The 288,358-nt window shown below is 41.1% G+C and overlaps 1 protein-coding gene and 1 pseudogene across 2 annotated transcripts; both read right to left on the bottom strand.

Annotated features, from left to right (window-relative positions):
• Positions 1-1,642: 1,642 nt before the first annotated feature.
• Positions 1,643-175,573, bottom strand: F13A1 (coagulation factor XIII A chain). 2 transcript variants are annotated; one of them, XM_010338078.3, is made up of 15 exons: positions 175,497-175,573; positions 173,430-173,580; positions 160,486-160,674; positions 120,858-121,109; positions 105,886-106,004; positions 103,351-103,458; positions 77,243-77,417; positions 74,278-74,416; positions 53,206-53,309; positions 51,802-51,890; positions 43,754-43,907; positions 36,324-36,611; positions 29,352-29,512; positions 14,044-14,180; positions 1,643-5,052 (listed from the first exon to the last, which is right to left on the bottom strand). In XM_010338078.3, exons 2-15 carry the CDS (start codon positions 173,560-173,562, stop codon positions 4,899-4,901), a joined length of 2,202 nt encoding a protein of 733 aa, XP_010336380.1. In that variant the 5' UTR covers positions 173,563-173,580; positions 175,497-175,573; the 3' UTR covers positions 1,643-4,898. The 2 variants fall into 2 exon arrangements, with proteins under 2 accessions (XP_010336380.1, XP_010336379.1); XM_010338077.3 differs by having other exon boundaries at positions 1,644-5,052; positions 175,486-175,573.
• Positions 175,574-203,089: 27,516 nt separating this feature from the next.
• On the bottom strand, positions 203,090-203,453 carry LOC120361125 (snRNA-activating protein complex subunit 5 pseudogene; annotated as a pseudogene).
• Positions 203,454-288,358: the final 84,905 nt, after the last annotated feature.

Consider the following 288,358-nt stretch of genomic DNA (forward strand, 5'->3'; position numbering starts at 1 on the left):
TATTCATGTGGCGTCTCCAGCATGGCAGTCTCAGAGTAGTTGAGCCTTTATGGATAAGCTGAGGCCTTCTATGAAGAGGATTTCAAGAGACAATAAGTGGAAGCTGCCAGTTTTCCAAGGCTTGGAGCTGAGAGCTGGCAGCATTGTTTTTTTTTTTTTTTTTTTTTTTTTTATCACATTCCTTCAATCAAATCAGTCACAGCCCACCTAAAATCAAGGGTGGGAGAGGGAATGTGAGTTCCGTCTCTCAATGGAAAGAGTGACAATCATTTTATGGTCATTTAAAATCTGCCAACTTCATAACAAATTCTAAATCTGATGGTAATGTGTTTTTCATACTGTACCTTCCCACTGTCTAAACTTGCTCAAATCAGAGAGAAGAGGAAAGAATCCTCTTCGTTTATGGGTACATGCTGTTTATGAATAGGAAATACTCATTAGGACCCCTTATGTTAGTTTTGGGACTGTTGAAATATTACTTAGATAATTATGTAAGTCCTAGAACAATGATGAGTGTGAAAATGAATAGGAGTTCATGAACAGTATCAGCAGCTAGTTTACCAAGTATCTTTAAAAAATGTCCATTGTCTTTAGAGCTAGAAATGTTGAGTATAATTCCTGGCAACTGAGGTGAACACAATTCCCTGTCCCTTTTCCTGATGCAACTGAGGTACTTTGTTTCTCATTTATTTGAGAAATCTCACAAAATGATTTCTTACAGAAACACTAGAAAGCTTTTTTTGTGTCTTCTTCATTCTAATGTAGAAAGGATTGTGTTGGGGTGGTGAGAACAGAAGGACAAACTTGTCCTAAGGTGAGAAGGAATGTCTCTGGAAGCAGTTCTTTTAGGTATTGGGTTAGATAACTTTGCCTCAAAGACAGATGTGAGCATACCTTAGGGCAGGCGTCCCCAAACTATGGCCCGCGGGCTGCATGCAGCCCCCTGAGGCCATTTATCTGGCCCTCCGCTGCACTTCAGGAAGGGGTACCTCTTTCATTGGTGGTCAGTGAGAGGAGCACAGTATGTGGCAGCCCTCCAACGGTCTGAGGGACAGTGAACTGGCCCCCTGTGTAAAAAGTCTGGGGATGCCTGCCTTAGGGGCAAGATCCTGGGTCTTCAGTGGGGCCCTGCTCATGGTGATTACTTGGCTGCCCAAAGTTTAGCATCTAGGAACTTGTCTGTCCAAACTTCTATAGTTTCTGACATGGACAGTCCCCTACGTGCTATCTCTACCACTTTAGCCACTTGAGCTCTTGAACGTCTCATTTCTGATCCTTGAACCCACGGTGGCCACACCCCCATTCTGACACCCTTTTCACCAATCTGAATTAGGGCATTCCGCCCCGTACTATCTTGGCCCTGTCACTCCTTGAGCCACCAGTAACTTTTAGTTTTGTATCCAGTTTCTTTCCAGCAGCCTCTATTAGTTCTTCTCTACAATACATACCAGAAGAAACAAATTCTCATTTCGGGAAATGCTCCAACTCAGACCCATTCCTGCGTTTCTGGCCTCGCCTCTTCTCTCTCTATACTTACCATCTCTCCATCCCAAGCCCATTGAAGGCTATGTTCGCGTTCTTCTCTCTAGGTTGTTACATGAGCTCTTCTTTGTTAAGTGGTCTCAAACTTACCTATTACTTACTCAAGATTCAATCCAAACCTTTCCTCCTTTATTCCTGGGAACATCATAGAAGACTTCTTCAGGCAACTTTTTGTCTTTATTCCTATGGTACTCCGAGCATAGCTCTATTATCTGGTTGTGGATTATCTGTTTAAATATCATGGTACTCCTCTGCTTTATGAACTCTTTCTGGGCAGGAACAATGGAATTTTCGTCTTTGAATCCCTGTGTTCTAAAACGATACCTGATGTATGCTCAGGTGGATAACTGGAAAAAAGGATGGATAGATGGCTGGAAGGCTAGATGGTTTCCCGGATGTAGGGGATGGTTGGATTGTAGAAAAGGTGAATGAATGGATGGTTGGGTTGGTTGACTATTAACTTTTTAACAACACTGGACAAATGTTCATAAACAATGACTTTCCCCCTGGGATTCTGTGACTTTTGATTGCCAATGTGTCTAGCACAAACTCCATTTCTCATGACATTTCTAATATAAATTTATACATATTTTTATTTGTTGTTATACTGCAGCTCTTCAAAGAATCCTGAAGTTGGTCTTAAGTTAGCATTGTTAAAACTCTGATGGAGCAACGAAAGACTTAAACAGTGTACAGCAAGAGATGATTCTGAAACCAGAGTTGTTTCACTGCCCACTCCCACCCCCAGCTTGATTTGCCGTGATGCATAGCTTCCTAGGCTCAATTACATTCTTAATTATGGAGATAACGATATTTACTTCTGTCTCACAAGGCTGCTGAGGTGAAATTATTTGGAAAAACTATCTATCATCTATCTGTCTATCTATCTATCTATCTATCTATCTATCTATCTATCTGTCTATCTATCTATCTATCTATCTATCTATCTATCTATCTGTCATCTCATATGTGTTGTTGTTAAGGTTTGTTTGAAATATCCCTCAGGAGAAACAAAAGAAATGAAAATATTTATGTTTCTTATGTTTCCCTTCTTTTGTCATTGAAGTTCTAAACATCAATAAGGATTTGTTTAAAAAGCCTTAAGGACTAGCACAGGCAGAGACTCAGGGAGAGTTAGAACTCATAGTCTCTGCTGCTACCTGAGACACACTGCTTGTTACCATTGCTAAATTATAATTTTTAGAGCCATAGCATTAATACATGTGTGAAATACCAGCTATCAGAGGGGATGGGCTGCTCTTAAGGGTAAGCACGACAAACACGTTCTGTCTTAGGTGCTAGTTTCAAATCAGTTGCTAATTGCTACCTGGATTTGGGAAAGATTCTGAGGTCTTATCTGAGCTACAATTGTTCATTGATGTCTGCCACGAATACAGGATCTCTTACACATGATTGTCATATATTTTTCATCCCTATTGTAAGATTGTAACAGTTGTTCATTATGCTAGGCCTCCATGCTGGCTATCCACTGATTCACCACAATGGTTCATGAGATTGTTCAGGAGAAAATATCTACAGAGGTTTTACAGTTTCTGGAAGCTTGTTTTTGAACTAAATATGCAACTTGATCCTTCAGTGAATGTAGCTAATAAAATGTAGAAAGAGAGAGGTGAAGAAAACTAACTGTGACATTAACACCTGTTAGAGTCCTTTTCTTCAGAGGATAAATGCTTGTTTTCCTATCCAGGGGGGGTTGTCTACTGTGGAGGAAGGATAGTTTCTCAATAAGTTGTGATTAGTAGTATATTATATTGAAAATTAAGAGCATTCACTTCTGTGCAGATGCAAATCTAATCAGATTAACTTTATTTTAAGCTTCTATGACATTCTAATTAGTAATAGTATACTAAGTTAAGCCAGTTTATCTAGCAAAATGTATTTCATTTTAAAATTGGGTATTGGGAGACTTGGCAAATGCTGTGAGATTACTTAGTAAAGTTAAGTATGATGTATCTATAGAGGAGACCAGCTCACCCTCATAGGTTAGTGCTGCAGGCTCAGAAACAGTCTCAAAGGCTTGGAAATGTGGTTATATAGACCAGAGCATTCTATTCTGATTTTGCTCCCAGTGTCTTACCACTGTTCATTTTTTTGCTAAGAATCACAGCCTGCTGACCTAACTCACACTCTAGATATGTCAGTGGGAAATTCTGACCATAAATCAGCTTTGCAAATAAATAGCATGTAGCCTTGTCTATAGTAGCCTTGGAGCATAATACAAATGATGTCAGCATCCTCTGTGGTTGGGTCAGAACTAGCACTGGCTATTTGCAAGGCTGAGTCCATGTTACCCTTCAGCACCTGAGTGCCAAGCTGAGGTCTCAACATGGGTGGTGTGAAGGACAAGAGATAATCGGTGGCTGCTGTCCTTCTACACATCTGGCCATTAGAACCGCCAGCTTCTCCAACTTGTTGGGCTTATTATATCTCTGAAAAGGAACCTGAAGCTGTGTCATTCTGCAAAGATGATTCCTGAGAGATAGGTGAAATATAATCACTAACTAAAGAGATAAATTCCTCACTTTACTTCCTAGAATTGCACCCCAGAAAGGATTAAAGTAAGGGATATTGGTTCCTGCTGATCAGGCCACAGCGTGACACCTTCTATAAAATGCACCATAAAACTACATTATTCAATAGACCTGAGCATTTCACCTGCTTTCCTATCTCCTTGTAGATGATTAAGTTTCTCACAAATGCAATTTGTTAATATGGGGCCACATCTTCTCACAAGGTAAATCTGTGAAATTTGGCAGGCGTTTGCTTGGCCGCAGGTGCAAGATGAAAGACCTTTTCCTGGCTTTGCCAAAAATAAAAATTATGTTGTGCTCCAGTCCTAGGAAAAATATTCTGACATGGAGGGTAGAACCTGACTCCAAGAAAGGGGAATAGAATTCCAGAGCCCAAATCATGTGCTATTATTCCTAAAAGGCTGAGTGGGGAATCTGAAGTCTTGTTTTAAATGAGGCCAGGTATTGAGCAAATCTCCCTGGTAAGAGAGTCTGCTGATATTTGGATCTGTAGCCATTTGTGATGATAAATGATGACTGTTACTCTTATGAGCTATGAGAGCTTAATTTCGAGCTTAATTAAAGGTAATGCTCAGCATTCTTTGGAAGGTGGAGTGATTAAAAACTAACTGCCATGCCAAATAGCCTGGGTTTTGAAAAGTATGTCTTTGAAATACATGAGATCCCCACTCCGGGGCCCTTCCATTCCTGTCTGGGTCTTCACACCTAAGCCAAAGCAAGAGCTGACTATTTTTGCATTTGAATTTCCTTAGCAAAGACTACAAGAGACCAAATTTCCTGGGTTCATCTCAGCGTCCTGTGCATTCACATGGAAGGTTGTCTTTGAATCTGCACGTCCAGCTCGCCATACACATGTCTCAGGGAATCACTGCTCATGCTGGCTATCAGCTTCCGAGGCCCAGAGACCCAGGGCCGGCACACTTCTTCCCACTGCACGGTGGAGTTGGGCAGGATTTCACTGAAAGGATGGAAAAGAGAGCAAAGGTTAGCAGATCCAGCTTCCCACCTGGATCAGGAAGCAGTGAAAACTCTAGACTGAGTCACTTGCTTTCTTTCTCTCATTTGGCAATTAGGGGACTGAAGACTCTGGCTGATTCAGCAAGTTACACCCCAAATAAGGACCCCACATGAGGCTCTGCAGAACCTGTCACTGACCTTCCCAGTGGAAGGGTCATGGTTCCTTCCACTGGGATGCATCCACCAGCCTCCCAGTGGCTATCAGGAGCCGGGCTGAGCCCCACCCAACCATTAATCAACTGAACCGTAGCTTGTCCCCAAGTCCTCCATGGTAGCTTTACCTATGTGACTGATCTTCTGAGCCTCAGCTCAGTTTTTGCCACGCGTTTCCTCCTGGGATTAGAGTCCTATCTAAATCCCCCAGCTGCTGTGGCTGAGGCCCTGACACTCGAATTAGCTTTTGCCAACTCCCTTGGGCTAGACCTTGTTCCCAGGCTCAGCATCTGAAACGCAGCCCTGCCTGCTGCCATGTGACTTTGAGTATCTTCATGTGCTGTAATTCACATTCTTATTTCAACCACCAAATTGGGTCCCTCCAACTATACAACTTTCTGCTAATCATTTGTTGCCAATGCCCTAATCTATCTCGCTAATGATATGGCCTTTAATGGTTCTGGTGTTCTCTTCCTGCCAGCTTCTGCCCTGAAGTCTTTCTGTGTGTCATGAACAAGTCCACTTCAGTGCAGACTGAGGATAATCAGGGTTGGGGAGATTTAGGGTTCTCTGGGGTGCTTCACATTCAGCCTCCCCTATAAACCTTGGGAGGAGATTATATTCAGATTTTATATGTATGACAGTTTCTAGAGACAGATAATATTCAGTACTTTTTTTTTTTGATTAAGAAAAATGGAAGTTTAACCAGTGAAGTCCCTTTTTCAACATCATAGTTGGTAAATGGGCAGAGAAAAAATTTGAACCCAGGTTTTCCTAAGTCCCATATTCCAACGCTTTCTGCTGCTATTCACTACATTTTATACAAGTGTACACCATATGTTCTATAAGAAAAGGCTTTTTCTAAGATACTTGCACACACACATCTACAGCAGCACAATGTGCAACTGCAAAAACATGGAACCAGCCCAAATGCTATCAATCAACAAGTGGATAAATAAATTGTGGTATGTATATACCATGGAATACTACTCAGTCATAAAAAGGAATGAAATAATGGAATTCACAGTGACCTGGATAAAACTGGAGACCATTATCCTAAGTGAAATAACTCAATGGAAAACCAAACATCCTACGTTCTCACTCATAAGTGGGAGCTGAGCTATGAGGATGAAAGGCATAAGAATGATACAATGGTCTTTGGGGACTCAGGGGAAAGGTGGGAGGTGGGTGAGGGATAAAAGACTACAAATTGGGTACCGTGTATACTGCTCGAGTGATGGGTGCACCAAAATTTCAGAAATCACTACTAAAGAACTTATTCATGTAGCCAAACACCACCTGTTCTTCAGACACTTATAAAAATAAAAAAAAAAGAGAAGCTTTTTTTCTGACCACTGTGCTTGCTTTTTCATAGGTTTTATTTCTCAAGCAGGACAGATGCCTTTTGGCTTAGTATTAAGAATGTCCTGCAAGTGTTTATGGAGGATTCTTGATCTCTGCTCTCTGAGCCTCAGGAAGAGCAGGTGCTGGGTGGCCTGGCACAGAGTTCTGGGCCAGCCCTTTTCAGAGAGAGTGGGAGGTGAACTGACCACCATGAGTGTTTTGAAAAGGGAATAAAACAGAATTGACTGTTTTCCTGGGATTGTTGAGGCACCAAATGTCAGCATCCGAAAGGAATTTAGAAATCACTTAATCTGTCTAATTTTACGGAGGAGACCACTGAGGTCTGAAGAAACCTACACCATCTCCAAGATCCCAGAACCTAATGGCTCAGGTAATAGAAAAGCTAGAGTTAGAGCCAGCTGCACATTGTTTCTCTAGATTCCTGCTAGTAGAATAGAGTTTATGCTATTCTAAATTTCATGAAAACCTGAACATCAGGAAGCAAAGTAAAGGACAATAAGAAGACCTGCCACATAGCAAAATATTGGCTGCTTCCCCTTGGTGATGACACAGCACGATCTGCTCTGTGTGTTTTGTACAATGTAGTGCATGACTTGCTCCAAATATGACTTGTTCAGATGTAAACCCAGTTGATTCTCAAAGATACTTTATGGTAACTAAAATTGGCAGGTACGGAATTTAAATTACAACGGGTTTGGGGACCTATAACCTCTGTAAATACTTAGCAGCCCTGGGTGCTCAGGAGTTACGAAAATGGAGATGTTGATATATATGCAACGAAGAATACCAAGGAAAAAAGGTTCTTGTTTATAGTATTTTATAGTATAGCTGCATCATAAACACTATGACACGTGAGGTTTATTTCATTGTTACATTGGCCTGTCAGAGCTATAGAGGAGGAAAGCCATATAGAGAGAAAGAGTTACAGAGAGAAATTGGAGTAAATGTATTTTAAAAAATCAGACATTGCTATCTAAATGATGTGTAACGACCAGCGTCTGTATAATGAAATATTGTCTACTGATTATAAGCTCCGTAGACTCTGGAGTCAGAATACTTGGGCTTAGGGGGAAAAAAAACCAAATTTGATTCTTTCACTTATTAGTTCCGTAATCTTAGCCAATTTATTATCCTTCCTTAAGCCTCAGTTTCTCATCTGCATAATAGGAATTATTCAATGCTTACTCCATAGAACTGCCGTGATAATTAAATAATCCGAGCAAAGAGCCCAGGGCAGGATCTCGTACAATATTAGCTGTTACCATCTTATTGTACCAGTTTCTTTCCTTGTTTACGTGACAAAGGAGTGTTATGCTGTTCCTTCATCTCTAATCCTCACCAAATGAATTTATCATGTGACAAAATTTTGCCAGATCAGTAGGTTGTGGTGACATCTAGGTGAAGGCAATCCCTGTGCTCTATCCAAATTTTAGGCTAAGTAGAAAGTGAAGAGAACATTACCCATGTGACTGGTTTACTCAGTTGCTGTAGATGAGCAAATCTGGTAACTGCAGCCTTAAAGCAGTGTTTCTGACATTAGTGAGTAGGCTGAAATCTGCGCCAAATGCCTTCCCCTACAATGATGTGTGGACTCAAAGGATGGGTGGGGTCTGCACCACAAACTATTGCTGAGTTTCAGTGATGCTTGTCTGAGCACACAAGAGATCTGTGGTTCTCAGTTCTCCCTGGAGGGCCTGTATCCAGAGGAATGAAATGGTACAAAGAAACGCTGAGGAAGAAAGGGGGATTAGCAGCGCAAGGTAATGGGTTGAATTTCTAATCCACCCAATAAGAAAGGCATTTTTATCCCCTAGATTATTGATAAGGAAAGTACATTTCAAAGACATCAAAGTGGCTTCTCCCAGATTGCACAACTGATAAATGGCCACGCCAGACAAGAATCCCACTGTCCATGCCGGCACCCACAACATGGAAGCTTATGAAGGGAACTGGGGCTGTGGGAGCAACTGAGGTCAGAAAAGGATGACAGAATGTCAAGGAAAGAAACATGTCGGAGGCCTGAAAACAATGCTTATGTTCAGAAAAGAGGCATGTGTTGTGCAAAGAAATTCTGTGGCCGGATCCACAGACCCTGAGAGAGTTCCCTGAGAGAGTGCTCAAGGGCTGGAGTAAGCCACTTCCTACCAGGCACCATGGGGTCATCTGGGAGCACCAAGGGAGTTTGGGCGACTCTGAGCTTTGGACTAGTGTGGCTGTGTGAGGAGTTGCAAGGAAGGGGAACTGTCAAGGGAAGCCAAAAGGGGCTCAAGGGCTTTGGCTACATGAGCCTGCATTTGCCCTTGGGGGTCTGGGTCCATATAGCGTCACTTCAAACAGAACTCAAGTGAGGGGGGAGATATGGGGCCATATACCTGTATGTGACCTGCCCTATGTAAAGTTAGAACCCCAAGATTTCCTCAAACATCGGCAAAACAATGTGTATTCCAGCTGGCTGTGGGTGTATGTCCTTTGGGATAAAAAGGGAAAAGCCCCCAAATCTCAGAAATTCAGACAAATCTCAGAAGTCCATTCTCTGTCATATCTGTGGTTAGTGAATTGGAAAAGGCATCTGTGGCCTTGGGGAGCTCTATCTATGATGCTGTTTCAAGCACTGACTTTGACACTGATAATCTAAACTGTTTAATTAATTTAGTATTTGCTAATGCTTTTCTTAATTTTTGTTCTTTATAAATGTGGCTACAAAATTATTTTAATCAGTTATGTGAAAGCCCAACTATGTAAAAAATGCATATGTATATGACCTATATATGTGAATATTTTGTCTAACCCAGTGAATTGATTTTATGATTCAAGGTTTGGAAAACATTGACCTCATCATTGTTTTCCTCAATTGTAAACGGTAGACACTGAGGAATATTGAATGGAGCGAGGAGAGGTTAGGGTGTGTTAACATTTGTACCATACTTAGAAACAAGGTAAGATATGGTAAGTGCCAAGTAGTGTTAGAAATTTTCTCCTCCTCCTCTTCCTCCTCTTCATCCTTCTTCTTTTTCCTCTACTTGAACTCTTTGCAAAATAATTTAGAAAAGTGTCTCCTGCCTGTATGCAGAGAGAAAATTCTCTGTCCTTAATTCACAATCCTCAATTCAATACCAATATAGGTTTGGGATATTTATTTCTCAAAGCTGTGCTATTGTTACCTGTATCCATTCATACTCTCTCCTCTGGTTTCCCCAAGTGACCAATCAGAAGCACTTTGTGAAAGTGCATGGCCCTGGTTGAGGACCCAACCTGAGACCATGTACTGTACATAACCACCTCAAATAGAAGCTAAATCTTCAGCTCCCCCTTATAATTTGCTCTTACTCATAAAACCATTTGGCATAATGATGTGCACATGTGAAACACTCATACATGAAGATACATATGCATGCTATTTTACATACAGATAAATTCGTAACAGAAAGAAAGTCATTTTGGTAAGTGGAGCAATGTTGGAGTAATCCTATTTTCTGGGAATGGATGCTATGATAAATGATTCTCAGTAATGTGCTGAGCCGTCAGGAGATACCAGCCATTTATCATCTTGAATGCACGAAGGCAAATGGGATTATTATTACAATAAACTGCAGCTACCTATGGTTTGTCCTCTGTGTGTCTAGCCCTCAGCTTCTGTCTTATTTGAGAAACTTATAATTTAAGCCCAAATCACAAAGTGGGGGAATTTTTCTCTTGAAATAACTTATCGAATTGGATTATTTTCTAAAGAGCAAAATAAATCTAGAAGGTAAATTATTTGATGCTCTGGAGGCATCAAGTGCAGAAAGCTGGGAGTCTGTGGAGGTGAAACCTCTGCACATCTGAGATAGGCAGGAGGTGGTGCAGAAAGAGCAGGAAGGTAAACCATTTCAGAGTAGAGTTGGCTCACAGTGAGTGAGGGGTGAGTACAGCACCGCCTTCTTTGTTTCTGGCTCCAATTCCCTTCTTACCAGCTCCCCACCTTCCAGGCCCTCTGCTTTGGGCTCAAGAACCCCTGCCATCTAGATACCACATCTGTCAGGGGGTGGGGTGAATGAGTGGGGTTGGTGATTCCTCGACTATTTAGGAGCTGTATGATAGAAAGAAACAGTCTTGTAAAAGATTTTGGTTCTGTGGAATTTCACTTTCTAGGCCTCCAAGTTGTTACATGGATCTGGCACTCCTAGATCAGATCTTGGCAACATAGGGCACAGTGGAGTGTTTCTAATTATCTGACCATATGGAAGTGGGCACTGACTGGCTCAGGTCTTGGTTGTGAAGGTGTGTGCTGGAGTGAGGAGTAAACAGAGAAAGCAGCTCTTGCTCCAAGTTGTAAGCCCAGCATAGATAACAAGTGTTTTCTTTGTCATGATTTTTAGCCCAATTTTTGACAGTCTCTGAGAAATAAAGCTTCTCTTGCCTGGGAGACATTCTACCCTGAATCTAGGTTTCTGTAACTATTCAGACATAAAAAGGAATGAAATCATGCCATTTGTAACAACAGAAATTAGACCTGGAGGAAGGGCATCATGGTAAGTGAAATAAACCAGACATGGAAAGACAAATAATGTATGATTTCACTCACATGTAGACACTAAAAAATTTTTTTTAAGTTGATATCATAGAAGCAAAGAGTAGAACAGTGTGGTTACCAGAGACTGGGGAGGGGAACATGGAGGAAAAGATGGGAAGAGGTTGGCCAATGAGAATGAAATGACAAACAGGAGGAAAAGGTTCTGGGGTTCTCTTGTGTGATAAAGCAGCTATGGTTAACAGTAGGTATTGTATATTACAAAAAGCTAGAAGGCAGGCTTTTGGGAGTTCTCACCACAAAGAAATGATAAATGCGTGAGGTGATGAGTACACTAAATACCTGACTTATTAATCATTATACAATATATATTATGTACTGAAATATCAAATTGTACCAGATAGATATGTGCAATTCCAATGTGTCAATTAAAAAAAAATTAAAAAGAGAGATTAACAACTTTTATGGACTGAATGCTTGTGCTCCTCACAAATTCATTTGTTGACATCGAAACCCTGGTGTGAAACCATTTAGAGATGGAGCTTTGCGGAGGTGATTAAATTAGATTAGATCATGTGGGTGGGGCTCATGACGGGATTACGGCTCTTCTAAGAAGAGGTGCCAGAGAGCTTGCCCTCCCTCTCTCTGTCCCCATGTGAGGACACAATGAGAAGACAGCCATCTGCAAGCTAGGAAGACAGCCCTCATCAGAAACCAAATTGGCTGGCACCTTGTTCTTGGACTTCCCAGGATCCAGAAGTGTGAGATATAAATGTTTGTGGTATCAGCCACCCAGTCTACGGTATTTCTGTTACAGCAGCTCAAACTGACTAAGACCAGCTAACTGTCTGTCTGTCTACTTGTCTGCCTAGACTTAGGTGCTGTTGTAGTAACTGCTAATAGTACCTTAAGCCAGTGTGTGGGCAGGACACCTGTGTCCGTGTAGGGACTGGCTTTGTTCAGCCTTTCTCCCCATCCACTCCACTTTGCTCTACCCCAATGTCAGATATAAAGAATAAACAAAGCATCTGAAGATTTAACCTACTTTGAGCCTGAGGCCTCCCACATGGTGGGTCATAGCACTGTATGATAATTCATCTTTTGTCTAAGACATGGAGTGTCCTTTTTCATGTGTTGGCCTTAACTAAGGTGAGACACCTTAGTGTCTCACCTGGGGACAGCCAAGGTGTAAAGATAGAGGAAGTGCTAGTACACTCATATGAAGCTTGTGGGGTTACTGTCTTGGAAAGAAAAAATTGGATACAGCAGGGGGCTGTTTGGAAGAGGAAATGTGTTTCACTTTGCCTGAACGATTCTTGCAACTGATTCGAGTGGGAAGGTGCAAGAACGGGTGAGCAAGACTGTCGTTTCTGACGAAAGCAGGAGTATGGCTACTGACCTCTCCATCTAGCTGGGGTTGATTATTAATTTACTTTCTTTTTTTTTTCGTGCAACTTTCCTATTAGCACAGGAAGGTTGTTATGTTTTGTGCTTGCGTTGTTTCAAAAGCACTCAGATTATTTTCTCTGTTGTTTATTGCATCCACAATAAGGCATCTCTTAAATGATGAGAAGCAGAAGCTATGAGCATTGTCATTTGAAAGAAATGCAGAGAGCCCTTCATGGGTAATAAAGGTGTCCCAGAGGGGACAAGTGAGGGGACAATTTATTCCACACATTCCAGAGTGGGGTCGCTTCCATAAAGGGTGTCAGGAAAATTCTTAACATATCTAGTCATGAGGCAGTTTCCAGAGTCCTTTACCTCCCTTTCTATGCTTTAGAAGGTCACCCCACAGGAAATGTGCTAGATTGATTGATGCTGACAAGGACTTATTTGTGGTAGAAATGAAAGTAATAAACCTCAAAGATTGGGATCCATTCTGGTGTCACACTTTAAGAGGAGTAGTGACAAATTGGAATGTGTGTGGAAGAGAGAGATAGCTGAAACCATGTTAGAGGAGAGAGAAATAAAGTTGGGGCAGATATTTAGCCCCACGTAGAAAAGATTCAAGGAAGATGAGACAGCTATTTGTAAACATCTGCAAACCATAAGATGGAAGAGAGATGGGCCTTAATTTATGTCAGTCCAGATGGCAGAATTAGGATCATTAGTAGCATCAAATGGTAGAAAAACGTTTCCTTACCATTAGAGCTACCTGATCATGGAATGGGTTATCTTGTAGGGTCACACTGTTTGTTAGTAGAAGTCACAGAAACTGAGACCTGTCAAGCACAATTTGAAGGGGTTTGTTTGTGGAAGAGGCTGAACTTCATTCATATCGTTACCAAGCCTGGGGTCGTCTTTGGTCCCCTGAATGGGAAACCATCTAGAACTCTTTAGGTTCAACTAAAAACAACAACAACAACAACAACAACAACAACAACTGAATTCAACAGTTGTAGACACTGAGTGGGTCGGTAAAATGTGTGAGGTGAGGCTGAAGACAAACGACCCACGAAAAGGGGCACGTCTCAGTATAGTATCTGACACATGTTAGGACCTCAATAAAGATGAGAAGAATCCATACATGAGTAGGTAGTATGGCAAGACAGTTCAAACTTGGGTTGTGGAATTCGCCAGCCTGAGTCTAAATCTTGGCTCTGCTTTCATAAACTCTGTAACTTAAGCGCCAGTCAACCTCTCAAAGCCTCAAATTCCTCAGCTACAGAAAGGAGATAATAGCGGTATCTATATCATTAGGGTGGCTTTAAGGATTGAATAATGGAAGTGCAGTTCAAACCAGTCCTAGTTTTTCTCCATGCCCCACAGAAACGGTCAGCAAGGAGGAGGCAGCTTCCCAGACATTTTTATTGGGGAGCAGATCTATGCTTGGAAAAGACACACACAGAGAAAGCTTCCCACAGCTCTGCACTGCCTGCCCGCTCTCCCCAACCCAGGGCTTACCGGAACATCTTCCTCACTGGTCTTGTTATTCCAGGACCATCCAGGTGTATCCAGACGTTTTGCAGGGTTGTTTTTAAAGGATTAGTAAACTCAACTGTCACAATCATGTCAGAACCAACTACCTGAGCGCCACGGACCTAAGAGAGAGAATGCAGTTCATTAGCAGCAAATAAAACCTCATTCCGCTCTCTTGTTGCCTGAACCATCTTCACTTTTGCTAGAGTTTTACAATACAGTTATTTTTTTTTGGCAATGGAACCAGTGTGATGAGGATAGTTTATTGCTTTGACTGGGGGATACCTATCAAGAAAGAGATGGAAATTTACTAATTAGAATCGTACTCTTTTCCTCATTATAAAATGAGCTTAATTAGAGCTCAGGTCAATAGCGGTGGCCACTGGCTGCTCTTAGTCAGCAGGAGGGGGAAGTGCATTTGGTGTGGCAACACGTTTCTGCAGTGAGGGCGGCCAAGTGAACTTTGCTTCTGGATAGGCATCAAGTTTCCTGCCAGGACATAGGGGATTCCTGAGATCAAGAGGTAGAAAATGCTTCAGGGCACTTTCTACTTCTCTCACTTTTAGACACATTAAGAAGAAATATGCCAAGCATGTTTCTTCTCACTTTTAGACACATTAAGAAGAAATATACCAAGCATGGAGTCCTTACTGTTGAACATAAAGAAGAGGAGCCTGGATGGTAAAATAAGGAAAGCGGATTTTTCTTCTGCAACCACAGTATCTTGAGTCCAGGAGAACAGAAGGTTATTTGTTGGCGAGTTTATCTATAATGACTCTCAGAAGTATCAGGTATTTGGAAGAACACCACAGGAGACAGTCAGAGCTCAGTGCCAGCTTCAACACTTAATAACAGCGAGGCCTCAGGTGACTTAGGCTTTCTGAGACTCAGTTTTTCTTGTCTTTAAAATGGATTGACACTTTTATGGGGCGATCTATGTAGAATGCTCTTATAATTACTATACCTTAAGCTGTGTTTACTGTATGCCGCATATTTTAGAACCATATGCTTTTCCAACATAATTGCAAAGTGCTGCAAAATGCCAGGTGGCTATAAGACTTATTTGTTTGTTTAGGAGCTAGGTATGCCAAATGAACGGATCTGTATAAGCTCTAAGTAACTTGGGAATAAGATAAGAATAATAGTTCTTCCCTTGCAAGAAAGGTTTGGAATGAGATATGCTCATAAGACAGCTAATACATTGCAAGGCACATGACAAAGACTCAATGCATTACAGCTGATACTTTTTAGAGTAGTGAAGCTCTGATTGGTTTGTCTTATTCACCTTATGTTTTAGCCCACTTTAACTCCAATACCTAGTACTTCAATACCAATGCCCAATAAATATTTATTAAATTAAGTCAGTGGCTCAAAAATGGAATTTACTGGATGTCTGGATTTTCTGTTTAACAACCCAGGCATTACTATACCATGTTTCTTTAGCCACTATATTATATAAGAGAAAACATATGGAAATGAGCCCTTTTTAAGAATGGATGTAAAGAGAAAGGACATTGCTCAGAGGAGAGGACCCTCAATTACTGACTCTACAGTCAAGAATAAAATCTTTTTGATCTGATCATTACACACTGTATGCATACATAGAAAAGTCACATATACCCCATACAAATGTATTATTATTATAGATCAATTAAAAGAAGAATACAATCTTATGGCTCTACTCATCAAGCTATGCTTTGTGACTAAAATTATGGCTATGGGATTTCTTAAGTCTATAAGAGAAATGAAACTTTCAGCCAATTCCCCAAGTTTGTTCCATTTAAATCCTCATATCCTGGAGGGCAGTGATGGAGAGCTGGGTTCAGGGGAACTAGGAGAGGGGCAGACAATGGTCATGGCAGCAACAACAGCAGGTGCACCTCAACAGCATGAATCGTGTGCCAGGCAAGGAGTCCAGCACTTTAACCAGCAGTTCTCAACCTGGTAATGAGTAGATCCTGTAATTCATTTATTTGAAGTACCCCTGTTGCTTACAAAGAACCAGCCTCAGCTGACAACCATAATTTGCATACATTCTCACAGAAGCCTCACAACACGAGAGCTATATTTGCATTAGCTTGATCATACTATAATAATAGTTATTTCCTTAAGAAGAAGAAGATTTTTCTGGGGCAGGATTGGTGCCAGGCATCGCAAGAGAATTTGAAGCTGCTAAATGACCAAGCTGAGATTCAAGTTCAAGTCTGTCTAACTGGAGTTCTTGGGCGCTAAGATGTAGTCCTACGCTGAGGTCAGAGGAGCTGGAAAAAACCAACTCAGCAATAACAAAACAACCAAAACTGTTTTGTACTGAGGTCCAAAATGCCAGACAGGAAGTAAGGGAGATTTTCAAACCAGTGGAAGCAGTGTTGGATTTGAAGTCCAGCAACAAGACGAGAATAAATAAGGTCCCACGGGGAGGAGACTGGTTAAACAATTGACAAACTGGAACATGAACTGGAAGTTACTTTTATGGCTGGCTGGTAAGTGGGGTGCGGAGGGATTAGCCTGGTTTGAAGACCGTGGCAAAAACAGTAGTCATGCTGTAGACCAGGGCTTCTCAACCTCGGCACTAAGGACATTTTGGGATGGATGAATCTTTGTTGCAGGACTGTCCTGTGCAACGTGGGATGTTTAGCAACATCCCTGGTCTCTGCCCACTGCCTGCTAAGAGCAGCCCTGCACCCCAGCCATCAACAGCCAAAAATGTCTCCAGTAATTGCCAAATATTCCTAAGGAAACAAAATTGCCCTCCAGCTGGAGACAACTGGTACAGAGAAAACGTGTGGAAGACAAACTGAATTTTTCCCTTTTTTCCCAGATGCCCTGCCTCAGTCCATTCAGATATTGAGGGTGCAGAAATACATCAGAATACTTTACGTCGTGTCCTTAATTTAATTCTCAAGGGTGTTATATTTTAATTTAATTAATTCTCAAGGGTGATATATTTTTTTCTGCATTAAGAAAAATGTCCTGTATTGAGAAAAAAATCTTTGAATTAAAAAAATACAAAATGAAGATGTCACTTACAAAAGTTCTCTACGTTGGAGAAAATGGAGCTGCTACAGAGACATTATTGGCAAAAGTGTTTGCTATAATCACTTTATTCTTTCTGGAAAAAGTATTTTGGAGCCATCTGTCTTCTCCATGGTATGCTATATAAGGATGGGCATAAGCCCCTTAAAAAGTAAATCTGATAGTAGCTACTGACCCTTCCTCCACACAGACATACACAGTGACAAATACAAGATATATACAATATAGAGATGTATTTTTAGGGGATGAACTATAGACCTACAAAGTCTATACATGGTTTTCTAGGGGCCCATGAAACCTGGATTAAGAACCCTTTCCATATCAGTAGGCTGGCTCTACATGAAGCCTCCTATGCTGTGGAAAGTGAAATACACCCTTCCAGGTCACTGGTGACAGTGATAGGGAACGTTTAGTGTTTGAGAAGCTGGCCCATGCACTGGATCTTCCTAAATAGGCTTCAGGTCTGAATATGATCAGAGAATTAAACCTTCTCAGGTCATTTAATACGTCATGCCTAATCAGTTTGCTTCCAGTATTGTCTCTGTAATTAGATGCTGGTATGGGTGTATCAATTCTGCCTAGATTTCCCTGAAGCTGGAGTGGGGAACGGGGAGAACCCTGGGGAGTGGTGAGAGGAGAAGCCCTCCTCTGGCTGTAGTGTGCTCCTTTTGCAATTAACAAAGACTGGTGTCCCTTTACCGACATTTGTCTCCTACACTGAGAATATGAACTTCCTGTCCCTGCCTACTGATGATAATGAACCTTAGACACTCAAACCCACTAAATATAAAAGGCTGCCCAATGCTCAACATCACTGTGTTCTGCTTGGGAAATGTAACTGGAGGTGTCTCCCTCTCCTTGCTCCGTTTGAGGAAAATGCTGCCCACACATAGTGTTTTCATGTTGTGTTGATTTCAGTGATGCACCATGCTATGGTACCTATAAAATGCTGAGAACAATGAGTATTTGTGGAGAAAATGTCTGTTTGCATCACATTATTTAGGAATCTGCAAAGCTCCCTTTTCTTTATTGCTGAAAACATAATTCCATATCTGCATAGTCATATTTTTCATTTTCTTGCTCTCATAAAACCTTAAATAAAGGAAGCCTTCAGGCAATTTAAAGAAGGTTAGTTCAAGAAGAAACTTTTATGTGTATTCACTTTAGAGAAGAGTATTCATTACTTGGGCCAGAGGAAAGAATAAAGCATATGTCTTACTTGGTGACATCGAATGCTTTTGCATATACTTGATGGCCTTAAGTTTTTCTCAATATTCCATTTAAAATATCTCTGTTTAAAAAAAAATCAACCTGTAATATGATGCTTTTCCAAGTTATGTATCACTTACTGATATTGACACACTGCATTTCCATTCTTTATTCTGTTTTATGACTCTGATTCTTTGGTAAACAGGAAAATTACTAACACGCACATACTCTCTTTCTCTTATATAAACTTTTTGGGAAGAAATTACTTTTTTAGAAATCACAAGGTATCTTCCACTAAACATATGCTTTAAAAATACATAATTGTGGCTGGGTGCAATGGCTCACGCCTGTAATCCCAGCACTTTGGGAGGCCAAGGTAGGTGGATCACGAGGTCAGGAGTTTGAGACCAGCCTGACCAATATGATGAAACCCCGTCTCTACTAAAAATATAAAAATCAGCTGAGCGTGGTGGCGTGCACCTGTAGTCCCAGCTACTTGGGAGGCTGAGGTAGAAGAACTGCTTAAACCTGGATGGCAAAAAGTACAAAAAAAGTACAAAAAAAGTGAGCCGAGATTGCACCACTGCACTCCAGCCTGGGCCACAGAGCGAGACTCCATCTCTCTCTCTCTCTCTCTCTCTCTCTCTCTCTCTCACACACACACACACACACACACACACAAATACATAACTGTATTCAAAATGGAAACTGAAATGAAGGAAAAAGTTTGAGAAAGAGTAACAATAAATGAAGTTGGCAATTTGGTATACAGGATTTATTAGTGTACCTAACAGCCCTTATTTCAAGTTCTTTCAATCACGTATTGCACATATTACTGGAAACTGAATTTCTTCCCTCCCCCTTGGCCTATGATCACTGTTAATAATAAACAATTTCTTGTTTGTAAACTCTGCTCATCACCACAGGCACTACCCTTGCTTTTAGCTGACACTTAGATGAGTATTTACTAATGCTAATGGTTCTAGGACAATGAGGAAGTGTTCTCAGTCTATATTTTTCAGTATAGTAGCCACTAGTCACCTGGTGGCTATTTACATTAAAATTAAGTGAAATATAAAAAAATGCAGTTCCTCAGTTTCACTAGCCACATTTCAAGGACTCAACAGCCTCACGTGACTGGTGGCTACTGTACTGGACAGAGCAGATTTAGAATGTTCCCATTACCCTAGAAAGTTCTAGCAACTCACTTAATCCTCCCAACACTACAAGGTAAATATTAGGAGTCTTCATTTTATAGATGAGGAAACTGAGGCACAAAGAAGTTAAATAACTTTCTCAAGTTCACACCCTTAGTAAGTAGGGTAGGAGAGACCCAAATGTAGATAGAGTGGGGCCATAGCCTTTGCTCAGCCACACATGATCCTGACGCTGATTAATGACAACAAGTGACTTACATTTACGTAGTTAGAGTTTACTTAGTAATGCAGGCATTCTGATCATCATCTTACTTACACTGCTTTATTTAGTCTTCTCTAGAGCCCAATGGTCTTGGGGTTGGACATGATTATTAATCCCATTCTGTTTATATGAAATTGAAATTTAGAAGACAAACAGCTTACAGAGTTAGGAATATGGCAGAACTTGGATATAAATCCATGTCTTTCTGACTCTAAAACATTTATCTTTAAACTTACATACACTGTGATCGCTGACAGAAGAGAGGTAAAAATAGAAACTTTTTTTTTTTTGCTGGAATAGCTTCTTTATTTTCTGAAATCCACCAAAGAAATATTTGCAGCATCACCTTTTCAGTTATCACTAAACTATCAGTTGAGGATGATGATTGTAAGTTGACCCTGAACTAAATTAGAAAATATCTATAACTCACCTCTTTCTTTTTGACTTCATAGAGAAGGAATTAGATTTCTATGTCAGAGAAAAATGTGACAAGGTAGCCTTGGGGCCTTGATATATATTACTTGATGATAATAGGAATCACTATCCAGGATGTTCTATTTTAAAAATGACAGAGATGCCATTTTTACAAAGAGAACCAGTAGCCCAAACATACTGGATTACATGACTTGAATGTGAGACTGATTATTCTCATGTGTGTCTCTTTTTAAGGTTAAAAAAAAATAGCAAACATGAAATGCACAGAGCAAATTATGTTTTAGGTTCCACAGTTACCAGTGACTCCTCATTTTCATTCTAAAATTTGCACTGTTCTATAGCTGTCCTGAAGGGAGAGATGGAAATGAACATCTTCAATGAGCAGGGCTCACTCATAGACATAGTCTAGGATCATCTATCCTGGCTGACTAAGGACACCCATGGTCTGGTCCCATGGCCACAATCCTCTTTGAAAGCAGCCACTGAGATGGATGGAGAGTCAGCCATGAGAGCAGGGCTGAAGGCGTCTCCTCCCGGCGTCCCCTGGGGTAAGCAGGCTTTCCTTTGTCAGAGTCCCTTATGTCTCACAGCTAGATACCTCTGATTTTCTCCACAAATAACCTGAAACAGTGTCAGGGACCTAACTGAGGTGACTAGGATGCACACAGTGATGCGATGCCAGACCAAGCTGAAGGGAGAGCAAGCTGGATGCAGGGGCTGAAGACCAGGGACTGCCACAGTGAGTGCTTAGACAAGTTGCTTGACCTCTCTGGACCTCAGCTTCTTATGCAGTTAGTGGGCTGACTCAATGTCATATCACACAACAGAGCATCTGACACATACTAGCATTGTTGAAATATGCAGTTTAAAGGGAGAACAGGTTGCCAGGGTGATCATGAGAACCTCCTCACTTACAGGGTCTTCTATGGGGAATGACATGAATTCGGTTTCTCAGGGACTAGCGAAGAGAATCACAAAGGGGAGAAGTGAAGAAGCCCACCTCCTGGTTCCCGTCCCCGGCCTCCCTGAAGCGTATGGGGGTGGGCAGGGGGGATCCTGGTGACAGGAGTGTGATGGAGCCACAGAAAGCACAGGAGGTTGGAGAGAGAATGTGCTCGGTTGTGGACATGGAGGGGAAAATGGTCAGCGTTCAGGGATAATTAAACACCTAGCCTTTGTTCCCATTTTCTGCCTTGATGAAAAGTTTGTGATATTTACAGAACTAAATGAAACTATAATTAGGTCTCACAGTGTAGCCAGTCACTGTCATGTACACTGTCATTACATATCAGGTGGTTCCCCAATTTTAACTTGTCCTCTGGGATACAGTTGTATGAATGGGATGTGGGAGGAGTGGGGCCAGAGCCGCCACAGCCGCCCACCCTTCCTTGCTCCATGCTGGTAGGTTTCCTGGGTGTGAACTGTAGGAGACTGAAGAGGATTCTACTGTCAACCTTTGTAAAAATTGTGGGCATCTCATGAAAAGCTCCGGTTAGAACACAGCATTAGGATGGTTGTTAAGAAAAAACAGGCTAGTGTCCCAAGCTGAAAGAGATCTGGACATGGGGCTGGAGCTAGGGTGTAACCGTGCAAAGCGGAAAAGAGACCCCCTTTTCTGAGGTGATGAGGCTCCACGCCAAGCTGCAGGGCTTGGTGGTTGGTGAGTGGGCTGAACTGGGTCCCCTCACTGTCTCCTTCCCACCGCGAAATGGGCACAATCTGCACAGGGGTAAATGCTGGGCTAGGGGGAAGCTGCCCAGAGGAAGGTCCCTGCCCCCTCTCTGGGGTCAACAGTGACACTTCCCATGGGTCCTGTGTTATCTATACAGTGCCTGGCCAGTCAGCGCTGGTCCTGTAGCTATTCTGTTTGTTGAAGTCTATTTCTATGGATGAAGCCTCTTTCACAGGCCCCATGTACACACTGTCCCTACAGGAGGAGCACCGCAAGCTCTCTGTGTAAGTGCTGGTTAGCTCAGGTTAAAACACAGCAACTGCCCACCTTAAACAGCTGGGCCAGTGCTGAAAGAAAGTAGCAGCAACCTCTCCCCATTTCAGAAAAAGGCAACAAAAATGTTCTCACTGTTGAAGTTTTCTCTGATAATGTTTTGTTTTGTTTTGTGAGTCTTGCTCTGCCACCCAGGCTGGAGTACAGTGGCAGGATCTTGGCTCACTGCAGCCTCTGATTTCCTGGTTCAAGTTATTCTCCCACATCAACTTCCTGAGTAGCTGGGATTGCAGGCACATGCCACCACAGCCTGGCTAATTTTTGTATTTTTAGTAGAAACAGGGTTTCACCATGTTGGCCACGTTCGTGTCAAACTCCTGACCTCAAGTGATTCACCCACCTTGGTCTCTCAAAGTGCTGGGATTACATGCATAAGCCGTTGTGCCCAGCCTCTCTCATAATGGTTTTTAAAGTTCTAGGCATTTGCTACAGTTTGTTTACAGAGTGGGCACCAAATAACTATCTGAAGAACGGATGAATGCAAGAGTGACTAAACAAAGAGATAAATAAATACTAGAAAGTCTTTCAGCTAATGGACAAAAAAAGTACAGAGCAAATGCTCACTTTTTACAAACTCTTGGAAACAGTCAATTGCCCTCACATTAAAAGTTTTTTTTTTTTCTTGAAAAATTTGGAGACATACCTGTTTGCTTATGGTCGTAACTTTAAAAATCACATACATAAAATGGTTACATTTTCTCCTAGCAAAAGTGTTCCTAGTTCATATGAGAAAATTAGTTGTATCAGGGCTTACGGACATTCTGCAAAGGCTGCAGGACTCTTTCCACGTGACAATACCACAGAAGCGCTGGCTCCTGAGCTGCTTTAGAATGGCGGGTACTGAGACGAGGTCATTAGAGGAACATGTGAGTGCCTCCTCTCTCCCCCAAGCCTTAAACCAGGCTCTCCAAGACGGTTCTTTCTGGCATGAGGAAGGTCCCATTCCACAGGGAATGCTGCATATACTGAACACCTGGTGACCCGAGTTTCAAGAGATCCCATGCCGCCTGGTGAGGGCCTCACTCTGCCCTAAGTAACCGTCAGGCATTGATGGGACTATGGAGGAGAAAGGGAGTATTTACGAACAGCTGCTAGGTCTGGACATGGGCCACACATTCTCACAAACATTGCTACAGATGTAAATCCCCACAATGCTGTGGTTTATACGTGACTGTACGTAATAGGAGGAGCAGTATAATCATCGTGTATTCATTTTGCAAAGGGGGTACTGAAATTTAGAGAGAGGGTGTGTGTGTGAGAGAGAGAGACAGAGAGAGAGAAAGAGTGAGAACAAGCAACACATGGGAAGGCAGAGAAAAATTCTGTGTCTGATTGTAATAAAATTTTCTTTTCTTGTCAAAATATTTTGATAGCATGGGGAAAGAGACGTGTGCTCATTAAAGTTTAATGACTGCCTCTTTCTGCTTGTTCCCATGTGAGGATCACACACTCTGACTCACATATGGTAGGTGCTGGGAATGGTTGATTGGGAGCACAATCGAGCCCAATCTCCATCTTTATCACCACAGGGACCAGTGAAATCCATGACTGGGTCCATTTGGTTGACAGTGACTGGGTCCAGTTTTGGTTGACAGTGACTTGGATTCAGACAGGTAAGACAAATATTCTTCCAGATTGGCCCAGATTTGCTCTAAAAGGGAATCAGGTAAGAACAACTGTAAACTAGCTAGGAAAGTTCAGTTTCCAGGCTGAGCTGGGTACTGCCTGGAGAAGACAGTGCTTTGGGCAAACCTTTGAAGAGCAGGGAGGAAGAAAAAGCACTTCTGATTTGTGGGAAAGCAGATTTGACAATCATGTTACATTGCTACTCTAGAAACTTCTTTGAAGCCTCTTTGTCCACAGAGTCGATGATAAAGCTCTCATCCCAAATTGTAGATTCCCTTCAACATAGCCCCAAGCTATCTTTCCCAGGTTACCCTTACTCATCCCAGCTCCCAGCCTCCACTCCAGCTAAACTATACTTTTTGCTGCTCTACGTACCGCTGTCCACCTCCCTGCTAGCCCTTGCTAACATTTTTTTCCTAGTATCTGGAGTGGTCTCTCCATCCAACTCTACTGGTCGAATGTTATCTGTTTACTGGGGACCATCTATCTTCCCATAGCCTTGATTCTTGATGTCCCACACCACTCAAGCATGTGTGATCTCTTTTCTTTTGAACACAAAACCCTCTGTGACGTCAATGACCATCTCTTTTTTCTGTGGCAGTTCCACTGTAGCCTAGCAGCTGCCAGCACAGACTTTTGAGTCAGGAAGACCTGGGCCAGAAGTGTCTTTCCTTCCTTCACTAGGCACTAGTTCATGGGCAAGTTATTAATAAGCAACAATAATAGCAATAATAGCACCAACTAACATATCCTAGGTGTGCACTGTGACTCAGGCATCCACTGACTGATAAAATACTCACAAGAACCCCAGGAGGTGAGTTACCATTGCCTTTGACTCACAGATGAGAATGCAGAAGCCAAGAGAGGTGAAATGATCTGTCCAGGCTTACACAGTTACAATGTTCAGAAAATAGGCTTCAAACTCAGATAGTTTGGTTCCAGAGCCCATGCACTGACCACTGTGCTACAAGACACTACCTTCTCTGATCCCCTCAGTTTTCTAGTCTGTAAAACAGGGGTCAGAGTAATGTCCTCCTTGTAGGATGGTATAGAGGGTTAAATAAGGTAATAGAAGAGAGGTGTTTAATAATGCAGTGCTTAATAACTCATAGCTGCTGTCATCATAATCACCAGGGGCTGGTTCCAACCCTTCCTTTGACTGAGCTGAGCAGGAAGGGTTGTGGTCTCCTCTCTGTCTCTCACATAATTCCCCACGGTGCCTGGCGCATTTGCCCACAGCAACCTTGAGGTTCAGTCAGTAGCATGCCCACCCAGCCTCAAAAAGATTGAAAAACGGTATAGCATTTTCCTAGAATTTAGAGATACAAGTCCTAGGTAATTCCGGACCTCTGGGCCATTGAGGTTTGGTACTTTTACTGCATTTAGCTCCCTTTCCAAGTCTTAGATTTTTTTTTTTAACTTTTCTTTTCAGTTCAGGGGTACATGAGCAGGTTTGTTATATAGGTAAACTCATGTCATGGAGGTTGTACAGATTATTTCGTCACAAAGCTATTAGGCCTAGTACCCATGAGTTATTTTTCCTGCTCCTCTCCCTCCTCCCACCCTCCACTCTCCATTAGGTCCCTGTGTGTGTTGTTTCCTTCTATATATCCATGTGTTCCCATCTTTTAGCTCCCACTTATAGTGAGAACACGCAGTATTCACTTTTCTTTTCCTATGTTCGTTTGCAAAGATAATGGCCTCTGGCTCCATTCACGTTCCTGCAAAGGATATGATCTCATCCTGTTTTTATGGCTATGGCTGCATTGTATCCAGTTTACCACTGATGGGCATTTAGGTTCATTCCATGTGTTTGCTATTGTGAAGAGTGCTGCAATAGGCATACATGTGCATGTGACTTTATGATAGAATGATTTATATTCCTTTGGGTATATACCCAGTAATGGGATGGCTGGGTCAAATGACAGTTCTGTTTTTAGCTCTTTCAAGAATCATCACATTGTTTTCTACAATGGTTCAACTAATTTTCACTCCCACCAACAGTGTGTAAGTGTTCCTTTTTCTCCACAACTTCACCAGTACCTGTTATTTTTTGACTTTTTAATTATAGCCATGCTGACTGGTATGAGATAGTATCTCATGGTGGCTTTGATTTGCATTTTTCTGATGATTAGTAATGTTGCTAGTATCCAGCATTTATAAGGAACTTGAACATGTTTACAAGAAAAAAAAAAACATTAAAAAAGTAGGCAAGGGACATGAACATATATATGACCAACAAGCATATGAAAAAGAAAAGCTCACGGAGCATGGAGGCTATAATTCTTAACAAACTAACACAGGAACAGAAAACAGAATACCGCATGTTCTCACTTTTAAGTGGAAGCCAAATGATAATAACTTATGAACACACAGAATGAAACAACAGACACGGGGGTCTACTTGAGTCGGGGAGAGTAAGAGGAGGGAGAGGAGCAAAAAAGGTAACTATTGGGTACTGGACTTAATACCAGGTGGTGTCATGATATGTACAACAAACCCTGTGACGCGTGTTTATCTATATAACAAACCTTCATAGGTACCCTCAAACCTAAAGGAAAAATGCGAAGGAAGGAAGGAAGAAGGAAAAAAAAGCAAACTCACACCGAGTTCTGTATTACACAATGTGTCTGACGCCTCTTCCTAGGTCTTCTTCGGAATATTTCAACTTGAATTTTTTTTATTACTCTCCTCTCCCCTTTTTCCTGTTCTCCACATTCTTTCTCCTTTGCTCCTCCTGTCCCTCCCTCCTCTCTTCTGTTCTCTTCTCTCCTCTCCCCGCCTTGCCCTCCTCTTTCCTTTCCTTTCTTTTTCTCCTTTCGCTCCCCTCCTTTTCTTCTCTGTTCTCTCCTCTTCCCTCTGCCCCTCTGTCCCCTCCCTCTCCTCCTCTCCCCCTCCCCTCACCTGCTGTGGCTCTGCATTTCACATCTCCAGGAGGCTGGGTGTCATCCCAGGTCTCCAGTCCACAGGCCGGAGCTTCTGCATGCAGGGCCTCTCACCCAGTCTCTCATTCATGGCTCTTGGGTGGTCCTTGGGGTGTAAGTCCTTTACCCGGGAGCACTTCTACCCTATTTGGATTTAGGTTACCCTTGGAGTTAATGGGGCTAATGGTTAAGGAACAGTTTATGGGATGATCTCTCATTCCACCTTTTTGAACAAAGTTGGCATGGATAGAAGCCAGAATTTCCATCTCTCTCATATTCTCTTCCCCATCAAGTGTCCCTACTTCTACATAAGTTTCCTCCAGGAACAGCATCTCTGGTTTCTTTGTAGAAGGAAACACAAAACAAAATAACTCTCCATTTAAAGTACTCTCTCCATGCCTATGCCTGCTAACTTGTGGAATAAGGTATTCTGATTCTGCCCCTGGGGAATTAAACTGCTCTTTAAGTAAACCCAGAAGATAACTAACAAATAATCCTTCAAATTAATAGTGCCTAAAAGATGAAAGTTTCCTTCGTACATCCAGTTTATTATCAGTGGTGCAATTAAATTCTATTTTCTGCTGTGGTTTGAGCACTTCACAGCTTGGGAAGGCTCTCTCCTGAGACCGTTGCAGGGGCAGGCCATCACTTCATAATTAGGTAAGCATGCAGGCCTTGCTGCTGGTAGGGAAGTTTCCGGGTTGAGCTCATAAATGAAACCTGCTCAATGGCCCACAAAGGTAGCAAACACTGCTTCCACCGAGCAGCTGGGACAGGCCCGCAGCAGGGGCTGCCACATGTCTGTAGGAAGAGCCAGCTGTGAAGGACAGCTTCTGGGTTATGGCATCCTGTACCTTATGCTATTGACTTCACGTTCTTGTGGATGATGGTATCTCCGCAGCCACCTCAATTCCCACTCCTCCATTTTGAATTTGTTTCTGACTTTGCCTGCCAGCCCTGCACAGCCTCATTTTCATTTTTCTTTTAAGGCATCCTGTGTAGATGATGCCATAGTGGGCCTGTGGGCCATGACAGGGGCAAAGGAAGCAAAAAGACATGACATTGTAGGCCTTCATAGAAAAGACGGGCCCGGTGTTCTCCCTGATGGGTACTACATGCCTGTGAGTTTGGTTGAAACTTGCCTTGGGGTAGCTCACTGTGTCAGTCACACAGGACCAGACCATAAGAACGGCTGAAGGAGCTGGTTCCCAGCCCTGCCTTTGCAGCCAGGCTGCCAGGGTTGGAAGCCCAACTCCACCGTTTGCTGACTGTATGGCCTTGGAGGAGCTATAGAACCTTTCTGCGCTTCAGTTTTCTCATTGGTAAAGTGATGCTAGCACTGTTTACCTTGTGGGATTGTTGGTGGTTGAAAATGCAACCATGTAAAGTACTTTAACAGTGTCTGAAGCTCAGTAGGTACCCAAGGAAAACTGCCACTCTGAATGCTACACAGCAGTGATTAGCTTTCCAAATGACTCTCAGCAAAGGATTCATGAGAAGCAAGGCCTGCCCTCATCCTGGCCACCTCTTGGACCATTAAAATATGGTCGGCTTTATAAAACTTTGATTTATTTACCACTTTAGAGCAATGTAGTTTAGCAGGATCTGTGCTAATTGCTCTTAATCACTTCAAAAAGATTGTTCTCCAGAGACTAGGGAAGGGCTCTAAGCCTTGTATAAGGGCTGCGTGAGATGTCACTTCTCAGGATCCCTGCTGGAGGCCTGGTTTCCTGTTTCCAGGGCAGGAAGGTGTCTCATGGATGCAGCCACAGATGCCCCCAGAAGTTACAGCTGTGGGTCTGAGAAGTAAGAGCACACGGGCTTCCACATTTGTCTCCAACTCTCATCCACCCTCGACCCTCCTCTGCCAAGTCTCTTGAGCCATTTGGGCAGAGATTTCTGGTGACCACTGGAGAGACACCATGAAAACTACTGATCAAACAGGCAAAACAAACCTATGGTGATAAAAATCAGAAAAGTTATTATCTTGGTGATGGTCCAGGGGGTTATTGGCTGGAAAAGGCACAAGGGAAATTTCTGGGGTGTTGAAAGTCCTTCATTTCTTCATCTGGCTTCTGGTTGCAAAGTACACACACATACAAAATATGTATATTCTGATCTGTAAAACCTACTGTCCACAATTATACCTCCATGAACAAATTACTGTCCAACATGTTGCAGGCAGTTCATCTATCTCTTACGACATGCCTGACCCACTTTATTCTTGAGACACTGAAAGTTCTAAGTATCTGCAGCCATTACACGTCTTTATCTTCCTCCACAAGTGTGTTTATACCCACAGCTTATATTTATATCTGCAGCCACATCTATATATTTAAATCTGGAGAGGAGAGAAAAGTGTTACATGTATGTGTCTATATATAGGGCAGTTTACTTCTTTCAAAGAACAAGAGGATCCTAGCACTGTTTTTTTTTTTTTTTTTTTTTTTTTTTTTAAGCAGGATGTTCATTCACACACACATGCATGCACACACACACACACACACACAAGCAAATATATGCACATTCATTTACGCATGCACACACGCACACACACACACACAAGCACACACATGCACACGTGAATGCTAAATCTGGGTGCCTTTCTCTCTTTTCTAAGTTGAGACGTTAAGACTGACCTTGATGACGACCTCAGGGATTATTAGCACGACGGACTTCTGCTTGACCAGAACATCTCTGGTCTCATTGACTCGAGCTGTGACAAAGAAGTGCAGGGACGCCTGTTCCAGCAGCTGACCCATGTACTCGCCAGCTCGGATCAGCACCTCCTCTTTCTTGACTGGCAGGAGGAAACACACAGAGACCTGGCATCAAGACTTGAGTCAGGGTCTGCTTTACTTTTCCCCAAGTTTCCCCATCCTTCCCACATTAGCCTTGAAGCCACCAGGAGCACAGCAAAGGTAAGGGGCAAGTGGAATGAAGAGTCAACTGGGGATAAGCTGTCCTGCTTCTTTGGTAAAGAATGTGCTGGGAATTTAATATTCACTGAAGTCTTACTGGAGAAAATGTGTCAAACTTACTAAACAGTTCTTTTGCTGTTGTAAAAGAAATGCCATGGAAAAGATGTGATTTTCATGGCAAAGAAACACCAAGGGTTTTTAATGGTGGCTTTGATTTGGGCTGGGGTAATCCCCAAACGGAACATGTTGGGTGCAAATGGAACATGAAATCCAAGGTCACGATTCCACCTGCAAATCCCTTGTTGAATAAGAATTATCTCACCTAGACCATGGGCCACACTAAGACAAAACTGTCAATTCCCTAAACATTGTTTCTATAGCATTCCACATTTTCTCTCTAATCTGAGATCATAATTTTTCTATTTAAGAGAAGGAAGCTGTTGAAACCAGTTTCTAACAAAGGCATTCAACTATCTCCAAACCTCTGTTTGTGATTTAGAAGACCTCTGTCCCAAACAATTGTTTTCTCAATGGAAACCAGTCACTGATGTCAGATTTCTAGGTCCTGGGGACAAGCCAATGAGAATGGCATTTGGAGGATGGGGAGTGGCCCTGGCTTTCCTCCAATTACCATCTGGGCTGAAGATGTGAAGATGATGAGTTCTATCTCATGGCTCTGGTTTACTTTCTTTCAACTCCCATTTCCCACTGTCCAGGATTCTAGAGGGCAATGGGCAGTTTTTCTGCACACTGAGCCCAGGTGTGTACCCGCTGCTACTTGGTCAGAGCCAGATGCTTTCATGTGCTGACAGCTGGCAGACCCAGCAGATGAATGGGTGGCTCATTCCTCCATCCCCAGCCACAGGGAACAGACTCTATGAACCTTCACAGAACTGAATATCTGTTCTGCTTTCCTTCTCAATGTCTGGCTTTTGCCAAAGACTTCTCCTTCCTGTGGAAGTGACCGAAGAAAACAGCTTCATGACCAACAGTTTGAGTGCAGAGGGTCATTCATGTTAGCCTGCTATACTGAACAGCAGTTTCGTAGGAGGGTGGAGTGCCTATGGATGTGCATGCACCAGAGCAGAGGGCAGGGCCCCTCACTCCCCACTGCTTAAAGGTGTGGGTTCCCTGAGCCATGCCCTTCATCTGTGGGACGAAATTCTCACACCTGCACTGGATCTGCAGCAATTTGCGCTGGGCCTCGAAGACCAAGAGACACGGAAGGCCTCTGCCTTGGCAGTACTTCTATTTGGAAGTCTCTTTACAGATATACAAATGCTGTGCCTGCTTCCAAGCCTTCTGACTGAAGACTTCTCAATCTTGGGTCCATATCACAATCACCTGGGGACCTTTAGAAACCTGCCATGCTGGATCTCATTCCAGGCCAATTAAATCAGAGACTTGGAGGAACCAGACATCTGTATTTTTAACAGCTCTGCAGCTGACTCTGATGTGCAGCCAGGGTTGAGAGGGCCCGCTCTGACAACCAGGGGCATTCCTGCAGAATCGGCCCTGCAGAAGGCCTGGGTTCCAGTGGGAGGGATGGCTTTCCAGGCTAGGTCCTTGTCATTCCTCCTGTGGTCTGAAGACCAGCAGCACCACCATCACCTGGGAGCTTGTTACGCACACAGGTTCTCTGACTCCTCACTGCACCACTGAAGTCAGGAATCTTTTGAATAAGATTCCAGACAACGCCTTTTCAAGTATGAGATGCTCTGAGAGACAGGAGGTTCTAACAGCAGAAGGGGTAAGTCAGTGCAGAATTAGGGTGGATTGAGGACTGCCTGGGTTTTAAATTGAAAGGCCTGTATCCTGGGAACCCCATCAGTCCCTGGAAAACTCAAAAGGTTGGTCATCCTAGACTAGTAGTTGTTAATAGCAGGCACTGTTATCCCCAGAGTACATTTTGCAATGTCTGGAGAACTTTTTGATTGACACAACTGGGGTGGAGGGTGGATTACTACTGGGATCTGGTGGATAGGGTTCAAAAGTGCTGCTAAATATCCCATGATGCACAGGATAGTACCACAACAAAGTATCCAGCCCACAATGTCAGTGGTGCTGAAATCAAGAAACCCTGCACTAGGGCAGGTGGATTATTAGAGTGTATTGGTCTATTTTAGCCAAGTATTAAAGAGCTAGCTTTGTTGGCTTGATTCCTGGGGCAGCGCTATTCCATTTAAATCTGGCTCTTTAAAGCTATGACCTTGCCTTGACCTTGGCCCCCAGGTCTTGCCTTCTGGAATGACCCACTCGTGTGCCTCTTTGGACCTAGGCCTGGACCTTGCTTCCTCCATGGCTCCCCTTGCAACTCATTGTCCAGATGAGTGAGGTTCTGGCCCTGTACTGGTGACGGCCTCAGATGAGCACAAATGGTCAGTTTGTCATGTCTCCAGATAGGATGGATGAAGTGGCAAAGTGGAAGGTCTCGAAGAACATGTATTTTGCCTCTAGCTGCCTCTAATAATAATATAAAAAACTGGCTTCCTGTGACTGTTTCTAGAGGACTGTGTTTGACCACTGGATTTATTTTGGCTACTGGAATACGACTTCTTTACAGAAGCTCTTGCTACCTTTATAATCTCGGTATCAGGACCCCTTTCTTCTCTGAGACAGAACACTCCCTAAACCATAGCACCAAAGAAACCAGGCTGTGCTTCAGAGCCCAAGAGAACAGTGCTTCTGAAATAGTATGTTATGTAAGTGCTGTGTTTTGCCACTGCACAAGAAATTGTTCTAGATAAAGTTTATTAAACGTGGCAAGAGAAGGAGGAATAGATTTTCACTCTGTGAGTGGTGGGGCTGGGATGCTGCCAATATCATTTACGGTGTCTGGGGAAAGCCAAGGGAGACACAGACTGGAGCTGCCTCATCTCTTTTCCAAAAAGCAAAGAAAACTAAATATAGCCAAGTGGAAATGATAGCACCTTTGAAGGTACTGAGAGGTTTAAGTTATTCAGATCTCCCAAGCTGATTCTAGCACACGCATTCCCTTTAATCATCAATCTGGAAAGTATGCCTCCCATTCTACTTGGAAAACTTTCTTTGCAACAGAGATGTCTAAGAATGCTTGATCAAGGCCTAAATGCATGTGGCTTTTTGCAATCTACCACAATTTATTTTAGATTTCAATTTTCAATTCATTGCATGCAGTGAATGCCACCTGCCTGCAGGGCAAAGGAACAAAGAGTCTCCAGTTCCCTTCAAGTTATTCAGGACAAGCTGGGGCTGGCCAAGTGAGTGGGAGATGTGTTCCTATGGACTCAGGAGTAGGTTCGGTCAGCTGTCCCTAGATCAGTGACTGAGAGAATGATATCATTCTACTCACCCATACAAGCTCATTCTTTAATTGGATTAGAGAGGGAAGGGGAAGGAGGTTATGAGACAGGACTCTTGTGAGGTGGGAAAAGGGCTGGCATTTGGTTCTTTGTCTAAGGATCTGTGCTGGACTCCAGGTAATGGGGGCACAAGGAAGGGAACTGGCCCAGTTGAGGCCAAGTTTACCCTGAACTGGCTCTCTGTCGCTGCTATTATCTATTACCTTATTGAGCACACAGATCGCCTCTCATTGCTGTGTCGGGTCTTGAACAAATCGACTCATCTTTCTAGCTTCAGTTTCCCCAAATGCAAACATGCTGAAAGTCACCATTTAATGAGAGTTTACCATGTGCCAAACACTTCACATGTGTCACTCATTTGGTGTCCTCCACACCTTCCTTCTCTCACACCACATGTCTGATCTATCAGCCAATCAGGTGGGCTCGACCTTTAGCACATGCCCAGATCGGGCTAGTTCTTGCTGCCTCCATCACTACTTTTAGCACCTCTCAGTGGAGTGATTGCAGAAGCATCCTACCAGTCTCTAAGCTTCAGCCCTGCTTCATCTTCAATCTCTTCTCAATGGAGCAGCCAGTGATCTTTTCAAAACCTAAATTAGATTATGCCACATTTCTGCTCAAAACTCTCTAAAGGCTCCTCTGCTCACTCAAAATAAAAACCAAAGGCTTCATAAAGGCCTACGATTCTTTATATGGCCTGTACCCAGCACTACCCCCCTTGCCACCTTTGATCCTGATTCTGGCTACTTGCTCATTGAACACATCTGACATGCTCTGGCCCCAGGGCCTTTGCACGTACAATTTCTTCTGGCTGGAATGCTCACTTTTGACCTTCATGCAGGTGTCTGTTTAATGTCTCCCTATTAGAGAGGTGTTTTTTTTCTGACCACCGCCACAAGAATTCCCTGTTCGCCTTAACCTGCTTTGCATCTTTCTATTACCTACATGGCTATACTATAGAGTCACTTGTTTGTTTGTTTATGTCTGGTTCCCCCTGAGATCAGAAATTCAGTAAGGATAGGCATTGCTGTGTCTCCAGCATAAAACAGAATCTACTTGCAAGTACTGAATAAAGGGTTGGGAAATGAATCAAGAGCCCTGTGGTGTAAGTGGTATTGTTCCCCTTTGCAGCTGAGGAGAAAGTGATCAGAGTGTTTAAGTAACCTGCTCTGGAGACACGGAGGTAGGTGACATAGTCATTGCTTACACCCAGAGTTCTCTATTTGCAAAACTCTCTGAAATCGAATGTGGCTGCCTGTTTTAAACAATCTTGATGACTGTTGTCTTCCTCCTTTATCCTGACTATTCTTTTCTGGGAAAATTACCTTTACCACCTTAGGAATAGGAAAAGTGTCAAATTTTTTAGTTTCCAAAGAAAACACTGTGGTGATTTCTTATTTATTTATTTATTTGAGATGAACTCTTACTTTATCCCCCAGGCTGGAGTGCAGCGGTGTGATCAGCTTACTGCAAACTCCACCTCCTGGGTTCCAGTGATTCTCCTGTCTCAGCTTCCTGAGTAGCTGAGATTACAGGCATACTCTACTACGCCTGGTTAATTTTTTGTATTTTTAGTGGAGATGAGGTTTCACCATGTTGGCCAAGCTGATCTCAAGCTCCTGACCTCAGGTGATCCACCCACCTCAGCCTTCCAAAGCGCTGGGATTACAGGCGTGAGCCACCATGCCCAGCCCCACTATAGTGATTTCTTAATTTTTAGCTCCATTACTGAAGCTAGGGAGATTTGCTTCTTTCAAATTTGAGCAAGTTCCTTGGAATTAGGATTTTTAAATATCGTTTTGCATTTTTCTGGGAACATTTTCTGAAACCTCAGCAAGGGTACCATGCTCTGTGACAGCCACCAAATCCGGAGAGCTTGAGAGCAATTGAGACTTGTGGCTTGGCCATCCCAGGGGACTGTGTTCGTTTTGCTTGCCTTTGCTTTGTCAAAATTGTTGTTTGCACACTTTTCTTTTCAGTGCCACATGCCAGGCCAACAGAAATTGGTGCCCCAAAGTATTGAGGTCCTTTGCAACCTGCTCTAACTCATGCTCTGCCTGGAGACCAGTTTCTTCCAATTGATTGGTGTTGCCTGTCATGTGGTCAACTATTGCGCCCACCAAATATGAACACCCCAGGAAGTGTGATTGTTGGCCATTGTGATCCCCAAGGCAAGCTGCAACATGTGGACCCCGATCTGCTTAAAATGTTCTGAGGTTTTATAGTGATGAAAATGCTGGGAAGGATGTTTATGCAAGGACAAGAAAGAGGCCCCACGAGAGATGGCAGAGGCAGAAAACTCCTTCACGGGCCTCTTCCAGATGATACATCTTTGTCTCCAGTCTCCTTTTGTTTTTGAGATGGAGTCTCGCTCTGTCACTCAGGTTGGAGTGCAGTGGTGTGATCTCGGCTCACTGCAACCTCCGCCTCCTGGGTTCAAGTGATTCTCCTGCCTCAGACTCCTGAGTACCTGGGACTACAGGTGCCCGCCACCACACCTGGCTAATTTTTGTAATTTTAGTAGAGAAGGGGTTTCACCATGTTGGCCAGGCTGGTCTTAAACTCCTGACCTTAGGTGGTCCACCCACTTTGGACTCCCAAAGCTCTGGGATTAACAGGTGTCAGCCACCACGCCCAGCCAGACACAGCATTTTTAGAAGTGGTCTATGTGCAGTGCCTAGATCTCCCTGCCTTCTGAATGGGAAAGCAAAGCACACCTTTCGTTCTGGACAGCCCGCAAAAGACTTTCCTAACTTGGGAGAGAGGCACCAGCAGAGGGCCTGTTTCTGAGATGGGTCATTTAGATCCATGCTCCACAAACCCTCCTGTACAAAATTAGCTGGTTGTGGGTGCACGCCTGTAATCCCAGCTACTTGAGAGTCTGAAGCAGGAGAATTAAACCCAGGAGGCGGAGGTTTTAGTGAGCCAAGATCGCGCCACTGCACTCCAGCCTGGGTGTCAGAGCATGATTCCGTCTCAAGAAGAAGGAGAATGAAAAGGAGAAGAAGGAGGAGGAGGAAGAGGAGGAGGAGGAGGAAGAGGAGGAGGAAGAGGAGAAGGAGTAGGAAGAGGAGGAGGAAGAAGAGAAGGAAGAGGAAGAGGAGGAGGAAAAGGAGGAGGAGGAGGAGGAGGAGGAGGAGGAGGAGGAGGAGGAGGAGAAGGAGGAGGAGGAGGTGGTGAAGAAAGTGGAGACTTTTAAAGAATAAGTGAGTTCCCCCTGTGAGGCTTATACTTCCGAGGTCTTGGTGAGAACTTTAACTTTGACATAAAGCTATAATGGGCATGAACACGTAGCAAGACAGGGGCCAGACAGCAGGTCTAAGAGAGAACCACAGTGCTGTTAGCTTACAGGACAAGGGCTCCAGCATCACGCTGAACGTCTCCTTCTTGAATTCTGCCTTCGAGACCCCGGTGTAGAAGATAATGTTGGCTGAGAGATAAGCTGTGGTGGAGTAACGTCTGTGGCTTTTGTTCTGGAAGGTGATGGTAAGCTTCAAGTCTTGTCCCAGCACAGCATTTTCCACTTCAAAGTCCATGTCAACATTGGACCTCGATTTGATGACACCTTCTGTGTTGAAGGGCTTTCTAACTCCGTACATTAGGGCAGTTTCTAGGGCCAGTCTCTCTTCTTTTTGACCTGGGGAAGACCCAGAGATAATGACAGGGAAAAATACAATCCACCAGAGAGAAAGTCACATTAAAGGATGCATTGTATACTGCACTTCTTGGGGTGTTTCTAAAACACAAGCTTCAGAGCTCCCCAGGAAGCAGGTACCCTCATTAATCCTATGTTATAAATTCTGCAAAGTCAGATTCCCAGAGAGCCAGTGGCCAGCCTAGGCTGTGAGTTAGCAGGTGACAGTGTTGGGACCTATTTAGAAAGGGGTTTCTCTGGAGGCACTATTTTAGGAGTTGGCAGATAAAATTGGCCATGTCTGTCTCTTCTTAAACCGTGGTGTTGGTTTGCTTCCCTTCCTTAGCCCTAGCCATGTGGTTAGAATTTGGGGACGTCTAATAATTAGAAATTACGGCCTCTTGCCATTCTACCTCCTGAAATGTAACTTTTCTCTCTGATTTGTAAATCCTCTCCAGTAAGACCTGTCTTCTTTATGTCTCCTTCCACTTGGGCCTGTTCTACTTGCTCTTTGCTGAGCCGACCCTGGAGGGCTCCTGCTTCATTTTTCCTTACTTTCCTCAATTGCCATTGCCCCCAATACCCATGCCATGGCAGAAGGCAGAAATCACTTTTTACCAAACCTCGCATCCCCCAGTCCCCAAGGACACTGGGCTCCAGTAAGACATCAAAAAGCCAACCCTACCCAAGGCACTCAGGTCAGATCCCTTGGAGGGGCACTAGTGGTCCAGCGTCTCCTGGGGATGTTCTCCACCTTCATTAGGGATTAGAGATTCTAAGTGAAGCCCAGGAGCAAAGACACGTCTTTGCTTTTCTTTACACAAGGCCTCCCGAACTCATCTGACACTGACTGCCGTGTTGTGAGGGACATCTGTTGACATGCAGTGGTGCACCAAAGTTCTAATGAAGTTTGAGGTGTATGTGCTGTTTTTCAGGAAGACGTTTTGTGCAGGGTTTCCAACATGGCTGTGGCAGAGATGAAGGGAGGAAGAGGAAGGTAAGCTCTGGAAGAAGAAAACCACAGCGTTGTCTAGGTGAGGAGGCAGAAAATACAGACACAAGGCAGGCCTCAGAGGGAGCTTGTGCCTCAGACACTGAGGAGCTGGGAAGATGGTCCTTACAAAGCCTTGGACAAAATGCTTGGCTTTGGAAACAGGGCTCGTGCAGATGTGAGGGACGGTTGGTGATCGCCATCCTTTTTTCCATCCTAAATACCTTTGGGTTTATCTTCGTGCGTCCCTAAGGATAGAGATGAAAAGATGAAGGCAAATTCCTTGGCTTGTAAAAACTAGGCTTGAGAATGGCTAGTGAAAAAAAAATCACTTTAAAATAAGAATGCTAGCTTTTATAATTATGCCACTTTGAAGGTATTGTCTTCTACTTTATCCAGTTAATAACGAACTTCACTGGTGACTGAGAGGTCAATGAATCGTAATATGTGCTAGCTATGTGCCAAGCACTGGGATAAGTGCTTACTGTGCATTGTGTCATTTAATTCTCGTAACAGCTCTACAAGACAGGCACGATTGTCACCGTCACTTTCCTTGTTTGTAAAATAAGGGTGTCTACGTCCTAGGTTTCCTTAGGTGAATTAGAGGTAGTAGATACATAATAAATGGAAACTACTCTGCAAAGACAGAGAAAATGCTGGAAGGCATTGTATACAAATGTGAATGTGGATTTGTACCTGTTTGTGTATGTGTGTGTGTATTAATGATTTCCCTGATTGTCAAGACTGCAAGAATGTGCCAGGAACAGTTGGTCTAGGACAAGCATCGGCTGGAGCACTAGAGATAACAAAAAGGGAAGGAGGGGTGAGGACAAGCGAAGCACAGTGTAACATTTTAGCAGAAATCATCTGGCCTATAGATCCGTGAGAAAGAGAGCATTAATGATGATCACTTTGGATGGGGGCCAATTAGCATTGAGGCAAAATGCAGGAGGCAAATTCTAGCAGCAGGAACATATCAGAGAGGGGCTGAGCTGGCCAAGGTGAGGGGAATGGGAGAAGAATGAGGCCAGCTCTGAGCACCTTCACAGCCTGCCATGGGTGGAGGAACCTGGAGCTTCCTTCTGGGGAAGTGCTGGCCTTTGTGAGCCCGGGACTGCCAGGCAGAGACAGGCTGGGGCTGTTCCAGGAAGTGCGGCTCAGAGAGGGGAAAACAACTGCAGGGCTTTCCCAGAGCCTGGCACAGCAATTCCCGTTTCTCTACAGTTCTGCTCCGTGCTCCAGAGTCTTACATAATTCAGGGCCACAGGCAACATTTTAGTGCTATGAGAGATTTATCCAAAGCCTGATTATATTTGCTGAGATTCTTCTGCAACTTCTGAGTGCAAAGTCAAAAGTATCTTTCCATTAAGTAGGATATAGTAAAAGAGACTTTTGATGTTGGTCGAAGCATCTTCTCATCGTTCTGGCTTTAGCTCCACTGTCACCTCCCCTGCCCTCCCCCTCTTACCTTGTGTAATGTGACCCCAAACCCTAGTCCTCTTGGCTCTCCCTAACACATAACCGGCTTTATTTCCTCTTCCTTGTCACAGTACTAGTTATTGTGCGACATTGTCTTCCCTGCTGGAACGCAAGCTCCATGAGAACAGGGACGTGGTATCCCTTGTCCACCTCTGCATCCCCAAGCCCTGAAAGGCAGCCTGGCACAGAGGATCTGAAGGATTGAGGTTTGGAGAAGCACATTGCTTTCAGCCAGTGACAAAACTTTCCTCTTCATAATAGGTACTAAATAGTCCAGTATAGGACATTTTATGTTCTCCACCCAGCTGAGAAAGTGCCTCCCCAGTAACCATTCATTCAGATCATCTCATGCTTTGGAGACCCCCATAGTGTTCCAAACAGCATGCTAGGCACCAGGCATAGAGGGGAGACACAGTCTTTCCCTCACAGGTGCAGAAGGAACAAGAGAAGAACAATCTTAGCACAGATGTCCTCACCACAGATGCCGGGACAGAGGTTGGCCTGCAGTGCCTGGGGACATGGTGGGGCAGGGGAGGCTTTTCAGAGGTTTGGGGAGGGAGGCAAAGCCAGGGAGGTAGGTGAGGAGTTGGCTGGTTGGAAGAACTGCCAGCAGGTCCCTGGTCTCTGCATACAATACCTGTGGGGCATGCTCAGGGGGTGCACCAACCAGATGCCAAAAAAACACTTAGCAAGAGGCTTTGTGAGTTAGGATTGGATGCCCTGGAGGCCACAGAGAGAGAGGGGGAGGCTTTTAAGTAGCGCTGGAGCAGGCTCAGGTTTATATTTCAGATACTACTTTAGCAGCAAGGCGGGGGCTATACTGAGGGAGGGAGGGCCTGAGGAGTTAAGGTGGAGTTGGGAAGCTAGAGCAAGTATTTTTCCAGGAGAAAACTAATCATAGTCAAACTAATAGATGTAGCATGGCAGGAATAATAAATTTAATAGTAATAGGGGAAACTTTTATTGGACACTTATTATGTGCCAGGCACTATATTAAGAGTTTTATACATCAGATAATGTTTAATTTTTAGGCTCTCTAGCTGGAGGGGAGGTTAGGCATTTGAGAATGATTTCAGAGGGGACTTTAGAGGGCGTGTTGCTTGACTCATTATTAAATAGCCGAATTTGTGGATGGTGGCTCCCTTCAGCAGAGTAGGGGGAGTAAGAGAAAGAGACCTGAGGGAGGGAGAGGTGATATTTGGGAAGTTCCGTGTCAGGTTCCTCTAGGACATTTAGGTAAAGTCCTGGTGGAGACAGACATGAGGTGATCAGTATACACGTGAACATTAACACCAGCTATGTGAGAAGAATATAAAGTGGATGGGATTGAAGCCCAAGGACAGATGCCTAGAATCAAGTGACATTTGAAGGGGGTGAAGAAAGGTGAAAAGCTTAGAGTCACAGAGAGAGAGAGAGGAAGAGAGGTCAGGGAGGTGGGGATGGAACCAGGAGAAAGTAACATTGTGGAAACAAAGAGAAGAGAAAATTGCAAGGAAAGAGAGTGAACACCAGCACCAGGAAGCGTAGGAAGGTCAAGTAAGCTGAAGTCTGCAAAACGTTTCTTCCCCGTGACAACTGGGTGGTCTTGGCAACTTTGAGAACAACTTCAAGGGTATGCTGGTAGCAGAAATCAGGACGGAGTGTGTGCGGGAGTGGAGAAGGAGCACAGCAGGACGCAAGTCTAGGCAGCGCTCCAGGACGGCAAGGAGGCGAGGAGGAAGAAAGAGTGGTGAGAAAGATTTTTGTAAATTTTTTTTTTTAACGCAGCAGACATTTGAGCTTGCCGAAATGCTGATTGGAAAGAGAGAATAGAGAAGGAGAGATGGAAATACCAGTGACCCGGGGAGTAACTGATGGAGCAGAGAGGGAATGGGATCAAGACACCTTGATCAAAGAAGATATATTGCCACGGAAGTCTTTGGAATGCTGGTTTTCAAAGTCATTGTTTCTTAATTGGATATTTTGAAAAAAAAAAACGTTATAAAATTAATAATAAACTTTAATAAGTCGAAGTGAAAAATGATCTTTCCATGATTTAATTCATTAAAATGGTTAATTCTTGAATCTAGTAATGATTTGTTTCATGTGATTCTACTCATTTCCATATTTTGGTGTCTACATTCAGCATTTGTGGATCAGGGAAATTATGAGAGATTCAACAGTGAGAATCAGGGTGGTAAGCACCGAGCCACAGGCACAACGAGCCCTCACTGCAAGCCAGTGGCCAACAGTGGCAATCAATCCCTCTATCCCACTATATTCAGATGCAGTATTGGTGTTTTTCTCCAAACAACTCTCTACTCGGTCATTTCCAAAGTTCCAGTTTGAAATGTGTGTGCCACCCTTGATTAAGAAACTGATTATCCACTTGGGGTCAAACTCCAGCCCAGAAGCAGGATGAGATGTCTCTTACAACCATCTATGTGGATTTAGGGATTCTTCCAGTTGAACCAGATCCCCAAGCTGTCCCTCTCCCTCAGCCCTGCCTCTTTGCTAAACTCTAAAGACCTGCACCTCAGATGTCTTCCTCATGTAGTATGCACACTTTTTGTTTTGATTTGCTGTCTACCCCCAGCCAAGCCTCTGACTCCTCTTTCGTGGAGTTTTGGTCTTTCCTTTCGTGGCATCTGATTCTGTCCCATTCCTGAGTTAGCCGTCACTGTCACTTCCATGCTGACAGTTAATGGCAGCTGTGCTCAGCCCCGTGGTTTCCACGACACATCTGTCGTGTAGACAGCTCGCTTCCTGCTGCTCCTCGCTGCCTGTGGGTACACCTTTTGTTCACTACTCTGTCCGGTTAGGACTTCTTCCAAATAGGAGAGTTCACACCACAATCCCTGCCTTGCTGCCTTTTCTTGGGGATCTCTTTCCCCAGCTTCACCTGCTGATTCTTGTGTGTCCTTCGGGCTTAGTGAGCCCATCACTAACTTCCTCCATGAGGCCTTCCCCAACTGCCGATTCTCAGCTGGGAGTCCTTCTCTGTGCCTGGCAGCACCTGTCCAACCTGTGCTACAGCAATTCTCATCCAGCACAGCGAGGACTGCCTTCTGCTTCTCTCCCCAGCTGCATGGGAAGGCAGGGCTGTGCATGTGTCCAGCTCTACACAGCACTGGAAGATGGTAGGTGGTAAGAGCCAGCTGTTGTGTGGATGAATGTATAAATGAGTGAATGTTGCAGCTAGCTTTTCTATGAACTTTTTTGTTTTTTTTTTTGTTTTTGTTTTTTTTTTTTTTGCTTATAACTCTATAGTAAGAGGGCATTGCTTGTTTGTTTTGTTTTATTTGCACTTACATTGTTTTAAATTTTCCTTTAAGCGAAAAGGCAAATGACAAAAAGAAATACCACCTTTGTATCTGTGTTGTGCAATGGATGATAATAAACAGAAGAGGAAAAGGAAGCATTTCAAAAATACAGTGAGAATTCACTAGTTCAGATAATAAAAAAATGTCTGACTTTCTGAGACTATGCACAAGTGTTCTCAATTCAGCAAGCTTCTTCTTTATAGTGCAAATTACTTTTGTAAATAAGAGCAGGGAGACTGTCTAAAATATTTAAAACAAATTCTGCACTCCTTAGCACTTCACGGATTCCAATGAATATTTAGGCATATGCTAATTGCTTGTTATTTTTATCCATTCACTAAAATAAATACTCCTAAGAACCTCTGGCAGTGAATCATTTGCAAACTATTCCATGTTCCCCATCAAGGCAACTGAGGTCCTCCACCTCCTGGCCACTGCTGGCCTCCGGCAGTTTTGTCTCCAGTCAGGGGGCATTCTGCGCCTGCAGGACCCTAAACATACCTGGCTGCTTCACACCTCATAACTCTGGTCCTGTTCCCACTGCCTGGAAACTTCTGCCCAGCTTTCTTTATCTGAGGTCCATGACTTCTCAAGTCTTTCTTTTTCTGAATTAGTTGGGCTAAATGTCCCTATTTTTTTTTTGTTTCCAAAAACCTCTTGCACAATAACCCTTTCACTTGGACCAGGACAGGAACTGGGTCCTGCTCACTGCTGGGATCGCCAGCACCAAACCAATTGCAGGCACAGAGTGGGCACTCAGCACTGATTGACATAGAACTAAGCTCAGCAGTGCCATTTGAAGCATTCTATACAATAAAAGTTAACAAAACCCCACCATGACATTATTTTATAATTGAAACTGGCCTTTGACATGATTGTCCTGAGTTAGAGAGCTTGTACTCTCCTATTAATATTGTATCATCTACCTTATAGTTTTCTATGATAGTGTAACAGAACAACATATGTGAAAATAATCGGTAAGTACTAAACAAATATGAAGTGGTTATTTGAATTTCTCTTATTTAACTAAAATTACATTCGTTGTACAGTGTTTTTTAAATAGGATTATTTAAAATCAAGGTTTTTGTAAGCAAGAAGATATTCTATATTCTGTTAAAGTAGATATGACTTTAAACCAAATCATTTCACAAGCCACATGGATGAGAATTCTGCCCAAAGCAAGCTAGCAAAGAAAGCCACAAGGAAAAATTGCATATGTTATGTGTCTTTCACGCATGAGAGTTTATACTTCTGCTGTTGCTACCAAATGTTGCAGATGCCAGTGCATTCTCTGGAACTCGTCTCCGAGTGGCAATGAATAAGTACTAAATGAACTTGGGCAAATAAATCTTCATTCAGTGGTAGTAAATTACCTTCTTGGAATTTGTAAGTATCAGTAATATCCTTCATGCCATCTCCTCCAATTTGTTTTGTCACAATTAATTTCCCAATGTGGGTGGGATCCACAGCTTCTACCACATGAGTGCCATCTTTCTTAGCTGTAATGTAAATGAGGTCGCTGTTGACCTGGAAACAGGAGAGGAGAGCATTAGCCACGACCACTGTCTGTTGTTGCTAAAGTCTTTAACTGTCCATAGCACAGTTGTCTAGAGATCTCTGGAGCTGACATGCCCTCTTCTTAGGCAACATTGGATTCGTATTATAGGGACAAATGGGTTTTGAAAATATTCTAAGGGGGAATATCCAGTTTATTTAATAATATTTTAAATAAAGGTTATTTGAGGCCAGGCATGGTGGCTCATGCCTATAATCCCAGCACTTTGGGAGGCCAAGGCAGGTGGATCATGAGGTCAAGAGATCAAGACCATCCTGGTCAACATGATGAATCCCCGTCTCTACTAAAAAATACAAAAATTAGCTGGTCATGGTGGTGTGTGCCTGTAGTCCCAGCTACTCAGGAGGCTGAGGCAGGAGAATTGCTTGAACCCAGGAGGCGGAGGTTGTGGTGAGCTGAGATTGCACTATTGCACCCCAGCCTGGGTAACAAGAGCAAAACTCCATCACAAAAAAAAAAAAAAAGGTTATTTGAGGCTGAGAAAATAAGTTGTCTAAGCAGCAACATTTTTTTTCTCTCCACTGTCTTCCTGATAAATCCTACCTCTCAAGGGACAGAAGACAACACCATGCCACCATGCCCATCGCTTGCTTCCCTGGACTTTTTCGGGCTAACAGTGGCTATATGACCTTCTGCCAGGAGGAAGAGGAAGTCTGTGAGGTGCCTTCTGGGAAACACTTTTCCCCTTTGAAAAAGGAGAGAGGTACATGGATGAGTTTTGTCCTTCCCTTTTGGCTTTCAGGTGTTTTCTGGTGAAGCAAAGGGATGCTTGAAGCTGCTGTGGTTATCGTGAGACAGTGAACCGAACACTGCCAACAATGAGAAGGTGGCAGAGTAGAAAGCCGAGGGGCGTTTGGAGATTGGGGGACTTAATGATGCTAAGCCAGCCTCAGGACCACCTGCTTCAGGATTTCTTATATGAGAAAAATGAGTCCCTATCCATTTTAGCCACATTAGTTCTGCCACTTGAAGCCAAAAGTATTTAAATTGAACAATAATATTAGATGATCTAGGAGGAATTCAGGCTATTTTTTAGTGGTTCAGCAACTAAAATGTGCTATTTGCGGGACTTGGAAGTAGTGTCACGGGGCCATGCTGGCTGCCCCCAAGCTCTCCCAAGAGTCTACTTTACCATTCTACTTTCTAGAGACAATGACTAATGTGTGCCTGAAAGCTGACTGTACCAGAGTCCTTTCTTAACATATTTTACAATCCACTTTCTTGAGGGTTCCATTTATTAGCATGGAAGCAGGTAGGAAGCATGAATTGTGCTGCTAATAGTCATGGATGTATTTACTAAATGTTTCCCAAGCTCCTCTGCAAGCCTCAGTGACCTAGTGTTTAAATAGGGTGATAATAACTCCTTATTCATGGGATGATTGATAGAATTAACAGAAACAAATGCATGTATATTACTTATCACAGTATCTGGCATAGAGTAAATGTTCAATAAATGTTATCAAAAACAATGTATTATTTAATAGTATTGCCAGATATTGTTCCAAGATTCAGAATCCTAATGATGAGCAAAATAGATTTGGTCACTTCCATTATAGAGTTTGTGCTCTAGTAAGCATGAGTCTGTGCACCAGAATCACCTGGTAGACTTTTTAAAAAATAGATGCCTGATTAAGGAGGTGGGACCTAAATCACGTGGGACCCTAAATCCATTACATTTTACAAAAGGTCTCAGATAATTCTGTTGGACATTCAAGCTTGAGAAGCCCTGTGATACAATACAGTAAGTACCCTGAAAGAGTAAGTACAAGATACTTTGGGAGCACATGGCTCATTGGGGTCGGGGGTTGGCTAAAATGCAACAGCCAAGGTGAAACCTAGATGGCATTTGAGAGGAATGCTGGATTCACTGCAAGAAACCTGGGTTCTGATAGTGGGTGTGTCTTGTAGAAAGTGTATGTTAATCTCTATGAACTTCAGTTCCTGATTCTATAAAATAAAAATGCTTAAACTTGTTCTGCCAATTTTATGGGAGCATTTTAGGTTGAAGTGAGATAAGATCTATGTGAACATGACTTGTAAATTTCAAATTTGGGTAAAAATATAATAGACATCATTAGGTAATTAATGGGGAAATTTGAAGATGCATCTCTAAGTTTTAAGGTTGAGGTTAAAGAGAGCAATTTTACTTTCTCACAAAATGTTCTGAGTGCACATGAAGTCAGATTTCTACTAAGGAGGAGACAGCCAACATTTATGGCATACCCACAATGTTTCAGAGACATTGTTTAAAGGATTTAGTTTGAACCTCACAACAACAAACCTGTGATGTATGTACTGTAACTGTATTATATATGAGAGCACCAAGACTTAGAATGGGGAAGCAAAGTGTTTGGTTTCTTGGTTGGGAGCTGGTGGAGAAGAAACGCAAGCCCTGGGCCAGCCCATAGCCTGGCCCTTGGCCTTCACGGCACACTGACTCTCCCACACCACCCTGCGGGAGCATGAACACCAGCTTGAGTGGTGAGATGGTTCCATGCTTGTGGCTCAGCTTTCTTAGGGTGATATATGGTGGCCCTCCTCCTCAGCAGAGTGACCAGAACTCGGTGGTGCTAGCTACATGTGAGAGGCTGAAATGTGAAGTCAGGAATCAGGACAGGAGAGAACACAGCAGATACCTGTGGAATATTTGTCATTTTAGAAACTTTAAACGAACTGCCTGAGAATTCTGGCATTCCCTCCGGAGGAAGCCATGCCAGCACAAACAGCGACCTCCTCCACTTTCAAATTGTAGCAATAATGAAAACTATCTTCTTAATAACAATCCTTACAACAGCGTATGGTTTTCCAGGAAGATAAGCTAAATATTAAAGTGGCTAAATTCTGGGCTCCTTTTGAATATGGCTTAAGAAATTTATGTAGGCTAAAATCTCAGGACAGATCAATAGCACTGTCCTTTGTGGAAAGAGGAGATGAGAAACACCTGTGTGGATGGATTTTGTATATGTGTGTTGGGGTGGGGTGTGGAGGGAAACTGTTCTTTCCCAGTGACATTAGCAAGCTTTCATTTTGGTTTCAGCCTGTAGTGTAATGGTTCTCTATTCTGGCTGCACTAGAGAATCATCTAGGGGCTTAAAAAACCATCAAATGATTGGCTCCACCCAAAATCAATCGACTCTGTATGGTAGAGCAGCAGCTAAGTTCAGGGTGTATGGCAAGGAATATTGGACTTAGGCTATGTGGCGCTGGACGAGTTACTGAATCTCTCTGAGCCTACCTTCCTTTCAGGGCTGGTGGATTGGTAGCACTTGTGAAAAATCTACATTTAAGCCTAATTTCTCTTCCTTCTTTTGAATGTAATGTAATGTTAGTGATCACCTATTCTTATCCCTACACTTGAAGCAGCTATTGTTACACCAAACCTGGGCATTGGTGCGTGAAATTGGGTATTCTTTTATTCTTTTCGCAACACCACACTCTTGCCTCTTTAGTACAGGTACTTCCTATGTAGTAGCCTCTACCACCAGTCAGGGCCATAGATTCTCAGCAAAAGTAGGGTGGGCAGCAGGCTTAGGGTCTGCTCTTAGCAAATGTCCGCTTGGACCTGTAGAGTGTGATTATTTGTCCACAGGTGGCAGAAGACATGCTCTTCACCACTGAGGATAGGGGTGTTCTCTTGCTTTCAGGACCCTGGACAGAGTTTGCTTTGGCTTGTTCATTTGTTCCCAAGTAGAGATAACCTCATCTGCATGCTCTGCAGAGAAAAGGCTGCTTCTCAGAGGCCATATGGAGGCAGTGAATGCCCTCTTGGACCAGGAGGCCTTTCTGGTGCCAGACTCTAGACCCTGCTCTCAGCAATGAGAATAAATAGCTCCTACCTTCATAGAGTTCATATTCTGGAAGGGAGAAAATGAATGCCCACTAAGGTAGGAGGATGAAACAACAGGGCAGATGGTAGTATTTTAGGCGGTGGAGGTCGGGTGAGTGAAGGCCTCTTTGAAGAGGTGACCAGAGCAGAGACCTGAGTGCAGAGAGGGAACAAGGCATGCAAAGTGTTCTTCCTCCACAGAGTGAAAGATAGTGAGGGGAGTTTTCCTAGCAAAAGAACAGTTATGTCTAAAAGTGCTGAAACGAGCATATGTGGATGCTCTCAGAAAAGCAAAAATCTCAGTATGGCTGGAGGGAAATAAGCAAGGGATGAAGTGGATGGGAAGTCATGGAATCTTGTAAGAGTTTATGTTCAATTTTATTATATGGGTGGTGGAACTCCACCAGAAGGTTTGGGGCAGGAGTGTGATGTTTTTATTTACATTTAAAGAATACTTCTGGTGATCCGTAGAGAATAGACAGAAAGAGAGTAAAAACAAGATCCAGGAGATGAGTTAGGAGATGACTTCATGGATCTCAGTGCTGTTCAGAGCTCAGAGGGTCACGACAGAGATTGTAGAAATGGCTGGATTTATAACTTTTCAAAGGTATTTTTGGCAAGATGCATAAGGTAGGTTAAGAAGAAAAGCTAAAATAATCCCAAAGTTTTATATGCTATTTGAATAAGTGACCGGATTTTTTACAGTCAAGTAAAAGATGACACAAATGGGCTGCATCTGATAAGATAGTAGCAAAAAAACAAGTTTGAATTGAGAATGAATAATCTATAAGAAAACATCGGTACATGTTGTATACAAAGAACTTCTGGCCCACAGCTGAGGAAGGCTTAGCTTCTGGAGCCATGAGGTGGTTGCTGGAGTCCCAGGGAGCCAGTTATTGCTGCTGTGAAAATCATCTCAATGTCAAACAGGTACTATCAGGCAGGATTATGCACATGTGTGGGTGCATATGGGTGCATGCATGCATGTGTGTGTGTGCACAGGTGTGTGTGTATGTGTGTGAGTTTGGGGTAGAGTGGTATGACGAGGGCAACAGAGCTAATGAGAAGTTAATGAGAACCAGGGACAGAAGAGAGTCATCTTCACCAAGAAGCAGACAGTTCTTCTCTAAGAATCCCCAAGGGTTAGTGAACATGGAATCTTGGAATACGACTCCAGACACTTACAGCAGCTCTCCTCTCCTTCCACCTCTTTGGAAGCCCTAGGCCACCATGGGTTTGGGAGATAAAAGTCAGATGGGCCTTCAGAACTGCAGGAACCCACTGCAGCAGTGAGGGCATGGGAAGGGAGGGGTAAGAGACATAAGCTTCAAGCCCTGGCAGAAATCCAGACATGTGGAGGGTGAACTTCCAAAGGGGAGGAGGAGAGAAAAAAGGAATAGAAGGTAAGACATTTTCCAGGCAAACCCCTCTTCTTTTTAGGCTCTGTTTCCATTCACAGAGACTAAGGCCCTAGGAAAACTACGAATAGTCAATGAACATGATGCTTAGTCGAGCCCGGAAATGAGTAAGGAATGACCAAGAAAGTCAGCATGCTGGGAGGCAAGAGAAGGTGAGCTGACGCAGCAAGGAGGAGAGAGAGCAGAGAGAGCCGCAGACTCCACCTGAGTCACGTCGACTCGTATGACAGTCTCCATGGGGTCCCACTGCAGGCACCCTTGAGAAAAGATTCCTCATACACTTTTCATCGCTCAAACATCTCTTAAAAACGGCTCAGCCCTGGAGTGCAGCCCATGCCAAAGCAACAAATTGTACCCTCTGTCAGACACGCCTCTGCAGTGGGTGAGAAAGGAGTAATTATAATCTGCAAATCCTGATGACATTCATAACACCCCGATCTATATTTAATAGTAGCAAAAATCGTTTGCATTTACAGCTATTAGGCAGCTCGCTTGTGGGGGGAGGTCCTTCTTCTGTCCTTCTTCACAGCAATAAAGCATAATAAAAAGATGAAAACAAGGCTTTGTGGGTTTAAAAATGATCTCCTTGTAAGAGGTTCTCGTAGTATCATAAACTATCAAATGGCAGCTGGGGAGGTTTGTGGAAATCTTCAAATCCCAAAGTGAAATTGAGGGGATAAAATTCCAAGTCCAGGAAGCTCAGCCTCCCACACCTTCTATAAGCCACTACGGCAGGTACAATGGGAGGAACACTGGTCCTTTTGTGTGTTTCAAATTCCTGATCTTGCTGTCTGAATTTTGATGCTGATTTTGCCTCTAAATATTAATATTTCTCAGTCCTGCCTCCTCTTTTCCTCGTTATGGCCATTTGGCTAGCTCGTGCCCTTTCCATCTCTGGCTTGGAAGGATGACCAGCCCTCTAGATGTTCCTCACAACTTCGTGACAACCCCTCCAATCCATGTTCCACAAGGCTGCCAGCACCCCACCCAAGTCCCCACCCAGTGTCCTTCACATACAGGAAGGACAAGGAGTGAGTTTCTTATGGCGTGAGGTACCCCACACTGAGTTCCTTCAGCCTCCACCTTCCAACACTCAGACGAATCCTTAGTGTTCTAGTAAATCTGCACAGCTCTCTCTGCTGCCCCCACACAGCATTCAGATGCTCAGCTCATCCCCCTGTGCAGCACTCTTCCCTTCCTGTGGCTTGTTTCTAACCCTTTGCCTAATCATCCCTCCTTCCCATGTGGTCCCACAATTCTCTGCTCCTGCTGCCTGGGGATACTTCCACAGGCATCCTCACTGTCTGTTTTCAGGTCACCCTTCCTTCCTAGACAGTGTCTTGTGGTCTTTGCCATCCTGCTTCAGTTCTTGGCCTCTACTTCTCAACTCATGAATCCGTATGAATGCAGATCTGTGTTCTCTAAACCATCCACCTAACAACTAATTCCATAGCACCACTAGTATTGCTGTCACTTCGTGTTTGGTGTGTTCATGCCGTCACATCAAATATGTGTGTCTTAGAAATGTTTCTTAAAGACCTGAACCTCAGAATTCCCCCCAGTACAGTGCCTGGTGTACATTAACAATAACTATTTATCCCTCCTAAAGTATAGAGTGCAGTGGTCACCCGTACGCATTCAGTTATCTGCCTGGCTTGAAGTCTTAGCACTGCGATTTATTAGCTAGGTGATTGTGAGAGTCACTTGTCACTTGTTAACCACTGTTTGTCTCAATTTTCTTTTCTGTAAAATGGGGACAATTATATTATCAGTTTTAGAGGGTTGCTAAAGCAAAGTGAGCAACATTATTTCACTATGTTTATTGGTGCAAAATTACCCTGGGGAAGTCCTGCCTCTCAGTCTTTCAAGTCTTCCAAGGCTGGCAGCTCAGCTTTCTCCTTTACCCAACACCTTTTACATTTAATTTGATCTTCAGAGCTCTCCTTACGTATCCTTTAGTAACCTCTTCTGCTTCGGTCCCCTGCCTAGTTACTCTGAAATTGCAGAGCCTTTGCCCAGGCATTCTCATCAACCCTGTAGGTGGGCTGCATTCCTCCCTTAGAGCAGCCTCCAGGCTCCTCTTCCTCCTTTGGCAACTCAACCTCCCTCCCTGGCCGCAGGCAATGGTGTGGGATGGCAGGACATAGATTTCCAAGCCCAGGATAAGACCATGATTCAGTGTGTATATATAGATTTTGCCCTACATAGATTGCTGGGCTAGTCCCAGAGGGAAGTAGCATGTCCTCAAATTTCGATTCATGACCCGTCTCTACCAATGGTTGGTTGAGTGATCCATGAGTCACATAATTTCTCTGGAATAGTTGATACCTACTTCATGGGTGTCCAGAACTAAGTTAATATTAGTAAAGCATTTACTTTTGGGGGTAGGGAATCCCAAAACATCAAGTAAAGAAAAATGTTAAACAGGAACTGCAGTTAGCATTAAGAGCCTGGAAGTCGGAATGATGCCTAGTTACCTTTATCAACACGAAGCATACACTATGTACCTGGAAAACTTAGAAGGAATAACTTTTAGCTTATTATTTCACGTGTTAAGAGGTTGGGGAGGAAAACAGCACTTTGCTCGAGCTTCCCGCTTACCTCTGCAAAAACAAAGGGTGCGTCAAATTGGAAGCAGACGTGGCCGTGCTTGATAGCTTGAACGGAGGCGGGGCCACACCGAAACATGCCTGCATCACACAGAGGAAGGGTGGCGTGAGTCTGTCATCTCCAGTTCTGGTGTCCACATACTGCAAGATTCATGGCACTGAGGGTGACTCTGTAGAGACCAGTGTTCCCAGTTTCATCGCTGACTTAGTCCAAATGCTTTCCAAGGCTCAAGAGGATTTTGTCGGCCATGGAAATAAATACAAGGCAGCACTATTTCTGCATCTACGCTGCCACCTACAGACACATACCCAGATACATTCCTGCCAAGCGGGTGTCTTACACAAGTATTTATCTCTTGTTCAGGTGGTATCTGAAATGTTGGAAATGTTGACGTGCCCTCTGTGGTTGTGTTGCTGTTGCTGTTTGTTTTGCTTTTTGTCTTTTGTTTTTGAATATCATGAACACATGTCAAGTTTAACTGGAGAATTTGGACATTACTTATGCATTTTGGCCATGCCCACCATGCATTTAGGATGTCAGAAGGCCCATGTTACTCTTCTAAAATATTTCGAATTTTAACCACCTATCCATGGTTAATAAGAGATTAGCTGCCGTTAGTCCCCTCTAAAGTGTTCCCATAACATATATACCAGAACACCAGAAAGTGCTAAACTTTTTCCCTTAAAACCTAAGATTACAGTATGGTTCTATATTATATAAATATGCACTGAATGTTTATGCATGTGTCTGTGTGTACCCATCAATATATCAGCACCTGAGGAAATAAACATAATATCCACAGTCTACTGATTCTTTACATTATCAGATTAAAGAGAGATGGAGGCTTATGATGGGATTTTATAAAAATCTGGAGGAGGTCAGAGCTGCAGCTGTTTAGCATAGTTGGCAAGTTAGAAGACAAATACCCACATACTCCAGCTTTGGAGGAAATCATACGACATAAAAGGAGACCAGGTTCTGGAAAAACAACAATTTAAAGGATGATCTATAATTATGTTTCAAGTTCTCAATTTTCTCTACTGCCTTATATCTTATCAGTGCATACTATGAAGGGCTGAAGTATATTTTAAAGCCTAGTAAAAATGCTTACAGATATTTTCTCTCCTGTCTTCAAAACTGCTTAGCAAAGCAAGAATGGACAAATTATGTTGTTTTATATTCTTTTTCTAAAATTTGTAAAATAATCAGGGGAAAGCTGACTATTGAAATGAAATTAAACCTGATTGGAAGGTAGCTAACACTGTGCATGTGCCCAGAAAGCACGCCTCAGATGTTGGCTCCCAACAGGCATGGTTCCCGCAAATCAAATGCAAGCATAAAGCAAAATAAAGATCAGCAATGAGGCAATTTCCCTGAGGGAGGACACAGTTTTACCATCGCTATTTTCCTGGGGGGTGCTGTCCACAGCTTGCCAGCCTCCAAATCCAACAGGAAGGTCAGGCCTTGTCATCCATGCTTCATTCCAGCAATGGTAGTTCCTTAGAAACACAAACCCAGAGACATTAAACTTCCCTTCACAACCAGTGCGCTGAGAGATCAAGAAGTGATGCCAAATCCTGTTCATATGCCATCTACAGATAATTGGAATGGATTAAGCCAAATCTGGGGGTTCCTGGAAATATTCTGGGGCTCTAGACTTGAGTTATCCAGGCAGATTCATTCTTGTTGGTATCTCTGGGGGCACTCATATGGCTTTATGTCTCTCTCCCCCTGCTAAGAGCAGCTTCAAGGCCACCCAAAGATATTTGAATCAATGCATTAAACAATTTTAATCTTAACCATTCTCTGCTGACTAATGTAACAGAATTTACTATATACCGAATGGGTAGGGAAGAAAAGTTAACCAAAGCTGAAATATTTATTTTGAAATCTTAATATAATTCCCATTTAGAAAAAGCATTTTCCTTTGTGGCAATTAAACAATAAATACTTGTGATTATGGTCTTAGACCACTGCCATAAAAACTATCACAATTATCACCGATTCTAATTTTCTATAATTTTCATCTTGTGTCCAACAAGAAGAATAGGTTGTCAGGGTGAATATCTCTACCCTTTATTAAAGGTGGGAAACTCAGGAGCTAAGGGCCATGGAAAACTTCTTAGAACTTTGAATATGACCCTGGAAGCGACAGCATTGAATAAAATGTCATCATGAATTGTATTATTATGTCCTTGGAAAGACCTGAAATTATATGACAGTACAGAATCAAATGAGAGCACATTAACCCCTCAGCACCATAGAAAATGTTCATATAGTAATAAAGATTTAATAATGCAGTGAGGTAGTTACTGCAGTCTTTGTTTATGGCACTGATGAATTTCAGGTTCAACTACCATGGGTCCTTTCCCTAGACGCCCTTCAATGTCAGCTGTTTGCCCATGCTCCCATCTTTGTCTGAGTGCAGCCCATTTCTGATTAGCTCAAGAGATATTAATTTCACTATGTACCCACTATGCACCAAGCACCTTGCTAGGTGCTGGAGATTCAAAGATGATCGAAGCATAGATTTTCACGCATAAAGTCCCTCACAGTCTAGGAGAAATTACAAACCTGTAAACCAATTATCAAAACTGTCATAGGTTTGCTGTGAGACTTAAATAAGTTAATACATGTATTTCAAACAGGAACTAGCATGTGTTAAGTGTTCAAAAATGGTAATGCTCAGACTTCAAAAAATAATTAATTTAAATGATCCATGGTAAAATGGAAGTTCGTTTGGGATGCCATGGAATCTCAGTGGAGCAAACTGTCAGGATATTTGGGAAGTGGTATTTGAGCTGAGGCTCAAAAGATAAATGGGAGTTTAGGGGGTCAACAAAAGGAGGAAGAACAAAGTTGCAGTGGCATGAAATAGCCACCATGGTGTGTCTTGGGAACTGTCTGCTGTGTGTTGTGGCTGAAACATAGCACATTTGAATATTCAGGTGCATAGGAGGAGAACAGTGATGACAGCCAATGCATAGAACCAACAAATACACATAGCATATCATAAGTGCCAAGTGCTGTTCAAAAATCCTTATGCATGTTAACACATCTGATGTCCTAGTACTCTGTAAGAACAGTCTATTCTTTGAAGATAACACTAAAGGCTTTGGAAATTGGGGCTGCAGAAATTCTAATAGTCTATAAAAATCTGGATATAATGATATATGTTCTTCATTGCCAAGGCACAGAAGAGGAGAAAATTCTCTAACTCCAGAGCAAGAAAAGGATAAATCTCATTTCACAAAGAGACAAGACAGGAACATAAGTTTATTGAGAGCATGCCTCAGTTGGAATGGTTTGCTAACAATTATAAGCAATTTGGAGCTACGTTGGAAATTGTCACAGATAAATCACAAGAAGGATCTCAGTTTGTGAAGGGATTTGACAGAATTGGAGGTATCCTGCGTTACGAGTAGATTTCAGGGAATGGAATACCAAGGAGGAGACAATGAATTTTTTGACCTTGATGACTACTAGGTAGTCCACAGGGATCCAGCAAAATGGGCCTCAGTCTCCAGCATCCAACCCAAGGAGCATATCCATGGTGGAATCCAAACAGATCCCTGCCTTACAATTGGCACATTTCCTAAACTGAATCCATGAGCATTGGATACTGAAAAGAAAACCGAAACAAAACCAGACCCAACCCTACACTTCTGTTTGTCATGGTGTTGCTGCAGCAGCCTCAGTGGAGTGAAGTGTCCTGGTATTTGGGAAGTGATATTTGAAGTGAGGCTCAAAAGATAAATGGGAGTTTAGGACTAAGTTCCTAAATGCCACTTTGGACTAATTTTAAGAAAGGATCCCAGTTTATACTTTGACTCGATGGTGAAATTGGCTGCTCTTGTCTTTTATGAAAAACAAAAGGATTTTTTTAACCTTCATACATAGAAGCAAAAATACTTTAACTGCTGTAAACCTTTAAAAGTTAATAGAAATGAGATCATACTGGTTTGTTTCTTATTTTGATTGGAGAAAAATTAAATTGCTGCATTTCACAGTGACCCATTTACATGGCATTCTCAGCTTAGACTGCATAAGAAGAAATACATGCGGTGAAATGTTGGAACCATTTCTCTCTTGGTCTCTGTTTAATGTTGAAAGGGTGAGCTAATAGGAGCCAATTTCAACTTCACTCCCTCATGCTACCCACCGCCCCCCACCCTAGACTGGCAGTTTAAAGGATGCAAATTGCATTGCAAAATCAAACTGACTCATGAAGCATTTGGGTCGGTATACTGTTTACTTCCATCTGTTTGCAGACACATTTGTACCCAGCGTTTGGGAACCCTTTGTATTAATGTTCTGACAAAGGTCCCTATAACCTTAACCCACTCGAAACCAATTTGAGATGGATATGATGGGGCTTGGGCTTCTGTGCTCTTGCTGGGATAGGGAGAAATAAAACATGCAATTTAAGTGGAAGTGAAGAAATTTAAAGAGGGTTTTATTTTGCTTGGGTCAATCCCTGTTAAAAGGGAGGTGGATGTGTTTTCCTTGTGTTGGATGGCATGAGATCATGTGAATGTTTTGATTTAGTAAAATGAACTGTAAGGTTTTTCACAGGAACAACAGACGTGTATGATTGCAAGTAATGATAAACTGCTGACTGCCTGGTGGGGCTGGAGCATCTGTTTCAAATGTGGGACTTACAAGAACCTCTCACATGAGAAATTAGGGATGGGTTGGAAGAGATGGGACACAGCTTCTGGCACCATGGACTTAAGACCATGTTGGACCCAAAAGTTGGCCTGAAACCCTGAAACTTATGCTTCACAGTTGGTGTGTAAGTCAGACTTGAACCCAGCTGACATGCAAGGTCATGGCTTGCCCAAGCTGGTGACAGTGAACAAAGTGTATAGTATGTGCCCAGTGGTAGCAATGGAAGAAAGTATACCAAATGGACTTTGAAGGACCAAAGCTTTTTTTTTTTTTTTTTTTTTTTTTGAGACGGAGTTTCGCTCCTGTTACCCAGGCTGGAGTGCAACGGCGCAATCTCGGCTCACCACAACCTTCGCCTCCTGGGTTCTGGCAATTCTCCTGCCTCAGCCTCCTGAGTGGCTCAGATTACAGGCATGCGCCACCATGCCCAGCTAATTTTTGTATTTTTAGTAGAGACGGGGTTTCACCATGTTGACCAGGATGGTCTTGATCTCTTGACCTCGTGATCCGCCCGCCTCGGCCTCACAAAGTGCTGGGATTACAGGCTTGAGCCACCGCGCCCGGCCAGGACCAAAGCTTTTAAAAGTCAGTTGGTATCACCTCCACACTGACTAGGGTAGTGGGGTGCATTTGGTTTTCAAAGTGATTACTTATAACACTTTAGTGCCTGACTACGGTTCTTTACTTGATTCAGTCACTCGTAGCTTTATTGGTCTGAACCAGATCCTTGTTCCCAGGTTACAGACCTGCCTATCGTTCCAATAATCCTGTTTCACTTGAATGAAGGGAGTATGTCTTCAACGTAAAGTTTCTGGTTCTCACACTGTACTCTGAGGTCCAAATGCTGCCTGCCAATGTGTAACATGACGTCTCAACCCCCAGTGAGAAGAGTCTATTCTCTGGTGTTCACCAACACGGGACACTTCAGCAGAACAGGCTTTTATGCTTTGGGCTCTGCTATTTGTTTGCAGAACACCCAGGAGCGAGCAAACATGCTCTCTTCACAGCAGTACCTTAGGGTTTTGCCATTGTAAATGGGTCTGATGTGATATGACAAGACCAGAGAAATTGGATATAAATTTACATTTTTGAATATGCTTGTTGTTTCACATGATACATTTCAGGTATATAGCTCCTTTTGTGGTTTTTATTTTTACTATTTAAGTTTGGAAATGGTGCCAAATTTTTGTATTTCTTTAATCAATGTGTTCTCTTCAGTGATATATATTGCAGTATATACTGAGGTGTGTGTCAAATATATTAATATTTATTACACTTACACATACAAACGCAATTAAGGGGAGGTGAAAACCATAGCCTTTGCAATCTCTATAGCCTCTACAGACAGATTCAAAACAGCAAAATCTTGGTGTTGTGATGAACAGAAATGGAGAAGAGTATTAAACCATATTTAAGAAAAGACAAAACCATTCTATTATAATTATCCCCAGTTTATAGGGGAGGAAGTTGAAACCCGGGAAGGTTAAGAACCTTGCTGAGGTCACACAGTTAGTTAACGATAGAGCTCTGACATCCATGCTCTTCAACAATGAGCTATGATATAGGTGAGGAGAAGATTGTGAAATCCTTTGATGTCAAATTAAACATTTGGGCTTTATTCTTAGGCAATAAAAAGCCATTGGAATAATTTAAGAAGAAGAGGTAAACTTGTCAATCTCTGTTCATGAAGATGGATGGAGAGACAAGGCTGGAGGTTCAACTAAGTCCTCCCCTGCTGCCGCCCACCCCTGAAGAACTGCAATAGTCTGCAGTGGACCAGAAAGGCATTCAGGTCGCCATCATCATGAAGAGGGAGAGGAGCCATTGGGAGGTACAACCCACAGGTTTAGGGAACTATGAGAGACTTGGATGAGTTGGGGAAGACTTTTGCTTCTCCAAGGAGTATGATGGTTTTGTTTACCAAGACTGTGAATAATAAAGGAAGAAAAGAAAGTCTGTGTTGAGGCTAGTGGTGATGGGTGGGTGATCAGCCCAGTTCTGGACAGGATGAGCTTGAGTGCCTGTGAGAAATCCAGGAGGTGAGGTCTAAGAGGCATTTTTGTCTACACTTGTGATGCTCTGGATTGGATGAAGAGGAGGAGGAAGTTGCAGGAAGATTGGTGGATGGTGGAGGAGGGTTAAGCAAAACCACCTGAAGAATGAATGAGGAGGGGAGAAAGAGGTAGGTTCTTCCTGAAGAGTGACCTAGAGGCTGGGCACAGTGGCTCACACCAGTAATTCCAGCATTTTAGGAGGCCAAGGCAGGAGAATTGCTTGAGCCCAGGAGTTTGAGACCTGGGAAACATGGTGAAACCCCGTCTCAACTAACGATACAAAAGTTGGTTGACCTGTAGTCTCAGCTACTTGAGGGGCTGAGGTGGAAGGATCACTTAAGCCTGGGAGGTCAAGGCTGCAGTGAGCCATGATTACACCATTGCACTCCAGCCTGGAAGCCAGAGTGAGACCCTGTCTAAAAAAGGGAAAAAAAAAAGTGATCTAGGTTGTAAGAGAGAAGAAAAGATAGGGCAGTGGCTAGCATGTAGCTCAATGCATGGAAGGCTGTTTTGATTATTTTTAAATTAGAAGAGACTGAGGCATGTTCATGGAAGAAGAACTGGCAGAGAGAGTGGGAGTAAAACGGAACTCAAATATCAAGGATGCAAGAGGATGAGGCTGAGAGCAACACCCTAGACAGGTGTAGGAAGCAAGGCAGGGTCTGCAGGGAGAGAGGGGTACAGATGTGAATCGAGGTGAAGATGTGAAGGTCTTGGAGCAGGAACATGGGATCAGTTCCCACCTGAGAGCTTCCATCTTTGCTTAAAATCTGGAAGGAAGGTCACTGTGCATGATGGACAATGACTGCTAGCCTCTCTTCAGAACAGTGAAGGCCACCCCATCAGGCAGAGGGACCCAGGGAAAAGCAGCAATAAAACATTTGCAACCCTGGATCCTGTCCTGCTTCCTGCACAACCTGAGGTGTTTAGCGACCCTGGCTTTCACTGCTACACCACCACCCTAGATTAACAGGCTCCAGAATAGCCTTCTTTAAATTCAAATCTCCATGGCAAGGTTAGCCTGGAACAAGATAAATATGCTTTGCACTTCAGGTCTCAAGTAAAGACTTTTCTTTGAGGATAATATTTCTTTTCAAATGACCAGGATCTGGGGAAAAGTTTCTTTTCTCTCACTCTGACATCCAATTAGATACATGTGATCTTTCCTAGTTTCACTCATGGCTGAGATGTTATCTGTGTATTTAGGGTGGGATCGTTTCATAACAGGGTCAGGAACTTGCAGGCAGTGGGTGAGGTGAGGAGGAAGCAAATGCTCCCAGTGGGGCTGGGCCTCCATCCGTAGGTGGAAAGCTAATGGCAATGGCTCAGCTCCTAGACAGGCCATGAGCAGAGCGAGAGGGAGCTACCCTCCACAGCCTTAGGGATCTCTTTCACCATGCAATCATCTCTACTCAGGAATGGCTAGGGGAATTGTGTCCTCAGTCACCCATGCCTCTAGAGTTTCCATTTGGCTGACATTACACAATTCTATTTAAGCATGCTCAGTTTTATACCCCAAGTTCCTCCGTGAATGGGACTAATGTTTACAAACATTTCTTGTTTTTCTTTTTTTTTTTTTTTTTTCTTGAGACAGGGTCTCATTATGTTGCCCAGGCTGGTCTTGAACTCCTGGCCTCAAGTCATCCGCCTGCCCCAGTCTTCCAAAGTGCTGGGATTACAGGCGTGAGCATTTTACAAAGATATTTAGCATTTGTGATGCAATTCACACGTGTCAGAGGATCTAAATTTTGATATACAGTGGTGTCATTTCTTTTTGGGTAGGAAAACTTCCTTTAGCATGTCTTTAATTTTTTTAAATGGACACATAGTAATTGTATATATTATGGGGTACAAAGTGATGATTTCATATATATACATATGTGTGTGTGTGTGTATATATATATATATATACTTATGTATATATGATTTTATATATATATATCAAATTTATATATAAATCGCATTGTGGGATAATTAAATTAAGCTAATACCATATCAACTACCTCCCATATATATATATTTTTTGTGGTGAGAACATTTGAAATTTACTCTCCTGGCAAGTTTGAAATATACAGTACATTATAATTAACTATAGACACTATGTTGTATATTTGATCTCAAACACGTATTCCTTCTGTATAGACTTTTCCTAATTTCTTCTACAGACTCTCCAGATTGGAAAATATCCACTGATTCCTGAAATGCTACTTTTTATTCTAAAGCTTATTTGTCTAGATCCATGATCGTTTTTCCCTCTTCACCTTGCAATTTCATCATGCATTTGTAGAGGGCATGAATCCACTTTGGGGGCTCTCATTCTTCTCCACATCTCTAGCACTAGAGCAGGACCCAGCCATTAGGAGGTGCTAAGTGTTGGCTAAATAAATCATGAGGACATCTAGCAAGGAAGGTCTTACTAAGCCTTTGCTTATTTGTTCCTCTTTAAGATTCATGCTTTTCTATTTTCTCAGAGCCTTCATTTGAAACTTGAGTTCTCACTATACAGTCAAAATGAACGGTGTCCTTTAAAGTAAAAAATTCTAAATCTCGAATGTGATCTAGTTTTCTTATTGCCTCTTTCTATAGAAGCAGTATAGAAATTAAAATAAAGGCCTCATTTCATTGAGAGTTGTTTAATCAAGATGAGAACAACCTTTTGGGAAGATAACGATGGAGATGACAAGTGAAGAACACATCTCTGCTTTATGTTTCTTCCTGTGTGTTCTGTTCAGTGACAGCTAGTAATTTTTAGAACTCCTCTCAAGGATGCTAATAATTCAGCACTATTGGTACAAAGGACTCACAGAATCTTCACCAAAGACAGTGATTCACTAGAATAGCCACACCCTCCTCTGCTGGGGGACCCTACATGGGACGTCATAGCATTGGTTTAGTTTATCTTGTGATTCAGTATATCCATGTGCTTTGAATTTGTGCACAGGAAATAATCACACACATGCAAAGACAAGTGTGTTATGTAAGAATGTTCATCATAGTACAAGAAGGGGAAATTGGAAGCAGCCTAATTGTCCAATGTGTGAGCAAGTATTTTGAAACAGAATAGAATGCTACTCAGCCATAAAAATGCAGGTCTATATTAACCAGACAGGAAAGATGTCCATGGCATATTAGTGTTTCAAAATCATACAATGGAACAGAATTTTAAATGACTCCCACTACCCTTCCTTTTGTATTATTCCCTTCCCTGAGTGTAGGTGAAATCTATAAACAGAATGGGATAGTACTCCTGTTACTATGTTACTTTATGTGTCAAGGAGGATTTTGCAGATGTCATTAAGTTTACTAATCTATTGACTTTGAGTTAATTAAAAGGCAGATTATCAGGTGGATCTGACCATATCAGATGAGCCCTTTAAATCTGGGTCTAGAGGTCAGAGATAGAACAAGCCAGGGATTCAAAGCAGCAGAGACATTCTCCTGCTGGCATCAAAGACGATAGATGTGTGTATGAATTCTACAGCTGCAAGGAACTGAATTCTTTCAAGAACCTGAACGAGTTTGGAAGAGGACTCTGAGATTAGATGGAACAACAGTCTCAGCCAACACTGATTGCAGTTATCTGAGACCCTGCGCAGAGAACCCAGTTAACCTGTGCTCAAACTCGTGACCCACAGAAACTGATGATAAGTTATGTTGTTTTAAGCTGTTACATTTGTGGTACTTAGCTATGCAGCAACAAAAACATGCATAAGATATACAAAGACATATCACAAAAGGGTTAAGAAAATGTTACAAATTTTCTGAGTAGTTAGAAAATAGATACTTCTTTGGTTTTTTTTTTTTTTGGAATATTTAACATATTGTATAATAAATAGGTATTAGGTTCCCTCCAAAACATCAAGGGTTATTTATTTATTTATTTACTTACTTATTTTTTTTTTTTTTACCAAATATCAGTAGAGCACAGTAGTTCAAAATCTCCCTTGGTTCTGGCTAAGGTCATATCCAGAGGCATAGGAGCCCATGGACTAATGAAGAGCTAGACAGAGAACACAGCTGAGACCAACATGGGCTTCAGGGTGCTATGTGTTTGATGAAAATAAAGTGGTTAATTTAAACAAGGAGTCCTTTACTGCCGTTAACTTGGCTAACTGCTTAAACACTCCACAGAGTCATTTCATTTACAGTCTGCCCAGAAAGTTTCAGAGAAAAGTAGTACTTAAAAGGGAAGAAAGAAATATGGGCTTGTAATTTTGTTTGTGCAGCATTATTAGGGCTCAGGGGAGAGCACAAACAAGATCAAGAGAAAGCTCCAGAGGAGATGTCTTGGACCAACTTCAAGTGTAAACCAAGTGTTTGAATTCTTTTATAGCAAAAATGGCAGGGGGTGAAAGAAAGGCACTGTCTATCTTGCAAATCATCTATGTATTTGTAGCAGGTGGGTGTATCCCTTCTTCTCTGGTTCTGCTAATATATTCTGAATACAGGCAACAATATTGTTGACAATTATGATAGCACATCCTGGGATTATTAAACTCTGGCCATTTCAGGGGCAGTGGGGATAGGATGGCATTGGAGTTGTTGGAAAGAAGTGGGAATAATTTGATGGACTCTGAGGCTTGTCTAACAAGACATTTCAAAGAGGAAAGCCTGGGCTGAGAAAAAAATTTGTCAGTTAAGAAACATAATGAAGGAAGATGACAGAAAGGAATTATTCAGAGGAAAGGAGGTATGCTGCAGGAATCTTTGATGGAGCTGGGAGCATGACACTATTTCTGAATGCAGCTGTTGACTGTTTGAGGCTGTTGGAGTGCTGAAACCAGCAAGGGCATTTTTTGGATGTTCACTGGCATCATGTCAAAAGTCAGCAGTCCAGTCAGGTGGAGACCAGGCCAGTGCCCCTGTCCTCTCGGAGGCCAGGCTGCTTCAGTTCCCTCTGGTGGGGAGTTACCTGAAGAAGCCCTGGGCAGGCAGTCCTGAATGGCCTCATTTGCATAGCAATGCTAAACTGAAGATAAATGGAGGGTGCCATGAGCATCCCAGCTCAGTAAAGGATGCTGTTATAGGAATCAATTGACCACCAAGAAAAAAGAAGAAATGAATGTGTTTATTCTTGCTTTTCCTATGAAGGCAAGGGATTTTACAAGTCTCACTGAGAAGTCGAGGTTTAAGTACAATCTGCCATAGCACAAGAGACCTTGACAGAGGGGGTTGTGATGGGGCTGCACTTGGAGAGGTGCTGTAACGCACACCATGAAACTATGAGGTGTATGTACGGCAGGCATGACAGTCAAAACCATTAATAAGTGCTCAGACACAGGCATAAACCAAATGGATGTTGCAACCAATTAGGAAGGACACCAACTCTAAGTGCGATTCTACCGGGCATCCTGGCTGAATACCAGTCCAGATACCCGCTCTCACATACACACTGCAGGAGCACTGAACGGTTTTCCAGCCACAAAGTCTTCTGAGAGTGTGTCCTTCCTTAGTCCTAAGAGTACAGCCTTCCCACTCTCTTCCTAAGCTTCCAAGAACAGGTTTCTTGGATATTTATCAAGAGAATTTTACAGTAGCTTTGTTAACAGCAATTTTTAGAATATTAGAGGCTGGTTCTCCAGGTTTCTGTTTTTCCCTCCTTTCATCTTTCCCCATGGCGTGATTATGTGTGTTGTTTTACTTTTCAGTGTAGTATCCCCAAATGGAACAGGAAGAGAATGAAGCCAAATTTGTTTTAACACAAATTTTAAGACAAAACAACAACAACAAAAATTAAAGTAAAAAGTGTTCAGAAAGTAGATAGCACCCCGTCATACGCACCACATCTGCCATCATCGGTTAGCAGAAAGCCCTCTCTGAGCCCTGCTTGGTTCCCTCTGCTGGGTTCATTTTGAAAATGAAACCCTACTCCATTTTACCACTCTGGCATAGCAAGCTAGGAATTAGTAGCCTGACTGAAAATGAAGAAAACACCGAATTTTGTGAGAATTTGTTTGTATAACTCTAATGTATAAAAAAGTTTCTATCATAAATTCTGGACAAATGTCTCCATAATTATTGAAGAAGGTTAAAAAAAAGTCCAACCCATAGGCCCAGTAAGTACCGAAGTTACTGTTTTGTATTATAAAGCTATTTATGAATATGATATTCTACAGTTGATGGCTCTTATTTTTATAACGTGTTCCTAGAGGTATTATTAATTACATTACAAAAGGAATTAAATTACATTCAGTATTGCTTAGGTGGTGCATACTTTATTAGTTTCTAATTATTTGAAAACTAGTAACCTTCAGATGGTATATATGATGACTCTTTCAGGCAAAAATTATGATTAACCAGAGCATGATTCCATTGCGATTTGGAGTGTTTCTATATGATTTATTAAATGGGTCCCACTTTTTCCCCCTTTCTGCCTAATTTTCCAAGAAGTAATTACAACGATCTCTGACGTTGTACCCCCAAACTCCCCTTTGTTCACTCTCAAGTAAGACTTGAGTGGAATGAGGGCTTTAGGCACTCTTTGGAGACATTCCAGCAGCAGGAATGGGTGAGTGCCTGAGAGGAATGGGAGGAGAATCTAAGGCAGTGATTTCTAACCTTCAAAGAGCAATGCCCCCATCTCTTTTTGAGCAAATATTTTTAACATCCCTTCATTATGCTGAAACAAAATCCACAGATGGCTTTCTGCATACATAGCTTCTAAAAGATCAATATCATACCCTCTAATGTATGGAAGAAATGTAGAAATAAAAGGATATATGTACAATAATCTGTGTTTCAGTAGATACAGCAGGAAGACTATACTAGATGCCAAAAATATTCTTACAAAATGTAAAGCAGCTTGCAACAATCTGAGGGGCATTTATTCAGGAAAAAAAAAACAGATAAATCTCAGTAAGAAGAGTGAAGAAGAGTGACTTTGTGAGTTTTAATTGGCCTTGTTCTCACCCCTCCTCCACAGCAGTCTTAAAAAGCAGTAGCCTCAGTAGCTTTACAAACTTGCAGCCTAGAAACCAATGAAGGGGAGAAAATGAATACTCCAAAAGCTCCTTTTTTTTTTTTTTTTTTTTTTTTCCAAATTGCCACTATTTAACTTGCCTGGTGGCTCTCTGAAAAACTCCATTCTCAGGGCTTGTTTTTATTTTATCTGATTCACAGCTCATTCTGGATCAGCCCTATTCCTATGATACATAAAAATAAAAGGGCCAGATGAGGTGGTTCCTTCCTGTAATGTCAGCACTTTGGGAGGCCGACTCGGGTGGATCACAAGGTCAGGAGATCGAGACCATTCTAGCTAACATGGCAAGATCCTCTCTCTACCAAAAATACAAAAAATTAGCCGGGTGTGGTGGCACGTGCCTGTAGTCCCAGCTACTCAGGAAGCTGAGGCAGGAGAACTGCTTGAACCCGAGAGACGGAGGTTGTAGTGAGCTGAGATTGTGCCACTGCACTCCAGCCTGGAGACAGAGTGACACTCCCTCTCGAAGTAAATAAATAAATAAATAAATAAATAAATAAATAAATAAATAAAAGCAAATGTTTAACATCACAATGTCTGAAGGGGCAATACCATTTGAGGAAAAAAAAGGGCTAACCGAAAGACTTAGAAAGAAAAACTAGGGAATAAGATGTCCATAGGAGGCCTGGAAAAACTCTGGCATAGATGACCACAAACATGTCCAGGGCTGTGATGCCCAGAACAAAAGCCCCAGGAAGGTCCTAATCCTCTCTGGTTGATCTTGAGGCTCTGTCCACACAGGAAATGAAGGCTAAAGAAGAATTGTAAACTGCCTGCTCCAGAATTAAAGACTTTCCCCAACAAACACACAAGGCTACTTGGCTAAAGCTGGGAAGTTTTGGGCTCAAGGTGCTTAAGGAAATCTCTCTTCAATTGTTATATGACCCCTGAGCTAACTCAGCTTACTTCAGTGCCCATACATCACAAGGAAAATAAACTTTACAGAATTAGTCCAAGAAGGTCCCTGAGTAAACCAGCAGCAGCAGCAGCGGCAGCAGCAGCAGCAGTAACAACAACAGCAAACATCAACAATAGATGCTAGAGAACAGGAAATCTGATGTTAAGAGTTGCCACATTATATTATTTTAAATGTCCAGTTTTCAACAAAAACCGCAAGACACAGAAAGAAACAGAAAAGTACAGCCCATACACAGAAAAAAAAAAAGCCGAGAGAAATTTTTATTAAGAAAGCAAAGATACTAGACTTACAAGACAAAGATCTTAAATTAGCCATTATAAATATGTTTAAAGAATTGAAGGGAAACCATAAGAATTATGTCTCATCAAATAGAGAATATGATGAAAAGATAGATATTACGAAAAGGAGCTAAATAGAAAATCTAGCACTGAAAAGTACAAGAACCAAAATGCAAAATTCACTAGTTTCAACAGTAGACTTAAGCAGGCAGGAAGAAAAATCAATGAACTTGAAGGTAGGTGAATTGCAATCATCCAATTTGAATAACAGAAGAAAACAAAAACAACCAAAGCCCCGGAAAAAGGTGAGATGTTTCTGATACAGTTGATGAAGTATATTAACATTTTCCTAATAGGAGTCCTGGAAGAAGAGGAAAGAGAGCAAGAAAAAGAAGGAATAATTGAAGAAACAATAGCCAAACATTTCCCAAATTCAATGAAAGATATTATTATACACATTGAAAAAGTTCAAAAACTCCAAGTAAGATAAATTTGAAGATACCTACTTTTAGACACATCATATCCAAACTGTCAAAAGCTGAAGACAAATAGAGAATCTCTTTTTTGCTTTTTATCTTTTTCAAACCTCACACCTGTGTGAGACAAAAAAATCTCTAAAACAGCATGAAGAAAATGATTTACCATGTGCAAGAGATCATCAGCAAGGTGATTTAAGTTTTCTCTCTTATGAGCTCTACTATTTTTTCTCTCTTCTCCATTTCTATTTATACTTCATACATATATAAAAAGTTAACTCAAAATGAATCCCAGACCTATATGTAAAATCTAAGACTGTAAAACTCTTAGGACAAACAGAGAAGCAAATCTTTGTGACGTTGGATCAGGTTATGGTTTCTTAGATATAACACCAAATGTATAAGCAACCAAATAAATAATAGAAAAGTTGAATTTTATAAAAATTAATGTCTTTAGTGCTTCAAAGGACACCATTAAGAAAATGAAAAGGGAGTCCAAAGATGATAGAAAATATTTACAAATCACACATATATATGTTGTATGCAGAACATGTAAAGAATAGTCACAATTCAATAATACAAAAGCAGGTCAATTTAAAAATGGAACAAAAATTTGAATAACCATTTGCCAAAGAAGATACACAAATAGCTAAGAAAAACATATAAAGACGTTCAACGTCATTGGTCATTAGAGAAATGAAAATTAAACCCACAATAAAATACCACTTCATACCCACTAAGATGACTATAATAATAATTTTTAAAAACAGAAAAGTTTTTGGCAAGAATATGAAGTGGGAACTTTTGTGTATTGCTGATGGGAATATAAAATGGAGTAGCTACTTTGGAAGACAGTTTGGCAGCTCATCAAAAAAGAAAACTTAAACATACAGTTATCACACAACCCAGAAATTCCACTCTAAATATATACCCATGAGAAATAAAAACATATGTTCACATAAAAACTTTTACCTGAATGTTCATAACAACATTATTCGTGAAAGCCAAAAGTGGAAACAACCCAAATGTACAACTGATGAATGGATAAACAAAATCTGGTTTCTCCACACAATGAAATATTATTCATCAATAAAAGGGAATGAAGTACTGATACATGCTACAACATGGATGAACCTTGAACATATTACATTAAGTGAAGGAAGCCGGACACAAAAGGTCACATATTACATGATTCCATTTATAGGAAATGATCAGAACAGGCAATTCCATAGAGAGAGAAAGTAGATTAGTGGTTGCCAGAGTTGTAAAAATGGGGAGTGACTGCTAATGGGTATGGCAGAGAAGAGAGAAAATGTTTGGGAATCTGATGATAATGATGGTTGCACAAGACCACAAATATACTGAAAATGGTCTAGTGCCATGGCTCATGCCTGGGAGGCTGAAGTGGGGGAATCTCCTGAGGCCAGGAATTCAAGACCAGCCTGGGCAACATAGTGAGCTCTTGTCTCTTACCAAAAAAAAAAGCCTCCTATGCACTTTGGGAGGCTGAGGTGGGAGAATCTCCTGAGGCCAGGAGTTCAAGAACAGTCTGGGCAACATAGAGAACTCTTGTTTCTTACCCACCCCCCAAAAAAGAAATTAAAAATTAGCCAACTGTGGTAGTATGTACCTGTGGTCCCAGCTGCTAGGGAAGCTAAGGTGGGAAGATTGTGTGAGCCTGAGAGGTCGAGACTGCAGTGAGCCATGATCTTGCCATTGCAATCCAGCTTAGGTGACAGACACGCTGTCTCAAAAATAATAATAGTAATACATATATAAAAATATACTAAAAGTTACTGAATTATGCACTTTAAGAGAGTGAATTTTATAGTATGTGAATTATATTTTAATAAAGATGTTATTTACTTTTATTTATTTATTTTTGAGATCAAGTCTCATTCTGTTACCCAAGCTGGAGGAGGGAAGCGTTATGATCTTGGTTCACTGCCACCACTGTCTCCCATGTTCAAGTGTTTCTCCTGCCTCAGCCTCCCAAGTAGCTGGCATTACAGGCATGCACCACCACATCCAGCCTTTTTTTTTTTTTTTTTTTTTTTTTTTTTTTTGGTATTTTTAGTAGAGACAAGATATCACCATGTTGGCCAGGCTGGTCTCAAGATCCTGATCTCAAGTGACCCTCCTGCACTGGCCTCCCAAAATGTTGGGATTCCAAATATGAGCCACCATGCCTGGCCAATAAGAATATTATTTTAAAAAGAGTGGGCTCTGGGGTCAGCCTCCTTGGGTTTGTAATTCAGGTTCTGCCATTTATTGGCTGGGACCTTGGTTAAGTCACTATGCCAATTACCTTAACATGCTGTTGAGAGGTTGAACTAAATTAATACATGTCAGCACTTAAATCAGGACCTAATACAAAAAAAAGTATTTTGTAAACATGAGCTACTTTACTCTTTGAAGGTGGCAAATAACTTTTTTTTCCAACACTGCTGTGTGCCTTCAGTGTATATTCTCAGTCCTCTAATGATAAAGCTCATGGTCTAACTCCAGGTGATTTGCCTAAAACCAATTTTGGATGGCCAGAAATATGGTTAACAGGAAAATGTTTGAAAATAAACATCTTCAATAACTGTCCAGAACTGGCAACTGTGATGCATTGTAGGATAATTTTACAAACCCTTAAGCATCTTTAAGCAATGTGATTATATTCAGAATTTTTCTTCTGCACTATTTTATTTGGAATTCATTTTTGGATCATTCCGTTTTGCAGACAGTGATTAAAATTGAAGATAATTTCACAATATAAAAGTCCAACTAGATGAGTGATAGAGAACATCTAAAATAATGTAAAGGAAGAATAGTCTCAATTTCAAAAATGCTCCTACAATGTATAAAACACCGTATGAGTACTGAGGACATAATGAGAATTAGGTTAGGGCAATGTCCCAGGTGTGAAAGCTGGTTAAATTCTGCTGGAAAAATGTGCTTTGAAAAAGCTTTGTTTATAGATTAAGACCACCCATTGCCACGTGGAGTTTTTATGTATTAAATTTTTTTCCAACCAATTCCGTTTATTCAGTGCTTGCTGTATGCCCTGCACACTGTTACATGCTGACAAAACAACAAAAATATAATAGATCAAACACTGTTCCCCCTGTGTGCCTTCTGGTGGGGAAAAGCCAAGAGGAGGGCACCAACCCTCACCCAGAATCATCCAATCAGACCACACTGACTCCAGCAAAAGAACGCAGGGAGGCCTCTTCATTTAGAAGGAGTGAAGCCTTTCATTGAAAAATCTTTCATGATCCTAACAAGTGCCACCATCTCTGTCTTTTAAAATTGTTTCCATTTTGACTGTGATCTTTGTATAACGAGGTGATCAAGCTGAGCTCTTCTAAGGAGAGGCCAAACCATTGCTGTCCCCCGCCCCTCTGAGTAGCCCTGACTCCCGCCTCACTGAGCCCTCATATTTTTATTTGCTGTTTGGACTGCAGCTAAGCATTGAGCAAGCGTCTTCATTAAACTGTCCACAGTGATTCATAGCTGTCTACCCCCAAGAGGTTACGCATAATTCAGAACTCATCAGCACGCTGGGGACAGGCGGCCGAAATTGCTCCTTCCATGATCTACTGCTTGGCATTTTCCCACTTGGGGTTTCATCTGCTACCCTGGGATCTAATGACTCTGACCTGCTGTGCCCTTCTGAGGATCCTGAGTGCCCAGCCCTCTTCTGAACAGCTAAGGAGCCTGGACCATGGCCTCTGTTGGTATCAACAGTGGGGCCGCCCTATGCAAAACTGCAGCCCCTCTGAGGTGAGGCTCTCTCTTGGAAGGGAACATCTATCATTCAGGGAACCTAAGGTGACAAACCAGGAAGCAGTCTGTCCTTGACGTTCTGCAGAAATAAATGAGGAAAGGTCACAGCAAGAGACAGAGCCAAACTTGTCACTTCTGGCTCTGGAGTGGGGCAAGCAGAATCCACCTTTCACACACTCTTGAGCTCTTCCTCTGAGCCTCCCTACTGGCTGATTCTGGTTTTGGCAGGCTGGCATCTGGCTGAGTCGTGGAGAAGAGGACACCCTGAGTCACTGAGACCTAACTGGACAAACTGATTGATCACAAACTGTGGATCACTGGGACCTGAGTGTTGAAGAAGAAATAGATGGTGAAGGATGAGAGATTGTTCTCAGATCTCTTTTCCTTGGAAAGGAGAGGGGCCCCAGCCACACACCAACCAGGAGGAGGGAAGACAGTTTGGGGTCGGTAGGTCTGACCAGAGCCTGCAGAGGGAGGTAAGTGTGAGGCCAGTGGCTCCTGAGACCCTTGCTAGGAAATCCATCAGGCCGCATGTTGCCAGCCTACACTGTACTGATCTCAAAGAGGTCAGCTGATGCCTAGCAAATCATTCCCACCCCCACCTCAGCCTCTGTTTCACCTCTGTGCCCCACCCTCACACTTCTAAACCAGCCCCACTGCTCAGGCAGCCCCCACTTCTTACCAGTGGCCAATACTAACTGAATCAGCATCAGGCCTGCCTCTATGGTAAGCACTCTCCCTGGATGACCTGATTTAATCATGATAGCCACCCCATCCGGAAATGGTAACTGCTAAGATTACTTTCATTCTACTGATGAGGAAACTGAAGCTCAGAGAGGTGAAGTCATTTTCTCAAAACAACACAGCAGGTAGCTGCCCAAGCCAGAGCCTGACGTAGGGATGTGGCTGTTGTGATTATGCACTAGCTGACATGTCTGGAACAGCCTGCACCAGCCTCCTCAACCCAGGAGGGTCTCAGTCATACTTTTGTTGTCCTGGACCACCTGTAACTTCCAAGGTTCATGGGTGTTTGCACTGGTGAGGTCAAGTTCTGCTTTTTCTTTAAAAATACCCGAAAGTAACAGAAATAGCACGATCATCATAGGACACTGGGCATCCCTCTTTTTCTGATAGCTTCGATGTACTTAGGTCGATGGCAACATATTGCCTCCAAGAAATTCCAGCTGTGTGACTAATAATGAAGGCAATAATAGCAGCTAACATTCATTAGGCACCTGTTATGCTCGGCTCTGTGCTGAGTGAAGCAGGGAATATTGTTCTCTCTGCTTTAGAGGAGAAAAGAGGCACAGAGAGGTTGCGCTTTGCCCAAGGTCACACAGCTTGGGGAGTAGCAGAGCCAAGCCTTGGCCTTGGATCTCATGGAGTCCTTTAATCCCTGTGCTCTATGATCCGGGCACATGCTGAGTTGTGCTGGCCTCAGCCCCGCAGTCAGTCAGAGCATTTGATCAGGCATCATTCATTGAAAACCTACTACAAGCCAGGCAAAGGGAGGGAATAGGAGTCTTGGGCAGTGGTTTACAGTGGAGGGTGGCTGAGGGGCCCAGGCCAGGAAGCACAGTCCCAGGGTGATAGGATATGTGAGTAAGGCACCAAAGGAGCAAATGGTGTAAGGGAAAGGGGAAGGAATTTGGAGCAGGAACCTGAAAGAGGACAGGGTTACCCAAAGCAAGATCTAGCAGCTTCAAGATTTCGTATTAATTCTGTTTAGGGCCTGGGGGGTTATTTGTTGGAGTGCCCCATGGGAATTTATCTGATGATGGGAGGTATTTGAATCAAGGAGCTGGGAAGGATAACTTTGAACTGCATTTAGCTACCAAAGGCATTGTGTGTGTGTGTGTGTGTGTGTGTGTGTGTGTGTGTAAGGAAGAGACATGGAAAATGCGAAATAACTCTCTTTTTGTCATTTTTAACAATCGCAATGAGTTTTGCGGGTGCCTATTTTGATCTGTTTTTGTCAACCCATGTACATGTAGGGCTGCTATGTTATAATGCTGCAGGCTTAAAGAATTTTTTGCATTTCTGTTCAGTTTACAGAGACAAGGTTTTGTCTTACATGTACCCTTCAGCTTACTATGGCTCAGCTCATTCCCTTCCAATGAACTGTACTATTTTTAATTCATGGTAGCACTTTGCTACTCATTCAGCAATCTCCTTTTAACATTCCCCAATGAATGTTTGCCCTTACTGGTGAGTTAATACTGCTCCTACAACTGTGACCCATTCCTGTAACATGAGGAAGTTCAGGCACTTCTAACTTTTCATTTTGCTTAAAATGAACTTATAACTTCCTACCATCCACATTTGGATGCTTTTATAATAGATGTTTTAGCTTTATTATTTGTGAGTGAGACTCATTTTGGGCTTGGAAATTCTACCTAGCTCATTGCCTGACCACAGAGGAAATTATGCCCCAATTTCCTCCCACACAGACCTTGATAAAAATTCTATTTAAACTTAGGATATTTTTTTCCTTTCTTTTTAGTGTATTGATTTGGACTTGGGGATCTCAAGGACAAATGGAATTTCTCCAGGATCTTAAGCTTCCTCTAGCCAGCTTGTGATAAAGCTGCTCAGAGCAGTGAGAGAACCCCACGGTTGGTATTTGGAAACAATTTCAGCTTTACTCCCATTTCTATATCTCAGTGAAAGGTGACAGTAAAATCAAGGAGAATCTCATCTTTAAATTCAAAAAGCAATCCTATTCTGATGAAGTTATTTAAAAGATTGTGGTTAAGGGTCAGAAGTACTTGGGTTTATTCCTAGTTCACCAGATGTGTGACCTTGAGCAAGCCTTTTTGGGCCTCAGTTTCTTCATCTGTAAATGGGGATATTAATAACATCCACCTGATACAACTAAAAAGGATTGGATGAGATCATGCATACACAAAGACTGGTACACAGTAAGTGCTTAATAAATGTTAGCTATGTTACTCCCAGGGCACTGACCCAGAGAACGCTTGGCTCCAATACTTCTGCTATTAACTGTACTATTAATATATCGAGGTAGAGAGGAACTAATATAGGCATATGCAGTAGCTAAAATCATGACCTTTTTTTGATGGTTGCTATTATAAGGAATGATTGATTTTTATCACTAGGAACCCAAACTGTCTCTTCAGTAACATTTCTAATTCATTTGCTAAAGGATTCTTTGGCAATCAGACTTTTCTGCCTATGCTATTGAAAGGTCCTCAGAATAGAAAAGAAAGAAACATCAGATCGAGTCTATCTTGTGGTAAATGTGTAACATTACTATAATGTGATAACAGCCAATGTCGCTGTCAATCAAACTTACCACACGGAATCCTTGGTGAGTGTGGAATTTACGTTCCCATCTTCTTCCAGGAAGATGTCCATTTGCAAATTGGCATCATTATCGTGGGCCGAGAAATAATTGGTAATAACTCTTGCTGGTATTCCAAGACATCGTAAAACTACAGGAAAGGACAGACCATAGCTAAACACATCACCAGCATTTAATAAACACAGAGTGATTAAACCCATTCTCGTAGGGGACTTTCTTCATGACCAACGTGAAAAGTCCTTTGAACATGTTGTCCTCAAGTGTTCTATGCTGGCAAAGGGGACGGTGGAGAGAAATCTTGCTGTGTGATCCTTCAGAACTGTAGCTGGCATCAAATGAAGCCAGCTAGAGTAGAAACCCAACAGGGTTCTCATTGTTTTTTTTCTAAGCATATGATCATCAATGTAGTATTATTTTAGTCCGGTGAATGGGACTATATTCCTGAAAATACAATTTCACAAACCCACTAATAGGAAGTTAGGAATCTATGGAGCAGGTCCTTGATGGAGTTTGCTCTCCTGGCCAGAATTTGCTCTTGTGACATGCATTGGAGGGTGACACCACAGATTAATTTTAATTGTTAGGTAATAAATTACTTGGATACCTTTCTTGCCATATGTACCTATTGATTAAACTTAATCCAAATGCCCTCCCTGGCTCCCAGGATGCCAGACATCAGGGCTCATTGAAAATAATTCAGCTGACAATTTTAAGATTAATGACTTGGCTTGCCGTTTTATTTTCTCCTTCAGAATAGCTTAACATTTTTAACGAAAGACTACCCACCTCCTTCAACAGAACAACCTTGGAAGTCCAAACTGGAGTCTGGTGGACACTCAAGGGTCCCCCTCCTTAAAGGACTCGATCTTAATGCCCCAAACAACAGGGGCAGCTGCCACAGGCCTCCCATTCCCGTCTTCCCCTCTTGATTTGCAGCCCTATTCACCCAGGGTCTTACCAATAAAACGATTGCCACTTTCATTCTGTTTCTGGCTGAACATTAATTCACATTATCCAGATCACGTCTTGGTCAAGAGTCTGCCTTACTCATAATTTCAAGAACGTGAGGCTTGACATGAGGGTACCTGTTCCTCCCGCCCCATTTCCATCTTCAAGTTTACTCTCACTGTTTCCTCACAGTGTGTTTCTGCCTTTTTCTTAATTTATCAACAAAGTTTGCTTTCCAGCATAGATTGGATAACCTTTTTATGCCAAAGACATGAATGGATGTAAGGTGTTCACTACTTTTTTTTTTTTTAAGAGAATTTCACTCTTGTTGCCCAGGCTGGAGTGCAATGGTGTGATCTCGGCTCACTGTAACTTCCATCTCCTGGGTTCAAGTGATTCTCCTGCCTCAGTCTCCTCCTGAGTAGCTGGGATTACAGGTGCCAGCCACCATACCCGGCTAATATATATATATATATATATATATATATATATATATATATATATATATTTTTTTTTAGTAGAGATAGGATTTCACTATGTTGGTCAGGCTAGTCTCGAACTCCTGACCTCAGATTATCCACCTGCCTCAGCCTCCCAAAGTGCTGGGATTACCGGCATGAGCCACCGCACCTGGCCAGTGTTCATTATTTTATCTGACTGTGAGCATGAAGGAATTACGCTGGATAGTGAAATTGTAGGCATGGGAGGACTTGGGTCCTTTCTGTTTTTCTAAGATAATTTCACAAGAGTGGTTGCCTCTTCTGTTGGGCGTCTTCTACTTAGTCTTGACTTGGGAGCTTTGAGGGAGGGGGATGACCTCCAACCTTTAACCTACTATGAAGTACAGGCTTCTATCTGGAACTTCAGTGACAAGTGCTTCTAGGGGACTAGATTTTTTATTTTGATTGCTCCCAAGAAATATATATTCCTTCTGCCCTGGGCTATATTAAAATGGCTAAGAAAATCATCTTATCCCATTCAATACTATGGGAAAACAAACAAACAAATAAAAATCTCAAGACTCTTTTTTTTTTTCCTTAGACTGTTGTGACTTTGAGGTAAAACAACTAGGTTTTGTAATCATTTTTTAAAATGGCTTCCCTCCAGCCTCCAGCCCCTCCCTTTGCTTTTGATTTTAAAAATGTTAACTAGGTAAAACATTCTTTATTAATGAGCAGGCAGAAAGGACACCCCAACTTGAGCTTAATGTTTCTCCAAGGTTGTAGAAATGGCTTGTGAATGAAAATCATTACCAATGTTGAAGACATACTGAAACAAATGTATTTTAAAAAATATTCACCGAATTAATTGTGATATTATCTGGGTCTAGAGAGGCAAATGCCACTTTGAAAAATGATACATGACACTGGAGAGAATAATTCTATTCTCATATGCTTTCCTCTACAGATTGGATGTTGGGCCGACTAAAAGCCAGAGGGGAAACTGGAGAGGGAAAGACCGTTCATTACGTTCTGATCTCTAATTGCTCAGGGGCATTGAGACACGTGTAAAAATGAATACAAGACCACCTGCTATAATACCTTCCATAACTGGGATAAAAATTTAGTGCATATATTTATGAAATTCTCAATAATAAACATATACGCATATTTATACAACTTCTCAGTAACAAATAGCAGTATATATCTTTCCTTATTTATTATTTTAGTTTTTACTGTTTTAGTTTTTTTTAAATGTGCTGGCTGAAAAGAAAACAGCTTTTTTCCCTGTATTCTTACTGTAACCCTCTATTTCTTTGGGTATTAAATGATGGATTACACAGGAAATAGTCTATCATTCTTTCTAAAAAGATTCTGCAGTCAAAGAGAAACCATCAGCATATTTGGCCCACTACAATTTAATTATGCATTGCCTACATCCTAGAGTACTCACGCATGAATTCCATAGTGCCAACAGAGGCTGCTACGTCTCTCTTAGGTTATAGATAAAATGTCTTAAAGTGAAATTTCCTTTACATTAAAAAGAAATTACTCAATGGGATACTTACATGTGTTAAAGACACCAGCAAAAACCCAGCATTGGCCATATCGGACTGGATTCTCAGAGCTCCGGTATTCCAGTAGAATGTCAACACTTCCAGTCCACGCTGATGGGGGAACGCCATAGGCATAGACATTGTCCCAGGATCCAACAACGACACCTTCGTCATCTTTGGCATTCACCTAAATGAGTCCATGAGAAGTGAGAAGGAAGAAAGTTCATTTAAGTTTGTCCACTCCAGACTATGCATGGCACAAGCTGTGGCTTCCAGTGCCTTCTCTAAGTTCTGCCCAGTGAAAAGAGTTCCTCTTCTGTTCTCCTTACCATTATGTTGTCAGGAAAAAATGATGCAAAAACTAAGTGTACAAGAGGAGACCACATAACCAAGACTGCCTGTTTAATAGCATATTATTATAGCGAGGCAAAGTTGAACAGCAGATAGGAGGAGTTCTGACAGCTACCTGATTGGAAGAAGACATGCACAGAACACTTGGCTTGGGCTAGAATCCTGCTCAAGAATGTGTGGAGAAGAGAGGAAGAAATACAAAAGATAAAAGCTGAAGTAGGGCTCTTGTCTTCGTGGAAGGAGAATTCAAAACTCACAAATGAGAAATTAGTGGTCTAATGGATTTTGACTTTCATTTTGAGTGGCAGACTCTAATGAATTGAAAAGTTAATGGATTTCGTGGAATTATTAAGAGTTAAGAAAGTATATTCCCATAGGATGCTTACAGAGGTTTTCTGTTTTTGTTTCTTTCTTTCTTTCTTTCTTTCTTTTTTTGAGATAAGATCTCAATCTGTCATGCAGGCTGGAATGCATGATCGTGGCTCACTGCAGCCTCGAACTCTCAGGCTCAAGCAATCCTCCTGCTTCAGCCTCCAGAGTGACTAGGACTACAAGTGCATGCTCAACTAATTAAAAAAAAAAATTGTTGGCCGGGCGCGGTGGCTCAAGCCTGTAATCCCAGCACTTTGGGAGGCCGAGGCGGGTGGATCACGAGGTCAAGAGATCGAGGCCATCCTGGTCAACATGGTGAAAGCCCGTCTCCACTAAAAATACAAAAAATTAGCTGGGCATGGTGGCATGTGCTTGTAATCCCAGCTACTCAGGAGGCTGAGGCAGGAGAATTGCCTGAACCCAGGAGGCAGAGGTTGCAGTGAGCCGAGATCGCACCATTGCACTCCAGCCTGGGTAACAAGAGCGAAACTCCGTCTCAAAAAAAAAAAAAAAAAAAAATTGTTTTCATAGAGCTAGGGTCTCCTTACGTTGCCCAGGCTGGTCTTGAGCTTTTGGGCTCAAGTGATTCTCTGCCTTGGCCTCCCAAAGAGTTGAAATTACAGGTCTGAGTCACCATGCCTGGCCCAGAGTTTGCTTTTTTTTTTTTTCTTTTGTAAAATTCACTTAAATATTCTCTTTACGATTGTTTAAACTGATTAAAGTTTTATAGTTTTGTTAGAAGGTATTTCTATTTCCATAAAGAGCCTGGGATATTATGGTTTATATATGGGAAGAGACTTAAGCAGAAAAAGACAATCTTGAATATCTTGGAAAAACTTACTACACACATCTGGTAGCAGTAGACCTAAAGTACAGGAGCAAAGACCTTTGATGTTTAGATAATAAAACAAAGGTCAAGAGGTAATAATGCCGAGACATCTTGCCAGTTTTTTTCTGGGCACTGCTGAATCTACCTCTCTTGGTGTAACGTTGATCATGTTTAATTACAGTCAGAAGAGTCTAGGTAGGGAGACCAGAAGCTTTTCCCAAAACTGGTGCCACTTCAACAGTGTTTACATTGACATTACAATGGTGTAGAGCCTTGGTACTTGAGGCATTCATGGATCAGCAGTATCAGCATTCCCTGGGAGCTCGTTAGAAATGCAGAATCTCAAGCCCCTTCCAGAACTCCAGAATAAGAATTTGCATTTTAACAAGATCACTGGGTGATTTGTGTGCACATTAGTTTAGAAGCACAGGTCTGAGCTATAATGCAAAGACATTAGTAAGCAGTGTAAAACATTGAAGCATGTGTGTTTTGATTATGAAAATCATAGACCAGACATTAAATAATGGTGAGCTTTAATGTGTTTGCTGCCTCACTAACTAACAGCTAAGCCTCATCACCTGCCTAGACCCCTCTTTTTGGCTTGCTGTGTCTAGTTGTAGAGAAGTCTGTCTTCCCCATGGGTTTATTAGAACAAATTTTTTAAAAATTGAGAACAAATTAAAAAATCTCTGTCTTTCTGAATTTAACCAAGCATTAGCAAACAGTAGGTGCTCAGCAGTTGTTCAATATCACTTGCAGAGTCAACAAGCATACAAGAATTGTACATTTGAGTAAGAATAAGACCTTCTGGCTAGAGAGAGATGGATAAGAAATCAATCAAGTAGAAGTAAAGATTACTGGTATTAAGACAGAAAAATGTACAGGTAGAGTGAGAACCTGAGGAAGGGACTTATCAGTCAGGTTGGAGGCTGGGTGGTGGTGATGTTGGGGGCCTAATAGAGGAGATGACATGCAAGCTGGCCAGAAAAGGTCATCTACGTAGTGGAAACAGTTTTAATAAATGCTTAGTATCATGAAACAATATGGCAGGCTCTGGGACCTGCTACAAGCTCCGCATGGCTGTTATGTAAGTAGGATGAAATAAAAAATGCTAGAAGAAAACATTCAAGGTGTGCAAGTATCTTTTACTGCAAATGACAAGCCCTTCACCAAAATGGGAGATTTACTCTGGCATTGAGTGGCATTTCCCAAGGAGGGTCCTTCTGGGGAGTGTTGTCTAGAAGATAGCTATTCAATTTGGTTTAAACATGCTATTTTCCCCCTTTGACTCTGTGTCCAGTCAGGTTAAAGTGAAGAAGAACTTTAGTAGCCACACAGTTAATTTGTTCAATGTAGGAAATAAATGAACTCTTTGGGGGTCTCTAAAAGACCTTGTTCAACTAATTGCAAACTCATACCTTTGATATAAATTTTGACTTTAGCTTATAGATTCATGAAATGACTGGAGTGCAACAGGCTTTAGCCAAGCATTCTGGCTATATTAAAGTTCAGTACTTCTCTTTGCAGTTTGAGTGATTATTTAAAAATCTGTATCCATTATCAGGAAGATTGAAGAATGTGTTGGTAGGCTATGATGTGGGTTGGTATTTGTGGGTAGGTAGGTTTAACTTTGAACTCATATTATCATTCCCTTATTACTGAGAAACGAAATAGTCTCTATGAATTTCAAAGGTAAAGGCTCCTAAACTGTGGCCCTGATAACTGATTTTCAAACAGATAGCCATTAATTAGAAGGGCTATTTATAGCATAGGGCTGAACTCAATCAGCTAAGGGGAAGAGTAAGGAAAAAAAAGCTGTGTCCTCTACAGACCTTTTAATTGTTAATGCTGAGCTGTTTCCCTGTTGCTAGATAAATCACAACCCTCATTTATTAGCATTTGGGGAGATTAGCTACTATTTTCTAATTAGAACATTGACTTCTGTGGAGCTCAGATCCTGAAAGAGGTAAGTTTTTAGTGAAAGATGTAAAGGGTTAAAATAATATCTCCCATACTAAACAACAAGATACATTTAGGGGACACTTCAAGGATACGTTTGTCCTTTTTCATGCCATAGTGGGCTGTTTCAACACCCTATCATGAACTCAGTGTTTGACCAGTGGCAGAATAAAGTGTCTTGGTCTTGGATCACTGGTGGTCAAGTAGGCAATACAAGTCCAGTACCATGGACAGGAGGCATTATTCAATTTCATTAAGGCTGCACTAAGTTGCCCTCCCATAATACCTACAAAATTGGAAAGAATTTTAAAAACCCTTAAAAGTCACTATCAGTAACCTCAGAGGCATAATATAATGCAACAAACTTCAAAACATGGTGCCAAGAAAAGATGAGGATTGTGGAGTGAAGCAGAAAAGCAACATGGCTCAGCTCCTAACCCTAACTGTCCTACTGGCTAGTCAACAAAAACCTCAGATTTCTAATTTAAATTTCAAAATCTAGAAAATGACAAATGGAATTAAAATGCTGATCTTTTTGGCTGGGCATGGTGGCTCACACCTATAATCGCAGCACTTTGGGACGATGATGAGGGTGAATCACTTGAGGTCGGGAGTTTGAGACCAGCTTGGCCAACATGGTGAAACCCCATCTCTACTAAACATATGAAACCTAGCTGGGCATGGTAGCACATGCCTGTAGTCCCAGCTACTCTGGTGGTGAGACAGGAGAATTGTTTGGACCCAGGAGGCAGAGATTGTAGTGAGCTGAGATTGCACCACTGTACTGCACTCCAGCCTGGGCAACAGAGCAAGATCCTGACTGAAAAAAAAAAAAAAATCTGATCTTTTTATTGTTCTGAACAGAGTGGTGGAAACACCTGCTGTGGAGAAATGAGTGTAAAAGGGTCTGCATCTTAAAAGAGATAGAGATTCTGGAACACAATTGGGAAATAATACAAGCTGAGAGTATCCCCCAATGGAATGAGATATACCTTTAGGTAAGCAAAGTGAGTTCTGGAATGACAGATTTAGCAAAATCCTAAGAGAAAGAGCAGAGCCTAAGTATGCTAATAAAGATTGTTCATCTCCTTAAACTGTATTCCTTACTCCAATCTCTTCTAGAGCATTGAAGAGTAGATAGAATGTGGTACATTAGCCTCAAATTGTAGTTCAGAGGAGACATCAAAGTAATCTTAGATTGAGAAGAGAGAATTTCATTTATTATAGCAAACATAACATCTAGAGATGAGAGTGATGCAAGTATGAGCATAAATAAAGGGAAAAGAAACTGCATGCCGAGGAAGAGACAGAGAGAGAGAGAGAGAGATCATGAAAAAATATACATAGAAGAAAAGAAAATTAAGAGGCGTAAGTCATTTCCTCACAACCTTTTAGATCCCAGACCAAAGACAACAAATTGAAGACCAAATCATACCATTACAGAACTGATAGTAAATTATAAACTGCAAGAATCAGAATATATACTATTAAAAATAAATATTAATGACATAGAAAAAAGATAATAAAATAAAATACTAATTAAAAAAAAACAAAGTGATGAATTATTTAGAGAGATGCTAATAGTTCCATAGTTATGGAAAACAAAGATGATGCAACGTAAGGATAATTAGTGTCCTTAAAATAGAGAACCCAAGGATTTGGATCTTATGGTGGATGGGAAGAAGGACTAGATTGCAGCTCTGCACAGAGTAGCATGTGGAGGCTCACACTGTGAATTTTAGCTCCATGTCGACTACAAGAACAAACCAGCAATCCTGAGAGGACCCACAGACCTCTGAAGGAAGCAGACTCCTCCTGCAGGACCTAGCAGGACCCAGGAGAACACCCCAAAATGCAGTGAGTGCCCCACTATGGAAGTGGGAAAGGTAGACCCTCCTCTCCTGAACACACATCCCCACTGGAGAAGCTGAAGTTCTGTTTGTGGGAGAAGGTTTCAACTTCACCTGGAGCTGAGTCAATCTGGAGAGCTGAGGGAAATACGAGGATAGAGGAAGTAGCAGAAAGGCCCTGGGAACTTGCTGCGTCCCCTAGCAGGCCATTCCTGTCTGGCATCACAGAGATCCATCAGAAGGGTAGACAGAGGAGCAGAGGGTAAAACTCCACATGGAGAAGAAAATGTCTAGCTGAACTTTGTAACAATTTGAATGGGGTGAGAAGCCTCCTGGCTGGAACTTGGGGGAGGGTGCAAATCCAATGTGCAGACTCCACAGGTGGTGCAAGAACCAAGCCCTTTTCTTTTACAGCTGGGAGGCGGGTAGCCTGGGGCAACTTTTCAAGCCTGCCTTGCCCTCTGCCTGGAAATGGACTCAGGGCTGTTGAGGGGGGCATAGTGGGAGTGAGACAAGCCCTTTGGTTTGCATGAGAGTTGGATGAGGCCTGTGATTGCCACCTTTCCCTGACTACCCTGACAACTCAGCAGAGGCAGCCATAATCCTCCTAGGTACACAACTCTAGTGACCTGGAAATCTCACCCCCATCCCACACAGCAACTGCAGCAAGACCCTCCCAAGGAGAATCTGAGCTCAGACATGCCTAGCCCTGCCCCCAATTGATGATCCTTCCTACTTACCCTGGTAGTGGAAGACAAAGGGCATACAGTCTTGGGAGTTCTGGGGCCCCACCCACCACTGGTTCCTCCCCATACTACCACAGCTGATGCTCTCTAGAAAATGCCACCTCCTAGCAGGAGGCCAACCAGCACAAAAGTAGAGCATTAAACCACCAAAGCTAAGAACCCTAATGGAGTCCATTGCACCCCACTGGAGTCCAGCCACCTCCACTGGAACATGCACTGGTATCCATCCCTGACAACCTGCTTCACATCACAGGACTCTGTGCAGAGTACCAGCCCAGAGCTGGGTAGATGCACTGGGTGGCTAGACCTAAAAGACAGGCAATCACTGCAATTCGACTCACAGGAAGCCACATCCATAGGAAAAGGGAGAGAGTACTACCTCAAGAGAATATCCATGGGACAAATTAATCTGAACAACAGCCATCAGCCTTGGACCCTCCCTCTGACAGAGCCTACCCAAATGACAAGGAACCAGAAAATGAATTCTGGTAATATGACAAAACAAGGCTCTTCAACACCCCTCAAAATCATGCTAGTTCACCAGCAATGGATCCAAACCAAGAAGAAATCCCTGATTAACCTGAAAAAGAATTAAGGAGGTTGGTTATTAAGCTAATCCGGTAGAGACCAGAGAAAAGCAAAGCCCAGTGGAAGGAAATAAAAACAATGATACAAGAAGTGAAGGGAGAAATATTCAAAGAAATAGATAGCTTAAAGAAAAAACAAGCAAAAATTCAGGAAACTTTTGACACACTTTTAGAAATGCAAAATGTTCTGGAAAGCCTCAGCAATAGAATTGAACAATTAGAATAAATGAATTCAGAGCTTGAAGACAAGGTCTTCAAATTAACCCACTCCAACAAAGACAAAGAAAAAGGAATAAGAAAATATGAACAAAGCCTCTAAGAACTCTGGGATTATGTTAAACTACCAAACCTAAGAATAATTGGTGTTCCTAAGGAAGAAGAGAATTCTAAAAGTTTGGAAAACATATTTGGGTGAATAACTGAAGAAAACTTCCCTGGCCTTGCTAGAGGCCTAGACAGCCAAATACAATTAGCACAAACATCACCCAAGAAATTCATCACAAAAAGTTCTTTGCTTAGGCACATTGTCATTAGGTTATCCGAAGTTAAGATGAAGGAAAGAATCTTACAAATGGTGAGACAGAAGCACCAGGTAATGTATAAGGGAAAACCTATCAGATTAAAAGCAGATTTCTCAGCAGAAATGCTACAAGCTAGAAGGAATTGGGACTCTATCTTCAGCCTCCTCAAACAAAAGAATTATCAGCCAAGAATCTTGTATCCAGTGAAACTAAGCATCATATATGAAGGAAAGATATAGTCTTTTTCAGACAAATGCTGAGAGAATTCACCACTACCAAGTCACCACTACAAGAAGTGCCAAAAGGAGCTCTAAATCTTGAAACAAATCCTGAAAACACATCAAAACAGAACCTCTTTAAAAATAAATCACACAGGACCTATAAAACAAAAATACAAGTTAAAAAGCAAAAACAGAAAACAAGAAAAACAAAGTACACAGGCAACAAAGAGCATGATGACTGCAATGGTACCTCACATTTCAATACTACCATTGAATGTAAATGCCTAAATTCTCCACTTAAAAGATACAGAACTGAAGGATGGATAAGAACTTGCCAACCAACTATCTGCTGACTTCAGGAGACTCACCTAACACATAAGAACTCACATAAACTTAAAGTAAATGTGTAGAAAAGGCATTTCATGCAAGTGGACACCAAAAGCAAGCAGGGGTAGCTATTTTTATATCAGACAAAACAAACTTTAAAGCAACAGCAGTTAAAAGAGACAAAGAGGGACATCATATAATGGTAAAAGGCCTTGTCCAACAAGAAAATATAACAATCCTAAACAAATATGCACCAAACACAGGAGCTCCCAAGTTTATAAAACAATTACTAATAAACCTAAGAAATAAGATAGACAGTAACACAATAATAGTGGGGGACTTCAATATTCCACTGACAACACTAGACAGGTCATCAAGACAGAAAGTCAACAAAGAAACAGTGGATTTAAACAATAGGAGCAGATGGACTTAACAGATATATATAGAACGTTTCATCCAACTGCAGAATACAGATTCTATTCAACAGTGCATGAAACTTTCTCCAAGATAGACAATATGATAGGCCACAAAACGAGCCTCAATAACTTTAAGAAAATTGAAATTATATCAAGTACTCTCTCAGATTACAGTGAAATAAAACTGGAAATCAACTCCAAAAGGAACTTTCAAAACCACACAAATGCATAGAAATTAAGCAACCTTCTTCTGAATGAGCATCGAGCCAAAATCAAGATGGAAATTTAAAAACTACTTGAACTGAATGACAATAATGACACAACCTGTCAAAACCTCTGGGATACAGTAAAAGTGGTGCTAAGAAGAAAGTTCAAAGCCCTAAAGGCCTACATCAAAAAGACTGAAAGAGCACGAACTGACATTGAAAGGTTACACCTCAAGGAACTAGAGAAACAAAGACAAACCAAACCCTAACTCAGCAGAAGAAAAAACATAATCAAGATCAGAGGAGAACAAAATGAAATTGAAACAAAAAACAAAAGATAATTGAAACAAAAAGCTGGTTCTTTGAAAAGATGAATTAGATTTATAGACCATTAACAAGGTTAACCAAGAAAAGAAGAGAGAAAATCCAAATAACCTCACTAAAAAATGAAATAGGAGATATTACAACTGACACCACTGAAATACAAAAGAACATTCAGGCTACTATGACCACCTTTGCACACATAAACTAGAAAACTTAGAAGAGATGGATAAATTCCTGGAAAAATACAACCCTTCTAGCTTAAATCAGGAAGAATTAGATATCCTGAACAGACCAATAACAAGCAGCAGCATTGAACTGGTAATTTAAAAATTACCAAGGTCCAGGACTGACAGATTCACAGAAGAGTTTTACCAGACTCTCAAGGAAGAATTGGTACCAATCCTTTTGATCCTATTTCACAAGACAGAGAAAGGAAGAAACTTCCCAAATTCATTCTATAAAGCCAGCATCACCCTAATACCAAAACCAGGAAAGAACATAAGCAAAAAAGAAAACTACAGACCGATAACCTTGACGAACATAGATGCTAAAGTCTTTAACAAGATACTAGCTAACCAAATCCAGCAACATATCAAAAAGATAATCTGCCATAATCAAGTGGGTTTCATATCAGGGATGTGGATAAGGTTTAACATATGCATGTCAATAAATGTGATACACCACATCAACAGAATTAAAGCCAAAAATCACATGATCATCTCAATAGATTCAGAAAAAGCATTCAACAAATTCCAACATTGCTTATGATTAAAACTCTCAGCAAAATCAGCATATAAGGGACATAGCTTGATGTAATAAAAGCCATCTATGACAAACCCAAAGCCAACATGATGCTGAATAAGGAAATATTGAAAGCATTCTCTCTGAGAACAGGAACAAACATGGTTTCCCATTCTCACCACTCCTCTTCAACACAGTACTGGAAGTCCTAGCCAGAGCCATAAGGCAAGAGAAAGAAATAAAAAGGAATCCAAATCGGGAAAGATGTCAAACTGTCACTTTTTGCTGACAATATGATTGTTTGCCTTGAAAACTCCAGGAACTCCTCCAGAAAGCTAGAACTGATAGAAAGAATCCAGCAAAATTCCCAGATACAAGATTAATGTACACAAATTTTTAGCTCTTCTATATACCAACAGTGACCAAGTGGAGAATCAAATCAAGCATTCAACCTTTTACAATAGCTGTAAAAAAAAAAAGAAGAAGAAGAAGAAGAAGAAGAAGAAGAAAGAAAGAAAAACTTAAAAATATACCCAACCAAAGAGTTGAAAGACCTCTACAGGGAAAATTACAAAACACCTCTGAAACAAATCATAGATGACACAAACAAATGGAAACACATCCCATGCTCATGGATGGGTAGACTCAATATTGTGAAAATAACCATACTTCGAAAAGCAATCTACAAATTCAATGTAATTCCCATCAAAATATCACCTTCATTCTTCACAGAATTAGAAAAAATAATTCTAAAATTCATATGGAACCAAAAAAGAGCCTGCATAGTCAAAGCAAGACTAAACAAAAAGAACAAATCTGGAGGCATCACACTGCTTGATTTCAAACTATACTACAAGGTCATAGTCACCAAAACAGCATCGTACTGGTATAAAAATAGGCACATAGACCACTGGAACAGAAGAGATAAGCCAGAACTAAACTCAAATACTTACAGCCAACTGATCTTCAACAAAGCAAATAAAAACATAAGGTGGCAAAAGGACACCCTTTTCAACAATTATCTGGGATAATTGACTAGCCACAAGTAGAAGAATTAAACTGGATCCTCATCTCTCACCTCATACAAAAATCAACTGAAGATAAATTAAGGACTTAAACATAAGACCTGAAACTATAAAAATTCTAGAAGATAACATTGGAAAAACCCTTCTAGACATTGGCTTAGGCAAGGATTTCATGACCAAGAACCCAAAAGCAAATGCAATAAAACAAAGATAAAGGACTTGGACTTAGTTAAACGACTTGGACTTAGTTAAACTAAAGAGCTTTTGCCTGACAAAAGGAACAGTTAGCAGAGTAAACAGACAATGAACAGAGTGGGAAAAAAATCCTTACAATGTATACATCTCACAAAGGACTAATAATCCAGAATCTATAAGAAACTCAAACAAATCAGTAAGAAAAAGACAAACAATTCCATCAAAAAGTGGGCTAAAGGACATCAATAGACAATTCTCCAAAGAAGATATACAAATGGTTAACAAACATATGAAAAAATGCTCAACATCACTAGTGATAAGGGAATGCAAATCTAAACCACAATGTGACACCACCTGATTCCTGCAAGAATGGCTGTAATCAAAAAATTTTAAAAAACGAAAACCAACAATAGATGTTGGCATGGATGCAGTAATCAGGGGACACTTCCACATTGCTGGTGGGAATGTAAACTAGTACAGATTATTTGGAAAACAGAGTGGAGATTCCTTAAAGAACTAAAAGTATAACTATTATTTGATCCAGCAATCTCACTACTAAGTATTTACCCAGAGGAAAATAAGTCATTATTTGAAAAAGGTAATTGCACATGCATGTTTATTGCAACACAATTCACAATAGCAAAAACAGAACCAAGCCAAATGTCCATCAATCAATGAGTGGATAAAGAAACTGTGGTGTATATATATATATATATATATATATATATATATATATGATGGAATACTACGCAGCCATAAAAAGGAGTAAATTAATAGCATTTGTAGCGACCTGGATGAGTTTGGAGACTATTATCCTAAGTGAAGTAACTCAAGAATGGAAAACCACGTATCGTATGTTCTTACTGATATGTGGAATCTAAGCTCTTAGGACCCAAAGGCATAAGAATGATACAATGGACTTTGGGGACTGGCGGGGAAGAGTGGAAGGGAGGTGAGGGCGAAAAGACAACAAATAGGGTGGAGTGTATACGGCTCAGGTGATGGATGCACCAAAATCTCATGAATTACTACTAAAGAACTTACTCATGTAACCAAACACACCTGTACCCCGATAACTTATGGAAAAATATAAAATAAAGAAATAAAAAAATAGGGAACCCAACAAATGAAACAGGAAATATATTTATGATGTAAGAATATTTTACTTAATTGAGGAAAAATTAAATATACACTTTGAAAGAATAATCTGTGCTTTAGGGTAATTTGGTGAAAAATGCCCATTGCCTAGGAATTTTAATTAATTTGAACACTAAGGTAAAGAAATAATTGTTCAGTTATCTAGACCTAAGATGCAAATTAGCATTAGCATTAACAAGTAAAGGAATGAGAATGCCTTTAGACTTCTCCACAGTACTGTTCAGTGGCAGAACACTGTTAATTGTTATTTATGTAGCCCTGAGAAGGAGAAAGGTAGAATCAAGAACATTATGCACAGCTAAGATGGTGTGCAAGTAGAAAGGGGACCAGCACACATTTTCAAACATGAAGGACTTCAGGAATATAGTACCTGTCATAACCAAACTATTAATAGCTGAAAAGTGATATCAAAATAATTAGGGGCTGAATCAAACAAAGAACCCAGGAACAGAGACTCTGTGATAAAAGATTCAGTGGTGAGAAAAATATAAACAGGTTAAGCATCTTTGAGATTTATAGTTACAGTTGAATTTTAAAACTTGATAATGTAAAAACAGTAATCATCCTAAGAAAAAAATTAGACATGATAGGAGAAAGAGGAGAGGAAGAGTGAAAATGCTAATGGTTTAGTGTGTTGGTCTTTCAGTTAATTGATACCATGTAATGTTGAAGTATAATTTAAAAGTATGTAATTCCTTTATTCTTTTAATAGATTTTATAATTTTTAATAACTTTGGGGAGACCTGTTAAAAATGATATCTCTTGTAGTGAAGAAATATCTATTTGAAGTTTAACAAAATACTTTTAAATTAAGTAGTATGACATCATTTGGCATAAATACAAACAGATCAATGGAACACAATAGAGAGCACAGAAATAGACTCACACAAATACAATTAATTTGTGATAAAGTTGTAAAGGAAATTTCATGGATAAAGGAAAATCATTTCAACAAATGGGGTGGCATCAACTGGATATTCATATGCAAAAATATGAGCTTTGATTCATACCTTGTACCATATGTAAAACTTAAAATGAATCTTAGACCTAAATATAAAACCTAGGGTTATAAAACTTCTAAAAGGAAGCAGAGGAGAAAATTGTGCGATCTTAGGTTAGGCAGTTTCCTTAGATAGAATATGAAAAGCATGATCCATAAAAAAAATTATAAATTGGACTTCATAAAAATTAAGAGCTTTCGTTCTTTGAAAGATCCTGTGAATAAATGAAAAAATAAAACCAGAGTGGAAGAATAAATTTCTAAATCCTTTATCTGATAAAAAAAATAACTTGTATTCAAAATATGTAAAGAACACTCGAAACTCAGCAGTAAGAAAACAAGCACAATCTTAAAACAAGAGAAAAATATTTGAACAGATATTCCATCAAAGAAAGTACATGGGTGGCCAATCACAACAAAAGATGTTCAGTACCATCAGCCATTGAGGAAATACAAATCAAAACCACAGCAAGATAACATTGCACATCTATTAAGTCTAAGACTAAAAAGCCTGATGATATCAAGTGTCAGAAAAATATGAAACACTTGAGACTCTCATATGCTGCTGGTAGGGATGTAAAACGCCCATCCACTTTAGGAAACAGTTTGGTAGTTTCTTAAAAATTAAACCTATATTTAGCTTATGACTCAGCCATCTCACTCCAGGTATTTACCTAAGAGAAATAAAAGCTTATGTCTGTACAAAGGCTTTTACAAAAGTATTTTAAGCTACAGTTTCGGGCTTTTGACTGAAATGGCCCAAATGTCCATCCACAAGTAAATACATGGGCAAATAGTAATTCATCCATGCAATGAAACACTACTGCTCAGCAATAAAGAGGAATGAACTACTGAAACAAACAACAGCATGGATGAAGCTCAGAATACAGTAAGGAAGCATAAAAGCCTGACAAAGAGTGCATACTGCATGATTATATTTGTGTAAGAGTCTAGAAAATACAAATCAATGTATAATGATAGAAGGCTAAGCAGTGGTGGGGGATGATACACAAAGCAGGGAGTGGTTTAAGGAAGAAATTACAATAGGGAAACTTCTGGGAGCAATGGATATATTCATTATTTTGATGTTAGTGATCGTTTCATGGGAACATACACATGTCAACATTACCTATTTGTATGCATATTTTATTGTCAACTATACCTCAATAAAGCTATAAAAATCAATGAAGACTTTTAAATTAAACCAGCATCTATAGTACAACATTATTTTCGATTTAAAAACTATTTCTCCTGTATAATTCAAAGAATAGAAAGAGTCTTAAAATATGGCCCATACTGACTCTGTCTAATTTTGGTCATTGGAATATAAGCATATTCTAACTTGATACTAAAAAAAAAGAAATGTGACACATCTTGATCTTCGATTTCCTGTAGCACAGACCTTAACATTTTGTATAGTTACTATTTTTTTCTGCTTTTTAAAAAAATATGTAAAGGTATTTGTCTCCTGTGTGCATATTTTATACAGCTATGATAAAATGACTTTTCTCTGTTATAAACCTATTATATTCCATTAAATTTCATTGTTCAAAGTTATGTCCTCATAAAGGGTAGGATTTCTATAACTCTTTTTGGAAATAGTTTTATACCTAATTTTGTTCGTAACAGTTTCTCAAAGACCATTGGAAAATGAATTTTGATGTTGGGTAACGTGAATTGACATCAAAGTCCTAGCATTAAATTTGGCAAGGAGAAGAATTATTTCCTGTAGAAAATTGTTACCAGGTTTTGTGAACTACAAGTCCCCAGCTACAGTCTGGTGGTGACCAGACTCATGCACAGGTGGAAGTGGCGTGGTAGATGTCAAATTATGCTTCACGGCATGCTTGGCTGTAGTTATGGTGTTGTGGGGTGGGGCAGAAGAGAACTTAATGTTGGTAGTTGAGGCTGCAGTCATCACCTTTCTTTAATAATAGGTGCTCTGCTTTTTCTCTTTTATGTATTTGGATTCAATTGCTATTTGAAAAAAATAGTTCTAAAAAATAAAATTTAAAAGGTCATTGGTCTGGGAATGTAGAGATCTGTTTTTGTGCCTGCTCCGCCATTTGCCAAGTTACGTTGTAAGGAAGGAAAGGGAGATGAGCTGAAGGTCAAGTACTCAGGTTATTCCATAGGCAGGCATCCCAGAAAATGCACAAGAAAAAAGAAATAGGATAGCAGCAATTCTGTTTCTTCCCTTGCCTGGCTCCTCAACCTTAATTTTTTTCTGGGCTTTCATGGCACTTAAAACAGCCAGGGTCACATACTTGGTCCAAAGGAAAGGAAAATAATCTACCTCTCTTTGGTTTTTCATACTGGCTTGCTTAACAACAAGCTGTTTTCTGCCTTGCTTCTGCTGGAAAGTTTATTCTCTCCCTCTGGAATGTCCTTCCACACTCAAACCTCTTCTTTGCCTAGTGGCCTGTTGATCCTTTAAAATTCAGCTGGTTTCACTCTGGGAATCTTTACCTATCACTCTGATTTGGATGTCCTTGCTCTTTGATCACATAGTACTCTTTGCATAGTACTATCCATTTATCACATTGCATTGTGTCATTGGTTAGACTGTCTTTGTTCTTTTTCCAGACTATGTTCCCAGAAGGAAAGAAGACACCATGCTGTTTTGACTTTGTATTCCCAGGGCTAGCACAGAGTGAAAACTCAGTAAGTTCCATTGAATAAATGGATGTGCTGTCACTGGAAGATGGGTATAGGCTACCTTTTAATATTTCTTTACTAGATCAAGACAATGGGATAGTTAGAATGCCAATAAGTATTTGGTTAAAGTTGGCAAGTTGTTTCCAAAATTTACATAGCAATGCAAAGAATCTAGAATAACTAAACATAATATTGAAAAAGAAGAACAAAAATGAATGACTACCTGATTTGAAGATTTAGTAGAGGAAAGCAGTAATCAAGGCAGTATGGTATTGTCATATAAGGACAGACGTATCAACCAATGGAATGGAATAGGGAATATAGAAATATACTCATACAGACATTTGATTTCCGACAAAGTCACCAAAGCAATTCAGTGAAGAAAATGATAGTCTTTTCCACAAAAGAAAGTCTTTTGAAAGCCTTTCCAAGGGTCTTTTCAAGAAATGCTGCTGGAGCAAATGGATAGATTCGGGAAAAAATATTATTTGATCCCCACCTCACACAACACAAAAAGAGGATTCAAGATAGATCATAGACCAAAATGTAAAAGTTCAAATTATAAAGCTTTGAAAATAAAACAGGAGAATCTCTTCATGTGAAAATAATATTTACTGGGGAGGACTATTAAAAAAATGAAAAAAATTGACTTTGTAAACTTTAAAAACTTCTGTTACTTAAAATATGTCATTTATAAAATATAACTATAGGGCAGTTTGGGGAAAATATATTCTATACATGTCTGACAAATGAGAGATATTCAGAATATACACAGAGCAACTATAACTCAGTAATAAAAGTACAAATGACTCAATAAGAAAAACAGTAGATTTGAAAATATGCTGCATATGTGTGTGTGTGTGTATATATATATATATATATATATATATATATATATGTCCAATAAATGTATTAAAATGTTCTCAACACCATTAGCCATCAGGGAAATAAAAAAAATTAAAACTACAATGAAATGCCAGTATACACCCATTTGATTGGTTAAAATTAAAAAGCTTCAAGACATCAAGAACTGGTGAAGTTGTGGAGAAACTGGAACTCTCAGACATTGCTGGCAGGAATGTAAAACAGTAGAGCTTCTTTGAAAAACTAGCAGGTTCTTACAAAGTTAAATATATACATATCTTCTGATCTAGGCATGCTCTCTTCAGCTATTTATTCCAGACATATGAAAACATGTACATGAATACATGTTCCTGTAAACACTGTACAAGAATGTTTACAGTAACTGTATTCATAATAGTTCCAAATTGGAGACATCTCAAACATCTATCAATAGGTGAATGGATAGACAAATTATGATATACAATACAATAAAATGCCTCTTGGTAAGGAAAAAATTGAAAACACATGCAACAATTGATGGAGTAAGAGAAGCCAGCCCCATCTCTACTGTCTGAATCCATTAACTTGAAATTTAAGCATAGACAAATCTAACCCGTTGCAAGAAATGAGAATAGCAGCTGCGCAATGAGGTGGGAATTGACTGGAATAAGCACGAGGGAAGCTTTCAGGCTTATGGAAATATCTATAGTTTGATTGGGGTGGTAATTGCCCCAATGAAAACTCATTGAATTGTGCATTTAATATCCATGATTTTTTACTCTATGTAAATTGTACTTCAATTAAAAAAAAACAGGAACTAACCCGAATGAATAGTATGAAGCATATAACTACTGATATATGAATGTCCTTTGGTATATATATGACCAAACCTCTGACAGGGGTGGGTAATTAGACTCATTTTTTGTGGCAACTATTACAACAAGAAATTATTAACCTTGTCACCCTTAGTAACTAAGGACGCTTGTTTGGCCAAAACGTATTTTACTAATTGACAATAATGAGAGAAATAACCAAATGTGGACTGAGAGAGAGAAACTAAGATTTCGAGGTCTTTGAGTGTGGCCTGCCTTTTTCATTGCCAGACCACTGCTGCATGATGTGGAGCTAGTAAAGAACAGGCCTTCGAAAATGCCTGAATGAAAGGAATGGACGGATGGGACAGGGAAAAATGCAGAGCAGGAGAAGGAAAGAGAAAATGTAACATAAGAGGGGAGGGGGAAGAAGGTATGAAGGAAACCCAAGGGACGTGAAGCTGCGCATATCCTAAAGGGCTGAGCTGGCTTGGCTCCTTTGTTATCCATCTGTCCTGGGGATGCTGGCCCCAGGAGACCAGAGCAGCACCAACCGCACAGCTTGGAGGGAGTGCTGTAAAGCATCCCCGTGTTTCAGAAAATAGCCTGTGTGATTACAAGATAGCTGCAGCATTGAAACCTCATTCCAGGAAGCAATTCAAGGGAAGCAGACATTTAGATTGCTTATGATTATCACATTTGAGAGATGGCTTGTAATAAATGTCTGTTTTTCTCCAAAAATATGGGGAGAAGAGGCATAACAAATGTAAGCTTAATAATTGAGAAACCAAGCTGTTTGGCCACAAATGGAAACTTCATTAAATTGCTGGCTTTTACCCTAAGAGAAAAAAGATAATGTCTGAGCAGTTCGTTGTCCCCCCATGCCCCCACCTGAAAGAGAAGGATTGAATCAGACAGGGCATGTAAAAGGCATTATATTTGTGCCCAAGAAGCTCATGAGACCTGGAGAGAGGACGGGCAGAGGACAAATCCAGAGGAAATATAACATTTTGCGTGAATCAGTGGGGCCAGACAACTCATGACCCACCTTCAGTGCTATCAGCAACCTTGGATAAAGTTACTTAACTTCCTGATACCTCAGTCTCTCCACCTGCATATTGGTTATTTCTGGAATGGACTTAACGTAATTTCTCAAAAGTGGCTTTGAAGATACTTTCTGCTAGATAAGTCCCATTTTTCCACTGGCTTCCAATAGATTTGTCAATTTTTTAAAAATCTTCAACAAACAGAAATGAAAATCCCTGGTGAATAAGGTGACCTTATGATATTGTTTACTTTGACTATATTAGAGAATCGCCTTGAGCCTGTACCTCCAATTCATCATTGAATTCCCTGGGTCATTTTAGAATTTAGAAAAATGACTTTCATTCTTAGAAATACATTGACTGTAACTTTAATGGTTTTCTAAAAATCTTTTTAGAGTTACTAATTAGTACTTTACTCTGTTGGACTACAGAAATATCCTTCATTAATACCAGTCAGTGGATTCTCCAAAAGTTGTCACCGTGAGAGCTTTTACTAATTGATACGCGTTACAATTAGAAAGATTGCAAGGAACACCAGAGACGTATACCTTTTCCTGCCTTTCCAAAGTGAGGAATTTCATTCCTGATGTGAATCATGGAAAGAGACAATAACGCTTTTAAATAAATGCTGATAGGGTTGGAGACCCAGAAACTCTGGATGGAGACTCAAATCTGTCATGAAGCCTACATCTGGCAGTGGTCACCAGCCGGAGAATTTTGACCTCTAGGCATCTGCGGGTTAGTAATGCAGGTGTGCTCTTGTCACTTGTATAAAAGACCAGATGGAAGTTGTATCTTTACCCCTACAAAGGTGACACTGAATCACATTCAGTGTGGTCATACTCATTATCTGGTAGAGATAATTACTACTCTTACCACCATTAGAAGTTCTCATTGGCAGTTATATAAATCTGACACAAGAATGGGGAAACAAGTTATTATTACATAATCATGGTTTTTTTGATAGGTAAAATAAAAAAAATATAAGATCCATATGTGAAAAACTTTCTTGGTAATTCAAAAAGGTAAAGGACAATGGCCACTGAACACCTGGGTCCTTAGATGTATCTATAACTGTTCACTCCAACAAAGGATGTTTTAGCTGCTTTATAAACCAAAGGATGGGTTAGATATTGCTTTGTAATTAAAAAAATTTTTTAAAAAACTGTTTTGAAAGTACACGGTGACTGGTCTGTATGATCAAGGAATAAACTTTATGTATTTATTTCTGACTTTACAGTTCATTTGGGATGACTCAGGTGTCCATTTGACCCAGCAATCCCATTACTGGGTATATATCCAAAGGATTATAAATCATTCTACTACAAGGACACGTGCACACGAATGTTCATTGCAGCACTGTTTACAATAGCAAAGACCTGGAACCAACCCAAATGCCCAACGATGATAGACTGGATAGGGAAAATGTGGTACATATACACCATGGAATATTACGCAGCCATCAAAAACGATGAGTTTACATCCTTTGTAGGGACATGGATGAACCTGGAAACCATCATTCTCAGCAAACTGACACAAGAGCAGAAAATCAAACACCGTATATTCTCACTCATAGGTGGGTGTTGAACAATGAGAACACATGGACACAGGGAGGGGAGCACTACACACTGGGGTCTGTTGGGGGGGAATGGGGGAGGGGCGGGCGGTGGGGAGGTGGGAAGAGATAGCATGGGGAGAAATGACAGATACAGGTGAGGGGACGGAAGACAGCAAACCACACTGCCATGTGTGTACCTCTGCAACAATCTTGCATGTTCATCACATGTACCCCAAAACCTAAAATGCAATAAAAAAATAAAAATAAAATAAAATAAAATAAAATAAAATAAAATAAAATAAAAAAGAAATTTCTAATTAAGTGAACTTTTAAATGTAATCTGAATATTTATAATTAAGGTTTGTTGCATGAAGAGGTTTGCTTAATATGAGGCTTCCCATAAGATGACTAAGTAAACAATGGAAAGAAAATGAACAAAACATGGTTTTATAGTAAGCCCTCTATGGCATTGCTTGTCAAGTTATCAAAGTAGTTATGTCATTACTGTCTTTTCCATGTATGGAAAGAAAAAAAAAACTTTCTAAATACTGAAACAAAAAGAAGGGGAGGAAAAGATGGACAAAGAGAAAATAACTTTATTTTCTGTTTATCTATAGGACCACACATGCAGGAGGATCAGAAGCACTGAAGTCCGTTTCATCTCAGAGGTCTACAGTCATTCATCTTGTACTGGGTCCTAGGAAAATTCAGGGCCTACTCCCAATTGTGGTCAATTTGATTTACTAGCTGAAGTTCAAGATTTTTTTTAATGCTAAAGAGTACATTGAACATTGATTGGTTAAAAAAGTTTAGTCATGAGTTAGTTCCCAAAAGGCATAGTCAGAGCAAAGTATTAATGGGGATTAATGATGGCATTCTAGTTCGATATTAGCAAAAGGCCAGGGTTAAAAATAAATGCATACATCTCAAGGGAAGCTGGAAAGTCCAGGATGGCAACAGTACAAACACTGAAATTTAAAAATACGTAACTATATTGACTTTTTTTCTCCCTTCCTATCTTCCTAATTTCCTCATTAATATTACCTTTTTTCTTACTACAACGGAATCAGAATACCGTGGAATCAAGTAACTGTAAATGTTGAGATCCTATGGAACAAACGTCACTTGTGTCAACCTTCATTTTCCGAATTGCAAAACAAACAAGCCCCCAGAAGAGCAAATAAGCCCCTACTACATTTTTCTCCAGTGCTTATGGCGACTAGCTGTTTGTATACAATTTCCACCATGGAGGAAAGGTTTCTTCAAATAATAGCATGGTTAGTTATTGCTGTGGGACCTCAGACATCCTCTGTCTTTTGATCCAATATCCCCACACTGGTTAAGTTAATGTTTAGTCCTGGGAAACCCTTGAGCTAAATTTGAGAGATTTTCTTTCCCATACAATCCTATGCTTATTTCCATCAGACAATTTGCCATGCTGAGCTAAAATTTGCTATTTACTACTCTGTGTCCTCTGTTAGATTGTAAGTTCTGTGAAGGCAGAAACTTAATTATGTTCACAATTGTACTCCTGTGCTTAAACTGGTAGATTCTCAATATACAGTTGTTAAATAAATGAATTAATAAGTGTTTTACCATCACTACCACCACTACCACTACCACCACCATCATCACCATCATAATCACCACCACCATCACTCCTACCATCACCTCCACCATCACCATCATCATCTCCACCACCACTACCATCATCACCATTACTATCATCACCATAATCACCACAACCATTACCAGCATTATTATCACCATCATCACCACCTCTATCACCATGATCACCAAACACTACTATCATTATCATATATTTAGTACTTGATCTTCTTTGGAAACTCATTCTTCAGGATCCCAGTGCCTATGGCTATTTAGAATCCTCTGATTTATACCTTTTTTCACTTATTCCCCAATTTCAAAATTCACCTCATCTGGGCTCCATTCCCTTGGGGCTCTGTTCTCTTCTAGGAGATAGCTACCTAATTTGATATAGTAATTGTGTTATTGGCAATAAGGTGCTGGTAGTGGCCCTCTAAGGTAATATGATCTGAGAATAAGGACAATATCTGGTTTCAGCTCAGCCACTTATTCGCTGTGTGACTTTGAGTGAGTGACATCACGTCCAAGGGCTTCTGCTTCCTCACCGAGAAGACTCATTGCACATGCTAGTTCTGTGTGTGTTTCAACACAGATCCTCCACTGGTAATGCCTTAGTCCACTGGAGCAAATATGGATGGAGGTGGTATATGTGGGGGTTTCACAGTGAATAACGAGCCATTATCTGCAGTAGCAGCAGCCTTTGCAGAAGCAGCTGTATCTCCTTGGGGGAAGTTCTCTGCCCATAGTTGCTGCCAGATCCAATCAGTCAGGAGGCAGGAACAGGCATAGACAGGTAACCACCCCACAGTAATGACAGGTGGTTGCACAGCCTTCCCTTTTCCCCAGAACCATATTGTCCTTGTCACATGTCATGGCCCACCTGCTTTGATAGTCTGACTCGGGGCTCAGAGTCCATGTCTGGCTTATTCACAGCAACTTTAGGAGCTAGCAATAGAATCCTTTATTAATGCCATGTGAGTAAAGTAAGTGTTCAGATGGCACAAAGTTAAGCATTCTTCTTAGGTTTCCCTGGCAATTTTCCTGGTGGGGACTGTCACATCAGAAATGCATTGGAGGGAAAGCAGCAATCGAGCAATGCAATTTAAAGGAAGCAGTATAACTTTGGTCAAGTTTCTTCATTTTTCGTAATTGCTTCTCTTTTTTTCTTTTCTCTCCTAAATCAATCTGCAGTATGGCTTGGTAGAATGCACCACTCAGTATTTAAAGAAGCTTAAGAAAAACTTAGCTTATGTTAGGTTATAACATCTCAGGCCTAATCCCCAGACAATGAGAATAAAGCATTTTGGACTTGCTTTCTCCTGGGAAACTCCAATAGCCCTAGGCTGTCCAGATTATCATAACTTTTCCTACTTTTACATCCAAGTGAAATAATAGGAACTCAAAATAAGAACAAGGGAATATACTGAATTTATAAAGACAAAAAAAAAAGGATAATAGAGGGCACTGTTTTGAAGAATAAAAGAATATTCTTGCTGCCAATATGGTTTGAGTACAGAGTCAAAATTTCACTTTAAAGACAAAGATGTGAAGCCAGCAGAGGTTAATTATTTACCCTGGGTCACACAGTAAGTTAATAGCACAACCAGAATCAAGGTCCAATCTCTCGACATGAGCTGAGTCGCTTCCCAAATGATGTTGCCTTCACTTTCTTCTCAGTAAAGGATAAAACCCAGCAAGTTTTGAAATAGAAAGACAGGGAAGACAGATTCTCTATAAAGGTGAAAAGAGAGTGTTACTTACATTCCACAGGCAGGGAAACTGAGTCACAGAGGGGATTAGTGCTGTGGTCCTCACTAAGGGTGATTTTTATCTCCAGTGGATGTTTGGCAATATCTGGAATCATTTTAGGTTGTCACAACTGGTAAGAGAACAGTTATGATAACTTGTATCCCGAGTAGATTCAGATTCTTATCATCATTGAAAGTTTGCACAATTTGGGTTATCTGTGCTTGTTTGTTTGTTTGTTTGTTTGTTTTGTTTTGTTTTTTTCGTTTTTTCCAACATACACCCACCTATTTCCTGAAAACTCCCTGCCAACCTTCAGTGCTAGACTTGGCCTTGACCAAAGTAGGCAAATTTGTCTTTGGGTCCCTAGTCATGTGCTCTGTGTCTTGTCCCCACCCAGCTCCACTCGCTTCAGATACTCAGCAAGGACTGGGCTGCCCATCCTCACTGTTTCTCAGCAACAAGTGCCCTCAGGAAAGTTCTGCCTGCCTTCACTCTCACCTGGACATGAATTGAGGTTCATGTACTATTCCTTCTGGAGAGTTCGCATGCCACCTCTACCTCTGTTCTGACATTTGCATCCTGCAAAAGGGATTTCCAGCCTCTATGGCCAGGATGGGAGGAGTTTGAGAGGAATTCAGAACAACTGTGTTATCAGCCTCTGTTTTACCTGAGGCCTGAGCCGAAACCCTGAGAGAACACGCACAGCCCCATCATCCTGTGACAGGGTTCTGGCTAGGATTCCACAACTTCAAAACACTTTCTTTTGGGCTCTCTAAACACATCTTTCCATACTAATAAAGTCAAATTATTAATTGAGAAATTAAAAGATTTTTTTCATTGTTCTTTGTTTAACTGCATTCAGAAGTTTCATGATAGATTTCCCGGATTTGTGAAAGGGAGAGTTAACTGCCTGAATGACCAAAAAGCAGTTGATGTTTCTTCTGTGTCATTTTTAAAATTGATTTTTGGATGCTCCATATTTTCGCTTTTAAAATTATTAAAACTGAGCAGATTTTGGAAGGATTCACAGATGTATTCTAAGGCTTAAAGGAGCTAATAGAGGTGAAAGTGTTTTTGAAAACCATGGAACATTTCATGTATGTAAACAAGGGTGTGATGGAGATGGAGATATTGCTCAAAATGGCTAGGATCAGGGCCTCTATCCCATAACATCCAAGTTCTTCCCCTCCAAAAAGAAAACCGAAGCATTTTCCAAATAGATTTTCTCTGCCTAGTTTTAAACTTTTTAATTGGGATATACATTTCAAACTTAGAACTTTATAGGCTTTATATGATTAATAAAATCTTTTTTTTTTGATTAATAAAATCTTAAGGCAATTTGCATTAAGAGTATGTGTGCTCATTCAATACTTAACAGCTTCTGCTTGGCCAGGCGCCACCACAGGCAGCATTAGGTTAGCTGCTCCCTGTCTGCTTCCCTCTTGCACTGGCTTATGTTAGGCAGTGATTTCTGACTTCTGGGTGTGTAAAACTACACACAACGTGTGAGTAAGCTTATGCTGCTGAGCGAGAGTATCATTTTAGAACACTTAAGAAGGATTTAAATGTAACTGCTAATTTAAATGTAACCACTGCTAGCTGTTGCTTCCCCTCTCACTGCAAAATCGTTATAGTAAATTCAAAGAAGAAAAAGAGAAATCTTGTCAGCAAAGCAGGAAATATAGTGATCAGTCACAGGTCTAAAATATGTTGGTTATAAATGGTCATGACAATTTTGTAAACATTTCCCCAATTCTACATTCCTCCAAATCTTTGGAATTCATTGTCTTATCATTAGGGAATGTAAATGCACAGAAAGCAAGCTGCCTTTATATGTTGGTTTCTACTTTCACTTTTTAAGCTCCACTGTTTCTTAAATTTACATGTAGCTTAGTTATTAACAAAAGCAACTGTTCTTAAAAGATAACCAGAAATTATATTTCATATTATTCTCAGTCTAATCTTTCTATATTAACAATATTGATTTCATTTAACTCAAAAGAATATACAAACCAAACTCAAACACAACATTTTTTCATAGAGAGAATTTCTTAGATAACTTAAGGAAATCAGTAATGTAAATATTTCTTTTCCTCAATCTTTGATTGTTTGAAATACCACCCAGCTTAACATTTCTTCAGAAATAATCCACTCTTTAGCCAGATTGGATATGCTTCTCTGTACCAAAGTCTGGCTCTACATGCTAAGTACATTGGTATAATCCAGGACTGCACAGGTCCTGGACATCCCATTTTATCAACGTCCCACCCTTCCTACTCATGGGAGTTCTAACTCCTTTCTCAGAAAGCTGTTCCACTGCAGGATATCTGCATTCTTAAAGGTTTTTCAAGATCTCCTGCAGAGAGCAGCATCGAAGGTAGAAAATATCTAGATCTGAAGTCAGCAGACTGGAATTCGGCTTCAGCTTTGTCACTGAAAGCTGTCCTTACCTTGTGTCCTAACTTGCAAAAGGGCATGAGTAATGCCTGCCCTACTTACCTCACAGGATGCTGTGAAGAATCAATACCACTTCATAAGTGAGAAAGCTCTACAGTGACACATCCTTGCAACAGGAGTTAGGATGAGTTGGAAGCATTCATTTCTTCACTCTTACTATCAGTGTGAAAATGGAGAAAAGCTGTGCCTCGCACATCGTCTGTGCACCTTGATGTTTGGTTGATCGACTGTTTAATTATAGTCATTGACATTTTTGTCATGATCACTCCTCAGTCCCTAGGCAAGAGGTTCTTAACAATAACTGATCTATAGTATCATGATACCTATCATCGTTTGTCTGAAGCCAATGAAACAAATGGTATTGAGATGATGATTTTGTTTTATAGCACATGATAAGCTCAGAGAATTCAAGAAGCTATACTGGGTGTCAGAAGCTAGAATCTTACAAATGAAAGTTTATTAAGTGTTAGTCGTTATTTCAGCAGCTCTTAACGAACTGGCATCTATCCTGAAGCAAATGATGGATGTAATAGATTTTAGGAATCAGTAGTTGCTGCTTACCATTGCAGACCCCACACGGCTGACTTTGATGGGATTTCCCCTTCCAGAGAGGTCCATTTGTGCTTTGTCCATCACGTACAGGCAAATGTCCAGGATGCTGTCTTCAAACTATTTGGAGAAAAAAAACCAGTAACCACTTAGTGTTCACTCTGCAAAGAAATTATTCTCTGATGAAAAATAAAAGGAAGCCACAACCTAATGTTTAAAAATGTGTTTCCTATATAGTGATCTCCCATAATCTTTAGTATGAAATATTAAAGTAGAAGGAAGAAGACATCTTTTATTTTCCATTAAAGTGAATAAGAACATAAAAGCAAGACAGAAACACTAACAGAACTACTAGAGAGTTGATATACTCAGGGATCATGCGCTGAGTTGAAGTTCTTCAGAAAACGTTTCAAGTTAATTTAGAAGGTCTTTTCAACATATTGGCTCCTGCACCCAAGAAGAAGAAATGAATGATTTACCAAAGTCAGGCCAGAGTCTTAGGACCTCAAAAGTAATATAAGTCCTCATGCATTTTGAAAATAAAGAGCTCTCAGGTGTATCACAAGAAGGCACTTCACACTACTTAGTTTGCATTCAAACTAGTAGGAGACCTCATATAGTGACTGTCCTTCTGAGGTTTCCCCTCTTCTGAGACAAGGTAGACCTCAGGATCAAGGAGAAGCCAGATGGCCTGCAGAAAGTAGATTACATTATCAAGGGAAGAGTCTCATACCAGTTCAATTTCCTTAGAAAGAACTACTAGACACAGGCAATAACAGACTTCTTTTAAAAAAGGAATAAAAATCATATAGCAAGACAGGAAGATGTTACCTATACCTCACTGTTGCAAGAGATTTCCCTGAATACAGAAATCTTGCCTGCTATCCACCCAAGTACTTGTGACAGAAACCACAGTCATAATGGCTAATTACCATGCAATTCTTTATTCAGCCTAGTTAGAATACACACTCTGGGTGTATCCCAAACCGATGGAGTGGATGCAGTAATGGGTAATTGCACTAGTTCTTCCGGTATGCCAATAACTCAGTATTTTGGTTCTTATTAGCAGCTTCTCTCAGCTGTTTTTGCTGGGCATGATAACAACTAACTGGAGAGTTAAAGAAACAGTCATAGAACTGATTGGTTCCCTGTATCACTGCAAAAAGGCTTGGCTGGTTATTTTGGCCAAAGGGTACAAACCAACAGCCTCTTTGAGTAACAGAAAATACAGTCAGTGACTGTGCTCCAGGGTGTCTATCCAAAGCCAAGCTGGCTGAGGAGTGCCCTGACTGGGCTTGGGACACCTTTCCAGACCTCCTTGCTGCCCACCTTGATGACTTTTCTTCTTGTTAGCTATCTATAGATTGTCACATTTGGGCCATAAATAGAATCCCCAGGCTAAAGGCTAGAAATTGAGAACCCAAGGTGAGGGAATCAGGCAGTAGGCAACAGTCAAGGATTGCATGTCACTGAGGAGAGGATGGCTTGGCACGAGGGAGCCAGGCAGGAATCCAAAAACCAGGGGGGGGCAACACAGCTCAAGCTTGGCAGGACATCAGACATGCAGGCAGGCAAGCCTGAACACTGGGCATGTAATTCTCTGGAGTTAGGGTGAAGAAGCTGGTCATAAAGCCAGGCAGGATGACACAGGTACAGGAGCAGTGGGTGAGGAACACAGGGAGATCCCATATGGAAGTCAAAGCAAGGCACCCAGAGCCAAGAAAGTATCCTGTGACCTGGTGCAGCCAGATTCCGAGAAACCTCCCCACTGGATGTCCAGAGCAATGATGCACAATTCCAGCCAACCCAGCCAAAACTCCCCGAGAAATGCCATTCACCCCCTCTTGTGTTGCTAATTAAAAATCATTTTGAAATCACAAGATATGCATTCATTTATGGAAAACTGGTAAAATATCATTCATTTGCTCCATTGTTAAAGATACCAAGCTGAAATAGTTTGAATGGTTGAACATCTTAAATAAATGCCATTTCCTACTTTATGTCTAGTCAGTAACTTGAGTTTGCAGCTGATAAAATGTTTCTAACTAAAAGCCCAGTGGGCTATTCTTTGATGAAACAATAGGGGGATCTTTTCTAATTAGCAGTACCCTAGGCTAACACTTTTTTTGGAAAAACAAAACAAAACTATTTCTTGGAATTGGGCACGCCCCTTGCGGTATTCTTTGTATCATTATCAAAATAACTTTCTTTCTAAGAAAAGGAAAACTTCAGTCCATTCCAGGTTGAGCTAATGAGATTTTACTGTTCTAAGTGGCCAAAGCATTTCTCAATAGAATGTCGTATTATTCATGGAATCTCTCATTTCTGTAACACTGTAATACCCAGAGATATGTGGTTTCAGCTGATAAATTATGCAGTTGTCTTTATGAGTCCCTATGCCTATACTCTCTGCCTTGGAGTCTCCGATCCTAAAAAGCAGGAAATTGTGCTTGTCTAATATCGATACATGGCACCCTGCAGGGATACATGTGACAAAAAATATGAAGTAAAGATGTCCTTGACAATAACAAATTTTAAATGGCTCACCTGACCATAGCTCCAGCTCCTAGTCTTGATGTCATTGACCTCTCCATAAAAAATTACCCCGATGTCATTCAGGACATATTCTTCTCTTTCTTTCTCATCATCCAGATACACAGCATCATCTGCATCAGAATTCAAACATAGTGACCATTACCAAACCAGGCTGTTTCCAAACACTTGCAAGTTTATTTTATTTCTAAACTGCATTTAATCAACCAAATTTTTAAAAAATGCTCTTTGTTTCATTAAGCATAGCTCATTTTCCAATATTTTAGTAAGGGTGAAGATAATCAGCATCAGAGTTCATTCGATAAATGATGACATTTGTGAGCAAAATGCTGACAAACTCTGGCTCTTTAAGTTCCAAGCAGCAGAATTAAATTGATATGTCTCATTAAACATTTTATGATTCTGGTGCATCAGTAGTTTCAGAAGTCTATAATGCTGATGTAAATCTCTAACACAAATTAAAACATAATTTCCAACCTTTTAACATTAATAGAAAACTACGTGAATTGAAAATGGTTTTTAAAACAAATCTAGGACACAGGACAAGGCAACAGCCTACTTTGTCATGTCATGTCTGTTTTGTGGCCCATCACTGGCAGGAGCAAAGCAGTAGGTCATCTTCTTTTAATGAAAGGTACTTGTCAATGTGCCAGTACGTATGTGTGTCCAACCATCTTCCCTGGCCGATGTCTTTCACTGCAAGGACTTCTCTTCCCTATGGCTAGAATCTCAGGAGGGTCATGCTCTCTATCTATCCACTTGGTCATCAATTGGATGCTTATTCCCAGGCCTGGTGGGAGAGCAGCAAAGCATCTTTAACACAGACAGGACCCTACAAGTGTAAATTGCACTCAGGAAAATGTGTGTATTTGGAACAAGCACCTAAATGCTTTTATATGAATTCTACCTCAAGGTGACAAAATAATTGATGATAATAAATGCAAAAGGAATGGTAGAATTAGAATGTTGCAATTCCTCATGAGATAATGAATCGAGATAGAAATAATTCATTAAGAAGGGAACTTCATAGCGGATGGATAAGACTAAAAATATGTGAACGGGATAATATTGATAAGCCTAAACATATGCATCTCCTGCTAGGATGAATGTCCTGGGAAGCAATGGCATGACTTATGAAGTGTTTTTCCCCCCTCCTCCAAAAAAATATGCCACTTGAAACTGAATCTGATAGAGTCTCTAGATCTAACTAGCTGCTTAACAGAAAATGCCACAGTGGTTAAAAAAAAATCCCACAGTGGTTAGAGAAACATATTTCATGACACCAGGGGATGGACTCAGCAAAATTCAGAATATGGAAAGTTCTGCTTAAAAAATGACTCCATTTCAGCAATAAGTTTGTGGCATGAAGAAACAGATGAAAAGGATTACTCTGCAGGAAAAGATTTAAGTGACATACCAACCAAATTTAATCTGCATACCTTAATCCAAATAAACTAAAAAGATAATTTTTAGACATTGGGAAAATTAAAGATGGTTCATCAGATAATACCTAGGAGCTCTTATTGATTTGTATTAGCTGCAAAGATTACACACACACACACACACACACACACACAGACACAAGCACATACATACACACATATATAGGTACATATGTATCTGTGTATACTGTGCATATGTCTATTTTTTAAAAACTGCATGCTAAAATATGCATGGGTAAACTAATATGATTACTAGAATTTGCTTGAGGATGCCAAGGCGAAAAAAAAAAAAGGCGGGGGGTGGGAAGGATAGATAAAGCAAACGTGGCAAAATCTTGATAACTATTCAGCCTGAGAGGCATATAAGTAGATATTCATTGTGCTACTCTTTCTGTTTTTGAGTTTGTCTGAAAATATTTATAAGAAAAATTAAGTTTATCAAATAAAACTCAAATACAAAATCTTTCCAATTGGATGTGAAAATTCAGTAATGTAAAGATACAAATTCGACCCACATTGGTCTATACGACCAATGTGAACCCAGCTTAACTTCTACTCAGAATTTTTGGAACTGTGCATGTTCATTCAATAGTTTATCTGGAAAAAACAACATGCAAGAAAATAGGCAGGGTGTGGTGGCTCATGCCTGTAATTCCAGCGCTTTGGGAGGCCAAGATGGGTGGATCACTTGAGGTCAGGAGTTTGAGACCAGCTTGGCCAATATGGTGAAACCACATCTCTACTAAAAATACAAAAATTAGCCAGATGTGGTGGCATGTGCCTGTAATCCCATCTCCTCAGGAGGCTGAGGCAGGAGAATCACTTGAGCCCAGGGGGTGGAGGTTGCAGTGAGCTGAGATAGCACCATTGCACTCCAGCCTGGATGACAGAGCTAGGAACTGTCTGAAAAAAAAAAAAAAAGAAAGAAGAAGAGAAAATAACCAAAAGCTAATATGTTGCAAATGAATAAAGACTGAAGGACTTGCCCAAAGGTAAGTTAAACTTTGGACCCCAATTTATAGTTTCCTGCATCTATGCCCTTTGCCATGAATCTAGTAGTTCTTCCCTCTAAATGTGGAATATCCTCTCTTGACTTTGGGCTTATTTTGGCTAATGGGGTGTTATAGCAGAAGCAAGTAGGGATATAAAATGTGACAGCACAGCTGAGCATGTGCTTATACAAATCTGCTATTACCCTGAGGAAAATATGCCCCAGCAAGCCCACTGGTCAAAAAAGGATGTGAGGCACCAGAGCAGAGAGTCTCTGGAGCTCTCAGGGAGAAACAGATCCTCTCCAGCTGTTACCACCTGAAGCGGAGGTGGCCAGTCAAGCCCAGTATAGGTGAGCCCAACCCTAGCCAAGCCCCAGATCCATGAATAAGTGCTTATTGGTGTATGCCACTGAGATTTTATAGTTCCTTCTTATGTAGCATTACTGTGAGTATAGCTAACTGCAACAAAGCTACACTTAAAACTGACATTAGCACAGTAATGGACAAATACCCAGAAGGAGCTAGATGTGTACTAAATCATACTAAAATGTATACTAAATAATAAAAATGGCACTTAAAATCAATAGGTAATAATAGATCTGATCAATTTTGACAGCTGGCTATCCATGTGAGAAAAAAAAAATAAGTCAGTAAGATCTCTCTCTTTCTCCCACCATATACAAACTCGATCCATGGATTTAAGAGTGCATTTGGGTCTCTTCCTGACAATCTTTATTTTGCCTGACAAGTTCCAGATACAAGCAGATAGAGAAACATAACATTCAATAAATATATGATAAAATGCTCGACTCCACTAATAATCAGAGACATAAAAACCAAATTAACCATGAAATCCCAATGAGATATCATAATTCTCATACCGTATGGGCAAATGCTAAAACAAATGGTGAACCATCAGTGCCAAAGAGGGTATGAAGAGCTGTATACTCTTATCTATTGTGGCCGTAGTGTAAAATAGTGTAGCCTTTTAAAAGGGCAATTAGGCAATATCTATGCAAATTTAAAATGTGAATTCACTTTGCCCAAGCAATGCTATTTCTAGATGCCTATTCTACAGACATCATTTGTACAAAATGTATGTGAAACATTCAAAATGGCATAACATGCTATAGTGAAAATGTGAAACAATCCAAAGAGTTGTAAACAAAAGACCAAAACCATGATGATAGCACCATACCAAGCAGCCATTCAAAAGAAGATGCATGTACTGCCATAGAAAATGCTCCAAGATATACTGCATGAGAAAATGAGGTACAGAGCAAAAGGCTGACACAATCTTATTTGTAGTTTAAAAAAACCTAAACTCTTTCAGTATATATATGCATATCGATATATGAAATGATAGCAAAGTATCTGTAATGATATACACAATTAAGGTTGATTTTCTCTGGGGATTCTCTAAGATTGGAAGATTGGTGAAAAGAAAAGTTTACTTTTAGTCATACATATGTACATGTGCGTTTATTTGAAAAGAATGATATATTCAAATAGTTGTTTAAAAATGAAAAGCACTGGAAATACTTTAAATGAATGACGTTACAACAAAGCGTTAATTGTTGGTGTCTCTGATTTGTAGATCTTTGAGCTCCTTTTTATGCTTTTATTAATTTGTATTTCTATAAGGAGACTTTTTCCATCAGAAAAAGCTATTTTTAAATGTGTTTCCATTTAAGTGAAGCTACCCATTTAATAAAAGACTAACAAGTTCAACTTTTACGCATTAGTTTTCTTTAAGAGCAATAAGGTTGTGCTTTTTTATTATCCATGTCCTCAGACACAACTTTTTTCTCCTTCTTTAAGTCTCCCTGAACCCTTTCCTTTCCAGCAGAGATGGAATCTTGCTCCCTTAGTGCCCCACGGAGGCTGGGGTAATATTTATCCCACCGTACGGACATTACTGTTTAATTATTATATTTTATTGAACAAGCATGTGTTTAAGTCTCTACTATTTAATTTTTTTTAAGTAGTAGCATGTAAATAAGCATTGTTATACTGATAATTTACTGACAGGAACTTTCTAAGTGCTTTATAACAAGACCCATGAACTCATCAACACTCATAACAACCTTGTGAGAAAGGTAGCCCCATTTCATTGAAGAGGAAACTGAGGCAAAGAGAAACACAACTTTTCCAAGGTCATATAGCTATGGAGTTGTGAAGCTAGGATTTGAATAAGCTGTCTTTCAAATAGTCTGTGGCTCTTGGGTCCAAGAGATTGAATGACTGCATCCCCAGCCCCCAGCACTGTGTCTTGGAATATGGTAGGAAATCAATCAATGTCTACTGAAAGAATGAGAGATGGGGACGATGTCTGGAGCTTAGAGAGTAAGGGAGAAGTCCAAGAAAATGAAGGATTTACCTTTGGGCTTTGGGTTAGTATTGATGGGATGTGATAAATTTAGGTGGCAAAGCATGAACAGAGAGGAGTTCTGGAGCTTCAGACTAGGCCACCTTTTCCCTTCCAATGCTTGAATTAAACCTCACCTCAAACAGCCAGACATTATCATGAATCCACAATACAGCAAGGAAGTCAAATAGGAAGTCTTGATTTTAATTTTAAATTTATTTATGATTTTAAAAGGAAGATTGAGGGTGGAAAGCGATGCTTTATTTCCCCTGTTTTTACTCAGATCTGTCACTTTAAAATACAGATGTCCAAAGCAAGTTTAAAAAAAATACATCACGATGGAAACTCCAAAATACTCCCTATGCTTGGAAGGCTAACAAAAATAGAAAAATGTAATCATTTGCTCCTGGAGATTTTTGCTGTTGGCTTTTTGTTGGTGTTTTTGTTTGTTTTTAAATTTTTGGTTAGCTTTAGTGGGGTGGGGTTTTACTAAGTTTCAGGGGGAAGCTAGTTCTTCACTTAGTAAAATGGAAGACTAGACTAATAGCAAAAACAGACCAACAAACAACTTACTATTGTAGAAACCCAAAGATTTGGACTAGTAGAAGGTAGAAGTGTATGTGAGGCTTGTGTGGAATGTGGGAGCTGGAAGCTATACTTAACTAAGTGAAGTCTGAGGGAAGAAATAAGATCTACACAGCTCCCAGAGTAGGAGTGGCTGCAGCATGGACCAACTGACAACTCTTTGAGTGTATGTGGCCTGTGGCAGACAGGCGCCATTACAATAAAACTCCAGAGAAAACAGATTACACATGGCACCACTGGTAAGTGTGACACAGCACCTCCATCCACTGCCCAGAGCAGCCCCGTCACCAGAACAGACCTTCGAAACGCCTCGTAAATAACCACCCTTGTAGGCTGACAAACAATTTACAAGAGGCAAATAGTGAAGAATAATGACCTCATTAATTTTGCTGTTTATCTGGTGGGAATAGTAGGGTAGTTAAGAAAGAAAAGAGCAGACCAAGAAATTTTAGGGTGGATTTCGGTCACCCTCTGTCCTCCCCACCCAGAGACGATAAGGATTTATAACAAATATGTAAAAACAAATGCTGAACCTATTTATTTTAGTATCTGTACGACCTCTTTGCCAGAAGGAGGATCATTCATCCCTGCATGGGCTAATACATTCCTTCTGCTTATTTACATGTCATTTCAAAGTCAGAGCAAGTTCCATTTCCTTGGTCATTAGGCTCAAGACGAGCAAAGGGAGCCCAGGAATTAAACAAAACTATGGTGCCAGGAGAGGTGTCCTACTAGGTCTCTTTAAACAGTTTAAACCAGAGTTTGATGTCGTTTCTAAATCTTAAGAAGGAATAATGGTTTTGCCCTTCAAAAAGGCAAAATGTGTCACCATTTAGGGAAGGAAGGAATTTACAGTAAGGGGATTAGGAATCACTTCCACTTGCTTCCCCCTTTATATAAAAGCTGAGCACCACTAAAAAGAGGTAAGATTCATTCTGGGAGTGTGTAATCGTTCTTAGAGGGAGTGTCTTGGTCCGCAGAGTAAATGTGACTCAGGACTAGTGTCATCATGATATGTTTTTCCATCACAAAGTACATCAAAGGAGTGGCAAATCCTAACAGGCTGTGTGCGCTGCGGCATACCAGGAGTAACTTCCTGTCAGTGGGAGTTGTGAGCATATTAAGGAATGGCATTTCTAGAGTCTGAGATTTTTATTCTGGAAGGATCCAAACTCACTGCCTTCCTAAAACAGTTCAGTACAGCCACTCCAGAGACCTTGCTTGCCTACCTATTAACACTGGAATGGAACCGACCTATGCAGCACAGCAAGTGGTTCTTCCACAGTCAGTTGAGTCTGCCTGTTCCCTTTTAGCCCCTTGGGTATGAAGTGGAGTAGTTTGCTAGGAATGGTATCCTCAGAATAACAATGACTAACACCCCCTCTGTTGGAGACCCTTGAGCCTGGACCAGAATTTGCACCCTCAAGCTACCGCCATTCATCCATCAACTGCAGATATTGATAGCATATCTCCCGCCTTGCTCACAACAACACAATTACCCGTGCATAGTACAACAAAGTTTACATTCCTTTTAAACACATTGCATTACATCTCACACCAGCTTGAGAAGGTTATTGGATTTGTGCTAACTTGACTGTTTTGCTAGTTAAGGACTTTGTAGAGTACTGAAATATCTTCAGAAGACAGACTATTATTCATGAAGCAATTCTACAAAGAAAATGTCAGAGCTTCTTTACTTAGCACATATCCTCTAAGGGAGCCTGTGCCCTTGTTGGCATGCTTTAATTTTCTTCCCAGAGAAAGCTTTCATTTGATCTTGTAAATATCAACTTGAATGTATGTATGTATTTATTTATTTATTATGGCAGAACTTTCCACATTGATTAGGTCATCAGAGAATCTTCTTGGTTGGCCATGTACTGTTTTTTCTTATGCTACACAAGGCCAGATACTGATGGCTTTTGTTTTAAAAATATAAGCACTTACCCTGACTGAGTCAGGATGCCCAAGTGTCAGCCCCAGTTTGTTTCTTAACTTTCTATAGTACTTTGGGAAATGCACATAACATCACAGAACCTGCTTTCTCTCCTGAAATCTGAATCTAATAATCATTTCCTTGTCTCTCAGAGTGGTGATTATCAATTCAGTTCAGCAAACATTTACTAAACATCAACTCAATTACAGGTACCATGAAAGAATGAATGAGATAAGGATTATGTCTTCCAAACACACTACCTAGGGGGATACTGGCTATGACCACTCTTTGAAGAGTATGAGAGACTCTACAAGAAAGGAATTGTAAACCACATGAATTGGTGGATGAATGTGACCCTGCATTTGACACTTCCAATCATGCCTTTTCTAGAAACAACTTGTAAAGACCTTCCCACCTTGCTCCTTGGGTCGCCTACACGCCATTGAAAAGAAGGTTTACTTTGAGCTCCCTGGGATCCCTTCTGATTACAGAGCCACACCAAATGATCCTTGCTTGGCATAAAAAGCACAATAAGCCTCTAAGTGATTCAGACACTGGGAAGAATGATACCCACTATTTTATTTAAGAGAAGTATTGAGTAAATAAGGGCTAAAATTTTGCATACGCTTCATTAAAACCATAAAAATTCAATTAACCAACTATTTGATTGTTATTCTTTTTTATTTTTTAATTATTCTTTAAGTTCTGGGGTACATGTGCAGACATGCAGGTTTGTTGCATAGGTATACATGTGCCATGATGGTTTGCTGCACCCATCAATCTGTCATCTATTTACATTAGGTATTTTTCCTAATGCTCTCCCTTCCCTCAGCCCCCCACCTCTAGACAGGCTCTAGTGTGTGATGTTCCCCTCTCTGAGTCCATGTGTTCTCATTGTTCAACTTCCACTTATGAGTGAGAACATGGGGTGTTTGGTTTTCTGTTCCTGTGTTAGTTTGCTGAGAATGATGGTTTCCAGCTTCATCCATGCCCTTCTGCAAACACTGTTCTGGGCGCTAGGCAGGGTGCAAGGCTAAGTCACTGGCTAGTCTCTCCTCATTCCCCAAATAGGTTGGAGTCCCCTGTTTTACATTCTTGTTGTGCACTGACTTATTTTAGTATTTTTTACAATTGTAATTAGTTTTTTATTAGGAGCTCATCTGTAAAATCCTTGCTAGAAGCTATACGAAGATTGTGTCTGCCTTTTTCACTGCCATATTCCCAGTACCTAATTCAGTATTGACTCTGAATTTTTATGAATGAATGCATAATACTATTGTACTATGCACAGGTAATTGTGTTGTCATGGGCGTGGGATGAGACATACTATCAATATTTGTGGATTGATGGATGAATGGCTCCAGCCTGAGGGTTTAAATTCTGCTCTGGGCTCAATAATCTCCAAGAGAAGGGATGGTGGTCATTTTTACTCTGCGGACATCAGTCCTGGTGACTTACTCTATTCTGTACAAAAGGGGCTAAAAAGACCAATATAATGACAAAAGCAAATAGACTAAGGGTAAATTTAATAATAAAATACAAGTGGGTAGTATTTATTTATTTGTTATGAAAAGCATCCAAATAATTGGAAACATATCGATTTCTTCATATTAAACTGATTTCTTTGTTTAAAGAAAAATGAAAAAAAAAACACTGAATAAAAAGGAAATATTAGATGCTAATTTGGTGTCAGATGCTAAGAGAGAGAGAGAAATGCACACACGCAGCCCCCACAGACACACTCTTCTCAGCACGTGGAATATGTTTTTGACTTTTCTCAAGATGGTAAAGTCTGAGACTACATTTACAATTTACGTGTAATGATAGGGTGCAACTAATCTAAAGAGTATTTACCTGGGATTATTAAATCCACACAGCAAATATTTATTAAACCTCAAGTGTGCCAGAGGCTGTGGATACAAGGCTGAATCAGGTAAGGGGGAATGGAGTGGGGAAGCAACGTCTCAGGAGGAGGAAGATCCCTTAAAGGCCACTGATGCCCAATTAAAAATACAGCTCAGTACTTCCCCAGAATACTAGGCGCAGATATCAGAAATCTAAATCTTTCAGAACCTGCTATCTGGCACGAGTGCTAGACTACCAAACCAGAATATTCTATATTTAAATAGTGAAATACATTCAATAATTCAGAGTTCCTGATAGCTAGAAAAACATGATGAATTCATAATAACTTCCCATCTCACTTCTGCTGCCTTTGTGGGTACAATTCTCTCTAACACCTCACAGAAGGGTTTCCTCCCAGAAGGGACTCGAAGCCTGGTTAGCACCACTAAACTAAAAACTAAGCAATTATTCTCCCTGCATGCACCCCTGCCTTCACTGGTGTGGCATTGCTATTGATCCCCATTAATGATTTAGTGATTAAGGAGGATAAATTGCCTGTGAATGCAAAGCAGGCTGAAGGGCCCTCAGGAGCACAGCTGAGCATTCTCCTATCAATAAGTGCTGTGCGTGCTGCTGTAATTTTCAGACCAGTGCCCTGTGCCACCTCAGATGAAAATCTTGTTCATCTGGCTCTCTTTTGACAATTTCTGGAAGCAGTTTTCTTTCTTGTCTTCTGCTATCTTTTTCATATGGGCAACAGTCTCACCCGTCTCTTTTGACCTACTTTCCAATTACCAGGCTATACCACTGAGTCCTTTGTTACGCATTAACACACACAAGCATGAAACTGCAGGTGATTGCTGGGCTACAGTGCACGTGCTTGTGTGTAGGGGGTTCATCATCTTGTTCCCTTTTTGGGTTATGCTTTGCGTGCTAGACTGGGAAAACCACACAACGAGTACATGAGGAGATGACCTCTTTCTCTCGTTTCATTTTTTAAAAATGTGTGCAGTGCCCAAAAGCATGGTTGTTGGAGAAGACTAATGAACAAAATAATGCACAGGATCCCTCTGCATTAAGGCAGGAGAATTTGCTCCTGAGACAGATGGGAGAGAAGAGTTTGGAGAATAAAGAAGACCAGCAGGAGAGAGAGAGAAGGGGTGGTAAGGAGGAGAAATACTGGAATTAGGTTCAGGATAGAGCCACTGAAATTTTAAGAAGAGGAAATTATACTTTCCTGAGTTTTAAAATTATTGCTTATTGTTTTTCTTTCTTGTTAGACAGGCTGGCCGGGCTGCCTTGAACTCCTAGGCTCAAACAATCCTCCTGACTCAGGTTCCCAAGTAGCTGGGACTGCAGGCTACTCTGGGTGCCATGCCCAGTTTTATTGCTTTGCGATTATTAGGAAACCAGGGGTCCTCTAATTGTTGGCCCCAACCAGCAGCAAGAGCATCTTCCAGTAACTGGTTGGAAATGCAAGTTCTCAGGCCAGACCTCAGACCTACTCAACCTGAGGGCGCTGCACAGAAATGTCTGAACAAGCCCTCCAGATGATTCTGATGTGCTCTGAGCTTGTTGACCACAGAGAGCATCCTTCCTCTTCTCACCCTCCATCCTAAGCTGCAGTTAGGGTCTGGGCATTCACAGATGTTGTGTGTGACTGTTTTTGCTTTTACTGCCGACATTGAAATTGAAGGTGAAGGTTGAGTTTCTCACTTGCAGCAGCACAAGGGGAAGTAGGGTTCCTAGAGGCAGAGGCAGCCATGAGGTCAGAAATCCCTAAGGAATTTGCAGAGATGTCTGGGCCTCCACAGGTCAAGGAATGAGGAGGGATTGTGCTAGTTTGCCCTGTGTTCTGGAAGCAGGGAAGATCCTCCCGGCACGTATTTGTAATAAGCTCACCTTCCACCTTCCAGATGACTAGCTCACATCTTTCCTATAAAGCCTCTCATGCCCTTCTTTGCTGCTGCTTCTCAACGCATGACTTTGCCTTATGCTTCACTGACAAAAAAAAAAAAAAAAAAAAAAAAAAAAAAGAGTCACAAAATGGTAACAACCTATTTTTCCATTAAACTAGAAAATCTGTACCCCCTCCGGGGAGGGTAAATAGCCTTACCCATCACAGGCCCTTCACCTGTTCCCTGGATTCCAACCACTCAAAAGATTTCAATCCTAAAACTTCACCTTCGTTCCCAGAATTGCCTGCAGAGCTTTTAAAAACCTTGAAGCCCAGGCTGCACTCCAGAGCAATTACCTAAGGATGCTTACGTTGAGGACTGAGGTATCTGTAGTTTCAAAGCTTCCCAGATGATTGCAATGTGCAGCCAAGACTGTGAACCACTGTCCTCTCTTTGGATTGCAAACTCTCCTTCCTGCTTCCCCTCCATCACCATAAAATAACACCCACCCTCTCTTGTCTTTAAAAAAAATTCTCCTCTGACCTTCAATCAACATCTAGGTGCTGCAGAAAGTCTTGAGAAAGGTGCCATTTCCTGTGGTCTTCCCTCCTGTTTACAGCACAGCCTGTGACCATCTCCCTGGCCTCTGTCCCCATTACTTTAGCAAAACGGTCCTTTTCAAGAACATTGAAGACATCCAGTCTCCACACTATATGACCACTTTCCTACCCTATCCTATTCCGCTAATCATAGCATTCAACGGTGTTACCTGCTGTCTTGAATCTATCGATGTATCCGGCTCTAGGCTCTTTTGATCTTCTTGTGCCTCACTGACTGCTCCTGCTCAGTCTCCTTTGCTGGCTTCTCCTTTGTCTTGACTCTTACTTGTTAATGACTCTGAATCATTTTTGTTCATTATTGTTCCTAACTGTGCCCATGTTTGCATGTCTAGCTCAGCCATCTCCTCTGAGTTCTAGATTCACTTTATTCAGGTGCTTACTTGACATTTTCACTTGGATGTCTCATAGACATCACCAAATTAACATTTCTGAATATAACTCTTAGCTTCACCCCTAGTGCTTCCCCTCCACTTCCCACAGTCTTCCCAGCTCTGAAAACGACACCACTGTCAGCCCAATTGGCCAAACAAGAAATCTAGAATTATTCTTGAGTCCTCTCATTTCTTTACTTCTCATCTTCGATCCCTGTGCAATTTGTTTGAAATACAAAATAGATCTCTGATCTAATACCTTCTCATCCCCACTGGTACCACCATAGTTTAGTCCATCATCATCTTTGTCCTAGACCACAGCTTCCAAATTGGTCTCTGGTTTTTGTCCCACCTTTCTCTAATCCTTTCTATGCACTGAAAACCTAGGGGAGGTCCCCTTATAGCCTCTAGGACAAACGCACCTCTAGACCTAAGTGACTCTTTCGGAACAGAGGTATCTGGAAGCTGCTCATCATGGATACAACTGAAGATCAAGGCAGCAATTAGGTTATTATACTGCTCCTCCTGAATAGTTATCCTTAAAGTTAACATTTCAGGCAACATGACGAACCCTTTTCCCCTCAAGAAGAGTGGCCACATAAGTTGAAACGTATGCAGACACGTATCCCATTTCACACACATTATACAATCCAGAAAAGCTGCAAACAAGCCAAGGTCTGGGTAAATTATAGCATTCCTGAAATTTTCCGGAGTTCTGAACAGTTATATGAAGTCTATGATTTTCTTTTTTTAATACAAAGAACGTAAATAACAAACTCCTGATTAATTTATAAGTATAGATTTTTAAATACAATTTTCTCAGAATAGGCTGCTTCCTACATACTCTCCATCTCATTCTCTTTGCTTACTTCTCCTCTACTGGACTCCTAAATGACGGTGTTCCTGAAGGGTGGATACTATATCTCATTTCCTTCTTTATCTATATTTTCTTCCTAGGTGCAGACCACTCCCAAATACACATCTCTGATTTTCCTCTTCAGATTCACATACCTACTTGTCATTTCTGCTTGTCTGTCTATGGTTATCTCCAACTTAACATATTCAAAATCTTAATTTATATATCAGTAACTCTGATTCTCTCAGTCTTTTTCATTTTTGTAATGTCACCTCATCAACCAGTTGCAAAATGCCTTTTATCTGGTTGATAAGATAACTACCAACAAGAGTTCATTTTTGAACTGCAAATGCCCAGTTAACATTTCCTGTTACCATTTACCTTGAATATCTGTCTCATAGGTAGGAGTCCTGGATACAAGATGATGAGAATGGAGATACGGGGAGTGTAGGAATAGCTTAGTGTCATTTGCCAACACTAGTAGAACAGGTAACTCCCAAGCCACACAGGGCATGGTGGTTCATGACTGTAATCCTAACATTTTGGGAGGCTAAGGCAGGAGCACTGCTTGAGCCCAGGAGTTTGAGACCAGCCTGGGCAACATGGTGAGACCACGTCTCTACAAAAAGTAAATAAATATAAATATTAATCAAAGAAAAGGTCAGTAGGACCAAGATGTATGTTCTAGGTAAGTAGCAAATATTTTTGTCCACTTTTCTATATCTAGGACAGATTAACCCTGATTGAAATGCAACTTTCACATACAAGGGTCATTCAAAATCAGCAATAATGTAGGCTCATTTTGGAACATGTTAGAGGTGGTGCACATGGGGTAGGATGTCATGGAAAGTCTCCTACCCCCCATCTGAGCTTTTATAGCTTTCACTGCCTTATTTCCTAAGACCTACAAGTGGTTTCTCCCGCATCGATGCTGCTGCAACATCAGTATCTGCCTCTGGAATTTAAAACAGCCCTATACCAAGTATGGAAGCAGAGAAGAAGCAAGAAAGAGCAGAGACGAAGATGAGAAGAAAATTCTGTGTGTGACTGAGGCCCAAAAGAGAACTGATAGAGAAATCATTGAACTTGACTGAGTTTATTTGAATATAACTAGATTAAGCTTCTGCTGCAGACAGAAAGACTGAAAATAGCACTAGAGATCCAGTTGTATTGTATTAAAGTATAGTTACATCTTTGCACATCCAGAGTTACGGTTTGCAGAATTTGCACCCACTATGCTCATAAACAAGTTTGTGGAATCCTTTAGATGTGTAGACTTTCTGTTCTTAAAGCAGGGGGATAGAGAAGTTAGTTTCACTATGAACAGTGTTGACTTTATTTTATTTTTCTGAAGTCAGAGTTATAGACTCTAATAATTTTGATAGTCAAGTTTAATAAGCCCAGCCTGATTATAGAACAAAAGCATCCAAAGGTTATACCATCAACATGTATTAGGTTGCTGCAAAGGTAATTGCGGTTTTTGCAATTACTTTTAATTACAAAAACTGCAGTTAAATAGTTCCATAAATAACTGTGCGATTTTACATAACCTTCAATTAATCCCAAAATAAATGCATATCAGCATTGACTTCACATAGAGGTTTTATCCACATATACACTGAGGATGAGTTTTCTATCTTGCTCGTTTAATCATTAAAATAGTATATGCAGGAGAGGTACATGTCTTTAGAATAATCTTGCTACCCCCCAAAAAAGAGATGTATTGGAAGTACATGAACTTTTTTTCCAAGACAGGGTCTTGCTCTGTTGCCCAGGCTGGAGTGCAGTGGCACGATCATTGCTCACTGTAATCTAACTCCTGAACTCAAGCAATCCTCCCACTTCAGCCTCCCAAGTAGCTGGGAGTAAGGTGGGCACCACCACACCTAACTAATTTTTAATTTTTATTTCTTAGAGACTAGGTATTGAACTCCTGGCCTTAAGTGATCCTTTCATCTTGGCCTCCCAAAGAACTGGGATTATAGGCATGTGCCATGTGACCCTGCCAAATAGATGAATTTTTAAATGAGAAAACTAAATGCCTGCCTCTTACCTTCACACCAAGGATTGAAGAGAATGTACGTGTCTGTTTCTGGGTTTCGACGGGTTCGAAGTATGCCATAGGGGGTCCAGACAGCAACATACATGCGGAATTTCCCCACGATACATTCGGGGGAAGACTGGACGGACAGCCGCACAGAACTGTCCTCTCTCATGACAACCTTGGCCCCCCACTTTCCACTTTGAAACTCTGAGACTATAGGCACTGGGATGTAGGTTCCCTTGTTCTCCTGCGGGTATCGACCTATGAGAAGAAAGAAGAAATCCTGGGTTAGATTGATTTCACAAGCCACTTTTGTTCTCACTCTGTTATCTTATAGCTGAAGGGACAGGAGTAATCATTAGACTTGAAATCATAAAACTTAGATTTGAAGTATATTTCCGCTACCAATTAGCTGCATCATAGTAATTGATTTTCTTAACTTCTGCAAGGCTTGAATTTGTCATGTCTACAAAAAACCCCAAATAAAAAGATTTCTAGAGAATTTTGTTGGTTAGACAATGAATTCAAATAAGATGTAAAAACACTAATTTTAATGGAAAAACAAAGCTTATAACCGTAAGGTTATTCCCTGAATTTCAGCCTTCTAAAAAGTTAGAATTGTTATATCAAGTGGAAGTAATATTAGTAATCCAACCCTAATTTTAGGGCCATAACATGAAAGGTTTTTATTTATTCTGAATATAGTTTCTTTATTTTTTATGATATTATCTAGAATATGATTATACTTATAGGTTGCCTTATGTAACCATTTCCTTATTCAACTTAAAAATGTGTTTGTTGCCAATCTCATTAGTGATTTAGGCTTTTGTCATGGACAGTGGTTAAGAGTTGAGGTTCCATTGGCAAAGAATCTAGCTTTGAAACTTGACTCCATGACTTCTAACCCTGGCAACCTTTGGCAAATTATTTGACCTTTACAAATCTTTATTTCCTTCCATTTTTCTTCATCAGTAAATGAGAATACTACTACTACTACTTATCTCATAGAAAAAGAGAATAAAGTAACATATGTAAGATGCTTTGCACATAACTTTTCATGCATAACAAATACTTGGACATTTTTAGCTGTTATTTTAATAGAAGTTTAAACATCAGGGCATTTTACCATATTTTCATGCTCATTATACTTTATATATACACTGTCTCAAGGTTAATCTTGTTTTTCTTTATTGTTGTCATTTGGACCAAATTCCTATTTCATAGTCATAAACTCAGAACTAAGTTTTACCATTAGGTTCTGGAACTAGGTGCGGAAATTCAACCTCATGGCATTCTTTAAATCATTGGCTCACAGAGTAAAAGTTTACAGTTTAGTTTACAGGGTAATCAAGTTTATAGACAGATTTCTTAATAATTTCATATACAGGATAATCAAACTTAGAGATATTTTAAACTGAAACAAATCATTTATTTACAAACTTTTCCAAAATGTAACAGATGAATTATTCTTGACTAAGAAACATACAAACCAGGCAAATCTGCAAATTATTTTTATAGCAAACAGAAGAAACTTCAAGAGCAAAACTTATTTACTTCAGTTGCTTTCTATAAAGCATGTAGAGGATTCCACATTAATGCTTCATTTTTAGCCCCCCTAATTACTAATTTCAAAGGTCTTTAAAAGAGTCTTTGGTGGTCATATTGTCAGAGAGAGAACATTCTAAGGAGGTGGTTACATAAGTTACTGCTATGTAATTCTGTGAGGATGCTTAAGCTTAATGAAAATAATGATTTACATAGTGCAAACCACTGAGAAAGATTAGAACTTCAACACATTGCTATTAGGAGTATCAGTTATACCACTCAGAATGAATATCACATATACTCATCATAAATCTGGCATATACTCATCATAAATCCGGCACAGATTTAAACATTGTTTTCTGCCTAGGTGGCACAGCATCTAAGTAATGCTCTTGCAGACACACGGGACTCACCCACTCAGGAGCCCCTTCATAAAGCCTCCCACATAAACATGTTTGTTCCAGAGGCAACTCTGCACCCGTCTCCTGTTTCTCTTCCCTCTCTGTGCATACTCAGTCTCAGGATGAGCTTGCCCTTTCCCCTAGAAGCTTTGTTGTTCTCTGGAACCCCTTTCACTGCTGACATGCAGACATCAAAGGCAATCTTGCCAGGTAAATGGAACCCATAATCCATTTATTACAGTGGTTCCCAGCAGCTGTTGCCACTAACTACTGATTCAGATTTAGAATACACAGTATTTAAAAACATGCAAGGTTAGTAAAAATAAACGTACAGAGATAAAAATCTATGTGTTAATGACAGATTTTTTAAAAAATAAGGAATGAAAGGAATTTTAAAGCTAATTATGTAAGGATGCACTTTGGGGAATAGCCAAGAACTAGAGGAGTACATCTGAAAGCACTCTGTACCTGCTATGTGCTCAAACTCAGCTTCAACTCTGTGCTAACTTCCACTTTGATTTTAAAAGCTTCACTTTTGTACTAACTTCTACTTTTGTTGGGAAGATTGAAAGAATGAAGATGATCACTAGTGTACACTATTACACTTTAAGAATTCAACGACTCATATTAGTTTCACATATCAAATCCAAGTTATACAAAAATAGTAAAGCAAAAGGAAAGCTATATTTTTTCATGCTGCTTTGAATCCAGTAATCACCTAATTTAAAGACTACTTTGGACATTTTTTATTTATATATTGATATTGCATAATATGTGCTAGACATTATCCTAAGTGCTAGGGATACAACAGTGAATAAAACAGACAATAACTTCTGTACTCATAGAGCTTATATTCCCCCCCCCCAAAAAAAAAAAAACCTTAAAGCCGGCGGTTTATCATGTTCTTATTAACCCTTTATTCTCTATAACAAACAATGAGAAGGAAATCATTATCATGATCCTAATTTGACAATTCAGGAAAACAAGACACAGAGTCATTAAACAATGTACCCAGTGTGCAACTAGCAATTAGTGGAGTTAAGATTTGAACACAGACCATCTGGCTCAAGAGTCATAGTTTTTAACACTAAGCTCTTTGGCAGCTGTATGAGCTGAAAATGCTTTGTAGCTGATGAGAACTATGTCAAATTCTGACTTCACAATTAACTATTTGTACAACGTCAGGCAAATCACTTAATTGTCTTAGCTTCCATTTTCTTGACTTTGCATTTTAGTTTGGGAAATAAAAAGACAATATCTTTTATTTTGTAATGAAAGCTTTATGCTTAGCATGCAGTAGGGGCTGGCTAAGGGAGCACTGATTTTTTTTTTTTTTTTTTTTTTTTTTTTTGAGATGGAGTTTCACTCTTGTCACCCAGGCAGGAGTGCAGTGGAGCAATCTCAGCTCACTGCAACCTCCGCCTCCCAGGTTTAAGCTATTCTCCTGCCTCAGCCACCTAAGTAGCTGGGATTGTAGGGACTGCCACCATGCCCAGATAATTTTTTGTATTTTTCATAGAAACAGGGTTTTGCCATGTTGGGCAGGCTGGTCTCTAACTCTTGACCTCAGGTGATCCGCCTGCCTTGGGCTCCCAAAGTGCTAGGATTACAGGTATGAGCCACTTTGCCTGGCTCATTATTTTTTTAAGTATAACTTCTACTAGAAAGTAAAGACAGATGGAAGAAGGGGTGATTTTTTTCTCTCTCTCTGGTTCTGAATCTGAAGAAAGGTGGATGTCCAGGGAAAGTAGGTTATTTGTATTGATTGAGATATTGTGACCAAGGGGAAAGCAATTCATCTGACACTAATACTTCTGTGTGATCTCGAGCAAAGCACTCATCCTGTCAACTAAAACTTCTCACAGTCTATAAAATAGAGATTGTGGTGGTCATAGTTTGTGATAGGGAGGACAGCTCAATAAGTAGCAGTTACTGCTACTTCCCTGTTGTCCTGGGGTTTCTGATTCCTCTAAGGGACCCTTCTCTGCTCCATCTGTGGAAAATTAGGGTGAGTTTACCAATTGCTAGCAAACCTGGAGAAGCCCAAATCTATTTCAAAGACCAGTTTATCCCAGATTTTAAAAACCTTGATCTGACTGATTTTTCCTTTAGGAGGACTTGTACAAGCCAAAAAACAAAAACAAAAACAACAACAAAAATGTGATGTCATTCATTAAAAACCAAAAAGCCTTAATAATTCCAGAATCATCATGAAGTCACCTGAAACCTACCATTCAATCACAATTTCTGATTTTCTGAGTCATTAATGATCACTATTAGAGCAATGATTAGAAAACTACAGTCTGCGGACCAAATGTAGCTTGCCTACTGTTTATATAAAGTTTTATTGGAACTTAGTTATATTGATTTGCTTGTGTATTATTGTGCTACAAGAGCGGAGTTGAGTAGTTGTGACACAGTCCATATGGTCTGCAATGCCTAACATAGTTAATACCTGGCCCTTACAGTAAACAATTGCCAACATCTGTCTTAGAGCATTTCACATTTTATTTATTTAAGGAGTGATTTATTACAGGCTCTTGGTATCTAACACTTGAGCCTAAGAAGAAAATACCATCACCTAGTTTCTCTTTCTAAGAAGAAATACGTTTCTAAACTATTCACAAACATTCATAGTACTAGTAGGTCAACCTTTAGTTTCCTGTAAATCTCCTAGTTAAATTTTCACAGTATCAAGGTGTTGAAAACATAGGAAGTTTGTAGTTTTTTATGGATTTTATGAATCACAGCTAAAATGTTCAATTTTAAAACTGCAAAAGTTGTTTAGAGTTGCCAAGGCAGTTCACATAGTGATGAAAATAAAGTAACAGGAATGAAGTTTTCTTGGGATCCTCAACAAAACCTCTGTGAGGAAATATTTACAGATGGGAAACTGAGGCTTGGTGAGGGTGTGAGGTGAGCAACATTATGTAGCTAGACAGAAGTGGAAATGGAGCTGGGGACAGGGAAGCCTGTTCTCTTTGCCCCATGTCACGCCGCCTCTGTGGAGGAAGGTAGAAGATGGTGAAAGGGATCTAGGTAAATGAAAGGAGGCAAGAGACGAATAAAACTGGAAGGTCTGAAGGAAGATGAGGAAAGGAGACATTCAGAAAATATGCTGTGGTGGATAAGAGATGTGTGAGCCAGAAGTGTGGATCAAAGGAGGTAATAACTGAGAGAAGAGAAGGCAGACCAGGTGGAGGGCACCCTGCACCAGGATCTCTCTGGGCCAACTCGGATTTGTGGTGAGAAGGCTTCCAAAGTAATGTCGGACATCAAAGGGTGAAAGCTGAACAACCTTGCTGACACGCTGATGCTATGTGGCCCGGGAACAGGGTCTGGAAGCTCATCAGGGACAGGGAGCCATGAGATGAATTCCAAAGGAAGGAAAAAGAATCCTGATTAGCAGGCTTTTCATATTCCTGCATGGGAAAGTTGATTAGGAAAGTGAGACCTGATATGTCAATAGCACCTCAGGTGTCTTGTTGACTGCTCTATTACACCATGTTTAATTCTGAATGTAATGATTTCAATGACAACACTGGGGAAGTATTTTCCATGATTGAATTGAGAGTGAGGAAGTTGTGACAGAGTAGTATTTCATTTCAATAAATAGCCCCTCTCAGCCCCAGGAGTCAGCATGGTTATGAGACCACAATCCGGCTACCCTTGGAACACCCATCCATCAACACCCATGACTGCCCATTAGCTATCCTTGGCCCAATCTGGATGGGAAACATGACTCCACAAAGGGAACCTCCATGTATGTGTTTGCTGAAAGTATATAATGCCTGGATAGACGTGTTTTTCTCCCCCAAATCACGCAACTTCGTATTAAAAACATTAGAGCGAGAAAAAGAGAATCGGGAAAGGCAACATCCTAGAAAGGAATCCCATTTTGTTTTTAATAATTGCAATCTTTGAAACTGGACTACTAAACATGAGGAAATATTACAATTACCGATTGCATTTTTCCACAAACTAGGGCCATCTTCCCAAGTGATCTAGCAATTAACATATGCTGTTAGTTTAAGTGCTCGCTTTCATTTGCAAATTATTATTGAGACCACAAAACTACTGTTTTTAAGGCAAAAGCCGCTTGGACCATATGCTTATATTTGCAGGCCTCATCATCCCTTTACTGAGAACCTCACCCTCCTTACACATACATATGTGAAGATGGAGAGATACACCTACCTTAATTCCCCCAGCTGGGAAGAAGGAAGAAGAAGATGAAAATATTTAATTTCATTATGATGTTACTCTTTCCCAACCTTGGCTACCTAGGCTTGAGCTTTGCGCACAGTTTCTTCGTATTAGTGTTCTTCATAAGATAGGCAAGAGAAATCCAGCTGCAGCTCAGATTCAGTGCCATGTGACCCTGGGGAAAATGTCCTCTCAGCCATTCAATGTACTTCACAAACCAGAAAACCCACTGCACTCAAAGCCCTGTGTAGGTAGTGCCAACTAGAAAAATCCATTGCCTTTTAAAAAATTAATCTTTTGGGTTAGTCGTTGGCTTTGTAATATTTTTACATTAAAAATACAGTGTCCTTGGTGGCGGTTAGGTTCCCAGGTAGTTTAGAAGGGACATTACGTAGCACACGGTACGGTTAGTATGGTTGAATAGTGTTGCTAATAGAACTGCTCTGACTCCACCTCTCTCACGCCTAGGACCTGGGAGAACATACTTGGCATCAAGGAGGGTTGGTATCAGTGCCTGAGAAGACACATCTGTCAATCACTGGTCCCTCCATGCTCCAAAAGAAAGAAGCTGGTAACTCAGGGTACTCTCACTTCTCTCCTCTTTTGGGTCTGTCACTGTAAGCCCAGTGGCTGCAGTCTATTCCCCTCATATGCTAGGGAAATAGGAACCTAGGCAAACCAGGGTCACATCGTTTTAAAATCAACTTCATCTTAAAACTAGCAAGGCACTTTCCTTGCCAGTCACAACCCACAGTCCTAAAATATTGACAACTAAGGAAGCAACTTGGTAATGCCTGCAAGGACAAACTCCCACAACATCAGAAAGTACGGATGTCCCAATATTCATAACTATGTATACTTTCGAAATAATGACAGTACTGTAATGCTTTGATGTACCTACACCCTAAAATGGCAAGAATAGTTTTCTTTAAATCAATAGAATAATCAATTTTGTCATGCTGTCAGCCCACCGACACATAACCACAGCTTAGTTTAGTCTTTACATAGACAAGATCCCTATATAAGAAAAACTTAAAAGAAGGAAATCACATGCCTCTGCTTGCTTTCTGAGGACACCCTACTTTGTAATGGAGTAGCTTTTAATAAACTGCCCCTTCTTACTACACTTTGTGAATCACTTTGAATTCCTTCTGTATGAGATCCAATAATACTCTCTTGGGGTCTGGATCAAGACCCTTTTTCCTATAACAATTATTTGTCGAAAAAGCCCAAACAAACATTTTTCTCCTAAGTTATTCACTTAGATATCTATTCTGCTCGTTAGACTGAACTGAAGACATTGTCTAATATGTCTGTATAGCCCCTAAAGAATGTCACAATGTTTTGCACCCACTCGGTACCCAATAAATGTCAGTGGGGCTGAACTGAGCTCTCTGCAAATGTCACCAAGATCATCACGGAGATGTTAGAAGCTCTGCAACGAGATGCCCCCAGCAATTCGGGTGTTCGATCCAAGGCACCCTTCACAAAAAAACAAACATTTTTATTTATAAACTTTTTCCTTCAGAGGACGATTTTCATTCCTCTGTAAACATATTTGAGCTGAGCTCTGACTCCATCTACCTGCAGACTTCCTTTAAGAGTTCATTCTTGTAAGAGGATTGTCTCTAAGGAACACAGGAATATATCATGTCTTCAGCTGAGAAGGTAAATTTCATGATGTTAATTCATTTTTCCATTTGATTCATTTGTTTTTCCCAAGGCACACCTTTCACGTTCAAAATAATCAATCTATTTCCAAATGGGCCCTGGAAGTATGACGGTGACAGCGTGATGTATGTGGCAGTGCTGGAAGCATGAATACAGTTGCTTTAGAAAAGGAAGCAAAACTTGTGCTAACAGTCTTAGGACGGAAAGGGAGTGTGCTGAAACCAAGAGGGAATGAGTGCCTGAATAACTCTTAGAAATACCAGGTTACCAACTGCAAAAACAAAATCCCATCACCAAAAAAGAAACAATCAAAGAGGCACGGAAATCATGGATGATGGCAACTAAGAGGAGAGAAATGTCCAAAAGCAGGTCATCTCTTTGAGGACTGTAGAAATCTGCCCTTTCCATTCCTAGATTGCCATTGGCAGATTACACACGTATTTCAGATGTTTTCTAAAGAAAGAGAACTTCCTGGCCATGTTTATTCTGGCTCAGGCAAACTTAGGAAGGGTTGAGGGGAGGCTTCATGAAAACAGAGATTGAGTTTTGTTTAACTTTGTGCACCCAGCAGCTTGCATGATACTTGGAACATAGTAGGTGCTCAATAAATATTTGGCAAATGGAAGCTAGGTACTTGTTAAGGTGTCTTTTCTACTTTGACTTCATTTCACTTTTCTTTCAGTGGTTCCTACAGCATTTAAACCCTTGTTTGGAGTAAGGGTAAGGTGTAATTTTGTGAGATATACATGAAACCAGCATTGTGCTAGGCTCTTTGAGTGATTCAGAATAAGCCATAAGGCTGTCACCTGATGCTGACCACCTGGTCCCTGGCTTTAGGAATTGTGCCACTTAGGTGGTAAACCAAGGCAGGAATCTGAACATGAGGACATCCTGCCTTAAGATGATGTCAGTGGCATTCAGAGGAAGTAAGGAACACAACATGGAATTCAGAGAAAATACGGACGGCATTGTGATAGGAGAATTTCTCCCTAAGTATGTCTTATTTCTGTGAAAGGGGATTGTGAAGTCCCTTCAAAGAAATGTGCATGCATTTTAAACATGCCTACAGCATGCCAGGCTCTTCTTGGGATTCGTGGCCACGAGGAACACAGTGTGGAAACCGAGAGGAGGAAGTGGCTAACAGTGTCAGTGGAAGTCGAAGAATCTTCCTCAGAGAATGTGGTTTTGGAATATAATCTTAAAGGTGGACAAGGTGGGGAAGAGTCTTCCCAGCTGGGGGAATAACCAACAGGGGGAATAAGGAAAGGATGGTGCATAAAGGGAATGGCAGGAAACGCAGGATACTGTGGCAGAGGAAGCAGCTGACCTAGGCAGGGTTAGAAGCTCAGAGACCTCCAGTGCTGTGCAAATGTATTTAGAGTGTGTCCTAGGGAGGGGCTGGAGATGGGGCAGGTGCCATTGAAAAGCTTTAGTGGTCTGGTGAGATTGCATTTTAGAAAGATAAGTCTGTCTGCAAGGTGGAAAATGGTCTTGAGAGGGACAAGAGAGGAGCAAGGAAACCAGTCAGAGGGCGCTAGAGTGCTCTGTGTGTGTAGGGGGGCCTGATGTCCTTGACTGACTCAAAGGAAGGTAAGTGTAAAGGTGCCAGCGGAAGCAGGAAGTAGAGGCAATAGGTTTTCGGCATTGTTTTGAGTAAGGGAGCAGAACCACAGGCAACCTCAGGTTTTGTTCATTCTTCAGGGTTATTAAGTGCCTACTAGGTGCCAGGCACTCTTTGTTGTTGTTGTTGTTTGTTTGTTTTTGAGAAGGAGTCTTGCTCTGTCACCTAGGCTGAAGTGCAGTGGTGCCATCTTGGCTCACTGCAACCTCTGCCTCCTGGATTCAAGTGATTCTCTTGCCTCAGCTTCCAGGGTAGCTGGGACTACAGGTGTGTGCCACCACACCTGGCTAATTTTTGTTATTTTTAGTAGATACAGGGTTTTGCCATTTTGGCCAGGCTGGTCTCAAACCCCCGACCTCAAGTGATCCACCCACCTCAGCCTCCCAAAGTGCTGGGATTACAGGCATGAGCCACCATGCCTGGCCTCAGGTGCTGTTTTAAGTGAGATACAGCCATGAACAAAACAGTCATTCCCTCTAACCCAAAGATTCCAGACTAAGCTTCAAGCATGGGTGAACATGCTGCTTTGTGAGGAGTTTGCTCCAAAAGTGAGGACCTGGTGTTGTTAACTGTGATAAAAATTTACTCCAGGAAGCTAGTTTTCTGGAAATCCCTAACCCACTTGAGTGCTGCCTCATTTAAGAGAAGACAGGATATTTTTAGTCTTTAAGAAAAAGATAACCAGCAGAAAATGTTCTACGACGTGGACAAAATTGGTTACAGAGCATAACATTATGCTGCAGATTTCTTCACGTTGCCGATTCAATTCCTAAGGACCTGGAGGAACAGGAGTCAGAGAATTTGGACTTGTGTTTCCTGTTGTCCATTCAGGAACAACAACCACTGTTTGTGTCAGCAACTCCGCCTATTGACTGACTAGCTGCTCTCAGACCTATGCGACCTATGGCCTGCACCCCTAGAATCCTCTGCCAGGTTCCATAGGAAGCCATGTTCCCATGCTCCTCTGCTCTCTGACTTCTAGGTAGATCTGACTAAAGAGAGGATTGGAGACAGGAGGAAGGGAGATGTCAGGGTGTGTCTCCCCTGCTCTCTCTGTTTTGAGGTGAGAGTCTGAGTCTCCTCCATGGCTCCAGCTCCCACTCAATGAGCCTGCTATGCTCCAGCACCTGCTTATGGGATCTGATAGGACCTCCTCCTCTGTGTGCTTCCAGCTTCTGGTGTGGTGGCAGTTTTCTACTGTTCCTAATTCCTGAACTGCCTCACCATATGACTTGCTTGGCTTCTTAGTTATTCCCTCGCCTGGGTACCCAGTCGCCTCCATTAAACTCCCACTGCATACAAATCTAGAGTAGTTTCCATTCCATACCCTGGACCACACCCTGCAATGTGTCAGGCGTTGTGTTCATGCTCTTCTATCAGCTTTCATGGTTATGTCCATTTTATATATGGGAAGACTGAGGCTCAGGTCAGTTAAGTAAATAGATCTAGGCTACACAACTATCAGGGTGCAGAACAATAATTTGAACACAGGTCTGCTTGGTCCAGAGCTGTAACTGGGGAGGTTAATGAATACTCTCAGTGTATCTTCCATCTGTGAGATGGCATTACAGAAGATGAGGATTAAACAATAGTGTGTGTGAAAGGCACTTCATGAATGGAACAAATTATTATTATTCTCCTTGTTATGTGGTGTCTGATGGCTACAACAGCAAAGAAATCTTACTAAACTTATTTTATTTTTATTTCTGAACGTAACCACACAGATAGATAATAAGATGTGAGAACTGAAAGTAAAATCTTATCCCCATCCCTGCTTCCAATCAACTGCACAGACACTCTCTTGGCTAAGGGGACCCCAGAGAAACCTTAAAAACTGAGTCTCAGCCATGATGGGATGAGAGGTGAGACACATTTCTTTATATTCCCTTTCATTTTGCTGTTTAGACACAATTGAACAGAATCAATGTTAAAATAGAGATCACAAGACTGACACTGTGGCAATAAAATACCTAATTATAAACAAGACTCAAGGGTTAAGTCATGAACCCCTGCATTTAAAGAATAAACTAGGTTCTCACCACCACAGTTTTTATGTGTGTTTTTTGGTTTTTGTCTGTGGCAGCTAAACAAGTCCTGGTCTCAAGATGAGCAATGCTAAAGCAACTGCAGTTCTTCCACCACCAGATGCTGACTAATTGACCCACATGCCACCAGTCACAACTACAGCTTTGATTGGATTAGAGATTGATTTCAGCAACTTTCTCCTGGTAAGAGACTATCAACCATGGACTGGTTCTGGCCACTTTACTGAGGCTGCACACTTCAATGCATTTCTGTCCCTGCTTCACCTTTTGATGTATAGGACCTAACTGCAGTTCATATAAATGTTAAGTCTCACCCCAAAGTGAACATGGGTGACATCTACTTGACCCACGCATACATTAAGACCCCCTTCATAAATGTTCATAGCTCCTCCTGTAACCTGCTGAATATGTACATTTGGCCAACCAGTTCAACATAAATACCTGTTTCATCTTCTCTTCCCTTGAACTGCCCACCTTTCAGCCTCTGCCAGAGGCTGTGCTGCTCAGCCTGTCTGGATGGTCACTCTGTAGGCTGTAACCTCTCATAAGAAATAAAGACTCCTTTCCAAATTTGTATGTAGGATTTTTCAATTAATAGGTACCTGCTGATGTGGCACAATTCACGGGTTTATTTCATCAACAGGTTATTTATTAAGCACCATTTAAGTGCCAGGGCCTGTTCTAGGTACTGAGAATACAGCAGTGTCAACACAGAGAAGAGTCATGGAGTGTATAGTGTAGTGGGAGTAGACGGACAATAAACAAATAAATATATGCTATGTCAAATGGAGACAAGTGCTATGAAAAAAACGACTAGAGCAGCTTAAAGGGACAGAGAGGGAGAGCTGGGGATGCTAATTTGGAGGCAGTGGCTAGAGAAGACATTTGAGAAGAGACTTGAGAAAAGTGAGGGAGTGAGCAGTGCAAATATCAGGGGACGGGTGTTGTCAGTGCAAAGGCCCTGTGGGAGGTGGTACTTGGCATGTTTGAGGAGGCCAATGTGCCTGGAGCAGAGGACCTGTGGGAGGTGAGATGCCGAAGCAGGACTATTGGGGGACCGGGGGAGATAAGATACCTGGGGCAAAGGGAATTGTGGGAGACAGATGCCTGGGGCAGAGGAAATTGTGAGAGATAAGATGCCTGGGGCAGAGGGAATTGTGGCAGATAAGATGCCTGCGGCACAGGGAATTGTGGGAGATAAGATGTCTGGAGCAGAGGGAATTGTGGGAGATGAGGTGCCTGAGCAGAGGGGATTGTGGGAGATAAGACGCCTGAAGCAGAGGGAATTGTGGGAGGTGGCAGTTCCTGAGTAGGGGAATTATGGGAGATGGGAAAATGCCAGGAACAGAGGGAACCATGGAAGATTAGGTCAGAGAGAGCCAGATCAAGCAGAGCCTTGTAGGACTTTGGATTTTATTCTGAGTGAGAAAAGCAGTCACTACAAAAGAGGCATGATCTGCTTTAAGTTCTTTTTAAAAATCACTTTGGTTGTTCTGTGAAGACTGCAGGAGAGCAATCAGTATTCCTATGAAGATCTCTTGACCTCTCAATATTCCCCCTTTGCTTGTTGGTAATGAAAATTCTGCCAACAGAAGAGAAATTAGAAATGATACTGAAATGTTTATATCCCTGGGAAAGGCAATGTGTTTGCTTAAATTTGTTGCGCTATATACCTTTCCTAAAAGCTGGAGCTGGATGTTGGAAATAGGGAGGAAAGAGGGGGTTGGAAATAGGGAAACTTGTTCAGGGGACATGGTATAAAAAATATGGCCACCAGAAGTACAAAGTTCATCTACATGACCACTGTTTCTAGGGCAATTTCCAGCCCTTCTTTGGCATGAGTTGAAACAAGACTTTTGTTATTCTACCAATCCATGGAGGTTGAACTCTTCAAGATCTAGAGATGTGAGGGAGAGAAATAGGTTGTTTGTGTCACAAAGTCTAATTTATTGTAGCTTGCTGGATTTCATGGTAATAAACCAAGCTGCATACCCAGCTTTTTGCCCTGTCTGACCCCAACTGTTATGCAATTCTTTCAACTGACAAAGAATGTTTTTATATTTCTTACTGACAAAGAATGTTTTCATATTTCTTGGGTTTCTGACCCCTTGTACTGGGGTCTGGAAGCCTGAGGGTTGGAGAGGGACTTGGTGGGGAGATATACTTTGCACTGAACATGAAGGTCACTGACCAGATGCATTGCAGTTAGAGGCTTTGAGAGGCATCTCTTTCATGTTCTCAATCAGCTCAGAACACATGCCATAAGGAATTCTCTCCTACAGCACTGAATTTCTCCCAGCAAATGGCAAGTCTCTGGAGCCAAAGCACCATTTGCTTATTTGCTTCTGTTCCATTCATTGTATGAACAGAACGAGACTTCTAGGTTTTACAAGAAAGGCTCATTTCATTAAAGTCACGGCAACTCACTTAAAAAACAAAGTGTCATTAGCCTACAGAGATAAAAAGTATAGCTGAATGTCTTCCAAGCAAAATAGGCCAATTGATGATATTTTTGCTAAAACAGTCAATTCTCGTTAATAACTTAATGGCAACAATAATGAAAATAAGAATAAATCACTGGTAATTCTGATAAAGTATTTGTTTGTCTTTGGGGTCTATATGAATGCGATATATAAAAGCAAATGTTAAGTGAGTTTGCATTGCCAGAAATTAAACCAATTATTGGAAGAACAATAATCAACATAGAAAACATTCTAAGGAGTATGGTGCAGTCCATCTATTATTAACCTACAAGTGGATATTTACAACACCTACTCAATAAACGTTTATTTAAACAGATGTTTACTAGGGCTTATCATGAGCAGAGTAATACCACTTAATCTGGAGGAGACAGGGTGGTGAATGTGCTGAGATATGATACATTTCCTATGCTCAGTAGGTTTATAATAAAATATCCAAGTTTAGACTGTAATTTAATTAGTAATACTAATGCCATGTGAGAATAACAGAGTCACCAACTTTATTAACTACATAACAACAAATACGGAACTCAAAGAACTGGCAGAAAGAAAGAGACACAGTTGCATTTTATTTATCCATATTTATATTTATGTGTAGGTGTTTATTTGCTTACTATAGGTGTTCATTGTTACTTCATAAGTTGATTACTGCTTACATTTAAAAGTATCAACTTAAAAAACTGTATTTAAGCCTAGTTTTTACAAGTGCCATAGAGAAACAACATGAGAGACCATGGATGCAGTTGAAACACAGGGATGTAAAGAAACAGTATTGAGGTTGGACCAGAGGAGTCTTGCCTAAGGATACCTTGTGGGAGAACAATTGTTCTTGACATCTTCTTAAGGCCTTAAAATATATTCCAGTCTTCTCTCATTTCCTCTGGTCATGTGTTGCCTACTAATTTGCCTTTAATAAAGGTCATTGCTGAGTACTTGTGGGCATATGTGGACTTGAAGGGGTACATTATTACCTTCCATAAATAACACCTAATTCCAGTGCTTTGGAAAATGGCAACGTGAAAGAATTTCATCTAAAACATCTGCCACTACTCAAATTCCAGAGGGCTTTAAGCATGTACCCTGGAGTTTCATACTGTTTGCAGAGTGGCTAGAGAATCCTCACTGTGGAACTCATCTGGGTCAGCCTTCCCTGGCAGCACCTGGTTACTGAACATCACATGGTTCCCCATGAAAACAGTCACTTGCAACTCATTCTCAGGGAACTGGTCTCAGCTAACAGTTATGGCAAGAGTCTAATAAATTCATTTTGCTAAAATGTCTAAGAAGAATACTGATACTCTTACCTCCATATTTATACTTTATAGGAAATAATTCCTTCACATCTTAAGTGAATCAATTGCCATAGTAGAATTCCATTCATTGCATAAAATTGGGAGAGGGCATATTCTTTACTTCACATTCTGAAGACATTGTCTTCTTGCTCAGGGATTTTACAGTCTCAATGTGATTTCTTTTAAGACCTTTCCAGATCTCAGTTCCAGTGTCAGACCAGGTATACCAGGACAAGCCATCAGATGATCTTTATTATTCTGGATCATTCAGATCCAGAAAAATCAGCATCTAAATTCGGCTGATTCCTCCCTAAGGGAGGACACGAGGTAGGAGGAGCTCAGTGAAGGTGTCATTATAACTTTTATGTATCATTATACTTGATATCAAAATAATACATTTTTGTTGTTTTAAGCCGCTAAAATTATGATATTTTGTTACAACAGCAGCAACATAAAGATAACACAAACACAAAGCACACTGTTGGCACATTGCAAAGACTCAGTAAATGACAAGCTCAAGGATAAAAAATGTATGGAGGACAAGGATCATAAATCGGGGTCACCATAGGTATGACAGAGAGGTGACAAGAACGGTGAGTGAGATATACCTAGGTTGAATCGGGAAACACTGACAGGAGGTAAAACAGTAGCGAGCACACGTAGAACCTAGATCTTGGTTTCTAAATATGACTTTCTATTAAAATGAAGCAGAGTTCTTTGGAGAAATTGTTCTCCTTAGAGAAATGGTTCTTTTCGGGGTAGGTGCAGGGAAAATTCAAAATGAGCCTGAAACATTGCACTGTGCCAGAGACCAAGGAAGTAAGGGTACTGAAACCAGTTGGAACAGTTTCCAAAGGGCAAAATCAAGGCTGTTTGAACATTAAATTATTTAATGATAATAAAAGATTTAAGTAACCTATTTAATTAAAAGAGAAAATCAGGATTCATCCTGGTATTACTCAGTCATTCTATCAATAATAATTTTGGTAATAAATGGGATTTTCTAGTCTCAAGATAATTTCCCATAAAGTACTTATTAACTATAAAAGGAACAAAGAGTAACTTTGCAGAGGCAACCCCAACAGTCACCTCTGTGTTGGGCTCTGTGATGTTCTGCCCAAGGCACCTTCGAAAATGACAGACAGGTTTCTACTCAGCTGCTGGGAGTGACGACAAAGTGTCCTCAATGGGTCAGCCTCCTTGGGCGTTGTCTTACGAGAAGAAAACTGGCTCATCCAAGGCCACACCTCATTCCAGGGGTGGCTCACATCCAGTGACTGATCACTGTGGAGGAACACAGCCTCGTCCCTTTGTTCCCATCTCTCGAGAACTCTGAAGAGCCATCTCAGCTCAAGAGTTTCACACAGTGTCAACTGAGGCCTTTGGTGTGACTACATTACAGCCTGACTCCCCCACTGGCCAATACTCTACCTTCCATAGATGTTGATCCCAAGAGCACTCCCTAATCAACTGCTTGCATGCTAATTTCATAGTCAACTTCCTGGGTACTCAACCTTTGGCACCAACTTAATCCAGTGGTTAAGTTAACATCATCAGTAATGAGATCTGTAAAAGTTATGTGCAACCAGGTAGAAGGCACTGAGAAGAACATAGAATCATTTCTTCAATCTTCCTGTGAAAGATGTGTGACTTGATTTGAACCATGAAGAAACATCAGTCAAACCCAAATGGAGGGGCATTCTAAAAATCACTGCCTTGTAATGTTCAAACATGTCAAATCATGAAAGTCAAAGCAAGATTATTTATCTGTTCCAAATTAAAGAAAATTAAAGACATGAGACATGACATCTAAATATAGCGTGATCCTGGATTAGCTCCTCTTGCTATAAGGGATACTGAACAATTGGAAAAACTCAAATGTGTTCTAAAGATGAGACTACCATATCAGTGTTAATTTCCTTATTTTGATGGTTGTATAGAATAATGTCTTTGCTCATAGGAAACACACACTAAAGTATTCAGGGATGATGAGACATCAAATTGACAGCTGTAATGGTTCTGAGAAAAAGTTCTTTGTATGGTTTGTCTTGTAAATTTTCTGTAAAGAGGAGTTTGTTTCAAAATTTAGAAAGCCCTTTAAACCACAACAATACATGTACTACCCAATTTTTGTACAATTATCTTGTGTATCCATGTCCTTCTTTTTTTTTTTTTTTTTTTTTTTTAAAGACAGAGTCTCTGTCACCAGGCTGAAGCATGATCTTGGCTCACTGCAACCTGTCCGGGTCCTGGGTTCCGGTTCCTGAGTTAAAGTGATCCTCCTGCCTCAGCCTCCCGAGAGGCTGGGACTACAAGCTCATGCCATCACACCCAGCTAATTACTATATTTTTAGTGGAGACAAGGTTTCACCATGTTGGCCAGGGCAGTCTCGATCTCTTGACCTCATGATCCACCCGCCTTAGCCTCCCAAAGTGCTGGGATGACAGGAGTGAGCCACCACATTTGGCCTTTTTTTCCCCCACTTAGCGATGTAGGTTTTTAAGTATTTAAAGAGGAATTTTCTGAACTTTGTTTGGAGTGCCAATATCAATTCTTCAAAAATACATGCTGAGGGATATTCTAAGGGATACCCTCCTACTTTCCTGGTTGCCCTACCCTCTGCAACATCCTATGTCTAACGAAAGACACAAGGTGGCCTTTCCCCTCAAGAAGCATCAGCTGTAAGAAAAGATAGAACTAACTGGTGAGGAGCAGAACAGCAGTGAAGTGTTCCGCCCCTTGCATAACAATGCAAATAAATCCAGAGGCTGGAGAAATCAACTTGCAAGGGATTACCTAGTGAGTCACTGAAGCAAGGATAATTGAGCACCACAAGGCCAGGTTTAGCAGCCCACGTAAATCTAAGGGAAAAAGACAGAGAGCAAAAAGATTTGCTTCTAACTTCCGAAGATGATCACCTTTCACTTGTGCTTTCAGTGATCAGGACTGTGATTTTATTTTTCTTTTTTTTTCCTGAAATGTTGTCATGATGGCTACAAACACGAGCAGTGTCTTTATGAATCATCTTTATTTTTAAAATTTGGCTAACACTCCACTCAAGTGTCTTTGACATGTTTAAAGCAATTTGTTTCACAAATAGGAAAGTTAGAAAAGGTTGGAATGCTGGAAATGAAGTAATGGAGACAGTATGTCATTTTCTATCACTTAGAAATAGATCGCACAAATAGCAAAGCTGTTTGATGGAAAATGCCACTGCAGCTGTCTCCACTACTTCATTTCCGTCACTTTAGTCACAGAAACATAAGGTTTTCTTCCTCTTTGTGTAAAAGTAATTGCTTTAATACAAAAGGTTCCTGTCCACCCTAAGCACTAACCAAGCAATAACAGCGAACTGATTCCATAAGCGGAGCACATAGTTCACAGGCCTGCCCGACCTGCCGTTGCAAGCCCCATACAATTCCAGAGCCTTGAAACTAAGTGGTGCCCAAACTCCAAACACGGCCAGAAACTTGATTCAGGGAAAGATTTCTTTCTCACTAGAAGCTTGTACGCATCCTCAGAGCAATAAGCTACTGGACTACCAAGAATGTCATCCTCCTTGCCTGGAGGGTGTATACTTCCTAGCCCTATTGGAATACTTTCAGTTCCTCAAGAGCCATCTCAAGATCTACTTGTCCTTTTGTGAGAATTTGCCCTTCAATTCTAGCTGATCATCTTGCCCTTAGCTGCCCAGAGTCACTTCTGCCAGCCATGTCACACATTTCTGGAAGGCAACTGTGTCTGTATAGCCCTTGATTATATACTCTATGACTATGTTCATTGTTTGTGGAATTCTTGTCCATCCAACTACAGTAAGTGCTTTAAAGACAGAGATAGTCAATGGTTTGAAACCCTGTTTCTTACTAAAAATACAAAAAACAAAACAAAACAAAAAAAACTAGCTGGGCATGGTGGTGGGCTCCTGTCATCCCAGCTACTCTGAAGGCTGAGGCACGAGAATCACTTGAACCTGGGAAGCAGAAGTTGCAGTGAGCCGAGATTGCACCACTGCACTCCAGCCTAGGTAACAGGGCAAGAGTCCATCTCAAAGAAACAAAAAACAAACAAGCAAAAACAGAGATGGGGTCTTTCATTCTTCCTAAATCCCTGGACACAGCAGAGGTTTCTGCATCAGAAATTCATTGAACCAGACATGGGACAAGATGTTAAAATGGTTTGTAAACAGAAATGGAAAGGAAATAGACAGGGAAGTTAAAGAAGTGCCAAACCTCCCACAGTGCAGAGCAGGAGCAGCCCAATGGCTAAGTTAGTTTTAGCCAGAGATAGGCAGCACATTTAGAACATCCAGCCCCAGCTTCGTGAAGGCTAAAGAATTACGCATGAATAGACACAAAAACTGTCAGACCAACTTCCCAAGGGTAATTCCCGTTACTCCTCTACTGTAGCATAGGTATTTACTCATTTGTTAGAGGAGTATGGGAGTTATACCCACACCAGGAATGTCACGTAACCATCAGCTGACGATCAGGCAATTGTTAGACTGTCTCTCTAAAACAGTAATTGGTCCCAGCTAGTGCCAGGGATGGGCAGTCTTGCAATAAACAGGAATACCTAAAACTGGTTATCAGCAGCTTCACAATAAGACCTCAAGAGTTGGGCGAGTGAGCTCAAGCATGTGCACTGAGAGACAACATGGTGGAATTTAATCAGTATATGAGCTTCCTCTAGGAACACTGAACTGGTAAGGAAAAAATGCCTCAAGTGACCACGAGTACAACACTAGTAAACACACTGTGCATGCTCCCCTTCTAAGCACTAGCAGACCGCTGCACACATAGATAGCCCATCTAAGGGAAGAATCATATGAGAAGGGACGCAAGACCCCAGCAGTATACCAACAGATAAAACCCTAAGTCACCCGGGTGCGGTGGCTCACGCCTGTAATTCCAGCATTTTGGGAGGCTTGAGGTGAGGAGTTTGAGACCAGCCTGGTCAACATGGTGAAACCTTGTCTCTACTAAAAATACAAAAATGAGTCGAGTGTTGTGGCAAGTGCCTGTAATCCCAGCTACTCAGTAGGCTGAGGCAGGAGAATCACTTGACCCTAGGACGTGGAGGTTGCAGTGAGCCAAGATTGCACCTCTCCACTCTAGCCTGGGTGATAGAGCAAGATGCTGTCTCAACAAACAAACAAAAACCCTAAGTCAAAGTCAAACTGTGCACTTGTCTTTCAAGTTACCCACTTGGCCCTTTGTCAAGTGTGCTTTCCTTCCTTTCATCCCTGTTCTAAAGCTTTTAAATAAACTTTCACTCTTGCTCCAAAACTGGCCCATCTCTCCTGCTTTATGAGGAGATAAGAATTGAGGTTGCCATAGACCTGTATGGACGGATTCACTGCTACTAACATACTTTGGTGCGGTGGGACTCCAATACATTTGCTGCCACTGACACCTAGACATGCATCCATCCACAGGACAGTTGGGTATGTGTGCATGAGAGACAGAGAGAGTAAGACAGAAACAGACAGACCGAGAGGGAAAGTAATAGAAATCATAAGAAACGAGAGAAAGGATTAGAAAAGAGGCTGAGATATTGAGAAGAAAGAGAAGGTGAAGAGGGTAGCAGGAGAGAAGTAGAGCTATTTATAGCCTGCCTCATGGTTGTGTGACACCTGTTTGACTCTGGCTGCTATTATAGTAGCACTTTATGAAGGTTATCCTTCCTTAAGGAATACCGTAAGAATTTAGCTTTCCTATATAGTTGCAATATTGAAAATAAGGCTGGTAATTGGGTCATCTTATTAGGAAGCAACTATCATAAAACAGTTCAAAGAGCTTTCAGTTACTCCCTCATCCATCCTTAAAACATTCTGCTCAAGTAACTGGAGGGCAGAGATGAAGAATATTTAGTTCACTTGGATCTTTTCTTCAGTGGGTTTAATTTCACGTGCATGCTCTCTTTTTAGGTTGGAGACTCAAGAGCAAGGTATTACAGTGGACACATCTGTTTTCATTAAATACTTTTCCCCCACCTTTTTCACCCCTTGTTTCACATGCTGTGAGAATGTCTTAGAATTTATGTGGAAAAGCCAGGGAATGACCACAGTCCATCCTCCCTGAGTTCAGACCAGAGCTTTCTGGTGGAGTACAGTTTCAATTATGTGGGGGCGAATGAGCCACATCTATGAATTCTTGTAAGTGAAAGTGGTCATTGTAATATATAAGCGTGAAGACAGAGAGAAAAGGCATAGGAGCAGGGGTGAAGGCAAATTAGGGGAATAGGAAAGAGAGGGGAGAAAGCAGAGGACGCAGTCGGTGAGGAAGTGTTTGCAAGAGTTCTGAGTGTTCTCATTTCAAAACCTCCATGAGTGCTCTGTGTAGCACCCTTGATGTGACAAAGACATTGGTGACTCTATTACCATAAGAACCCAAACTTCGCTCAGAAACTCCAGCTCTACAGACATGGTGTGAGTGACAGGGCAGGGCTGAGGAAGCACATGGTAAAGTCTCTGGCACCAGAATACGGATGGCAATCCCACCTACTTTGAGATTAAACTGTTTCTGTTACTTCAGCTGGAACTTGTGGGCAAATGATTCCAGGCAGAATTTGGCCTGCGGGTTGTCAGGGCCCCTATTTGACTAATGAAGCCGACAGAATGGATGCCACAAGGACACTGGGTATTTTTGTGGACAGGCTCAGTGATGGTTGTCTTTGCCACCAGGAGACAAAAGACATGAGAGCAGTGCCTTCCTATTTGCTTTTGGAAACATTTTCTTTGTGTGTGTGTAGATTTTTTTTTTTAAACTGACAATCATTTATGGGGAATTTATTGGGATACAAAGTGAAGTTTTGATTTATGTACACATCGTAGAAAGATTCAATTAGCTAATTAACATGTTTGTTGCCTTACATAGTTATCTTTCTTTTCTCTGTACATTGAAAAAAGGAAGGTAACTATGGCGAAGACATTAAAAATCTATTATTTTAGCCATTTTGAAATACACAATACATTATTTTAAACCATGGTCGCCAATCTGTGTGATAGATCACTAAAACTTATTCTTCCAGTTTAACTGAGACTTTATACCCGCTGATCAACATCTCCTCTTTCCTCACTCCTTGACCCCAAGCCCCAGCCTCTGGTAATCACCTTTCTACTCCATTTTATGAGACTGACTTTTCCAGATTCCGTATATGAGTGAGATCATACAGTATTCGTCTTTCTATGCCTCGCTTATTTCAGTTAGCATAATTCTTTGCAGTTCTATCCTTGTTGTGAATGGCAGAATTTTCCTTCTACTAAGGTCTGTAGAGTACTCCATTGCATCTATACACCACATTTTCTTTATCCGTTTGGTAGGTTGCTTTCATATCTTGGCAATTGTGAGTAATGCTGAAATGAACATAGGACTACATACATCTTTTCAGCATACTGATTTCAATTTTCTTTAGATATATACCCAGAAGTGGGGTTGCTGGATCATATGGTAACTCTATTGCTAGTTTTGTGAGGAACCTTCACACTACTTTCCAAAATAGCTGCATTAATTTACATTCCCACCAGTAGCATACAGGGTTCTCTATTCCTTGAATACTTGCCAAGGCGTGTTATCATTCTCTTTGGTAATAGCCACTCTAACTGGTATGAGGTGGCACCTCATTGTGGTTTTAATTTTCATTTCTCTGATGATTAGAGGTGTTAAGCATTTTTCCCTAAGCCTATTCGTGTCTTCTTTTGAGAAATACCTATTCAGATCCTTTTCTGACAACCTGAGGTAAATCGATCACTGTGAACGTTGGTTTCCGTGTTTTTAGTGAGGTTTATTTCTACCTTCCCTGCCTCCCAGTTTACTGTGAGAATAAAAAAAGTGCTCTCCTATACATTATCTCCTTTAACCCGTAAATGGCTGTTTAAAATAAATATTGTAGTCCCTATTTTCAGGTGAGGAAACAGTAATGCAGTGGGGGTGGGTGGGGTGAAGCAACTCTGTCATTGCTATTCATGGAGCTTGGGTTCTGATTGGGCACTGCCTGAGTCCAAGCGTCAAAAATACCCTCCTTCCCCACCAAAAAGGGCTTCATTTTGCCCTTCTATCACATGAGCTGTCATCCCTGAGATGACCTACAAATGGCAGAGGGCCAGCCACTGGGGCACATTGTTAGTCCTCAGACCAGAGTGTGTGACTTCACTACAGGTGAGTCTCATTTTACTATGCAAATACACACACACACACACACACACACACACACACATTTTACTTCTTCTAGTTATAAAGGTAAACATATGTTCCTCTGGAGGAAAAGAAGAGGGAAAATCATATAAACTCATGCAGCATCCATTTATCCTATCATTTATTAGTGAGAATGTTTTCCCCTTGAGTCTCTTACTAATGCCCTGAAAAAATCTCAGTCCTCCAATTTATCTTCCACACTTTTTCTATAGTAATCTAAAAAGTAAGGAAAAACCAGATCTTAATACTCTACCTAAAATGCTTCTATAGAGGCTTCTGGCTGTTTATAGAATTACATCAAAACTTCTTATCAAGTCATACAAAGTCATCAGTATGCTTCCAAAATGTCATGCTCCACTGAACTTTTCTATTTTCTTTTTCTAGAATGTATACATTTTCCATTCCTCTGGGTCAATCCCTATTCATTTTTTGAGACCCACCTCAAACAGCTCTTTCTGGGGGATTCTTTCAACTATTCTTGCCATCAGTCACTCCCTCCAAGGTGCCTTCTAAGCATTTTGTTCAAGAGGCTGGCGTTGAATGCAGCCTTTTCTACTCAGACTCTCCCCTCTGACAACAAATCCTCTGGAAGCAAGAGATGAATGTATCTTACTATTCTAATCCTGATACAGTGCTTTGTGAATACAAAGTATTCGATAAGAGTTCAATAAACACATTCAAGAAAAAAAAAGGCTTTATGGTTAAAAGAAGCCAAATAAATATCTAAAAAAAATATAAAAACATACAAAAGAATTTCTTAACAATTATTTTTGAAAAGGTACTGAATATGAATGCCAAATCAATAGCTATTTCTATGTTTGCATAAAATCTTAAACATCAAAAAGAAAAAAGAAGTGGATATAAAGTTATCACATAGACTACAGATCTGCTCAACTTCTGTTGTCCACCTGCCTCAGCGTTCTATGGAATGGAGGTAATATGTGTCTCTAGTTCAGCATTTCCTAGAATGAGTTCTGCACTTTATTAGATGGTATTATAAAAATAAAAATGTTGTAGGGTAGTGTTTATAGTAGAACAATTTTGGGAATCATTGGGCTAAACAAGATTCACTTTTTGACTGTGTGTCTACTCACAGCCTTTTATATATTAATGTGTGTTGGGCCTCTATGAGAAGAGACACAAAACACAGCATGATCCAAATGCATTTGATGACGGAACCTTTTTTCCCCCCAAGGAGCATCTCACATGACAGGTGTTCATAGAGAACACACTCTGGGAAACACTGTCCTACTTTCTTAGATGCCATTATTAGTCACTTCACAGAGACGCTTAAAAATAAACACGTTGATCATCAATGCAGAAGCCCATAGGAGCAAAAATCTGAAACGACATTCCATATAAATGTTCTTTTCAAATAGGCTGTCTATTTTCACCAAAATGCAGCAAAAAATAGTTGAAAAAGTATAGGCTAAGAAATGGTTCTCTACACTTTACAAGCTGCATAATTTGGGGCAAGACATTTCTCAGTAGAGAAACTCTGTCATGTAGGTGAAAATCACACATCAGCATGATGGTTTTACCTGGACTTTCTGAAACAAAAATCCATGGGAAGACATCGTCTTAAAGGATATGGGTGATGTTTTCAGATATTAGGGTATTCCTCTGCCCCCCTAAGACCCTACAGCACTTGCTCACACCTACATCTTTGAATAACTTGACGCTGTCCGGCACAAGGCTTTAGTTCATACTTCTCCACCGATGGCATTCACACTCTCCCTCACCTGTTTGTGGACACCGTTGGAAGACGAGGGCTTTTTCTTCCTACTCAGCCCCTCACCTGTGCCCTGTCCTCTATGCTCCCACCTGGTCCAGGATTCTCCTCCAGTACCTCCTGAATCTTCAGAATTCTTCCTCTACTGGTTCTTTCCTCTCTGCCTGCTACACATTCCCGTCCCTCCAATCCTGAAACAAATACCCAAATCAAAACACCCCTCCTCTCATCCACATTCCTCTCTAGCTACCACCCAAATTTTCTTTTCCTCTCCTTCAAATTTCTTTAAATATTCATCAAAATTGACTACGACCATTTCCTCCTATCTCCTTGACTTTCAGACCATTAAAATTTGGAATCTCCCCAGTTCAACCGGTGTCCCCCTAACTGTTGACTCCAGTGGGAAGTTCTTACCTCACTGCATCTCCTAGTTATATTTGATAACATTGGTCATTCTTTCCTCTTTAAACACACAACTGTCCTGGATTTAGTGACACTGCATTCCCCTTGTTTTCCTTCTGTTTATCTGGTCATTTGGTCTATGTTTCCTCCAGGGGCTGTAGTTTCTGGACTGACCCTTTAGGAGTTATTTTCCCCAGGGCTTAACCCTGAGTCCGCTGCTGACTCGATTTACCTTTTTCTGAGTGAGTTTGCCCACGTGTATATGATATCCAAATTTTAATCTGTCCACCCCAACCCTCCTCCCCTAAGCTTCAGATTCATCATCTATCGGACAGGTTTACCTGAAAGTCCCTCAAGTAATTCACACTCACCAGTCCAAACAGAATCACATTCATATTTCCACCATCTCCTTGGTGGAGGTAGTAAGTATTGTGATTAGAAGAGGCGGCCTGGGTTTCAATTGAGGTCCCAGCACTTTCCAGGTGTGACCTGGGGTAAATTAATTAATCCTTTGAACCCTTATCTCATGTGAAAAACGGAGATGGCCATAGTCCAATGTCCAGAGGGTTGCTTGAACAATTAAATGGGAGGCACACAGCACCTCTGCACAGCAGCAGTGCCAGTGAGTTATCAATGAAGCCGCTCCTACCATTATCATTTTCCACACCTGATTTTTTTTCTCTGGAATCCCTGCTGCGTATCTCATTTGGAAGTGCTAGCATCTGTCATGATAGTCACATAAGCCAGCTACCTGGAAGTTGACCTTGACTCTCTTCCCTTTCACCCCTCACAGACTACCAAACACAAGTCCTGCAGATTTTGTCTCCTAAATATTTCTCAAATCCCATTGCTCCTGTCCATGTCTCCAACTGCAGCCACAACCCAGGCTCTCATCTTCTCTTCTCTAATCATCTCCTCTCCAGTCTTGAATTCCCCTGATTCCCTGAAGTGGGCCAGAGCAAACTATCTTAAATGAGAATCGTCCATGTCACCCCCACCCTAAAAACACATCCGCATCCAACACCCCAGCTGTCTTTCGATAAATGCTACTCAAGAAATAAGTGAAACAGAAATGTCAAGGTGTTACTGGTGACATTTCCATGTTTTATGGGGTTCATGATGCAGAACATGTGCAATGGATCCAGTCCTGGAGATGCCTGAGCACGTGATGAGCAACCTGCCTCAATGCTGCCGGCATTAGGACAGCACTTTAATACTCACAGGATGGCCCAGCTGGGAGGGACGCCCAGCACACATCACTGCGGGTCCACCAACACCCACTTTCATCCCTCTCCTCTCCCTCTCCTCTGAAGAGACTGGAAAAAGGGAATGCTTTCACAGCTTCCCTTACAGCTAAGGGTAGCAAATGAGACATAAATTGTTGCTGGAAGCACCCAGGGAAGGCTTTTGCTTTGCCGATAAGAGGGGTAGGTCTTGCTAATGCCATCCTTCTCCGCATCTTTCTGCGACCAGACATGTGAAGCTTGAATCTGCAAGGGCCATCATAGAATTGAGGGAAAGGTCAAGAGAATCTCCAAAGCGCTCGACACCCCCAGGTTCCTGTGGTTGAACTCCAGGGAGAAGGAAATTTGCTCAGGGACCTATTGTCACTTCGGAAGGTTCCTCATGTAGTGAAACCTCTGCTGTTTGGAGGGGGTGAGCTGATAAGAAATACAGCTTGGGATTTCTCCCCTAACTGGGTATCAAAGAAGCAGGGGCCCATGTCAAAGTAACAGCAAATTAACACCACACGCTGTTCCCAAGCTTTCACAGCCTCAGCCACAGTTAGTAAAACCTGTGATGAGTGCTCTGCTCCCAGCCTTTCATGATTTGCATGGCTGTAGGCTCAGAAGTGAGAGGGAAAGAAGGCCCTGAAGACTCCCAGGACATTTTTCAGCCACACCCACCTCCTCAGATCCATTAACACCTCCCACCTAACTCACAGAGATAGCTGTTCCTCTGTCAGCAACTAATGAATGCAGTTATTAAAGCAAAAACACCCCCTGCAGCACAGCGCATCAAGCCCTGGCCAGGTAAGGCACTAGCTCTTGAGTTCACCTTCTCTGCTCAGAGACCAGTACATCATCCAAGACACCGTATTTATTTAAATATTTTTAAAGAGAGAAGGAAGAAGGAAAGAAGGAAAATAGGAAGGAAGGAAGGGAAGAAAGGAGGGAGGGAAGGAAGAAGGGCAGGAAGAAGGGAGGGAGGGAGGGAAGGAGGGAAGGAAATTGGTTAGAAGGCAGAATGACATGAATAAATCCTATGACCCAGGTTCTGAGACCAGCAACGTAGGGAAACTCCGGTGTACTAACGCATCTCAGCTCATCCCCTCTACAGGCACAGGGAATGAGAAAGCAACTGCAACAAATAACTGAATAGGAATTGGAAGCAGTTAAATGTAAAGCTATCTTTCTGTATTTTAATATAATAATAGCTTGCTTTATGAAACAGCGATGTTTTTTATCTATGTACCAAGCCTCCACATGTACCCCTGAACCTAAAATAAAAGTTAAAAACAAAGTATATAGTGAGTGTGATGGTTGATACCGGACTCAACTTGATTGGATTGAAGGATAAAAGTATTAATCCTGGGTGGTGCCAAAGAAGATTAACATTTGAGTCACTGGGCTGGGGAAGGCAGATCCACCTTTAATCTCATGGGCACAAGCTAATCAGCTTCCAGAGAATATAAAGCTGGCAGAACAATCTGAAAAGGAGAGACAGGTCTAACCTCCCAGCCTGCATGCTGGATGCTTCCTACCCTTGAACCTCAGACTCCAAGTTCTTCCATTTGGGGACTTGGACTGGTGGTTCTCCTTGCCCCTCAGCTTGCAGGCAGCCTATTGTAGGACCTTGTGATCATGTAAGTTAATACTTTTAAACTCCCCTTTACACACACACACACACACCTTATTGGCTCTGTCCCTCAACAGAACCCTGATTAATATAGTGAGTAAGGAAGGGTAAGTCAATCGTTGTTGGTAAGTCTCTGGTTGTAAACACTCTTAAAGATGTACTGGTAGAGAGTCCTTTATGTGCCTTTTATTCTTAACAAAGTGTTTATTCTCTTTTCTGTTCTTTTTTAAATTTATATTAAAGTTTGGTTCACTTTTAATAGTACATGACATCTCAAATGTTTAGACATTTAGCTGACTGTAAAACACTAGCTAAAATGAATCTTCTCTTGAAACAGTATTGCCAGATTTTTTAAAATGAATAGAAATTATGTTCTTTTTCTGTTTTTTAAACCATCATTTTTATATTCTGAGTTTCTGGAAATTGAGGTGCACCTGCATATAGAAACCTTTGCACTTCATTTCATTTCTAGTTCACATTCTATACTTGTCTCTTCTCATTACAGCAACTACCCTTAAAATCTAATTTCCTTGGCTTTATTCAGTCGTATTGAAACAGGCACTGCATTTTAAGAGAATTATTTCCCCAGCAACGTTCTTTTTTTTTTTTTTTCCAGTCTTAGAACTATGGCAGCGAGGAAGTTGAGGCTGTCATTCAACTTCCTGAATTACATCAGATGGGGAAAGGACTCTGACCAAGATAAATCCTCTACCATGGGTCTTTCAAGGCCGCTTTGAAGTGTGCTTTTCTACACTGAATAGTAGAGTGTGGAATTTTAGCCACTATAGGCCAAATACATGTGGCGTATAATGGGCCACACATATTGGAATACAGCTTAACTCTAATGTACACATCATGGGCTCTGACAGGTTTAGAATACATGTTGGCTTAAAAAATATGCAGATTTTATCTCAAAGGCAAATTAGCTATGCTTTTCCTCCTCTTTTATTGAGGGAACAAAAGTAATACTATTTCTTATGTAAAAAAGAAAAGAAGACTTCAAATGTTGACTGTAGCAGATGCTGTGGTATGCTGCCTGGACCTTTCCCATTGTTGGGAATGTTGGTGGCTGACAGTTCTCATTCATTTAGTTGCTTTCAGGGGTCACCCACAGGGAACCAAGTACACCAGGGAAAAAACCCCAGTCAAGGTATGAAAGATATAAAAGGCCCATGCCCTTGGCTCAAGTCAAGACAACTCTGAAGATCCATCGATAGATAGAACTCACCTTGAGATCCACGGGGGCCATGTCTGCACTTTGGTTCAACTCCTCCCTCTGCCCAACACTGATTCCTCCACTCTCTTGCAGATGTTGATCCTGAGAGATCTCCCCAGCAAACTTTCTACACTCAAGTCTTCTTCTCAGAGTTTGTTTCCTCGTAACCCAATCTAAGGCATCCATCTTACCATTTTTTCTAAGACTTCTCTTATCACAATTATTTTCTGAATGGCCTATGGAAGTGTCTCAGACTGCAGACAAGTCCAGTTCAGAGCTGAAGCTTCCCTCTACTCTTCACCCCACCCTAAATATTTGACTATAAAGATGGAGATAAAAGTTCCCTCATACTTGCAGCAGAACTGTGGTTCAGAGCTTCAAATGTGTATTTGTTGTCATGCATGGGATACATATGTTGCTAGGCAGGCAATTTTGTCATTGTGTGGACATCATAGAAACAAAGATGGTACAGCCTACTACACACCTAGGCTCTTTGGCAGAGCAGAGCCTATTACTGTTAGGTTACAAACTCGTAGTGTGTTTTACTGTACTGAATATAGCACTGCAGGCAATTGTAACACAATGGTAAGTATTTACATATAAACATAGAAACATTTCTATATAAACATAGAAAAAGTAGAGTAAAAATGCAGTATAAAAAGTAAAAAATGGTACACCTGCATAGGACACTTACCATGAATGAAGCCTGTAGGACTGGAAATTGTTCTGGGTGAGTGGTAAGTGAATGTGAAGGCCTAGGGCATTACTGTATGCTACTGTAGACTTTATAAACACTATAAACTTAGGCTACACAACATGTTTAAAGAATAAGTGATCATGCTATTACATTGTAACAGCTATGACATCACTAGGTGATAGGAAATTTTTAGCTCCATTTTAATCTCATAGGATTACTTTATTTTTTATTTATTTTTTATTTTTTTATTGCATTTTAGGTTTTGGGGTACATGTGATGAACATGCAAGATTGTTGCAGAGGTACACACATGGTAGTGTGGTTTGCTGCCTTCTGTCCCCTCACCTGTATCTGTCATTTCTCCCCATGCTATCTCATCCCACCTCCCCACCCCCTGCCCCTCCCCCATTTCCCCCCAACGGACCCCAGTGTGTAGTGCTCCCCTCCCTGTGTCCATGTGTTCTCATTGTTCAACACCCGCCTATGAGTGAAAATACACGGTGTTTGATTTTCTGCTCTTGTGTCAGTTTGCTGAGAATGATGGTTTCCAGGTTCATCCATGTCCCTACAAAGGACGTGAACTCATCTTTTTTGATGGCTGCGTAATATTCCATGGTGTATATGTACCACATTTTCCCTATCCAGTCTATCATCGTTGGGCATTTGGGTTGGTTCCAGGTCTTTGCTATTGTAAACAGTGCTGCAATGAACATTCGTGTGCACGTGTCCTTGTAGTAGAATGATTTATAATCCTTTGGATATATACCCAGTAATGGGATTGCTGGGTCAAATGGGATTTCTATTTTTAGGTCATTGAGGAATCGCCACACTGTCTTCCACAATGGTTGAATTAATTTACATTCCCACCAACAGTGCAAAAGTGTTCCTATTTCTCCACATCCTCTCCAGCATCTGTTGTTTCCCGATTTTTTAATGATCGCCATTCTAACTGGTGTGAGATGGTATCTCAATGTGGTTTTGATTTGCATTTCTCTGATGACCAGTGATGATGAGCATTTTTTCATATGTTTGTTGGCCTCCTGTATGTCTTCTTTTGTAAAGTATCTGTTCATATCCTTCGCCCATTTTTGAATGGGCTTGTTTGTTTTTTTCTTGTAGATCTGCTTTAGTTCTTTGTAATTCTGGATATCAGCCCCTTGTCAGATGGGTAGACTGCAAAAATTTTTTCCCATTCTGTTGGTTGTCGATTCACTCTACTGACTGTTTCTTTTGCCGTGCAGAAGCTGTGGAGTTTGATTAGGTCCCATTCGTCTATTTTGGCTTTTGTTGCCATTGCTTTTGGCGTTTTGGTCATGAAGTCCTTACCTACACCTATGTCCTGAATGGTTTTGCCTAGATTTTCTTCTACGGTTTTTATGGTGTTAGGTCTGATGTTTAAGTCTTTAATCCATCTGGAGTTAATTTTGGTGTAAGGTGTCAGGAAGGGGTCCTGTTTCTGCTTTCTGCACATGGCTAGCCAGTTTTCCCACACCATTTATTAAACAGGGAGTCCTTTCCCCATTGCTTGTTTTTGTCAGGTTTGTCGAAGATCAGATGGTTGTGGGTATGTTGTATTTCCTCTGAGGCCTCTGTTCTGTTCCATTGGTCTATATCTCTGTTTTGGTACCAATACCATGCTGTTTTGATTACTGTAGCCTTGTAGTATAGTTTGAAGTCCGGTAGTGTGATGTCTCCTGCTTTGTTCTTTTTGCTTAGAATTGACTTGGCTATGCGGGCTCTCTTTTGGTTCCATATGAAGTTTAAGGTGTTTTTTTCCAGTTCTGTGAAGAAGGTCATTGGCAGCTTGATGGGAATAGCGTTGAATCTGTAAATTACTTTGGGCAGTATGGCCATTTTCACAATGTTGATTCTTCCTAACCATGAACATGGAATGCTTCTCCATCTGTTTGTATCCTCTCTTATTTCGTTGAGCAATGGCTTGTAGTTCTCCTTGAAGAGGTCCTTTATGTTCCTTGTTAGTTGTATTCCTAGGTACTTTATTCTCTTTGTAGCAATTGTGAATGGCAGTTCGTTCTTGATTTGGCTCTCTTGAAGTCTATTACTGGTGTATAGGAATGCTTGTGATTTTTGCACGTTGATTTTGTATCCTGAGACTTTGCTGAAGTTGTTTATCAGTTTCAGGAGATTTTGGGCTGAGATGATGGGGTCTTCCAGATATACAATCATGTCATCTGCAAATAGAGACAATTTGATTTCTTCCTTTCCAATTTGGATACCCTTTATTTCTTTTTCTTGCCTGATTGCTCTGGCTAGAACTTCCAGTACTATATTGAATAGGAGTGGTGAGAGAGGGCATCCTTGTCTAGTGCCAGATTTCAAAGGGAATGCTTCCAGTTTTTGCCCATTCAGTATGATATTGGCTGTTGGTTTGTCGTAAATAGCTTTTATTGTTTTGAGATACGTTCCATCAATACCTAGTTTATTGAGGGTTTTTAGCATAAAGTGTTGTTGAATTTTGTCAAAAGCCTTCTCTGCATCAATTGAGATAATCATGTGGTTTTTGTCTTTGGTTCTATTTATGTGGTGAATTACGTTTATGGACTTGCGTATGTTGAACCAGCCTTGCATCCCCGGGATGAATCCTATTTGATCATGGTGGAAGAGCTTTTTGATATGCTGTTGCAATCAGTTTGCCAGTATTTTATTGAAGATTTTTGCATCTATGTTCATCATGGATATTGGCCTGAAATTTTCTTTTCTTGATGAGTCTCTGTCGGGTTTTGGTATCAGGATGATGTTTGTCTCGTAAAATGATTTGGGAAGGATTCCCTCTTTTTGGATTGTCTGGAATAGTTTCAGAAGGAATGGTATCAGCTCCTCTTTGTATGTCTGGTAGAATTCAGCTGTGAACCCATCTGGACCTGGGCTTTTTTTGGGTGGTAGGCTCTTTATTGCTGCCTTGACTTCAGAACATGTTATTGGCCTATTCAGGGTTTCGGCTTCTTCCAGGTTTAGGCTTGGGAGGATGCAGGTGTCCAGGAATTTATCCATTTCTTCCAGGTTTACTAGTTTATGTGCCTAGAGTTGTTTGTAATAATCTCTGATGATGGTTTGGATTTCTGTGGAATCTGTGGTGATATCCCCTTTATCGTTTTTTATTGCATCAATTTCGTTATTCTCTCTTCTTTTTTATTAATCTGGCTAGTGGTCTGTCTATTTTGTTGATCTTTTCAAAAAACCAGCTCCTGGATTTATTGATTTTTTGAAGAGTTTTTTGTGTCTCTATTTCCTTCAGTTCTGCTCTGATCTTAGTTATTTCCTGTCTTCTGCTAGGTTTTGAGTTTTTTTGATCTTGCTTCTCTAGCTCTTTCAATTTTGATGATAGGGTGTCAATTTTAGATCTCTCCTTTCTTCTCATGTGGGCACTCATTGCTATATATTTTCCTCTAAAGACTGCTTAAAATGTGTCCCAGAGATTCTGGTATGTTGTGTCTTCATTCTCATTGGTTTCGAAGAACATCTTTATTTCTGCCTTCATTTCATTGTTTATCCAGTCAACATTCAAGAGCAAGTTGTTCAGTTTCCATGAAGCTGTGGGGTTCTGAGTTAGTTTCTGCATTCTGAGTTCTAACTCGATTGCACTGTGGTCTGAGAGACTGTTTGTTATGATTTCTGTTCTTTTGCATTTGCTGAGGAGTGATTTATTGCCAATTATGTGGTGAATTTTAGAGTAGGTGTGATGTGGTGCTGAGAAGAATGTATATTCTGTGGATTTGGGGTGGAGAGTTCTGTAAATGTCTATTAGGTTTGCTTGTTCCAGGTCTGTATTCAAGTCCTGGATATCCTTGTTGATTTTCTGTCTGGTTGATCTGTCTAATATTGACAATGGGGTGTTAAAGTTTCCCACTATTATTGTGTGGGAGTCTAAGTCTCTTTGTAAGTCATTAAGAACTTGCCTTATGTATCTGGGTGCTCCTGTATTGGGTGCATATATATTTAGGATCGTTAGCTCTTCTTGTTGCAGTGATCCTTTTACCATTATGTAATGTCCTTCTTTGTCTCTTTTGATCTTTGTTGCTTTAAAGTCTATTTTATCAGAGATGAGAATTGCAACTCCTGCTTTTTTTTTTGCTCTCCATTTGCTTGGTAGGTCTTCCTCCATCCCTTTATTTTGAGCCTTTGTGTATCCTTGCATGTAAGATGGGTTTCCTGGATACAGCACACTGATGGGTTTTGGCTTTTTATCCAATTTGCCAGTCTGTGTCTTTTGATTGGGGCATTTAGTCCATTGACATTTAGGGATAGTATTGTTATGTGTGTATTTGATACTGTCATTTTGATGCTACCTGGTTGTTTTGTTGGTTAGTTGATGCAGCTTCTTGATTGTGTTGATGCTCTTTTACCATTTGGTGTGTTTTTGGAGTGGCTGGTACTGGTTGTTCCTTTATATGTGTAGAGGCTCTTTCAGGAGTTCTTGTAGAGCAGGTTTGGTGGTGATGAAATCTCTGGGTGCTTGCTTGTTCACAAAGGATTTTATTTTTCCTTCACTTATGAAGCTTAGTTTGGCTGGATAGGAGATTCTGGGTTGAAAGTTCTTTTTTTAAGGATGTTGAATACTGGCCCCCAATCTCTTCTGGCTTATAGGGTTTCTGCTGAGAGATCTGCTGTGAGTCTAATGGGCTTCCCTTTGTGGGTAACCCGACCTTTCTCTCTGGCTGCCCTTAGCATTTTCTCTTTCATTTCAACCCTGGTGAATCTGATGATTATGTGCCTTGGGGTTGCTCTTCTTGAGGAATATCTTTGTGGTGTTCTCTGTATTTCCTGGATTTGAATATTGGTCTGCCTTGCTAGGTTGGGGAAGTTTTCCTGGATAATATCCTGAAGAGTATTTTCCAGCTTGGATTCATTCTCTTCATCACATTCAGGTACACCTATCAGACGTAGATTAGGTCTTTTCACATAGTCCCATATTTCTTGAAGATTTTGTTCATTCCTTTTTGTGCTTTTTTCTCTGTTCTTGCCTTCTCTTTTTATTTCATTTAGTTGATCTTTGACCTCTGATATCCTTTCTTCTGCTTGGTCAATTCGGCTGTTGAAGCTTGTGCATGCTTCACGAAGTTCTCGTGTTGCGTTTTTCAGCTCCATCAATTCACTTATATTCCTCTCTATGCTGTCCATTCTCATCAGCATTTCATCCAATCTTTTTTCAAGGTTCCTATTTTCTTTGCGTTGGGTTAGAACATGTTCTTTTAGCTCACTGTAGTTTCTTACTACCCACCTTCTGAAGTCTGATTCTGTCATTTCATCACCCTCCTTCTCCATCTGGTCTGGTTCCCTTGCTGGTGAGGAGTTGTGATCCCTTTTAGGAGGAGAGGTGTTCTGGTTTCGGGAGTTTTCATCCTTTTTGCGCTGGTTTCTTCCCATTTTTGTGGGTTTATCCACCTGTTGTCTGTCTCTGTCCCAGGGAGTTGGAGCTTTATGAGTTTCCATTGCACTACTGCCTTTTTTGATTTTTCTTTCAGGTCTGACCCGCCCAGCTAGCAGCACGCCTAGCCTCTGCCTGTCCGCAGGGGCTTTGCTGAGCTGCTGTGGGCTCCGCCCAGCTGCCCTGAGCTCTTCCTTGCAGTCCTGTTTATATGGGCGTAGTTAGAACTGTCTCGGGAACAGTGGCCCCGCCTCTGTTATGGTGGACTCTCTCTGTTGTGGCGGGTTGCCTCGGCAATGGCGGGTTGCCTCGGCGACGGCAGCCTGCCTCCTTAGTGGTGGAGAGTCTCAGTAATGGGGGAAGCCCCTCCCCCACCAAGCTGGACCGTCCCGGTTCAGCTGTGCTTGGTTTGAAGGGCTCAACCCAGAGGGTTTCCAATTACTGTTTTTGTTTTCGTTGTTGTTGGGGGTGGAGGGGTGGGACCAACCGAGCCTGATCACCTGGCTCCCTGACTTAGAGTCTTTTCTTTTAAGTTGAAGGACCCCGCATTCCAGTCGCTTGTTGAAAAGGCGCCGCGATCTCCCGTGCTGCGACTCACGGAGTCGGCTCGAACTGCGGCGCCGGCTCCTGGTGGATTTTTTGCCTAGGAATCTCCTGCCTTGGCTTGCTATTTCAGATGAATGGGCAACTCTGCCGTCTCAGGGCTCTGATCGCCAGCTAAGAGGGCTCCCAGACCAGTGGCTTTTGTACGGAGAACCGCAGCAACAGGGAGTGGTCACAGCAGCCACGCGGGCGGAATCAGCCCCGCGGGGGCCAAAACGGCCGCACCGGCTGGGACTGCGAAGCTGGCGACCCCTCTGCCTGGGTATCTCCTGGTCTGTGGGCAATAAGAGTTCATCTGGAAATGCGGCGTCCACTCACCCTCTGCACTTTCACTGGGAGCTGAAGTCCTGAGCTGTTCTTAGGTGGCCATCTCTCATAGGATTACTTATGCATGATCTGTCATTGACTGAAATGTTGTTATGTAGCACATGACTGTACATGGGTTTTGTTTTCTTCTACAGTGTCAGAGTTAAGTCTGTTACGTTTCCTCACAAAATTGCCTTGTGGTATATTTATTTTTTACATTAATATGCATTCCATCTGAAAATTACTACTGTATATGGGAGAAGATGAGGGTCAAGTTTTAAATTTTCTTCCAGTTGGAGAGCCAGTTGTTCCAGCATCATTAATTTAAAAACAAACAAGCAAACAAACAAAATCTCATATGCTTTTCTTACTTCATGAAACCAACCATCATATTATCTCATACACTGAAATCCATTTTCTCTATTGTGTCGTACTAAATACTCTTCATAGTATTTTCTGATAGCTGCTTCCTATAGAAAATATTCTTATTTCTTTGTATGATTTATATGATTATCACAAGGTAATTATTATTTCAAATGAACTTTAAGATTATTTTATACAAGTCCAAAAAACCAAAACCAAAGCCAAAAACAACTCAAAACTCCATTGGCATTCTAATTGGAAATGCATTAAATGTACATATTAATTTTGGGAGGCTTCTAAAAATTGACAATAATAATTGTATATGTTTATGGGGTTTTGCAATGTGCCTTTTTGATCAATATGTGATGTTTTGATAAAAACATACATTGCAGATTGATTAATGCAAGCTAACTAAGATATGCATCCCTTCACATACCATTTATTTGTGGTGAGAATATTTAAAATCTACTTTCTTAGTAATTTAGAAGTATATATTACTATTAACTGTAGACACCATGCTGTAGAATAGGTCACTAAAACTCATTCCTTCTATCTAACTGAAATTTTGCGTTCTTGGACCAACATCTTGGGAGATTAAAAATATATACAGAAAGACTTCCCACCCAAGAATATGCTTGACTCCTCACTGGTTTCTCACACTTTTTATTAGGATTTAATAGCTGCTTTATATAGGTTGTGTGTTCTGGTTTTTAAAGTTTAGTCCTACAGTTTATAGTTTCGGTCATGTGAAAATTTTTTATCTCTAGGTGCTTGGTGCCAGAGAAGATAAAAGCTGCTTATTTTTTATATGTTTATCTTCTATCTAGCTATCTTACAAAGTTTTATTAATACAGTGGTTTTTTTTCCCTTGAATCTGTTGGGTTTTCTAAATACACAATCATAGTATTAGCAAATACATAGTTTTATCTGTTAGTTTCCAGTATTTATAGCAAGTATACCTCTTACATTGTTCATTGGCTAAAACCTTTAAAGCAATTATTTTTAAAAAGGAGATGATGATAACAGGCACTTCTTTCTAATTTCTGATTATGCTGAAATTTGTTAACGTTTTTCACTTAGGATATCAAAAGTTGTTGTTTTGATATAAACAATCTTTATTATCGTTAAATTGTTTTCTTCTAAATTTTTTCCCTTCAACTCATTTTCTAAAACTGGATGCTGAATTCTATCATGTACTTTTTGTGACTACTAATTTGACTTCCTATTTTTTTTTCTTTAATGTGTGCATAGGATTGTATGGGCATATTTCCTATGTTGTGCCACTGTTGCTTCTGTGTGCATGTATTTCCTTGATAATCTCATAAATTCCTATAGAAATGTTTGCCAAAATGTGTCAAATGTTAATAGCAATAACTTAATAAAAGAGTTCCATGCCGGGCGCGGTGGCTCAAGCCTGTAATCCCAGCACTTTGGGAGGCCGAGGTGGGTGGATCACGAGGTCGAGAGATCGAGGCCATCCTGGTCAACATGGTGAAACCCCGTCTCTACTAAAAATACAAAATATTAGCTGGACATGGTGGCGCGTGCCTGTAATCCCAGCTGCTCAGGAGGCTGAGGCAGGAGAATTGCCTGAACCCAGGAGGCGGAGGTTGCGGTGAGCCAAGATCGCGCCATTGCACTCCAGCCTGGGTAACAAGAGTGAAACTCCGTCTCAAAAAAAAAAAAAAAAAAAAAAAAAGAGTTCCATGATCAAATTAATTTAAGAAGCACCAGACCAAAGTTAAATGGCCCTTCCCCAATACTTTAAAGCTAATGACATTGTTAATCTTCAAGAGAAGATTAAAGGCTGGGCATGGTATCTCATGCTTGTAACCCTAGCACTTTGGGAGGCCAAGTCAGGTGCATCACTTGAGGTCAGGAGTGCCAGACCAGCCTGGACAAGATGGCGAAACTCCGCCTCTACCACAAATACATAAAATTACTGGGTGTGGTGGTGTGCACCTGTGGTCCCACCTACTCCAGAGGCCCAGAATCGGTTGAACCTGGGAGGTGGAGGTTGCAGTGAGCTGAGATCACACCACTTTTTCAGCCTAGGTGACAGAGCAAGACTCTATCTCAAAAAAAAAAAAAAAAAAAATTAAAGTACCTAGTGTTTAGTGAAGATTATTGGACCATCCATTTCTCATGGGCCATCTCATGGGCCATCCCATGGGACTGGATCAGAGCAGAACTAACTTTGGGAATGCATACATGGTTTGTATATGCGTGTACATGTATACAAAGATACCTTTGTACTGTAAAAGATACGTAAATCTTTTACAATACAAAGATGTGCAAACATTTTCAGCACATGAGACCAATTAAATCATGGAGATAAAAGTCACAACTATAGGACACCAAAACCATTGTTTGAGGAAGAATAATTTAGTCAAGCAACACTTTGTACCAATTGTACTTACTTTTATTTATATGAGAGTTTCCCTTGGGTGGGCCCAAGTTATTAATGTTTGGCATTACACAGACCAGTCTTAGAGCACAGGATGATTCAGGGGCTGGATGTCAGTCCAGCTTCCTCCACTGTTGATGTATGACACTAAAAAGTCACACAACTGTGCCTGTACCCATGACGTCAAGACTGGGGCTTGCACATGGCACTCACCAATGACGTATTCCACCCTGAAGAGATCCCGTCTGGGGTCGTATGGACGATTGAAGTCGATCTGCATGTAGAAAGGCTGCCCTCTGCGGACGATCAGCTTGTTGTTGTCATACTTGTCAGTGTGGTGATCCACCTTGTTGCTGTCCCATCTCTCCTTGAACAGGTGGACGTTCCTGACATTAAGAAAGTCTGTGAACAAGAAAAACAATTGAAGAAAATCATAAACTAACTTTAGTTTAAACACAAACTCAACATCAAGACTATTTTTCCTGAAGAAGGCAGGTAGCAAGGTCGGCTGAATGAAACTCTGCACGAGGTGGGGGTGGGGGAACACAGTCTCAAGAGTCAACCTCTTGTGACATTCTTGTTTTTGAAGAGAGCTTTTAAAAGCTTTTTCCACCTTTGATCTTGTTTCAGTCCACACGGCACTCACTGTGGGATAGACGGACGCCTGTCTGCGAGATCCAGATACAGAGAAGCTAGGGCCAGAGTTGAAGTCTCCGGGTTCTCAGTGTCATGCTGGTTTTCGTTATGTTAGGAGCTTCCCATCATGTCCCTGCCTCACTCTGTGACTAACCAGACAGAAGCAGGGAATAGCCACTTCAATTTCTTATCTTTCAAAAGTGGGGAATAAAATCTGACAAAGCCTCAGGGGGACGTTCGAAGGACAAAGTTAGCCATTAATCCAAAATTCTCCCCTTACCTCAAGAAGGGTCAAACGCCCCCGCCCTCTGTAATTCTAAAAGTAGATCTCATCTCTCAAAGGCAGGAAAGAGAGTGAGCAGGTCTGAAGAAACGACACTGACATTTCTGTGAGATAAGTGCGATTGTTTTCAGTTACACAGAAACTATCCTCAGCTTTCCTTAGCTTCTGATGAGCCAATTCAAAAGTCAGAACCTGGACTGTCTGATGCCAACATTTACAGGTTTTCCTTTTGATTTCAATGTACAGGTTTTTCAAGAGTGTAAATGTCAATTACATGTTTATTAGTTGTCTAACTTTGTATATGTTACTTAAATTGATTTCTTCATCATAGAATGGGGGCGAAACATTCATTTCATAGCCTAACATGTTCAGCCTCTTACAGGAAGGTGACAGGAGATGGCATGAGATGACATATATGCAGGCATTTAGCAAAGGGTCTGACACATGAAAGTCAGCTCTCCTCCTGCCCTTTTCCCCTCCCCCTCTATGAATGATCACTGAACGGGAGGGTCATCCTAACTCCCTGTCCTCACTGTACTTCAGAAGATCTAGTCTAGAAACTGGTTTCTGCATGTGTACTTGGTGTTTTAAAGGGCTATTGGGGAAAACGTTGGGTGGGAGGGTAGGAGGGTGGGCAGGGGTGCCCTGGCCTCTTGCCTTCCCCCTCCCTGCCCCTGCCTGATGCATGATTTGCTACAGGCACCGTGTGTGCAGAAAGCACAGCTGCTGAGCTTGTACCCATGCTGGGGCATCTTCCTGACATGCTTGAATGGCTTCCTTTACCTTCACACAGAAATCCTGTGCAGGATGCCTGGTGCCTTTGGACCCCATTGTGTTCCATAATCAAAACCAAGGAGTTGGACTCTTTAACATCCTCCTTGGTCCTAAAGTCCAGGAGTCCCTGAAACATTGCTGAACAATTCATAGTTCAGGCAATCCTGAGTTTGAATCTCAGGTCTCAAAACTACTTCATTAAGGTACTTTACCTTTCAGAATCTGATTTTTCTTATCCAAAATGAGGATACTATACCCTGATAACGTCTATGAAGGCTCAATGAGATAAATGCAGTGGGTCTGGCACTGTGGCTGGCTCACAGTGGGTCATAGGCTTACTGTGGCTCACTGCCCCTAGGCTGTGACAGACACTTCACGTGGCATGGTGCTCTGCAGTTTACTCTGACTACAGCATTACAGCAAGCAGAAAGTGCAGGATGCAGTTTTATTTTTACTTCATCACAGAACCCTGTTGCAGTACATGTCCCCCTGAAGGGCACTTTCTTTCCATTATGCTGTGAGCTAAAGATGAGTAATTCTCTAGACCTCTCTATTCCAAGCTGTCTTTCTCCTGAGCTCTCTGGTCTTTTTTTTTTTTTTTTTTTTTTTTTTTTTTTTTTTTTTTTTTTTTTTTTGAGACGGAGTTTCGCTCTTGTTAACCCAGGCTGGAGTGCAATGGCACGATCTCGGCTCACCGCAACCTCCGCCTCCTGGGTTCAGGCAATTCTCCTGCCTCAGCCTCCTGAGTAGCTGGGATTACAGGCACACGCCACCATGCCCAGCTAATTTTTTGTATTTTTAGTAGAGACGGGGTTTCACCATGTTGACCAGGATGGTCTCGATCTCTTGACCTCGTGATCCACCCGCCTCGGCCTCCCAAAGTGCTGGGATTACAGGCTTGAGCCACCGCGCCCGGTGAGCTCTCTGGTCTTATAAGGCCGCAATCCCCAGTGATAAACCAGCCCAAGAGTGAGCTGGAGAAGCACAAATGTCCCCATTGAAAAGGACCTTAGCAATAAACTCCTCTGGTCCTCTTTCTTAGCACAGGGCCTTTTAGTAATTTTTTTAAGAATAGCTAAAAACCTAGATCCTTAGAAATGGGTTTTATCAGTTCTCCATTTACCAGCACCAATGGAAGGAATATAATGATATTACAACCTTACAGAATCTCACATAACAGCAATAGCATTTTCTCAGCTATCTGGTAGAACTACAAAACATTTTCATGAGAGCCCTACTACTTGGTCTTCTAACCTCCATTCAAACAGGGATCTCATTATTTCAGAGGGCAAAGAGTCCATTTTTAAACAACTCTATGTATTTGAAAATTTATCTTAAGATAAATTGAAACCTGATTCCTCGTAATTTTTCTAACCAGGGGTCTCGTTCTGACTTCTGGATAAATATAGAATAAGTCCTCTTATTCATTTTATCTGTCACTCTCTAGGTATTTAAAGACTGTTCTTAGGGCTTTTTTTTTTTTTCCCCTCAGTAAAACATTCTCCATTTATTTAACTTTTTGTTGTTGTTTTTTAGACAGAGTCTCGCTCCATTGCCCAGTCTGGAGTGGAATTGTGAGATCCTGGCTCACTACAACCTCCGCCTCCTGGGTTCAAGTGATTCTTCCTGCCTCAGCCTCCTGAGTAGCTAGGATTGCATGCATTTGCCATCATGCCCAGCTAATTTTTGTATTATTTTTATTTCATTTTATTTTTTAGTAGAAATGGGGTTTCACCATGTTGGCCAGGCTGGCCTTTAACTCCTGACCTCAGGAGATCTGCCAGCCTCAGCTTCCCAAAGCACTTGGATTACAGGCGTGAGCCATCGCATCTGGCCTATTTAACTGTTTTTAAGAAGTTATTTCCAGAACTTTTATCCATCACTCTGTTTTGGAATATATTCCATTTTGTCAATTTCTCTTTTGAAGTGTTATTTTGGAATTAAGTGCATTACTCTAGTTGTGGTTTTTCCAGAAAAACAAACAAACAAACAAGCAAACAAAAACAAAAAAAAAGACATTACATCTTTTAAAATAAATAACATATTTCTAATATTTCAGCTCAAGCTATTGTTAGTGTCTTAGATACTCTTAACTTACTGTTGATTCATATTATGCATCTGATGAAGCAAAACCCTTAAAACATATACATATATATATATATATTTTGAGCTGGAGTCTCGCTCTATTACTGAGGCTGGAGTACAGTGGTGCAATCTCGACTTACTGCAACCCTGCCATACTCGAATGGCTTCCTTTACCTTCACACAGAAATCCTGTGCAGGATGCCTGGTCCCTTTGAACATCGTTGTTCAAATAGTTCTCATGTCTCAGCCTCCTGAGTTGCTGGGACTATAGGCTCATGCCGCCAAAGCAGGCTAATTTTTTTTTCTTTAGTAGATACAGTATTTCACCATTGGTCAGGCTGGTCTCTAACTTTTGACCTCGGGTAATCCACCTGTCTTGGCCTCCCTTAAAACACACTCTAATGTTATTTCTAGCAACAGTGTATCAAAATTCAGTTGAGGCCCCTACAAGTCACCCACTCATGTTGCTATTTGGCTGTATCTATTTCACCCACTCATGTTGCTATTTGGCTGTATCTATTTGTATGATTATTTTCTTCTGTTTAGTTCGATATTAAGATTTTGCATGCATTAAATTTCTTCTTATTAAGTTTGGTTCACTGCTCCATGCTCAGATAATTTTAATCCCTTAGTATGCATTTAATATATTTAATATTCTCCCTCGCTTCTTGCCCTCTGGGAATGTTGTAAGTGTGCGATTTTATGTTGCCACTCAAGACATGGGCACAAATGTTGATTAGGCAACTGTCTGATAACTACGAGTCAAGTAAACACACAGCAGCAGTTGCTAAAAGGTGAACAGATAATTATGACACAATGTCAGCCATCTCTGACAAAGGAAGTAAAGGGAACGGAGGGGAGTTTCAGGGGTGGAAAATAAGAAGGTTCTCTGAAGGAAGTGAGACATAAGCAGTGGTCAAGAGAGGAGTCAGTTGTCCACGTGGAAAAGAAGGTGGAGAGAAATGCTTCAGGCAAGTGAGAAGGATACGTGAAGACTGAGGCAAGAGAGTGCACAGCTGCTTAAGAAACTGAAAGATGATGGCTGAAATGTACTACTGGGAGCCATGGTAGAACAGTAAGGAGGAGCCTGCTCATCATGTGAGGCTTGGAGACCATGTGAAGGAGTTTGGGTTTTAATTGCATGGTGGATCCAATGAAGAATCTGAAACAGCAAACTGGCATAATTAGATGTTTATATATACATATATACATATATATATATATATATATATATATGGACTGCTTCAGGTGGCAGAGTGGAAAAGGGGTGGGATGGGGTGATGCTGGAAGCTGAAGTCAGTTAGGAAGCTGTTGCAGTGTTCTGGGTGAGGGTCCACGTGAGTTTAATCTGTATGCAGGAGATGAAGGCACTGCTTCTCTGGCACTCCTAGATTTGCCTTCTCTATTTGTACCCTCCCTCCCTGCATGATAAAGTGCCCCTGAAATGAGTTCTGACTTGGCTTCCCAAGTAGCTCTACCTATAAGGCAAAATAAAGCTGGAGAGGGAGAAATAGTCAAGTATTTCTTTGATATCATTGGCATTTCTCATCCATCCTAGTTGTCATTGCAAATGAAAACCTGGTTTTTCACCTTTACATCCCAGCCTAGTGTACCTGGTTAAACACACTGGGGTCCGTTGTGGGGAAATGGGGGAGGGATGGGGGTGGGGAGGTGGGAAGAGATAGCATGGGGAGAAATGACAGATACAGGTGAGGGGAAGGAAGGCAGCAAACCACACTGTCATGTGTGTACCTATGCAACAACCCTGCATATTCTTCACATGTACCCCAAAACCAAAAATGCAATAAAAAAAAATAAAAAAATAAAGTCTAATGAGACTGGTTAGAGTCTGTCCATCATGGCATAGTGCTAGTTTTAGGGAAGATTGACAGGTATTGGAAGAATCAGAGCTCCATGGTTAAACCAGTGTGGAAAATTGCTGCCCTAACCAAAGATGATTGGGATTCTTTTCTTAAGAATTCATGTGAGACTTTAATATGCTGATGTGCACCACAGACATCCTAGAGGAGCACTGGTTTCCAAATGTAAATGACTATGCGAACTTTGTTCATTGGAGATCTGCATTTTTCAGACTGTGTTTTTGGAAATGCTTCACTTCAGTTTTCTTAACTTTAATACGGGAATGAAGTACCTATCTTACAAGTGGCTGACACCTAGTATATTCTCAATAAATATTTATTATTATTATTACTATTATTATGAGAAGTAGAATAGCATAGTAAGAGCATAGACTGTGGAGCTAGGCTGCCTGGATTCAAATTCCAACTTTCACTTACGGTCTTTGTGACCCTAGGCAAGTTACATAAATGTCCTGTGCCTCGGTTTCCTCATCTGCAAAATGAAGTTGGTGTGAGGTACAATGAGAAAATGCACTGAGTGCTCTATCACAGGGCCTGGTACATGGTAAATGCACAGAAACTGATGACAATAATAATCATAATAGCACTGAGCATTTCTATGCGCCCTTAGGATCAAACATGAAGAAGTTAGGTATCTGAGAAGGCATGGTAGGAGCCTGGAACCTGAGCAATGGAGGCCACAGGTAAAGAAGGTCCCTCGGAAGATTTTTAGCAGTGGCCTTCCAACCTTCCCAGGGAAGCATGCCCTTTTATATTCCTTGTCTTCCGAGCAGAGAGGCTTGCTTTTTCTTTCCCGAATTTCCACAGGTGAAGAGGGAGCTTTTCTCCTCTTAATTCTCAGAAAATACATCTTTCTTTAAAAAGTATTATTAATCTCTTCATATTATCTTTATATAGGTGACTTTTTTAGCCATGAGATTACAATCCCCTTGAAGACTGTATTATCTTGCTGTGGTGCCTGTGGCAATGCGCAAAAATGCCACAGCAAATGTGCCTCCTTTCATTTGAACGCCTTTTACTTGAAAATTCGGAGCTTGGAGTTGATGATTCATTTCAAAATAAATTATCTTATTCACCATAGGATTAACCATAGTGTCCTTTAAATGTCATTTATCCGACCGTTTTATTCTCAAAATATGCTAGTTTCAGGATATATATATATAGTTGAAGGTATGATGTGGGAATTTATAGCGTAAGACCTCCAGATCAGCAGTTTTGCTTCACACTGGAATAAAATACACTGTCTTTCCAGCCTGCTTATACTATGATCACAAAGGGTGAGAAAAAGGATGCTGATTAATGCCTTTGAGAATAGAAAACCTAAGCCAAAAAAAAAGACAAAACCCCAACTCACGGGTTTATAGTTTTCTCATAATGAAAACAAATACATATGTTTGTTTATATATAATATATAAAAACATATAGATCGTTTATATCTATTATATATAATATATACTGTTCACATACTTCATAAACAAATATGTTTGTATATAATAGCTATATATTACATATATTATATGCATATATTGGTTATATATTATATATTAATTATATCTTTATATATTATATGTTTATATATAATAGATATAAACAAACAAATATAGATATTTGTTTACATATATTTGTTTGTTTTCACTATAAAAAACTATAAACCCATGAGTTTGGTTTTTAAAAATATATTGTTTATATATAATATATAATTTATATATACTATTTACATACTGTTTATAGATTATATATAAGCAAACTATATATATAAAGTTATGTGTGTATACATATACATATTTATATAAAGTTATATATATATAAAACAAAATTTATTTCATTGTCCATGAGTCAGCCACCCACAATTCAATCAAGTATTTGGTTCTTATAACAGCTGATGATATAAATTGTTTTAAATTATATCATCTTATATCGATATACTTTTGACACTTGATTCTAACCATGATGTTTTTAACATGTTATTTTTTCTACGTGACCTTTTCATTCTCTGTTGCAGTATCACTTTAACAAGCAAATGCCTCAGGAAAAACACAAAATCACAGTGGTACTCTAAGTGGGGAAAAACTAAGGCAATAATAAATAAAACTTTCCTGTATAATGTCTTAACAGTTCATCTTAAAATGATTTTTAAAAAGAAAGACATTTCATAAAAAAAAAATAAAACTTGGCTCAGAAATGGAAGATTAAAAGCTACACAGAAAGGTTGAGAGTTTAAAGAAATAATGTTCTGGACCATAGTTAAACAGAAAAGACATGAAGAACCCTAATGGATTGTCCCAAGTATTGGGGATAGAGGTGAGGTCCCCAATACCACTGACGAAACAAAATTTATTTCATTACCCATGAGTCAGCCACCCACAGGTCAGCCAAGTATTTGGTTCTTACAACAGCTGATAATATCAAGGACTCTGAAGATGATTGTCATAAAATATGGACATAGACATAAAAATATCATAGTTCATTCCATTGTCCATTTTGCCTAGGAAATGTCCCTTCCCATGGAGCGTGTTCTAGCAAGCATTGATTAAACCAACATATTGATTTGTGCTTTGTTTATTGGCTTAACAAGACAGTTTAGATGGAAAAAGCTTTATCATCATCCAGGCTCCATTTGCCACAAACAGGAAATGAATTTGCTTCCTCTGTCTAAGCCTAGTTCCTGGCAAAATGGAACAGTTCATTGCTAAGCCACTTTTTTTTTTTTTCCTTTCTTTGTTTTTTGAGATACTGTAGCTAGAAACTTGGCAGCTCGCCATTTCAAAGTGACAGCTTTCAAAATGTCTACCTAACACAATTTAGCCTAATTCCAAACACACCGGAAAACGGACAGCTAAAGAAAAGAAAAAACATCTCCGGAGGAGCAGCTGCCTCCCTGTCCTCCTCCTCTTCCCCTAATATGAAAAGAAATGTAGATTATTGTCTCCCTAGGTTGTAAAATATTCTTCAGAGCATGATTATACCTGTCACAGATGGGATCTTGAAATAAATGTTTAGACTTATATTCTAGGAATTCCCTAGCAAACTGAATTCTCCCTGCAATTTTTGGTGATATTATTACTAAACTATAAGCATAAATGCTATCCATGAGAAACTGGTTTATTTATTTAAAAGCAACAGGAAAAAGAACTCTTTCTCACATTTCTTTTGGACATCCAGAATTTTAACATATCCTTAATTAGAATGATTAGAAACATTTTCTTAAGTGGCTTAATTGACAAAGCGTTGCTATTAATATCTCCTGGAGCCTGTAATGTTGAAGGATTGCTCAGGTGCTCAGAGGAAGCTGGAGCAACAGAAATGAGACCCATACCTCCAGGGCCTAAAATCCCACTGGTCTATTCCTCTTGTAGCTTGGAATATCTCCACAGCTTCTAAATGTATTTACTGCTCTCCCTTTTCTCCTTACCACTTTGTAAACCATAATTCTGATTATGTATTCTGCTAATTAGAATACCTCTCAAGTCTCCCATTGTCTGCAGGATGAAAAAAAAGATCCCCAAGGCCTGTCGTGCTATGACAGCTGCCATCTTTTCCCAGGCTTATAACTTCTCTTTTGTCTTTTAGTCACCGCTTGCTTGGCATATACTGTTCCCTCTACTGCAAATGCTTTTCCACGTGCTCGCCTGTCAGGAACGCTCTCAATCATCCTCTAAGTTTGAGCTTCGATATCCTTGCATCAGGAAGCTCTCCTCACCCCGTTCACCACTAGACATTGATTTTTGTTATTTTACTACAATTTGCATAAATCGTAGTCACAGTCTTTATTACACTGAATTGCAATAATCTTTTATTTATTTTGTCTTCTAGACTGAGAGTTTCTTGAGGCCAGAGACTGACTTATTCAACTTTATGTCCCAAGGGAAAGCCTGGAGCAGCTCCTGACACATATGTGAAAACCAGTGTATATTTTTCCCGGAACTGAATGAAAGGATGAATTTCTGCTGGATAATGGCATTTCTCAGTCATACACTGAATGCCTCTTAATCTCTCATCAAGCTTCAATCCAGAGAGGTTTACTCTGCACAAAGAGGAGATTGATCATTAATTGGTTGATTTAATTCTAACAAGGACTGGTGGGAAGGAAGAGATTCTCGGAAAGGTATAAGACCCCATTACCCTGAAAACTACGAGAACCCAACTACATTTGATTTTTTAATAGAGCCAGCCTTGCTTTCCAGTTTTAATTCAATACATTAGAACTGCCAAATAATGATTCCAATTGCTGCTACAAATGGTCACCTATTGTTAACAAGATAGAACCAAACTAGACCAACGACATAAGATTGTCTTCTGGAATGTTACATTTCCAGCTACACACAACTTTTCACACCAGGAGGGCAGTGGAGAGATTTTTCAGAAACACCAGCTAAGCCTGAAGAATGGGCTATTAGAAGTGGATACAAATCCAAATCTAAGGAGATCATCTCAGTACCTTTCCTGGCTACAACTGAATTCAAAGGGTGACATTAAGGATGCCTAAAATCATGCCAAGACGTCAAATACTACCAGCGACTGTCTGGTCCCACCTCTGGGATTTCGGTGTCCACCTGAAATACTTCATTTTTTTTCTTGAATATCATGGTACGTATGGGAGGAAACTTACATGAATTTACACATTTTAAAATACAGATTTTACCAAAATAATTCTTAACCAAATGTTACCAAAGCCATGACTTAAGGGTATTATACACGCTCAGTATACCTATAGAACATTGTATATATCACACGCAGTGATGGGCAGGACTGCTACAGAACTACTAGAAATGAAAAACCTACCATTTCCCCCCTTTTCCTCTTCTTGCCTCTCTGCATTTGTCAGTCAGTATTACAAAAGCAGATAGCTAAAGGGAAGAGTGGCCACCGAAAAAAATGGAGACGCGAGTTTAACTTGGGGCTGGTGTTTGTGGAGCCAAAGTCATCTCTGCAGATTGGTGATCACAGACCCAAGGCCTCTTAGAGGCCACTAGTGGCCACTGGGTGAACTGCATGAAGATGGCATTTCAAAAACGAATAACTATGCCTTCCGAGGTTTAGTCGCTTAGCAAATTTCGTCCCTTAGTGACTTGGGGAAAACTTGATATACTGCCAGAAAATCTGCTTTTAGAACAATTAAACATAAGATGTGAAATGCAAAGGGTAATCAGGAGAAAGACCTCCCTGTTCAGATGGTTTGTGTGCTGATATATATACAGTTTTTTCCTGTCCTACCTCATCTGGGACTTGCTGTCATGATTCTGGGCTTCAGAAACCCTATCCCCAGAGCATGTAACACTTATCTTGTCTGCGTGAAAAATATTAAATAAATGCATATGTATGAAATCTGGAGAGCATTATTAATAATAAATTATAATGCCACTAGAGCTGTAAGTCATTCATTTCACAAGTGATTGACTGTTTCGTTAATTGTACAGTCATTGGACATTCACACTCCTATGCCAGCGCCTCCAGTGAATATCCCAGAGTGTCACTTGGATTGTGGACACATATGACTGCCAAGTAAATGATGACTGATTTTTCACAATAATTCAGTCATGCTGCCCCCCGCCTCTGCCTCCAGAAATAAACAAAAGCAGTAATCCCAGATTTTTTTTTTTAAATTGACCTGCCTGCACAAGTTCTCTGGCAGTTTTAATGTCTTACTAGCAACATTTTGTTCACATGTCAGATTTATGGGGGCTGCAGGTCATGCATATTTTCTAGGAACAAGTACCCCCTGGAGTGTTTTCCTGACCTTGCTGGGGTATGATAAGTTGTACATTTCAAATCAATGGACACTTACTGATCATGCGCTGTGGGTCAGACATGATCACAGACACTGCTCACTAGATGCTCATGACATCTGTGAAGTAGTCATTGCTTCCATTTTGCTTATGGGGAAACTGAGGTTTGGGCACCTATATGACTTTCCCAGAATAATAGCAAGAAGTGGTGGATGTGGAACAGGAAGCCAGGTCTTCCACCTCTGCGCTCTGCTCCCCTGCACTGCCTTTGTAGAGATTCACGGTTTTCCCCACCAATCCTGGCAAAGGTGGCTGTGTCATGACTCTTTACGTGGCAAGGGTGGCTGTGTCATTACTTCCTGTGTTCTTACTGCCCACTTCTTCCATTGTCTGCACCCCCTTTCCAGAGGCCCAGAGTCTTTTCTGCCACAGGGGAATTTGGCTAGAAGACGGAATACACAAAGGTAACCTGCTTAATAATTTGATGTCTGCAGGCTTTCCAATTTTATTTGCATTCTTAAAGAAAAAGACCAGCAGATTGGGCAAGAAGTAAATACCAACTGCTTATCTTGGGCCTCTATTTCCTAACCTATAACATGGGGATGGGGATTCGTTGAGTAGCAAGTCCTCTTAGTCTCAGTTCTATGGTTGCCAGGACTACAAGTTTGTCTTAGCTCCTCAAACTCTACCACCTGACTGAACCTCTTTTCCCAAACTTGGATGGCACTGGATACCTCTCCGATTTCACTATTTGATATCAAATCATCTAGACGTGAGAGTAACGCAATAACACCAGTATGCAACACCTGGGCGGGTGTCTGGCTGGCTGGATAAACTGCATTGCCCCTTTCCCTTTGGTATCTGGAGAGCTGCATCAGTCTGGGCTTTCATGCATTGGTCTCCCTCTAACTGATCAATCACACAGCTCTAGCATGCCTGTGCTCACCTATCCCAGCAAATGGGTGTTTATCCCCAGTCAAACCCAGCACAAAACACCCTTAGGAGTAAAATAGGATTTTGGTGCATGAATGCTGTTAACAAAAAAGGCTCCCCACTCAATGCCATTTGGGGACATGAGTCTGAATGTCCCTGCCATGGCCCAGGGGAATGATATCTGTATCAACAAACCAGTGCTGGCACCTGGACCTTGTCACCGCTGACGGGGCTGAGAGGAGGTCAGCTGCTGGCTGCTGTACCCTGAGCAGATTTCTAGGGATCAGGCAGAGGCAAGAGGCTGGGGAAGCAGCTTGCCTTGCCAGCTCACCAGGCTGCTCTGGAGAGAAATCGAGGGCTTCCATCTCTATTACTGTCAGAGTCTGGCACTTCTCCCCGGCTCTGAAATTCACAGCAATGGATGGAGGAGGGAGAAGAAAGGAGGTGCAAGCCAGACAATCAAAACAGCCACAATATTTTGGAAGTGGAATATTCCAGCTAGAGAAAATTCTCTAACGCATTGAGCAGTAGGGCTGGAAGAGACCCTAGCTAATCCAGCACCCTGGTTTTGTGGAGGAAATAGTTGAGAGGCAGAAAGACAAAGCAACTTCTCTGAGGTTACAAGGTCAGTAAGGGGCAGAACTGGAACAAGGATCTGAGTCTCTAGTGCTTTCACCACTTAAAGCTTTTGCTTCCGTCCTTTATAAAACCAGAGATTGGCAGGGGGCTTCCTTTTGTGGGAACCCCAGTGCAGACGGAGGATGTTTACCTGCAGGGAAGAGGGGCCAGGGCCGGCTGTGCCTGGACCCAGAGTGGTGGGGAGGGGGCGTATGCTCCTACCTTCCATGTTGACGCCCCGGGGCACCAGGCTGTGAATCTCCTCTGTGGGCAGGTCATCCTCCTCTGCATTGGAGTTGTTGGGTGGCACTGCTCTCCTGCCTCCAAAGGAGGAGATCCTGGAGGTTTCTGACATTCTTGGCTTTACAAGGTCCTTCAGCAAAAAAAAAAAAAAAAAAAAAAAAGGAAGGAAGGAAAGAGAGAGAGAGAAGAGAGAGAAAGAAAGAAAGACAATAGAAAAGGCATGTAAAATAAGTAACATTTGAGACAAGGATTCCAAAATGAAAAAACAGACATATCTGTGTGTGATAGCACTTGAGCAACACATTTGGAGGTTTGCAAAAATAAAAAAAAACTGATACGTGGCAGCAAGGATTAGTCTAATGATGGAATACAGCTCCCCAAGGATCTCAGGGAGATTTTGTGTATGCCAAAAGATGTAGGAAGCAGAAGAAAAAGGGTTTATTTAAAGAAATTTAAAAAATTAAAAGATTTTTGAGACTCACTCTCCATAATCCTAATAGCAACATCTTTGCAAGAAATGTTTCCTGTTATATGCATGTGCCGTGTCTGTGTTCATTTCACAGAGATTTATGAGATCATAAGTCACTTTTAAGAAGAAACTCGCACAAGCATGTTCAGATAAATGTTGTCTTCTAAAGCGTTCACATTTGCAATTTAATTTAACCAATATTTATTGAGGGCCTATGGCATGCCAGGCTGTGATCTAGGAACATGGGATGCATCAGATCTGCATTTTGCTCTGATAGATTACAGTCTGGTAGGGTTAGGGTGGAGCCCAACAAGAGCCATAAGTAAATCCAGTTATGGATGAGGAGGTAGGAACTGCTTTGAAAACAGAACCACGTGGAGGAGGAGAAGGAGGTGGAGAGGTTAGGGATGCCACGTTAAATAGGGCTATCAGTAGGCTTAAGAAGTCAGGGTTGCTGACATTCCCCATGCCCCAAGCCTGCCTCCGTTTCCCTTGGACTTTGTGCAGGCACTGAGCCAGTTTAAACAGCACACACCTGACGGTCAGCGCCCAGTAAGTACTTGTTGACCAACTGACCAAATAAAGGGGGACTTTGTTTCTGGGCCCAATGAGGGTTCCCCCTTGATCCCCTGGATTACAGTCATGACTCCTGGCAACTTGGTTATTTTCAAAAACCAGGCACACTCCCGAGATGAACAGTCCCCATTAGAGAGGCCACCAGAGGAGAGAGACGGTTCCAGAGACATGTGGAGCACTAGCAACGTGCTAGAGAAAAGACAAGCACGCCTAAGGTGTGTGGTCTGAGAAGGAGACGAGAGTGTTTGCATGCACAAGGTGTGAACAGGTACCCATGAATATCGACAAATATATTTACCATCACTGGTGAGCTGAACTGGGAAGGGAGGGAGAAGCGAGAACAAGGGTTACTGACGGAGGCCAGAGAAAGCCGTCATCTGGTGGGAAATAGCGGAGGTAGGCTGTGGCACTGCTGGGGTGCAGAACAGTGCGGCTCGCTGTCGGGAGACACGCTGCTGAGGGGGAGAACTGGGGAGCCCCAGAGCGGCAGGTACACGCCTGGCTGGGGGAGTGCGGCGGGCTGGAGCCCTCGCTTCTGGGCGGGTTTGGGCAGAAGTGGCTCAAATTCAGCTCCAAATTGGGATGGGGAAGGCGTTGCGCAGGAGTCGGGGGAGCCAAGCCGGAGGGGTTCCAGCCACCGAGCAGGCCGTTCTCCCTTGGCCCCACTCCCCCCACCTTTTGTGTTCTAGCTCCATAATCTGCTCCCCTGAGGAAAGGGGGCTTGTCCCTCTGGGAAGCACCCCGAACTCCCCCATCCCCACTTGGTGGCCTTCTTAGCAAGCAGCGCCTTCAGGAGAGCTGCGTGGAGTCTAGCTGAAGTCTAGCTCAGAAGCAGCGCTGGGCAGGTGCGGAGTCGGGGGCAGAAAGCCAGGATTGGGCAGGTGGGGCTGCCTGCGCCCCCGCGCCACAGGTCCGGAGCAGCCGCCTGCGGGTTTGCGGTGGAGGTGGACGCAGCGGGCCCCTGGACAGGGTGCGGGGACAGCGGCTTACCTGCGGCTTACCTCCCCTCCAGAGGTGCCCTCGCGTGGGCTTGCTCTGTACGCCCCGGGGACTTCCTCAAAAGGACACAGGAAAGACAAGAAAGTTGGCTCTTAAATAACTTCCTAAGAGGAGCCCTCACCCTCCTCCCCTGTCCCACGGGGTTTTCTCCTCCCCCTTCTCGACAGCTGGAGTCAGCAGCCGAGCTCTGAGGACTTTCCATTTACTTCATCCTGGCCTGTTACCCCGGCAGGTGCCCCCTCCTCTCCCACCTATCCCTCTTACTCCCAGTTTCCCATTCCTCCTTCTCCTCCCCATCTCCACCCTAGTTCTGCGCGCACACACACGCACACACACACCCCTCTGGTTGCTGGGAGTACCAGCCAAGTCCCTGCAGTGCCAGGAAGTCCCCTCCCCTCCCTTTAGGTCAGAGGGGCTGGGAGGGTCTTCTTTACAAAGGAACACTTTTGCCTGGCAGGTTGGCTGCTACTGGGGCTTGGCAGGAGAGGGTCTGCCCTCCCACAAACAGGTCACACAGACAGTTGTGACCATGCATCCAGTGAGAGCAACGTGTCCCTCCTGTGCAAATAAGGCATGGTCTCCCTTCTTGAATCATCCCAGAGGCACAGCCACTGCCTCACCACAAGACTTCCTGCAGGAATGGGATGCCTAGCCCCAAGGAAGATGAGTAAACATTTTTATAGTGCCCCGCAGATCAGAAAATAACACTTTGTTTTTCTCTGAAAATCATTTCAGTGTATGTTCAAAAGTTAGAGAGAAAAGAACATTTTCCTCCTAAAATTTTCCTTTTCTTCTTTTACTTTCTCTCCCTCCCTCCCTCCCTCTCCCCTTCTTTTCTTTCTCTCTCTTTCTTTTCTTTCTTTTTCTCTTTATTTTCTTCTTTCCTTTTTCTTTCTCTCATTTCTTTCTTTTCTTTCTTTCTTTCTTTCTTTCTTTCTTTCTTTCTTTCTTTCTTTCTTTCTTTCTTTCTTTCTTTCCTTTTCTTTCTTTCTCAGAGTCTTACTCTGCTGCCCAGGCTGGAGTGCAACCTCCACCTCCCAAATTCAAGTGATTCTCCTGCCCCAGCCTCCCAGGTAGCTGGGACTACAGGTGCACACCACCATGCCTGGCTAATTTTTGTGTCTTTAGTAGAGATGGGGCTTTACCGTGTTGGCCAGGCTGATCTCGAATGCCTGACCTCAGGTGATCCACCCTCCTTGGCTTCCCAAATTGTTGGCATTAGAGGTGTGAGCCATGGCACCCAATCACACCTGGCTATTTCTAACCTTCTTTACTGTCTTCAGATTTCTGACCCTGCCACTCCATCTTCTAACGTTATAGAGAAGAAGAAAAAAAAAAGATGCCATTGGTTAGAAATTCTCTCAATTTTCTGCTACAGAATGTATGCACTTGCCTGCAACCTTATCTATCTTTTCCTCTTTTTTCCTGTTACTAAAGTTGGAAAGGTTCCTCCTCCCCCTGTGTCTCCAAACCAGGCTTCTATGTTGCCTTGTTCTCCAGGGCTTTGCTGTGCCTCTTACCCACTCTTCCTCTTGTAGCTTCAAGCTCCTGCTTACCAGCCCTGTTGCTTCTCAGCATTCAGGCCATTTCAGGTCTCTTGAGTATTTTTTTTTAAACCTCCCCCAACCTATGTCCCCGCCTCCCATGTCCCCAACCCTGCTGTCATTCCTCCCCATCATCACTAAGTTTCTGTCATCTGGCTTTCAACTCATCATTCTACTGAAACTAGAGGTCAAGGTCTCCAAGGCCTGTGCTCAGGCCAAAAGACAGGATTCAGTTTTTATTCACCTAAACTTTTGGAAGCATTTTTCCTGGGCCTCCTTGACATCGAACACTCTGCGGTTTCCTCCAATGCAGCGCAATATCCCTTGATTGTCTCAGCAACTCTCATTGTTTTAAAGTTTCATTAATACCCCAACACCTCCCAGATCTGGGTCTCTAGCCAGGATATTTTCCAGAACTGTAGATTCCCTTATCTAAGTGCCTACTGACCACCCTCATTTGTCATATCCCAGTGACAACCCGTGCTCATCATGTCTAACCTGAGACATATCACTCGCCCTGAAAACCTGGCACAACTCAGGAGTTTTCTACCTCAATGAATCCCACCGTCTTGCATGCAGGTGGCACACCAGACACATGGGCATCATTCTTGAGGCCTCTTTGTTTCTCTCCCTCAGTCATCAAATCCAACCCTTGAGCAAACATTTTTTATCCTACCTCTTAAGCAGCCCTTGAATGTACCCATGTATCCTTTTCCGGTCCGTTCTCTACAGTGCAGTCAGAATGAGCATTGCAGAGCTCAAATCTGAAATCAGATTATTTGCACAAAGCCCTTGTATGATGACTTCTCTTTGCTTTTCGGATAAATTCCAAACTTAAACTGACAAGGCCCCATACAAGCTCGACTCTGCCTCCAGCACTGCTCTTTCCCTCGGCATTCATACAATTTAAGGTCTCTAGGATTTTAGAAAACCTTCCCCCAACACCAGTCTCCCCTCCCCGCCTTCCACTTTTGCTTCTCCTCTCCTCCTCTCCGTCACTAAGCTTCTGCCATGTGGCTTCCATCTTTCTTCCCTGCCCAGTCGCCCTCCATTGACTCCCCAGATGCCTTGCAGGGAGTTGGCCTTGCTGTAGTTCTCACACTGCATGATCCCTTTCTGTTTCCTCTGTTGTACTCCTACTTGGCTGCAAAGGGTAGAGACTCCAGCCAGAGTTCTCTGGAGAGAGGCTGCTGACCACTTGACTATCCAAAGGCCATCTTTGCCGCATTCCTTGTGGAGCGCTAGAGAAGACCCTAAAGAAGATGTCTAGTACTTCTGCTCAGCATTCATACAATTTCAGGTCTCCTCAGTATTTTTTAGAACCCTCCCCCAAACTCTAGCTATCATATTCTGGTAGTTCTCCTGGCAAACATTAAATCTGAGTGTCCGGAATTCCTAGATACCCTTGCCCATGTGGGGTTTGAGGATGAGCGGCCACCCTTGTACCCTTCAGATGAGGTTATGCCGATGCCAGATACCCCCCAGGACTTCCAGGACTTGGGGTTGAGTTGTGCATTCAGGACAGATTTATCACCCTCACGATCACCTCCACAGTGTCACTTTTGGCCTGAGACTAATTATTGGCTGTGTGAACATGCACACACAGTGGTTGGCTTTCTGACTCCCCCAAACCACCAGCCTCATAGCATCATCAATACAATGGCTTTCCTTGTGCTTAACAAAGTCAATAAAAATGTGTCCCAGGCACCAAGCCCTAGCATATGGTGAAAGCCCATTCATTTACAGAGCATTTCCTCGTGGTTATACGGCTGAGACATCAGAGCAAAGGTTTCTGGTCACACAGTGAATCTTGAACTGTGCTAGGGGTGGAATTTCCACAGGTGTATATGCTCTGAGGTCCTTAAGGATGGGATTGTTTCTTTTATTTTTGAATGCTCTTGCCTGGCACGGAGGTGGAACCCTGTAAATATTTAAGAAATGTAACGGGTGGGGTTTTCATTTAGGAAAACAAAGACCGCTTTAAGTCTTTCTGAAAGAAGGAATTTAAGGCAGGGGATTGGTTACACAGGTGATAGAAGAGACAAGAAACCAAACAGGAGAAGGTGAGTCAACTCCACAATTAGCAACAGCAGGGAGGAGTTGGTGTCATCACAGTGGGAGGACTGTGGGAATGTCAGGCACTGGAACCCTGTGGTCCTGACTGGTGGGAGCACCAGTCGTTACGAGAAACACTGTCTGGGGTCAAGAGAGGGAGAACTATCCTAGCTTGTCCCTTTCTTCCCGCACACACTCCCTCTTTTTTCTGCCATTTGCTGAACTCGACTAGAATCGTTGAAAAAGGACTCTGGAAAACACTGCCTGCAAAGTTAGCCCCATTACTCCTGTGTTGGGGGCCCCAAGACTATTTCCAGGTTCTATGGGTTCATTAGGAGGACTCACCAGACAGCCACCCACATGGCTATGATCAGATATAAATGTACATATATTGTATATACTACACGATAAATCATGATGAAAAGATGCAAATCAGAGGAGAAAAGTCACTTGGGCAAAGTCTGGAGGAAACCAGGCAGAAGCTTCCAAGGGTCCTCTCCTAATCAAGGCACAGGGGCTGTGCTTACCACACTGGCAATGAGTTGTGACAACACTCAGTCATGTCGTCTGCCAGGGATGCTCACTAGAGGCTCAGTGCTCAAGGGTGTTTATGGGGGGTTGGTCACATAGGTACCCTCTGCCTCGCTCTTGCCCAAATTCCAGACTCCCCAAAGGAAACAGGTGCTCCGCATGAGCCATGATTTTTGAATAGTTAGCTTGACTGTTAGGGAACAGTGGGAAGACTCCTGAAGTTCAAGTTCTCAGATGCCAAGCAAGGGCCAATCTTGCAAATAAGGCTTTCCAAAGCCAGTTTCAGGTTTGCCATGTTAACTCTTTTCTGCACCCATACAGGGAAAGGGTGAGGAAAGGTTCTCTGGGCAAACAGTTTCAGGGGTGCTGCAACACGCTATGCTCTTTCATCGTGGCATGGCCGGTCTCTCACATGAGATGTCAATGGGCCTGAAGCAAGAGGAGACTCCAGTGGGAATGTTACAAGGGTCATCCGGTTCTGCCCCTACTTTCCTGGCCTCACCAGCTCAGCATGAGCGCTCCGAGGAGACAAGGAGACGTGACTCCCTCTGGCTGCACGGGCCTGGGCATACCTTCTCACTATTCTGCAGCTGAAGGGGTCACCCCATTGCCTCACCAAGAAGCAGAATAAGAATGCCCAGATGCAACACTTTGGGGTCCAGTGTCTTGTCAGAAATATGAAGCAAACTTTGGGAGTTGTGGGTAGACAGAAAATGCATGGGAGGGGTGATTTCAGATCCCCTTACCTTGATCCTTTAATTCTGAGTTTTCAGTTCTTTGGTATTGACAGTTTTCTCTGGAGTCTCTCCAGACAAACCATCTTTCTCCTACTTGGCAACACCCAAGGAGCAGACCGTATTTGCTCAGGCAATGAATTTTCTGGCAAACTCCATTTGATTTACATGCAAAACTTCACATCTCAAACAAACAAACAAACAAACAAACAAAACAGTCATGTCTGGATGCTGCTGGTTTTTTTCCAACTGAGCAAGACCTGGATTTTGTTGGTTATAGATGTAATTCCAGAGAGAGATGAGTAGATATAAATAACAACTAGCCTTTTACAAAGATGTCAGCCCCTCTGACATGAATGACCCAAGTCCGTCTCTTGAGAGACTTTTCTCCTTCACTGCCCTTGATCCCATAGGAGCCAGGGAAAACTTTCCACTCCAGAAGGAGGTATCCTGGGGAAGAGGATGAAAGGAAGGCTGGGTGGCAGTTTGTGGTCATGTTCTAGCCACAGTAGTGAGCAGTGGGGGAAGGCAAGTGGCCCTCTGTATCCATTCACATATTTTTCGAAGCCTCATGAGAATTTTCACAAAGTCTGACAATGACATTTAAAAAGGAATTTATAAAGCACCATCACAGTTGCTACCACACTAGGACATGGGATCTAAGAGAGGACCATGCCTCCAACAGCCTCTTTTCCTTCTTCTTTCAAGAAAGCTGTAAATCCACACCAAGGACAGCTCCAGATGGCAGGAGTTTTCTCTTTCTTTGGCTTCCCTGCATATGGCCTGCTCTTGCCAGGGATCTACAATCTGTAATCTACCTTCCCAAGGAGCAGTGGTGGATCGCTGGGATCTGCCTCACCTCATGGCAGGCAAATGGAAGAAAGCTGTTCTCTCCTTAGGAATGAAAGATTTAACTAATGCACTCACCAACTTAGAGTTAATAGCTCTGCCTTTTAAAAATTCTCTTTAATTGTGGTAAAATACACAAAAAATTTGTAATCTTAACAATTTTTCAGTATACAATTCGGTAGTGTTAAGGATATTCATGTTATTGTTATGACCAATCTCCGGAAATTGTCTTGTAAATTGTCTTGTAAAACTGAAACTCTGTTCCCATTAAACAACTCTCTATGAGTGTGTGTGTCTGGCTATATTTGTGAATGTATATGTCTGTCTGTACGTGACTTTGCACACATCTGTGTGAGGGACCTAGTATGTCAGAGTATCAGTGTGTACGGGTATTTCTGAGTATGTATGCCTCTGTGTCTATGGGAGTGTGTGTGTCTTTGTGAGTGTGTGCACATTTGTGTGCATACATATGAATATGCAGGTAGAAGGGAAGGACTGAAGAAGCACTGGGGGTTTAGCTCAAGGACACTTTCTCCACTGGCTTCCTAACTCCTCCAGAGTCCTGATGGAGTTTAATGAGACTCCAAGAGATTTTTAAACTTGAAAAGACTACAAAACTTGACGAAGGGTCAACTAGAACTGGATCTGCTACAGATAAAGACTTTTCAAGTTTAAAGGAAAGAAATTTTCATAAAAATTGTTAAAAATACTCACAGCAGGGAGAGACACCAGTCACCCCAGCCTCACTGTATATGACACAGATGCATGCATTATTTAATTCCATACTTTTCCTTAAGTGAATCAAGAGACCCCACATCCACCCATCTCAAGTATCTCACTTTGCAGGAGGAAAAATTCAATGATAACTAAACATTATGAAAAAATTAACAATGAAAATAATAACACAGCAATGTGTATGAACGAAATGATCAATGAAAGTGAAACCTAACAGTAATTCCACAAATTTATTACAAAGCTATTAATTAAGAGTGTTGGGAATTGAAAACCACAACCAACACTGGATAATGGGAATGCTATACAAACAAAACTTGCTTCAGTAAAGCTATCAGAATGTTCACTAGACGTGTATGCACATATGTGTGCATGCGTGTGTGTATGTGTGTTTGTGTGTGTGTGTGTGTGTATCAACACAGTAGGAGCTTTGGAGTGTTCCCAAGGGTAATTTGGCAGCTGCAGTTAGAATCTAGTCTTCCCCACCTACTATCTGTGTAACCTTGAGCACATTACTTAACTTTACCTATAAAATGATGTCATAATAATGTAGACCTCACAAAATTATAAAGATCAAAGAAGAGAATACCTATAAAAAGGTTCGTGCAGTCCCTGGCAAGAAGCTAGCTCTAAATAAATATTACCAATAATGTTATGTGTGCACTGGACAACCTTCACTAATCAGATGAATATTTTAACTTTTTATAATAGTTATTATCTATATTTTCTCATTATCATTCTTATATCGGGGAAGTGAATATTTAACTTGCTAATAACTTTGGATAATTTGAAGCGGTCATTATCAGCATTTATTGCAGTATTTTCAGTCTACAAGCTCTTCGAGAGTTTCATGTGCAATTCTTGCTTGTCAAGGGGTGAGAGTTATAATTGACTGGTTGTGGTTGTATATGTGAGGATATACATATGTAAGAGTCTATTTTTAACTGAAGCAAGTAAAAGGCCTTTCATTTTTAAGCTACATAAGAAAGGTATCTGGGGAGTGGGTCAGGGAATTATTTTATCTGAAATATGTCAAGCTTCCACATGGTTGCCAGTTCTTTCTGGAAGCCCACATCCAGGTAGGTAGACTTCCTGGGCAGACCCACAGGCATCTCATCAAACTCTTCTAATGAGGCCTGTGAATATGAGCCAGAGGAGTGTCCTTGTCTGTGGCAGTTCTTTGCCCAAGAGTGCTGCTGCCCTGTTATCTTTGCACAAACGCACTTTCTTGCTGATGAGGTGAAGCCCTAATATCAGGCCAGAAATGGCAGGGACATGATGTCGTCGGGCAGGGTCTTCCTAACAGCAGAACTTCTAGATAATGATCTATGAGTCTCTAAAACAAGCCAAAGGTCATTGCATAATCACATGCGTGGGTGCTAAAACAGTCAAAGAAAGGGACAAGTTCTCCTTTCTTTGATGTTTTCTCAGCAATTTCTGCTGTGAAGTTTCAGATAATTGTGCCAGAGCCCTTCCTGTGAAAGTGTTTCTTGTGAGTGCATTTCTCCTCTCATGACAGTAACTATAAGTGGTTATAGTAGCATCAGAAATACTAACTCTATCATATGGACATATATCATGATTCACTGAAAATATTTCTCACAATGCAGTTTTAACTTAAACAAAAGTTGTTTATATATATGTGTGTGTGTGTGTGTGTGTGTGTGTGTGTGTGCGCGCGCATTAATAAATATCGACAGTATAACTTACCCAGAAGAGTTCCTTATGCCTGTGTTCTGAAGACGACAGCACAGTTGCCCAAGAATATAAGAAACTTTATTAGGGACTTTGAGTGATCCAAGGTTCTCCTCCTGGCTTTTATGCATGATAATGATCTAGATGTCTTCAAAAAGCCAAAAAGAAGTCTTCTAACAGCCAGGACTTAATAAAGTCCGTTGTCCTTCATTATTCAAACTCCTTCTGATTGTTCCATCTGATTTCATGATCCTAAAGCCCAGGAAAACTTTTTGTTTTGGAAAACAGAATCAATAATGTTTTATAAGCTTAACTGTGTGATATCGTGTGACATTGTGTTTTATGGAATTGGACATGGCCTATGTCCATATATTTCTCTACTATATGTTCACCTTGTATACAACCTCCTGGGGTACGATTTTATATCTATATAGTGGCTACACATATGGCTATACATATATATACATACACATATACATATTATATAGCTAGATATGGCTATATGCAGTACTTTCTTAAACATTCTCTCTCAAACCTGAAGGATTCTTTAATGATTGTGTTCATTTATTCATTTGGGATTAGCTAGTTTCCAAGGATGGATCAACCATCTATGTCACTTGGTATTCCCACCCATGTGTAGTCACCTCCCACAGTGAATCTAGCTTCAACCAACAGGGTGCAGTGGAAGTGGCCCTATACCAGTTCTCCATCTAAGCCATATGATGTCCTAACAGCTGCTTTTTCATGCTTTCAGAACGCTTAACCGACATTAAGAAGTCTAGCTACACTCCTGGAGTCCAGTTAACATGGAGGAACCATAGGGAGAGACCACAAGGAGCAGTGGAGGACACGAGAGTATGCAGGAAGGGAGAGGAGTCCAGCTGCCTCATAATCGTACCAGAGCCAGGCGTCAGCCATCCCTGCCAACCTGCAGCACAAGTGAGGATGTGAGTGTGCCACCTTGCAAGGGGATCCTCTGACCCCAGTCAAGAAGCTGCAGCCGATGGTGCAAGGAGCAGAGAGAAACTACCCTCCTGAGCCCTGCCAAAATCATAAAATTATGAGCAATAAAACAAAGTGGCTGTTATTTTAATCCACTAAGCTTTGGGATAGTATGTTACACAGCAGTAGATAACTGAGACACATTAATCTAATAAATATTTAACCTACTGTTTATAACAATACCACACTAATATTGAATATGCTATAATATATAGTAATATAATTAATACAGTAATATTTATCTATCTACTATTGGGAGACTTTGTGATAAATAAGAAATTATATCTATCTTTAAGGCCTGCAGTCAAGAAGGAGACTAGATTAAAATCTAGCATTTTGGAATTTTGTCAACGTCTGTTTCCATGATTTAATAGATTTCAACATATTCTATTTTATGCTCCTATAACAAATACCTTCCTTACGGACCGAATCTGGTATATAACATACGTACAAAAATATAAATTAATTAAGAAAATAAAGTCAGTGGAATCTCTTATGTCAGTGAAAGCAATATGGTTGCTGACCAATGAAAGAAAGTAAAGGTTTTTAGTGAATTATATATGCGCTGCGGGTTTTTATTTCATCTCTTCTCTTAAACAGTCAGCCACTCACTTTAAACTTTGGCTTCTGAGGTTGAGAGACATATAAAAGGGAGCACCAAATAAATGTGGATGTAAAGAATGATTTATGTTTCCCCAAATACTTTCTTCATACAAGGGACCTGAAGGTTGGAGAAGCAAACGGAATTGCTCATAGTAATATAGCTGGTACATTACAGGTTTCAGACTCAAACTGACATTTTTTTAAAACCAAGTCCACTGTCTTGGCTAAAGTATACCTTCATCAACCCCCATCTTTCTCTTTCTCAAAATGTCCCTTCAAGTCTACGCATTCTAAGATCTCCCTTAGAGCTGAGCACATGGTGCTCCTGGAAGACATGATTGGATTTCTCCACACCCTCTAAGCAGTGATGTGGGCCCACGTCTTCCAGTGCAGGGGGTGAGGACATTAGAATGTGGCAGCTAGCTGTTACCTATTGGAGACCTCCCCAGCAGGTCAGGTGACTACCACCAGGGTCGGGCAATAGAATAGTTTTTACTGGAAGCTCATACGGTTAGGGACTCTGTTAGGTGCTACAGGGGATTCAGCGGGGAGCAAGAGAGAGGTTGTCCTTTCCCACAAAAGACTTACAGTCAGCCTGAAAGATTCTCGGTGAAGTGAAGAGTGACATCAAAACATCCATTCTGGACACTTCGCCCCTTGGTTCTTCTATCCTACGAGTGCTTCCCAGTGGCTCTGCCCTGTGGACTCTCATTCATGTTCTCTGGACCACCTTGGTTACCCACAGCAGGTTAGAACTTCACATTTACTCTAAATACAACAGCCAACTATCATCTTTATTTCAACCCTCACTTCCCATCACTTCTCTGGTCTCAAAATGTCTTCCTGCATCATCAAGAAATATGACAGAAGAAAGTCCCAGCATGTACCCCAGAACTTAAACTATAATAAATAAATAAATTGAGAAGGAGAAGGAGAAGAAGGAGAAGGAGGAGAAGGAGAAGGAGAAGAAAGAAGAAGAAGGAGAAGGAGGAGGAGGAGGAGGAGGAGAAGGGGAAGGGGAAGGGGAAGGGGAAGAAGAAGGAGAAGGAGAAGAAGAAGAAAAGTCCCAGTCAAATAAGCAGTAACAGAAAATGCTCTTTGTGGCTGGGCCTTGGCAATCAATGCCCTGCACATGTTTACCAGCTGTAGTTCAGATTTCTATTTCACTCTGTATTAATTTTTAATGAAATCTATGTCCCAGAGGCCCACAATTGGCTTTTAGCTCTTCATTCCATACTGTCCAGTCTAATTGCCAAGGAATGATAAGACTCAGATTTTAAGGTGGCATTAATACATTTACCACCCTTCCCATCTACAGGCAGGCTCACCTCTTTGTGTGGGATTTTAATCATGTTTTGCCTTTAGAAGGGAGATGAATACATTCTTGGACTAAATATACTTGCTTTTCCTTGGGTTTATTACCATTATTTCACATTAGTGAAATAGCATACACACTCAAACCTCAGACTTTATCTTTTAATTTAAGTTTGATTCTTAGGAAGCATATGGAGTCCATGCAGCGGAGTAAGGCCTGTTCAAAATGAAACCTGTTGTTGATATGAAACATACTTATTTAGTAGTGTGCGATATGGGGCCTGTGTGCCCCAAAGGCTGTCTTTCCTCACACTTAGCAACAGCAGCCTGGCCCGTGTTTCGTATCACCTCTGGATGCTTTAACAAAGCCAGCAAGTGATTCACTGTCTGTCCCCAAACCCTCTTCGCAGCCACCGTTACCGAAGAGCCCCATAGCTGACTTAGAAAACCCAGTGATGTGAAGTGACGGTGCTTGTAGAGTTGTGGGTTGCCAGGGTTCTACATGCCAGACCAGTGCTGCCATCACTTTAGTTTATTTCAGATGTCCTTTCTCTTGCCAACTTCATGTGTTTTCTAAAAAAATAGTAAGAAAAAAAAAAAAAGCCCAGTCATCTGGCCTTACTTCCTTAAACTGAAGCTATTAGAAGTATCCAGGATCTGACTAGGGCAGCTAATTTTCTTTCAGTAGTGATGATAGCTACACACCCTGCACAAACCACATGCAAGACTCCCCCTCAACATAATTTTACATTCTTCACTTCTCCAGTTGGTTTCAACTGTTCACAGAGCCCAGGTGGTGCATACTTAGCCATATTTGGGGAGAAAGGAAAAGACGTTGTTGTAGGCAGTTCTGCCTTGATACTTGGCACTACTCCATTTCCTGACTGCCTCACACTCCCTTCCCTCCCAGTTACCTGAAGCTTCTTCATGCACTTGAGTGTCTGGCTTTTTAAAGAATTTAATTTCATTTTTTAAATTATACTTTAAGTTCTGGGGTACATGTGCAGATTGCGCAGGACTGTTACATAGGTATACACGTACCATAGTGGTTTGCTGCATCCATCCCCCATCACCTACATTAGGTATTTCTCCTAATGTTATCCCTCCCCACTCCCCCCACACACTGCTATCCCTCCCCTAGCCCCCTGACATCCCAACAAGCCCCAGTGTATGATGTTCCCCTCCCTGTGCCCATGTGTTCACATGCATACGTATGTTCATTGCAGCACTGTTTACAATAGCAAAAACTCAGAATCAACCCAAATGCCCATCAATGATACACTAAATAAAGAAAATGTGGCACATATATACCATGGAATACTATGCAGCCATAAAAAAGAGTGTCTGACTTTTGTTGCAGCTCCTGGTTAGGAACCAGCCCTCTCCACAGTCATTAGCTTCCTTTTTTCTGCAAAACTACCATCTAGTAGGCAGCTTCTTTGGCACTATTGTTAGTCTGAGAATTTGCTAGTACTTAACTCACTCTTCACAGGCCATAAAAATCTCTATTCCTTGAAGTGTGTGATGGCTGAATGTGTTGGAAGGAGCTGCGTTTCAATATGTTTTTTACCTGTGTTCTCAGGCCAAAAAAATTTTATTCAGTTTCATGTGTTTAGTCCTTGAAAACAAAAGGCAGTGCTTCTATGTGAAGCTTTGGTTCATTTAAGGAAAGTCATCAATTCTGTTCTGTGAGTGTTCATTGAATACTTCTTCGGACCTATGAACTGATTCCTGCCAGAGGCCACAGGACAGTGCCTCTCAAAAAACAAACAAACAAAAACAAAACAAAACAAAACAAAACAAAACAAAACAAAACAAAAATAACAGTGTGCACCACAATCCTCTAGAGGCTTTCAGATTAGGTAAGTTGGGACAGTTGGGAGCAGAGTCCAATTCATAAGCATTTCTGAAACATCCCAATGGGGTGCTGACACTGTCTTGGTGGACGCCCCCACCTTGAGTAACACGCTGAGAGAAACACCTTAGTAAATGCAGGGTGTTGTGGGAAGGCGTTGAAACACATCTGAATTCGACAGTAAGACAACCAATAACACAAATAATTCAAGCCCCAAAATGCACTCTAGAGATATAGAATGCCAGTGGCCTTCAGGAGGTGACGAGGATCACCAACCACTGTGGACCAAAGATGTCAGACTAGTTGCCACCGTCTGGAGGAGGGTTTTGGAGGCAATGGGATTTGGAAGAAAGGGTCTGATGTGGATAGATGGAGAAAAGAGAGGAAGTCTTCATGGGACACGACAATAAGGTAACAAATAATTATATGTTTGTACTGAGAGCTGATGTGTAGTTTCTGCAGAAATAGATGAACCCACCAACCAAATGAGAACCAGTAAAGTCTATTTATTCAGAGCTTGCAAGACAGTCAGTCACCATCACTTGCATTTTGGCAGAAATCCAAACGCAGACAGAGGAGTGGGAAATTGGAGTGGAGGAAACGGAAGGTTCCAGCATCCACTGATTGGAGGCTATTGGCATGGGCAAGCTGGAGGTGGCTCACTAGAATTGGGAATCCCATTTGATTGGTTAGGGGGCATATTTTGCTTTCTCTGGTTGCTCCTAAATTGGAAGGATGAAGAAAAATTAAGGAATCTGTAATTTACTGATCGAGTCCTGGCCATTTTGGGCAATTATTATAGTAGTTATTGCTTGGCTTCCTGAGTTGTTATGAGAGATAAAAACCTACCTTCTACAAGTCTGACTTATAAGTAGCACGCTGGCTTCCTGGCTGGCTACGTAGAGGTGGGATAGTTTCCAGAGTAGGTTGCTGCAGGCTGTGTGTTGTAGTTTTCTGTTTTTATATATGGTCTTCCCATTGATGTTTGTACTTCATTCTCTTGTTTCTGGAGTTTTGGAGTTCGCCCTGATGTCATCTATCTTTTCATATTTTTTCCTCTTCGTTTTTTGAGAATATGGGCTTGTAGCCTCAGTCCGCTTTGCTGATGACTTTTGAGTTTCCTCCTTATTTTCTGAGCACTCAGGAGCCCTTCTATGTTCTACTTATTCTCTCATCCCTCAGAGTGACAATGAGGAAGCTTCTTTTGGAGGAGCGGATATTGGTTCAGTTGCTCCTGAGTGAAGCCCAATCCTCAGGTTTCCTTGCTATTCAGAGGGTGACAGCTCTCCCTTGCATGGAGATACCAAAGCAGCATGGGAGACATGAAGGACCAGGGGTCACAGTTTTCCCCTTGACCTACTATGGAATGACAATTGAGTGCTATCTGAAGAAATGGAAATTCTGCAGATGGGGACTTTGCTGCCAAAGCTAATATCCTATAGGCTCGTGGGCCCCAAACAGCTGAGTGGGGTCACCTCTTTTCCTGGCAAGCACTTAAAAAGGCTCCATACTAGTGTTCCCCAGACACCACGTTGACACTTTGCAGGATGACTCTCTGTTCTCACCATCTGTCGGCAGCTGCTTTGGCCACAGCAGTCAGCTGCCAACTTCTATCTTCTATCAGAGATGGCCTTCCCTCAGGCTTCTTGACCAGCTCTTTGATGGTACATAACCTTTTAGCCACCTCCCAAATTCTGCAGGTGGCTCACCACTGTTTATTTATCCCATTTCTTTTGCTTTCTGAAACTCCTCTTGGGGTGGCTCCCAGGAGACCTAGTGAGCTGTGAGCACCTAATTAATTCTCCACGTGAAGCTCACGTGCTGGGCAATCCTTTCTCATATTTTTTTTTCAAAATTGCTTATTTGCTGCACTTACGGTCATTTCTCATGAAAAAATTTAACATATAAATCCATCATATATTAGATTAATCAAGTAAACTAAAATGGCCATAGGCACTCATAGCATTTTAAAAAATCCATAGCAAAGATTTTTCATTTATAATAATCATAGATATTATTAAGGTAAATAATACATCTGGAAGTTAGGGCTTTTTTACCTTTGAATTCAGACATGTTGGGTGTGTTTGGGCATAGGTATTTATTTTTTCTGGGCAGAAAACAAATATCTTTGTGATGGTTGTACAAACAATGAAACATGAAGTTATTGAAATAATGATTCTGTTATGTATATTGAAGTTAGAAATTGTTGCCAGGTGCGGTGGCTCATACCTGTCATCCCAGCACTTCCAGAGGCCAAGGCAGGTGGATTACCTGAGGTCAGGAGTTTGAGACCACCCTGGCCAACATGGTGAAACCCTGTCTCTACTAAAAAATACAAAAATTAGCTGAGTTAGGAGGCACATGTCTGTAATCCCAGCTACTCAGGAGGCTGAGGCAGGAGAATCACCTGAACCCAGGATGTGGAGGTTGCAGTGACTTGAGATCTTGCCACTGCACTCCATCCTGGGTGACAAGAACAAAATTTCATCTCAAAAACAAAAAGCCAAAATAAAAAGAGAAAGAAATTAGAGATAATTAGCTACTCCTCAATAATCCATTTTATTTTTCATCTATAGTAATTGAACCTCCAGTATTTAGCTATGTACTTGTCTGCAAGAAGAATCCTACTTTCCAACTTTTCTTGTATCTGGTTATGGCCAGATAACTAAACTGTAGACAAAGGGGTGTAAATTGAGTTATGCATGTGGTGAAATTTCTGGCATGAGGCCTTAAAATGTGGAGGTGTGCTCATTCTTGCCTTATTTTCCTTTCTGCTGGCTATAATGTGAACATGATGGCTGGGGCTAAAGCAGCCACATGGATCACACCGCAAAAGCCTTAAGGATGGTGTATGATGCAGCCAATCAGAAGGAGCCTGAGTTCGTTCCAGGCCTGGATCACCTCCTCAACCTCTTAAGTGAGAGTTAAATAAACATTTGATCAGTTTTTAAGAAGCATTGTTATTCTTGTTTTTTAATCACTTGTAACCAAACCTAATTGTAACTAATAAAACACCAAAACAATCAAATGTCAAGGAATAAATTTGGCATTGTCCTTTAAAAAGATGGAAGGAGCATTCATGCCATATAGGATGCTTAAATCCATGCAGAAGCATATTCACCAGAGCCTCAAATAGTCGCTCACCATGGTCAGTCTTTATTGAGTTAGAGCTGCTCATACATGCAGGATAGTGCAGAGGTCTTATTTCCAGTCACTCATGTTTCCCTTTGTGTCATCACCAAGAATAAAACAATGTCAAGTATGATAATGTTAAGCAGATAAGACATCATAGCACCCCAAAAAAATCTCAGTTTAGAAATGATAGAAAGATGCATTTTCTTAAAACGACTAAAACACCAAAAGCATTGGCAACAAAAACCAAAATAGACAAATGGGATCTAATTAAACTCCAGAGCTTCTGTACAGCAAAAGAAACAATCATTAGAGTGAACTGGCAACCAACAGAATGGGAAAAAATTTTTGCAGTCTACCCATCTGACAAAAGGCTAATATCCAGAATCTACAAAGAACTAAAACAGATTTACAAGAAAAAAAAACAAACAAACCCATTCGAAAGTGAGTAAAGGACATGAACAGACACTTTTCAAAAGAAGACATTTATGAGGCCAACAAACATATAAAAAAATGCTCATCATCACTGGTCATTAGAGAAATGCAAATCAAAACCACATTAAGATACCATCTCACTCAAGTTAGAATGGCGATCATTGAAAAATCTGGAGACTACAGATGCCGGAAAGGATGTGGAGAAATAGGAACACTTTTACACTGTTGGTGAGAGTGTAAATTAGTTCAACCATTGTGGAAGACAGTGTGGCGATTCCTCAAGGACCTAGAAATAGAAATTCCATTTGACACAGCAATCCCATTACTGGATATATATCCAAAGGATTATAAATCATTCTATTATAAAGAGACATGCACATATATGTTCATTGCATCACTGTTTACAATAGTAAAGACTTGGAATCAACTCAAATGCCAATCAATGATAGACTGAACAGGGAAAATGTGGCACATATACACCATGGAATACTATGCAGCCATAAAAAACGATGAATTCAAGTCCTTTGTAGGGACATGGATGAACCTGGAAACCATCATTCTCAGCAAACTGACACAACATAGAAAAATAAACACAGCATGCTCTCACTCATAGGCGGGTGTTGAACAATGAGAACACATGGACACAGGGAGGGGAGCATCACACACTGGGGTCAGTTGGGGGGAATAGGGGAGGGACAGCAGGGGGTAGGGAGCTTGGGGAGGGATAATATGGGGAGAAATGCCAGATACAGGTGACGGGGGGATCGAGGCAGCAAACCACATTGCCATGTATGTACCTATGCAACAATCCTATATGTTCTGCACAGGTACCCCAGAACCTAAAATGCAATTTATATATATATATATATATATAAAATAAAATTAGATTTAAGTTAAGAAAGGATAATACGCAGGCAACATAGACCATATGCAGATAGACTAACAGCCGTTCTTCCCAACAACCCACACAAAATTAAAAAGCTCAAAAACAATTACATAAAATCAGGATTTATGGCGATGCCTCGAGTTAACAATCCACTCACTTGGTTAAAGCTCCCTTTAATTTACACAGGTGACGTGATTCTGAAAGTTATTAAGACTGCATCTGTTCCCTTCAAGCGCTAATTTGATTATTGACAAGTCTAAAGCATTATTTCGTAGATCGATTTTCAAACGGGCTATACTGGCACACTGACAGAGCTGACAAAGCTGACAAGAGTTCAGAAAAGGAAATGCATTTTCCTAGAACATTATTCTTTTTCCAGTGTGTAGCATTGTACCTGAATTAACATTACTTAGCTAGAAAAACATAGATAATTTCATTTGGGTTGGGAAAAGAACAGGAATATTGAAGATACTATGAGAAACTATATACTAGAAAAGGGGGACAGAAAATGAGCCACAAATCTTAAATTTATTATTGCATTCTTCACTTGTGAGCTATCTTCACTCTAGTGAAGAGAGACAGCATATAAAAAAATTTGTCAAAGAAGCTCAATTTATGGGAATCAACATATCGACACCTAAAAGGAGACAAAACATAGCTCAGTAGCATCAGCCCAATTTCTCACATCTCCACTGTGGGACAGATGGAGAAACAAATTGACATCCAAAAGGTCACCGATGTTGATATTCCTAGGACAGAAATGCCTCCAACTGGGAGTAAATTCACAAGTCACTGAAGTGTAGAAGACTAATCCACTTTATCGCCTTCATCAAATATTTAGAAATGGTACGTTACTCATTGGAAAACCACTAAAGAGATAAGAAAGGAATGTTTAGATCCTATGGTTTAATACATGCACAAGCTGGACACTTTTTTATTAAAACGTTAGAATTGTTTTCCCTCGAAAACAAAAGCCTTCTAGTGGGAATTTGAGAAACAGAGTCGATGGGACTGTGTCTCCCAAAGATACTGAAAGCTTTATATATGTCTTCGTATGAAAACACTAAAATCTCATGTACACAGATCACAGTTGAAGAGACCTGCAGTCACAGGCCAGATGAAAATGCTTGGTCTGCCAGCCCAGTGACTGATTTTTTACATTAAGGATTGGATTTTAAAGATTTACCTTAAAGACTGAGTTGCTGGCCTGAAACAGAATACCAGTGAGGCTTCCTACTGGAATCTCTTCATCCCAGAAAATTGTTTCAGGGACATGAACCCAAAAAAGGAACACTAAACTGTATGCAGCTGTTTTGGGAATAATTAAATACAAGCCCTTCTAAATGTAGATTGGTTACTAAAATAAGTGTTGTCCTGGGATCCACTACAAACATTACACAATTAAATAGCCCACTAAGCACAAGCTTCAAAACAGAAACTTCTTTCTAATCATTGTGTAGTTTTGCACAACTAAACATGAAAGCCAAATAATCCACCCACAGTAAAACCTGGCTCGATAAGATACAGAAAGTTACGCTAGGAAAAATCAGTCATCACAAATTAATACAGTTTTGCTCCCCAAGTACTATAGTTCTTTTTCAGAATGTTAGATGCCCTTTTAAAATTTTATTGGTAAGGAACGAAACAACTACACAAGACCAGGATGTTGAAAGGTAATCTATATCCTTAAAATACACTAAAGGGCATTGTAAACAATTTATATTACATAAACTGCATTTACCTTTCTCCTTTACAAGTTACAGTACCCACCAGCTGCTGGAATCCCAAAGCAATGAAAAAACAATCAGAATTTTGTGCCTTGGTTTTGTTTTTATTAGTCAGGATGAAGAAAAAAATAGCCTGGTGTTGAAAGCACAATGGATTTAAAATAATACTTAAGTCAGAGTCATAGCTGTGCCACCTTCAGCTGTGCAACTTGGGAAACTTAATTTATTTGTTGTCTTGAGTTCCTTTTCTATAAATTGAGGAATTAGAATAGATTATCTCTAAAAGCTTTTGAAGATCTGACATTAGTATAGTGATGAGCAGCTATTCTTTCCTTTAGGAATTCCTGAAGGGCTTTCCTGTCATTTCTTCATAACACCTACTGGGGACACTATTGCTTTCTCCCTTAGTATCTTTCTAATGACAGCCATATGCCTAGAGGTAATCAATTTCCTTGCTGGTTAGCGGTTCATAAACGGGCATGGGACTCAAGTTAGGGACTCTAAGATCAGGGGTTCTGGGAAAGTTCATTCTTATTTTTCTGTTTCTTTGAACCTGGCTGAGTGCAAAATGCAAAATATGAAATGTTAGTACTATCTCTCTACCGCTCTAGAGGTGAAGCCAAATGCTGAGTCCAAAGACCCACATCTAGAACCACACATCCAGACCCACAGGACTGAGTCAGCACGGAAGCCAGCCTTCGAGCTGTGTGAGCCAACACATTTTCTATTGCTCCAGCCACTTGGAGTTGATGTTTTATATAACCAAATAGAAATTTGAAATTTCTATTTCATTGTACTTGAAATATTTGTTTCTGCTTATCTTTCCTCTGCACCCACTCTGCATGCCATGGTAGAAGTCCTAAGAGTGATTCACCTGCAATGTGTTAACTTGATTTAGAATCTCAGAGGGCTCTTTTTATGTGCATCAGTAAAGGAAAGTGATAGATTTGAAACTCATCTGAAAATGGCAAAATAAATGAAGAGCACATATAACTTAAAATAAAGCTGAGGGAGATAATAAATGTCAATTTGGAATTTATCCCTTTCTGTCATGATATAATTTGAGTTCTGCCAGAAATGAGGGGTTTTTTTTCCCACAAATTAAAAGATGTTTCTTTTAATTTCTTAATAATGGTGGGAGCATTGTCAGATGTCTATTCTTAGCCTTCATCTTTTTTTTGCTTCTTCTTTGGAAACTAAATCACTTATAAAAATATAACAAGACAGACCCTCATCTCTACTTTGCAAACAAAGAAGAAAATTAGCTTGTTCTCCATTCAACTGTACTTTTCAAGAGAGAAGGAAGACAGTAGAGAACAAATCTTAATTGAATTAAAAATCACATGTTATCCTTGTAGATGTGAGTTTAAATCATTTTTATTTAAGAATTTTTAATATTCATTTGGAAAGTCATATATAAACTGAGGAATTAAAGTAGATTATCTCTAAAAGCTTTTCAAGCTCTTAGACAGATTTTTGTAAACAAGGACATTAGCTTAAACATCAATTCACTTATACACGAAGCACCAAACAGTTAAAACCATCTTCACTTTTTGCCATAAGTCTTAGATACCTAGAACTTTCCGAGGTTACCCTGAGTGCCTTCCAATGGCCACCTTTGACATTTTCTGACATGCTTTCCAGAACTTGGGGACAAAGGAACATCTGGCACCACATATAAAATTTATCATTACGTAAACCAAAGACGTGGAGAGCACTCAGATGAAAGCAGTGCACTGCAAAGAAATTGAGTTTCAGCGGTGATCACAATTTGATTTGTGCTGTTAACTCTTCCAAGAAATTCTATAAACAAGGCAAGATCACACTTATATAACATTTTATCATCTACAGATCCCTTTTATATGCATGATTTCATCTGTCTTCTATACAAATTCTGTGAGAGAAACAGCCATACCCAAAATACTTTTTAGATGAAAACAACGTAGGCTTAGAAAGATGAAGGGCTCTGACAGGTCACACAGCTAGTAAGGGTAACACCAGACGTTCTCCAGTGCTCTTTTCACCTGTCTGATCTAACTCCCATTTTATGCCTCCCATTACCCTCACAACCTCCTTTTCAAATAATTAGGGGAGACACTATAATGGATAATATATTTAGATTAATATTATAATTAGGATGGAGCTTCAGGTTGGAATGAATGGCTTCTTCAGGGATCCACTTCTGGGTTACAGAGAAAAAGAAGTGGTACCTGATTTGAGTTCTCTGGGAACAGTACGTTCACAGACCCCAGGAACAAAGAAATGAAGGAAACTTTAATGGCAGGCATGTGGCGAGGAAGAGCACTGAATGACAGGGTCAAGACCAGGTGAAGGTAGAGCTACTTCCAGAGAAATATGTGGGACAAGCATTAACTTTAAGGACATTTGGGCCAAATACTGTGTGAGGTGCCCAAAGTCCTCATATAATTTTCTTAAAAGCTTGTTTCCCAAGTGAGGAAAGATTCACTAACTTTCCCAGATCTACATAAATGGGAAAGAGAATTGGCATATTTGGCTTTTAAGCCCTGCCTGACCTCAGTGTCCTCACTGACTTTGTTGATTTCTAACAGTCTCTTCCATCTCTTAAATTCTGAGCTGACTTTAGTACCACTGATTTGGCTTGGCTGTGTCCCCACCCAAGTCTCATCTTGAATTGCAATCCCCATAGTACCCACATGTTGTAGGAGGGACCTGGTGAGAGGTAACTGAATTATGGGGGCAGTTCCCCCATGCTGTTCTTGTGATGGTGAGTGAGCTCTCACAAGGTCTGATGGTTTTATAAGTGTCTAATGTTTCCCCTGCTGTCTCTCATTCTCTTTCCTGTCACCCCGTGAAGAGGTGCCTTCCACCATGACTGTAAGTTTCCTGAGGCCTCCCCAGCCGTGAAGAACTGTAAGTCAATTAAATCTCTTTTCTTTATAAATTACCCAGTCCTGGATATTTCTTCACAGGAGCAGGACAACAGACTAATGCCACTATAGCTCACTAACAAATCAAACTCTCCCAGTTGGCTTCATACCCCTGTAATGTGGTTCTTTGATAATTTGAAATTTAAACTAGTCAATTGTGAGGTATCTTACAGATTATGGTTCAGTAGTATTCACTTCCTGCTGTTACTGCAGTTATTAAGGTTTCAGTTTCATCTGTTTTCTTTTTGGCTTTAGGTTTTCTAATTGTTTACTAATATCTAATTTAGATATTCTTTATTTCACCAAATCATGCATTTTGAAAGACTACTCATATTTTGCCTGTTGCCTTGCTATCCAAATAACATACGATTAGGCAATCAGAAAAGCATCTTTTCTTTTTATAAAGAAGGCTGGCCTGGCAAGTTGGAGTTATCATCCAGGTTTTAGTTATCTTCAAGTAAGTGAATATGGTCTGCAGTAGGAAACATAAACACTTTTTGGTTTGTACCAAACTTGGAAAATTTGCAGCCTCTAGTTCTTTAAATATTTTTTTCTGCCCCATTGTCTCTTTCCTTTCATGTTAGGATCTTAATTAAATATATTTTATGACTCTGGATATTGTTCCACTAAAGCCTTTTCATTTTCCTCCTAATCTTTTTGTTTCTGTTCTTCAGATTGAATAATTTCTATTAATCTGTTCCTGTTTTTCTTTTTCTTATGTTACCTCTAATCTGCTGTTAAGCCCACCAGTGAATTTATTGTTTGAAATTTTATTTTATTTATTTTTGTCCTAGAATTTCCATTAATTTCTTTTTTATGCTTCATTTTCCCTACTAAGATTTTCCATATGTTCCTATTTTAGATTTCCTATGTATTCTTTCATTATGACCAAAACAGTCTTTTATCTTATTGAGCATGTTTATAATAACTGCTTTAAAATAATTCTCTAGTAACTTTAACATCCAAGTCATCACAGAGTTGGTCACCATTAATTTCTTTTCTCTGGAGCATGGGCCATGTTTGACTGTTTCTTTGTATGTGTGGTAATCCTACATTGCATCCTGCACATCACAAATAATATTTCATAGGCACCATGAATTTTGTTATGTTTCTCCAAATAGTGTTGATTTGCATGTTTGCTTGTTTTAGCAGTTAGTTCACTTAACTAAGTTTACTCCCATTACAAGAAGTGAAATTCCTAAACCCTTCATTTAAAATGGCTTCTTTGGAGCACGTGAGGAATCTGATACTAATCAGCCACTTCTTTTGAACTTATTACCTGAAAAAATATTATTTCATCTTAAAGCAAACCAAATAGAGGGACCTGAGCAGATGTTTATATTATATTGGGATTCAGGAGTTCAGGGTGCCCTCAGCTCCCCTGAGAGGACATTTCTCCAGGTTCTTGGTCTCCTGCCCTCTCAAGAATGAGAGAGGAGACCACGGTGCCGTGTGCAGTCAATGCCAGACTCAAAAGTGTTTGTAGAAAGTGATTATTTAAAGAGAGAGAGAAACAGGAGAAGGAGAGAGAAGGAAACAGGTAACTCTCACACTGAGTGAGAGAATCCAGAAAGATGGGATCCAGGAGAGGAAAGCAGCTTCCACACTGAGTGGAAGGGAATAGAGAGAGATGGAGTTTAGGAGGAGAAGACAGGCTTCCACGAGAGAGTGTGGAAGGGGACTCCAGAGGGGAAATCCAAGAGAGAGAAAGATGGCTTCCCTGAAGGGAGTGTTCCTGGAAGGGGACCCAAACGTGGAGTCCGAAGGGGTGTGGAAGAAGAAGACTTTTAACCTGGGAGGAACTCTCACCTTCTCTAAGACCCCAGGTCAATGAAAGGAGTTCCTTAGAACTTCCGCTGGAGGGATTGACTCTTAGTTTCTTCCTGTGCCCGGGAAATTCAAACAAAAACTGTTAAATCTCCCAGATGGAGAGAGACGGGAGGGGGAGAAAATATGGCAGTGGGAAGTTCTTGCCCTAGAAACTACACACCCTCATGGACCTGGAAAGAGAACACATTCCCTCAGAGATCTTTAGTTTATAGATATTTCTTGTAAAAAATTAAAAAAATAAAAATAAAAATAAAATTCTCTCATAGCTCTTCTGCTTTCCAAAACTAAGGGAGTTAAAGAATTTGTGAGATTATGAAAGCATACGTATCTGCAATTTTATCAGTCTTCGGGTAGTTATTGAAACTCTATAACCCTGAAAATCCTTTAGGGGATTTGATATGACATTGCACTTAACTGACTTATACTTCGTGGCTGAACCAAATTTGATCTCCAAGCAAAGTCTTTGATCAATGAAACTACATTATTTATTATTACATAAATCATGGAACACAGAAGAGTAGCTTTTAACAAAGTTGGTCTCTGTAACACAGGGTGAAGAACTATAGGGAGTAGATCCAGCAGACAAAAAAATAAATCTACATTCTGGGTTGGCTGCAGAACAGCTCAGACATGGCCAACTCCAGCTTGAGCTCTAGACAGTTCCACCAGTGCTCTGCTGGGAAATTTCAGGATAAAGTAATTTTGCAAGAGAAGGATCATCTTGAGATAGGACTCCGAAGTTTTTATTATTCATAGTACTTAAAGGTCTGGAGTAACATATTTTAAGAGCCCAAAGCAAGATACTCAAGCCAAATCAATATTTACAGTTGATCTCTAAAATAGATACACATAACTGGATGTTAGGATCAGGTTTTCTCCTGTTGCATGGTTTCAATAAGCATTAATGTTACTTTGGACAACAGCTACTCACAAGTGAGTTTATAAGCGCTTTTCTGGTTTCTCTTCAAGAATTGTAATTGACCCATAATTTGACTGGAAATTGTTTTGCTTCTTTTTAGAGAAGTTTCTATTCATCAATGCAAGGAAGAATGCAGAATCTCCACAGAAAGGAATTTAATGTCTAGGAATCACTATTCTAGAAAATGATAAAAATAAAACCACTGGACTTGTAATAGGAGATTACTTAAAACATTTTCATGAATTTCATGTAAAAGAGGCACAATATTTAGAGCTAAAGAAAACTTTACAGGTCACAGAATCAAACCCCTTTTATTTGCAGGCATAGACACTAAGGCCCAAAGCAGAGGTTTGCTTCCGTGTCTATGTGCTAGCAGCTCCACTTTGTGCTTGAAGTTACCTCATAAAAGCTATTTTTTTTCTGAGACAGATACCAAAAAGACAAAGTGCAAGGTCATAGAGAATGCATATTTCTCACCTTAACAGATATTGCCAAAATGCCCATGACGACAGTCACATTGGTTTACGTACCAATAAGCATGTTTGAGAATGCTGGTTTTCCCACAGTTTCATCAGAACATGCTATCAGACAAAACTGATATTAAATCATATCCATTTTTGTAAAAATCATATCTCATTGTTACAATTCCCCTTACCACTAGTGAAGCTAAACAAATGTTAATGTGTTTAATTAGATAACTGTATTTCTTTTTGTGTTTGTTTTTTGAAACAGAGTCCCACTCTGTTGCCTAGGCTGGAGTGCAGTGGCTCGATCTCGGCTCACTGCAACCTCCGCGTCCCTGGTTCAAGCGATTCTCCTGCCTCGGCCTCCTGAGTAGCGGGGATTACAGGCATTCACCACCATGGCTAGCTAATTTTTGTATTTTTTAGTAGAGATGGGGTTTTACCATGTTGGCCACACTGGTCTTGAACTCCTGACCTCAGATGATCTGCCTGCCTCAGCCTCCCAAAGTGCTGGGATTACAGTTGTGAGCCACCCCTCCCAGCTGATAACTGTATTCCTTCTATGAATGTCTCTTTCTTTCTTACTTTCTCTCTTTCTTTCTTTTTCTTTTTGAGATGGAGTTTCATTCTTGTTGCCCAGGCTGGAGTGCAGTGGCCCGATCTCGGCTCACTGCAACACCTGCCTTCCGGGTTCAAGCGATTCTCCTGCCTCAGCCTCCTGAATAGCTGAGATTACAGGCATGTGCCACCATGCCCCACAAATTTTGTATTTTTAGTAGAGATGGGGTTTCTTCATGTTGGTCAGGCTGATCTCAAACTCTTGACCTCAGGTGATCTGCCTGCCTTAGCCTCCAGAAAGTGCTGTGATTACAGGCATGAGCCACAGTGCCTGGCCGTGAATTTCTTATTCTTTGTCCATGTATTATTGGTCATTTGTTTTTACTAATTAACTAGTGTTACTCTGTTACTCTTTACATATTGCAGTTATTAATTCCTTAACTGTTACATATGCTGCAATTTTTTTTGGCTGTTTTCTCTAAGAGTAGCTCAACATAACTTTAATGAAATGTTGATTAACAAAAAAGAGTATCCATGTTTCTGTGGGAACCATTTCATAAGTTCTGCTTCAGAAGGTTCTTTGTATTTTGTTCGGCTTTCACTGTTGCTTGGGCAAGAAAAAATAATTTTATAAAATTAGGTGACTACTTAGTTCACTGTATAGTAAGTGGACAAGTGACAGAATGCAGACATGAATCTTTACTTCAGATCCAAAGATCCCAAGTATCAACAACTCTTATTCTGTAGCTGTCATCTCTGTTTTAAAAATCTAGTTTTCCAAGCATGGCACACTTCTCTAAGGGCCAGAAATGAATTTCAAACCGTCCTATTGTATCTTTTCAACAGGGAAGAAATTGCTTCTTTTTTTTTTTTTTTTTTTGAGATGGAGTCTCACTCTGTTGCCCAGGCTGGAGTGCATTGGTACAGTCTCAGTTCACTGCTACCTGCACCTCTTGAGTTCAAGCAATTCTCCTATCTCAGCTACCTGAGTAGCTGGGATTACAGGTATATGCCACCACACCTAACTAATTTTTGTATTTTTAGTAGAGATGGGGTTTCACCATGTTGACCAGGCTGGTTTTGACCTCCTGATCTCAAGTGATTCACCTGCCTCAGCCTCCCAAAGTGCTGGGATTACAGACATGAGCCACCACGCCAGAGGAGAGCTGCTTCTTTTCTCCGTCACTCTCTAGAAACCAGCAAACTCCGTGATGGCTATTTATCTATAATTTATTTCTAAGAACATTTTACCAGTGATGTCTTAAGTGAGATAGCTCCACAAAGCAGTCTATAGCATACAGTGTGGCTCAATGCCTCTGAGAAGCAGCAACAGCTTTTGCTCTCAGATAGCCCTCAGTCCTTCCCCTGGCCATCTTTCTGTCCTAGACTGTGGCCTAACTGCTCACGTGGATTAAACAGCATGCAAACAGCTGCTAGTTGGCTTTCTTATAAGAGGTGTTGTTGACTGGAAAGACTGGCTCATATTTAAACTCTGCCCTTTTTGCAAATGCTAGACTTACTCAATAGTATTCCAGAGGAAATTTCGTTTTGAACACAGTTACTGAATCTGACCAGATTACAGATATAGCACCACCCATATTGCTCAATGCTAAGACATGGCATCTTTGATTTTCTGTATGTCATAACATTCTGAAGATTGAGTTATTGATGGGGCCATTTTTGCAGCTACACATCTTCCTATAGTTCTTCCTCTCTATTCAAGCAGGCCCTAGGGCCCATGGTAAGATGATTTCCTTGAGGAAAAAGAGCCCGAGACTTAGAAATGTAACTTGTATAATGAACCCTGGCTTTTTCCCTCCTTTAGGAATCTGATTCTTCTTCCTCTTCCTCCTCTTGTTTTGTCCCAGGACTCTGTGCTCCACTCCAGTGTAGGTGGATTGACAGATGCTTCATTGTCTACATGCACCTACATGACATATGACTGTTCAGGCGCAGTTGGAGAAGACAGCATCTCATCCCCTATTCTAGAATCACTGATTGATTGAAGGGTCAATGCTTCAGCCTTGACACGGTTCAGCTGGTCACGTAGGGCTGCCTTCAACAGCAGCAGCGACTCCTCCTCCTTGCGCAGTTCCTGCCCCAGCTCAGCATGTTTCCTGGTCACACTGCTGCCCTCCGCATGGCCCGGTGCTGCAAAGATTTTTATATCATTACATTGGGTCATTTAATTTTTCAGAGTCTTTTTAACAGAGAAAACGATAACTTTATGAGCTCAAAATCTGTAAGTCCTTGGTATTTTTTAAAGACCTTCCTCAATTACAAAAATTCCCCTTATATTTTAGAAATTTTGTTCAGCTTGTCAATTTTGCATCTGAAATTTATGTTACAATAAAATAAAGATAAAATTTAATATTTTCCTTCAGATATATTGCCAAGTCCCAACATAGTTTGTTGAATATTTCTTTTTTCTCTGCTGATTTTAAATGTCAGAATTCTCATACACCAAATTTCCATACAGACACGTGGCTGTGGCTCTATCTGATATTCTTTTCCATTGATCTATTGACATATTCCCATGGCACCATCTATGTTCAATTACTATAGAATGAATATGTATAGATATACATGTATCTATCTATATCACAGCAGTTATCTCTTATTGTTCTTATCTTTTAAAATGATTATAGTTATCCTTGCCCATTTATTCTTTGGTACATTTTGCGTCAAGTAATTGTAAGAGGTGATTGTAATCATTCTTTAACACGGTTCTGATGTTTAAAAGACTGTAAAAAAATGAAGTACACATTGGCCAACTTAGCATACCTTTCAAAAGATACCGTTCAAAATTCTATATTGATCTTGCAAGCTCATTCCAGGGAAATAAGTGTGTGATTGTGGTGGATACATCCGTCACAATCTCACCATTTGAGAATGTATCTCATCATTTTGAGATACATCACTGATGGTTAAAAGACACTGTAAGGTAAAGAAGTGGCATGCACACGTATGTTTATTGCGGCATTGTTCATAATAGCAAAGGCGTGGAGCCAACCCAAATGCCCATCAATGATAGACTGGATAAAGAAAATGTCATCATTTTAAGATACAGCCTCAAAATCACTCCAAAACCACCTTATTCTAACACAAAGTAGACTCTGTAATCACAGTTCTTATCCACCTATTGTGACACATGGTTGGCCTCCCCCTGTTGCTTATGAGGCATTCTTTGAAGTTGCTTCCATTAGGTTTGTGAAATTTGTGAATTGGGAATTTTTACTTAACTTTTAATCTTTCATCATCTTCAAACTATCGAATAGGCTAAACATGCTGCAGACTGTGAAAGGCCCTGTGAACCTCAATGCTGGAGGAAGTCTGTTAAACAGACCCACTGCATGGATTTCATCATTTTACCTCAAGCTTCACCACAAGACTTACAGCTGCTGAATTACAAATAGGGTGATAGTTCTCATTTGCTTCTATCTCAATTGCGACTTAGATAAAGACTTTAAAAACAAAATTACCTTCTTGGTACTCCTTCTTAAGTGGACTCTCCCCATTTTAATCACAAGAGTTACTTATTTTTTTAGGAGTCAAGAGGTGGATTAATAGGAGTTCTTTCACCCTCAACAGACCTCACACCTCATGGTCTTAAACCTGAAAGAGACAGAGTTTAAAATATAATTCATTACTGGGCATGATATTAGTCCTCAAGTATTTCCACAACTACTTGTACTTCAGGGAAACTCCCATCAAGAACCTCATTGATGGTTAAAAGACACTGTAAGGTAAAGAAGTGGCATATATGTTCACTGTGGCACTGTTCACAATAACAAAGACATGGAATCAACCCAAGTGGCCATCAATGATAGACTGGATAAAGACAATCTGAGATATCATCTCATGCCAGTTAGAACGGTGATCATTAAAAAATCTGGAGACAACAGATGCTGGAGAGGATGTGGAGAAACAGAAATGCTTTTACACTGTTGGTGGGAGTGTAAATTAGTTCAACCATTGTGGAAGACAGTGTGGCGATTCCTCAAAGACCTAGAAATAAAAATTCCATTTGACCCAGCAATCCCATTACTGGGTATATACCCAAAGGATTATAAACAGTTCTATTATAAAGACACATGGACACATACGTTCATTGCAGCACTGTTTACAATAGCAAAGACTTGGAACCAACCCAAATGCCTATCAGTGATAGACTGGATAAAGAAAATGTGGCACATATACACCATCGAATGCTATGCAGCAATAAAAAAGCTTTCATGTCTTTTGCAGGTACATGGATGAATCTGTAAACGATTACTCTCAGCAAACTGACACAAGAACAGAAAACCAAACACTACATGTTCTCACTCATAAGTGGGTATTGAACAATGAGAACACATGGACACAGGGAGGGGAACATCACACACTGGGGCCTGATGTTGGGGGTGGGTGGAAGAGCTAGGGGAGGGATAGCAGAAGGTGGGGGGATTGGCGAGGGATAACATTAGGAGAAATACCTAATGTAGATGATGGGGGAATGAATGCAGCAAACAACCATGGCATGTGTATGTGTATACCTATGTGACAATCCTACATGATCTGCACAAGTACTGAAGAACTTGAAGTGTAATTAAAAAAAAAAAAAAGGCCGGGCGCGGTGGCTCAAGCCTGTAATCCCAGCACTTTGGGAGGCCGAGGCGGGTGGATCACGAGGTTGAGAGATCGAGACCATCCTGGTCAACATGGTGAAACCCCGTCTCTACTAAAGATACAAAAAATTAGCTGGGCATGGCGGCACGTGCCTGTAATCCCAGCTACTCAGGAGGCTGAGGCAGGAGAATTGCCTGAACCCAGGAGACGGAGGTTGCGGTGAGCCGAGATCGCGCCATTGCACTCCAGCCTGGGTAACGAGAGCGAAACTCCATCTCAAAAAAAAAAAAAAAAAAAAAGGAAAGAAAATGTGGCACATATACACCATGGAATACTATGCAGCCATTAAAAAGGATGAATTCATGTTCTTTGCAGGGGGCTTGCAAACTGAAACAAGAACAGAAAACCAAACACCACACGTTCTCACTCATAAGTAGATGTTGAACAATGAGAACACATTGACACAGGGAGGGGAACATCACACCCTGGGGCCTGTTGGAGGGGGTTGGGGGCTAGGGAAGGGATAGCATTAGGAGAAATATCTAATATAGATGACGGGGTGACGGATGCAGCAAACCACTATACCTATGTAACAAACCTGCACATTATGCACATGTACCCCAGAACTTAAAATATAATTTAAAAAAAGATACAGTCTGTATTAGTAATTTGGTTCATCTGGGTTACTGGAGCTTCCTTTCATCATTGCCTCTCTTCTGTTTCTATGCATTTATATTGCCTTCCCCAAATACACCATTAGCTTCGAGTTGATTTTGTATAAAGAAAGAGCTGTTTAGCAAAGGTCTTTCGGCCCCTTGCTTGTTTCATTACTGTCAACACAGAGTTAGAAAATGGCTATTTAATAAAGTTGTCAAGACCTTGAAATGATCACTTAGCCAGCTCATCAAAATGATGGAAAAGAAAGAGCAAACTATCTTCGCATGATCCTGTCTTTATTATCTGTTGGTCATCAAACAAGGAGCAGCTGCACAGACAATCCCTAATAACAGTAGCTCTAAAACAAAAAAAAAGCAGGAAAGTAGTAACTATGCAGTGGAGAAACCTGGCAGACACCTCCTTCACCAAGTGGTCAAAGTCCAGTAATGGAACAAATCAAATCCTCTGCCTCCTTATGTGATACGCTGGGGAGAATGCAACACCTGTGTCATGCTCTTGCTGCCCCAACCTGATCCTCATTGTGGGGATGCCTCAAGCAAACCCAAATGGAAGGACATTCTACAAAACATCAGCCTGTCCTCCAAAAATGTCAAGTCATAAAAATCAAGGAAAGACTGAGCAACAACTGTTTCAGACTTAAGGAGACTAAAAAGACAGACAACCTAATATATCTTTCAGGATTTTCTTTTCTTTCTTTTTTTTTTTTTTTTTTTTTTTTTTTTTGAGATGGAGTTTCACTCTTGTTACCCAGGCTGGAGTGCAATGGCGCGATCTCGGCTCACTGCAACCTCCGCCTCCTGGGTTCAGGCAATTCTCCTGCCTCAGCCTCCTGAGTAGCTGGGATTACAGGCACGCGCCACCATGCCTAGCTAATTTTTTGTATTTTTTTTTTTTTTTTAGTAGAGACGGGGTTTCACCATGTTTACCAGGATGGTCTCAATCTCTTGACCTCGTGATCCACCTGCTTCGGCCTCCCAAAGTGCTGGGATTACAGGCTTGAGCCACCGCGCCCAGCCCAGGATTTTCTTTGGTCATCAAGCATATTACCAGGACAACAGGTAGAATCCAAATAAGGTCTATGGATTAGATAATAGAACTGTAACAATGTTAATTTCCTGGAATTTACTATTTGTACTATGGTTATCTATTTTGAAAAAAATTCTTGTTTTGTCAATTCAGTCCCCTGAGCATTCCTAGCTACAAGGGAAAAAAGGGAAATTCAATCTATATACCAAGCCTAGTGAGCTGGTTAAGAATCGGAGTTCTACCACCCGTGATAAAGGAAAGAATCTATACTAGAATAAAACTAGTGGTCTTAGACAGGAAGTATGTGTTCTTGGGAAATGCAGTTGTAAAAAGATAAAGTCCTAGGAGAGGAACACCTGTTTTAAGGCTATCAAGGGCAATCCCACAGATGAGAATGAGATTATACATTCCACAGTCTCATTTGGACTAGAATGAAAACATCAAGGATGGGGTGCCTCGCTCATGTGTTATCTCAGGGGCGAGACCATCTCCTGCACCTCGACTTTCCTTTATCTCGCGCCCACCGGTTTCTTCTCCCTACCTGCCTTGCGAACGTGTGAATCCAAATAACGTCCCCACTTTTCAAGTCTAAATGGCATGACAGGCCCAGTCTTCACTGTCAACTGCCGGTGCTCATTACATCTCAGTTTCTATTGAACTGAATCCACACACACTTTCGTAAAAGGACTTCAGCGACCACCACATGTCTAGAAGTGCTTCGGAACAGCTGTCCAACCCGGGCTAATTCCATGTGGCTTTAAGGAGCCAATGTCACATGCTTATGATTTGAGATTAGAGGACTATGATTATGATTGGAGATTCTCCCAGAAGAATAAATGGTCAAGATGAGAAATGATTGCAATGCCTGGAGGATATTTCAGAATACTTTTCATTTGGGGGAAAAAAAAAAAAGCCAAAATTAAGATGAAATGATCCATTCAGTTTCAGAAGTAAAAAACTGCTAGGATTGATCTTAAGAACAGCAAATCGGCCGGGCACAGTAGCTCATGCCTATAATCCCAGCACTTTGGGAGGCCAAGGCGGGTGGATCACGAGGTCAAGAGATCGAGACCATCCCGGTCAACATGGTGAAACCCCGTCTCTACTAAAAATACAGAAAATTAGCTGGGCATGGTGGCGCGTGCCTGTAATCCCAGCTACTCAGGAGGCTGAGGCAGGAGAATTGCCTGAACCCCGGAGGCGGAGGTTGCGGTGAGCCGAGATGGTGCTATTGCACTCCAGCCTGGGTAACAAGAGCGAAACTCCGTCTCAAAAAAAAAAAAAAAAAAAAAAAAAAGAACAGCAAATCAAGTAAAGTGGAAATGTACAGTAAACATGATGAAGAAAATTACCCCCAGTAAAAAATCCATCTATGGAATTTTTTCAAATACTTTCCCCAAGAGCATACGTATAGAAATAGATGGGACACAGGAGGGGCAAATCGGCAGCAAATCAGAGCAATCTGCAGTGCAATTAAAAGAGAACTGAAGCCTGTGACATTATCCCTCTCCCTAGTAAGCTTTCTGCCTTTACTTGAATCTTTTCCTAAACTTAGGTTGTGGTAAATCTGGCAGCTGTCACAAAATACCATCTGTCCTAAGAAAATGGGTGCAGAGGTGGCCGTGACCCAGAGGATTTTCCCAAATGCTGTCGGCATGTATTTTTGGTCTAATCAAGTCCCTGACAAGAAAGTGAAAAGCCTACAAAGAGAATCTCTGAAGCTGCACTCAAAAGAGGACTGGGTGCACAGTCCCATTGTAAGTTTGGGGCAGGGGCTGCCCACCATGAAAGAAAAGGAAGATGAAGAGGAGTATAACTTAGGACAGCTCACACTCAACTCCAGGGGAGGCAGGGGAGAAGAGAGAGAGACATGCGAATTATATAAAGCAGGTATGGAGTTTGCCGTTTGAGAATCCATCCATATCTGGTTAAATACATGGGCTAGTCAGAATTGCCTGCAACTTTTAGTCTACCGGCTGAGAGTACACTTCTAACCTGAGTAATTTAAATAATGGAATTGCTCGGTCTTTGTGAACTGGGTAAATTGAAAGCTGTTCTCATCAGCTCTGTTTAAGGACATTATCCAAGCATTTGAGAGGAAACCATTTCATCCTCGGTCTTCCGTCATTGGTAGCAGGAGGTGTTCTCCAACTTGCAAAGAAAGCCATTCACCTACGTTTAAGATAACTTCCTGCTATTGTTTCTTTCAGTGGGTAGGAAAATATTTGGCCAGTGCCTGCAGTGGGATTGGGACACCTTTTTGTCATCCAGGCTGGAGTGCAGTGCTATGGTCATGGTTCACTGCAGCCTCCATCACCTGGGGTCAAGCAATCCTCCCTTCTCAGCCTCCCAAGTAGCTGGGGAGCTAGGATTACTGGCACACACCTGCACTACCTAAGGTGTTTTTTAAATTATTTTTTTGGGAGATGGGGTATCACTTTGTTACCCAGGCTGGTCTGTAACTCCTGGCCTCAAGAAATCTTCCTGCTTCAGCCTCTGAGTCACTGGAATTACAGGCGTCAGCCACCACACCACGCTCTGAATGCTTTTTAAACTAAGCCCTTGGCCATTGTGCTGCACAGGTATTAGGAAAACGGCAGACAGGCTGATGAATACTTTAAAGCTTACTTATCCGTGCAATTGTGGGCTCCCCAAACTGATGGAGAAATGTAGCAATAGCATCCTGATTCCCCTAGATGTTTGAGAGGAATGTGGGAGATGCCTCTAAAACCTAAAACCTCATCTAGGCAAAGGCCAGATGCATAAGATAAGAAAAGCACAGAAATAACCTAGGGGTCTCACACGGGAGTGTTCCCCACAAATCCTGCTGATAAACTACTACAATTTTATTCACAGTGCTCTCTTATCTTTCCACAAACCTGCGTTAAATCGCCCTTGCATTCTGCTTCTTTAGCCTTTACTGATGGTTCCTCTTCTGGGATTGCAGCTGGAACGGTCAACAAACAGCCATTTTCCTTCCAGACAAATGAACATTCGGCACAGCGTGTGGAGTTACTGGCAGTCCAGTATGTTTTAGAAAATTGGGATACGCCCTTAAATATCTATTCTGACAGTCAGTATGTGGTTAATCTGATACAAAATTTAGAAACTGCTCCTCTTTCCTTTTCAGATTCCTCTCCAATAATTCATCTCCTCCTTCCCTTGCAGCAAGCGGTGAGAAAACGTTTTCATCCTTTCTTTATAGGACATATCAGGGCTCACTCTACCCTGCCTGGCCCCCTGACTGAGGGTAATTCATTTGCTGATCAACTTACTCAACATGTTTTCCCTGTTTTATCTCCTATCCAACAGGCCGAGGCTTCTCATGCGCTGCATCACCAAAGTGCGCGCAGCCTTCGTTTGCAATTTAAGATAACTAGAGAGCAGGCTCGACAAATTGTTAAAACCTGTACAGCTTGTTTGCCTCACCTGCCTGTTACCCAACATTACGGGGTTAATCCTCGAGGCTTGCAGGCGGGCCATATTTATCAAATGGATGTCACTCATTTTGCACCCTTTGGTAAATTACAATATGTACATGTTACCATTGACACCTATTCTTATTTTGTTGTGGCCTCTGCTCATACAGGTGAAGCTGTGAAGGATGTTATTTCTCACTGCTTACAAGTTTTCTCTATTATAGGACCCCCCCAAGATTTTAAAGACTGATAACGGTCCCGCCTATACCAGCAAAGGTTTTGCTAACTTTTGTTCTCAGTTTCAGATTTGTCATCGCACTGGCATTCCTTTTAATCCTCAGGGTCAGGGCGTTGTGGAACGCTCCCACGCTGTCCTCAAAACTTTACTGCACAAACTCAAACAGGGTAGTACCCTTCACTTTATTCATAAGACGCCCCACAACTGATTGCGTCATTCCTTATATGTCCTAAATTTCTTAACTTTGGATGCCAATGGCTTCTCCGCCGCCGACCGTTTCTGGCACCCTCAGGATAAGGCTACAGCTGAGGTCTTGTGGAAAGATCCTTTAGCCAACCAATGGCATGGCCCAGATCCAGTCCTCATCTGGGGACGAGGACATGTTTGTGTTTTTCCCAGGTCTGCTTCCTCCCCAATTTGGGTGCCTGAACATCTTGTCAAGCATGGACCAGTTCGACGGCAGAGCAAACGCCCTAATTCCTCGATTTCGTCGCCTGACACTGACACCGCCACCCCACCGGAGACGCCGCCGCCTGCGACAGGCACAACGAGTCTGCACACCGCTCCACGGCAGTGCCCTGCCGACCTGGTCTCGACTTCGCCGTCTGACTGCCGAAGCGACCCAGCTTGTTCTTGAACAAGGACACTCCCGTTCCCCTGCAGTCATGTTTATTGCCATGATGGCCATATTGTCCTGCCAGGTTTCCCCCTCCCAAGCTCACTCTGCTGATTCTTCTCAAATCCTTTGGGCTTATGTCCCAGACCCTCCTATTCTCCGTCCTGTTACCTGGACTGACCCTGCTTTTCCTGTTTATTTGAATGATACTTCTCTTTTTGGCTTCCCTTCCTCCACTCATATTACCCCTCAAACTGCCAATTACTCTTATTTTGCCCAAGCTGCTTCTCCCCCTATGTGTTTTTATGCGTCGAAGATATGGGACCAACTCGCTCTCAGTATTCGCATTCCCTTCTTACCTATTCTCCCCTCTACCAATGGTCCCTTTTGCTTTGAATTAGGAATGAAGCATCTCACCACATTTGAAGGCCCTTCTGCCTTCCTTAAGGGTGAAACCTCTTTCTATGCTAGGGACTGGCTTCTCACGTATCTTGGTATCAAAGAGTCATGGAATTCTTCCTCTCCTGATTTCCCATCTATTCCCCGCTCTCGCTGTCATGTTGTTAACTCCTCTTTTGACCCCTCTCCCCCCTGGAAACTCTGCTACCCTAAACAACGCACTGCCCTTACCTATACCCTTTCTACTGGTTTCACTCTTTATGATTGGTCTCTCCCTGCGCCACTCTCTACTTCCTTTGATCGGTACCAGTCCCCTGGCAGCTGGGCCACTCCTATTTTTTCTACCTCCTCTGGCCGCACATATACGTCTCTCTGGCGTCTTTTTACTGCTCTTACCCCTAGTTATTGGAAGGCCGGTACCCGCAGTGTTTCTTACCCCTCTCGCTCCCAACATTATGTTCAAGCCTGTGTTGCTTCTCCTTACTCCTTACTTTATGGTCATATTAACATTTCCGTCTCTTCTGGTCACCACCATATTTCTTGCCCTTCTTGCACTCTTACCAACTGCATTGATTCCTCTATTTTTCCTACCCATACTATTCTCGTCGTTCATCAACCCCCTTATGTTATGCTTCCTGTTAATGTTTCTGGGCCCTGGTATGATGAATACAGCCTGCAAATTTTACATGACATCCGTGATTTAATTGTCCGCCCCAAACGTTTTCTGGGTATTCTTATTGCTAGTATTTTGACTATTGTTAGTGTTGTGGCCACGGCTGCCACAGCAGCTGTAAGTTTAGCTCACAGTATTCAAGCTGCCACATTTGTTAACCATCTAGCCCACAATGTTTCTGTTTCTTTGGGTACTCAAATTGATATTGATTCTAAATTGGAGGCCAAGCTTAATGCTTTAGAACAAACTGTTACTGTTTTGGGTGACAAGGTTCATAATCTTCAGTCTCGTCTCCGTTTCCGTTGTCATGCTGATTATAATTCCATTTGTGTTACTAGTGCTCCTTATAATGACTCAGAATGGGACTGGCCTCTGGTCCGTGCCCATCTACAAGGCATTTGGAGTCACAACAATCTGTCTTTAGACATTTTTCGCTTACAGCGTCAAATTCATGCTATTGACTTTTCTCGAAGACAGCTGCCACAGGATGCCACTATTGCCCGCGACATTGTGGACACGTTGTCCTCTTGGACTCGTGGTTTTCATTTACCTTCCCTTTCCACCTTAATTGGCATTGGAGGTTTTCTCCTTGTACTCATCATTCTCTTGCCGTTCCTCTTCCGCCTTGTGTTCTCCTCCCTCCAGCACCTTCAGCTCAAACTTTTTGAGCTGCATTTAAAAACAAAAAAAGAGGGAATTGTGGGGAACACTCCCGTGTGAGACCCCTAAAAGGCGTGAGTCTCACTATACGGTGAGTTTGATTCCAAACACAGTTTCCTACTGGAGGTAGTCGAGCTATCCGGAATATAGGAACTGAAAGATGAATGATCAGTTTCTAATACCAACCACAATACCATTTGGGCCTAAAACTATGCGTTGCTGCTAGACCGAGTGACCCCCTACCAGCAACCAGTTCCTGCTTTTAACCTTTTTTATGACTCTCTTTTAAGAATAAGTTTTAACCTTTTCTTTACTTACCTGACTGCCTAATGGTTTAACTGTCGATATTTGCAAAGCAAATGCCACCATAAGGGATGGCTTTGATTCCTGACTCAGAGATTCCTGAATGGGGAAATTGAGTTAAGTTGAGTTAGGAGTAGACAAAGGAGAATCCGGTTAAGAGATATTCTGATGAGCAAAACCAGAAAACCTTTTCACATCTCAGTTCTAAAACAAGATCAAACCGGAGATACCTGCAGCCAGGAGGAATAATGTCTGGATGCAAACAAGCTTTGTGATTACAGGAAATTCTGTTACTTTTTACAACCACTGATTGTGTATCTGACTTTTCAATTGTATAGGCCATGTAAGGTATACATTTGCATTTCCTCTTGCAACCATTGTGTATCTGATTTCTCTATTGTATAGGCCATGTGAGGCATACATTTACATTCCTCTTGCTATGACGTAAACCAGAGCCATGAAAGTGTATTCCTGGCATTTGAAAAATAAAATTTGCTGTTTAGGCACAGCCTATCAGCCCTCCAGACACCTCGCTTTCTCTCTCTCTGTCTTTATTATTTTCCCAGGCGCACTCCCTCTTCCAGGTATTGGGACCCTCTTGCAGGTCGAGAGACCCCCAGGCAGACGTGCCTACCCGTCCCGGACGGTCCACGACAATAACCTGCAGAGCTTGGGCGTGGTGACTGACGCCTATAATTCCAGCACTTTGGGAAGCCAAGGTAGGTGGATCACATGAAGGCTGGAGTTCAAGAACAGCCTGGCCAACACGGTGAAATACTGTCTCTACCAGAATATACCAAAAAAAAAAAAAAATTATCCAGACATCGTGGCAGGCACCTGTAGTCCCAGGTACTCGGGAAGCTGAGGTGGGAGAAGCACTTGAACCTGGGAGGTGGAGGTTGCAGTGAACCAAGATCGCAGCACTGCACTCCATCCAGGGCGACAACAGAGAGAGACCCTGTCTCAAAACAAAAACAAAAACAAAGAAATAACCTGCAAAGAAAAAACATGCACACCACACACACTACACACACACACACCACATGTATATATCACACCATGCACGCCACACACACTACACACAAACACACCACATGTATACATCACGCCATGCATACCACACACACTACACACATACACACCACATGTATACATCACGCCATGCACACCACACACACTACACACACACACCACATGTATACATCACACCATGCACACCACACACACTACACACACACACACCACATGTATACATCACACCATGCACACCACACACACTACACACACACACACACCCCACATGTATACATCACACCATGCACACCACACGCACTACACACACACACCCCACATGTATACATCACACCATGCACACCACACACACTACACACACACACCCCCCACATGTATACATCACACCATGCACACCACACACACTACACACGCACACCACATGTCTACATCACACCATGCACACTACACACACACACCACATGTGTACATCACACCATGCACACCACACACACTACACACACACCATACGTATACATCACGCCACACATACACACCACATGCACACGTCACGCCACACATACCACATATATATCCACCAAACACTACACCACACACACTACACACCACCTGCACACACATCCCATGCACAAATTGCACACACACACACACACACACACACACACACCCCATGCACCTCAGGTAGCAGTGGCAGTCCGTGGCTACTTCTTTCTCACACATAAGTGACCCTGTGAATTCATTTCTGCACAGGTGTCTGAGCAGTGGATGGAGTCTGTCCCTGTCAGTGACAGAAGGAACTGCAGACTGGAAACTGTGGGAGTCTCCAGAATTTTCAGCATCAAAGGGGTGGCCTGCAGCCCCTGATGCGAGCAGATCCCTTGACATAAGCTGTGGAACCTGTTCATTTGCTGGGAAAGGAGAAGGAGCACCAGCACACAGTCTGTGCTCATGCTGAGCAGGGTGTCCGGAGACCTGTTGGGGTGCACCAGCCTGTGAGGGAGGCACAGTGCCCTGTTGATGTGAAGGCACACATCCTTCCGAAGTGTGGGGCATCCAGGCTTCACCTTCAGGCACGCTTTGTCTTGTCTCTTACTCTGTCCTCCAGGTACTGAGAAGGACTTCCCTGAAGGTGCTCACTGAGCCGAAATGCCTGAGGAGTGCAGGACTCCCTTGTTACACTGGGTTCTGTGCTTTGCTAAAAGAAAAAAAAAGTACATATATATGTATGTATACATGTAACATATACTATAATGAAAATGTCAGATGTAATGTATGTTCAATATATTTTAGGTGTATTACATATAGTTATAGTGTAATAAATATCTATAACATATTTTAATATATAACACATATATATGGTATGTGCTTATATGTACATGTATGCATGTCTTTTATTTAATTAACAAACACTTACATACCAATTTCTATACACTGTCCCAAGCCCTTTATAAATGATAACTCATTAATTTAACCTTCAAAACAACCCAGTGCTACAGCTAGCTGCCTCCCACCCCCACCTCCACCGTACAGATGTGGAAACCGCACCTGGGATGGTTGGGTAACATGCTCCCAGGTGCACAACTAGCATGTGATGAAGTGGGGTTTAAACCGCCCCTCTGGCTCCTGAGCCTTGTAGTCATGTTCTACTCCAGCACCCTGTCCACGCTCACTCTCACCTGAGCAGGGACCTGCGAGGAAGAATTTAGTCAGGTTTCATTGGGCAGTTTGGTAATATATAAGAATTTTCCCTGGGCATTTTTTCAGGCCACAAACTTCCTAACAGGATTTGAGGGATGTGTATCTACACCTCTGACCTTCACATTCAGCTTTGCAAAGTCTCAGACTTGGGGTGAAGAGAGTTGTGGATAACAAATTTGTTAACACTGTAAAGAAATGTTAATTGTGGTGTAATTTCATACTAAAGAGTGTGAAAAGTCACAAGAAATCTGCTTTCACAAGATATTGTTTAAGCAATGCATTTATTTACAAGAGATGAAAATAGAAATAATCTAAATTCAGATTTTAAAAAAAATGCTACTAAATAACACAAAGAAAAAATATATGTGTGTATGTATATGTGTATGTGTGTGTGTGCATCTTATGGATATAAATGTCTCATTATTTATTTGTCATAAAATTTTAGATGTCACCTTTTTAAGCCCATTATCAACTAGTTATTACTGACCATCACTGACCTTTTGGGCTGTTTTCACCTGCTTTAATTTGTTTTGCTCTTTGTGAGGAAGTTTTACTCATCTAAAGTTAAGTTCTCCATTAGCACTGCTTCTTACTTAGCATTGTTTGAATATAGAACATAGTCAAAGATAGAATTCAAGGATCTCTTTTCTCATAGCAATAGCATTTGCTTGTGGAGTATCTTAAGGACACTTTGAGATGAGTGAGAATGAGATTTTGAAACTGAAGATGAGTTTAGAGCCAGTGCCCTCATCACCCTCCTTCTCTGAATGAGCCTCACGGAGCAAAAATGCCACCGTGGAAATGAAGTGGCACGCAGTGCTGAGAAGGATTTTACAGTTTATAAATTCTTTCCTTCACAGTGTCTCTTGGCATATCTCAAAAAGAGCCGTTGTCCTAACGATGCCCATGATCTCCCAGAAAGAGGTAAAGAGAAATGACACTAGTGTCTAGAGTAGCCCAGAGGTAGGCAGAGCCCAGACCCCCAGGGGGCTGCCCAAGTTAGCAAATAGAAATACAGGAAGCTAAAGTCAAATTTCAGAGTCTAGAGTGCTCACCATTGTACTACAGAACCCAATGCTTTACATTTCAGGCAAGCAATAAATCATTGTCCGATATATGTATGTCACACATATGCCATGGAATGTATTTATACTAAAAGAAAAATCAGATTTAACTGGGCATCTGGGTATTTTATCTGGCAAGAAGGCAGGCACGGCACAGGTATGTGGAGGCCACTTTGCTCTACTGACAGATGAGTACAATATTCTTTGCATCTGTGTTTCCCCAATGAGCATTATGAACTCATGTTTCTGTGCAATCAAGATATAAGTATATTTTAGGCAGTCTCTGCCCAGCCATGAGTGAGAAGGTAGTGTTGATAAAGAAGAAGGAAATGCTTGTAGAAAACGGAGAGACTGGAACAGAAGTGCTTATTTCAAAGCATGCCTTGAACACTAGGCATTTGCCCTCAAACAAGTCAGTAGACGTGTAGGGAAGGGAGAAAGGAAGTAAGACTTTTTCAAGGGGTTTCGCTTTGCCCATGCATTGTGATGCTATCTACCTACTGATGATGGCTTTTGAGAGACTCACATAATACCACCAACCACAGAACTCCTTTATAGAGTACAAAAGATCACACAAATTGTTAGGATCACATTTCCCAACTATATATACTTGTTTTGGAAGGAAGAAAGGGAGGAAAAGGAGCAGGACCCTCTTTCTCCTCTTTTTCTGTATCTATCTGCATGATCCTGAGCTGATGTTCTTTCATGTATTAAGGAATGTCGTATCACTATGACCACCTCAGTTATTGCTAGTTAATTCAATTCAAGCTTACTGCTAAATGGATGACAACAGATTTCGATATTCTGCTAAGTTTCTTTTTAGCTTAGAGCAGCCAGACTACTTTGCAGTAAACCAAATACACATCAAAGAATGTTTAAGTCTCTCTGTGTCACAGATATAATACAGATTTCTTTATAAAACAAAGACGGAGGGTCAATATTCCCTGAGGTAAAAGGCTGAAATACGTAAATTGCCATCCAATATAAAGCAACTGTGTTAACAGGGAACATCCTTGGAGTCAGAAAACCTGGGTTTAAGGACAAATTCTGCCGTGTACTGTGTGGTCTGGGCTAATCCTTTAACCTCTCTGAACTTCAATTTTGTTATTTTTTTAAAAATAACCTTACATTTTATATAGGCTGCTGTGAGGATTAAATGTGATATATATATATATGTATAGATAGATAGCCCTTTGTGAAATATAATATACGATAAAACATAACCTGTTATTCTCAGCTATGTTGTGTTTGTGTTATTACAACTGAGATAGAAGACTAGATCTTCTACAAACACTCACAAGTGTCAAAATCCTAGCGTTGTTTCCATAAGCTAGCTCCTATCCTGATTTTTTGGACTTACATACTTCTCTGAAGTAAAATTGCCCCAACATTCTTTCAACTAAAATTTGAAGTATTTAGGAAACTTACATTCAATTTAGTTTAGCAGCAGTTTGGAAGGATGTTGAATATTGAAAATGTGTCCTGTTTTTCTGAGGTTAAGAGGTCCTCAAGATGATTTGGGGGTATGCAGTTATACCCTCTGATAGCTCAGAATCAGCTTTGTAAAACTCTTCATATTTTATACACAGACAAACACATTAACAGTGCCAACAAATGAGAATTATAGTGCAGTCCAGACAAAGAGTGTAACAAATCCAAGGAAATCTGCTTTGGCAGGAACCACGTGGTAAATGCAGTAAAGCAAGCTTTGAGCTGCAAATGTTACTCCCTGCCCTGTGCTGGTCTCAGTTGAGCAGGTGGATGTCTGCCTTCCTTGAACCACTGAGCAACTAGGAGCCTGACTAATGTTTATTATTCATAAGAAATTGAGCCAGTGCATTTCAGATGTTTGCAGAATGTTGCTTGGGCATTAATGAGGAGGGAGAAGTGATCTGTTCCCTGGTGGACCCCTACTGCACGTATTCAAATGTGTGATTATTAGACTGCAGAAGTCTCTCTGGGGCTCAGTGCCCAGAGTGCATTACACCCTGGAGAATGTGAAAATACTTTAATTAACAACAGGAGTGGGCAGACCTGCTGAGTGCCTTCTGTTACTATCCTTGGGAACTGGAAAGTCAAAACTCATTGGTCAGCCTCATCATTTTTTATTATTGACATAAAGAAAACACTAAGCAATAATTTCATTTAAAATCGATTTGGAAAGGCTGCTAAATATAAGATATTTCACTCCTTCCTGTGGTTCAAATTTATTAGTAACCAACAGTACACCAACACATGCACACATTAGCACGCTCACACACACACATGAGAAATGAACTTGAGATTTCTCTGTATTCCACATGCTCTGCAAATAGTACAGCACTCTGGAGTGTATAGATGGAGAACATGCTAAATTGACTTGGAATATGCATCCATTTGAAAATGCAAATTTGCGTTAGTCAATTACTCAGTCTGATAAAATGCTTTCGTTCATTAATTTAAATAAAATACTGGGAAATTCATAACACCCTAATTGGCTAAGAAATGATGTGTTTTTGTTTGTTTGTTTTTAAAATGTTGAATCGGTGATTTCTGCCTGAACTGGTTGTATTTAAGACCTTGTAGTACCCCACCACAATTTACAGGCCAGGAGACGGGGCCTGCCATGGACACTGTGCAAAGATCAATTCTCATTTTTGAATCTTGTGTCCTATCCAGTACTGATGTGCTGCCACGTGAGAACTAAATCTGAGGAACGTGGCTGTACACACACATGCAAGCCAGCCTTGGGTGTTGCGCCACAGCTGGTCTGCAGGCTGGCTTTTTATTGAATAGAGCCACTTAGCAACATGGACTCTGGTTTGGCCAGAATTCAGAATTTACTTACCAAAGCCCTAATTATCGCATCACTCTACCAATTCTTAATTACTTATTGAGTGGCCACGAGTGCCCCAGATTGGCATAGACCTCCTCAAACAGTGGGCAACCCAGGCAAAAAGAGACCAATATCAGAGACACATTTGGAGAAAATTAAATGCTGATATCTGACACCGAGACTTTAACCTCCTTGAAAGCTTACTATTTTTCCAGAAATATTGGGGAAATTTTATTCTTTGCTTTTTTGATGTACTGAATGAGAGTGGACTGGATGGTGAGGCAAGGAGCCATTTTTTTAAAATAAACTTTTCATTTCAGGAGTTTTTGATTTATAGGAAAATTGTGAAGGCAGAACAGAGAGTTCCCATATGCCCACACACCCAGTTTCCTTATTATTAACATCTTATGTTAGTCTCGTACTTTTGTTATAATTAACAAACCAAGAGTAATATGTTAGTACTACCCAAAGTCATACTTTATTCAGACTTTCTTAGTTTCTGCCTATTGTCATTTTCCCGTCCCAGAACCCCATCCAGTCTTCCACATTACATTTAGCCATTGTATCTCCTCAGGCTCCTCTGGGGACAGTTTCTTAGACTTTCCTAGTTTTCATGACCCTGACAGTTTCGAGAAACACTGGTCAGATATTGTGCAGAATGCCCCTCGGTTGGGATTTGTCTAAAGTTTTCCTCATGAGTAGATGGGGGTGGTGGTTTTGGGGGGAGAAAGACCACAGAGTACAGTGCCCTTTTCATCACGTTGTATCAAGAGTGCATACTAGCAACGTGACCAGTCACAGGTGACATACTTTTCTTCCCAAGAGGATTATTGTCTAAAAGTATTTTGAGACCTTCCTTGCCAAAATAGATGTATAAGGAATTAGTCATATACCAATTCGTATACCTGATTCACTTCTTGGACTATGACCAGCTAAATTAAGAAAGTTTACTCACATGACTTATGGACCCTAATGTTTATCATGCAACACCTGCTTTCCTAGCAAATGTCATTTTCAGCATTAACATTAGATATTTAAAATGTACAGGGACTATGAACTATCTTGAAGAGAATATAGTTTCCACCTCATTCTAGAAAATCAAAGGTGTCTTGATTTACTTGTGAGAAACTTCAGCAATTGTGTATTTTAAGAAAGAGCTGAACCTTTATATTTACTGACATGGTGATTTTACATTTTAAATGTTCCTGTCACAGTTGAGTAGCTATAGGTACAATTTTTTCATGAGCTAACTTGTGAGATTGGGAATAGGACTATTTACTGAGCATCTACTATGTATAGACATTTTACATAGCTTACCTCATTTAATGACCACAGTAACCCTACATTCAGGTCAGGTATAATTGCATGCACTTCACAGACAAGGAAGTGCACACTCTGGTAAACCAGGGCACATGATGATGAGTGAACCGGAATGTCTAAATGACCAATGTTCTTTCTACAGTACACCCCACTTCTGCTGGAGTTGATAATGGTGTTTTCTAAGAGGACACAGATAGGTCTTTCTCTCTTATGCCTGAAGTGTCTCCATGAACGATGCAAGACTTTTGGTCTCCAAGAATTTCTGACTTCAAGAATCTTCTGGAAAAATAAAAAGCTTTATCTTTATAGACATTAAACTTTGTATGCTTAGTAAAAAAGTTCTTCACGTTTCTTCATTTTTTCTGTATTTAGGCAATGTTTCTCACTCTTTTTTGATAATGACATTAAAACAAATGTCTTTAATAAAATTGCTCATAAAATTTATAGGACTTGCCACAGAATCAAAGTGAAGGAAACTCTAATAATAGTGTACAGTAGAAAAATACTTCACTGTAATTAATATATAATCAGTATGGAAATCATTGCAACATATGTAATAAAATGGAGGAGTTTTTTTTTTTCCTGTAAAACACAAGGAGCTCGTATAACTTAATGAGTAAAAGGACAATCCAACATCACCGTGAACAAAGCTCAAGAATAGGCAGTTTTCAAATGAAGAAATAAAAATGGCTAGCAGATATGTGAAAAGATAGACTCTTTATTAATCAAATAAATGCAAATCAAAACAACAATATGGTTTTTACACATCAAATTGGCAAAAATTGAAAATGCCGATTCCCAGAGTTGGCGAGAATTTGAAACAAATAATTTTTTAGCCATACCAATCAAAGCTTAAGTGTATATTTCCTTTAAATCAGAAATTTCCCTTCTAGGAACTTATTCTCTAGAAATGTTTGTCAAGTACAGAAAAATATATTTCCCTGGATGTTAATTGTACCATAGTTTATAAATTACAAACTAGGAAACAATCCAACTGTCAATTAGTGTGAGGTTATTAAAATAAATTATAGCACATACATACAATAGAAAGCTATGAAAATCATTTAAAAAGATATAAAGGAGAGCTACATTGTGTTTTTCAGTGAAAGTATCATGTGGCTGAAGCTTGTATTTTTTATTCAATGTGTGTCACTATGTATGACTTTGCTTATACCTTGCCGTATCTATCTTTTCATGCAGCAGTGATGGGACTTTACAAGAAAGAGAATCCTAAATGAGGCATAATCTTATTTTTGCATGCCACTGATAATGAATCTGCAAATAGACCAGCAATTTAGAAAAATGTTTGTAAGCATAGTCTGGATGGTATAAGCACGAAGGTCAGCCATTCATTGAAAACATGTTGAATTGAGGTCATTGTGTGTTATTAACAGAGTACCGGTTAATAATGTACAATGACCTCAATCTAAGATGTTCTAGGAAATACAAAAACCATGAGAATTATATAAAGTGATTCTTCAAACCTATGCATTTCATTAATTGCATGACTCCAAATTTGATTAGTCTTTTCTCTCATCCCTTTGTCACATGCTGAATGCTATAGAATGAAAAAACATAAATAAACATTATTACAGAAAATGTTCCTATGTTACTAGCTTTAAGTAATTGCTATTCAACTCTGAATAACCCATTTGGAAAAAAAGAAAACACCATTAGTCTGAAATGTCTGCTAACATTTCCTTTCTACTTTGTTAAAGTCCATTTAAGGAGAGACTTATCACAGTCATACTCAAATAATCTGATCCTCTAAAAAATTTTATAGTTAAGTTACACTGATGAAAGTAATGTGTTTACCCAAGAGGCATTCCTGATTGACAAAGGAGTAGGAACTCTGTTGTGTTGGGGGACACACCAATGGTGAGGCTCTGAGACCCTCAGCAGAGAATGAAACTTATAACATCTAGGGTGATGTTCACTCTCTATGTCTACAAAGGCTGAGCATGTACACTGTTGTCTAGCACCTTTTGAACTAAATCTAGAACAATGACACCACCCCCTTTGGACTTTCTTATATACCTCTAGGGCTTTAAGTTCATCTGATATTTGACAAATGCTCAGCATAATTTTGGTTCAGAAAATAGTCACTCTAGCCATATCTAATATGAATGGTTAAAACTGGCTCATTATTATGTTGCTATGGAAAGCTGTCTGAAGGATGCCAGTTGTTCATCATGGCTACTGTGATTTTGAGTGGAAAATGTGGACTGAAAAGTATTTTATTAGGATGCCAGATATGCCACCTCAAGCAACAACCTACTGTAAGCACTAAGAGAAAAGAACAATAAATGAAGCAGCCATGGGAAATATATCACAAAAGTATGGCAATCTGGCTGGACCCAAGGAGTGCTTTGAATAGCAGCAAGCTCTAGAAATAGCAGCAGAACTTAGCCCAGTCTGGTGTGTGGGCTGCTGGTCATGCAGTGTGGTCTTTTTGGTAACCTCTGCTCACAAAGGTACAGTTCAGTGGAACAAGGGACTGTTATAACATCTTTCAACCTGGTATTCATTTCTGAATTGTTGCATAACATTTGCATGGAATAACACATACCAAGTTTTGAATAGTAACAGGCAAAACCTCAAAGGCACCACGACTTGGATAGGCCTTCAAAAGTACAGCAACTTGGTTGACTGAATCATAATCTCTTTGATGTAACATCTGGATGGCAACCTCTTTAAGGATCTCATTTCCCATATAGTCACATCTCTTCCTTGCATAACAATATCCACCCTCAGACACACACAGGCTAAAAGCAGAGAAAAATTTCAGAGTCTAAGCTAAACCCCAATTTGTTTCTTCCAGCATTATGATTCAGCCTTGTGTTTTTACTCCTCAAAAATATTTTAAAAACAAATTGAATACCTTTTATTACTACAGTCCTAATGTTTTACATATTGCTTGGCATGTTATTGACAATAAACAGTTAAGGAAGGAATAATGAAGAAGGGGAAGAAGTTTGTTTGAGAGAATTGGGGCTTAATTATCTGTCATATCTTCAATTCCCAGATTTCCTGCAGCATAAGTCAACTACTAACCCAGTGAGCAACAGAAAATTTCACATCATTTTAAGAAAGGCAGTAGGGCAATCTGGTTTCTACTGCCAGCAACACCCAGGGATGGCAGCAGCAGAGAAAGGTATAAAACATAATTCAGAGGTTAAGAACAGCTGGAGCAATGAGCTGGAAACCCTAGTTGTGCAGGCAGACCCACAAAGTGGAGCATCAGGTTGTGAATTCTATGATTAATGGCTCCACAAAGGGAGAGATTTTTAAAAAGAGTAATATTGTAAGTATCTTCCTAGTGTACCTGTAGGCCCCTGACCAAATCTATCTGATGATAAAAATAGTATTTCCACAATCATAGGTCAATAATCCTGGGTCTCCATTCCTCGATTCTCTGTTAAACTGGCCTTCCTCAAACTCTTCATGCAGAGCCACTGATACACTCAATGAACATCTATGAGCCACCACTAATATGTGCTAGTCATGGTATGAGGAATACAGCTGTGGGCAGGATAGTCACAAGTCCTTCTATGAGGAGCTGATAATGTGGTGAAGGGTTCTGGGCTCTCCCAAAGCTTGTCTCATTTGTATTCTGAGTGCCAGTGCTATTGGCTCTAAGAGACATCGCTTGCTCTTCTTTCCTCATCCCATTTTCCTTGGGGATGGCCCCTACCCGCAGCTGTACCCAACCAGCTCTGCTGTCGTCAGTGCCCAGCAGTCACACTGCTCCTCTGATGGTGCCCATCAAATTGCTCCAAGGCTGGTTGCGCACCTGTTAATCTATTTCCTTGTTTGTCTGAGAATACTCTTGTCTCTAATCTTAATGAAACATCATATACATTTGTGTTATAGTAGGAGTAGAAACAAGTTCTGTTTAGAAATAATTCTATGAAGGTTTTTATATTTTGTTTTCACATTGAAAATCAGTCATATTTGCTTCAGCCTTGAAGAGCATGTTTATGTAAATTAAATGAGCACTGCTAGCAAGCTGCACTTGTTTTAAATGAGAACTAGGAAATGGGCTGAAAATATGGAGGACCATGCTCCGGCTGCCATTGGCTGAGAAAGTCAAAGCCATTGGGGGCATTTCCCATGGCGGCAGAAGATGCCAGGACCCATGTTGGTGGCATCTTATCCTCTCTGTGGCCCAAGAAGACTTGTCGATAGCCTTTGCAATGAGCAACAGTCCTTCTCTCAAGAAGTTCACATTCAAGGCCAGGCACGGTGGCTCACGCCTGTAATCCCAGATCTTTGGGAGGCTGAGGAGGGTGGATCACAAGGTCAGGAGTTCAAGACAAGCCTGGCCAAGATGCTGAAACTCCGTCTCTACTAAAAACACAAAAAATTAGCTGAGTGCAGTGGCAGGCACTTGCAATCCTAGCTAGTCAGGAGGCTGAGGCAGAAGAATTGCTTGAACCCAGGAGGTGGAAGTTGCAGTGAGCCGAGATGGCACCACTACACACTCCAAACTGGGTGACAGAGCAAGACTCCATCTCAAAAAAAAAAAGTTCACATTCTAGAGGGAAAAAATTGGGGAAAGATATATATATATTATATACATATGTATCATATATATATTATATATATATGTATCACATATATATGTGATACATATGTATATCACATATATATGTGATACATATGTATATCACATATATATGTGATACATATATATATAATCAACTCCCATATATATATAATCAACTCCCATCAGCTAGTGATGACCATTATTAAGAAGAAAAAAAAAACAAAGCACAATAAGCAGACAGAAAGTGATAGTAGAGATTGCTTTTATATAGTGATCGGCAGGGGCCACGCTGACAAGATGGCCTTTGAACTGAGACTGAATAAAGTGAGGTGGCCAAATGGATATCCGGGGCAAAGGTATCTCAGCAGAGGGACATACAGTGCAAAGGCCCTGTCATAGGATTGCACCTGACATCTTCAGGCCACCCCTAGGAAATGTGGTGTGATCAAAATGAACGTGGAGGAAATGAAGTCAGGCAATGAAGGAGCTGGATTTCATAGGGTCTTGCAGACCTTGAGAAAGGCTTGGGGTTTACTCCTGAGTTAGGTGAGAAGCCATTGTAGGAGTTTGCACAGAGGAACAGCATAATCTGATCTCGGTTGTAGAATCATTACAGACTGGCTGGTGTGTTGCAGACTGAAGGGTACCGAGAGGGAGATATTTAGGGGTAGGTAAAAGGTGATGGTAACTTGGGTAAAGTTAGTAGTAGTAGTGAGGTTGGAGAGCATACCTGGACTCAGAATTTGCTTTGTGTTGGACATGAGGTGGGAGGAAAAAGCAGTTAAGGACGATTCCAGGATTTTTAGCCTGAAAAACTCTAGAAATAATGCTAGCTATCTTTAATTAGAATGTGAAAGTCTAAGGGGAAGAAGACTTATGGAGCAAGATCAGAACTCCAGTTATGGACATGTTGATTTCAGATGCGTATTAAACATCCGGTGGAGATACTGACTAGGCAGCTGATCATGCAGGTTTGGAACATAGATGCCATCTGGACCAGGGATTTAACATTTGGGAGTGTTCATCTTATAAGTTCATTGGACTCAATGAAATCAGTGAGGCACTAAGCATTAATATTAAATAGCTAAGAGAGAAATTCTGAGGACTTCTTCCGAAGGATCCTGGAGACTTTAGGCATCAAGAGCTAAAGAAAGAGAGTGTGTTTAAAAAAAAAAAAAGAAAAAAGAACCCCAGTAGGAGTAGCCTGTGATAGTGCTATCCTAAAAGCACAATGAAGAAAGTGTGTCAAAGAGAAAAGAGTGGTCAACTGCGCCGAATGCTTTTGACACATCAAGGAAATTGAATGTAGGGGTTGACTAAGAATTGAAGACTAGCGTTGTCAATGTGGAGGTTATCGGTTGGTGAACAATTAATTTATTTTCTAAACTGGGACACTTTTAAGAGTGAAAGAGGATATGTATTACTAATCTATTTCTGTATAACAAATTACCCCCAAAGCTCAGTGCTGTGTTAACGCAGCAAATGTTTATTATCTCCTACAGTGTAGGTGGGTCTAGAATTTGGAAGTGGCTTTGCAGAACCATTCTGGCTCAGCACCTCTCATGAGATGGCAGTCAGATATTGGCTGGGACTGCAGTCATCTAAAGGCTTCACTGGGGCTGTGAGATCTGTTTCCAAGGTGACTCAGTCGCATGGTTGGAAAGTTAGTGCTAGCTGTTGGCAAGGGCTTCAGTGCCTCCCCACACGGGCCTCCCACAGACAGCTTGAGTATTCTAACAACATGACAACTGTCTTACCCCAGGTCAGGCAACCAAGAGAGCAAGGCTGAAGTGGTTACTCATGTCAGCCCTACTCAGTCTGGAAGGGGTCCCAGAAGAGTGTGAGCAATTGGAGGCTAGGATAATTAATTGAGGGCCATCTTCAAGGATGACTACAGCAGGGTGTTATCCGTATGTATGCTCAGGTAGCACATACATACTCGGACCATCTCAGGCAAACTGATATGCATGCTCACCCTGATCTTTGGTGACTTTGGGTAGAACAGTTTCAGGGGAGTGTGGTGACAGAGAGGAGAACCACATCAATGAAATCCAAGCCCAGCTCTATTGCTCAATCACTCAATTTAAAAATGAGCTTATTTCTCATTTCTTTCCACTAGACCTGAAGCTGGTAGAATGGAGAACATGGTGGATGCTCATTTTGCCATTGACTTGGAGTCCAAGAATAAAGCCAACAGAGAGTTAAGCAGAGTTGAAAATGGAAATTTAGATTAGATTTAATTAGATTTATTATCTAACAACATTGTTTTAGTACCCATATCCAGTCAAACTAAAGCTCACATTAACTGTAAGAGTCATCACATTCTCCCCCAACCCCCTTTAAAAATTTTAAGTTAGATTTTTTTTTTTAATTTACAACCAAAGGAATTCAAATTAATATCTCCCTTATTTAAGTGGATTTTTATTGAACACAATCTACTAATCTCCCAGATACACTTGGCATGTCTAAGTGCAGGGTAAACATAGTTTAAACTCAGTCTGGTCTCCCTGGTACACTAAGAAGATTGTTCGGGTCATCTCCTTTAAGAATTTTAACTTGCACTAGCATCTTAGATGGATTTTATATGTAAGAGTATATATTGACATTGAGCTGATATCAGCATTTGAGCAACCCATAAACGTCAATCTTCAAGATGGGCAATGACACAAGTACTTCTTTAGAAATATCTTTACTCTGAAACATTGAGGGATCTTCCTTAAATCATTCCAGTAGCAAAAGCCTTGCCCTGAAAGCTGTTGCCAGAAGAATAGCTGGGCCACCCATCTGGAACCAAATCAAAGTTCATCTCTATAAAGGAAAAGAAAATATCTGTAAATTGCATGCTAGTTCCTTTCTTTTCTGTTACCTTCTAGCCACCCTTCAAGTTCTTGTTTCCTTTAGTCATCTAACAAGAACAGAACTAGATCTTCATACAGCCTCTCAGGATTTATTCTACATCTATTTTTAATGGAAAAGTGATTAAAACTCTGTAGGCGTTAGGGACATAGAAGAGAGGCTAGAGGTGAACAGAAAAAGACAGCAGTGGCTGTAGCCGGCCTAGGGGGCTCTCCCCTGCTGGAGGTTATCCCACGCTGAGGACTGGGGACTTGCAGCCATCTGGAGGTTACTGTAGATCAGTGCGTCTTGGAAATGCACATGCAGAGGCAGGAACAGGACTGAGCTGTGCATGCAGAAAATTGAATGTGTCCATTGATCCGCTAAGCCTAAATAAACTCTTATTCTTGTTAGCACAGCAATTAGTCCTTGTGGTCACTGGAGCACTGAAACAAGGCAGTTTGGCCCACTTGTCTTGTTTTCCTGTGTTTTCAACATGAAACACATCCAGATTAGGACAGAGAAAAACCTCCTTAACTTTCAATCACCACCCGCTTCAAATTAAAAAGTAGACTGAGAAGCAGGAACAGCATGGAGGTGACATTTAATCTCAAGATCTACCCACTGCTGTTGCTCAACATTAGCTTGGTGCTTTCAAAGAACACAGCATGTCCTGGACATCTGCATTTTTTATACATCATCTCACTTAATCCTCACAAGTGAGATTTATATAGCAGCCTCTCTTGCAGAGGCACAGTTCACACTGAACACGTGTATATGTATGTGGTAGAAACACTGGGATGGGAAAAATCTGCTAATGGATTGAACCTAGAGGAAAGAACCAGCAGAGCCAAGTCGTGATCCCAGATCCATGACAAGATAATTTGCGCCTCCGTTTCCCCTAAAACACAATGGACAACATTGAGGTAAGCAGAGGACACGTGTTACCATGTTCGATGTAGAACTCTGAGCTTTCCATGGAAAGGTGTTTAAAATGCATAGTATGACAGCAGTTGAGTAGTCCCTTCACACTCAGGCCTACCCAGTGGGGGTGTGGAGAATAATGTGAATTGAGCCCACTGCTGTCTCTGGGCAGTTCAATGTTCCCAGATGGCATATTCAATTAGAGTTTATTTCAACATCTTAAATGAAACTTATTGAGAAATGACATTCTACACTCAACAAAGGGAAAAAGCATATCAACATCATATCAGCATGTGATTTCTAATATGCTATTACTCTTCCATAGCTTATGGCATAGAACCTGCCGTAACTCTCCCAGTTACACTTAGAGACCCAGACAGGGTCATGTCCTCTTTTGAGTGTCAGCTTCTCCCACTTAAGCAAGGTATCTCAGCCTTGGCACTATTGATATTTGGAACTGAGTAAATTTGCAATGGGGCAGGGTGGCTGTCTTGTGCATTGAAGGAATGTTTAGCCGCATCCCTGGCCTCCATCTGCCAGATGCCAGTAGCAACCTCCACCTCCCCACCTCACCCCCAGTAATGTCTCCGAGGATTGTCAACTGTCTCCTAGGAGTAAAATCACCTCTGGTTGAGAACCACCACCTTACAAAATGCATAGTAACTGAACTACATTGCTTGTTTGAATTAGGAGCTCTAGAGGGCTCATTGATCATTTAGGCAATCATCCATTTTATAGATGAAGGCACTGAAGACAAAGAAATGTGGTGCCTTGTTTTAGGTAACACAGTTAAGTGGTACATCTATCATTAGAAACCCTACTGACTACTCCCTGTCTACCTTATCTAAGTATTAGGAATAACAAAAAAAAAAAAAAAAAAAAAAGAAACAAAAAGAAAAGAAAAGAAAAGTAAAACAAATTCTATTGTCATCTACCTGATCAGCACAGTCTATTTGAAGAAAGCCCACTGAATCTAAATGGGTTAGACCTAGATTCAGTGGGTTAAAACTGCAATTACTTTTTCACCAACCCAATAAGTTAGGTACAGCTGCAGTTCTGGAATAGTCAATAGAATGTGTGACAAATTAATAGAAATGGCAAAAATCGCAATTACTTTTGCACCAACCCAATATTATAAGGTGTAATCCAGGCTCCTTTGATGTCATCCTGATTTGGGTAAAATAACCCTCTATCAATTTTTTTACCTCCTTCTCCTCAGCCCCACTTTTGTGTTCACTCTAGTCCCTGGAGAAGCTGTGCCGTATCTGGGACACACAATCACTGAGTATGTTGTAAGGCTGAACATCTTCAAATCTTCTAATGAGTCCACAGCCTTACACAACCCAACACATTGTTGAATGGTAATGAGTGAAGTCGGTCGGTCTCTACCACTGTGCTTCCTTCTTCAGCTCACTTGATTTTTCGTTCTCTGCCCTTGGAGTCATCCATCCCCTTCCATGTACCAAATTCTCACTCACCTTCAACCAAAAAATCCTAGAATGGCCCCTACTGTCAGAAGAGCCATGCCCTCCAAATCTGAACGGATCATAGACACTTTAGCTGAAGATTCCTTTCTTCTTTAAGTATGTCCACCAAAGTCCTGACCTTGCCCAAGAATCAACAGGTAATGTCCTGAAAAAAAAAGGAAAGAGAGAGAGAGAGAGAAAGAAAGAGACAGAAAAAGAGAGACAGAAAGAAAGAGAAAGAAAGAAAGAAGAAAGAAAGAGGGAAAGAGGGAAAAAAAGGGAGGGAGGGAGGGAGGAAGAGAGGAGAGAGGGAGAAAGATTGTGGAGTATGCAAATGCAGTGACATGGATAGAAATGGCACACAGGGTATTTATTCAGGACATTTTGGGATTTAAGATGTGACTATCAAGTAATGCAATGGATTTTCACTAAGACTTATAGAACCAGGTCTCATTACTCTGTGGGAACTAGAGATTTCAGATACTATCCTTGGGCTTAAAATTACCTCTTCTTATCCTCTAAAACACAGGTCAGTTGTTTGCAAAAATCTTCTCTGATTCTATCTCAGTTGGATATAAATGGTCTCAGACTACGGCCTGATCATAACACATTGATTGACCTTAGCACAGTCTATTTTTCTGAGTTGCAATTAGACACTCTCCAGGAGCAAACAGTGAAACATGCACAGGGTATCCTGCTGTAATTACTACAAATTTACAACAACATTTAAAAAGAATTTTGTATAAATAATGATACTGCATAGAATTTCAGAACAATCAGTTCTCATAGATGACTTTAATTGCACTGTCAAATAAATGGCAACTATTTTTTTTTCCTTTTGACTTAGCAAATTCTATTTTCAGTGTTGGTGATGATGACTTCTCAGATACCATGGAGAAATGTTCACCACAACTGGCACACAGATGCTTACACACCATTTTTCAAAAGTAGGTGCCTAGATTTCCCTTGTCCCACTTCCATGCCCTGCTGAGAATGAGGTTTCCTGTGCTTCACCCCCATCCACACATTCCATTGACCATCCCACTTACACCTCTGGGCTTACAGATCTTGGACAGCCGCTACAGGAGGGTTGGGCTGTGGGAAAGTATGAGTCCCATCCTCAAGGATCTTACAGTCTGGTGAGGACCAAAGGCAGGTAAATCAGTAAATACAATACACAGTAAAAAGTGGGCAGGAACCCCCAGGGAAGGCTGCTAATCCCATCTTGGTGATTGCCCTCACCAAAGAGAAACCTTCACAGGGAAAAAAAAACATCCAAGTCAAAATTTAAAGGTGAGTGGTCCAAGCAAAGTGAGGTGTAGGGAAAGCATCCCATGTAGAAGTATGAGGAACAGAGAATGTCAAGAAACCTCTCAGAGGACATCACATCCCTTCTGATGCAACACATTCCCTATATCGGCAACTGGCTTAAGTGGTTTGTTCTTAGACATGCTTTTTGGACAACATGATATCAGAGCAAGGAGAAAGTCCCCTGAACTTTCCAAGACATCTCCCTGTCTATTCAGTATTGCCTGTAATTAACTGAGATCACAAATATGCCTTCCTATAGTTAGAAATAAAATGCCTCTGGAGAGTTCACTTCTTTCTACACCAAAGAATATAAATGGTGATGTTAGAGCTCTAGTTTCCCAAAGGCAATGGTTCTTAAACATTAAAGGGCATAGAAATTACCTGGGTAGGCTATTTAAAAATTGGGTTTGGGGCTGGGTGTGGTGGCTCACGCCTGTAATCTCAGCACTTTGGGAGGCTGAGGCGGGCAGATCACGAGGTCAAGACATCAAGATCATCCTGGCCATGATGAAACCCCATCTCTACTAAAAATACAAAAATTAGCCAGGTGTGGTGGCACACGCCTGTAGTCCCAGCTACTTGGGAGGCTGAGGAGGAAGAATCGCTTGAACCCAGGAGGTGGAGGTTGCAGTGAGCCAAGATTGTGCCACTGCACTCCAGCCTGGTGACAGAACAAGACTCCGTTTCAAAAAAAAAAAAAAAATTGGGTTTGGATATTTATACAACCATATACATAGCAGCATTATTCACAATCATCAGAAGGTAAAAACAACCCAAATATCGATTGATAGATGAATGAATAAGCAAAATGTGGTCTATCCATGAAATGGAATATTACTCCATCTTAAAAAGGAAGGAAATCTTGTCAGATACTACAACATGGATAAACCTTGAGGACATGATGCTCAGTGAAATAAGCCAACCACAAAAGGACAAATGCTGTATGATTCTACTTACAGGAAGTACTGAGTAGTCAAATTCATAAAGACAAAAAGTAGAATGGTGGGTACCAGGGCCCAGGGAGAGAGGAATGTGGGGTTGCTGTTTAATGGGTATAGCATTTCAGTTTGGGAAAATGGAAGTCCTGGAGATGCAGTGATGTCTGCACCACTGTGTGATCCTGCTTAATGCCTCTGAACTGTACACCTAAAAATGATCAAGGTGATCAATGTTACATGTGTTTTACCACAATAAAAAACAATACTGAAAAAGAAAAAAAAATGCATGCTTCTGGGGTCTGCTACCAGACAGTCCAATTCAATAGGCATATGTTAAGGAGGTACCAGAGAAAGGTGAAGTTCAACTTAAAGAAATTTTTTAAAAAATGATATAGGATGTGAATGGAAAAATCTTCAGTAAAATACACAGCATAAATAAAAAACAATCACAATTTTTGGAAATGAAGGATAGCTACACTAACAGAAAGGCAAAAGGTACTGGAAAGTCTCAGCAATAGAATTGAACAAGCTTGTTCAATTTCAAGCTTTGTCACAGCTTGAAGACAAGCCTTTTGAATTTACTCAATCCAACAAAGACAAAGAAAAAATAATTGTAAGAAATGAGCAAAGCATCCAGGAAGTTTGGAATTTTGTAAAATGACCAAATCTAAGAATACTTGGTGTTCTTGAGAAAGAAAAAAAAATCTAAAAGTTTGGAAAACATATTTGAGAGAATAATTGAAGAAAATTTCCCCAGCCTTGCTAGACATCTAGACATCCAAATACAAAAAGCTCAAAGAATACCCAAGAAATTCATCACAAAAAGATAATCACTATGGCACGTAGTCCTTGGGTTATCTAAAGTCAAGATGAAGGAAAGAATCTTAAAAGCTGTGAGGCAAAAGCATCAGTAACCTATAAAGGAAAACCTATCAGATTAATGGCAGATTTCTTAGCAAAAATTCTACAAGCTAGAAGCTATGGGGACCCTATCTTTAGCCTCCTTAAGCAAAACAATTATCAGCCAAGCATTTTGTATTCAGTGAAACTAAGCTTCGTAAATAAAGGAAAGATACAGTCTTTTTCAGACAATCAAATGCTGAGAGAATTCACCACTAGGAAGCCACCATTAGAACAACTGCTAAAAGGAGCTCTAAATCTTGAAACAAATCCTTGAAATAGAATCTCCTTAAGACATAATATCATGGGACTTATAAAACAATAACACAACGGGAAAAAAAAGCAAGGTATTCAGGCAACCACTGGCATGATGAACAGAATAGCACCTCATATCTCAATACTAATGCTGGACGTTAATGACCTAAATGCTCCACTTAAAAGATACAGAAAAGCAGAATGAAGAATAATTTGCCAACGAAGTATCTGCTGTCTTTGAGAGTCACCTGACAAGTATGGACTCACATAAGCTTAAGGCAAAGGGGTAGGAAAAGACATTCTATGGAAATGGACACCAAAAATGAGCAGGAGTAGCTACTCTTATATCAGACAAAACAAACTTTAAACTAAAACAACATCAGTTAAAAACAACAAAGAGGGACATTATATAACGATAAAGGGACTAGTCCAACAGGAAAATATCACAGTCCTAAATATATATGCAGCTAACACTGGAGCTCTTAATTTATAAAAATAATCACTACTAGATCCAAGGACTGAGATAGACAGTAACACAATAATAGTGGGGGACCTTCAGTACTCCACTGACAGCACTAGACAGGTCATCAAGACAGAAAGTCAACAAAGAAACAGTGGATTTAAACTATATCCTAAAACAAATAAACTTAACAGATATTTATAGAACATTCTACTCAACAACTGCAGCATGTGCATTGTATTCATCAGCACATGGAAATTCTCCAAAATAGACCACATGATAAGCCACAAAACAAGTCTCAACAAATTTAAGAAAACTGAAATTATGTCAAATACTCTCTCCGACCACAGGGAAATGAAATTGAAAATCAACTCCAAAAGGGACCCTCAAAACCATGCAAATACATGGATATAAAATAAGCTGCTCCTGAATGATCATTGGGTCAACAATGAAATCAAGATGGAAACATAAAAATTCTTTGAACTGAACAATAATAATGACGCAACCTCCCAAAGCCTCTGGAATACAGCAAAAGCAGTGTTAAGAGGAAACTTCACAGCATCAAATGCTGCATCAAAAAGCCTGAAAGAGCACAAGCAGATCATGTAAGGTCACGCCTCCGGGAACTAGAGAAACAAGAACAAACCAGACCCAAACCCAGAAGAAGAAATAACCAAGATCAGAGCAGAACTAAATGAAATTGAAACACACAAACAAAATACAAAAGATAAAACCTCAAAAAATACTTTTGCAGGCCCCGCCCCCCAGACACATCTTGAAGATGCTGTCTTGGGGGAAGGAGCCAGAACACCTGGAAGCACTGTGCAGCCAGGAGTGGAGACGAAGATGGAAGTGGAGTAGACTGAGTTGGTAGAAGGGATGCCAAACGCTATGTCACAACTGTGATCCACAGAGTGGTGCTGTTTCTCCCCTTCTGTTCCCACACAGAGTCTGTATAGGACGTCACCTTTGCATACTGCATCACTTCAGCAGGCTCTGAACTGCAAAGCATGTAACTCTGGTTTCTGTGGACAAGTAAGTGCCCAAAATAGATTTCTGTGTCTGGGAAAGTAAACAATGTCTCCTTTGCAGACCCAAATGTGACACGGAGTATACTAAAACCATAAGCATGTACTCTGGTTCCTCTTCAGATCGTATAAATCTTTCACCTTTTACTAAAACCATAAACATCATTATTCTAAAGACTACATCCACTTTCAGCTGATCACTCAGAGTAAGTCATAAGCCTGCATATTTCTGAGAAAGTCAGGTGTAACAGAAAGCAACTTCGTAATGTGTACAACTCAAACAAATACATTGTTTAACTTGGGCAAGTAAGGAATAGCTAATTTAATAAATGATAAATTCTGTGAAGTTTGAGGTTTTTAACATGCAACAGTCATGAATTATACAATCACAGGATTCATTCTTTTTTGTTTGTTTTTTTCCAGACAGAGTCTCACTCTGCCATCCAGTCTGGAGTACGGTAGTGCAATCCAGCTCCCTACAACCTCTGCCTACTGGGCTGAAGCAATTCTCCGGCCTCAGCCCCTAGAGTAGCTGGGATTATAGGCTTGTGTCAACCATGCCCAGCTAATTTTTGTATTTTTAGTAGAGACAGGGTTTCACCATGTTGGCCAGGCTGATCTCGAACTCCTGACCTCAAGTGATCCACTTGCCTGGGCCTCCCAAAGTTCTCAGATTACAGGTGTGAGCCACAGCACCTGTCCAGGATTCATTCTTATTTACTCATTTACTTAACTAACATTGACTGAACTCCTGTAATATGCCAGGAGCTAATCTAGATGCTGAACAAAACAGGCAAGACCTGGGCCCTTGCGGAATGAAAATAGCTGAAGATCAGGCAAGTTACACTCTGGCTTCCTTTCTACCATATCACAGATTTTTGAAATTTAGAAAGACTGAATTCCCCTTTGCAGAACTTCAGTGAAAATGCTGGTTTTTCCTAAGAACAGGTAGATGGAGTTAAATCCTAGGCTGTGTCTCATAGACTCTGCCTGCCAAAACTTGACATGTCTCTCTTTTTCCCTCCCTCCTTCCCTCTTTCTCTCCTTTCTCCCTTCCTCCCTCCCTTCTTCCCTGTCATCCTTCCTCCCTTCCTTTCCCTCTCTCTCTTTCTCTCTTTTTTCTCTTACCTGCCCTCTTTCTTTTTTTTCTCCCCAGTCACACCTAAACTGTTATACTGGTTCTGTTCTGTTCAATCTCCCAAACTCATGAGACTGCAGAAAAGGTTGTTTTGGAGTACAACCTTCGACAAAGCAAAAGAAAATAAAAACACCCAAGGGTTATTATTAATTAATTAATTTATTTATTTATTTATTGAGATGAAGTTTTGCTCTTTTTGTCCAAGCTGGAGTGCAGTGGCACAATCTCAGCTCACTGCAGCCTCTGCCTTCCGGGTTCAAGCAATTCTCCTGCCTCAGCCTTCCAAGTAGCTGGAATTATAGATGCCTGCCACCATACCCGGCTAATTTTTCTGTTTTTAGTAGAGACGGGGTTTCGCCATGTTGGCCAGGCTGGTCTTGGACTCCTGACCTGAGGTCGTCCACCCGCCTCAGTCTTCCAAAGTGCTGGGATTGCAGGAGTGAGCCACTGTTCCTGGCCTCAAGAGTCTTTAAAATGAAGTAAAAAAAATGATTGAAATTTGTTAAATTGGTAGCCTACTTTGTGTTCCTATAAGCAAACAGAAAGTACTTCTCCCCAGTGCACTACCATACCACTATTTGATCATATTTTATTTATCATTGACTCTCCAGGTCTAACCAGGGTGATCAACTCATCCTGATTTTAACACTAACTCCTCAATCTCCTGGAAGCCAAGACAGTTAGTCATCCTTCCTCTAACACAATAGTACCTAACAGATTCTTCATACACATTTTCTATATGAATAAAGAAATAACCTCATAAAAATACACTCATCCACACACTTCATTGATTCAATTTTCTCTAAGATGTTTTCTCATGTAAAAACAGAAAAAAAAGAGACTTTCATGCACAAGGCTGTTTCCAATTATAACCATTAAAAATCAAATGTTTTAGGTTTGAACATTAAAATATTTAAAATCCACATATAAACTCAGTCAGTATGCAATATGTTTATTTTAGTATTCTTAGTGAAAAATGTCAGAGTATTTATTCTTGTTATACTCTGTAACTCTCATTCTGCCAAATGTAGGTGGGGTGAGCAAATAGATTTTTGAAAACAGATTTTGAAAACCAGATTTTAAAAAAATCTGATGGCTTCAGGGCAGTCATAAACCTGGGATTATGGCTTTCTGCAAGGCAGAAGTAATGAGGCATGAATAGACGTTGCTGATCTCACTTCCTCCCTCTGTAAATGACCAACAAGAGCCACGTTGTACATGGAATGCCACTGACTCACAGGGAAAAAAACCCAAACAACTTCATTTGTGCTTCACAGTTAAGGCAGTCCCTCTTGCATGACCTCAGGCTTAATAAGTACTCACAGGTCCAGAGACGATCCTTCCTGCAGACACACTTCCCAGCCCAGCACATCAGGAGACGCTGGCTCAGGCACAGCCTCTCCCACTCGAAGCTTCATTAGCCATTATCCTTCATGACTTCAAGGTGAGATCTCAACACACAGTAAAAACTACTCATTTTCCACTGCTTCTCACGTAACAGGCAAATTTATTTCCCTTATAAAACAGGAATCATAGGTGTAAATGCCATCTACACAGCTATTTGATTCCAGGGGCCACCCCACCAAAAAGAGAGTATCTTATCCATGGAATATGCTTTTCTGTGGTTTAAACCGAGTTTCAGTAAGAATGGGTCACAGTTTTATTTTCCTTCCTCCCTCCCCCTCTCCTCCCATCCTTCCTTCCTTCCTTCCTTCTTTTTCTTTTCTTCCAATCTCCCAAACTCATGAGACTGCAGAAAAAACTTATAACATAAAATGCTAATCAATAGTCTGCCAGAACTCACGTTCCTTAGAAAACAGCTCAAGAGGTACTGCTGTGAGCAGATCATTAATCGAATGGAGATTAATGATCTACCGAGTCCTCCTCATTTCAGAAGAATGTTCTGGACCTATGTTCTCACCTTTACTTCTTAATGGAGAGCTGCATGGGGGAAGTGCATCGGTTCCAGGCCCAGCTTGGTCACTAAATCACTGCTGGGTCTCATCTCTTCAACTCTGCAATGGGAGTTTGAAATGAGATATTCTTCAATGTCCCTTCAGTTTGAATCACGTTCTACATTAATTGGTATACACACACATGTGCATGCACACTTACTCCAATGTAATCACATACAAAGGTCTGAGCGAAATTGTGTCCCTGATTCCCCAAAACACTTGTTTGTTGACGTTCCAACCCCCAGTAACTCAGAATGTGACTTTATTTGGAGATAGGGCCTTAAATGGGTGATTAAGTTAAAATGAGGCCATTAGCATAGGGTTCTAATGGAACATGACTGCTGTCTTTTTAAGATGAGGAAGAGACATCAGGGGTGCATGTGATGAGAGAGAAGGGCATGTTAGGACACAGAGAGAGGACACCATCCGCAAGTCAAGGAGAGAGGCCTTGGAAGGGACCCAACACCTTGACCTTGGTCTCCCAGCCTCTAAAACTATGAGAAATACATTTATGTTATTTAAGCTGTGCAATCTGGTATTTTGTGTGTTGCAAACATGTTCATCTCTATCAAGGAAGATCCTCACTGATGCTCTGATCCCAGCTGTGTGTGCAACATGGGAGAAACTGAAGGTTTGTCTAGAAGACCCAGACTTGGATCCAAATGGTGCAGTTGGAATAATTTCCTTCAGATACCAAGATAATCCATATCGATGTCACCTAGGGCTGTCCTTTAACTACAACCACATGGCATGTCTTTTATTTTCTTTAATCCTGCAGTAGAACGAGGCTCATGCTGGAGAAGGCATGGCTAACTTGGAATTCTCCCCTTAGCTAAGATTCATGAAGATATAGAAAGTTCTACAAGCATTTACTGAGAACTCATCATGCACTGGGACTGATGCAAGACACAAGATAAATAAAGCTGGGGCCTCCTGCCCCTGGAGAACTTACAAGTGAAGGATGATGGACACGTATAAGCAGCTCCACTGTAAGCCAGATGGTGTTTTGCTCAAGAAACTAAATGCTATGCAAGTTGTATCTGTGAGAAATTATATTTTGTTACAAATAAAAGGAGTCCTAGGAAAAAATGACCTAAACAAGTAAGGACTTTATTTTTCTTCTATAACTAGAATTCCAGAAGTTCATGGTTGCTGGTGTTGCTTCAAGGCTTCAAAGATGTTGGGGTCAAGGTCTTTGCAACAACTGTTTTCCCCAAGCCTGAGTAAGATGTAATTGACAAATAAAAATGGTATAGAGTGATAGTATACAATGTGATATCTCTACATATGCATGCATAGTGAAATAATTAAATCAAGGTGATTAACATCTCCATCGCCTCCATACTTATCTTTATGTGATTGAGAACATTTAAGATCTGCAACAATCTTGATGGTCCCTTGTGGTTTCAAAGTGGCTATTCTGGCCACTGTGTCTATTAGGGAGATTTAAAAAAATAAAGGAAGGAGAAAAGCAGCAAAAGGCGGACCAATGCCAGCTGCATCTGCAGCCCATTTTAGAGGCTTTCTCCTTGAATCCCACCCACCCACTTCCATTAACATCTCACTGGCCAGAACAGTGCTCTATGACCTCTGGGCCTAGAGAGAGGCTGAGAAATGCCATTTTTTCTCCTAGGCACTTTGCTGCTCATCCTTCCAACAAAAGTAAGAAGGAGAAGTAGAAGGAAAATACACTTGGGGTAGGCAGTACAAACAGTGAGGAGAGGTGCGTTCACCTGCCAGGGCCCATTCCGTGTTGTTAGAGGATGTGGGGTGTGAGCTGGATCCACAGGCAGACAGCGTGGAAAGAGCAGTCTATGCAGAGACATCATCACCACAAAGACAGAAGGTTCAAGACCGCAGAGAACATAAGAACCGCCGATGCTAGGGCCTAGTGTGTATGGGCAGTGAGAGAAAGTACCAGAAGATCAGTTAGAACATGCAGATGGAGGCTAACTGGTGAGTTTACTAGTTTTCTAGGGCTGCCGTAACAAAAATCACAGCCTGGGTGGCTTAAATACCACATTTATTTCCTCACAGTTCTGCAGGTTAGAAGTCCAAAGTCAATGTGTCAGCAGGGTTGCTTTCTCCTGAGGCCTCTCCCTTGGCTTGCACAAGGCTGTCATCACCGCGTCCCCACATGGTCATTCCTCTGTGTGCACACATCTCTCTGCATGTCCAAGTTTCCTCTTCTTATAAGGATACCAGTGACATTGGATCAGGGTCCACCCTAATGGCCTCAGTGTAACTTAACCACCTCTCTAAAGGTCCTATCTTCAAATACGGTTGCATTCTGAAGCATTTGGGGTTAGGCCTTCAACGTAGGAATCTGGGGGTGGGAGGGCAAGACACGGACAGAATTCAGCCTGTGACAGAGAGAATCTTAAAATCTAGGCCAAGGAGTTTGCGTTTTGTTCTGTATGCAAGAGGAAGACGTCAGACATTTTGAGCGGGGAGAAATATTATCAGAGTGATTATTCTTTAGCAGGCTCATCCTTTGTTCCCATTGCCTAGGATGCATTAGCAGCATGGAAACCCAAGGGTAACCATTGCTTTAGTGTAGGCAAATGATGATCTGAATTAGGACAGTAGCAATAGAAATGCAAATAGGAAATGGAGTAGGAGATAAATTCAAGAGACACTGGTGGGGGTAGAATAACCAGGATTTGCTGACTAATTTGATAGAGAGGTGCAGGTGAGGGAGGAGCTGGAGGCAATCCTGAGGTTCTCGAGTCCAGGCAATGGAGTGGGCGGGGGCAGCATTAACTGACATAGCGTGAAGCGGAGGAGGCCAAGTTCAGTTTAGAACGTGACCATGCTTATAAGATGTGCACATGGCACTAGGTTGGAGTGATCACAAAAGCAGTTGGAAATGTGGGTCCAGAACTTGGGCATCACCAAGAGCCTTATTTTAAACAACAGGCTGGCCTAAGCAAGCTTTTGAGTAGGAAAATTTGTCCCTGATATCTTTCCACCTCCTTCCATGTTCTGTCTGCAATCCTTGGGTCCTAGGCCCGCATGCTCCCAAATTGCACCCCCTCCTCCTCCTGAATGCAAATGCCCCTGCACTCTGTCGAACTCCAGAGGTTCTGAGTCACGGAGAAGGAAGAGAGAATGATATCTCCCAAAGGAAAGCCTAGTTCCTTCCAGCCAGTGTCAGGAGGAAAAGCGGAATCTCAGCCCATGGCTGGGAGGCATTTTCACAGTCGGTGCCTTTCCCTGCTGCTCCTGAAATCACGCAATGCCTCTCAGCCTTCTCAGAGGATTCTGAACCCAGAAGTCAGACTTTGACCATCTGCTGTTGACTGTTTCTGAGAAAAAGGCCTGAAACCTTCAGATCTGTATTTGAATGTGAAGAATGCATACCATGGATTTGTATGTATCAAATGGGTTTGGTTCATACTTGTCAACTTCATGTTCCTGGAGCGGTAGATTGCCAAGCAGCCCTGTGCCCTGGGAAAAGATCATCAATGCAACCATGCCTCTGACAACATTTAATCTGAGTTCTCTTTCTGTTTGCAGCCGAAGAGCTCTCTAGAATGGTTTTCTTACAGGATTAGGTGTGGGTCAATATCTGTCCAATTTTAGGTGGCACTTAAGCTCCATAAGGAAGTGGATACCTTTCCGTTTCAAGCATGCCAAGCCCTGGTCTCTGGTGAAGAAATATATACGTTCTCACCCAAATACACATTCTGTTTCCCAGGCATTTTTTTCTGGGCTCTATTTCCTTTGGATAGTGTGGCACGGATCAGTCCCCTGGCTGGCCCCCAATTCTGCGATCTGACATCGCAGCAGGAAGGCCAGCCTGCAGCTTCTTTGAGTTTTCTCATCATTCTCACTCTGCCTCGAGAAAATAGGTGGTGGCATTTGTGGATGCACCTGTGTGACACAGTCACCTACATTCTCCTGTGGGTGCCCCCAAGGGATAGGCTTACTCGAGATCTGTTGTCCCTGTGAAGGCACTAGCTCTGAACTTGGGCAGAGAGACGCAGAGAGAGAGGGAGAGAAGAAACAGTAAAAGAGAACAAGGCCTGAGTCAGCCGAGGGAGACTCGGTATAATTGATTGTTGCTGCCCAGGGCCTCTTTGGCCTTCACTCCCTGGGAGGAAAAGGCATTATGCACCCCTCAGGTGCACAGGGCAACCCAGACACAACCCTGAGGACTATGAAGAAGAAGACAGAGATAGCCCTGCACCTCTTGCTTTTTCTCTCACAAACTGCATTTCTGACATTCTTCACCCCACAGCCAGTGGGAGTGATGGCTTCTTTTATCACTTGCTGTCTGACCTGCTGGCTGAGGATCTGAACTTGCAAGCTCATTTCTTTTCAGCTGTGGGTTGTTCACAGTGAAATCATATCAACTGCCTGCTGAATTTCAGGTGATCATCGGCCACTGGGCCTTCAGGATGCTCCCCCTAGCCAGCCAGCTCAGGGTCTCAGTCCCCTTTTGCTGATTTCAAATAATGTTCCAAGAGCTTGGAATCATTGCCTTCTCCCTTGCTGTTCAGGTTTGGGTGAGGCATTTATGAGTAGACAGCCTGACCCCTATTAGTTAGAATGAGAAAATCCTAGGGCTGTCAAGCTCATATTTGATGCTGAATTAATTCATCAAGTTTTTGCTTTTTTTATGGATAGCATGATTCTGGAAAAAAAGATCATTGCATTCTCAATCTCTGCTCTGTCCAATACAGTCGCAATTCACCTCATGTGGTAATTTAAATTTGAATTAAAATTACATAAAATTGAAATTCAATTCTTCAGTCATACTGGCCACATTTCAAGTACTCAACGGCCACATGTGGCTAGCAGCTACCATGTTGAACAAGCAGACATAGAACATTTTCATCTTCACAGAAAGTTCTATTAAACAGCACTGATCCCACAATTCCATTTCTGACCTTTGACTATGAAATGCACTGTTTCTTGGTCCTATGACCCTTATACCAAACACTTGGATCTGTTGTCTGATAACAACAGATCACTGGTAACAGAATATGTCTAATGTTCATTACTGTTACATTGCTGTTATCGTGATGATTTATAATTACAGAATACCTGCCAGGTTTTTAACTGATTTCTTTCCTTATTATTTCACGGATATAATTTGCTAGTGTGAATTAACAGCATTTATGGAATTTCCAAAGTTACTCTGCTTCTCCAACAGCTTCCCCGTTCCTGACATTGATTCATGTATTCCTCACGCATTCCCTAGATGCTTCTGGAGAGTGGGTTCTCCGCACTTAGATGGGGGTGACATTCGTGAATGCACCTATGGGACACAGTCACTTATATTGTCATGTGAAGTACAGACACTGTAACATTATACTTCAGAGCTGGGGCTCTGGTGTCCACTATGCAGCTCTATCACTTTCTATCTCTGTCTCTCATTTTCTCATCTGTAAAATAAGCATAATCACACATGGAGCTCTCGAGGTAATGAAGATTAAATGAGCTAAAGCATGCACAGTTCTTACACAGAAGCTGTTGTCTACTAGGTAGTCTAACATGTTATTTTAATAATCAGCCTGTTCAGTTTCATTATTGTTAATACAGGGTGATATTTTAAGTCCAATTCTTTTCTGGCCAATCATTCTACAAAAGAAATGAGGATCCAGGACGGGAACTGTGGTTAGTGTGAATTCGTAGCTTCTTGCCAGAACAATCATTTCAACAGTTCCTGCAGCGTGGTGAAACTTCCTGTTCTTTGTTTTGCTGCTTTCTCTCCGTGGATAAAAACTATGAGTAAGCTGAATAGTAGTAGCAAGCAAGCAAATAAGAAATTAGATTCTGAAAATGCTTGTTCTTCTTTTATGGACGAACAGAGTCTGTTTTTAGTTCCTGGGTTTTTTTTGTTGTTGTTGTTTGTTTTGTTTTTTGTTTGTTTGTTTTTTAAAGAACTAAGCCTGTTCTCTAATACCCACCCAGGATGAAGATGATTGAGTCTACCTGGCCCGCACTATCTCATTCACATCTTTTCTGAGTGACTTCATTGGAACAAGAATAAAATCCATAATAAAAAATAACACCATCTTTGTCCCCTCCAAACACTTTTAATTTAGTAGAAATTGAAAGAATTCCTAGCACTTAAAGAATTAGATTATTTCTGGAGCCTATATCATCTATGGCAGGAAGTCAGTGTGAATAGAATGAGTTTACATTTAGGAAATACTTTGGTGCATCAAGCTTACCTTCACTTCTACAGTCTGGCTTCTGCTCCACCTGTCTTGGTGAAATGACTCTTTCTGTGACTTTCCCAGGAAGCTCACTGTTCATTAGCCCTGTTTAGCACTGCTAACCCCCTTAATCTTTCTTGAAAATTTATTTCCAATATTCATTGCTTTGTTTCTGGGCCTGGCTGTTAGAAGTATCTGCATTGAAGAGGCTGTCCTATTGAAATTTAATAATGCCTCAGAAAAAGATCTTGCTAGCATGACATTTACATTTTTGGATACTGTGAAGCTGAGAAAGTTACCTACGGTGATAACTTATACAATAAAAAACAATAAGAAATCAGCAGATTGGAACAATGGATCAATTGCAAAATCTTCATCTTTGGTGTCTCTAAAACAATACCCAGATTGAGGACAGGCGAAAAAAGAACTAGGTTACAAGCAATGTAAGATGTCTTTTGTTTTTTTGATAATAGCCACCCTCATAGGCATGAGGTGGTATCTTATGGTTTTGATTGACATTTCTCTGATGATTAGTTGATTAGTGAATTAAGTTGTTGTTGCTGTTGTTGTTGTTGTTGTTTTGAGGCAGAGTCTTGCTCTGTTGCCTAGGCTGGAGTGCAGTGACACAATATCTTAGCTCACTACAACCTCTGCTTCCCAGGTTTAAGTAATTCTCCTGCCTCAGCCTCCTGAGTAGCTGGGATTATAGGTGTCTGCCACCAAACCCAGCTAATTTTTGTATTTTTAGTAGAGATAGAGTTTTGCAAATTTGGCCAGGCTAGTCTCAAACTCCTGGCCTCGGGTGATCCACCAGCTTTGGTCCCCCGAAGTGCTGGGATTATAGGCATGAGCCACTGTGCCCTACCAAGCATTTTTTCATACAGCTGTTGGCATTTCTATGTCTTCTTTGGAGAAATGCCTATTCAAGTCCTTGGGCCATTTTTTAATCATATTGTTCATTTTTCTTTTTTTTTACCATTGTGTTGTAGGAGTTCCTTATGTATTTTGGATATTAACTACTTTTCAGACATGTGACTCGAAAATATTTTCTTACATTCTGTAGGTTGCTTTTTCACTCTGTTGATTGTTTTCTTTGCTGTACAAAAGTGTTTAGTTTGATGTAGTCCCACTTACTTATTTTTGTTTCTGTTGCCTGTGATTTTGGTGTTACATCCATGAAAATCAATGCCAAGATCAATGTCATAAAGCTTTTCTCCTGTTTTTTTGTTTTGTTTTGTTTTTTCCTAGGAGTTTTACAGTTTGGGATCATACATTTAAGTCATTGATCCATTTTGAGTTGATTTTTGTGTATGGCATAAGGGTCCAATTTCATTCTTTCAAATGTGGATATTCAGTTTTCCCAACACCATTTGTTGAAGAGACAAAAGACAAGTGTTGGCGAGGATGTGAAAAAGTTGGAATCCTTGCACACTGCTAGCGAGAATGCAAAATGGTACAGCTGCTATAGAAAACAGTATGAAGGTTCCTCAAAAAATTAAAAATAGAGCCACCATATGATCCAGCAATCCCACTTCTGGGTATTTATCTAAAAAAAAAGTTGAACTCAAGATCTTGAAGAGATAATAGCATTGCAGCACTATTCACAATAGCCAAGATGTGGAAACAACCTAAATGTCCACCAAGAGATGAATAAAGACAGTGTGATATTTAAGTACAGTGGAATACTATTGCTTGTCAAAAGAAGGAAATTTTGCAATGTGTAACATGGATGAAACTTGAGGATATTTTGCTAAGTGAAATACTGTAAGTCCAACACAGAATGACAAATATTGCATGATCTCACTTACGTAAGATATTTAAAACTGGTCACAGAGGTCGGGCACGGTAACTCACGCCTATAGTCCCAGCACTTTGCGGGGCTGAGGCTGGCAGATCACGAGGTCAGGGGTTCAAGACCAGCCTGGCCAACATGGTGAACCCTGTCTCTACTAAAAGTATAAAAAATAAGCTGGACATGGTGGTGCCTGTAATCACAGCTACTTGGGATGCTGAGGCAGGAGAATCGCTTCAAACTGAGAAGCAGAGGTTGCAGTGAGCTGAGATTAAGCTACTGCACTCTAGCCTGGGCAACAAGAGCAAAACTTCATCTCAAAAATAAAGGCCAGGTGCAGTGGCTCAAGCCTGTAATCCCAGCACTTTGGGAGGCCGAGGCGGGTGGATCACGAGATCAAGAGATCGAGACTGTCCTGGTCAACATGATGAAACCCCGTCTCTACTAAAAATACAAAAAATTATCTGGGCATGGTGGCGCGTGCCTGTAATCCCAGCTACTCAGGAGGCTGAGGCAGGAGAATTGCCTGAACCCAGGAGGCGGAGGTTGCGGTGAGCCGAGATCGCGCCATTGCACTCCAGCCTGGGTAACAAGAGCGAAACTCCGTCCAAAAAAATAAAATAAAATAATAATAATAATAATAATGGTCACAGAATCGAAGAGTGAAATGGTGGTTGCCAGGGGCCAAGGGAAAGCAGAAGTAGAGTTACTAATCAGTGGGCATAAAATTTCAGTCAAGCAAGATGAATAAGTTCTAAAAACTTACAGTACAGCATTGTACCTATAGCCAACAAAATAACATGCTATACACTTAAAAATGTAAGAGGGTAGATTTCATGTTAAGTGTTCTTATCACAATAAAATAAAAGTGAACAATGTAAGATGTTATAAGTTTAATAATTATGTCAGTGAAGAGGGTAGATTTCATGTTAAGTGTTCTTATCACAATAAAATAAAAGATAACAATGTAAGATGTTGTAAGTTTAATAATTATGTCAGCGAAGTTGGGGCATGTTAAGAGGAATCTGGACTGTAAAGCAAGGGAGTCCAACTCTTCTCACTGATTAAAGAGATAATGATCGCTTTAATGGCCATATAGCATCTGGTGGAGAGTATGGCGGCACATGCTATGTGAGCAATGCCAGGCAGTCATCTTTCTTTCTTTGATGGCCAGACCAGAGTCAGAGCTTGTTGAACTCTTCTGGAGTGCATACTTTAAGATGGGCATTGGCACAGACTGCTCCGGGAAGGAAATGGCTCATAACAAGGAGATGGATATCCACGTTGTGCTGTGTGTGGATGCAGTTAATTAAGGGTGGGGGTGGCGCATGGTATCAGTCCTCACTTCTCCAAGGGTTGTCACAGGGCATTCTGATTTAGTGCCTCCTCAGAATAGGAAACACTGTTGTCCACCCTGGAGAGGCTATCCCGGAGCTGGACTACCAATGCACTGCAATATTAAGGTGGAAATGTGTAGATTCACTCCATGCCTCAAATGTCCTGAATTTTTCAGTAAATTTTGACTATACGTTCCAGGAGGGCAGGAAGTATGACTGTCTTTTGCACCCCTAATTCCTATATCTAACAATGCACCTGGCACATAATAAACACTCAAATAATGATATGTGGAATTGAATTGAAGGTTTTTTTCTCTCTGTAAAGGTAGTGTGTGCCCCATGGCTGAGCACTGGCCCATCTGAGCATCTCTCTCCCTGTCTTCCCTCTGATATCTCATTCACTGCCATGATTTCAACCCTCACTTCTCTATGGAGAAAGGACCCCTGAGTCCTGAGTCCATGCTTCTTGCTAGACCCTTATTTCCCAAATCCCTGCTGAATTGTTTTCAACTGGAAATTATATTGTCTGTTATTTGCAGAATTGCTAAGCTCAAATCCTCATGGTACCCACAAGGCAAGCCTTCCCTCTCATTTCCCTGCTTCAGTACTAATACACACATTTCTGCAGCCATCCATTTCTCAATGTCAGCACATCAGCAAACACAAGGTTCTGAAGAGGGCATGCAGAGTAGAGTTTGTGATTGGTCAAAATGAGACTGACAAAAGCTGATCACGGAGGCATGGGCCTGGGATAGCAGCCATCACAAGTGAGGGAGAGGCTTATTTTGGTCAAATATAAATTTCTATGTCCAATTAATAAGTAAATTCATAATTATCAACTTTTCCTCATCAACAACAAAGAAATGAAAGAATGCAAGATAGTTCTATTCCTATTTCTCGTTTATGGCATAGAAAGCTATTAAGCACTGGAAATGTGGCTAGTCTGAACTGAGATGTGCTCTAAGTATCAAAGCAGCATTGGATTTCAGTCCTAGGATGTAAAATATTTTATTAATAATTTTATATTGAGTATTGGTTATATGTTGAAACAATCATATCTTGGGTGTATTGAGTTAAATAAAATACATTATTAAAGTTAACTTCACCTGTTTCTTTTTTATTTTTTAAATGTGACTTGTGGAGATTTTGAAATTATATTCCCAGCTTATATAATATTTCTATTGGACAATGTTGTTGCAGACCCTTCTGTCGATGATACTGAACTCCTATTTATATTTTGGCAATGAAGAGGAGTTTTTTGTTCTACAGGGTGCCCGTTCCTTTTTATAATAACAGCCTAATTGAAAGAATATTAAGTGAAATTAGTTTTTCTATCATTTCCATACTTTAATCCCAGGCAAATGCCCCACCCCCAACTTGTAATTTCATCCATCAAATGAGGCAACTGAGCTAGGCGACCTTGAGGCCCTCTCCCTGTTTAACCACCCAGGAATCCTCAATTCCTGCCCTCCTCCTCCTTGCACCCTACAGCCCTCCAAATCCTTTCAGGCAGCCCTCAGATCTCTTCTTAGCTTCTGCCAGCTTTTCTCAGCTCCTCAGCACCTCTGAGAGCTTTGCAAATCATCCCTTCACAGCATCATCATAAAATATCTCACTAGAGCCATTTTGAGGGGGAGGCAGCTTTTGCAGCTCCCAAGAGGGAGGAAGACGCCACTCCCTGCCACCATGTCTCCATAGCCCCTCCTGCACTTGGAGAGTGAGGGCTCCTACTTCAGTGCAGAGAAAATGTGCTGACCCTGAGAGAAAGAGATATACTGAGGCTTCAGAGAGTGTAAAACAAGCATCATGTCACAAAACAGAGAGGAAACCAGGTCTGGGATTTATTGCTGAGCCTTGAATAAAGAAGCCAGAGAAGCACCAACATTTTTCTTAGGGTGGGGAGTCCTTGGCACCCTCTTCCTGCAGAGTGAGTTCCATCTGAACTCTCCTTGGCTGGTCATGCCATTCTGGTCATGCCAAGCAAGGACATGAAATCACTCTCTCTAGAACCCAGATTCCATAAGGCTCCAGAAAGAGATTAGGTTTCATTTTAGTCATCAAGGTCCTCTGGCCCCACACACTGTTAGCTGGGTGGCCTGTCTTGGCAGAATGACTTCAAAGGGTATTTCACACCTAAAAGACCAAATATATTTTCATAGTTACACCCTCATAGCTTCATTCTTCAACTCCTAAAGGCATTTTTAAAAAGTCTTTTGAGGATCTGAGAGAGAGATGTAATATATGTATGTATATATATATGCATATATATATATATATGATATAATATAATATATATGTTAACATAACCAGACTGTAAGCCATTGCCAGTGCACCCTCAATTATCACTCAGCTCAGTGATACTGCATCTGTGTCAGGCTACATATAAGACAATGATCTACTCCTGTGTGTTTTGTTTCCACAAATGACTGTACATATTTCCAAATTTTTCAATTGCTTAAAAATAATTGCAACACCCAAAGGCCAGTTGTTTGCAAATCATTCCCCTTGGCATAGACTGTCTACAGTCTAATCCAGGATCCATATTGGATGCAACTCTCCTGATGTCCTCAACACCCAGAATTCAGCAATACATGTTTTTGAAATTAAGAAGAATTAATACATGAGGCTGGGCTTCTCTAGTCCTGTTTTAATCAGGGATAAAATTCAGCAATGCCCACACCATGCCAGCTACTGCACTTGGAGAGCTTGAGGAGTGAAGACAACGGGCAATTGTAATACTGTAAATATGTACTGTCTTAGGGATGGTACGGACAAGACTCAAATCAGCACCTTAGCACCATCAGAGATAGTTTAGCTGTTTATAGCTCAGGCTCATTTTGGTTGGTCAGAAGAGACTCCAACCTAGCTGGTGGGGGCAGTGGGACAGTTGGTAAGCCCTGGAGGGTTTGTCAACACCTGTGGGACCAACAGAAGCAACGAACTCAAACTTTTCCAATGAGGATGAAAGCCACGCAACCCTGTCACTGTACCTTTGACCTCACCCTCTGACCTCTTAGATGCTGAACCTATCCCTGCCTTCCTGTTCCTGTCACTACTTTCCTCCTCACCAAGCCCTCCACACTTGCCTCCCACCAGCTGTACCAGCTCCTGATGCCTAGCAGCCACCCAGACCCAGTATAGCATACTTTTTCCTCAAGGAACTCTTCAGAAGCCTTGAACTTCTTGACAAACTTTTGCTCCAGTTGGAGGGAGGTCATGTGGTACAGAGAAGGGGCCTTGGAGTGAAGGGTGAGGGTTTGAATTGTAGCCCCACCTATCAGAACCATGGGAATGTGGGCAAGTCACATGACATCCTTATCAGTAAACTGAAGATGATATTTGTCTCAAAGAGGATCACATAAGATAATAGTGCAAAAACAGTGTGTCTTACCTAAGTCTTACCACAAGTCTTACCTAAATGTGAGGGTCTCACCTAAGCCCTTTGGAGACTGAAGCTCACACCTTTGCAGCATCCTGTTTCAGTTCTGCAAGTCACCCAATGACTGAGATGTTTTTAAAACTGGCAAATTCCTATTGCCCATGTGAGACATCCATGGGACTTCCCCACAGACATCCCTTGAATTTTTCCGGGTAACTCCTACTTATTTTTTTCTCTCCTTTCTCCTAGATTTAAGCCGGTGTCTGATGCTCCTCTTGGTTTGCTAATGGCACCCAGAGCATGCCTCTATTCAAGCACAGGCATGGCATGAATTTTCTGATCTGTTTTCCTCTGCAAATCCTGTCATGGTTGAGACCATATGTTTCACTGCTAGGTGAAAGATACTTTTCACATGATAGGCCCTAAATGAATATTTCTTGAACAAATGAATGAATGAAATTCTCACTCATCTGTAAAATGTGCCTTCTCTGCTTTCTCTGAGCAGCCTGTCAACACAGTATGACCACAATAACTCTGTTTTCTCATTGGAATTGCACATCCTGATGGTAGCCGCTGTCCTGGCAATGTCTACTATATCACTAGATGCAGGGAGGGAATTGCAGGTACCATTGGCTTCCCTCACATATTTCATTGTTACAGTACTCCTTTATTACATGCTTGGGTTTTGTGTTTGGAGATGCAGTCACATGGCAGAACCAAATCTCATAAGTATAAAGGTAACATGGTAACCAAAAGAATCAATTTTTATCCCTGGATGTAATATAATGTAATTATTAAACGTCCAGGCTTTGGAGTCCAATAGACATGCTGAAATCTCAGTTCATAAACCATGTGATCTTAGGCAATTTCCTTAGCTTTCTTGTCTCATTTTTCTCATCTTTATAAGCTTTGTGCTCCTCACATACTTGTTCTGAGAATTAATGAAAATAATACATATTAAGCAGTTAGGACAGTCCCTGGTGCACAGGAATTATTCAATATCTACCAGTTCTTTTTTTCATCATTGTTATTATTTTCATCATTAGGAAGTCATCTCTTCCTTCCTTTTGGTGGCATTCCCTGGCACGTCCCTCCCAGTTCTAAGCATTTGTGGATTTGTGTGTTTGTAGATGGAGATATTTGAAAAAAAAAAAAAAAGTCAAAACTCTACCCTCAGCAAACCAATAATGTTTCAGTATGTATTCAATGACATCTCAGTGTCTTATCAACAAAACAATCTCAAATATTTATTATTCCCCCCCCGCAAATATTTATTCTTTCCCTCCATAGCCACATGTCCCCTGCAGGAGGTCAGCATTCTGCTATCTAGATTTTCTATGCATATCTCCTGCCTTTCTGAGTGGGCCCATTGCCACGGAAAGAGAAAAGTACACTCTCTTCTCCTGATTTCCTAATACTGTGGACATGCGGGTCAGGGAAAGTAATTTCTATTTCACTTTTTTCTTTCTGTGATTAAATAGCTAGGCTCTGGTGCATAACCAAAGGTAAGCAGCTCTCCTGACCTGTCTCCAAAACAAATCTGTTTGCAGATGTGGGCCAAATCTTGATCTCTTAACATCAACCAGTGAGCAAGACCTGTACCCTAGAGATGCTAAAAAATGTTTGGTGAGTGAAAATGATTGGGTGAAGGAATAAAGAATTAAGAAAGCCAGCAGGATGCGCTGCATTCGTCATGAATTGCACTCGCACTGGATATCAGGGAGCAAACCCTTAGGCTTCTCTGGTAAAAATACTCTTTCTTTCATTCTCTATTATAACAAGAAAAAGAAGGGGAAGAAGAGGAAGAGAAAGAGTAAAAGTGGTCAGAGTAGGAAAAGGAAAAAGCAGGTAAACCGAAGAAGGAAAAAACAGAAACAACTTAGACAATTAAACATGTTTTGCAATTCCATTTATATGTGTATATTGCTTTACAGTTTTCAATGTGTCTTCAGGTTCATTTAACATAATATGTTTTTATTAAACAACTATATAACATTGTAACAATTGGCTACAAATTGAATAGGACAGTTTCTACCATCAATTCACAATAATCCTGAAAAGTATAGAGGACATATATTTAGATTATGCCTTGTTTCATGACGAGCAAACTGGAGCTTGCTCAGAATGGAAGATTGTGAATATTACTTGTCCAAGAGCACAGAGCCAATCAGTGAGGGGATTGGACCTTGAATTCAAGGTCATATTCTCTACTCATTCAAGGCCACCTCCTTTATCCTTTATTTAGACCAAGCAATATTCAAGCACTTGTGAACCATAATGAATGTTCCAAATATGTACACTGGAAACCAAGACTTTATGTATATCTGGTAACTCATCTTCTGTGAACTTCGTTTTTATAATATAATTTACTGACAACAATCTGAAAAGAGAGGATTTGATATTTATAATCCACATCTATACAATCAAGAATTAATAGCACTAATCTCCAGAATAGAATAAACATTAGATCAAGCTTTTACATGTGGGTAGTAGCTATTTGGCTATTATGCTAGTTAGGCAAACTCCATTTCAATACTAATGTTTAGATTTAAACTATAAACCCTAATCAGATTAAAAAGCAACACTGTGCCAGATCTTGAACTAATAGCAAATACTGATTCATGTACCATATTCAGAAGCTAAATTCCACGGGACCACCAGTGAACTGTTTTGAACACGAATTAAATTATAAAATATTGGACTTGAAAATCAAAATAATGTCCACAACTAAGTGTCAATCATCCCAACATTCTATTTATTTTAGCCCTTGTAATTGAGCAGGTTCTCAACAGGAGGATGGGCACCTGCTCACACAGTGGTAAGGACTGGCCAACCTCGCAGCCAATTCCACCAGTTAACACACTTGACCTTGTTGTTCAGTAGCCAATATGGATTTTAAAAAGAAAGAAAAAACAGTGAAAAACATTCATAATTCAAATGGGAACCATTTTGTAAAGAACAGCTGCAAAAGCAAATTTTACGTTTCACTCTGTTGCAATCCTAAGTAACTGAGAGTACTGCTGTGCCACTTCTATTTTTGTAATGTCACACGCCCACAGAGAGTTCACAGGCACGTAGCTGGAGGAGAGGCTGGTTCTCCCTTTTGTACCACTACCCTTCAGAGACAAGCACTGAAATTGCTGCTGCTCAGGACGGCTAATAAACATAGTAACCAGAAAAAAAAGAACCCAAGGCAATCGATCAATCATTAATTGATCGATTTTCACTTAGGCCAGAATTGAGTTACTTGTTGAAGATAATGCTGGAGAGAGTTAGGGATTAGATGAAGAAACAGGTGAATTTTAGAGGGAAGGCAAACTGGGTGGGATTAGTGGAGTGACCTTCTCTATTCATTGGCAACGGACTTCCGATCATTTTTTTTTCTCCCACTTCAAACAGGTTTCTGTCACCATCACTCCACTGAAACTGCTTTTGCCAAGATCCCAATTTGAAAAGTAAAATTTCCTAATTAAAGGAAGTGCTTGACCCTGCAGTGTGCATAAAGATGCAATCCATCGTCACGCAGGTATACAGCGTGACTGACATCTCTTACACTTAATCAGGGACCAAAGCTGATAGAATTGACCCTGTTACAGAAAAACTGTCCCATCATATGAAGAAGACACCAGTAAGCTATTTTCTTTCATTAATTCATCAGTTCATTAATTCATGCAACAAATATTTGTGTCCAAACTATCCAGTCTAGTTCTAAGCAATGGGGATGTGACTAAGCATTTGAATAAGATCCTTGCTCTTGTGGGGCTCATACTACAGTAAGCCAATAAAAAAAATGAACAACGTAATTTCAGATAGAGATAAGCACAAAGAGCAACATGGGACAGGGTGACATGAACAAGAGCTCCTTTATATTGCATATCAGGAAAGGCCTCCTTGAGGATGTGATATTTAGTAACGTGAAGGGCTTCTGCATGCTCTGTCTAAACTACCACCTGCCCACGCCCCAGTGGCAACACTCCCTGAGTTTTCCATTCTCCTCTGGTAGCAGTACATTTTCCATCTCTGCCGAATCATTTCTATCTGCATGCAATTTGCCTACAGTATCTCTTCATTTTTAAAGAATACCCTCCTTTTGCCTTCCCTCCCCTTCCAGATTCCATCCCATTTCATTTCTCTACTCTCCTTCACTGCAGAAGTCCACTAACAAGATTTTCATTTTTTATTTTTCCACCTCTCCTCCCATTCTTTCTTGAACCTGCTTTAAACATAACTGTTTCTACCACTCTAATGAAACTGCTCTCGCCAAGTTCCTCACTGACCATCAGGTGGCCAAATCCTGTGGTCATTTTTCTGTTCTCACCTTGTCATTAGTGCTCAATCCCTATCCCCCAGCACTCACCACCCCCTTACACACAGAGGTCCATACTGTAGCAATCTGGGACTCACGAAGCAAGCATAGACAGCTAGAGAGAGGCTGGAAGTCCTAGGGAGTCAAAGCCAGCAGGGGCAGCCCTCAACTGATGACAGAGAGGAATTGGCGTATCAGTACCTCAGTTTCCCTTCCCTTCTATGGGCAGTTCTCACACAGGTTCTGTATAGGTTCCCAGAGGCCTCCAGTGGCATCGAGTTCACTTTCCCACAGTGATAATCTTTTTATGAACACGCCCTGTGCAGACTCCGCTCCCCTCCATGCCCTGCCTTACAACCGGAACCTTTACTGGTGGCCTTAGAATCACCTCTCATATTAACTACTTACAATCAATTCTTCATCTGGTTCTGCTTCTGGGGGTATACAACTCTGATAAACTGGTGGCAAAAGTGGCTGCAATTTTCCCCTCACTGTACTTGCAATGTGAATTTGCAGCTTATCCCATAAAAAGATGAACATGATTACTCCACCCCTGGAATCTGGGCTGATCTTGTGAGTTGTTTTACTTTAGAGAAAGCAATACAGTGGCAAGTGATATGAGCTGAGGTCTAAATGATCATTACATGATTCTGCTTGCTCTCTTGTGACTCAGCCTCTGTATGTTAAAAAGCCTAGACTAACCTGCAGAATAATGAGATATGTGGGCCAGTGCAAGTCATTTCAGTTCCTGACTGTAAGAAGACTTAGCCAAGATCAGCAAAGCTAATCTGCAATTGACTCATTGCCAACCATAGACATATAGATAAACCAGCCAAAACTAGAAAAACCAGCCCAGTAAGGCCTGCCTAAATTGCCAACCTATGGAATCTCGAGAGCTTAAAAAAATTTTTTTTAAAAAAAGTTTCTTTTGAAAGCCACTAAGTATTGGGATGATTCGTAATGCAGCAAAAGTTAATTGTTACATTTACCTAAAACTGATGGTCTCAGAAGTGGCCCTAAGAAGATCTTCATAATGAGATTCTGGCATTCATTTGCTTACCAAACAGATGGCAGCAAGTTTCCCATTTCTGATGGTATACAGCAGGTGTCCCCAAACTTTTTACACAGGGGGCCAGTTCACTGTCCCTCAGACCGTTGGAGGGCTGCCACATACTGTGCTCCTCTCACTGACCACCAATGAAAGAAGTGCCCCTTCCTGAAGTGCGGCGGGGGCCGGATAAATGGCCTCAGGGGGCCGCATGCGGCCCGTGGGCCGTAGTTTGGGGACGCCTGGTATACAGTATCACAAATAGTGAGACTCTTACCTTTGGTGGATGGAGATGGGGCAGAGATTAAAGGGGATACATCGTTTTCTGTAATAGTTCCAGCTCTTGAGGTTTATGTAGGCAATGATAATTATAAGGATGGCTGGGCATGGTGGCTCACACTTGTAATCCCAGCATTTTGGGAGGCTGAGGTGAGCCAATCAGTTGAGGCCAGGAGTTCAAGACCAGCCTAGACAACACTGCTAAACCCTGTCTCTATTAAAATTACAAAAATTAGCCAGGCATGATGGTGCATGCCTGTAATCCCAGCTACTCATGAGACTGAGGCATGAGAATTGCTTGGATCTGAGAGGTGGAGGTTGCAGTGAGCTGCGATTGCACCACTGCACTCCAGCCTGGGCAACAGAACAAAACTCTGTCTCAAAAAAATTATTATTATTATAAGGATATTTGCATTGCTTATCTTTGTTAATGATCACAGAAGCCTTGAAGGAATAAAATGACAGCTATCACTCCAAGCTGTAGTGTGAAAGACAGAAGTCTACATGAAGGACCCACATCTCCTGTGGCCTGAAGACAAACTGTAATGAATAATCAGGCACAATATTTGGCTATAACGGTGGTAGAGATATAAATCACCGACACTGAAGTGTGAGGTCTGATATAGAAGAGGTGGAATGGCCGAGCGTGGTGGCTCATGCCTGTAATCCAAGCACTTTGGAGGCCAAGGCGGGCGGATCACCTGAGGTTGGAAGTTCAAGACCAGCCTGGCCAACATGGTGAAACCCCACCTTAAAAAAAAAAAAAAAAAAAAAAGAGGTGGGACATTGAGACCTGGAATGGGGAGCTTTGGGTAGACATACTTGAGAACCTTAAATCTCCCAGATTTACTTGAATTTGCATAAAAGCCTACTTCCTCCTTCTTGTTAGAGGAGAGTAACCTCTCATTATCTGGAGACTATGGACATGCTTATCCTTACAAATGTCTTACAATATAATACTTTTCCTCCTGAGAATATGGCCCCACTTCCCCTCTTTGATTCTAGACCAGTGACCAGGCTCAAGTTTCTGCATGTCACAAGTGAGAAGTACTGACCCTTCTCTGGGAAGAAAGATGTTACTCACCAGGAATCAGAAGGTTCCTGCCGTTCCATATTTTCTAGATCCTACAGCTCTTTTGGTGAATAATATTTTTCTTTCCAAAGAAAGTCAGTGTTCCTGCTGGAGGTACATTCTGAGGGTAATAGACTGAGATCCATAGATCTGAGGAGTTGTTGCGGGGTTGGGGGGTGTCTTTGAGGTAAGATCCTGCAACATAACATAACAGAAGGATCATCCGTAACTCCTGCTCCGATTTTTTCCCCAAAGACTCGATAGCTGTTTTTCAGAGTAAATATAAACTGTGGAAAGGGACACATCTAGCTCTTTTAACAGCTTTTGATGAAGGATATGGATACGCATCAACAGCTACTCTTAGGATGCCATTAAGCCCCTAATACCATCATGACACCTTGTTAGAGTTGAAATTTACAGATGTCAGGAGATTAATAGAGTCCTGGTCAAAGTCTATGTCACATGAGTCCACCCTGAGTCTGTTTCCTTGGTCCTAGATTGCATAATAGGGACAGATATACAGAGCATCTGGCAGTACCTTCATATTGGTTTTCTGACCTATGAATAGAGTCATAAAGGTAGGCAAGGCCAAGTGGGAGTCCCTGAAACTGTCTCTCTCCCTCCCCAAAGATAATAAATCCAAAGTGATGCTGCATCAGAGGGATTATACCTGAGAATAGCACCACTTTCAAAGATTTTCAACATGCAGACATGGTGGCTCTCATCCTATCTCCATTTAATTCAACCATATGGTTTTTGAAAAAAAAACAGATGGATCATGGTAGCTGATGAAGGGATAGCACAAACTTAGCCAAATGATAGTCCCAATTACAGTTGTGCTGGATGTGATATCTCTACTTGATTTAGAACTATATCAAATAGCCTCTTTCACTTGGTATGTGGATACTGATTTAGCAAATGCATTCTTTCCTATACCCATTGAGAAGAGGGATCAAAGGCAGTTCACAATAACCTAGGACAGATAATTTTATCTATTTATCATCTCTACCTCTTCTGATCTTTGTCACAATATGGTCCCAAGGTACTTTAATCATCTGGACAGTCTACAGAAAATCATGCTGGTCAAGTATATTGATATCATGATAATCAGACCTGTGGACCAGGAAATGGTCATTCTTTCCTATGCTCTGGAAAGACCCATGCATGCCAGCAGGAAGGAGATTGAAAAAAACACACACAAAGATTTAGTAAAGTTTCTAGGAACTGAGAGGTCTGGAGCATGCCAGGACATCCCCTTCAAGGTAAAGACAAGCTATTATACATTGCACCTCCTACCACTAAGAAAGAGGCACAATGTTTGGTAAGCATTTTTGGAATTTGGAGATATTATATATTATACTTGGAACTCCTCCTCTAACCCATTTATTGGATGATTCAGACAGCTGCAAGCTTTGAGTGGGCCCAGAGCAAGAAATAGCTCTGCAGTATAAGCATCCCTACTGCTTGGGTCATATGATCCAGCAAATCCAATAGTGCTACAAATATCAATCGTTGAAAAGGACACCATGTGGAGCCTTGGGCAAATCTCAGAGTAGAGGCTCAGTCAGAACCTAAGGTTTCTGGAGCAAGACAATGCCATCTGCATCAGAGAACTATTTGCTATTCAAAAAGTAGCTCCTGAACTGTTACTGGTTTATGCTTAATAGAGATTGAGTGCCTAGTATGGAACATTAGATTATGTGACAGATGCTGTACATCATGAATAGGGTATCATCACTGCCAACAAGCTATAGGGTTTGCAAGGCTCAGCAGCAATCTGTCATTCAATGAAAATTGTATGTTTGGGATTGAGCAGCTCTGGAAAGCACAGGTTGGCTGAAAACCTATGCATGTGGAGATAATGTGATCTCCACTGTACTAGGGTCTTTCCCTCACTTCACAGCTATGTGGGTTTGAAAGGCAGACTGCTTACAAACTACAGCTTTACTCAAGAGTTTCCCTGATATACATTAAAGAGGGGAAATCCTCTCGGTGGACAGGGACATTCTGACCATCACATTTGTGTGGGAAAAGTGGTCCAAGGAAAGGTCTCTTGAACATTGATGAATAACTTGACTGGGTTAGAGATCAACAAGTACAAGAATAAAGAACAGAGACCTAGAAGTTTGGCGAACAACATATTAGAAAATCCTGTGGGAATGAGCATAAAGTATGAGTCAATGTCGATGCCAGCAGCTCAACCACGCAGTCACTCAAAGGCAGCAAAGTAGATGTGATGATGGGCACATGACCATGAAATTGACCAATCTTACTCTACACGACATCACTCAGAAACCACCATGCGACAGAAAGTTGGATGGCCTCCCGAGGAACAGCTGGGGCATGAGCTTGGAATAGCTGAGATATTCCAGATGATTGGAATGAAAGATGCTCATTTGAGATACAATATAAGTTTTAAAGTATTTATGACCAATTGATGATGCATTATTCATGATAGCTGGCTAGACTACATGGGTCCAGGAACCAAGAGGTTAGGTTAGAGGGGCCTTTCCTATAATTACTCTCAATGGTAGACTTGGAGAAATTTGTCTTTTCTATCCCTGTGGTTTTAGAATCATCTTGATAAAAAGTTCTGATTCCAAAGACTAAGACTTCACATTAAAAATTCCGCTAAACCCCTTAACCCCATATTAGTGAGTGTCATCGGTCATTTTGGGCTCTCATACTAATATACGCACAGGCAGAGAAATGAATGGTCATGTTGGTGGGCATAATCGACCTTATTATTAGGATCTTGGGCATCATTGACCTTGATTATCATTAGGATCTATGAGTATAATCGACCTTGATTATCATTAGGATCTATGGTTGCTGCTGGTTAAAGCTGGCACAGAGAAGTATATCAAGGACTGGACTCAGGGACAGCTTTTTTGCTTCTGTGTCCAGTAATAATCATGAATGGGCAGTCAGCAATTATGGCATGACCAGGGCACAGTAACCAGTGGCTCAGAAGCTCCAGTATCAATGTCTGGGCCACCAATTGCACAAGAAACATAAGCAGAAGTGCTGAATGAGCATGCGGGGTGTCCAGAGTGGACAGTAGAAGAGGGCGGTAAATGTCTATTATGTCCTTGGCATCAACTGAAGCAGCAGGGGCTGTAGCTGGTCCCATTAATCCTCCTCCTGAAGTTTGTTTTGTTGTGTTTTAAAGAAATTGTGGCTGAACTGCACTGTGAAGAATCAGTTATCAGATAGAGTGAACTTGAGATGGGACAGAATTTGACCACAGCAATGCAAGTGTTGATGCTTCACCTGTATTTTCTTGACATCTGCTGTTCCCTTACAGGCAGATGGCTTTTTGCTGCAAGCACCTGTGACCCTCTTGTAGAGAGCATTCTCTAATCACAGAGGAATGCTTGGTCTACGTGCATGACAGGACTGAAGTGACAGGAAGTTCATTCCCTCGCAAGAAGATCTCAGTATGTCAGTTGAGAGTGGGTGGATAAATAACCAATCCAGCCCCACTCGAGTAGGACAACTCTGAAGCAGATTACATGTAGTGTCCTAGAAGCAAGCCCTCCAGTGGGATGGAGCCCCAGCTGCCCACATAGTAACAGCTCATTAATGAAGCCCAAAACGGCCTCCTTCCCTTCCTTGTCTCACTTCCTCAGCCCAGCCGGTTTCTTCTGTAATAAGTCCTAATAACTCCTCAAGGGTTGGGTGTCTGCAGCAGGCCACAGCAAGGTTGTTTCCTTGGTAATAAAAGAAAAAAGAAAGCATCATAATAAATCTGAAAATATTATCCCCAAAGGAAGGTCTGTAATAAAGGAAATTATATAGCATGGTCTAATGTATGTTTTTTTTAAAAAAAAAAAATGATGACTTTTCTGTAGAAAATTGATCAAAGGGAGACCAACTGTAAGTATCTTAGACAAGAAATTGCGGGGGCTGGGCCTAGAGTCTTAGCAGTGGAGATGTATTACTTGTTAATTCCAAGAGTGAGTCTGGGTTTTATAGAGTCCTTTTGCAAACAAAAACCTGCAATTTAATCTGGTAAGGCTGCATTGTTACAAGCTTGGATTAAAGCAATTAGTGAGAAAAAAAAAAAAAAAAAAAAAAAAAAAAAAAAAAAAAAACTTGCCTATCCAGGGATGGATTAAATGTTGACTCTGTAGAACCAGGTCCAACTAGTTTAGTGAACATTTTGTAAAACAGTAACAAAAATATAAAATTATATAAAGCCCATGTGGATTCCTTGGTCTTTGAAGTGTCACTGTCATCATTACTATGGGAAAAGTATAACATAATGGTTAGTTAAGAGTCAAGGAAAGGAAGCCTAACTGCCTGGATTCAAATCTGTGATCTACCCATTTAATAGAGAGACGGCTTAACTTTCTCTACCTACTCAGTTCCCTCAACTACAGAGTGGAAGTAATCATAGTATTCATCATAGCTTTATCTGTAAAGATTAAGTGAGATAATATAAAAATGAATAAATAAACATCATTTGATATCCTGCAAATATTAAACATAGAAGATTATTGTCAGCAACCTTCTGTCAATACATTTGACAATTTAGATGAGACAAATTTCTAGAAAGTACACCTTCTTAAAACTGATTTAAGAAGAAATAAGAGGAATAAACAGTAATATAACCATCAAGGAACTTGAATTAGTAATCCAAACTCTCTCCACAATAATAATCCATGGAAGGCCATTTAACTTCCTTCACTAGACAATTTCACAAAATATTCAAGGAAAAAATGCTTATAGTTTTTTCAAACTCTTTAGATAAGGAAAAGAGTGACAGAGTTCTCAATTCATCTTATGATTCTAGCAACACCTTGATGCCAAAATTCAATGTGGATAGTAAAACAAGAGGAAAAATATAACAGACTGAGCATATCTATTAACATAAATGCAAAAAGCATAAATAAAACATTGGCAAATGTAATCTAGCCATGTTCAAAAGGAAGAAATGATGACCAAATTGAATTCATCCAAGGAATGCAGGGTTGTTTCAACATTAAAGAAAAAAAAATCTGTTGCTGTGATTAGCCACATTCACATATCAAAGGAAAAAGTCCTTATAAACAATGTTAATAGATGCAGAAAAATGTTTGATGCATTTCAACATCCATTCATGATAAAGTGCTATCGTAAAGTAGAATAAGATGTAACTTTCTTAATTTGCTGAGGGGAATCTACAAAAAAATCAATATCAAATATATTTTCTTTTTCTTCTTTGGGTTTATTTTGCTGTTCATTTTCTAATTTCCTGGAAAGATGCTTAGTTCATTACTTTTGTGACTTTATCTTGCATATTCACCTTGAGGATATAAGTTTTTCTCTAATCCTGCCTTTAACTGCATCCCATGAGTTTGATTATGCAGTATTTTTACTAACATTGTTTAAAATATTTTCAAGTATCCATTATGCCTTCTTCTTTGACTCATTAGTTATGTGGAAATACATTTCTTTATTTTAAAACATAGAGAGATTACCTAGTCTTTCTTTCTTTGAAATTGCCTTCTAACATAATTGTTGGGATATACTCCCTGTGACTGTACAATGTTTTGAGACTTTATGGTCCACTATATGTAAACAAATTTTGTCAGTGTTCTGTATGTGCTTGAAAAGAGTATATATGCTTCAGTTTTTTAATAAAATGGTTTATAGTCTAATTGAACAGTCTAAAATTCTGTAGTTTCAAGATCTTATTTATTTCAATAATGTCACTTTTTACAGTTTTCTTTAGATGTTTATGTATTTTAAGCTCAGTTTTTACTTCTCCAAATGTATTAAGCCTAGTTACTTTTTAATGTGTCTGATAATTCTAACACCAGAAGTCACTGTGGACTCTGTTTTTTGTTGTTTCTGCTGATAATTGATCATGCGATATTATTTCTTTAGGTATCCTCCTATCTTTGACCATAGTATTTATTTTTTAAGTTGTTGACATAATCTGAGTCCTAAGATGGTTTACCTTCCTTCAAAGAGAATGTTTAATTGCTTCTGTTGGTTGTTTGGGGGCCCATTAGTGCAAGACCACCTTAATCCAAGTTGAATCTTGAGGTTCCTCAGATGTCAGGAGAAGAGAAGCTGATCTCTGAGTCAGCCTGAGTGTGGGTTTACTTGTGGTTCACTCTCATCCTAAGACTGGGGTCCTACCTTTAAATATGAGTAAGGGTGGAGCAGATTTTTCAAGTTCAGTGGACTGTGACTTTTGTTACCCTTGCCCTGGGATTCTGCCAAAATCTCATTGTTTTTCTGCTGTTTTCTCTGGATCAGCAAATGCTTTCATAGAAAAAGTTTTGTTTGTTTGCTTTTTGGGTTTTTTTGAGACAGAGTGTTGCCCTTGTTGCCCAGGCTGGAGTGCAATGGTGCAATCTCAGCTCACCGCAACCTCCACCTCCTGCGTTCAAGTGATTCTCCTGCCTCAGCCTCCCGAATTGCTGAGATTACAGGTGCGCACCACCACACCCAACTAATTTTATACTTTTAATAGAGATGGGGTTTCTCCATGTTGTCCAGGTTGGTCTCAAACTCCCAACCTCAGGTGCTCTGCCCACCTCAGCCTTCCAAAGTGCTGGGATTACAGGCGTGAGTCACCATGCCCAGCCACAGCAAAAGTTTTAAAGGCTTTTAAAATTACTATTATTCCTATTCCATCTAACATTTTTTACTTGTTCTCAACAATAGGGTTTATTCAAATTACTGAAAGCAGACAAACCCCACTGAAAAGTATATTTTATGTCTCAAATTTCAGTATTGATCTTATCAGTAAAATAGCAATAGTGATAATAATAAGACCAACCTACTCTTTTTTGGTGAATGTTAAGAAGGATAAAGATTGAAATACATATTTCTCTGCAGAAGATACATTCCTGTCATTTCTATCACCATAGTGGCATTTAAGTCTTGTTTTTCAGAAACCAACTCTATATTAAAATCACTATAAAGTCACCAACAAAAACCAAAGATAATATTGTCAATATCTTCTTTTCTGTTTGCTTTAAGGATTTGCTCTATTTTAGATTTCTCAAATAGTGGGGAACATTTTCTTAACAAAAGGGCTCAATCTTACTATCATAAATATATGAATAGAGGATAAAATCTTCCAAGTGATAACTGAAAGGTATAATCTCCACATTACAGGTGTGATTTTTTATTCTGATTATAAATGGACTCAAATTTCATGACTTAATTCTACTTTTCTCAAAACTAAAAATAAATACCCTGGAACCTAAGAGAAGCAGAAATATCCAAAGTTAAAAATTCTAAAATTACTTCAAAAGCGATGGGTTCATGAAAAGAAGTTCCATTCTCAAAACTCTGAAAATGGTTTCATTTATTCTCAAGGCCTGCCCGGGAATGAAGTAAGAGCTGAATCTGTTTTATTTTTAAGACTTAAAAACATACCCAATTTTGCTGAATTTACTGCACAATTGGGCTGCAGACCTGAAGAGCCAAAATAACAAAATGACAAATCATGTTTTGTACCTCACCCAAACGAAATGACATTTCTCCAAACTAATCCGCTACCCCATAAAGGATACCAACATGAGATCTGCAGAGGCTTTCTTCATGCCAAAATATTATGGTGACTTGGTATCTAAGCAACAGCCATTTCCAAGAAATGCTGAAGATAGCATGTTTGAAAGACCAGTATCTTTCACCTGTATCCAAGCACTTATTTTCCTATGTCCTGAATATGCTTAGGTTTCTGGCTTTGGCTCCATTCCGATTTCTCATGACCCTGTTTTATCTGTTCCTAAAACATTGTATCATCATTTGTTGTGAACAGTTAGAGAAACATACAAAGATCCCTCCAGGCAAGCCTCTTTCCAAAGTGAGAGGAGGTGCTAAGAGATCTTGACTGGTCTAGTCAAAAAGGAAAAAAAAAAAAAAAAAAAAAAAAAAGGAAAAACCAAAGTTCCCCATCAATTTATAAAGGGGATTACTTTAGAGCTCATTTCATTGGCAGGACAAAGTACTTCATATGGATTCTCAATTCTCTCTAACATCTTCCAAACCTGTTCACTGACTCTCATCCAGGTACTTGCCATTACTCTCCTGCAGTGAATCTGAAGCTTGTGGCAGCATTATAGGAATGACTCTGGCAAGCTTGCACTGCAGTGGGCAAGTTGCACATATAAACTTCATGTCGAAATATGCACAAATACCTAACAGCGGGCATTCAAACACACTTGTTTGAAGATGTTAAGCTTTTTATAATACTTTCTTCTTTTGCATCATAGGAGAAAACATTCATGATGTGTGGCAGGTAGAGTAGAAAGGGAGAAAAATACAAAACGAATCAGATATTCTCCATGTAGGCATTGACGGCCACTTGGCCCATCTAGCAAAACATTAAAACAAGAACATCTGGTCTCGGTTATCATCTGCTTTTTCCTTGAGAGTCCTCTTCCTTCAACAGGCATCTGTTTATCTCTGCTTCTCATCCTCCATTTTCTAAGTTCTCCAGACATGGAGCTGTGCTGTTTCTAGTGTTGTATTACACTATTGGGAACCTCACATTCCAGTTTTTCCATCCTTCTCACCTACACTGTCCTGCATTTCATTTCCTCAGATCTTTGCTCTGTTCTGCTCTGCTCTCTCCAAGCTGAATGATTCTTTCTACTTCATGCATAGATACAAACTGTTCACACTTTGCAAAGTTCTCTCATGCATGAATTTCAGTTACTACAGTTACCAGCAGTCCCCCCAACAACCTAGTTTCAATTTCAGTTATCCCAGTACATTAACTCTGAGTAACTGCATAAAGCACAAACTTCACTTGTTAGCTCTTCAGTCCACAGACTGCCACACAATAACGGATGTGCCCCATGATCAGAGACCAACCGAGTCACTTCCTTCACATTCCTCCGGTGACTGGTCACCATGCATCTGTTATCGTTCAGGCACAGACAGAAAAGCATGCGGCTGTGTTGTCTCCTTGGCTTCCAGTGATAAGCATACCTGACATTTTATAAAAATAAATACTCAAAAGAGGACATTCATTAATAAATATGACAGTCTAGCAAAATAAAATAAAATAAAATAAAATAAACCAAAACATGAAATTCACATTGAAAGTAGATTGAGTTAGAGGAAAAATATCTGACTGTGGGGATGTGAACCCTGCCTCTACTGGAAAAACTCTAGATAGCAGCCAAAGGATCTTAAGGAAGGTGAATTTATACACAAAAGTAAGGAAGGCAGGATCAAGGAAAAGGATGAAAGTTAAGATAAGATGTCGGAAAGTAAGAGACATCAGCAAAAAAATAATAATAATAAAAATCATATTGAAAGAATTGAAATATGTTTCATGACATTGAAGATTCAAAGGACATGTTGGAAGCTGATCCAAACTTAGAAAGGAGTGTGACATTCTGCCAAGGCATAAAAGATGTTGGCTCCATAGAGCAAGTTCTATGACAAAAAGAAGACAAGCACTCTTCAAACTACTCTTGAGAAGTTTTTTACAAAAAATAAAACTCCTGGACTCTCAGTGTTCCTAATGATTTAAATTAGAGTGTACTAAAAATATATTAGTTTTACTATGTTATTTGGTTTTCTGTATATCTATAACCCATAGTAAGAGAGTTTTTCATATTTTGGAAAAAAAATGAAAAATCACAAAGCAATTGTAGTGATGATTAAGATGGTGTTGCAGGGTGGCAGAACCATTTTTATTGTCCTACACACCTTGCAAATCAGGGACTGACAGTCTATGCTCAACAATTAAATAACACTACAACCCTTCTTTGATAGGATAGTCGCATGTTCAAAGCTCTTGTTTAAAACTATTATATAAACAATAATTATGCCTCTTCAACTATACGTGAAAAAAAGCCATCACACAATTTTAATTTAGTTAGGCAGGAATATATACACTCACATGCTGCATCATGGTATTTCTTTTTCTTTTCTTTTTTTTTTTTTTTTTTTGGATGAAGTTTTGCTCTTATTGCCCAGGCTGGAGTACAGTGGCGTTGATCTTGGCTCCCTGCAACCTTCGCCTCCCAGGTTCAAGCGACTCTCCTGCCTCAGCCTCCTGAGTAGCTGGAACTACAGGCGCCCGCCACCATGCCTAGCTAATTTTTTGCATTTTTAGTAGAGACTGGATTTCACCATGTTGGCCAGGCTGATCTCGAACTTCTGACCTCAGGTGATCTGCCTGCCTTGGCCTCCCAAAGTGCTGGGATTACAGGTGTGAGCCACAGTGCCGCATCACGGTATTTCAATCAGTAACAGGCTACATACGTGACGGTGGTCCCATAAGATTATAATACCATATTTTCACTGTACTCTTTCTATGTTTAGATATGTTTAGAGATACAATTACTTACAATTGTGTTACAAATGCCTACAGTATTCAGTACGGTCACCTCCTGTACAGGTTTGTAGCCGAGGAGCACTGGGCTCTACCATACAACCTAGGTGTGTAGTAGACTACACCGTCCAGGTGTATGTAAACGCACTCTGTGATGTTTGCACAATAATGCAGTCGCCTAAGGATGGATTTCTCAGAACATATCCCTGTCAATAAGTGATGCATGACTGTATATTCTAATTGAAACCTATTCTAGCCCACCAGCTTCATTTCTCTGCTACTCACTCTCCTTTTCTCTTAGGATTCACTGGCCTTCTTTTAAAAAATAAAAAGTTAATATTAAATATTCTAGATAGACAACATATAAAGAGTATGTCTCCTACACTCCCTTGCTTAAAAAAAAACAATTACTGCCGGACACCATGGCTCATACCTGTAATCCAACACTTTGGGAGGCTGAGGCAGGCAGATCATGAGGTCAGGATATCGAGACCATCCTGGCCAACATGGTGAAACCCCATCTCTACTACAAATACAAAAATTAGCCGGGTGTGGTGGCATGCACCTGTAGTCCCAGCTACTCGGGAGGCTGAGACAGGAGAATCACTCGAACCCAGAAGGCAGAAGTTGCAAAGAGCCGAGATTGTGCCACTGCACTCCAGCCTGGTTTGCCTGGGTGACAGAATGAGACTCTCTCAAAGCACACACACATACATACACACACACACATACATACACACACACACGCACACACAATTACTACAATATGGTTGAAGCCTCTGTGTTCCTCTCCCAGATTGCACCCCTTCCATCATTCCTCACCACCACCAACACCTCTAACCCCAGATTCTATGTTTATCATTTCCATTGTTTTGTTGCTCCTTAGTTTTTGGCATATTTTGAACATTCATATTCTTTTCCCAATCCTGGATACTTTCACGCCTCCCCAGCACTGTTGCTGTTTCCTTTAGCACAAATCTCCTCCACTGCTCTGCAGCCCTGCCCACTGCAGTTCCCTGCTGCTTTCTTTCAGGTGAGAACTACATCTCATTATCACCTTCTCTGGGAAGCATCCTGGGACCCTCACTGGGTCAGTTCCTGTATTGCAAGTTCTCATGCACCTGGCCTCTCTCCTTTGCACTGGGCATTTCAGATTTGGTTCTGTGTTCATTTGTGTAAGTCACTTGTGTGATTCCTCTATGAATGGATGTCTCTACACTGCTCCTGAGGGCAAGAACAGGGTCTTCATTCACTGATCACTTTATCCCGGCACTGAGACCTGTGCCTTGGATCTAGAAGGCACTTGATTCAGATTGAATCAACAGGGACAAGACTTCCCTTGTTGTTAGACTCTTTGGGAAGCTCTCATAAAAATTTTAAGGTCAAAGCCCTCTGGCCACACATCACAAAACCAACAAAATAAATAAATGAAAATTTAAAATCCAGGTGAAAACCAAATTCCAGCAATGGCCGATGAAAAACATGCATACAGATCCCCAAAGGTCAGTGTGATGGAGTTTATCCCACAGTACTGAAGAAAACTAGGTACGTCGAAGCAGCTTCCAGAGTGAATTTTCTTTCTCTGTGGCCTAATTTACAGATTAGGAAGTTTGTGTCTGAAAAGCTGGCACCGGCAGCACCGGCACCCCTGCCCGACCCATGATTAGTGACGGTTTCAACAGAACTTAAAAGAAATAGAAGGGATGTTTGGAAGAAAGAAGAAAATGTAGCCTCAGACATTCATCAGAGGCTGGCTGGATTAGGAAATCTTTTAGGAGAGGGCAAAAAATAAAAAGAGGCCATTTAAAGGTTTCTTGCTCAACAGCATGCATTTTTAATGAGACCACTATGTACTTTACAGCCCTTTTCACCCAAAGACCTCGTCTCCCAGCCCAGCTCCCAGCTTCTCTCCCTTGCCCACTGCCACTCCTGACACTTCCACTTACATTGGCTCATTAATCAGCACTTGCCCTTGTGAAATACGCAGCTCCAAAATATTGTACCCTCAGTTCATGCTAATTACTTGGACAGTTACACAGGATCCTGAGGGAAGTCAGAGACCTCTGCATGTAGAAATGCCTCTGCCAAGTCTAATATTAGGATTATATATATATATATATATATATATATATATATATATATATAGTGAGATGGAGTTTCGCTCTTGTTACCCAGGCTGGAGTGCAATGGCGCGATCTCGGCTCACCGCAACCTCCGCCTCCTGGGTTCAGGCAATTCTCCTGCCTCAGCCTCCTGAGTAGCTGGGATTACAGGCATGCGCCACCATGCCCAGCTAATTTTTTGTATTTTTAGTAGAGACGGGGTTTCACTATGTTGACCGGGATGGTCTCGATCTCTTGACCTCGTGATCCGCCCTCCCCGGCCTCCCAAAGTGCTGGGATTACAGGCTTGAGCCACCGCGCCCAGCAGGATTTTATATTTTTTTAAAAAACCTCTTTTTGGAATCCGACGTTCTTGGTCAGAATACATCTTAGAAAGAATAATATCATGTACAGGCAAGTGCATTTCCTATAAAAAATTCTCTCGGGTTCCACTAGCCTAGATTTGGAACCTTTTAGATATAAATAACAGTTTCTGTAGAGTCACATTAAAGTAGGTGTTTTTGATTTAGGGTTTATGAATGACCTGGGGTGGGGAAGAGGAGGAATCCATGCCCTCCATGAAATTGTAGGCATGCTTTTAAGTGCCAGAGCATTTTTCTGTAGCAAGAATGATACCGTTTATTAGATTCTCAAAGCAGTTCACAGCCCCAGCAAGAATCTTCTCAAATCTATTTGCTATTATTGGGCTGGTGAGTTAACCACAAAACTAATCTCTAAACCTGATTGCCCCAAATGCCTTGGACCTTGAAACAGCTCCTCATGGCAGAGAAGCAAGATTGGAATTTTGAGAAGGAGAAAAGCATTATTCCTCTTGTTAATTTCTCCTTATTCGTATAATGGTTTTCTTGGGATGTCTTACACAAGGAAAGAGAGCATATCATTTACTAAAATCCCAAAGAAACCAGAACTTTAGGTGTACACAGGCAGTGGCATTAATTTGACAAGGGGTCTCTGAGATAAATTTTGCAAAGGTGATCCTCTCATCCTGAGATGTCTTGCCTGTTGTGTGGGGTTGAAAGCAGGAAGCAAGGGGGAAATAAACCAGAGGGGTGCTGGGCCCTTCTCCCCAAGGCTCATGGGAGCCAACAGTGTGCTTCTCTTTTCAAAATTATGTTCGATGACACCACACTGGCAGCTTGAAATTGGCCATGCAGGGAGTACCTACACCCATGAAAGACAGCAAACACGGTAAATACTTTCCTCAGAGATGCAGTAGTTAAACATTTACCAACACATAACTGACCAAGACCCTTTTGTTAGTTTTCAAGCTATGCAGATCTTGTTGTCCAGAGGCCATGCCTAGAGGCCAGATGAAGACATATCACAAAATAAAACCATCTAAATGATAAAGCAAAAAGGGTGCATATGAAAAATTTAAAGACTTTTTTTTTAATCATTTTGATTGCAAAATTCTGAATAGGCTATGGGAACAGAACTCTTGACAATTGTTTGGCACCTATGTGTCGATGGGCTTCAGGCTCAGGCTTTGTCTGTGTGTGGAGAATCCAGCACAGCTGTGGACACAGATGGAATTTTATTTTGCTTTCCCGAACAACCAGTTTATTCTTTACTGGGCCGATGACCACAGTTTCACCTTTTTCAAGGTTTCCCAAACAAGACGTTTGCGGTGAATTTGTTTTGTTTTTGTTTCTTTTGCAACTGTCAGAAGCTCCTGACCAGTTAGGGTGTAAAGAATAACAAGATGATTTGGATCACATAACACGAACCGGCTCACGTTAGATTCTTTGGCTGTACCCCTGAAGGGTCAGGCTTCTGATCTAGAAGGAGCTAAATGACAATATCCCCTTCTCTGATGCAGCTGCCACAGAAAATAGAGGAAACATCTCAGTGAGAAGAAACTAGATTCCACTCTGCTCTGACTTCACCAGCTCACCTAGTGTTCTGAGCCACCAGGGCAGTCGGAGGGCTAGCAGATATCTGCAGGCCTGAAACACATGAACCTCCAAATTCACATGGGTTACTCTGGCAAATATAGCTCCAGTTGGAAACCAAACATCTTTTTGATTACTGGCTGTGTTAGTTTGTGTCTGCTGAGATGCAAATGTCAGAATGGGATTAGGTATACAAGAGATTTACGGGGGAGGCATCCAGATAATTAGGAAGCATCTTCAGACTATAAGGAAGATCTGACTACTGTGGTAGGAAAAAGGAAAGGGAGGAGAATTGGCCAAGAGGAGACTTGGACCACAGCCCAGTTCTAGGCAAGATTCAGTGAGACTGTTGGCGAGTACCCTAGTCACAGTCACCTGGTAGGAGGAGTCCTGTGTCTCACCAGAGTGGGCCTGTCTTAGGTCCATTGCCAAGCTTAGTCTGACTGAGCACAGCCCATGGGAAGTGTGGCTTCCAGTGAGAGCATGGCTTCCAGAGGACAGCAGCTTTTGCTTCTTCAGCAGATCTGACTGGTACGTTTTCACGGCCACCACGCTGATCATTGTCATCCTTGCACAAATGCTGCCGTCACTGAATTTGCTTTTTTTTTTTAATGGAAGGGCAGGCAATGGAGACAAGGCTGCCATGTGTGAAACACAAGGTCATGCAACATATGTATTATTATGCATGTTGCAATTCACTTGGGAAAAAGTTTGCAGACTAGAAATCACAACTATGAGGGCCTTCCAAGGCTGTTTATTGACTTTGGCTTGGGCTCAAAATGTACAAGTGTCTAAGACATGATCTACAGGAACAGGAAACTGCAGAAAATGTAAGGGATTGGGAAGCTGGAAGCTCAGGCAAAATGGGGTTCCATTCTTGGAGTTAAGACTATATGCCTCTTGACTCACTTACAAGGAGAATGAATAGAAAATGGCATTGGCTGTGCACGAGAAACCTGTGCTCTGTATTTTACATGGTCTTTGCTTTCTTTCCTTTTATCCTCTATGGCATTAGTAATGCCCTCTAGAATATTCTATTTCTCAAAATTCAAGAATTCAGAAAAGTGAGCTTTTGTTTACTTTTGGGACAGAGTTTTAGAAAGGAAGTCAGTGCAATGGTGGCCACAGTAATTTAAAAAGAGAAAACCCATGGGACAGAGAAAATCTAGGAGAAATAGAGGCAGATGCATTTGGCCCCAATACCTTGTCTTACTTGGGCTGTCTCCTATGAGGACTAAAACTTTAGAGAGTCTGCATTTTGTTTTAATAAGGGAGTTCAATTCCCTTAGATAGATTATAAAAGTGTATGCCTCTTAGTGAAGCAAAGGCTCATTATGCAACACCTTCTAAACAGTGTTCCATAACCACTATCACAGACTCAGGAGCTCAGCAAACCATTAACCCTTCCAAGCCTTTTTCAGAGGTTTTCTGTGAATCTCCAGCATCCCAGCCACACAGTCCTTCAAAGGCAGAACCTACAGTCTGAGGCCAGAGGCCTGGATTATTTCGGGAGCTCCCAGGCACCTCTTAGCCACGTGTATCAGCCCACTTTGCTCTGCAGTAAAAAGAAGATTCTCTTGGTTAGGTTCTCAGAAATATCAGTAGGTCAGGAAAATCGTCTCTATCACTCATGGAAGTCTACCAAGAAATAAATGCCGAATAAGTGAACCAATGGATGGTGCAATCAGCAGGTGATAATTCAGACTAATTTCAGCGCTACTTTCTAATATCCTATACACTCAAAGAACTAGCCTTATGCCTCTGGCAGTGAACAGTACAATAGATGGGGCCCAAGACCTCTTCCCAAGCCTGCTGCAGACAACAGGAAATAAAACAAAAATTCTTGACTCCTTCCTTTCATTTGGAACTGAGCTCTCACCCTTCTAACAGATGAAGGATAATTCTCTGTATTTTGCTCTATGTTTCATAGTTTTCAAAGTAATTTTATAACTTATCATGTCTCAGACTTATAGCAGGTTTATAAAACAGGAGCTACCATATTATCTCCACATTCCCAAGGAGAAGACTGAGGCCCAGAGAAGTTAATTAACTTGTCCAAAATCAAACATCAGGGAGTGTTTGAGCTGAAACCACAGTGATAAGCAACAGCAACGGCAACCACTAACTGAGTGCTGATTTTGTACTAAATACTAAAAGCTTTATATAGACTACCTCTAATTATTAAAAAGAACCTTGTAAGGAAGGTATCTACACATTCATTTTGTAAACTGAGTAAGCAATGAAATGCCTTTCATACATAGACCCTCAAAGAACATTAACAGATTGACTGATTGGAATAGATAGTCTGTTGGCTGAGACCAAATCTATTAAATTTTTAGAATGAGATTTAGACTTTTAAAGAAGTGTAGTTAGGCAGCAAACAAAATTGGAGGAGATATTCATCTAATTCAGAAACATCAGTTTTTCCAACGGGCTGAACTATGATATTCAAGTAGAAATTTTCCCCATGTTCTTCTTTGATTAAATCCCTCTCTATCAAAGCTGGCCTAATCTTTAGGTGGAATCTGATATGCTCTAACTGGTCTGGAGGATCCTCAAAAGACCTCTGCTTAAAAACCCTTCCCTATCAACCATCCTACAAGCGATATTCCATAATTGTAGCCACCTTCTTGTAGGCTGAGAATAATATAATTAGAAAAGAGCATTACAGGTGGTCCTTGTTTGACTCTCTAGCTATTATTTACCTCGTACAGTGAATAAAGATTTCAAACACATTTTTTTAATGTGAGAGAAGGGTAGGGAAATAAGGTAATCTGTGTCTAGAAGAGAGAAGGAGGGAAAAGCTGCAGAAAGAAGGCGCAGCTCAGAGAAAACTTAACTCACACATTTGACTGAGCCGACTTTATTTACTAGGAGAATATTAGAGTACACCCATACTTGAAGTCATTTCACTCATTATTCTCCAACTGTTTCCCCAATTTCTCATCATTTCATCAACATTCCCTCACCCTGCATGCTCACACTCACACATATAAACTTGTTCCCAGGATATGATTCAGACACTGGAGAAAATATATCTCTGGTATGATTCCTTCCACAGTTTAATTAATAAAAGCAAAGCAACAGGCATAATAATCACAACAAAGCAAAACCATTAACAATGGAAGAAAAGTAAGAAAAGGAATATACTCACTGGAAAGATGTTTTATTGCTAAAGTGGGTTACTAAGGCCCTCACTATTGCTCATTTTCTTAGAAGGCTTAAATAGTATAGTCCACTAAATTTTGAGTTGGCATCAATACTATTGGAGATGCTCTTCCGTTTCCAGAAACAGAATGGTGAAGAGGAAGTTAGTCAAGTGCATGAGTATACATATATTCCTGAACTGATGGTGTGGTTCCATGCTTCGGAACATGACCCTGAGAGTCCCTTTCCATTCTTCCTCAAAGATCACTTTTCAAAGCACAGCTCAATTTCTAGCTTTCCAGAGCTTTCTTGGGTCTCTCAAACCTAGCAGAAGCCCTCCTTTCTCAGAAATCCTAGTGTCCATCTAACTCATAGACTGTAATACAATAGTGGCGGCAAGAGATGGTTTCTACTCCTGGAGCCCTGGATGTTGCTGTTTTGTTTTTCAGAGCCCAGTGAACAAGACTGCTTAGGCTTAGCTACATTTGCAAATCTCTCAATCCCATCACTTAGAAAGCTGAGCTAAGCATCCTGAGCAGCTGGCTCTGAAGCCTTTCAACCTAGCATGGCTGCATGTGGTCCATTAATTGTGTCTGCACGTGAAGAAACATTCAGGAAATGCAGCCTTATTGATAAAGGGTTCCAGGTACCTGGGAGTTCTGTGTGCACATCAGTGGGGTTCCAGTTCATTTGTCTGCCTCTACTCACGAGCAAGTGGGATTTATCCATAAAACAAAACAGGCATTTTGGCAACATCTGGATGCTGGGGCCATCTCTTGGCACATCTTAATTTGGAAATTGAACCAGCTACCAAACCTAGGAGGGAGTCTGAGGAGGTCACTCAGATAGAATGACCAACTGTCCAGGACTGAAAAGTACCCCAAATGAGGATTTTCAGTTTTAAAACCAAGGCCATCCAGGGTAGAGTAAGAACCTTAGGGATGAGGACTGATTCTTGTTCAAGGGACAGAGGCATACAAGAGGCCAAAGAGCCTGTACCATGCCAGGGTGAGCAGGAGAAGGAGGAGAAACACTTGAATTGCAAACATGTCTTCCAGAAGAATGAGGTCCTTGCAGTAGATGGTTTCTCTAGCTTGCTCAGAGGAAACTATGTTCATGGAAGACATTATGCGTACAGTTCCAAATCAGGAAATGGATGAGAACACAGTAGGAAAAGGCCCTAGATCTCCTGATCAGAGAGACCTGAAAACCAGCCCATGTGACCCCAGAGAGGACCATGCCACCAAAATCCGTGGGCTCCCTATCAGCAGTAGTGCCACCTGCTTCAGCAGAGAATACCTCCAGGGCAGGCTGAGAAGTCTTCAGTGAAGGAAGGTCCCAAGTGAGCAGCTCTTGTGCCAGGGATGCAGGGACATCAATGTACATACACTGAAGATTGTGTGGTGTGACTAGATTTCTTTCCTAAAGAGACTTCATGTTAGGGCATGGGACCATCATTTCTGCCCTAGGGGAAAGTGGGATTTCCTGGGGAAAACTACTTAGGGCTTCATCCTCTTAGAAGCTAGACAGCTCCAAGAGGCAATAGAAGACCCTTTTGACTATGAACTTCTGCAACACAAGATTTTCATTCCTAAGTGAGAACCCAAACGTCCAAGGGCTGTGGAATAAGATAACAAAGTCTCCCAGGTCTAACATTTAGAAATTTGTCACCTTGCTCTTCTCAAATAGGAAAAAAAAAAAACCTGGTCACAGGATAATCAGATTTGAAGATTTCCAACACTGAGGAGCCTTTCAGGAGGTGGGAAGGGCAACTGTTACGGACTCCTTGTAGATCTTGCTAAGCTGTGGCTCCTAGGAGCACCCAAACTGAATGTGGGTGGCACAGCTCTAAAATGTTCTTTTCCAATTTGTTCTAAATCTTCTACATGCTGGGAAACTGGACCACTTGCGAGAGGCAGGGTTCAGCCCCTCCAGCTCTGATTTTCAGTAGCCAGTAGGACAAGACAGACTGCCAGAAGCTACGCATCTTGGTGTCCAAGTGATGCTACCCTGCAAGCAACATGCTTTTTAAAAATTCCAGAGTTTTACACACGCTCTGGAGAAAACAATCTTTTTGGATTTTTGCTTCAAGTCAGTGACATCTTTGATGGTGCTGGGTAATTGGAAAAGGGATTTAAATATGTCTGCAGGCTTCCCACACTGTAGAATTTGCAAACACTGTATGGAATCTCTAAGCAAACGGAATTTACAAAGAACCTCTCCCCTCTGGAATTATTCAAAGATCCAACTTGAAGAGATTTTAGTTTATTTTGCGGTGATGCCAGAAAGCCTTGAAAATAAGAACATAGCAGAGTAGGGTGTGGTGTGGCAGGGAGGGACCGAGGGTGGGCGCCAGGGAGTGTCACTTTCTGGTAGACAAAAAAAAAGGCTGGTATGATCACCCATCTGTGATTATGATAAGGCAGTTTAAAGGAAAAGCTCTAGGGATGGGGCTGCCCGAGAGTCATTTTTAATGTGTGTGTGTGTTTGTGTGTGAGTGCACACTACATGTTTCTAAAACACATTCTCTTTTAATTCACTAGGCAGAGAGAATATTCTGACTGATTAACCTGCTCATTTTCCTGCATGGAAGCTATTGCTGGACACACAGAACCCTGCACATCTGTGCACATACATGTGTAGCATTTTGTTCCATCTGGAGGTGCACCATTCATTCACAATGCCTTACACTCACAACCATTTAAACTGCTTAGAAATGCACAGGGATGCTCCACCCACCACCACCACTATGGACTCCAGGGACTTCACCATCTCTGGAGAGATTTTTTTAAATAAACTTTTTTAAAATTTTAAAATAGTTTCATGTTTACAGGAAAAAAGAGAAAATAGTTCAGAGAGCTCCTATACGTGCTACACATTCGTTTTCCCCTATTTATTTACATATTTATGATTAGTTATTTATTTGTTTTAAGACAGGGTCTACCTCTGTCATCCAGGCTGGAGCACAGTGGCACAGTTACTACTTAGTGCAGCCTTGAACTCCTGCGCTCAAGCATTCTTCTCACCTTGGCCCTGAAAGTGTTGGGATTACAGGTGCAAGTAACTGCACCAGACCCTCCCTTATTATTATCCTGCATTTGTATAATGCATTTGTTACAATTAATGAACCAATATTGATATCTTATTATGAACTGAAGACCTTACTTAGTTTTTACCTAACGTCCTTTTCTGTACCAGGATCCCATCCAAGAGACTCCATTACACTCAGTCCTCTTGCCTCCTTAGGTTCCTCTTAGCTGTGACAGTTTTTCAGACTTTCCTTGCTTTACGATGACCTTGACAGTTTTGAGAGGCACTGATCAAGTGATTTATCTGACATCTATCTTGTGATTAGGCTGGGATGTGGATCTGGGGGAGGAAGACCACAGAGGCAAAGTGCCATTGTCATCATACTATAATAAGGATACATGCTATCAATGTGACTTTTCACTGCTGACATTGACCTTCATCATCTGACAAGGTAGTGTTTGTCAGGCTTCTCCAATGCACACCATGCTCTTTGGAAGGAAGTTACCATGTGGAGCCCACCCTTAGAGAGTGGGGAGCTATGCTTACCTTTCTTGAAGGAAGAGTATCCACCTAAATAAATTCTGCATGGGACATGTGTCTGTTTTCCTCCACTTGTTTATTCAATAAATAACTTATTTATACAAGCATACATTCATGAATATTTACTTTATACCTTAGTTTATAATCCATGCTACCTTATTTTGTTGCTCAAATAAAATTTTGGTCACTGGGAGCTCTTTTAATTCACTCCTGTGTCTCTTTGACACCCTCCTCCCACCCACCTCACCCCTTGTGATATTAAAAAATACTTCCCTTACTTTCAAGAACTACAAGATACTTCAAGCTCATCTTGCATGTTTCCTGTCCCAGTCCTAGAATTATCATTTCCCTAAGGAGCCCTAGTGTCTTTTATTGAAGACTATTAGTATTAGAAAACAAAATTTGGGCAGTAGGTGTGCTCATTGTCACTGGGGTATAACCACAGCCCTTCTTTGAGGCCTCTCAGCTGACAGCAGCGGTTTATATGTGTACCTACTAACCTTTTTATATGCATACATCTGTAACTATTGCTTTATGTAACCATCTGTAACCTATATTAAGCTAATTATGATGTCTCCTCTGAGGGATTTTAAAACGTAGAATATTGCTTAAAAATTAGATCTACTTCTTAGAAAGAACACTCTAAGAGGATTCTAACCTAGCCTATTAGAGGAAGAGACCTGAACCACAGACATCTGTATAAATGTGTTTCAGAAGGTTAAGGCTTGATTAAGTTAGTGGCAGAGTACGTCCTAAGACCTCAAATAGCCAACAGATGGAATTAAGCAATTTTAAAAAACAAGACTCATTGCTAAGAATTTGCTTTCACTAAGCTTGGGATATTTTCCCCCTTAGAAGTCACAGATGAAAATTCACCACCTTTTTTAAAGTTTTCAACTATTTTATTTGGCTTTTTATAAAATAGACTTTATTTTTTAGAGCAGCTGTAGCTTCACAGCAAAATTGAGTGGAAGGTACAAAGATTTTCCATATACCCGCTTCCCTCACACATGAACAGCCGCCCCCATTACCAACAATCCCCACCAGGATGGCACACTTGTTAAAACTGGTGAACCTACATTGACACGTCACTATTACCCAGAGTCCATAGTTTATGTTGGGGCTAACTCTTGGAGTTGTGCATTCAACAAATGTGTAATGGACAAATGTGGACTGACATGTATCCATCATTATAGTATCACACAGAAGGTATGATACTCTGTGTTCTGCCTGTTCATCCCTTCCTCCCTCTTAACCCCTGGGTATCGCTGATCTTTTTAGTAGCTTCATACTGTTGTCTTTTCCAGAATGCCATACACTTGGAATCATACAGTATGCAGCTTTTTCAGATTGGCTTTTTTCACTGGTAATACACATTTAAGAGTCTTCCAAGTCTTTTAGTGGATTAATAACTCATTTCTTTTTAGCCCTGAATAATATCCCATTGTCTGGATGCAACACAGTTTATTTATCCATTCACCTATTGTAGGACATTTTGGATGCTTCCAAGTTTTGGCAATTATCAACAAAGTTTCTGTAAACATCTGATATGGTCTGGATTTGTGGCCCTACCCAAATCTCATGTTGAGGTGGGCCTCAACATGTAATCCCTAGTGTTGGAGGTGGGCCTCCGGGGAGGTGATTCAATCATTGGGGTAATTTCTAATGATTTAGTACCATCTCCCCAGTGCTGTTTTGTGATAGCGCTCTCATGAGATGGCTGTTTAAAGGTGTATGGCAGCTTCCCCCTTTCTGGCTTCCTCCTCCTCTCACCATGTAAGACGTGCTTGCTTCCCCTTCAGGTCTAACCATGCTTGTAAGTTTCCTAAGGCCTCCCCAGAAGCAGAAGCCTGTACAGTCCACAGAACTGTAAGCCAACTAAACCTCTTTTCTTTATAAATTACCCAGTCTCAGGAAGTTCTTTATAGCAGTGCAAGAACTAACTAATACAACATCCATGTGCAGGTTATACTGTAGACATAAGTTTTCAACTAATTTGGGTAAATACTAAGGAGGGCAATTGCTGGATTATATGGTTTGTTAGTCATGGTTTATTAGTTAGAGACCCAGAGCCAATAGGAAGAAGAGTGGGAGAGAGAGAGAGAGAAAGATGAAAGGAGATTTATTAGGGGGAATGGCTTATGTGATTATGGAAGCTGAAAAATCCTATGACAGGATGTCTGCAATCTGAAGAACCAGGAAAGCTGGTAGCATGACTAGGTCCAAGTCTGAAGGCCTCAGAACCAGGAAAACTTGTGGTATAACTCTCAGTCCTGGGTTGTAGTTCTATGAACCAGGAGGCTACTGATGCAAGTTCCGGAGTCCAAAGACCAGGGAACCTGGAGTACTGATGTCCAAGGGCAGGAATTGGGTGTCCCCACTCCAGAAGAGAAAGAGAGAATTCATCTTTCCTCTGCCTTTTTGTTCTATCTGGGCCCTCAGTTGACTGGAATGTGCCTGCCCCCATTGAGTGGCAGTTCTTCCTTACTTAGTCCACGGATTTAAATGCCATTCTCTTCCACAACATTCTCACAGACACACCCAGAAATAAAGCTTTACCAGCTACCCATGTATCCCTTATTCAGTCAAGTTGACACCTAAAATTAACCATCCAAGTTCACCTCTTTTCAACTCATATACCTTTCTTCTGACCATAGTGAATCTCCAGAAAAATACAACAAAGTCCTAGTTCCAACTAATTCTCCTGTGTACAGCTGACAATGCACTAATTCCTTCCCCAGAAAAGGAAGTAAAGTCCTTGCGTGGCATTTTCTCTTCTCCTGATAGCCCATAAATTAAATGCTATGATGTAAAGTTAACAATACTTCACTGGGTATGGTGGCTCACCCCTGTAATCCCAGCACTTTGGGAGGCCAAGGCAGGTGGATCACCTGAGGTCAGAAATTCGAGACCAGCCTGGCCAACATGGTGAAACCCCATCTCTACTAAAAATAAAAAAAATTACCTGGCGGGTGGCAGGTGCCTGTAATACCAGCTATCAGGAGGCTGAGGCAGGAGAATCACCTGAACCCAGGAGGGAGAGTTTGCCTAGCCGAAATCACGCCACTGCAGTCTGGCCTAAGCAACAGAGTGGACTCCATCCCATAAGTAAAAATAAAATATTAATAACAATAAAGTTAACAATAATTACTCACACAAAGTTAATATATCTTATGTCACATGATAAAGTGGAAAGAAAACAAAGATATTTGTTTAATACATGTATATAAACACAACACATTCTTAGCAAAATGGGGAAGAGATACTCACAACAATTGTTGGTTTCAGTTCCATAACTAGTCACGTCATTATAACTGGTATTGATAGCTACCCTATTCCACTACCCATTCTATATTCCCTTTCCCTTTAGGAAGCACCTCAGCTGGTGATGGTTATTTATCTGGCAGGGTGATCCAAATCTTCATTTCAGAAAGATCTAGGCCATTCTCAGTTGTTCCTGGATTGTGTTGTTGTAGTTATCCACTGACCTTAATCACAGTGCATGGTAATCCTAAGAGATGTCCTAAGGAATCTCCTATATTCAAGACATATTCTTTCTTACCTCTGTTGTGGAATGATAGTCCAATTTCCTTTTGGTGGTCCAGATCAATCACCCCAGCCAACACTGTACCTGCCTTCTTAGCCTGTTGACTCAGACGCATGAATTGCCCAAAGTGGTTGCTTGGCAGTCTTAATTTCAGGTTCACTGGAATCATTGCTGTGTGCCCTGGTGAAAACAGTCATGCCTTTTGAATTAAACCCTTTAGGCCTATATGGAAAGAAAAAGTGTTGCTAGTGGGTCACTAGGAGTAATGGTGAGTCTCGTCATTCCCATTTCCACCTCTTGATTCCTAGACTGGTGAGTCATAGATATGGGACAAACAGTACTACCATATATTGGATGCTGATTCAGAGCATACACAGCCTTCTGGAGAACCTTGCTTCAGCACTGCAAGGTAGTCTCACCTAGCTAGTGCTGCAACTGCGTCTTCAAAAGCCATTCATTTCACTGTTCTATCAAGCCAGCTGCTTCAGGATGATGGGGAATGTGGTAGGACCGGTAAAATCCATGAGCATGGGCTGACTGCCACACTTCTTTGACTGAGAAGTGAGTTCCTTGGTCAGAAGCAATGCTTTGTGGAATATCATGATGATGGAATCAGATCACTGGCTGATAGCCCTGGGGAATGGTGAGAGATAGGGGCTCAGTGTTGGTCTCAGATTGGGCACTCACAGTTGGCCACAGCCAGGTCAGCCTTTGTGAGAAGTCCCTGTTGCTGAGCCCTGCACCTTCGTTCATGCCACCATGGCCACTTTGCTCATGAGCCCTCTGGAGCAATGACAAGGGTGGCTGGGGCAAGAGGCTCACTAGTATCACAGAACAAGTAAGACAATCCACTTTATTATCAAAGGCCTTCTCTGCTGAAGTCACTCTTTGGTGAGCATTCACATGGGACACATATATCTTCATATTCTTTGTCCATTCAGAGAGGTCTATCCACATACCTGTTCCCCAAATCTCTTTGTCATCAGTTTTGTAATTATGTTCCTTCTAAGTCCCTGACCATCCAGCCCATGAAACAGTATACAGTTGCACATCTGATGATTACCCTTCCAAACAAAGTGTGCAACCAGGTGCACTAAGAAGTGCTGCAAATTAGGGAGACTTCCCTTCCTTCAGGGATGTCCTAGAAAGAGGTTGTAATGCTGCGTCTATCCACTTTTTGGTGGTGCCTGCATATCATGCAGAATCACCTTTAAATTAGGTCCTAGTCTTCTCTTCCTGTGGCATTTCATTATAGGGTACTTCCTCTGAGGCCGAGAGAGAGAAACAAGAAGGAAAAATGGGCACTGGGCCACTTCTTCAGGTAACTCATTTGGCCTTCAGGACCTACTTGGGCCTGGTCATGTATACACTACTTCCATTTGAAGATGGAGTCCTGCTGTGTACACTCAACTTTGTGGCTTGCTGGGTTAGATAACACCCAATTCATGATGAATAGCTCATGTCCCATGGTAACTATGTGGTCCATGGCTAAGTGTTCAGTTTCTTTTATGACCCAGAGGCAGGCCAAGAACTGACTTTCAAAAGGACAGTAGTTATCTGCAGATGGTGGAAGGGCCTTGCTCCAAAATCTTAAAGGCCTACCCTGTGATTCATCCATAGGGGCCTACCAAAGGCCCCAAAGAGTATCCCTGTCTGCCATTGGCACCTCAAGCACCATTGGATCTGCTGAGTCTAATGACCCAAGTGTAAGAGCAGCTTGTACAGCAGCCTGTGCCTTTTGCAGAGCCTTCTCCTGATCTGGGCCCCACTCGAAAGTAGCAGATGTTTGGGTCACTTGGCAAATGGATCAGAGTAACATGTCCAAATTAGGAATGTGTTGCCTCCAAAACCTGAGTAGGCCCACCGGGCACTGTGCCTCTTTCTGGGTTGTAGGAGGGACCAAATGCAACAGCTTATCCTTTATCTTAGAAGGGGTATCTTGACATGCCCACACAATGAGACCCCTAGGAATTTCACTAAGGTAGAAGGCCCCCGAATTTTAGTTGGATTTATTTCCTACCCTCTGATATGCAAATATCTTACCAATAAGTCTAGAGTAGCTGCTACTTCTCCTTCACTAGGACCTATCGGCATAATGTTATCAGTGTAACCGACCAGTGTGATAGGACGTGGAAAAAAAGGCAATCAAGATCCCTGCAAGCTAGATTATGACATAGAGTTGGAGAATGAGTATACCACTGAAGTGGGATGGTGAAGGTATATTGCTAGCTGAAGGCACATTGCTTCTGGTGGGCCCTGTGGACAAGGATGGAATAAGGCATTTGTTAGAGCAACAGCGCATACCAGGTACCAGGAGATGTGCTAATTTGCTCAAGTGATGAAATCATATCTGGTACAGCCATTGAAATTGGAGTAACCATTTGATTGGGCTTACAGTGATCTACTGTCATTTCTCAAGATACCATCTGTCCTCTACACAGGCCAAACAGGAGAGCTGAACAGGGATGTGGTGGAATTACCTGCTCTCACATCTTCCAAGTCCTTGATAATAGCACAGATCTCTGCAATTGCGTCGGGGACATGATATTTTTGATTTACAATTTTCCTAGGTAGAGGCAGTCCTAATGTCTTCTATTTGGCCTTTCCCACTACATACTCCTCATGTCACAAGTTGGGGAAGCAATGTGCGAATTCTGCCAGCTGTGACATATGTCTATTCCAATCATGCATTCTGGAACTGGGGAAATAACCACAGGATGGGTTCGGGGACCCACTGGATCCACTGTGAGTCAGACCTGAGCTAAAACTCCACTGATCATCTGACCTCTATAAGTCTCTATTCTGTCCGGAAAGCTAAGGTCTCTCGGAATCAATATCAGTTCAGTCTAATAGTCCCCCAAAGCTTCCGTTTCTTTTTCTCCAGTGCACATTTGCCCTAGTTTCAAAATTAAAAACAACAACAACATCAACAACAACAAAACCATAGATCCCTTTAAAGAAGGCTTGGAGAATGATTCATAGTATAAATTTTTAGTAGTGTATGGGGTCTTTCCTGAAGGGGACCTGACCTCCCTTTCATCCAAGGAGTTCTGGTCTGGAAACCGTCCCATATGGGAATTGATTGAGGGGCCATGATTTGAGTCTCTGTTTTTATTATTTGAGTTAGACTTTTCTTCACTTGACCTGCAAGTTTTCTACTTACACAGATCAAGTAAAAATTTAGATAGGTTTCCTGACTGTTTCACTTCTAGGAACACCATGATTAATTTGCAAATGCCGTAGATATACACAAATCAGACTATTCTGATTTTTGCTTTGTCTCTGCTGTTTACTATGATAACTATGCCCACCTTGCGTTTGGCAGGATTCTGAGATGGCAGCTGCCTCTTGGCTCCTGCCATCCCAGAATCCTATTATACTCACTGGATTTAAGTTTTCCAGTTGAGTAACTGTGGCTCCCACTAGAAGATCTAACCTACCAAGAATAATCACGGAGCTCTTCAGGGATGCTGGGACTCCTCTCAAAAATCACTCTCTCAAAATGTTGGTGAAAGGTTATTTTCTCAACTTTCCCAGCATGGGTCAACAGGTTTTAAGTGACAGGTCCACTCTAGCATTCAAACCCCCCTAAACCTTTGAATCCCATCCTCTATGTTAACCCAAAGGCAATCAGGCATCACCAACTTGCTCACAGTGGGCCATTTTTTGATCCATATTTTAGCCAACCAAGCAACCAAACAATTAGAACCTTTTTTAACTCCATGAGCTGCAACATTAAATGCAGAATCTCTGCTTAGTGGGCCCAAGTCATTAAAGTCAATCTGATCCCATTTTTATTCCTTCCACCATTACCCCTCACCCTTAACATCCATTCCCATGCATGTGCCCTGGATTTCTGCTGGTATAAGTTGGAAAACACAAGTAGTTCTTTGGAGGGTAGTGCACCTCCTGGGTCACACTTCGTACTTTGCCTTTATGGGCCTGCTGGGACTTGAGTCTAGTTACAGGTCTAGAAGCAAAGAGGGGTGGTGGGGCTGGGTCATTAGGTGGATCAGCAGTGTCACGCGTGACCACTGCCTCAGAGGTGGTCATTACCATTTCCTCAGGTAATGCAGGGTTAATCCTCTCAGACAGAGGTGGAAAGGCACATACCATTTAGGGGTGGAAAAGCCATGGAAGAAATGCTTAAAATGATTAGAAATCATTGAAACATAACTTAAGTCCATACATATAAGACTGCATAAAATAAAAAAGCTATATAATGCTAAGCTCTGGTAAAAGATTGTGGAGATAGAGAATTTTCATGAATTGCGGATAGGAGCATAGACTGGTGTAGCCACTTCAGAGACCAATCTGGTTGTACTTAGTCAAATTAAGAACACAAATACTCCAATATATTATAATTCAGCAGTTTCACTTGTGGGCTTATATGCCCAAATTATTTTTACACAGAATCACAAGAAGACATGAGCAAAGATTCTTCTGCAGTTTTACTTACAAAACATTGAGGAGCTAGATGCAACCTGGCTGTTTACTCTGGGAGACAAGGCAGGTAAAATAATGCAAAAGTACATTTGTGGAGTGTAATGGAGCAGCTGGAAGAAACATGTAAATTTCTGGAAAACATAATGGTTGGTTAAAAAAGTAAGAATTGAAAATTTAGAATAGGTACAATTTACATACATTTCAAAATACATTCATACAAGTGACATCATACAAAATGGTGGCGTAATAAGGTATAAAAGTTGCTCCCTTCAACAAAGCAACAAAGGAAATGGAAAAAGCACTTTTGAATCAGCTATGTCAGAACTCCAGAACCTGATTGGACACTCATAACGACCAGAGGAATGCTGGATAAA

The sequence above is a fragment of the Saimiri boliviensis genome, chromosome 4 (assembly GCF_048565385.1).
Source record: "Saimiri boliviensis isolate mSaiBol1 chromosome 4, mSaiBol1.pri, whole genome shotgun sequence".
NCBI classification, from domain to species: Eukaryota; Metazoa; Chordata; class Mammalia; order Primates; family Cebidae; genus Saimiri; species Saimiri boliviensis.

Coding starts and splice junctions, on each gene's coding strand:
- F13A1 (XM_010338078.3), bottom strand. CDS start 173,562: ATGTCAGAAACCTCCAGGATCTCCTCCTTTGGAGGCAGGAGAGCAGTG. Junction 103,459..105,885: donor GGAGCTGGAGCTATGGTCAG/GTGAGCCATTTA, acceptor TTCTCCAAATAG/TTTGAAGACAGCATCCTGGA. Junction 77,418..103,350: donor GCCGTGTGGGGTCTGCAATG/GTAAGCAGCAAC, acceptor GGACTCATTTAG/GTGAATGCCAAAGATGACGA.